At 30.9% G+C, this 220,292-nt stretch overlaps 2 protein-coding genes across 4 annotated transcripts; both read left to right on the forward strand.

Annotated features, from left to right (window-relative positions):
* The first annotated feature begins 37,391 nt into the window (after positions 1–37,391).
* On the forward strand, positions 37,392–56,108 carry LOC108914542 (putative uncharacterized protein DDB_G0288537). The gene is made up of 3 exons (XM_018720369.1): positions 37,392–37,540; positions 55,314–56,046; positions 56,096–56,108. Exons 2-3 carry the CDS (start codon positions 55,757–55,759, stop codon positions 56,106–56,108), a joined length of 303 nt encoding a protein of 100 aa, XP_018575885.1. The 5' UTR covers positions 37,392–37,540; positions 55,314–55,756.
* On the forward strand, positions 56,097–200,862 carry LOC108914543 (zinc finger protein 143-like). Of its 3 annotated transcripts, none has more exons than XM_018720370.1 (10): positions 56,097–56,371; positions 110,999–111,224; positions 149,194–149,387; positions 178,168–178,318; positions 190,806–190,973; positions 191,360–191,527; positions 191,583–191,729; positions 192,090–192,277; positions 194,096–194,408; positions 199,639–200,862. In XM_018720370.1, exons 1-10 carry the CDS (start codon positions 56,123–56,125, stop codon positions 199,806–199,808), a joined length of 1,974 nt encoding a protein of 657 aa, XP_018575886.1. In that variant the 5' UTR covers positions 56,097–56,122; the 3' UTR covers positions 199,809–200,862. The 3 variants fall into 3 exon arrangements, with proteins under 3 accessions (XP_018575886.1, XP_018575887.1, XP_018575888.1); XM_018720371.1 differs by having other exon boundaries at positions 149,194–149,378; XM_018720372.1 differs by lacking the exon at positions 190,806–190,973.
* The last annotated feature ends 19,430 nt before the right edge of the window (positions 200,863–220,292 follow it).

Genomic DNA, 220,292 nt, shown 5'->3' on the forward strand with positions numbered 1-220,292 from the left:
GTTAGCAAAATGTTTGCTTTTGTTCATAAAAAGTCATTTTTCTTGAAAACGGTTGACTTTAGAGCAATGAACCAAGAGAACTCTTATTGTGTAAAATTCATTGGCGCTTTAGAATTTGCTGTCAAAAGTCAATTTTTCCAGTGGCGTAAAATTTAGGGGGGGAAAAACCCTTACAATACCTTAAAATCTCCACCACTGGCACGTCCAATGAATTCGAGAAGGGTGCGAAAAAGTAGCTATTAATAGTGGTAATGTGTGTACAAAAGCTTAGTCCTGTAGTTCAAACGATTCCTAGGATATTGGCGAAAAACTAAAAAAAAATAAAGTTTTGACACCGTGTATCTCGAAAACGAAAGCCCGGAGAGAAAAACGGTAGAGGAAAAAAATGTTTCTTTTTTCAAGAGGAATTTACAGTTTTCCGTTGCGACACTTATTTAGGAACACCCTGTATTTAAAAGGCTATATGTCAGTAGGCGTGCATTTTTGTATGTAGGTAGGTTAGACTAAATAGTCTTATTTTCATCCAAAGAACCTGTGGTCAAGCGTTATCCATCCTTTTCAGGGACACCCTGTATAAACATGCGATAGCTTAATATCAAATGTTGTACATTTGAAGCCAGAAATTTTTTTCGTAGATTTCTAATGATTCTGAACTATCAGCTGTCACGATGTATTTTTTTCTCGTTGACAACGCTTTACCGCACAAATAGCGCAAAATTCAAATCATGCGCAAATTTTGGGACACCAGGTATTTAAAAATTATTTTTTTATAGGTATGTAAACCGCTTATTTAATGAAAATTGTACAACAGTCAAAAAGCTTCCAAATAGTATCAACTACAAGCTGAAAAATATTTGTCAGTATTGCATGAACGGAAAAAGTTATACATATATTTTCACCGCACATCAATTTTCTAACAGTTAAGTTTAAAAACAAACACTCCGTTCAACATGGAAATGTGTCAATTGAAAGTAAAGGTCGATGCCCCCAAAATAATTAAAAATGGAGTAACCATAATATAAATACATAAAAAATGTTTCAGGAAATTTGAAAGCATCTAGCGACCAAACGAGACGATTTCGGATGTAGGTGAATTAGTCTAAACCAGCCCACTTTGGGTCCGGGAATCTGTGATCTTACGTTATACTTGCGGTTCACCCTGTGTAAAGGCATTATTTAAAAAACAAGTTATAATTGCCTAATAGCTAAAAGGTAGAAGTTGAAAATGACAGAATAAAGTTTTTAACGGTACAATCCGTATACTGTATTAAATTAAAATTCCATTTATTACGCCATAAATTTTTATGTGCAAGTATATTATATTTTAAATCAATCCCGACATATTACGATTGAAATGGCACATTGAAGCAAGCAGGATTACAATCCTGCTCTGAAAATCGTTATTTATTTACAGCCCGCTCCTGCCGTCAGTCTATGGACGAAAATATTCAATTTTTAACAAAATTCCAATCACCATTGCACAATGCTACGTTCACTATATACGCAATCGATATAATCCGTCAGTTTGAAACACGCAGGGTCCCGATGCACAATTTCTGATGCACTCGCACTGCAACAGAACGAGATAAAACCAAATTTACCCACAGAACTCAGTGGCGTGTTCAAAAGGACCCAGTCACCACCACTTTTTCCAGTTAAATCTTCCTTAGAAGAGGAAATAGGCCAAACGTGGCCCATATTTTGAACATTCCGCTAAATGTCTTGCGATTATAATGCAAAAATGTTTTTTGTTTTCTGTTACCAACAGATAATTACAATAATCATACATAAGCGCAAATAAGGGGGTATTTGCCTAAAAAAAAAAGTGTAGTGTTTTGTCGATGATTACTATTTTACTTATTAATAACTCATTTCATTTGATTCTAAATTAATAATCGAATCGCAAGCTATTCTCGTCAACTTTGTGGACGTATTTCGGTTATGGATATATTATTGCAGAAAACTTCTTATCCTAACTCCTATCTATCCTCATATCTCCTATTATTAACTCCTATCTATTTAACTCCTCCTCCAAGTAACTATATATAACTCCTATCTAACTCCCATAAGGGTAGGAACAGGATAACTCCTATCTATTTTTCTATAGGTAAATAAAAAGAGAAATACGGAGGTATGAGACTTCCTATTAACAGATGGCGCCATTAAAGAACGGTTTTAGCCCAGACACTGACAGAGAAGACTTGACGAAGAGATGAGAACATCTACTCAGCTTTCGTAACGTTTCATATAAGTACCTCGTCCACGACACACGTTTGTGCCACGTCACTGCAACATCTCTGTCTGCGCCCAGGCTAAGACACATTTAGTGTCCGCCAAATTTGTTTCGTTTATATATTTTATAAATTGCCAGATATGTATTCAGGGTGTTAATGAACTTATATCAAATATTTTTGCCACATGTCCGTTTTCTCCAAATGAGGTAAATACACGGATTTGTGTTGAGTAAAATGTAATTTTAAAATCTGACTTGCCTCAACATTGCAAGGAGCCACCTTTTGAGAAGTGCTGATTTTCATAGAAGATGTTCAATGTACCTACCATTTGCTTGCACACAAGCTTCAGCGTGACGTATCCAATTCGTTTGCACGCGTTGCAACATTGCCACGTCCTCTCGAATCGTATTACGGCAATACGGTGTCGCAGTTGGTCGATGTTACGAACCGTGGAATACACAACACTTTTCACATATCCCCACAAAAAGAAGTCTAAATGGGTGAGGTCCCGATCGGGAAAAGTAATGTTTAGATAGTCGGCACTCTCCGAAAAAAAGTGAGCGGGGGCTCCGGCATGCAGTAACCACATATTTTGACGAACTTTTAATGGCACGTCTTCCAATAATTCCGGCAAGCAATTTTGCAAAACATCTAGTTATGAAGCACTGTCTAAGCGTCTAGGCAATTCAAAAGGTCCTATTAAAGTGTCATTAACGATACCGGCTCACATGTTCACTGAAAACTATTGCTAAAAGGCACCGCGACGTATTTCGTGTGGATTTTCGATAGTCCAGTGGTGAGTGTTGTGGAAATTACGTACATAAACATGCTTCATCTGTAACAAGTATTTGAGCGGTAAATTGAGGATTTCTTGAACATTCCTGAGGCAACCATTCGCAAAAATCTCGACGTAGTGGAAAATCAGGAGTAAGCGCTTGAACACGTTGAATACGAAATGATTGAGTACAACTGAGCTTCTCGTAATGTCCTCCGTACAACAGGATGCGAAATATTTACTTGGTGCGCAATATTTCTGGTGCTACGATGCGGATCTTCTTCGACGAAATCTAAAATCATCTCCTCGACATTTAAGAATCTTAGTCATCGCGGTTGTACTTCACCGGTATCCAAAACTCTTTGTGCTACAGCAACAAATGTTCGCGGTATCGGGGCACGTCGTTCAGGATATCTTGCACGGTACACTTGACAAGCTCTGTGGGCATTTTCGTTTGCTTCGCCATAAATTATGAGCATATCATAATATTCGCGATTGCTAAATAAATGTGCCATTTTTTAAAGAAAACTTTGAAATACGGCTATTAAATGTACTCGCGAAAAACAACACAGCAATCACTACAACTCTGTATGACAAACTGACTTTCGAATACAGTCCGGCTTTATAAGAAGTTTACAAACTCGTAAAAAGTGTTATAGAATATTTTGTAAGTACTCGTCGCGATAAAATACATGCATTTCAGCAGTCCCAAAACAGTTTTAAACACATATTTAATTAGTTTTTTTCTCTATGACCTTAAACTTCTGATACAAATTTGTGACATCAGTTAACTTGGTTTTTGCTCCTTTTTCACCCCTTTTAAATTTTTGACATAAATTCATTCATTCATTTTGTATAACGATTTTATACAAAAATACCGGTTAAGTTTTTTGCTACATTATATTCTTATTTTATGGTACTTAATATATGAAAAAGTTGCCACTTTTTTACCCCGTTACAATTACATATTTACCATTTTCTACTATATTTATACTAGGTACTTGAATTATTATGTCTTTCCCTAATTTTTGTAACTTTCAGTTCTGAAAACTGAAACAAGTCTGATTCTCAAAGCGTCAATAACTTAATGAAGTGCGCGATATATAGTGATGTTTTTTACGTTTGTTATTTTTATGCTTTTTTCAATGTGAGGTTTTTCGTTAAACAAAACTGTTTTAAAAAAATAACCCTTGATGTACCATACTAGGTACCCAAAAAATAGAAAAAACATAGAGTATGCCACAAATAAGTAACTTCAGACAATATGTTATGAAAAATTTTGAGAAAACAGAAATACGCATAAACATTGATGAAGAAAAATAACACTGACGGTATTAAAAGTCACTAAACGGTAACATATACATTATTGGACTTAGGACAAAATAATACAACGATGAGAAAAAATTAAAAGGTTTGTGTTAAAAAATGACTGCTGAAAGACTACCGCATTAAAAATTTGATTTCATATTCCAATAAAGGAGCAAAAATAAATTTAAGAAAGGGTTTTCTATTTTCCTGTTGCTTGTCAAATAAACCGAAAATCTCAAAGTTTTCAAAGGCAGTTATAGATATTTTTTATTCTCATCGCGAAATTGAATTTTCTAATAATTGCCGAGATAGCAATGTTGTCGTATCCTCTTTTAAACATCCTTTATAGTAATAAAAATTATGGACCCGCATATCAAATTTAAATTTTTTCCATAGCCTACTCAGCTTACGAGTAAAAGTGTGAGTTTGTATGACCTGATTTGACTCAACCAACCAGATTAATCATGTGATCACCCGGTGTGGTGTAATTGCGCGTGTAGAGAACTGTGCTGGTGGTTTAGTAGGCATGTTTAGATTAATTTGTGGTGCAATAATATAGCACAGTGATTTAACTACATAAATATAATGTTATAAATAAATATTGGGGTAAGTAGATAATACGACCGTATAAATTATATGTCTCTCGGTATATCTTTAATAAGGTTATTAAAGTGTATGAAAAACATCAATATTGAATTTTGCCTAACCTTTACACACAGATACCCAGATTGTAGCTTACTATTTAAGACCTATTTTAATTATTGTTTTGCTTACACTATATTTTGTTTTCAGTTTAATGTTTTCAAAAGAAGTGGCCATTGCCGTCGAAATAGTTCAAAGATTCCACTTCAAAATGCACCTGGACGCAAAAACTAGGGCAAAATTTACATCCAGAAAATGTCTTCAAATAATGCCTAGATTTTTTGTTCTTCTTGAAAATACTATGTGGTTTTCCTGTTTCTTAGTAAAATTACACTTTAGATGTAGAATTACACAAAAAGTGTAAAATTACATGATTCATGTAACTTTAGTCGTATGATGGCGTCAAATTAGCCAACGATCTAGTGTGTAATTTTACATAAAATTTTTTATGAATCCACTTGTTTTTTTAAAGTTACACAGTTACTTCAGAGGGCCTCGAAAAGATGCAGAATAAATAGATACCTCGATTGTTACAATATCTGAAAAATCATATAACAAACGAGTTTGGGGAGTTTTACGTAGCGGACCCGGTATAGGTACGCCACTGCACGGAACAATCTGTCATATACTCGTTATCTCTCTCCTTACCACCCGTATCTCCAAGAGCATCTCTCTCGTTGCGTCCAAATTGCATCGGTATCTCTTTTTGATGCAAATATTTTTTAGCGGGCCAGATAGAAGCGTGCGGCTACCGACGACGTGTTGTTGGAAAATGCGTAACAATGCGTTCAGCTATTTTGTTGTATCAAATTCTAAATGCAATATATGCCGATATATTTTATAACCCTGGACATACAGTCTGCCCAACTAACACTTGGTTGAGTCCGATATTATTTTTGGGCATATGTAACTTTTTGATATTATTGTTGTTGGAATGAAATACGCGCAATATTTTTGTTTAATTCAAAATTGAAATTTGAAATAATATTATTATATTATGTATGGATAAACTATCTGTTGTAAGCATTTGCACAAACGAAATCAATAATTCACTGAATTCGAATTACTGGAATATATGTACCATGCCGTAAAAACAAGTGCCACATGTACAGAGCTAGAGGCATTAAAAACTATTAAATAAAATTGTAAAGTAATTTTACAACTTACCACCGACTGAAAATTTCTGAAATATCCCGAACATTGAAAACATAATTTTATAACTTGAATTTTCGGACGGGTAAAAACTTACTCAGATATATCTGTTGTACCTAACACTAATGTAAACTTTAACTCATCTCAAAATATATAAAACAGTAATTGTTATATTAGGACTAAAAGTGTTACCTTTGTGGTGAGCAAATTTTGTATTTGCGAGGCCAAGCGTAGCGTAGCCGAGCGGATGTAAAATTGTGAGACACTTTTAATACGAATAAAACATGCTATTTTTTCTCCAACCGAAATCTCCCGTTTAATTACATATTACTCTGTGCTTTGAGATTATTCAAACCAAATTTGGATAATAAAGCAAATCAAATAAGTAGGATATATCGATGTAGTCATAGATACTTTGTCAAACATTAGTCGCCATATTGCTAATTGAGTTCATTTGTGATTGTTTGTGGTTCAACTTGTAGAAAACTGGAAAAATGGAATCTAATGAAAATTTAGGTGTACCTAAGGAGATATTGGAGTATGCGTAAGAGGTTTCTTTGAATCTTCTCCCAAGGATATCTCGAAAAATCTATGAATGTATCTACCAACGTTTTTTGGATTGGTGCAAAGAAAAAACATTAACTTATCCAGAAAACGTATTGATGGTATATTTCTCAAACTTTGCAAATAAAATGAAGCGGTCAACGCGTTGGTCGCAATATTCAATGTTACAGTCAACGTTGGTTATAAAGAAGGGGATTGATTAGCAAATATTCAAAGTTACGTGCTTTTTTCAAGAGACAAAATAAGAGATATGTACCGACAAATTCCGAGTATTTACAAAGGAGCAAGTTGACTGCTTTTTGAATAATGTACCTGATAATTTATATTTGATGATAAAGATGAACGTTTTAAAAATAAAAGAACAACATTTTTAAAAAGCTTCTTTATAGGTCATCCTAATATTGGGGGTTACAGGTGCATGCCGTTGTGATGAATTAGTCAATTTAACAATTGATAATGTTGAAAATGTGAAATCCGTCTTAATTATAAAAATTCCCAATACCAAAACTAAGAGACCACGTTCTTTTACTGTGCTGGGAGACAATTATTTATGTTCTTATAGAAATATGTTACTTTCTTCCATCCGGATTGGTAGAACGTCGATTATTTCTCAGATATGTTAGTGGAAAGTGTCATCGAATGGTGGGTCGGTATTCATAAAATCAGTGCCGCAAAAAGTAGCAAGATTTTTGAAGCGGGACAACTGAAAAGAGTATAGTGGACACGCATTACGACCAACGTCTGCTACCCTTTTAATTGACGGCGGTGGAGACCTCACTTGTCTTAAAAGACACGGAAGATAGAGATCGAGCTCTGTGGCGTTAGGCTACAGTGAAGACTCAGTTTTGAGTAACAAAAATATTGCGAAAAGAATACTGAAAGTTGCACCGTTGTCATTTCTGATTTCACAACATCTGAAAATATGTAATATAACTATTAATTATTAACACCACTAATTGGAATGGTCAATCGGGATCGTGACAAGCCAAGTTTTCGTAAACAATTTTCAGTAATGAGGTTTGCTTGCTCAATGAGAGCTCTAACACACTGATATTTTCCAGAGCTATCTAAAATTTCTACAAGAGTTGTAGACAAGAGCACTGTGCTTTAACAAGAAACTGTATTAGCTACAACTTCGGCTTCATTCGAATGTTCAGGAACTATTGAATTTGGTGTATTTGAGGTTGAGGGAGTATTATTAAAATTAACAGAAGGGTTGGATCTAGACAAATCTGGTTTTTGTTGTTTGTCTTTATAGTGAAGCAAACTGTGATGTCTACTACCACAAGTTCTACAATTATGTTTATTAGGACAATTTTGAATAAAATGCTCGGAAGACAAACAATTTAAGCAAACATGATTAAATCGAGTTAAATTGTATCTGCCTAAAGGAGATTTTTCCAGAAAATTGGGGCATTTATATAAGGGAAGAAAGCTGCTACAAAATATGCATTTTTGACTTACATTCTTCTCTGTATAACAAGATGGCTTGGACCATAACGTTTTCTTGTAGAAGGAGGACGTGTTGGACTGCTTTGAGAATTGCTCCAAGAATGAGGGTAGTGCCAGTTTCAGTGATTTATTTAATTTTAATAGTTGTTCAAACTGTGTATTTAATATCAATGTGAATAAACAAAAATTATTGTAAATATTGATGAATATACTTTTATAAATTAAAACTTGATTAACACTTTTAATCTAAAGATCAACTTAGCTCCTAGCATTAAGAGTGCGTAATTTTATAAACAAATGATAAAATAAAAAAATGATAATGATGAATGATGAAATGAAGTAGTACAATGATTGTTTGAATTTAATAAAACTATGAAATAACTTGAAAATAACATGGCTTATCTGTATCACTTACATTATATTATCTTTTCCAATTTTCTGAGTAAATCCCTCCCATTTTTTAAAATCTATTCAGGATTCATTACTTGAAATACCGCAAGCTTGTACCTACTATAATTTTTAAGATATTGCAAACGCGGTATATAACTAATGGTAGAAATTGTGGCAGCAACCTTTCGGACTAAAGTCCCGGACATTATTAAATTATAGCAGCAGCATCTAATAAACAGTTAAATTCATTCGTCAGAAAATTATCACTCGACATGTTTATAAATTGTTGCTCATAGAAAGCGATAGAAAAAACGCAATACAACAAAATGTATATTTTTTTAGCAAAGAAGATATTTGGATAGTAACTTAAACCCTACAGTCTTTTACCGGAAACAAAGGAAACCAACTTCTATTTCACATCAAAATATGCCAAATAAATAAGGGGCGGATTCGGAGATGGACTTTAAGAGGGGGGGGGGGGTTGTACAGTTGATGTCTACAAAAAAAAAGAGTTACGTAATCAAGAAAATTAAAACACATTTTTAAACAGAAAATTTTTATACTTTATTTATTTATTTTACTAAAAAAAAAGTTATACAATAAAGAAAACTGAGACGTTTTTAAACAGAAAAAATGTAATATTTGTCATGATTTTTGTTTTTGAGAAATGTAAGTTGTTTTTCGTTAGGTACTCAATTTTTATTAAAGACTTGAAAATACATTCAAGTACGTATTAAAAAAAACTTAGTTATTGCCACTTTCGGCGAAATGAAAAAAATATTATAAATTATCATTTCTACATATATTAGAACAGGATGCATACGTACTTAAAAGTAAACACCTTGTTTGGAAAACTGTAACTCTTCATCAAAATCAACACTTCATTAATTGTAAATTCAAATCTAAACTCGTGTGATCGTTTTTTTCAAAAATGTTGGTAGTCTCAATTTGATCCTTACGTTTTTTTTCCAAAAATGAACGAATATTTTCTAGTCCCTTTGATTTTTAAAGTAAAAAATTAGAAGACAGAATGTATTATTTTTTTGTATAATTAAATAGAATAAAATGTATATTTTTTTAATTGTCTGTTATATTTATTTTGCACACATTTTTTTTTGTTCTGAAATAAAGTTTTTAATGGGGTAACGTATATTGCATAAGAACCTGCATGTATAGTTGCAATTGCATTATGCAACCCAAGATGCACTTTTACATGCTTACAAGTATAAGGAATAGCGACTAAAGATGTGAATATATTCGTGCTTTAGAGATTGGGCTGTTCTCTTTAGAAACAACAATAATATTTTATGAATAAAATAAACATAATTCTAAAATATCAGAGAGATACAAAATAGTTTTCATCAAAATACGTAAAACACAAATCAATTTGAAATGTATTACTTCCTGTGTATATTTGTATCTTATTTTTGTTTTCTTTAATAACGTGTTATTTTGAAAAGTTGACTTGATTGTCACTGAAAGCATGTGTAAAGATCTTTAATGAGATATTTTAGTGTAACTTATGGAAAAGAAAAAAAAACAAAATATTCAGAGGATATTCCAAAGACGGTTTATACAATGATGACACATGTCAAGCAAAAATTCAAGTGTCTTTGATCTATTTTGAGACATTGCATTGCAATCAACAATCAAATCTGCAATACCAAGCTAATCAGAATGCTATGCAACTGTTGATTAAATATTTTTCTATACAGCACCAATCTTGGCTTCCTTTGAAATAGAATATTATTGAAGAAAACATTATTTATACAGGCTGTTACAAATTCGCTTCTCACTACAGGGATCTCGGAAACGGTAAGAGGTACGAAGTAGCTTAAATGCGGGCATAGTTGCATAATCAGGGAACCAACATTATGCCTCTAAAAAAATCAAGGATAACCTGATTAGTTTTCGAAATATTTTAAAAAAGCCGAAATTTTGGAAATCCGTTTTTGTTGCATTTCAACCTTGTTTATTTTTACAATCAAACCAACCTACATTTTTCTATTTTACTAGATTCTGCAGTATCTGACTGACATTTCTGCGGGTGTCCCACAAGGATCGATTTTAGACCTTCTGCCCCTCCTCCTATTTCATCTACCTCAGATTTTGTGAATATAATAAAGAATATAGAGATATCAGAGAATAGAGAATATACAAACACGAATATCGAACGAGTCATCAAGGGACACCTAAAGACAAAGATCTAAAGACAAGGATCTGGAAACGAAGTGTCTGTCATACACCAGGATGTACTGACGAGATAGGCCGCATCTTAGGGAAACACAATATTAATACCTACATCACCTCGAGGAAAATAAGGGCAGCCTTTCCTAAGATGAGATGCAGGAACGATTTACTCTCCAAATGCATACAACATTGCGTAAAATATAAATACGGAAATGTATACATTGGACAAAGAGGACGACACGTTAGTACAAAGTTAATGGAGCACTTGACGAATAACAACATAGAAAAATCAGTAGTTGCAGAGCACAGGGCAGATACAGGACTCACGGTAGATCTAATTAATACCAGAACTCTTCTGGGAGACAGAATGATGCAAGCCATGCACCATGGACCAACCAGAGAACTTAATCTTCAGTTTCTTCTGAAGAAATGTCAAAAACGATGATGTGGCAACCAGACATCATTCATTTTTATACAGACTACATTCAGTTATTATGAATCTCCTGCTTCCAATTTAAATGAAAGAACTAATAGTTTTTTAACTGAGTTTACCATAAAGGATTTAAAGCATCTTTTCTGGTATTAAAGCTGCTAAAACCAAAGTTTTATTATTTGATATTCTAAAACACAGGGAATATGAATCTTCTAACTTTTTTTAATTCTTGAGGATCACTAAATCTCTTCTGCCTTCTATTGACATAATCTGAGACTTAATATCAATAAATACCCACAAAGCTTATTGTATTCTGAAATGAATTTGTAATTGTAGACAATTTTTAACAAGAAAAGTTAAAAAATAGATTTTATGTAAAGCATTGATTTTATCTAAATTTAATTTTGATAATTGACAATTTAAGAAAAATGTTAGTCAAAACTTATTTCTGGTCGGGATAGAAATAACTAAATTTTTAATAGTGCAAGTGTCATATACTCTTCCACTAACGTAAGTCTTATTAATAAAAATAGGTTTAACTAATTTTGTCTCTATTTTATTTGTAATGGAAATCGTTTTGTAAATTAAAAATTGATAAATGGAAAATTTGTATATATTCTGGTCCTGTTTTTTCCCCAATTGTACACATTTGTTTTTTTATTATTTGTTTGTATCTTCCCTTATTATGAAAAATATGGACCATTTTTATTATTGTTATTTAAATTTATCGTAATATATTTAAAAAGATATATTGAAAATCTAGAGTATCTACACCCTATTTATTAAACATAAGTACATAAACTCAATTTAACAATACTTATTGATACTATCATAACTTATTTGCAAGTTTAAATGATTTAAGCGAATATTCTGACCCTCTTGTTTATTTGATATTTGTATTTGTACCCTTAGAAAAAACCCTGTGCGTTTTTGAAGTCAAAGAAAATGCACATTGCCCTTCCACCCAAGTAATCCCACATAATCGATACCTAAAGTTCTAATAATTATTTTCACACTTATCGAACACCATCAGAGAGGAGGTCAGGCAACACGTTTTCCGTGTGATTTCATACACACATCAAGCGTGGCGGTGTCCGATGTTCAGTTGTTCGTCTCTGTCACTTTGATGTTTAGCTAGCGTCCAGAGGCTATCTCTACTACCCGACATCCACCACCAAAGCTTTTCCATAGCCCTGTACCACGGATAGGCCGGACCACGCCGCTCTCCCATGTACTGCCTATGTGCCAGTACATAGACAATTTTCAGTCCCTGAAAATTTCAGTTTATAGCTGACTGCGAAACCCCTTTCACAATACCCCCAACCTGTCTATACCTACAGTTTAAAACAAAAAAATACCAAAACAAATAACTGTAAGTTCAATTCTTTCACATATTCTAGTAATTATATCCCTTTTTTCTCGTTTTATTTGTTTTTTTTTTTTCAAAAATTTGTAATCCTGTGTATGTGTGTATGTATACAGGGTGGCAAGTTTGTATGGTTTCTGTGTGTGGTTAATGTGGTGTTTTCTTTTTCAGAAATTAACTATTAGAACACAGTACAAAAGAAGCTGATCGTGATATAAAATTTTCGGATAAAATGTTCCTAAACTATTCACAAAACAGTCGCAGTTTGCTATCGACGAAAAATTGCAAGAGGATCAACAACAATAATCATTTACTAATTTAATTAACTTAATTTTTTAAAATATCCTTTAATCTAAATCTAAGGGCACAGTTATAATTGTTTTAACCTTAAACCTAAATGTTTTTAAAGAAAGTTAAATTGATTGAACGGCTGCATCGGGCGATCTAAAACATCAAGCAGGCTCAATAATTTAACTTCGCGATAATTTTTTAAAACTAAGGGCAATAATCCATCCACTTGATTTTAAAACAATAGTTTTACAATAGAAAAACTGGGCATATATACATAAACGGGCTAAGTTTGTGAACTTTACTATACCAACATTAATACACTGACAGTGAACGTTTTCTGTTAATTTCGATTCTCCGATTTAATAAGTTTGAAAATAATTTTGTTCGATTTCGAAATAAAAATCTGTGATCAAACTTGATAACTAAAAAAGAAAAAAGGAATTTACTAATTATTTACAAGTTTAGGTGTACTTGGATAAAAAAGTTAAGAAATTATTTTAACAAAAAGCAAATCATATTTTTACAAAATCTCGACTAGAGTGCCTTATACCGTCGGCCTTATACAAAAATACTTCCTATTAGAAAATTTGTATATTAATAAAAAATAAAAAAAAAACAAAAAAATATAAAAATATACATTGTGGCTTATATTTGGTACAAGTACAAAATTGTTATAAAAATTAAGAAACTGTTAAAACTAGTCAAAAATAATCCCTAATTGTGACTACATAACTCGTATTCGACCACCGCTTACCAATAACGACAAATAAATAAACATAATAAATAAAACCAGAAGTGACATTTCCAACAGATATAAACAACAGGGTAAGTTAAATATATGTGCAATTAGACTTTTGTATAAGCATGTAAAATACTTATTTAGCAAAAAGAGTCTTATTTTTGCATGAGCATTTTTAAAATTGCCGCCATTTTTTTCGTTTCTTCAAACCGCATGCGCCGGATAAAAATATTTTGAAGTGGAATATGCTCGCCAAATAACAATTTATAAAATTTGTTGTACGTCCTATGCAGATACTATATAGATGAATATCCAAAATGGCTTCTATCGTGACGTCACGTCCCCCCTCTAATTTATCCAATCAAATTGGTTGCATTTGAATAGATAATTTTTAAAATTATTCGAATTCACATAGGTGGCCACACCCTTATTAAATAATATTGTATTGATATTTTCCAAATGTAAAAATGAATTTAAAAATACAACATGGTGCTGCTGCACCGAATGTTTCCATAATTAACTAATATATTAAAATTAGTCATCAATTAAATGTTTCAAACAGGATAGGGATTTTTAAATTTATGCTTGTCATTTACATATATTTGTTAGATATATCTAAACTGGCTCAGATAATATTACATCAAAATATCCCATAGTAGGTATTCTCAATATGTTAAGGTGAAAAGTATATTTGATGTGATAGGACACCTAAGAGGTAGCCCTTTTTAAAAGTCATTTTGACAGAAAAATAGACTAAAACGATGCTTGTAGAAAAGAATCTGAAGTTTGGGTTGGAGAAACAGTTTGAAAAATGTTAAAATTCAATATTCTCATAATTTTGTTTCAATCCTCAACTGTGCGCGGTTTTTAATTTTTTGCAATTTTCCACAATAATACTTAATTGGAAGTAGGTACTTAAATAAATTAATATACATTTTAATAATGTCGTCGTTAAAAATTTATATGACAGACATAAAGGCATTTTTCCTATCCTATTTGCACTATCACTATCACTTTTTGCCAGTCCTATTCTCTTCTATTCTCGTTGAAAGGTAGTTTTACAAATATTCATATCACATTAAGTAACAATTTTCTGAAGAATATCTTTAATATAATTTATATTGTTCACAACTATTTAAATTTTGTATTTAAAATAAAACTGACAACTTTTTTATCATACAAAATTAAAAAAGATCAATTAGTTCTAAAGAACTACTAATTTCTCAAGTATCTAAAATTATAACAATTTGACTTGACTTGATGTAACTTGAACTCAAGTCAAATTCAATAAAATTAAGTGAATCCATAGTCCATATTTTATTTAAAAAGCGTATTCTCTCGGCTCTCTAAATAACTTCTACCATATTATGGGACCTTAATAACACTAATAAGTGTCATATTTAGTGGTTATTCACAAACTAATCTTTACCGTTTTCGGACAAAATTCTTACTCCACTCGTCAGTGTCGACAAATACGCACCGCGTTATCCGTTTTCTTAGTGTAACATTAAACACTCACTCTTTTACTGTACGTATTTGTATAAACGATAAACCTGATAAAATACTAGAAATTGTACCATCAGCGCATCCACCAAATTTAAAAATATTGAGGAGATTCGCTAACTTACAAAAAATATAAATTTCTTCTGCTAAAGGTCAGATAAATCATCAAATGTTCTGAATTTGTTTCTGATACTTAATTATTTTAAGGATTCTGGTTTCCATTTAATGTACCTTGTTACAAAGAAACATATTGCATTATCTCTCTAAAGGTCATTAAAGTTTGTTCTATTTTTCTAGGGTTGTAGTTATCTTTAACATTTCATGAAATTGTGTATTATACAAGCCGTCGCGTCGGTTACAGATTATAGGCGTAATAAACGTATTCATTCATTGTTTTTCTAATAGAATGCAATAGAATAGAATAGTAGTATACATGCCATAGTTCAAATGTGTCTTTATCAGGACAATAGTTTGAATTCAAATTTCTTTTTTAAAAAATATGTATTTTCCTATACTATCAAATGAAGTCAAAAGTTCTTCGAATTAAAAACGTCTTGTTGCTGTGACCACACTTGGAAAAAAACCGACAAGTAAAGCAACTACGATAAATAGGATCTTACTATTTCTACATTGTTCATAGGATTGTTTTTTCAAGTGGGTTCCTTGTAGATGGAATTAATAAAAGTAATACAAAATAAAATGTCAGAGTTTTATTATACACTATATTTTTTTGATATCGAAGAACTTTGACTTCATTTTATTGGATTTTTTGACATTCTTTATTTCCATTAGCTTAATATCAAACACCTTCATAAAAAAAATACTTGAATCACTTTAGCATATTTTAATTATCTCTGACATCAACAAACTATCATCTAAAACACCATACAGACAAATGGAAAATAATAGTGAATGGTAATTTAACAGAGTTCAACGTTTAAATCTTATATTTCCATTTCATAATCATATTGAAAAATCCTCAGTGGAATGGAAAACCAGTGAAACACTGTTGACAACCAGAGAATCATCATTAATGACTTGAATAGTAAAACCATTCACTTCTCCATCGTTCTTTTACCACAACACGAGTTTCTTCTGAAATTTGCTGGATATTTCACGGAACTTACCCATATTTACTTACCTACTGGAAGTAATACCTGTTTACAGATTTTTACAGATGTCTACACCAAAAAATAACTTGTTTCATGTACTTTAATTAAAACTTAGCTGGTTCTGAAATAATTGTCTAGAATAGGCCTAATTAAAAACGCCGGAACAAACTCGGGAAAGAAAAAATTTTTCACGTCGAGTTGAAAATGCAATTTTTTCTTCTCATAGTAATAATTTTATGTTTAATTATTATTATCACAAGGCAAATTATTAATTTTTTATTTCCACATAGCAACACATGCATTATATTCCAAATTGCGGCTGTCACATAGAAGATGAATATTAATCAAGTAAACTGTTACCGTGTTTTAGTTTCTTCAAAATTTTTGGATTTGTGAGAACGATTTTCCATTGGAATTAAGGAAAGTGACAGGAAAGTCAATGGAAATTTAGTTGGTTTAGCGTTTTAATTCAAAACAATATAAATTTTACATTTTAATTTAGTGATGAGAGGAAAATAGTATTTTCGGCTTATGATTGAGAAATTTGTTGGTATCGCACAATAGTGAGAAACTTATTTTTTATATGAGTAAATATTAACTGAAAAAAATTGTCATAACAAAAATTTAATACAGATTTTTATTTAAAGAAAATATTTCATTTCTGTATACGTGTATATAAAATTTTTCTAAAACTTTATTTAAATGGATTTGTGGATAAGAAAAAAATAACAATTTTATTTTGGAAAACCTAAAATATGTTTTATAATTTCAACATCAGCCTGCGAATCTGTTAATAGTAGAATATGCATAGTTTATATTCAGTTGCTTTAATAATAATCATATGAATAGCTTGACTTTCTCTTTTGGGTATTTTACCAGACTACAAAATTAAAAAAAAAATAAGATAAACTTCTGATGCACCAGGAGAATCAATCAATCAACGAGAAGTACACAAATACAACACTATAAAATATTATTCTCGCCATGTGTCTACGTTTTGAATACTTTTTCAAACCGATGGTTTTTACTAAACTTGTTAAAATGGTCCGTATTAATTTAATTATCTATCTTAATAGCCTGATAAGGGGTCATATGATACTGAATACAATTATTTTCCCAACCATATTCACAAACTTTTGTGGATATATTTTGCAGCATTAATCTACTTCTCGTTGTGAGATTTCGAATAAAGAAATTTAAGTTTGTTTAGTTATTTTTTTATCAACTTGTCATATATTAAATACATTCCCAATAATAATTAATTAGTACTATTAAACGACATGGAAAGAAGAGTTCGCGTATTACAGTAAAATAAATTAATATGGCATTGAAAACACACTCACAATTAGTTCGAAAAATAAAGCCTCCAAAATTTGCCTTGAAGTTTATTTCGTAGTATTCTTTCTGGCAGACTAAAAAATAGGTTAAAACTAAAAATACTCCAATGCAAATGAGGGCCTGTCTGCATTGCACAAACTGATTTCAATAAGAATGAACCAAAAGTATGATCAGAACGTACGTAGTTTTTCAGTTTCCGGTCACTCACTTATGTAAATTTTTAATATCTGTGTTGCCAAATTCGACTAGTTTGTTATTTTACAACAAAGAATGTGTGAATAGTATAAGTCCTGAAGGCTGTGATGGACTATATTTCTTTTAGTATCCTCATGTTTTCACTTTATCTTATATTGAACGTGGAATATTATTAAATCAATCCATCGTAATTTCTATTACTGTAAATGTTTTGCAGGTACTAAATTAATATTATAGTTACCCACATAAAAATATTTCGTTCTCTTTTAATCACCTAAGAAAATTTAGAACAATATAATACAAAATAGTTTGTTGGTAGATGTGTGAAAGATGTACAGCTGTGGACAATAAAAAGTTTACAACGTGAACTTTTTAGGGTATTTTATAAAATAGTGTTTTATAGTTTTGTTAAACATTAAACAACTTTTTTTGGTCCACGGCTGTACCTAAACGTTTTCTTCTTCTTCTTTACATTTGAGAAACTGGCTCATTGAAGGCCTTCCTAATTTGATACAAGTGATATTTTAATTCTGAATTTTTGTATGTCTATTGTAGGACATTTCTATTATATTCATCCTATTTCTAATTTACTTCATTATTCCTTTTTGTGTCACGTGAAATAAAAATTGTAAAACAACAAACAAAAGCACAAAAATCATATAAAAAAAATTGATGACAAACTATTTTTAAAGGACTTTGAATGTCAAGTATTTTAATTAATGTAATTTGCCTTCCTTGACGCTTTGAAACCAAAATTAATTCTGTGGTGTGTATTTTATTTAATGGGTGCCATCTTCCAAAAAATCTTTTGAGGGTCTGCTTAATAACACTAACATGTTTCATATGATACAAATAGACCCAAATAAAGCCTAATGTTTTTTATTCTTAACTTTTTTTAAGCAAAAGGTTTAGTTTTACTTAAGCGTAAAATATAACATGCAATTTTAATGTGTGGTATGTTTAGTGTTTTTAGTGTTAATTTTATTAACCTATTATTGTGACATGTTACCACCTTGGAAAAAATATGTGAAAATGATTTTATCAAAGTCAGTTGATATTCACAGAGAAAAAAGTGACATGTGATAAAAGAACATATATGATGAAATAAAACAGTTGACGTAGACATTTTTAATGGGGGACCCCCCTTTACCGGCTTTCTAAAAAAATAATACACTGTCTTTATTAATACTAAAGCCCCAGCAATAATTATCACATACAATAATTGTTTTTAAATCTGAATGTTATTTTGAGTTAAAATTTAACACGCAAAAACACAATTTTTTACTGTATTATATACAGGGTGGGCCATTTTAATCGCCCTACGCTAATATCCATGACAGTTTAGGTTCTAGCAAATAATAACATGTATAAAAGTTGTAGGATTTAAAGGGGAAAACTGCTGCTGACCTTACATTTAACCTTGAGGTCACCGATCAGGTCGGTCAAGCTCAATTTCAAATAGAAACCCTTATTTTTGACCCCGGAATTGAAAAGAGCGGAAAATTTTTGTCATGGATCAAAATGAACTTCTAAAGTCATTCTGAAGTTCCTCTTTTTAATTAAAATTAAAATTAATTGTAGGTATAACGTTATTTTTTTTATGTCATCTGGACAAGACAAGCTGTCAATTTAAATGTAATTTTGAAAATTAAATTAATTTCAACAGTAGCAAAGGTAATGTTGACCTTAGAATATATATGTAGAGGGTTACAACTTTTTAATTGTCTAATACAGGTATCTTTCTTATTTTGAGAGATACGGAAATTGTTAAATGAGCAAAAACGTGGAGAATTTTATGCCGATCACGGATTCATTTGTAAAAGAAAATTCCAATAAATAGTTCCGAAAATATTAGCGGAAACCGATTGTATGCTATTTTTTTTAGTCGTATTTCACTTTTTCGAAATTTTAGGACAAGAACGTGTAAGTAGTGGTATATACTTCGAACATTTGTGATAAAATTTAAATTTATCACTTAATTATGTTCGTTATTGTTATGTAACTAAAGGTTGATGTGTTAAAAACTATTAAAAATAAGAAACATTAAATTGATTTATAGAAAAAATTGAAATGTTTCACATGGATACTTGACTTTTTTTATTAAAATTATAATTATATTCAATATCTTCGTTATTTATTTATGAAAATCCCATAAATTATACGTTGTTGTAAAGAGAATTTGCCTTTTCTTCTAATGAGGCAAAAATTCAATATGGCGTCCATAACAAAAAAAGTTAACACACACATTTTTAGAGTTACGTTAATATTGACAGCAAAAATCATTTCCTCACATCATTTAATATCAGACTATACATTTTTGTCCTAAAATTTTGAAAAACAATTGAAATACGACTAAATAAATAGCATAAAATCGGTTTTCTTCGAATATCTTCGGAACTATTCGGAATTATCTAAATTTAAAAACGAAATCGTGATGGGCATAAAATTGTGCACATTTTTGCTATTTATCCAATTCCGTATCTCTGAAAATAAGAAAGATCCCTGTATTGGAAAATTAAAATGTAGCCCTGTATTTATAATGTTTTTAGTATTTTTATCTCATAGACTTAAAATAGATAAAACTGAACTTATTGAAATCAATCGATCTATATTTTATACCTATTTCTTTTACTTCTGCTTTTGCGAAATACTCAAAAAATAAAATTGTCAAAATAATGCAACAAACAAATGCCGTCAGTCAATATATTCGGAGTATATCCTAGATAATAAATATTGCTGCAGATTACAATGAGGTAGTACAGTGACATTTCACACTGACAGTCAACATAAACGGCCAAACACTCTTAGATATTTAAAAGATAATAAGACTATATTTTAAGCACTGCGTCGAAGTGTGACTCAGGCCAGGTAAGCTGAAATGCTTCTTACGTCTACATTGTGGCGAACGTCAAAAAAGATGTATTAACATTACCGATCCTTACAGTAAGTACATATAACGTCCAACATTAAAGATAGATTTTATATTTTCCAGTGTAAACTAAACTGAAAAAAGCATAAAAGAACCGAAAGAGTGTTTCAACTGGAAAAATAAAACAAGTATAAAATGCATTGACCTACCCTACACAGATTCTGTTAAGTATAGGAGGCTGTGCATGTATACATATAAACCAGAGGCGTGCGGGTTCGCTCCGGTGTTGGAAAATAAATTCAAGATGAATGTACCATAAACCATACAGCAGAACATAATAATCTCAACAGAGTGTAACTAAATGTTCAAAGGTGTGATAAAAAAGGACTAAGTCTATGAAAGGCTTAGCTTTCCATATACAGGGTGTTAAAGTACCTCTTTTTCTTATAATTTCTGGATCGAGTATTTTATTGTTTACATCAAATTGATATAAAAGGTTTTACAAGCAAAGATAACTTATTTCGTTATTTTGTTTTTTTATAGCAACAATAAACCAAAAAAGTAAAAGTTGCCAAAAAACTATGTTACCTGTTTCTTTTTAATACTGTTTTCCGTAATATTTTACATGCATTTCGTCATTTCGGATGTTTTATGCAAAAAATATGTCAAAATATTAAATTTTGAATTATCTCTCAATTCAAGTTCATTAGAATGATTTTAATAGTAAATGTTAAATATAAATACACATGCTATGCATGCTATGATATTTCTAATATCCATCAACAGAGCGAAATATTTGCATTGGTGTTGCAAGAAAATTCAATATATTGTATATTTACATTTAAGCTTCTAGCCGCTACTATTGACTGTTATTAGTGCTGCCAACTTTGCAATATAATAAGATATGAGATAATGGAAGTTGTTGATTTTTTCCCCACTTTAATATTATTTTGAGTAATTTCAATGAAACGAAACAAACAAATAAAGAAGTAATTACTTATTTAGTGACTTAATTTTGTGTGGGTTTAAATTTATTCCATTTAGAATAGGGCATGATGACAGATTATTGAAAAACTGTTCTATGATGTTCGGAAGTATTTACTATTTCCAAAAAATATCTTATTTCTGTAGAAAAAAAAGGTTTACTAGAAAAATATTGATATTTTCATTTTAAGCCTAAACTCACGCCAAAATTGTCGCCGGTGTCATGGTGTCTACGTGACATCACATCTGTGTTTGTCAACAGTAAACATAAGGTGCTAATATTTTGTGTTGCAAGATTCATTAGTTAAATAAAATAAAGTAACCATAATAGTATATGCATTTTATTTACCCTCAAATTGTACTTTGGTATAAATACATTTGTAGCTGCCATCTGCACATAAAACTTCTGGGTCGGTTTTCCTTTTTCCACATAATTTTTAAAAGTCTTCATATTCGTGGTACAATAATTGGTGGTAATTTCAATAATACTGTCCTCACAGATTCCATCAAGCGATCCTGCTATCTTGGGATAGTTTTTGCAAAGCATTATACTTTTCCCCAAACTGGTACTTACAGTTTTTCTCACTTCATACTCCAACATTCTAACGCGTTTCATGGACAATGCGGCTGCGATTTTTCCTCCCATTATTAACGTGATCAGAGTTGCATCATCGAATTTGACTAAATTCAAACGCTCGTGAAGCCGTCACTCTGACATATCTTAAATCATGCCAAAACCAACTTTGATGTTGGTCTCCTCTCTTCTTCAACTCTTCATGTCATCTTCATCAGTCAATACGAGTTTTTTCAAAAATGTGTCGCAGGACTGTTCTTTGTATTTCAGCACCAATTTATGCATGGATAAACTTTTGATGACAAACATAGTCTTTTTAATATTTTATTAACTCCCAGTTGTTGAGCTTTATTTTCTTTCCTTCTTTTAGAAACTTTTCAAGTACCTATCGTTTCCTGATTATGGTTTTGGCAACACAAAATTAAGCAACTGATGGTTAGCAAACACAAAATATAAACGAAGATAAATGCTGTGGATATTGTCGAAGTACAAATGACATAAAATGACATTTACATAGATGTGACGTATTTCGCTCTAATTGGTGTTCAACCTATCATGGCGGTCTGCTGTATTTTGTAGTTTTATATTATCAAAAATATTATCAATCTCGCTCATAATAAAATAATAAATACGTTTTTTATAATATTTCATTAGATAAATACATCATTTTAGTGATTGTGGTTACTGTCATCATGCTTGCAGAAAGGACCCTATTTTCTACAAGACGTTATATTTTTTGACATTTTACTATAAATTTCGATATAGATATAGATAATTTTAAGATAACATAATTTTTTTGTTTGTTTTATATACTCATATCAAACCCAATGTGAGATATTTGTGTTTCGAATGAAATAAAATCTAATTTTTTACTGAAACTTTGGCGTTACCTAATCATAAACATCTTACACAGGAAAAACAGATAAGATTTTTTTTAATTTTATATATCAACTCTCTCAGTGTTAAATATTTGAATTTAGTCGAAAACTAAATTTTTAAATCAAACTGTAGACTGGTCCTTTTGACACAACAGATTACCTACCTATGTATTTTTAATTTCTAATGTATCGCCTCCCAAATATCAATATTTCTCAAAAACCCTGTACAAACACGAATCTTGCTACGAAGCGGTACTTATTTTCTGCGCCAACTTCGCACCCTTGCGACGCTGGCACTGGTCGTGCCTAAGTCATACTATGCGTGGGACAGAGACAGCTACACATCTTAGTTCGTTGACCTAGCGTTTTCTTTCTCCAGTACTTTATTTGCATGTGTTTTTTTCTATCTTATTGCGTTCTTTTACAGCCTACTTTAACTGAAATAACTCAACTTGTGATAGGTTATGGTTGTTAAGAATTTATTTTTATGTCATTTTTATCTCCCGTTTTTTCTTGCATTTTTTCGACTTTGTTCGAGTTTGTTCACATTATAGTTATTTTTGCTCTTGTAAATATTATTATCAGAACAACGTACGCAAATATTTAGTGTTAAAACAGATGCATCAGGAAGCGACTCTTCGTAAAAATTGATGTTTAATTCAAATTCGCGATGTGATCGCTGATATTTTTAATTGTTGTTGACAGAACTTAAAAAAACATGTTACATAACACTTTGTGCAACACAGTGTCGTGCACGTTTATATAACAATTAACTAAGACAAAGAATTATGGACCTCACCTTAAATTCGTAAAATTTGGTAAAGTTCTAAATAATATCTTTTTATAGATCTTGATATACAGCTGATACAAAATTGGCATATGGCATTATTTTACCAGCGTATTCTACAACTACAAATAACACATAACTCTGCGTAAATCTATGCGGACAGATTCCTTCTAAGGGTGCTACAGCTCCTCGAGGGTGAACCCCTAAGAATTGTTTTTTTCTAAATATCTTCCATATCGTTCAAGATACAACAACGATATTTGAACCTGAGTATTACTGTTATAATACAAATGTAACAGTTAAAAATCGTTTCTAAATCTTATTCAGGGGCGTATCAAACCGGGGATGCAAACTAAAAATAAAAAATTAAACAATTATACAGTGAAAAAGAAAGATTGTACCATTTTGATGTTTAAAAATTTTGCTGGAGCTATGTTAGACATACAATCCAAACTAATATCATAAGTTTTAGGGGACATGAGCCACCCGCGGACAACGCCTTCAAATCTATGAACACGTACCACAAAAAGATTCGATTTGTTAGTTATAGTTAAACTGTTATAATAGGGTAAAAAAGTGATAAATGCAATAAGTAATATTAAAGAATGCATAATGCAAAGCTACCTGCATCTGGAAGGTCTATGAACATCAAAATTTGTGCACAAGCATCGGTCCATATTTTGACTTTGATAAACAGTTAAATTAGCAAGAAGATATAAAAATCTGAGAACTGATTGTTACAAATATTAGCTAATTATTATGACTTAACAATTTATAAGTGATAAAATTTTAGGCAAATAGATGAAGAAAAGTTTCTATTAAATAAGAAGCAAAAGACATAATTTAGATTATGAAGATTACTTATGTATTTTATTTAACTTCGAAAGATATTAAGCTAATTCAACTAAAGGTCTAAAGTAATAATATAAACTAGTATGGGTGAGATATAAAATATTTAATAGATATAGCTGGTGTAGTGTTAATGCTTTACGAGACTTTAGTTCGTATTGTAGTATTATCGTACAGTATAACTAACTGCTTGTCTTTGAAATTGCTATTTCGCATACCTAGATATTGGTGTCAAAAAGTACGTATAACTGCATCAGATAAAAATGTGTAGTTTCGATTGGAATTAGCTTAACAGCTTTCAGAATTAAATAAACATACAAAAACTAATAGTAAAAATGTATAATTAAAATAGTTTAAAAATTTAGTTGGTGACGTCCTGGTGTTATGTTTTTTAGATCTGAATTAGGTCAGGAATTATAGCAATATTAGTTTTTTGTTATACTTCCTGACTGTAAGTAACTATTTTTATTGGTTTTTAGAATATTGTTATTTTTCTAAAATTTCTTTTTTGTTAAGATATACTGATACTAGTAGGTACCGCAACTTATTTTGTAAAATGGTCATACAAAATTTCTAATAATCGTTTTTGTCTTTTTTTCATACTTACCGTCGCAGGTATTGTGGTGGCAAGTAACACGATTTTATAATAATTTTATTCGAATACTAAGCCACCTATCTTTTTATTGTAAAATTGTCTAAATTAGGTTTTCGGAAAGAAAGTCTCATATACTCTACAATTAATTTTATTAACAAAATTTGATTACTACTTTCAGGGTCTACAATTTTTTAAGGATATCAAGCTTAAAAACTTACTTTCCTTAAAAGGAAAATCAAGTACTTGTCCCAACCTTCATTGTCAGCTGTATTGTTGTGTTCTTTGTTTATTTATTTAATATTTAAACTATCTGTATTGACAATTTTGACGAAAACGTGTTTATAAAAGTTATAAATGAACTTTCTTAAATACTTGATGTCCTTAAGAACTGTCCTGAAGAGGTATACATACTGTAGACCGTCAAAGTGATAGTCAGATTTTGTTATAAAAAGAATTTGAAACTCACATTTGTCGATTTTGAACTTATTCATATTTTTTATTCTTTATATCATCCCGTTTATTAGACAATTGTCCAAATATTTTCATATAATTTTTTTTGGCTTATTTATAATCTTAGAATACTGCAGTATATCTTATCAAATACTTATAACAATTCGATCAATTTTTAATATACTTAAGTGCAATCAGCCAAAATCCTCTTCGGATTTTTTTCCAAGCTGTACATATTTGAACACTGTTGAAAAATCTTATATACTAGACTAACTTATCAAATATAAATCTAGTACAAGTTGAATGAAAAATTAAACTTAGAGTCTGAGCATTGTGCGGCCTTTGCTGCAGCATAAACAAATATAGGAAATATACTCACATCTACAACAACAATATTTTCATAATGATAAAAACTGATACGGCTGAAAAAAATTGGATAACCATTATAGAATTTGCAAGCTAAATAGAACTTTATTTACTTTGTAAATTAGGATTAACGGTAAGGATTTTTGTTGCTATGTGAGATAAAAATTCGACGCAGTTTGACTTTGCGAGTAAGGACGACGGGCTTCCTATTTTCATAATATAATATAGATAATGTGAATTATACGTATGATTTGTTATGTTCTTTCTCGATAAAATATATTATTTTATTCGATTTTTATTAGAAGCGAAATAAAGTAGTCAAAACAAAATCATTATTTATAGCATCTGTTGGTGATATTAAGTATTGCAAATATAAAAACAGATTTAATTGAGGAAAAAAGAACGTTATTGAAACTAAAACGTCTCACTAACAAAATGTAAAACAGGGCTAAGTGAAAAAACATTTACATTCAATATTCAGAAATTATCTGTCAATTGCTACTATCCTTTTTCTGTTTATTTGGATGTTATGTGGAAAAACTTTCAATGGAATTAGCCAAACCGCTATTTACGTTTCAACTAATTTTGCTCTCAAAACTGACATCTATTTTAAATAAACATTTTTATTTTTGTTAATTTATCTGTTACCATAACTAGAGACATATGACATTACCATTACTTCATCAAATTATAAGACGAAAATAGATTACTTTTCGAAACATGCGTATTTTTTTCTCTTGTGTGATATTTTTGACTAGACAATATAATTTAATTAAATCATCTCTGGTAACTTGTACTTTTTTCCTGAGGGTTTTTGGTAAATTAAACGAAATTTATATTAAATTAAATTAAGTTCAATTTTTCTACAAGTTATAAAACTGAGATAAAAAGCCTAAAATTGTGCCACGAATAAGTAACTTCAAACAATATAGTGTTTTATGAAATATTTCTTATTTAATTATATTAATTTAATTTCATCTTAGTTCTTTTTTGGAGTTCACTTTCCTCATGAAAAACTACATCCCTTTCAGTATTTGTATTATATTAAATGTTTTATTTTATTTTAAATTAAATTACAAATACTATTTTCTAAAACAAATTTATTAAATGTATGTAAATTCAGTATTATCTAAAATACAATAAACTTAATAATAAATCAGGAAAAAATTATAACCTTTAATTAACAATTCATTTTTTAAATATATTAATAAGAAAACCAATCACAAAAATTCAGCTTATTTATTTTATCTATTTACTTTAAATAGAAGCTAAAAACGATACAATTAAATCTTACAATTTCCTAGAAAAAATAAATGCAAAAAATTACTAGGCTGATTTTTTTGATAAACAAGGGTTTAAGCTAAGCTCCTTAAGGAGTTTATAGAGAACACAAATATATAGTTTAAATATTACTAGATATACCGAGAAACCTTGTGATACTCCAAATTTATGTTTACGATGTTTAGTACGATGTTAATTTAATTTGCAAGAGCTGCAAAATAAAGGTCCAGGTATGACTTGGTAACTAATTAATTAAATTATAATTTTCGTAATTTGGTCAATAAAAATGCGTTAAAGTTGTCTCTGACAACGGGTGAAATATAACTTACATAATACATTTTAAATGTACTGGACAGACTGGCAGAGAGCGACCTGCTATAGCACATGCCGTTTAAGGTTAGTTATATCTCACCCACACTCATTCCACGTCTGTAGATAGACATCGAAACATCTGGATCATTTGTCGGTCGTCAACTGCCAGGAAAACGAATAAGTTTGGTATATGTCTGGTGGTTCTGCTGACGAATTATTTTAGCTTTATTAAATACTGCGAGTGTAATTCGGATTGCTAAAGTTAAGCAAAAAATTTCTAGAGGTATGAACCAGAAATAGTATCCTTGAGACATTGGAAATGAGATAATGGTAATTATTTCATCATAAAGATCAACACCTGTGATAATTCAAATCTACTCAGTAACATCAATCAAGTGGAAATCAGATTTAAATATTTAGTTTTTCGTTGGAATTATCTTGAAGGTTTCGGTTATCTCGATCAAATCCATGACAGAGGCTACGCATTTAAAGAAACAAGAAAAATTTAAATTATGGAAAAAATGACATTTTTAAAAAAGAACTTTTGTAGAAAGATTATTTACATGACTATATGGATTATAATTCTTTTTCTTTCTAAAAATTTTCTTATTTTAACTAAATTCCTTTAAAAAAGTACATACATGTATTCTGTTATTAGCTCTCACATTGTTTAACTCATTTTTAAGGTTTTAATATTAATCTACGACGGTGTCATTATGCACATTTAGCATCCTCATTTGGATGCCATTTTGACTTTCATAATAACACGCAAATTTTAAAGTAAATCATAAACAAAAACAAAGTTAATCACCACTTTTACTTATTATTATTAACTATAAAAAAATCAACATTTATTTATTGTAAACATTAATTACAACTTCTGAACAGTTTGTTAAATTAATTCCAGCAGATGATAAGTAGGCTGTATTTATAGAAAGTAAGTTTATTTCCCGACTGCTTGAACTTGAAGAGCCATCAATGCCTGAAACGTTACCCAAAATATTAGAGGCCTCTTTCTTCTTATTTTCTTAGGAATCTTCTATATCTGCCACTGTATTAGAGAGCCAACCACCATGCCTCGTAACAGTTAATAAATCGACTCCTGAATCTGCAAGCAACGACGCAGATGATCTACGAAAACATGTCCAGTATATTGTTGAGGATTTGGAAGACCCAGGAACTATATTATATGGTATTTTCCCAAAAGTATTAATACCAACTGGCTGCTTGATGCATTTTCCATTTATGTACCCCACAAAAAATCGAGTATCATCTTTGTTGCTTGGCCTCATCGCTATATATCATAGAACCATTTCCACCATATTTATTCCTTCAATGTTTCCGTTTGTGATAAAAAATATCATGATAACTTTGCTTTCGTAAACGGAATAATAATATGAATGCATTGTCTTTCATCTTCAACATTTTCTAGGTGCAGATTTATCAATTCAGTACGCCTGCAAGCACCTGCAAGCCCCAGTATCAATGAAACTTTTATCACAAAATGAGTTCTACTGTCCGCTTCCAGAAATATTGAGTTATGTTTACTTTTGTTAAAATCCTAGATTTTTTTTACCAAAATCCCTCCGATTTTCTATTTAGAAACGCAAATACTTACTACTTACTAATATCCGTATTTTTCTTCATTGATATAACTGAAGGTAGCATAGAATAATATACCCAAAGCGACGAAAGTTTGCTATGTTTTGGAATATATTCGAAATATGCCAGAAGAACCTCTTCATTATTGCTATTCTTGATTCCTTTCCCTTTAAACGAATCTTCAAGTTTTGCATAACTTTGTTCGTACGTGATTTGATTTTTCGGGAAGTAGGGTATTAACAACACTTTGCGCAATGTCTTCGACATTCGAAGGGACTCTCTCGGAATCAGAATCACCCATATTAATATTCTTTTTCACTAAAACTGAACATAAGACACAAAATTGGATATTTGATCGAATTTGGTTGAATTAGCTTATAGGCACTAAAATAAACAAAGAAGCATCATTTCCTATTTTTCATTTACGTCGCAAATTTAGTTAAAAAATGTTAGTACATTTAGGATCTTTTTCAGAAAAATCTGCTGATGTTATCGCTTTTCAATTTTGTATTTCTTTCCCTTAAGTTAAATTAATCGCAGCAGGTTTACCTTTTAAGATTCTCAATCATAAAATATTTTGGTGTTCTAAACTGGTAATATTTCTCATTATTTCATACATCAAGTGTTACTTTATAAGGGGATTATAATTTATCATTGGAGTAACGCTTCATGTAGGTGCACCAATACAGAACTTCTAATCGAAAAACGAATGCGCATATTACACAGTTACTTCTTAACTATTTTTGCGCGCATTGGCATTTTCATTTAAGTAACATGTCGTAGAGGAAAGCAGACGCATTTATAATATATAAACTCCCTATTAATCTTAGTCATATTGCAGCGAAACAAAACAAAATAGAGTACGAACATACGGTATTTGAACTCAAGACCTTTAAACTTAGTGTCAAACTACTTCTAGTTACACTGCCATCACCATACGATTGCCTAACAGGTAGAAGCATCACCGTCCAGAGCTGAATTCCATGAGTACGATTAATTATATTATACTGAATAATTATTGCTCATATTTATTGCTTTGCGGTATGAATATGAATTTATTCATAGCACGAAACCAAATTGGTATTTACTCAATACCATGCTTAGTACTCAAATTTTTCTATGGGCAGTTACCTGACAAGCACAGTCTGCAGGTGAATATGATGTTGAAAAAAGTAAGTCAAAATGCTGATGTTATGTCAAAAAGTTATCGTCAGAGATGTTTAGAATATTTTACATTTTCTTTGGCGCAGATAGTAAACGATTACAAACTACAAACTATATCAGTTGTTTTAGTACCTACCATGTACGAGGTCTATTCAGAAAATAATCGAACTTTTTTAATTTCACGCCAAAGGATATTTAGCAGCATTCCGTTGAGGATAACCTCCTCTATAACCACATGTTCTTGGATTATCGATACCTCATTTAGTTTTCGTGATATTGGTATTTGAGTGCAACGTTAATGACGATTGTTGAATAGTGCGATTTTCTGGAACGACGCAACGTACAATTTTGTGTCAATCTGGGGAAAACTTTCACGGAAACGTTTCAACTTTTGAAACAAGTTTACGGAGATGATGCGAATGGTTTTCACGATATAAAAGTGATCATCAGTCAATTGAAGATGATCTCGACTAGGAAGACCTTCGAATTCAACTGATGACGTTCAGAAAATCAAAGAATTGGGTCCTGCTATGAAATTTTGACTGAAAAATTGAACATGCATCGAGTTGCAGCAAAATTTATTCCTCATTGGAACAATAGAAACAAAATTGTGTCGGCAACTCCTTGAACAGTCCAATGATTATGAAACATTCATTCGCAGGATAATAACGGGAGACGAATGTTGTGTTTACGGCTACGACATTGAGACAAAAGTTCAATCATGACAATGGATTGGCAAAGGATATACATACCTACCTCAAGAACGCACATCAGTCTCGATCAATGTAAAAGCGATGCTCACTGTTTTTTTCGACTTGCATTTTGAATTCTTGCCTCAAAGTGAAACAGTGAACCGCGTGTACTACCAAAACATTTTACAACGGTTACGTGAAAAAATCGGCAAAAAGAGACCAGAGTTCTGACGAGACAACTCATGGTTCTTGCACCATGACAATGCGCCCGCACACTTAGCTTTGTCAGTTCGTCAACTTTATGACAAAAAACAGATTACTGTCCTCTCTCGCCCTCCTTACTCGCCAGATCTGGCTCCTTGAAATTTTTTCTTATTTCCGAAATTAAAATCAGTGCTGAGGGGACGCCTTTTTCATACTATTTATGACATCAAAGCAAATCCGCCACAGACTTTAAAATGCCATTTCAAGTGAAGATATTCAGGACTGCTTCGCGAAATGGAAACATCGTCGGAAAAAAGTGTAAAAATAGGGGACTTTTAAGGAAACAAGGGCCAATAATATAAATTTAATAATAAATTTCAAAAAAATTAAGTTCGGTTATTTTCCGAACAGGCCCCGTATGCTATATAGGGTTTTTCTAAATAATAGGTACACTTAAATATTTGAACTATAACCAATTATGTACTAAACAGAAAAAAAATGATTTTTGTTTTTCCTGCTTAATTGACGAGATGTATTATTTATTACGGTTATTATATTTTTTTAATGAAAATTTTAGGGGAAAGTTAAACCACATGCAAATTTCTAGATTATACAACCGCTATAACACTTGTTACGCCAACCATTAGTTCTAAAAACAAACGATATCATTGTGATAATGTAATGTATACGTCTCCCTGTCTAAAAAGATAATGATGTTTTCTTCCATATTTTCGAAGAATAATTATCTAAACTGAATGTTATTAGATAACTGAGAAACGAAACCTCCTATATTTTTATCATCTCGGCCAAACAAGTGGCTTAGACCGTTATTAGCAATATAATTTGTCGTTTGGCTTATTTACTCTGATTATTTATTGTGGGCGCTTTTAGATTTTATTAACGGCCATTTTTTTATAACTGATATCTTTTTTATATGCAGCGGCAAAGCGGGGTCTGCATTTTTGCATAAAAAATTGTGCGCTTCTTTCCTCTGACATTAAATTTGTAAACAAAATTGATTGCATAATTAGCAGTGATTCCCAAGAACTTTAATTTTAACTTACTCGATAACAGTATGAAATATTCCAACTACTAGAAATGTATGTAGATTGCCTTTATTACAAAAAATATTTTTTTATTGACAGTTACATGTTTTTATCCATTAACATTTCGCATTTATATGTATTAGATAATTATTATTGCGGTAGTGGTGATGGTGATGATGACGACGATGATAATAATGATGTAGAGCATGATAACGATGACCAAGACGACAAAGACGACGATGGCGACGATAATGATGATGATACTGACTGTGACCATGATGGAGAAATTATAAGAAATATAAGTAAAAAGTACCTACATGAACACCAAAACTATGAATAAATTCAAATAAAAAAGAGCTTTGACTAATTGGCAACTCCAAAAACATTATCATACAACACGAAACTCCTGAAGTTCTTCAGAAAGAAATCAGATAAATATGATTGCGAAGTCAATGAAGCTCGCCTATCTTGTTAATTTCTAGAACATTTCTCACTAAATTCGAACTGGTTCGAGATACACTTCGTTCACCAAGAAATTTCCAGAACTTACAAAAGTATATTATGTAATATACAGCTAGAATTTTCAGTTCAAGGAGCAATCAATAGAAGAAAATAATTATTGCTGCTGACATGTATGGGTGAAACATTAAAATAATTAATATAAGTGATAAAAGTAATTGAGAAAGATTTACGAAGGGAACGAAAAATACACAAAATGAAACAAAGAACTGTCAAGATGAAATGAGGGAATATTTAAAACAAGGAAATGAAAAACAGTTAGGATGAAATGAAGAATCGCCAAAATGAAAAAAAGGAAGATTCGAAAATGGAAATAAACAACAGCCAGAGTGATATGGAGGGTGGTTTATAAAAAATGAAGAACAACCAAGAAGAATTAAGAGTAGAAATGAAGAATCATTGCTTATGTACAAATTATTAACCAAAATCTCGTCTTACTAGAATTTTAATGTTACTTGGGTCTCCGTAACTGTTATTTCCCTGTTGATTATTGTTTTTTTCATTGACCTCTTGACAACGTATATCTCCCTTCGTCCAATGTATACTTTGCCATAATCACACAGTGTTGTATACAGCAGGAACTTGCAAAGCATCGTTCCTGCAGCTCGTCTTGAGAAAAGTTATCTTGTGTGTATTGAGATGTTGATTTTATGTTTTCCAAAGTATCGACCAATCTTATTCTTCTTTCTGATGGCTCCTTCCATATATCTGTCACTATATCCATATTCCCTGAAAGCGAAGGCAACGTAGTTCTTCATAAAAATATTCCAATTCACAGATAGTGTGTGCTGGATGCACTGAGCTGTTGAAGTTGTCGTGAGAGATGAGACTCAGTTTTCAAATACTTTTGTGCGTTTGTTGCCTGTTGTGCCCTAAGATACCATCTGATTGGTCCTTAAGAGGATCAATCTAGAAGTAAAAGAGCACTGTTTTCATCTAAATCCATGGTAAAGCTGATGTGATGGACAATAAACCCATCCTCCATATATCTAAAATAACACTTAGGCTTTAATGACTTCTAGATTTCTCCTCGAAGCCTTTCACGCAGATTTTGACCATGGATGAGGATAAGATTGGGATATAGCTACTTCTCCAATTTATTCATAAAAGTGAGAAGACAATGCACATTTTTTCCAAGAATACTAAATTTTCAACTTTGTCTTATGCGAGGAGCCTTCGATGAAATTCTTCCGAAGCTTCTTTGATTTTATTGTGAACAGCGAGGCTAAAGCCAAAATTCTTTAGAATATTATTAGAATTTAACAGATACCTGTAAAGCAAGTCTTGTGTTTAACCATCTTTCTAAGTACAGTGATTATAAGGAAATACCGAATTTAATTTGTACTGATTGCGTTTTTATTTAAATGAATCTCAATGCAATGTCGCAATACACGCTTATCACGGATTTTCACACATAAATAAGAAAAATATAAAAAATGTTACAGCTGCTTGTACAAATCTTGATTGTTTCTTTACGTTTCAAAACATGAATATAGCTGAAATTCCTTTTCCATATTGAGCTAATGCAAATGAAAATATAATATTTAGAACACTGAATGCAACAACTATTAAGTTTGTCATATACAAGTTAACCAGAACGATACTGTGATGGCCTTATCGTCGAATTTATTTTGCAATTGTTACAAACGTGAAATAGTTTAAGCAGAAATCCTGCTTCGCACACATGCATATTTTAAATCAGGCCTATTTTATTAACAGTTTTAAATTTGGTATGCAATAGTTTCCCATACAGCAAGAAAATCCACATGCAACGTTAGGTCTCCTTAAATTATTTATCTTGATAGTTTCGGAATAAAATTTAAAAGGAAAGAAATTGTTGAATTATTAATGTGGCGGTGGCAGTTTATTGCATGCAATGCGTTGTTACATAACTTTAAAAATGTATTTGCACTCTTTTAGCTTCCCGACATAACGCGGAACATGTGTACGGTTGACAACAACTGTATATCGAAGAAGCACCTAATGCCGTATTTTTATTGGCATCCTATCTCACTGACACTTCAATTATTGAAATAAATTCGGTATACGAACCCAATTAGCGGTTTTGTTTTCTCTTCAAGTTGGTTAATATCTTTTAATTAAACAAATATAGTTAGTTTTTTCATTATTTTAATAATATTTGGAGTTTATTTATACCTACAGAGTGTCCAGAAACAAATGGGTTACATTTCAAAGGCAACTTCCTTGAATGAAATTAAAGATGTAGATCAAGTACAATTTTGCTTGTTTAAAAGGTGAAAGTATTTCCGATTCCAAAAATACATTGTATAGAAGAAAAATTCCAACTTTCCACTTTATAAATTACAGAGAGCCACCTTTCGCTAAATTTGTACTTTTATTAAACTTGTTTAAATTCGATAAACAAAATAATAAGATTTACAAAAATGCACAATTAAAAGTAGATTTTACAGAGAACTGCGTCGATCGATATCTAGGAAAGCACTGCTCCAAAAAATTTGAAAATTTGACAACATGGCAATGTCCCTAGGACAAGCACAACTAAAATATCTTGAATTCTCCAGCACTTCCGGTTACACCGGAAGTCGACACCAACTTCGTTATTTTAAATGGAACACCCTATATATTATTGCATTTTCGTATTCTATGTGAAATTTGAGGGTCACTTTATTCAATATTCCCTATACCTAGGAGTTACAGATTTCGAGATATTAATTTTTAAAGAAAAAATTTGACAGATGCAAGGGTCCGTGGAAATGCTAGTAATTCTTTTCAGAAGCATGATATTAATCGGATTTTTGGTACCTATAAAGGGCATAGGTAACGCTAAATTATGGTATACCAACAAATTAAAACATTTATTACTAGGTGTTTCATTTTTGCTGTTACATTTTGATAAATTCAAACGGCTATAACTTTGTTAGCTTAAATGGAACACCCTGTATTTTTTTACTCTGTCGTATGCAGATTGAAATTTTCTTTCAAGCTATATAAGCATTGTTAGGGTTGCTGTTACTACTTTTAGAGATATTTACAATTTTCTATTTTTTTAGACACTTTTTTTCGTTGTCAAATTGGCCATGACCAGAAACATTCCAAAACAATTAAAATAATTTGACATTTGTCAAGTTAGTTGTCAACGCAAAAAACCCTATCAAATTTCATAGAAATATCTTACCTTTTAAGTAACGCTAAAAAACGCTTATTTGTAAACTACCTATAATTTTCTGAGTATTATTTAAATTTAAATTTAATAATAAATTTTAAATATTTAAATTTTAACCCTGTTGTAATTTTTCTAGGTGCCAGTTTTTGAAAAATTCTATATAACTAAGGCATTAATTCAGAAAAAATAAAAGAATTGAGATAAATGGAAAATGTATACTTAGTTATAGGGGAATGTTATATTTTTAAATTTAATTATGCAATATATTTCGGATAAATGCCATTACAATTTTTCAAAAATCGACACCCATAAATGTGTTTCTAAGGAAGCAGAACAAATTTTGAACATTCTATTAATATTTATTTATTTATTTATTTACTTATTTATTTATTCCAATGAATAAATGAAAAATATTTTCGTAAACTGGCACATTTTATTTAAGAGCAACAAAACTATGTACCTACTTTGTAACAAAACACTTACGATGTTAGATTATTATAAAGTTGTCCCCTCCATTGTGCAAAAAAAAATTTATTTGAACTATTATTTATTGCCGAGTTGAAATCTGATTAGAGACGGCTTCAAAAATTGCGAATTTAAAACAGCACAAAACCAGTTTGTAGGTTAACATTCCTTGATATCAGACAATTGAAAAATGTAATTAATTGTTATCTTTCCTGAATATTTATAGTCGTCTCTTTATTTAAAATATTACTGTAATAGTAAAAAATATTTCTGTAATAACCTTTGAACTAATTTATTAATCCAAGAGGTAAGGTTAGATAAAAAAGTTCGTATATTTGTTGTGTTTGGTTTTAGTTTGGTAGTATTAGAAAAATTAAACAACAGTATGATACTCACAATACTTCAATTTAAAAAATGAGAATGTAATTAAAAGGTTGTGTTACGTTATGATTGCGCCTCGTATAATTTTTGACCTTTATTCTGTTAAAACTAAAACCTAGAAAATAATACATGAGCAGCTGTTCCCAATTTTTAATCTACACACAAAAAATAACGTAGAATTATTTTGATTTTATGAAAATTATTTAAGAAGAACGACATTACGTGTCTGTAAAAGTGGTAGAAAATAGCTGCCATTATATCACACCAGTCCGATGTAAAAGAAAAGCTCAACATCGTGTTATTAGTCCAATATTTCACAAAGTTCAATTACTTACGGCCGCTCAAAAAAATGTAGATACGTACTAGGCTGCATAAGAACTATTTTATATATACCCATGCACTTATTGTGCATCTTTATCCTTAGCATTGCAAATTCAATATATCGTCCTTATGCAATTTTGTTCTTTCCCCCACCGCTTCAACCGCCTTCGTACATAGCTTTCTTATACATACTACTAAGATTCTCAACTGTTTCAAACTGAAATCATAGATATCTATGGTTTAAAATGACCATAATAATAAAAGTAATTTATCACCACCACATACATACGAGATAATGTTAATAAGAATATTTCAGTGCAAAAAGTTCACACGTTAAGGAATTTTTCAGTGGAAACACATTTAACTAGTGAGGTTAGAATATGTGATTTTTATGTGTATCAGTGTATAAATTGGCTTCTAACCATTGGTGATTAAACAAACTAAATGTGGTTGAAAATATTCAGTCATTGTCTACGATTTACCTCAATTAAAATTATTTATTTAGAGTTATTTCAGGCACTACATTCGCGCGCAAAACGAGCAAGTATTTTTTTTATTATTATCTTTCACATACAGTATTTATTTTGTAAATAGTACTAAACCCTTAAATATAGATTAAAATTTTGTAGAACATATTTAAACGTAATTCTTTTTTAGAAACCCAACAAACTCACACGTATAGAAATAATCAATAGTTTTAATATTTACATAAATAAAATCTTAATTTCATGCACATTTATAATTGTATATATAAGTTTTTAATATCAAAAAAATGGCAGCAGAGTATAAAGAATATTGTTGAGGTTTTAGGATAAAAATAGATTATTTGTACAGCCATCTTGTTTTTTATATTAACAGTGGAAAAAAATAACCAACCATTTTTTACGAATCCATATAGTCCCTCCCATAATTTTTTATCAGATGTTTGCTTAGCACTTATCTCCTTCGAAAAAATTAGTTATAAGCACTAAATTAAGGATATAAAAATCATTCGCTCTATTACAAACATTTTATTTCGACTCGTAAAATATTTTTCCTTTTTTTAAAGTTGGCAAACTTAAACTCGGGGTTTATTTTTAGATATCTTTTGTTGAAAATTAAATATTTTCCAGAACTTAAATTAATGTGGCGAAAAAAACTTAACAGAAGAAAAAAAGTGTTGCATCAGTTTATAAGTATTTTGTAATTTTGGAAGCTCTGGAAACTTGATAATTACAGGAAAACCTTTTTCTATGTAAGTTACCACTATTTGCATTTTCTTATTCTTTTTAACAGTTGTGTTGCAGAAAATATGGCTATAAACTTTCTAATATTAATTATATTGTCCTATTACCAAAGGAAACCGTTTCTTGCTGCTTTTATTTCATTAACATCGCTTTTTAGCACACAAAATTGAAGTTTCATTTGTTGAACTAAATTAAATACGAGGTACGTGGATATACATATATCTAATCAATCAAATTGGACTTATCGGCAACTTACTCCCAAGCGTCTACTTATCTTCCGATTAGTTACCGCATTTTTTTGGACAGTAGCATTTTCATCTTTCTATTTTTGGCACACAAATATTGCTTCTAATAAAAATATAAAAATTCACATTTTTTTTACGTATGTTTCAATTATATTTTTCCTTCATTCAATGGTTTAATAGCATTTTATATAATTGTAGCATATTTTTCAGTTGCGAAATAAAGGTAAATATCATCAAAACTAGCTAAAAAACGGCCATCTAAATTTACTATTTCTTACGAGATATCTTTCTGAAAATAGTTAAAAAATAATAAAAGAAAGAGTAACATTTTAGTTAGGCTCATGTTTAATTGAATACCAAATTTAACGAAAATAAGCATACAAAATACTATTTTCGTTTCCCAAAGATAGTAAATGTTTATTAAATTTTGTACCATATTTAATCTTAGCGTATGAACTAGATATTTACATTTTGTTGCTGTATTATGTAACTTGCCACTAAAGAAAGACTTTTTTTATTCAAACAACTAAAAAATGTATTCTTTTTGGAAAAAAAATTTTAGTAGCAAATAATGTAGTAAATGACGATAAATAGATGCCTATATTAAAATTGCAATAATTAGTATCTCTGCTTCTATAATAAATACATATGCTGGTCTGAAATAAATAAATATCAATAAATAAATAAATATATATAATTGTAAAAATTGTGGTACTGTTTTCAATAGTTAAATATATATAATTAAAGGAAAATAGGAGTACAGAAAAATAGAAACAGCAGTTTAGAATTACTATTTCTTGCGAGATAATCTTTATTTCCATTTTTCTGAAAATTTAAATAAAATAAAAACAATGTATTTTGATAAGAAACAATTAAATTCTAATTCTAGTTTGTAATAACACAAAATAATAAGTTATTTATGTGATACTTCTGAAACGTAGCTTTTCCTGCTTTTATAGTATTTTACAATTAATCATTTAGTATATATAGTACCTAATTTTGCAAAAAAATGGCGTTAATATTAATATTTAAAAAACACTAAATAATTTTAAAACTTATGATGTATTTTTGAAATGCGAAGATAACCTAGGTACAAAATATTAATAGATTTTGTTTATTTTTCATGTAATCATTATTTCTATTTTTCTGAAAATAATTAACAAACTTATGATAGGAAACATTTCAAATTTTAATATGTAGTAACATGCAAAATAACGCTAACTTTCATCGTTTATTGGTGTTTATGGATAGTAAGTTTTTCTATATTTTTATATACACTTATTATTTGAAGAAAAATTAAAACAAATAATACTTAGCTAAAAAACAGCCATGTGGGTTAACTATTTCTTTCGAGATAATGTTTAGTTCCATATTTCTGCAATGGTTAGAAAATTTATTTTGATAATAAACAATTAAATTTTAATTTGTTGTAATATGCAAAATAATAAGTAACACATCTAGGTGTCGCCTTTTTATTGATATTTATAAAACGTGACTTATTTGCTTCTTTATATGTATACTCACCTTTATAATATTCTATAATTAATCATTTACAACATTTAGTACCTAATTCTACAATAAATACATATGCTGCCTTCAATACTAACATTTTACCATTTTAAATAATTAAGTAAAACTTATGCTGCAACTAAATAACAAGCTTAAATTTCATATTCAATTTTCCTTTGAGATAATCATTAACTTTCTTTTTCTAGACATATTTTGATAAATGTTCAAATTTTTATGTGTGGTAATATATAAAACAATAAACAATAATACTAGAGTTTTTCGTTTTACGGATATTTATGGATAGTGTTTTACTCTCTGTTTTTTATACAATTAATCATTTGTAATATTTAGTACTTACTTCCATAATAAATACACGCTCTGCCGTTAATATTCAGTCGATGTTGTTAACTGTTTATGTATAAGATTATTTAAATAAATCAACAGAGATCTATGCAATGGCTTTCTTGATACAGAAATTCACACGATGAAATATAATTACTAAACGAGTTCTAATTTTTGTTATGGGCGTTTATCGCACAATATTTTAAATATTTCCTATAGGCCTCGTTTACCGTAGACGTTTATTGAAGAAATTGCAATTTTAATTTGAATAAATTATAAGTAATTAATTATTATACTATGGTTCCGTTCGTTTTGTGTGGTATTTGATCTATATAAATCGCTAGAAGAAAGTTTCCCACGAAGGGCGATAGTTAGGTTTTTCTCGCGTACAACCAGTTCTTTTAGCGCTACGTTTATTACTGGTTACTTTCTGCTAGTACACAGACATATTAGTCGATAGAATGCGACGCCTTATACCAAAAATCAAAAAACGTTATTTAATACCTAAAATAGGTTCACGTATACTGTCAACTCGTGTTCACACACCCTATAAATAAATATAATTTTGCAACTGTTTTAATAATTAACAAAAATGTGATAACAATCGCATATATTATTTATGCAAAAGTTGCACTTTTCTCATCAGTTCATAAAAAATAAAATAACCAATAGAAAATATACCAGTTTGTAGATCTTAATAGAAATCGGTACAGGAGTACTTTGAAGGCTACCGATACAGAATAGCGTATGTTATTAGTTTTAGGATAAAAAAATTGTTAATGCATATTTTCAAAAATTTCCGCCTAAATTATCGTAGGAAGCATAGGATCTGCGTTAGGAAAGCTGTACTTTCCAAACTAAATAATAAAAAATTACACCTATAAATTGGAACGCCTTCCTTTTTATATTAAATATGAACAATCCTTTTTTTATAATATAAAAAAATGGAGGTACATTATTTAATTTACTTACATATATTATTCAAATACTAGAACAAAATTTTCTAAAAAGTATATTACAAATAAATTAAAACCTTTATCATCTATGTTATAACTTTAACTTACTTCCCAATATATAAAACATTCGTAAATTTTACTCTGTATAGGTATATTTCAAGAAAGATTTTGTCTTTCTAAAATGCCATAGAATTGTTTTTCTCAAATAGATACATTTAAATATTTGTTATATGAAACATCCCGAAGTATATTCTTTTCAAACTGAAGCGTTTGGTGCTTCTTCCATCAAATAGAAATTCAGTTTTGTTAGACCAATCGTGTTGTTGGGATTCTTCCTCTTCCTGAAAATCTAGCTAGACCAACATCTCTCGGGTCGAGTTAAGGGTCCTTTTATTCCTACAAAGTTCTATAATTTTGATTTAAGTCCAAGTATGACCTTGTCAAGCTTTAAATAAATTAAATTCCAATAGTTCCAGTTCAAAATATCGCTCATATAGTTTTTCCTTTGTAGTTTCTCTATTTCTTTCTTTTCCCCTAGAAAATCCTGTTACAGTTTAACATTTAATTTGCATTTGACTTGTTAGGTGTCCAAGAATCCTTTTTTTAAATCCACCTCTGTACAACACGAGTCGTCTCGTTTAAGTATGATTAATTTTTAATTAAAATTGTGCAATAAAATAGTTTAAATACAAATGATAAGAACATACTCAAAGTGGAAGATACTGGCAAACATGTTCAAATGTTCCAATTTATAGCAAATCATGATTATCAATTTCAAAATTATTATTAAATGTACTAATATACAAATATTGAAGAATTCAAGAAAATAAATTCATATATCAATTTCTTATAGGTACCTACTTGTATCGACTATTATCTACCCAATAAATTTAGTTTCGATCAAATATATCTAGACAGATGTGTTTCTGACCTTTGTAGAGTTACTTGAACTTATGTTTTCTTCTTTGATGGAGTATAAAAACTAGAATGTTATAATAGCAATTTTCTTGTTAGGATTTTTATTATGAGCCCATCATACATTCAAAGTTGGAATAAATGTTGATACTCGAAAGTTGATATTTTACTTCAGCAACAATTATTGCAGTCACTTTATGAAAATCTTTAGTTGATTAGCCACTCTCCATTGGACCCAAATCTTTTATAGACTTGCAACTTTATGAACTTTAAGATTTGTATTTTTTTCACCGTTGGAGAACTAAGTGGAGTTGGTTTAGCTAATTCTTCCATTGACATTATTCTTCATGATACTTACGGTGTGGTATCACTTCCATTATGTTCTGTCAATAGGTGCTGTATTTGCAGTTATAGAACTGTACAATAATTCTCACAATTTACAGGATACAATTTTTTTTTTATAACACTCATGATTCATATATTCTCTAACATCATGATGATAACTAAGGAGATACTCTAACATAGATGGCAGATAGGTTTTTTTTTGTTCTTTGATAGACTTCCGAAGGTAGAACCACTATAGACTTCGATATCATTTACTGAAATTTTTTATAATGCTCTTGATACTTATCTTCCCAGCTAACAGATATTATTGCTGTAGGAGTGGCAGTATTGAAATCCGAAAATAGCCCAATGTGTTGTTTTGTAAAGATCATAAAGAGGTTTGTAGCAAAGCGATGATCGATCTCTTTATTAATATCCATATTTTTCTCATCAAAGATCAAATCGGATTGGAAGAAACTTTTGAATTCATTACGATTCAGATTGTTTTTTTATTTGATCTAGTAAACATTTGTGATAATAAAAAACTTACTGTATCTTGCGGTTGCAGTTTGTTTGTAATGGTAATACTTTTTTCCATATGTAGAAAATATTAGTAATGCACATGCATTATCATCCTTTTTAAAAGCTTTTTTTGTACACAAATGTTATATAAAGGTCATGCAATTTGTTATCGAAACTTACTTCTCTAATCTAATAAAAACAGGGATGATTTTTATTCTAGCTCTTATCGCAGATAACAGAGTTCCAAGTTCATTCTATATGCAGAGAAAAATTCCCATAAAAAAATGTTTTTAGTTATATTTCAATCATCGCCGCGAGCGCTGGTTTTTTTAAGTTTTATGGAAGGTGTACATTGCAGGTGCGTTTTTTAGAATATTCTTAATCCCCAGTTTTTCGAGTAACGCAATATCCGCTTGGTCGTTATCTTGCGATTTTTTTGAAAATTATTATCAGTGTTAACATAGAAAACCATGCCTGGGTCATGGTTTATAGTAGTATTCCATAACGTAAATTTATACTCATCATATACTAAATTTATTACAAAATGGCGGCCACGCATTTTTTTCGTATTAACGTATATCTATATTTATAACAAATTCACAGAATTCATATGTTTTTCCATATGTGCAAGACATTATTTTGAACTTTAATTTTTAACAGTTTGAGTAGGTTTTCTAAGCAAAACTGAATATTTGCCTACTCCAACGTTTCAGTCAGCTTTTCATCTCCCTCAGGAGGAGCATGCAGAGTTCGTGGCAAACAACATTCTCCTTAGTATTCTTAAATATTTTTTTAACATTTAACATGCGTAAGTTGCCATTTTATTCAAGGAAAACTGATCAAAGAAAATTTGATTAAGCACGTTCCTTAGTCTTAGATATAACATAAAACATGGAATCTAGTTTGTTATAAATCCAGAAAATAAAATAAACTTAACATAAATTCTAAAGAGTGCAAATCAGTGATGTGAAAATAAATGTTGTCTACCTTAGCAAAATAGAGCGTTAATGAAATTAAAAGGAAATGTTAGTAAGAATAGGTATATAGTTTGTTTATTAGCCCTTGTATATTTTTTTATTCTAGAAGTAGAAAGTTAATTCAATCGAATTTCTGCTAACTCTCATCAAATAAAAAATCAGTCCTTAAGTATAAACATAAGTTATATAATTTTTCACTACTGAATTTCGTATTGGTTTTTATAAAACGTATTAGAAACAAGAATTATTTTAATAATCTCAGATTGTCTATTTGGTATTTGGTTATTTCTTTCGTAGATATATTATATTAAAAATATTAACAAGTTCATGTGTTGGGAATTTACAGTTTACCAATTTTTATGACACATGTAAATATGTATTTTAGCATAGTACAATAGTAGATAAATAAAAACTTGAAAGTTTTCATATTTTATTAGAAAGAATAATACCAAAAATATTCAGATATATAAAGCCGCTTGAAAAAGTAATTCTTACCTAATATGAAGAAATGTGTCAAGTGATCTATTGTGGTTCATTATGCCAAGAGGTGATGCAGAAAACACGAAAATAGATAATAATTTTTTTAGAAGTTAATTATTTCAGTAGTATCTCAAACATGTAGGTATTCCTTTTTCTTATAAAATAATAATAATATTTTTATAGATGCTTGTCAATTAATATCGATGAGTTAACATATTTGTTAGATATTTCTGTTGTAATTCGATGCTGGATGGGGCTTTAGTCCGCAGAGAAGTTGTCTCCCATAATACAATTAATTATTAAGTTTGAGCATAGGTATCTAAATTTTGGTGCCAAAGGAATCTAAGGCCAAGGAAAAGTTTTCATTGCAATTTATTGAGAAAAAAACCTGATTTAAGACTTTTAGGCTGAAGGAAGAATGAATGGTGCTTAAAAAAATATATTTTAGGAATCAAATGGTTGAAATGTTGTATTAATGACTGTATTTCGATGTAAGGCTGTCTAATAGCGTTCCTCTTAAACCGACTTGACCAAATTTAGATTAATGTACAGAGTTATATAACAATCAACCCCCTTACATTTTTTCCTCTCTATCCAAGCAAAAATGGTAGAGACTAGTTTTAAGAAATTTTGCATTTCGAAGACGTAAACCAAAGTTTTGTTTTTTGAAATGGAACACGCTGTAAGTATAGTTGTAGCTTTTTGATATTATCTTCTTTTCTTAATTACATTAATATATACGTGTTATATATTTGATTCTACAGTTTGCGCAATATTTTGTTTAATTTATTGACCTTCGACAACAGATAAAGTCAAGATTGCCATGAAACTGGTACAAATTAATGCTTTTCCGCCATTAAATTTACTAAACAGATCTTTAAACATTTTATTTAAAAAAAAATAGTATACAGCTTGACCAAATCGGTCCTGTCCGCGAGTTTTAGTTGCAACTTTACCAAACTAGCACCGGAGCGCATTCCCTGTCTGAACCTACTGCCTTACTATTAAGAACTCCTGTCTTTGTCACTCCTATTGCGGACTCTTTTCTTGATCTGCGAGACTCGCAAACAAGATGAATTTGATCAAGCTCAATGTTGTTGTTGTTCTATAATAACCCACATTTTTTCAAAAAATCCAAAAAACGACAAACATGAAAGTTGTTCCGTAAAAAAAATAAATAAAAGTTTGGTTTATATCTTCGAAAGGTAACAGTTTTTTATACATTTCTCTAAATTGACAAAAGAATTTCCTAAAACTTTGGTCTTTACCATTTTTTCCTAGATAGAAAGATAAAAAAGATAAAATGGGTAGAATGTTATGTGAACCACCCTGTACATATTTATTTAACACATTAAACGATAATATTCACTTCAAAATTACTAATCCTTATGATAGACAGGATTTGGCATTAGACTATACCATTACCTTTTGATAAAGTTATAGATGTTAGTTACCTAACTGATTCCAATCTGATGAACAAAATTTGGCAAATGAAAATATTTTATTGATAATTTTTATCTGGCAAGTTTAAATGATTATTATATAGTTCGACTTTTAAAACTACAACCAGAGTGGTATCTAGATCCAATCGGATGACATCGAAATTTTCAACACTAGGTATATCACCCGACATTTGTTAGTGAATTAATTCATTTCGAAAAAGTGATTTTTTTTTCTAACCGCAAGTAGTACCTACTGATGCTAAAAATATTTGAATCGATTTGGCACCAGGATTGGTCCACGACCACGCACAATGTAAATGATTTTGCCAAACGTTTTTACAAGCGTTATCGTGGAAAAATGTCGATAGGTTAGTTTTATAATAGACGCCAATGAAGCTCAACTTATTTTATTCAAGACGTCATCGTCATCTGGATTTATAAAATCATCTACGAGTATCGGGTCCACTCTATTCCACTTTCAGCTTGTTTTCTGGGTTAGGTCTTAAATTTTTTTTTCGCGATATACAAGTATTTTTTTTATCGTCTTTACCAAGAAAAAATGTCAGCATCAGTTGGAAACCGAAGGTATACTTATAAATTCAAGAAAATAGGAAAATTTAAAACTGTGTTCCACAAGGATCAGTTATAGGACCATTAATATTTCCTTTACTTGCTAATGATCTTTAATTTCAGGTTCACCAAAAAGAATAAGTAATCGAATCAGTTGCCAACAGCTGCAAATCTTTTGTATTAAACATAATACTCATAATTTTATACTTAATACTTAATACATACAGAGGGATTCGCGTGGGCGCTACATAATTTGTTATATTAAATGGAATATTATTCCATGTATATTATTGCATTTTTTAATTCCTTAGTTAATATTAGGTAGAGTTTATTAAATGTACATGGTGTTTAAAACTTACCGTTTTCGGGATAATCAGTTATTTTTGAAAAAAATCACAATTTAAGTTCTCTAAATAAGCCTAGATAACGTCTAAACCATAAGACTTAGAAACCTGCAGTTTTCACAGTTCGTTTTGGCATAAATTACTCTATCTTGTCATCTGTGAGCAAAACGTGTACGTTATTCAGACTCGGAAATACTGAGACCTAATTAATTGTCATGGGTAAATGCAAAATTGAATGCCCTTTCGACTAATATAAGGTCCATACTTATTCCTAAAAGTTTTCCGGAAAAATCAGTTTTTTTTTGGGTCAGAAAAAGTAGCTATGTAACAGCGTCAAGAAGGCCTTGCAATTGTATTAGTACAACGTCGATATAGGATTTTACAAAAACACAGCACAGCACATTATTTGTCAGTAAAGTTAAGAAACTAAATTATCAAGTATTTAGGTATTTGTATTGCATTTTCTACAGGGTGTTTATAAAATACAGTGCCAGACGGGGGCCAGAAATAGGAAACATCATTTTAAGCAGAAGCACAGGTCGTTAGATTATCAATTGCAGTAATTCCATACAATAATACTTTTTATTCAAAGTGGTGAAGACGCTAGAGGTAATTGAGGATTTTCTCTTTTTTCTGTAAAATAATACATTTCTACGATATTGGCAATAAACATTTTCATGCATTTCGATTTTAATACCAAATAAACAAAGTATATAAACAAATTGGTGATGGAATCCCTTAAAGCCGTATTTAAGGCCTATTGAATATTGGGAAGAATGAAATGTTTATGTAGTCATATTTGGGAAGGAACAGGTTTTAGCAAAAAATGTTCCAGTAATTTTTTTTCTATTTTAATTATTAATTAGATACAAAAAACTTAATTACCCTCCATATATTCGTCAATGCATATAAAAAACACTTTATTCAGAATTTTTTTTATGTGACTGTAATTTTAAAACTTATTCCAAGCTTTTATACCACCATTTTATACTACCCAACTTAAAATGAAATGTTTTCGCATTTTTTTATTGAAACGATATTTTACATTTAGAAACACTCTGTATAAACAAAATTGCCAATACTAAATCAGCATTAAAAGATTAAACGAAGTTAATAATTTAATATTTAAAAGATGTGTTTAATATACGCAGATTAATACTGCCTTAATAAAATACCCTGTATAACGCCCATCCTTCGTAAAATTAAGCTGAGATATTGATAATGAGAAAATTTTATTATGCCAATAAGTTCGATAAAAATAAAAACCTCTGAGTAAGGATATTTGTACTTGCTATTTGCGTTGAATGACTACATTGTCTCAAGCAGAAATTTTTCAGTTGTACAAGTTTATTTATTAAGTTTGTCCCATTTTCTAAAATAGTCGTCAAGTTTTGTACATCACAAGCTTAAGAATTAATTGACATATATTTATACATACTATGCTGCACGATTTTATAGAACTAGGAGAGCCATCTAGTAGAACTTCGCTCAAACAAACTTTCAATAGAATTACTTTGATTCTAAACTCTAAATCTATAAAATACCTATGCAACGTATTCATTGTACGGTTGACATCAAATAAAAATTAATTATGCCGTGCAAACGAGAGCCATTCTACCTTAATAAATAAATATATACTTAATAATACGTATATATAAAAAAAAACGCGTGTTATATAATTTTTATCCTCAATACATTATTATTTACCTACGTGTTTGTTCACCTGCTTGCTCTTGTTATGCAACTTTACACTAAAAGTTAACCATTATGATTCACTACGTTAGTGGTACACCTTTACGAATTAAATATCGAATTAAAATTATGCAGAGCGTCAGCATTCCACACGCAATTTTTTACCTTACAGGAAATTGAGATATCAGTTAGTAACTTTATGTATAACGAATATTCACAATTTACAAAATATACAGTTAACATAGTGCACGTCGAAATAATGTTAAACAAAAACCGAAATATTTCTCCAACCGGGGGCCCTCCTAAGCGTTAGACATCTGCTTACTTTGATTAATAAATATTAAACAACGTAATAAATCAGGAACGTTCGAGGGTACATTAATTTTTGTAAATTATAAGATAAAAGAATCCGCAATAAAACGGTATTATTATACAGCACATGCGTAGGGGTGATATTATCTACCAAGGTACATTTTAAAGGAACACTTTATTTTTTGGGGCCTGCATTAGATATACGATAATGATTTTTACCACACATTGCTAAACTGTATTAATTTTCGCTAATAGAACGTTTCCTGTGGCCGAAAATGATGCGGATGGGGCACATTTGTGCTTTAAAAACATTTATTATTTAGTCCAACATATGCATTTACTAATAAAATAAATAACTTTATTTAATCGGTTTCTAAAACAAATTCATCATATTTCATTTTTTTATTTTTACAACCTGCTAGATCTCCATATCTGAAACCTACATAAAATCACTAGTAAACGTATACGGGTAGTATATATGATGTTTGAGTAGAAACAGAAATAATCTAGTGGCAAAAAAAAGGTTTTATCTTATTTGAAATATGGATTAACAATTTTGTTATCATCTATTTCTAAAACATTATACATTAATACTACGAATAGCTGTTTTATCAATAATGATACGCTTTAACCTATAATCAGTCTTAACTACACAGGGTGTTTAACTAAATTTTGTTGTACATTATAAATTAAAGCAAAGATTGTGATAAATGCAGGATTTCCCAAAATAACTGCCGAAATTTTTACCACGTATTTAACTCGGCAAAAGAAACAATTTTTTTCTAATAAATTTTTCCAAAACTCACATTTTCTTTATTTTGAACGATTTATAGATATTCCAGTGCTGGATAAAAAAAATTTATTTTCAATAATTGAAATAACAGAGGTTTTCGAAAAAAATATTAGACAAAAGGTTTTTTTGACGAATTAAGTGCGTGATTAAAATGCTTGAACTAATTCTGAGACGTGCAGAGAGTTGGAGATAATATACAGGGTGATTTCACTTTAAATACAGAAACTGCAGGAATAGATTAGTTGCCAAATATAAATAGAGTTTGCTCTATAAACTTTTTTTCTGGGGGACGTGGTATGCGAGATACAGGGTGCTCAAGTTTAAAAAATATATATATTTTCTGTCATATCTTCATATTAGGCTGAACGAATTGAATGAAATTTGTTACAGGGTATCACGTAATTAGACCTTTTATTGAATGTAATATTAACCTCGTGGCATTATCCAGTGGCGTGCTACTGAAGGTGCCGATCCGTTTTCCTAAGAAAAAATATGCCACTGGCAGTTTTTTATAGAAATAACGTTTTAGTTCAGGTCCTGTTACGTTAAATGAATGAAAACTGATTACTGGTGTTTTTTAATAGTAATTTAGGAGATAATTTACTTATTTGACTACCATAATGTGCAAATTTAGTCCATCCACCTACTCGAATTTGTTTAAAATCTGTCACCAAAAATGGAATCTTCTGTCTGCATTATCAGTTAGTAAGCTTTACGAGGATCTCGTTTTAATATTATAATATTAAAACTACTTTGTTTATTTCTGAAGTTGCACTCCTTGTTGAGTTTATGAACACGAGACGAATTGTGGCAAAGAATAGAGGAAAATTGTAATCTACTCCTCTATAAATAGATTAGAAGATGTCAAAAGTGTATCGATGCTGAAGGACTTCGTTTTAAACAATTGTTGTAGTACTCGTTATTTAATTACTTTTAATGTTATTTTATTATTTAGTGATGTTTTTTCCAGAAATAAAATATTTTCTACAAAAAATCGCCATTGGCGTTTTCTTTTCTTGAGAAAAGTTGGCGGACACTTCAGTAGAACGTAACTTGGTAAAACCAGAAGGTTTTCATGAAATAAACAGATTAATTTATAAGGAAAATTCAATAAAACGTAAAAACAAGCCCTAATATCTCCTAAACGACTGATATTATTAAAAAATAGCTACAAACATTTTCCATTCATTTAACATAACAGTACCTGCATGTAACAAAATTTCTACAAAAATCCGCCAGTGGCGTATCATTTTATTAGGAAAATAGGGCTGCACCTCCAGTAGCACGCCGCTGGTTAAAACCGCAAGGTTAATATTACAATCAATAGAAGGTCTAATTAAATGAATACGTTGTATTAAATTTCATTCAATTCCGTCAGCGCATTATGAAGATATAGCAGAAAATATATTTTTTCTAAACTATAACACCCTTTATCTCGAATAAGTCCCGCAGAAAAAAAGTTTATAGAGCAAATTCTACTTACTTTTTGGTAATGAATCTTGCAGTTTCTGTATTTAAAGTGAAATCACCCTGTATATTTATTAAAAAGTGTGGTACTACGTTTCGTCATTTGTTCCGAAAACGATGCATCTTAACAACAATAACACATGTTTAAAAAGGCCTCTAAATATTTATCGTAATCTTAATTAAAATCTGAAATATCTAGTGGTATCTAAATAAATGAAATTAGAATAAAAATCTATACAATACATCCAGTGTTATAGAAAATCGTACACAGAAGCTATATACCAAATTTTAATTAAATCGGTTTTGTCGCATTTCACAATTAAAAAAAAATAATTATTTTTTCTGTAAAATTTAACACCCTTTATATAAAATGCAAAGCGACTGGAAACATATGGCTACATAAACATTTTTTTTATTTATGCCACACGATTTACCATTAAATTTGGCCAAGTATTTCAATAACTCCCTGTATAGTTGCAGCAGGAAGATAAAACTGAATAAAAACAAATATTTTTGAGTAAACATTAAAGTAAAAATCAGGACTAGTGTAATTATTCTTATCTAAGATACGGCTATTTTTTCAACAAAAATTTTCCATATGTCAGCGCGAAATTATATTGCCTATTTAATCTATTTTTATCATTCCTATTCTTATCAGCATACATCCAGGTAAACCATAATTATCCATTGTCAGCCAAATTGCAACTGGATTAGAGGTTATAAAGTGCCGGCAAAATTTGTGAGCGCAGTAAACATTTTTTCCGTACTGCCACTCTTTATTTGGGACAGATATGCATCTGAAAATAATGAATGAAACATATGTTGCGACTTGTGACCGGGAATGTACCCCGTACTACGTCCCGTAGTAAGGAGGGTAGTTATATTTATTCGCCCTATTACAGACAACCGGAAAAAAGCGGGCAGGTCATTCTTATTTATTAGGGAGGGATTTGTAAAAATTCTGTAGGGGGTGGGCACATTTTTACGGAAGTAAGATGCAGGTAGGGGTGGTTAAGGGTAGGGAGGTGTCGGTCAACAGGAGGGATAAATAAAAATGGAGGGGAAATCCGAATATGATTCATAAAAATGCACCGGGGGTGCATGTGTGGACAGCTACGTTATTAGTCTCTTATTGCTAGTGTTTTAACCCAAAGAAATGTACCCAATTCTTTGGGCAGAAATCTAAGCATTTCTATTTGGAAACCTCATAATATAATGTTTGGTAATACCAACTGTAATTGTGAAAAAGTTGGTTAATTAAGAAAACTACAGCCTTTTTTTTAATTGAAGTTTGCTTGGATTAATGTAAAAGAAATAGTTCTAAAACTTCTGTTTTCAATACTATCCAGACTCAGGTTATCTTACAATAATTTTATATAGTTGTTACTACAAATATATACTAAAACTATAAATAACCAATACCATAGCTAACTGCTTATTTTCAATTAATTATGGCTGTATTAAAAATGTCCTAAGTATTTTTTAGACAAAGTAATTTAACTACATAAAAGATCCCCATACCTATTTAAAAAAAATAAATGACAAACCATCTTTCCCTTTTCCGTTTTTTTGGTTTGAATTGAATCAAAAGGTATAACAAAAAAAATTTACATTTCGTAAACATTTTGTCGTTTTTATTACGAGACCCTGTGTGTGGGTTTTGTAAGTCAAAATTTGTAAAAGAATAAGTTCCCGAATATAAAATGAGGAATATTGTATTTATTCTATTTTAAATACTAAATCTAAATATGTACTGACAAAAAATTGAATAGAAGTAACAACCGAAAGTACCAAAAATTGTTTAAAGAAATAATGTACATATTTTTTTAATTATTATTAAAACTATAAAATGCCAATAGCCATTCTCCATAGTCCTATAGTCAATAGTTATGACTATATTAAAAAAACGAACATATTTTTAATTATATTTTCAGCTAATTAAAAGTCATACCCGCATTTTTTGTAGCAAAAAAACTTTCTCACACTTAGTTGCAAAGATAAATTAACGCTATTTAAAATTTGTGATCATACAAGCATGGCAATTTTCATATTTATTCTCTGTACGCGAATAAATGTTTAATAACAAACAAACATTTTTAATTTTCGGAAAAATTACTATTATGAATTATGTGACATGTACCTAAAGAGTAAGTAAAATGATATAATAATAAATTTAAGCATTTTCCTACACATACTTCTTCATATACTTAAATCAGATATAGTTTTATTACTTCTCAAATGAATAAAAAAAATAAGTTGTTACTAAACAATACATTTTGAAATATTTACATTGATAATAATTAACTTACTGAACAATGCCAGCACATCGTTTTCACCTAAGAGATTTTGTATCGGTAATATTTGCAACAGATTAATGTGAAGGGAAGTTTTACTAATTAATGCGAAACTTTTTCACTGTAGGTAAGAACCGTCATTTAAAATGTGTCACAGGAACAGTACTGGGTATTTATTTAAGGACTATATTTTAATCACCTCACATATGGCATCACTGTATAGTATAGTTGGCAATAAACCTTGGTCATATCAGGCTAACTCTCCCCTGAGCTAGAAGTCCGTACTGACGTGGTGTCCAGCCCCAGGATGGCCAAGTCCTCACATAAAAACACCCTCACCGTTCGAACGACTTGCCTCGTACTCCCCTCAAAGTGGAGGGGTGGCCGAAAAAATAACAAGGAGCATTTTTTCTCAACCCCCGTGGTGGGGATAGACGCGTTACTCCTTAAAGTCCAACGCATGCGTTTTAACTAAGATAGAATTCTAAGGTTTGCCGTTCTCTCTTCCACTCGTTCTTCTTATGTAAATAGTTCTCACTTTCAACCCTTGCGAACGTTTCGCGTCTCGCTCCGAAATATTAAACTTGTATATCGGGCTCTTTGTCTTACTTCGCGAGTATTTTTATACTGTCTCCTTTAGATGCATTGCACTTGTATAAGTTTGTCCCTCTCTACGAGATTTTACCCTTATATTCTTAGTGTAAAGGCGTCGCGTTTAGACGCTAGACGTCTTTTGGCGACGACGACGCGTTTCTTAGTTATCTACGGACTTTCTTATAGTATAGACGCGCCGGGACGCCTTCGAAATTTAACGCGAAGTGCCGTTTTGCCACTTTGAAAAATTCTCTTAACAGTTCTTAGTACCTGGCACCTTGACGGGCAGGTATACTTTGAGATAAAAAAAATACTGGTACCTAATCAATTCATTTAAAAAATATATACAGTGGATTAAAGCCAATTATTTTCAAATTTTCTTGACGCGCTAGCTTATGTGATTCTCCTAGAAACAACTCAAGTGCTGTAAACAGGTTTTGGTGCAATATTTTTTCAAATTACTTATGTAAGTAGAATTCAATCATACTCTACCTACCCCTTAACAAACAATAAACAAACGGCAACTTGTTTTGCAAGTAAACACATACAACAAATCTTAACAAAATAGTCAGAGAAGCTCTGTATGCATGAAATATTGTATTTCACATGTAATATTAACAGTTCAAAATATGTTTACACTCTACTTTAAATCATGAAACGGATCCGTCTATATTTCTATTAAAAAATATACAATGGGATAGGTTATGTATGCACTGTCACATTTGAACGACTTAAAAACACATCACATGTCAAATGAAACGTGTTTAAAATGCACTTTGAGTGACATCTTCTACTGTTAATAAAAATCTAACACAACATATTTGTATTTTAATTGTAAATATTGATGACAACCGTCGAGTGTAAGAAAAAATTTAAACTAATCCTACCATTACAATAAATCTGCAATAATTTCTGTTTATTTATTTCGATTATTTAGTCACGAACAATTTTTTTTATTTATATCTATCTACATATACTTTTTTAATATATGTGTTTATGTTAGGTGTATATTTGTGCATGAACTTAAGTATGCAATTATGTTTGTTACAAAATGAGCAAAATTATAAACGTTTATCATTAGATTTGCATGCCTGTCGTGTTGAGAAAAAAATAAAGTAACTTAAAGTTATATTGTTTTCAGATTTACCTACATATATTCCTTACTAGGAAGAGAGGTTCATCTTTTGAACATCTGCTACACAAAAAAACGAAGAGAAAGAGAAAGGGACACTAGGGCCCTTGTATCGCAAATAAGTTCCTTATACACTTACTCACATATATCAGTTTGCTCTGAATATTCCTATCGAACACTATTTCACAGTTAACTGAGGATAAGTGCAATACCTAAAGATAGTACAAAGTAATTGATTAGAAAACGAGTAGCGCCGCTTGAAGACGGCAAAGTTTAACATTCATCTAAGCTAATTCATCAAAATTTTCACAACGGAGGAACAAAACATACTCAGTAACTTAAAAGTAGAACATGAGAATCTTGTAGCGAAGTGGTTGCAAAATTCCTTCAAAATACAAGAAAACGCCGCCCTGGACCTAAGGGCGACGCCACTAACGCCTCTCCAGATACCGATGGCGGAAGTCAACAACAGGCCTGTTTTCAAAATGAATAACGATTTTTGGAACCAAGCCAGAGGCCCCCCTCAAAATATGCCGCAGAACTTGTCCAACTCCAACCAAAACTCCCCGGTTCCCGGCTCGACCAACTCCATACCCGCTCATTCGCCGAGCCAGCAGAGCAACAGCAGCCAAATCCACGTCGTTACTCCCGGTGCGCTTGCATTGCAACAAGCCAACCAACAGCAGAACAGCCAACAGCAGAGCCAAAACAGCCAACAACAAGCGCACACTCAACAACAACCGCAACAAGGCTCGCAACAACACAACCAGCAGCAGCAACAATCCAACCAGCAACAACAACTGAACCAACAACAGCAGATGAACCAGCAGAACCAACAGCAACAGGGACAGAGTACCACCCCTAATCAACAGCAGAGTCAACAGCCGCAGCAATCCCCCCATTTGGGGAGTCCGAACCCCCACGCGCAGGCTGCGCATGTGCACGCGCTTGCGCAGGCCGCCCAACACCAACAACAGCAAATGGTCAACATGCACCAACAGCTCGCGGGTAGCGGCCAAAACTCACCAGATAAATTAATGACGGAAAAAATTGTTAATGAATTACAGGTAGGTTTTTTACGCTAGTCTTAGTAGAGTTTGCATGAAAACCTCAATGAATTTTGAAAATAAAAAAAAATATATGTTGACAAGCTAACAAATATTATAGAATACTCAGAGCGAGTCATAATTAGACGTAAAAAATTGGACCAATACTTTTTCCGGCCAAAGCAAAGGAAGTAACCGAATATATGTCAGTACCGAAATGTTTACTTAAGTTAGAAAGTGTTGAAATTACATTAAAATAGAACAAAATTAATAAGAAATGAGCATTTGAACATCCGAAAACAGAATACCGTAGACATAATTTTAAGTGTAGGTGAGATATAATCTTCATTGTCAGTGCCTACTGGTATAAAGCGCTGTTTTGTGTAGGTGCTATGCTAGCATGATAGTATTGCACTTAGCTGTTTATACTGGATATTGCGAGTGAAATTCAATGCTTGACGAAACTGTAGTCCACGGAGTAATTGTTGAATAAAACGGTATCTGTTTAATGAAGCACTGTGATTTATTCGGTTTTGCAATTGGTTTGTTTTGTAGAGAAGAAAGTTCAGTCTGAATTTTTTACACCTAATTTTAATTCACCTTGTATACAGGAGGATTCAAAATTAGATCAATTTCAATAAACTTGTTCCTTTCACCAAAATAAAATGAAAAGTCCTGAAAGGCTTATCTTACTAAGGTAAAAAGAATTAAAAGTATCTTGTTTTTAAAAGGTCCTGAGAGTATCTGATATGTTTTTTTCAGAACAGAATTTTGAAAATCTATTTCTGTTCGCTTTTATTAATTTAATAAGTTCATATTTCATGTTTTTCCATGAAGCTTTCAATTTTAAATGGAAACTGTGCCTCTTCACTGCAAATTCAATTTATTTATTTCACATATCAGCAAAAACTACGCCACTGCATTTATTAAAAATTTATTCCGGAATTTCCATTTAATGTGAACTAATTAAAAAAAATTTTTTGTTAAAGTTAACTTTTGTGTAAGAGAAAAATCAATAAAGAAAACTAAAATAATAGAATTATTTTTTTAGTATCACAAATTAAAACGATTGCTCATATCTCCGTCACTGGTTGTTTAGGGGACTTGATATTGCCCCATATTAAATCATTTTTAGATTTACGTTAATATGAAAAACGCAACCTTTTTTAAAGTAATATCATATACTCTCGTATCCAATGCTAATTCTAACACATCCTGTATAAAAACAGTGGCGTACTAAGTACTACTACGCACATGTTTAATTACGCCACTGAAGAGGGAAATTGAACTTAGGGACTTTTCTGCTTATCCTGGTAAGGTCTTGAATTGGTATGGTTTAATTTTGAACTACCCCTGTACAGTAATCTGCTCCATTCGCACATTCAAAATTCATTTTACGTAATTGTTTTTTATTTGTGTGGATTTATAATTTATTTCAACTAATTATTTTTTGTGGTTTGGAAATATGACTTCCCTTCAAATTCCTTGTTGAATAGACATAGGGACCGTGGTTAATAAAGAATTGTAATACGCGGGATTGCTATTATAAAACGTAATTGTTTTTTTGATAAAAATTCGCGGTGAAAATTTACTTTGCACTTAATTCGAAATTATAGTGTCGGCAAGTCTCTTGCAGGTAATCATTTTATTTTATTTTATAGTATGATAATAAAATATTATATTTTCTATTAAACTGTCAACAGTTATTAAAATATAATTGTGATTAATTTTAGAACCTTTGCTTACAAATGTTTAAAAGTTACGGCCCTTTTTTACTAAGTCAATCGAATGTTAACGTACCCACACATGTTGCGGAGAGGCATATGTTGGTTTCAACATACAATTAAACTCTTTTTTTCTTTATTTAAACGATAATTGACTACAATTAATATTACAGGTAATAAATGCCTCTGATACAATGATAGTTTTTTATATTTTACGTAGCAGAAACCTATAGTTAACGAGCATTCTATTATTAGATACATCAAAAGAAAATTTATCTTTTATTTGTAGAGAATTAAAAAAACTATCGGTGCAAGAACGTAAGATTAACTCAACTTACAAAATTTATTTGAAATTATAACTGAATATCAAATTTATTTTCACCGTTTTTGCTTATTTAAAATGTTTAAAAAGCACTATTTTTGCTGAAAATTTAATAGCCATTAATTTTACTAACCTTTTGAATGCTGTATCGGCAGTACACAATTTGCAGTCTCCTGTGCAACTGACGACTAATTTGAATATTTATGGAGCCCAGTTGTCATAATAGTAATGAATCTACTGTAATTATTTTCTAGATATTTATTTGGATATAAAATTTAATTAGTTTTTCTTACAACTAGAGATTTTCATAGTCAATCAGCTAAGTGGTCTTTGTTCCCATGAAAAATTTTCAGTATTACCATAAATACATGTATTATCATTAATTTGTATTTTACCATAAAATGGTGGTAATAAAATTTTAACGTTCGACCATAGAACTTAAATAGACCCTTGTTATTTTCTCATTGACCACTAGGCTGTGGAAATAGTTTAATATTGTAACAATTGGTATGTAATAAGTTTTAATAATTTAATACGTTCTTAAAATATCCGGGAAATAAATAGCACCTCGTGCGCCATCTGTAAGGCGGCGTCTCGAAGTTTTCGCGTCGGTTTTCTCTTCCTGAGACGTGTGAAAAAGGGTGCGCTTCTAAGATCGAGGCGCCTGGTTTGTCTACCGACTATTCGACAGGATCAGGTGGTAATTAAATTGTGCTTTATTGGGAATTTAGTTATGGGAGATACTTTCCACATATACATATGTCAATTTAAACGAAAAGTATATAATAAAATATAATTTATTTATTAAAATGAGAAACGATATTTTTCCTTAGTTTATCTTCAGTTTATATTTTATGGCAAAATAGATATAAGGGCTATAAATAAATAAAAGAAAGGAGAGAAACTACTAATGTAGAGATTACTTTTAAGAAGTCTGGTAGAAAGATTTAAATTAAACAAAAAAAGTGATTATGTTACGTTCATAAGTGGAAAAGACTTTTAAATATAGAATTATCAATTAATTTTATGAAACCTGTTTTTTTCCTGCATTTTCTACAAAATTAAAATACGATATCATTTTTAAAGCTAAAAGAGAAATAATAAATATCTACAATTTACTTAATCCTTGTCTCACTGTTTTTTATCTATTGACGATTTTAATTCATATACAGGGTGAGTCATTAATAATGGTACACAGCTTAATGGCAGATTGTTAACGTCAAAATATAGTGATTGAGCCAAACTTGCCTTGGTCAATTGTTACTCCTTTTCGTTCTACAGGGTGTTAAATTTAAAAATATATTTTTGATTTTTTGCTATATTTTTAGTATGTACTGACCGATTATTTTCGAAATTTGTAGTTTTACGTTTATTAAGGTGGTAAATACGAATATGCAAACAGTGTTGGTATCATGTCTAGGGGGCGCTAGTTATACTGTCCTATCAGTGTAAAAATATGTGTAACTTTTTATATTTTACAATTTTGAATTTTTTAACTACAAACTATTAAACAACGTTCAATAGTAAATAAAAAAGGTATACTTGTTACAAATCGATAAACTCAACCGATTTAAATTTTTGATATTCTGCGAGAATTAATTTAGAAAATTAGCAGGTTATAAGATACCAAGCCTGAATTAAGAATTAAGACAATTTCAACTGAAATTTTTTTTATGCATAATATCTTAAGAAATTATTAATCATGAAATATTTTCAAAGCAACTACCAGCGCCTTCAATGCACTTGTTTAAATTTAGACTGATGTTAAAAAATAAAGTTCTATGTTGTTTGATTATATTAACTGATTCTTGAATATTTGCCCACAGTTGTTCTTGACTTTTAATAATGTATTTGTAAACCTGAGAATTAAGTAGCCCCAAAAGAAAAATCCAGCGGACTTAAATCAGGGCTACCTACGTGCTGGCCAAGATACTTCGCTACTGCGTCCAATCCAACGGTGCGGGAAATTTCTATTAAGATATTCTGTCAATTTATTATTTCAATGCCTACTACTTTGGAAAAAATATTTTTTTAATTTAATTCCCGCTCAATTTCAAAAACTTAAAATGTCTGTATCTCGAAAACGGTTGAGTTTATCGATTTGGAACAAGTATATTTTTTTATTTACTATTGAACATAGCTCAGTATTATCTAGTTAAAAAATTCAACATTGTAAAATATAAAAAGTTAGACATATTTTTACATTGACAAGGCAATATAACTAGCGCCCCCTAGACGTGGCCCCAACACTGTTGGCATATTCGTATTTGATACTTCTAAAAACGTAAATCCACAAATTTTCAAAACAATCGGTTCATACGTACTTAAAATATAGCAAAATATCGAAAATATTTGTTCAACTTTAACACCCTGTAGAACGAAAAGGAGCAACAATTGATTAGGGCATGTTTGGCTCAATCGCTATATTTTGACGGTAACAATCTGCCATTAAGTTGTGTACCATAATTAATGACTCACCCTGTATGTGTACCATATAAGTACCCGACTATACTGAAAATGTACTTATGTATGTGAGTGGTCAAATAAACTTATATTCTATTCTATACATACATATCTCTTTCTCTTATTTGAAACATATTTCTGAATATGGATTTCATGAGCTGTATTATACAGTACAAAGAGAATACAGTACAAAGAGATTAAGAGAAAGTTATAGACATATAGAGGGTGATCCAATTTATAGGTGTACATATCAATAACACAGTAAGTAAAACACAAGTGAATGTCGAAACTTTTTATTAAACAAATACTAAAAATACGCTTATTTGGAAACTATGACTACCTCAAAATCGCAAATCCTAAGCCTACTATATGTTCCCTTTAGGTGTTCTTTTTCTCCGAATTTTTAAATTTTATACGCTAATTTAAAAATTCCTAGTAAAAATTCCTGGTAAATTTTACTCTACTTGGGTAAATATTAAATTAATATTTTCTGAATTAATATGGAAAAATAATCAGTTTTGATTAACAATTTACGTTTTCTGTGTAATATTTGATAATAAAAAAAATTGCCGTAATCTAAGCCAATTGGTATAAAATAAATTCACGACGTTAGATTCGATTAAAATATTACTAATACAATATTTCTAAAATTAAGACATAAAAAAGTCGTAACTAATTTAGGATTTGCAATATTGAGGAAGTTATAAATAAAAAATATATAAACTTCACTATTTTTTATATTAATGGGTCTATAAATCGGGTTACCCTGTATTATGTGATTAATTACATGTGATTAATAGTAAAATTAATAATAGATCTTAATTAAAAAAGCAAAAAAAAAAGTTCTAATGAACACACCCTCTAAAATTAAGGAGAGTAAAACCTTTAAAAAGGTAATTAAAAAAAATACTTTAATTTCACCACAGCTGTGAATTTTTACTCGGAAAAAAAGTTTCTACAATTTTAATTTTTTGAATATTGTTTTTCTAGTCTTTTTTCATTGAATTAGGACTTTCAGCCCGTAATTTGTTACATTATTCTTTAACAACGTAGAGAAATGTATGAATAATTAAAATATTAGTTTCTTTATTGATGTGAATCATTTCTGATAAAAAAAATACTCTATCTAGTTCTAAGACAAATTACAAATTTATTCCATAATATTAAGTATTTTTACAACTCTACAAAAATATTTTAATTCATATTTTTTTTAAATTCCAGTAAAACATTCGTAGACATTGAATTGCATTCGAAATTAAAATAATTATACTCTCTATCTAAAATTAATAATAGTGCACCCCTTCATCCTACGGGATTTGGAATTTAGAATATAGAAACTACATTATTATCTACAGGATGTAACACAGCAACGTGTCGAAAATGAAACAAAGTATTCGTTTTTCTTAAATAAACATGCCCCTGAAGCAATGAATTTTAAAGTATCTGGTGTCAGATTCAAAAGTTCACACATGTAAAATATAAAAATTACATTTGTGAACAGTATATGAATAAAAAGGCTTTCAAATTGAAGAAATTGAGTAAATTTCTCTTGGAGATACAGGTTGACGAAGTTATAAAAATGAGCTTTTATTCTTTCTAAATGAAATTTGTTCATATCAGACCTAAATAGATTGCTCGATACGGTAATATCAAATACCCTAAACAACCAGTGACGGAGATAAAAGCGACAGCTTTAATTAATTCAACAAAAAAAAAGTAGTAGACATGTACCTAGTAAACATAATTTCCATTTTTCCATGAAACCACCAATTTTGAAAGAGAAATTTCTCTAGATATTTTTAATGCATTTCACAGTTTCGCCACCAATTAGTTTTTTTTTATTTTACCTCAAATACATGGCAAGTTTTGTGAAATATGTCATATTAATTTGAATCAGTTTTTATAGTGTTCAGAGTAGAAAAAGAATATTAACTTTATCTGTATATTTCTATTAAATGAGAAAATAGGTACAAAAATAATACATTTTTGTTAATTTTATTATTTTATTACTCTGTATCAAAACTTTATTTACTTTCAGAAATACTATCAAATTAATTTGGCTATTTGAAGTTCATTTTTTTACTATAACATGTATTCCAAAAACCAATATGCCAAGCAAAATGTTTATGTAAGAACATATTCTAAAATGTTTACGCAATGAATTTCCTTCGTTGCTGACATACCCGCCGTTTTGTTACATCATGTATATAAAAAAAAATGTTAATCGAAATATTGAATATTCTAAACCTTACGTATATTTTAAAGTACTAATAAATATAAACAATATCCAATATATTTAAGTAGAAAACAGACTTGTTCTTCTACTGTTCGGTCATATTACCTTGCCTTTAGATGTTAGTGTTTAGTGTTTTGTGTCTTGTGACTTGCACTTGCCTGATGTATATGTTACATGTAATTTTTTCGATCAAACTGTACTAATATAATACTAAACAGTTACTTTCCCAACTAACGCTGCCGGATTTCAATCAACTTCAGAGGAATTCCTCCGCAATCTCCGAAAGGACGCTGGAAGAATGCTGGACCACTCTGCAGCGTGTGAGTTGGCTTCTTTTCAACCGTGTAGAGTAATCTTCCATGCTTCTGGTACATTCCCTGCCGTCGCCCCCTCCCCTGTTAACCACCATTATCATTTATTAATTTATATTTCTGAAAAATATACGTTCATGAATGAAAGTTATCGCACAGTTTTAAGAGTAGATTCTACCAATCTTTCAAGTTTCATGTTTATATACAGGGTGACAAAGAACTGATGACTAGCCATAACAGAGAGAAGGAAAAAGTAAGAAACTCAGCTGGGAATCTTTATAATATGACAAAGTATTTGCCTTAATTTCCATCTCAGTAATTATTTTTTCCAACACCATTTATTAAAAAAAAATTTGATATCAGATCCCGTTCAAAAGATATAAAATGGTGTGTACAGAAAAAACACTGGTTTGATCAAGTCTGTTACTGATTTTATCAGCGTTGCCATGAAAATCAAGATACTTTCAATATTTCGAATCTTTCTGAGCGTCCCCAGAAACTAGAATCTCATCATTTTAATTGACTATTGATTTTTTTCGGAAACGGCAATAAAATCAGTACATACTTGATCTGCTTATGTTTAATGTATCTAAACGTATCATCTTATATCCGTTGAAAGCAAAGGGATATCGAAAAACTTTCCTATTGAAAGTTGTTAAGAAAAATAGAAACTTTCATATAATGTAAAAAAATATATATGAAATTGGGAAAAAATAATTTTTATGACGTCCTAGGTCATAGGGCGATAAACCTACGAGGATAAAACTATGACTTTAAAGACGATTACTATAAAGATCTCCACTTGCGGTAATGGCGACCACCCATCAATTCTGTACCGCTCTGTATACTAGAAAAGACAATGTGGCAAAGAAACAGTTTCCTTAGCGTTAACCAAGCGGATTTGACATCAAAAAATAATCAAACAACGTTCCCTTATTATACTTATTGGTGAAGCTGTTTCAATGGATTGTAAGGTATTCTTTTATCTTTGGCAAATAATTGAACCAAGTTTTTTAGTGTTTACTTCGTACTTATATTACTTACTGTCTATATATTTTGAAGCTTTCGGTTTTTCTTAATAAAAAAGTTACTTGTTTTTAATGATGATTACAAAGATTTTTTAAATTTAGTTGAGGATGCTTTGAAATATCGATACCAAATGAACTGAAAAACATAGATTACCCGTTTAGACCTCATGTTTACGTCAATGGAAATATATGTTCGATTTAAAATGTATTAAATGTTATTTACCTAGTAGAAGAATCTATTTTTAAAATTGTGTAGCAAGTGTCGAAGGCCCTGTAGGTACATATACAATGGAGACCATTAGAACCAGGGCACTCTAATATTTGGGCCACACGGTATAGTGACCTTCTAGATGTACTTGCTGAACCAATTACAATGATCCAGTTGGCATACCCTACCACTACAACTTTTTTAAGTGATTTTTGAGAAAATCACTTTAGGGATTTATTAAAAAAAATCTGGCTATATAACATTAATCGACATCACTTAAAAACCTCTATCTCTCAAAGTTCATAAATTTATGCAGAATATTTTTTTATACGGACTTAAAATTTTGAATTTCTGCTCTACTATTTGGTAATCATATTCAACAGATCGGTAATTAGCTGATTTTCATCTATCTAAGAAAACTTGTTAAATTTAAAATTTTCTGTAAACAAAATTAGTCTACATTATTATATCGATGACATTTAAGATGTAGGGATTTTAAGCGATACTGTTTAATGCTGTGCAGCCAAATTAAAGAAAAAAAACTTCCTCAAATGATTTTCCCAAAAATTGCTTTAAAAAAATTGTAGGCCATGGATTGTCAACTAGATACACATAATTACATCACCAAGTACATACAGAAGGTCATCTATTTGCAGTCCAATTCACTGTCTTTGAATCTGTTTTAAAAAGTTTGATGTTCAAGATAATAATTTATAATTCAGTTGTTTAATTTTCGTCAAAAAAATTTTCTCCACTTTAAAGACCTTAGAAAAAATTTAATCTTTTACGTTGTCCTAACCAAATGCACCATTTTTTTTATTTTGCACGAACATAATTCATTTTTGCTTCTCAAAAAAGCATGCTTCCTGTGTGAATTGTACAGTGTATTATAAATACGACATGTTTGGGGTATTGGATAATACATGTCTGAAATTTTGGTAAGTATTTTTACTTTCACATCACACTATACACTGAGAAACACGTTGATGATATACAAACGCTACGATTTTCGTTAGGTGTAAATCGAACATAAAAATTTCGCGTCAAAGTGAAAAGTCTTCAAGACTATTTCTACAATTTTGACAACTTAGTTGATTTTTATATTTCACATATAAGTTTACTAGAAAAACTGAAATACAATAAATCTAAAAAGCACTGAAAAGGTAATGAGATTATTATTGTTTATTTCTTCACATGTCTCACGTTAATGGTAAACAATTGTCGGATTGACAATTTGAACGACCATGATGACATGTGTTGCCTCATTCAGATCATAAAAGAATTGTTTTCTACAGAATAATCCTTATATTTATATAAACTTAACAAAGTATAATAAAAAATAAATACAAACTTATTTTTTTGTGATATTGCTAAAGTATGAGTATTTCCAATTTTTTCCTTGAGTTAAAATCAGTTTTTAGTTGTAAAAAGTGCAGAAACAAATGCGAAGGGCGCTTCTCATGAAAAGGAAAAATTTTTACAGCAAATTAAATATGAATAAAAATTTAGCTTCTTGAGCAATTCAAGTATTTTAAAAAATCCCTTTATCTGAGGATTAGGGTGTCGATTAAACCGGTGTAAAAAGTAAACAAGCGGATTTAAAAAAGCTTTACACCCTTTATTTGACCCGAAACGAAATTAAAAAGCATTCAAGAGTGAAAATATTGGATTTTATTTTAAATATAACTTTCCTCCTTTATCCGCATTTTTCGATTCGCCACCAGGAAATTTTACTTTTCTTTCTCGCTCTAAGACCCGTATATTTATATTCTAAGATGTAACGTGTTGATCTAAACTGGTGAAAGGGTGAAATACGACCGGAACCGGAAGTTAAACTGGAAAGACACCCCAAAACCGAGAATGAAAATCTTATAAATTTCTCCAACCTGTTTATGTATTTTTACCTAGATAATTGTCTACGTTAGTAAAACGCATACAAAAGTCATTCCAAATATACAGACAAAGTGACGCAAATGGTGGAGTAAATTATTTTTTGTATTACTGTGCGTAGAGTACAAACTTTAGGCACGCTGTGTTAATGTGGAAATTACTAAATATTAGAAAAATATTTACAAAATTATATAATTTTTACGAAAATGTGATAATATTAAGTCAGCACAAAATATACAAGGTGTCTCAGTTCGAGTGAATGAAACTTTAACCACAAATAGAACTCAATAAATAATTCAGAATTGCCTTATAAAGCAAGGGTTTAAGTCTCACCGTTTTCACTATACAGGGCCTTATTGGTCGATTTTTAAAATCATATTATTTATGATATCTTTGGGATGCTTATAACAAATTGATTCAAATTTGGTGTGGTGTTAACATTTATACATGTGCACAATTTACTGTAAAATTTACAAATTTTTGTAAGTCAGTGGCGTAGGAATGGGTAGTAAAGCGGGATTTTTTTATCCCACCTTCTACGCCAATAACATATAATCAATTGAGATACATTTTTAGATTCCGTGAATACATAGAAAATGTATACTTGATGAAAATCGGTATAGCATATCATTTTACCGAATATCTTAGTTGAATAGGTTCTTCTGATAAGAAAGACTTGAACATTCATCTGAAACATTCTCTATAAAATAGTACCAAAATAAAATTAATTACCTAAATAATGAATGTAATAAGCTTTATCCTAGACCAAGGGTCGGCAACTGGCGGACCGCGGTCCAGGTCCGGACCGCGGAAGGTAAAATACTGGACCGCCAAAAATTTTTTGAAAGTATAAATTACTCAAATAAATACGTTTAAGTGCCAATCTTATATTTTTTTCTAGTATTTTACAATTGTGTGAGTGTTTTGAGTTCTTAATGGTTAGTAAGCAGATTAAATTTGAGTCCAAATTAAAATAAAAAAATAAAGAAATATTAATTTTTTTCTGGACCTCGTTAAAAATTTTCAAAAATATCCGGACCCCACCTAAAATTGCTTGCCGACCCTTTGTCCTAGACTATAGTTTACAACTGAAATAGAAAAAAATAGTAGTATCAATTTTCTTGATTTTACTCACATTTTTTATAATAATGAGGGCAAAACTTAAACAAATTGGTTTAAAGAAGAAATTTGGTCTAAAAAGTACTTAAATTTTAATTAATTTTAACCAAATATTTATAAAAAAAAAAGTATTATTAATAGTTTAACAAACCGTGCAATAAAATTATCACATCCAGATAATAGACCGAAAAATATTTAAAAAATTAAAAATGTTTTAGAAATTAATAATTATTAAAAAAATATCCCAGTTATTAAGAAAAGAATTCATGGAATTTATAATCATAGTGACAAAAATAATAATAATAATTCAAAATGTAATACCTAAATATATTTCTTTACCGTATACCTATTCCAAGCCTTTCTGAAAATATTTAAAAAACTTTAAGGAAGTATGATATTAATGTAGCACATAATTCGTACGCGATTTTCTGTATATTCAACAGGCATATAAAATTCAGGAAATGTAATGATAAACATAAGAATTAAAAATATGCTTTTTTCCTCATTCTGAATGTAGTGTATTACAAATATATAAATTGTAGGCAACCTACAGTGCATGTGAAGGGAGATAGTGCGGGTCAACAGTGACGAAGCGAAGGTCATCAATTGTTGTTTCGCATTTGGAGACAGTACCTATGTACGTCTAACTGTGAATTTGAATGTTTTTCATCCCTGAAAGCTATCAACAGACTATTTATTTTTGTGTATTTCATTTCATTGATTACTGCTTGAGTTTTTTGCTACTCAACAAAAGTAACTCGCTATCAATGGTGTGGAATTTTGTACGCGCTGTGATTACAGCGCGCCGTTATTTGAAGTTACACTAGCTTTTCCAGCGGCGGGGTACGAAAATTACTGAAAAAGGGTTTAAAAAAAATTTAAGTTTTTACGACGGAATTTGAAAAAATAAACAATTGATACGTGTTTCTAAAGGTCAAAGGAAGCCTCTGTATAAATATGATCCCCACTCAAAGTTACACTCTGTATAACTAGTAAACGCTGTATAAAACATTTATCTCTATTTTGCTCAATTGCGCATTAGACGCTGATCGCCCTGTATCGAAAAATGTAACAAATAAGTAAATTTTACAACCTACTTCTGTTGACGTCATATTAAATGCCACACATTGAAAGCCGTTAGGGTCGTCCATTAAAAAAAAAGTTACAAATCCTCCATACTTCTTAAGCACGAGTCAATAATTTCAATACTTCGAACGAATAGGGTGGTGTTAATTTGAAAGGGTGAATATTAAGGGTGTCAATAAGCATCGGTCGGCACTGGCGAAAACGTCCCTTATATGCGCTTAGAGACAGGCATGTAAAATTTTTCGAAGGGTATTTATTTTATGAGACATACGGACGACTATAATATTAAAACAAATATACATTTTCCGTTACGCTTATTTTTTTCTGTGGGTATATCGTGTTCTGCGGTACTTGCTGAATATTAGAATGAAACTAACGTTTAGTTTGTTTTGAGAGTCGAAATTATTTAGAAAATTGCCGAGCTTGGTGTAATTTTAAGCTAATAATTTGGAATTATTTGAAACCTCTTGAAAATTGCCTCAAAACACGAATATTATTAAAATTTTAAGACCATGTCTGGTAATAGGTTTCTGAAAAGCGTTTCCATAATTCTTAACAATTTCCATTAAAGGATGTTACGTTTATTTATTTATTGGCAGAATGCTTAATATGTGATTCAAATGAAATTAAGATGCCGAAAGCAAAGCTATGTTAATCTAGTTTTCAATTTAATTAAAAAAGAAAAAATTATGAGCCTCTTGTGCCACAAAAATAAATCAAAATGTATCTTTCAAATATTTAAACTACTAAGAATGTCACAAATAAAATAATCGCATCACATTAAAATATTTTTTCTTGTTTTGGATATTTTGCTATATTTCAAATTATTGTTTACACTTTTTAATTATTTATATGCAAATTCATGTATAAGTACATAGAAATGGACTGTCAATTATTTACAAATTTTAAGATACTGTAATTATTTTGCTAACTCCAGTACAAACTGTATAATGCAATAAATTTATATTAAGAGTTACCAACAAATTCATAGCAATTTTGCATTTCCTGTTGAAAGAAAAACATGTTTTTCCAAAAACATTATAATTTTTTTACAAAGTGATTCAGCTAAAAACCTGTAACAATCTCCCAGTAACTTTTGAAATGTGGTATTAGAACTTAATACCACTCCTCTGAAATGTGAACTTGTAATATTGTGGTCGTATTTATGAGTTTCTGATTAAATTTCTAATTTTCTGTCTCATTTTCAAATTTCTAGTTGGTTATTTCAACGAATAAAATAAAAAATGTTCGCAACTTTCGTCTCTCGCCATTAAAATTTAAACACTAATGTTATTAACATTTTTAAAGAACTTACCATGACGCCAAATGAACAAAAAGTGCGATTTTACTTTTTTTTTCGTGAGAAGAGTTCCAAGACCTACTTCCGCATATACAGGTATATCTTCTCTTTCCTTGTAAATCTAATAATAATAAAAGGTGCTATTCTTATTACCTGCCTACTGATTTACATACTGAAATAATTTGGGGTTAATTTTTTGCTTGAAACAATCTGAGAACAACGGGGACTCTTAACCCTTTTAGCGCGTCGAAGGGTTGAAAAATGATATGCATATTTTAAAAGTTTTTTGTTTTAGTTTTGTTCCGTGTGAATCTTTTTTATGGAATAGTTCTGGCTCGTCATTCTGTAAGTGGTTTGACCAGTTGCATATGAATGGGGACGAAAATGATTTCTAATGACGAATAGGACCGGGAGCTTTTTTTCTAGTATTTAAACTGACATGATCTTAGACAAACATTTATTTGAATATAAAGCCTTTGTACTCGAAACATCGGTAAAATGAAGTTTATATTCAAAATTGGCATCAACTGAAAAATATTTTACTTTTCACATTCGGAACATCAGTAAAAACGTTGAAATAAATCCAAAATATGTTATTCTTAGAAATAAATAACTTTTACAAGAAAATATGATGATAAAAATATCAAATAACTTCTCACTTATTTTTCTTACAGTGTCACTACATTCGAAACATCAGTAAAATGCAATGGATAGAGCTCAAATGTATTTAGATTTAGATGTGAATATACACAAATATAAATTAATTCGTAGAATCAAGAATTAATTTTTATTGAATAAAACCAATTTAAATTCGATATTGATATTAACAAATCAGAAAATGGAATACCTACGTCCTCCGTCATAGAAAGATCAATACTTTTTTCAGATTCGCTGTATGAAATAAATAAAGTAGATATGTAGTTCATTTTTCATTCATGAATGCATTTATTTGAATATAAAAGTTTTAAACCTCAAAAAATGAGTTTTAAGGACTATTTTCGGAATATAAGTAAAATATAATTTTAACTTCAGTAAATGTTTAACTTTTAGGAAAATAAGTAATTAGTAGAATGCAGTTTAAATCCAAAATTGGCATTAACAGAGATCAAAGCATACAATAAATAATTGACCAATCAAATCAATTATTTTTCATAGATTTATTGCATTCGAAACATCGGCAAAATTTTGTTTGAAGGACAAGTACCGACTAATACCTTCAAAATACGAAATAATCATAAATCAAGTTAACATTCAATTAAAAGGCGTTAAATACAAAATAAATAAAAGGAGATGCAAAATCCTCTTTTTACTTTTAGAAATATTTTTCGAACATAACACATTTGAAACATCAAAACAGTGCAGTTTAATGTACATAAATATGGAAGCAGTGATACCATTTCTTTTTGTTTTTAACCTTAGAAATAATTATTGCATCATGCAGAATTAATTTTCCAGCCCTTTTACGAGTATGTTAGAATTAAATAGCATTTTTTCATATTTGGAATTATTCCGAACCGTTTTCGAATAGGCAGATTTTATAGACGTACAACTAATAAACCGAAAGAACGACGTAATAAAGAAAATAATAAAAGTCAAATACCCATTTCACTTTAATAAATTGTAGTGGAATCTAAAGAAAATTTAAGACCGATAAGTTTTATAGTTCGTATAAAAAATGATAAGGCGTATAAATTTGTCAAACGCATTTATCATGAAGGGGGGAACGGATTCATGTAAAATTTTATATTCACGCACTGCGCTTCCATCATTTTTATCGTTTCGAACCAGAAAGAGATCGCTAATTTCCATTAAAGTGTATCGAAAAGAGATCTGAGCAGAGATGTAATGTTTTATCGTGGACTGATACGCATGTTAAGTTGTACCATTTCGTACCAACGTAAAACAAATGCAAAGCGTTCAATAAACAGAAAATTTTATTTACACATATTTTTACGTTAACCTACTCTTACATGAACAAATGTATACTTGTAACACCAAATTGCTTTTACATAATGTTAATAACTACCTATAATTTATTTTTGACCCTAGAAAAATAAATACAAACTTATTAATATACAGAATTAACTCCTAATTGACAAGATTAAATATTCAAAACTTAATAAATTATAGTGGATGCCACTAAAATATTAGGGTAAACTTTAATGGTAGATTTTACATGAGAATTCATCAAAAAAAATTTCTATAAACGTGTGTCTGCAATACTTCTTTTTCGAAATACATAATGTTAAAGTTTGAGAAAGAGAGTCAAAACATCAAATTCTTTTTGAAATAAAATTACTTACTATGCAAATATTCAGGTCACCTAAGAAGAAAATTAAGTATTATTAGCATCGCTTGTTTATAACATGGTTTTTCGTTATTTCGTGTCGGAAAATCCACCAATATTGGTAATGCATTTTAGTTCTAAAAAATCAGACAATTTATTTTTTACAGTTTATTACATTTAAAACATCAACACACACATTCAAATGGATTCAAAATATTAATTAATTAATAGAAAAAACACTTTCACTGGAAAATATGTACAAACACATATGTTCACTGAACAAAAAAGCCTGTGTTTGAATACAAAATATTCGAAACATCAGCAAAATGTGATTTAAATTCAAAACTGGAATTAATCAGATCAAAATATTAAATAAATCAAAGAAACTTTGGTACAATTTTCTTATTTTCACAAATAGTGTTGTAATAACAATAACTTTTTACTGGAAAGTATAAAATATACTACTATGAAACATCAAATAATTTTTCACTAAGGAAAATGTACATATTTCAATAAAAAACATTCTAAACATCCACAAAATACAAACATACTGTACCTACTTATAAAAAGGAAAATGTTGATGCGGATATAGGTAAATCTGAAAAATTGCATACCTATCTCTCAGATAGAAGAAGATTTTTCGTATACTATGTGAATGTGTGCACATTAGTAGTAATGAGAACCAATAATTGGCTTTTTTTCATTGGCTTAGTATGAATATGCTGATAAAAGTAATTGATGTAAACAAAGACATTTAACTACCATATGTAGTTTTAATTAATTCGGATAAGTAGCCTTCAAAAATATTCGACATAAAAACTTTTTTATTTTGTTTGTAATGCTTTTATTGAGACACCCTGTATATTTACGTACGTCGCCTCAATGAATATAGCCGTACATAATTCGAAATTAAGATCTAATATACATAAAGAGCATTTATAATCTAAAAGTAATTAATAAATTCTATTTTGTCGATAAAACTACACATTTTCTGCTCATAGTTAGCCTTTTAGCGACATTTAATAATTATTTTGGAATAAATAAGGGTCTTATAATTGGCAATCTGGGATATGTGATAAATATATAGAATATGAGAATCACGTTGGCGGTGTGCATTCAAGATTTTCGATCGTCTTTTTTTCAGCCGTAGGTAGGAGCTGATTTTTAGTTATGTACCAACCGGTTTTTTACTGCTGCTTTTCAGTTCAGACATTGACTTTAGCGACTTGGTCTCGCAATTTTATATTGTGCAGGTCAGTAATGTTTTTATTATTTTTATCGCGGCGTGTACTACTCAGGTTAAAAAAGTAAGACGACGATATTATCTTAGGAATTTCTTTATGTGGCGATGTTTATATTTGAAGTCATTGAGCCAGGCGATTGTGTTTGTTTAATTTTCACGCGTTCGTGCGGGATACGTTGTACCGTCTACGCAAATGACTCATTTTTTATTGTCTTCGCAATTAACCACTCAATGCCACTTCAATTCCACGCACAAATTTATTCGCCGACCTTTCGAATGCCCCTTTCTCGAAATATCCGACCTAACCTAATTTTACAATACTAATAACAATTATTAGAACAATGTACGTTAATAAAACTATTTTAGTCAAATGTATCTTCCATGTTTCAACACGTATTTGCTCTTTTATAATCTATTTTTGTTTAAATTGTATAGATCTGATAAATTTCTATCGACGAATCGGCTTTTAGTTAGATAGTAAAACTGAACCAACAGATAACAGACTTCTTTCAAAACCTAACGCAATGCTTTAAAAACATCACCGTTTTATCACGTATGGTTTGTAATATCCTTTTCCTTTTTCTGGTACTATTATTCTAAAAAGACATATCTGCGACAAATGTAATTGTCCAAAACGAATTGAAGTAAATTAACATTTATTTTAAAACTAATTCAAGTTATTTGTACCAGTTTAAATCCTTATTTAAAAGAAAATAACTTCTCTAGTTAATAATAATTATGTTCCCAATTTTTTTAATGTTAACAACCTTTTCTTTAAAAATTTTGACATATGGAATTACAAAAAATGTATGTGCATGCTGTTACAAATTCGCTTCTCACTACAGGGATCTCGGAAACGGTTAGAGGTACGATTATGCATCTAAAAAATCAAGGCTAACAGGATTAGTTTTCGAAATATTTGAAAAAAACTGAAATTTTGGAAATCCATTTTTGTTTAATTTCAGCCTTGTTTGAGGAGATATTGAAAAAAAATAACACTTTCTCCTGGCCACTTTTTGCCCTCGATCGAATGGCATAATCAATTTTTATATGTAACGTTTCGTCCTCCAGGAGCATCATCAACTTCATTCTTTTAAATACGACCCTAGAAATTTTATTACATTATTGGCAAGCCTTCATGACCCCCAATACTGTACTGCCTCAGCCCTAACCAGATTCAGACGTTTTGTCTCAAAAAATTCATCCTCAGTGTATTCGTTCCAAATTTATCTAAATTTTTTATTTAGTTTTCTTTGTTTATTGAATTATCGTACACTGTAAGTGTCGTTAGACCCTGTGAAATCCATCTAGTTATTCAAACTATTACCGCCACGCATTAAATTCAAACAAATTCCGATCTATTTTTTTCAGGATATTCATACAAATACATCTGACATGCTCTTTCACAGTTGCAGTTACAGATGTAATAAATTCCGATAATATTATGCTGATTTTTATTTTTAACCTTTGCCAAAGCGAAAATGTTTTTAAACATTTACTGAAATTTTTTAAAAAATAATATTCAGTTGGCGTTTTGGTTGTTCATATGCATTTTTAAGAATTAATTTGTCATAATAAAATTAAAATTGTAACAATGTTTTAATTTTGACGCAACAATTTATTGAGTTATGTGTGACCAAGTGATTGTAATAATTAATAATAATAAATGTTCTATTGTAGCGAGTGGTGGTAACAGTTTAAATAACTAGATGGATTTCACAGGGTGTAACGACACTTACAGTGTACAATAATTCAATAAACAAAGAAAAATAAATAAAAAATTTAGATAAATTTGGAACGAATACACTGAAGATGAATTTTTCGAGACAAAACGTCTGAATCTGGTTAGGGCTGAGGCAGTACAGTATTGGGGGACATGAAAGGTTGCAAATAATGTAATAAAATTTCTAGGGTCGTATTTAATAAAATTAAGTTGATGATGGTCCTGGAAAGACGAAACGTTACATATAAAAATTGATTATGCCATTCGATAGAGGGCAAAAAGTGGCCAGGAGAAAGTGTTATTTTTTTCAATATCTCCTCAAACAAGGCCGAAATTAAACAAGAACGGATTTCCAAAATTTCGTTTTTTTTCAAATATTTCGAAAACTAATCATATTAGCCTTGATTTTTTAGAGGCATATTGTTGGTCCCCTGATTACGCAACTTTGCCCCCATTTAAGCTACTCGTAGCTCTTACCGTTTCCGATATCCTTGTAGTGAGAAGCGAATTTATAACAGCCTGTATACTGTTTTCGATTTTTCGGTATTTTTATTTGTTATATTACTTTTCATATTGTACTATCACATTTAAAAGTAAATTAATTCTCACCTTTTATATCTTTAGAATATATGTCATGAAATATACGTCTTACAGGGTGTAAATAACACTTGGGCATACTTGGCGCGTTCTGCATTACGAATTAACAAAAAAATTTGTATAAACAAATATATTTTTTTTATATTTGAAGAAAACAGATAATGAGATTTCATCCAACTTTGATGTGCAGATTTACTTTCTGATTTTCCACAAATGCATGCAAATACATGCCACAATTTTTATATACAGGGGCTTAGATTTGGAGAAACATTTAGTAATTTTTGACTGCAATTTTTTGGTCTTCCTATGTACCTATACTTAGATAATTTAGTAGAGGTTGGTAAAAATTGAAGTGGCCATATTTTTATAAATAGGCGAGGAACCCACACCGTTTTTTTGCAAATGATTTTTAGGTCCACAAGAGAATTTTCGTGATGAAAAATGTTCGAACGAAATTTGCGAAATAAAATATTGGGATCTCGAAAAGGGTTGAACGTATATATCGAAAATATTTTTACTCATAAATCAACTAATAAATACAATTTGTATTTTTTAATTTTCGAAATATTTTCATTTTTTTAAATCTAGAGTATTATGGGTTGTGAAAAATTAGATATTAATATCAAATATAAAATTTTTAATAGGTAAGTAATTAGAAAATAAATGTTTGAAAAACAAAAGAAACATATATACTATAATATCTGTCAGTTGAATAAGGAAAAAATATTTTGCAAATACACTGGCAATATACTACTTTAATTTTTTATTTCGCAAATTTCGTTCAGTGTCAACACATCAAGTTCGAGTAATGATAATAATTCAATCAATCACATTATTCATAAAAAAATAAAATATTATTTACGTGGCTTCCTCTATCTGTTTTTTTTTCGCATTATCTCGAGCGTAGATGTAACGATTTGTTCATTGTAAACGAATATACAAATGTGTAAATTTACAGTGTTGACTTAACTAATTACATACTTTCATGCAAACTTACATTTTAAATAATTGTGCGAATTTACATACTTAATACAATTTTACATGTGCGTATTTTACATTAAAAATAATCAATGTCGTATATTTAGTTATCAAAGAATATTTTAACATTGCCTTAATGTCTTTGAAGAAAACATAATAATAATAATAATAAAAGTATATATTGTATAAGAATGAAGTTTGAAATTTTCAGTAATTCTAATAATAATGAAATTAAACAATATGAATTTTGTAATTACCTACATATTTTATGGGATAGTTATTTTCAATTAATAAAAATCAAAATAAGTTTTGCATATTTATTTGTTTTGTTAACAAAAATGTTGTATTACTTATATGTCTTTTGTGCATCAAGTTGACAATATAAAAAATTATTTAGCAATGTTTTGAATAGAACTCTATATAAAACAGGGGTTAATGCAAACATTTTGATCCGCACGAAGAAAGGAAATTTTGCAGTGTATAAATTTTAATACGAACGATAAAAACTGGATGAAATAATGGGAAAAATGTCGAGATTATTGCGTGCTATAGAGCCATTATTAGCAAAAATTTTCAAATTATAAGTTTGAAATATAATTTTATAATATCGCATGTCAATATCTTCTATATTAAGAAACAAATTATCATCTTTCTAAACTCGGGGCAACAAATATGAAATTTCTAAATACATTACACATTAAATAACAAAGCAAAAGAATCCCAAACACGAACTAAATTGGAAACCTTATCATTTTTTAAATATTCCCAACTTCTGTCTATGCCGTTAAGAAAATACGGATTAAAAACAAAAGAAAAAGTATTTAAGTATTTAAGTGGCAAGTCTAAAGAATAAAAGAAAGAGCACTTAGAGGTAATTCAATTACAAAACATTTCTGTGGCTCTTCTTACTTTTAAAAGCCATCGAATTTGTCAATGAAAAAAGGACAACAACTCTTATCTTCAATGTAATCTTATTGCGATCCAATATTTTTCCTCTTGACATAGGTGTACTAATTAATAGGTATATATATATAGCGAATAACAAGCGTTTTTTCGTTGTTCGGAGAGAAAAATGTTTTCACAAACAAGGAAATAAATGTGATTAGTATTTCTTCCTTTAATTTAATAAGTAAAGTAATCATATTCTGTACCAATCTCATATTTTACCCTTGAGGTTCCCCCTCTTATAAAAAAACGCCTTTTATCCAGGGTTTCATACTATGCAAGGCCGACTTGATGCAGTGTAGACTCTCATTGCACATTTTAAAGTGCAGTGTAGAATGTCGTGTCGATCTTTTAAACCTCTTCATTCCTTTTTGTAATTATTATGGTAAAATACGGGGTTAATTTCTGTGATAGAACACTGTTTACGTAGTGCAACATTTCCTGCTCAAGTTGGCCATGCTGGATGATAACTGTCAAAACAAAACATTTGAATCTGAAACAATCGCGGCTCGCAAAGGCCATCTATATTCGAAAAGAAAATTACGCCAGTGATTTTTGAGAACTAAGTGATGTGATTACTGCGTTTTCAATTTTTTTTTGCTTCTATTTCGGTATTTCACAATGGAGACTGATGCTGCGGTGCGTATGTAGCGATTTAAGTATATTTTTATCTATAAAAGGTTGAAATTACATATGTATTTGTTTGCATTGGAATATAATTTTGCTAATTGTAATAATATAAAAAAAATATTATGTGCCCACAGTTAATCTATGATTTATGATAATGAAAAAATAAAAAAGCTTTAATAGAGCATTTTCCCACAAACCTTCATGCTAAATGAAAGAAACCGGCTTCTAGACAGATTTTCCAAGATATGAAACTAAACAACTCCATATTTGACAAATCATCAAAATTTATTTCTAATAATTGACATAAGACAGTTCTGCATTATATTTTGTCATTAGTTCGCTTATTATTTTGAATATATACGTTTTGTAAATCAAATTTTGATGTGTTGATATTATAATGAATTTGAAAACGGGCGACATTTTAATTTGTTTTAATTTTTAAAATCCTTTATATAAATTACCTACTATACCTACTGTGATAGATATATTCCAGTCTTTATAACGACTTCATATAAAGAAGTTTGACTATATATTTTTGAATAATACCTAATTTCTTTAATTGTAATATTGCGAAATGCAAATAATTATCTTATTACAAAATGACTTTATGTTAATACATTGCAAACATTTAGCATAACAATATAAACCAAAAGTTTGACGTTTTGAAAATTATATTGCTACATTTTCTTACACCATTAATAAAAAAGAATATCAAAAGTATAATTAACAAGTATGAAATGATTTCTTTTCCTTAATACTAAATTTTTTATTATAATTCCTTTAGATTTTTAAATTTTTAGTTTACTTTTAACAGTTGTACTTTATTATGATATATGATATAGTAATTGTTGTTCATCAATATTATTTACAAATTTTAACACAGAACTACATTTATATAACTAATTAAATGGTACATATCATTTATTACTTCATCTTAGACTATATGTTTAGAATACCATAAATCTAGTTATCTGAAACAAAAGCTTACATGGCCATCGACCAACTGAACATATTCCTAGTATAAACGTATATTTATTCAGACTTCTTTTGACGAATACATGCAAAACACCACTCATCACGATAAAGATAGCTATAGTTCGCTTTTCCCTCATTACTGGAATTACAATTCAATACTATACAGATAAATTATGTATGTGAATTCATTTAAAAATGATAACAATACAAAAACTAAAAAAAAAACATATTTTTTCCCCGTTTACGTTCATTTAGATTATATTTCTTTGTGGTTATTGTAGGGTAGGTCATGGAACTTTTATCAATGTTATTTTTATCGTTTATTATGCTGAACGCTCGATGTGCGAGTTTTTTAACACAGCAGTTGTAAAAATGTACGCGAGCATTATAGTACGTTAATTATAAAATGCATCTTTAGTCTGTTTTTGCACACTGTGACCTTAAACAATTCAAATTACCATTATTTGAGGTTGTGTAAAATTACTGTAATAGCAATAACTTACAATATTGTTTTCGCATCCCTATTGGTTAAATTTAATTCAACAGAATTCAAAAATAAGACTCAAGTTCTCCGAAACAAAAGCTAAACTGGCAGAAATACAAAAAACTGGTACTTAAATAAGTCTATTTTATTTTAGTTCAAATAACTCTTTAGTCATTCTAAACTGAAAACTAAAAGTTCAAAAAAATATTGACTACTAAACAAGTTCATTTTAATTAAATTTGTAGGAGATAAAAAATAAAAAAATAAAAGTTATTCTAATAAAGATTAAACTTGAAATGTACAAACAAGAATTAATAGCAAATGATTTAGTTTTAATATACCTACTTTTCGGAGATCAAATAACACTTTAATTCGCAAACTAAATTAGCAGAAATACAAAAGGAGCTACTAAATAATTTTAATCCAATTGAGTTGCACAATAAACCTTTAGTAATTCCAAATCGATAATTAGACTGGCAAAAATACCAAAAATTTAGTAGTAAATAATTTTATTTAAATTTAATTTGTTGGTGATAAAATAAAACATCTTACTTCTCCAGAACTAAAAAGTACAAAAAATAGCATCAATAATTGTATGTATTTGAATTTAATTCGTCGGGGATCGATAATAAATAACACTTTTGTCCTCCAATATAAACATTAAACTAGCAAACGTGTAAAAACCTACGTAAAACTAAATTTAATTTAACACATCAGATATCAAATATAACACTTTAGTCCTCCAATATAAACACCAAACTAGCATCAGTGAAAAAAATATTTACTACTAAAAAAATTTGATTTCATGTAGTTCGTCGAAGATCAAAAACACTACTTTAGACACTCAAAACAAAAACCAAACTATCAAACCTGCAAAAATGCTACAGTATGTAGCTTGAAACGTTTAAAATTAAAAGTATCTGATGCTAGCTTATAATGTCTTTTATTACTTTGGTAAAGATTTAAATTGCACTATAATATATTATATGCTGTGTAAAGTATATCATTATTGTGCATAAAAAGAGATTTAGTTTGTCGAGAATTAAAAAAAAAACACTTTAATTTGCTAAAAACTATAAGAGCAAAAATCCATAGCATGAAATCGTAAGTATTCATCAATGATTGAAATAATACTTTAATCCCATAAGTAAACGCTAAAATAACGAAAACTCTAAAAGTAATTAGCACAGTTTAAAGTTAGTTGTTTACCCTGATAACAATTTCAGTTGCAATTATTAATAATTATAAATAATTACCAAGGAATGCGAGTAAATTTATTTCTTCAGGAAACAAAGTTTTCCATTAAGACGAATACGAAGTACGAATATTGCAAAAAAAATATTTGACATATTGAGAGAAAATGAAAATTACTTGATGCGAGTATGTAACACTGGTATAAAATTACTTTGGTAACGATACCCAGAGCCCAAGAGTAAATTCAGTTCTCTAGAGGGTCAAAAAGAACACTTCAATACTTCACAATGAAGACTAAAATAGCAAAAGTGCAAAAAAATACTTTGCGCTTACGGGTATTCATTTTTGAATTATTATTTAATCATAGAAAAGTTGCTACATGGATTTATATTTATCGTACTATTAAATCACTCCACAAGCCAATATAGTGCTCCTCCTAAGGTAGTATAAAGATTATTTTCCGTTAGAATTAAATGAGTTATGCTAGTAGTTATGGGTTTTTGTTCTTTTTCTATTAAAATCGCGCCGCGATTTGCCGTATCAGATTGACCTAACGTTGTTAAATACGAGGATTATACATACTTTGCACAACACCACCGGCTAATCAACAATAAAAATCCTAGTCTGCAGTTATTGCTTTTCTTAGTGCGTTTCACTGCGCGTCAGGATGCCTTCATAATTCATTGCTAATTATTACTAGCAAAAAATGGGAATGGTATTCACTCTTACAGCCGTCGTTATTCAATTTGCTTAAATATTTACGAATTGCACTCCCAGCGACCCCTGGAAACATTAAAAAACAAAAAACCAACACAAAGCCAACTAGATTATTGCAATATTTCGTTTATTTGAAATATTTGATACATATTTTCTTTCTCTGTGCATGAATTTGTAATTAAATCTAACTGGAATTTCTGTAATAATTTTTCTATTTATTTATTTTCGTTTAGTCTATTTTATTTTATTTACTTAAATATGTAACACTTTAATTATCCGAAACGAAAATTAAACTAACAAAAGTGCAACAATATCTTGCTCATTATTAAATATTTATTTACTTCATTGAAATAATTAAAATTAAAAGCTGTTGCGTAAGATTTTCCATGTATAAAAGATTCTTATTTGTTTTTTTAAGAGATGTATGAAAGATATTTTATACATCTTCGGACGTTACTTCTATGGTTTACTGATGAGATTCTGCTGACTAATGATCTTAGCTCCTGGTCGGGGCTGTAGACCGCAGAGTAGTTGTATCCCACAACATTATTAGTTAATAACACTTTAGTCGTATAAAATAAGAATTAAAATATGATAAACTAATTATAAAAATTTGTATTTCATTTTCAATATTTATATGCAAGTTTATGATGCTATAGACTGTCATGTCTGACTGTTACTAAATGGAGGGAGAATAACAGCAGATTTTAGTTGTACCTCCTGTTCATATATTAAATTTTTACAGAAATAAAAATATTTATTTGTGGCATTCCTTTTTTGAGTATTTTGCCACACTATAAATTATATTATTATTATTTTTCAATTGTTAATAAACCTCTACGCCACATTTCATTTTATGGCAATATCTGAAAAGTTGGCAAATACCCCATTGAAAATGTTATTCACTGTTGTGTCTACGAATTACACATCTAGCAACCTCTGGAAGTGTTTAATAAATAAAAGACCGTCAAGAAGACTAGCTAGGTTCTTGCAAATCTTTCATTTTTATTCGATTTTAACATGTTAACAAACTATGGCTCTTCTTCCTCTGTGTATGAATTTATAATTAAAATCTAGCTAAAACTCTTATAATGGGAATTATTAATGGATCGATATAAACAGGGTTCTGCTTATGATTTTTTTATGACCTCGTGATCGTCTATACACCTACAACGTGGCACACCTTGACTGTCGTTGACCGAATATAATTATTCTACTAACACAAGAGAACGCCAACCTGCGAAAGTTTTTTAGTTAGTTTATTGAAAAAATCGTGCGATTCATCAATTTTCCAATCTACAGTTTTCGATACTTTTTTATTTATTTGGTTATTTTGCTGTTTATTTTCGTTCTCAAAACTTTTAGTTAAAAGTCAAATAAAAAACTGCAGCAACAAATAATTATAGACAATAACTCTCTTAAAGAATAACATTTTTCTCTAAAAATATTGGCAAATTAAAAAAATTTAAATTATTAAAAAATGCCTTACTCCTAATTACACAATTGGTGCTGTATGAAAATGTCTATTTATTACATATTTTGATTCACTTTGTTTAGTTGACATTAAATCTTGATGTAAAAAAAGAGAAATGGCCACCAGGATCATCAGATCTCAGCCTCAGTAGTTCCTTTTTATTAAATTATCTTATTAGCTACCTACAGCCTGTTTAGAAATTATGAATTGTTAAGAAATTAGCATTAATAATAAAAAACTTAGTGAAAGGACACAAAATAAACTATTTTTATCAAAAAGTAAACAGAAAACATTTAAGGTCTGTTTACAAGAAGCCAATAAAGAAATAAGTCAAGTAAGCAGGTAGATAATATTCTTAATTTTATTCATTTATTTATTTTGTGGCTATAGACCAGAAACTAAAAATTTTGATTTTCGTTTTTATTTTTGTAATTGAAAACAGAAAGAAGTGAACTTTTTGAACTCAAACGACGTTCTTGTAGGCGCCGTATTGATTTTCGCACTTTTGAATTTAACGTATTTTTCTGATTACGATGATGTGTCACGTGATATAGTTAACTTTTTTTTGTATTCGTCAAAATACCGAATTACTCAATTTTACAAACAGTGAATAGAAAAACAAATGTTCACCTTGTACACAGGCCAATAATATAATAAGCAAAAAACAAAGAAAGTTGAAATATTTTTTTTATGCAAATTGATTTAATAAAACATATTTGTTTTTGTTTATGCCTTTGCACCTATAAATCGGGACACCCTCTATAAAATATAAATGTGACGTAAATATATTTTCCTATAATTCCTATTCAATAAAATTACATGCAATACAATTTTGTGAGTGGATATAAGGCCAAAAACCAAAAAAATGTCAACAATTCAATTTTATTAAACGTTAAGCGCGTTTAGAAAAATTAATATTTATTAACAACTTCCTTATGCAACACTAAAAAGATATTAATTCTTATGCAAATATCCAAAAGGTACCAGCACCACAGCATACCTTCGCCAGCGATTGTAATTTAATTCTAACAGATAATATAATTGGCTGAAAATAAAATTAAACAGCGATACATCAAATGAGAGTATACATACGCAGCTCTTGTGGTACAGAACGCCCTCTACATGGCAGGCAAAACAACTATTCGTTTTTTATTATTTTTATTTATTTTAAACGACTTGCTTTTTCAAAGTATATTAACCTATGTTCGGCCAGCTACAGTCTCGGCATGATTTGTATTCGCCACGCGGATGGTTTACATGGTCAATTGTAAAGCCATAACCTAACTCAACTTTGAAAATGTTGTTTGCAGTTTTAAAAATAGCTTTTAATCTGGTACAGTAAGGAAAAAATAAAAAGAATGTGTACGACGCTCGCTATAATATAACAGATATTGTTTCAGTTAATTGTTTTTAGCTCGTTAAAATGTTAATCGACTGTTCGATTATCACAACTATTGAAGGAAACGTATGTTAGAGGTACTTTGCAATCACAACTTGGTTAATTATTTTTTACTACGACTTATTTATAGATTTTATTATTTTGCATGCGACTCATGAATGGAATAAGTAAAAATAAGGATTGATTGGGGAAATTCAACGATGTTTCGATTCGAGTAATTATAACACGAACATTTTTAAGATACTCCCAGCATCTGGCGAGTTATTTCTTGTTTCTGATCATATTTCCTTGAAGTGTAGTAATTTTATTATGCAGTTTCATAAATTGATTTGCTGTATAAGCGCTTTTTATAAATACGCAAGGCCATCGCGAGTTTGTTGCCTTTTCTATACTTGAATACGTTTATTTTTAAGTCTGGATTTTTCAAGAACACCTCTCCATTGCATTTTTATGCATTTTTCCTACCAACGGACCAATTTATGTGCCTTATTAATGCTAATATGTGAAATGTGGTCGCTTTATAAATAGGAATTATGAAATAAACTATTTTTAGTGTCGTAACTTTGTTGCATATAAGAAAATAATCGTTAAATGACTCAAATCGGATAATTTCTCTCTTTTGTCGCTACTAATAATCATATAAATAACGAATAAGTGTTTTAAATGCATAAATCGTCAATAAAAAAAGTATTCTAGATCTTAACTGTCCACACTGTATACAGGGGGTACCAGTTAACATTCCCATTGCGTTGCCTAAAGAATTTAAATATTTATTTTAAATCGGTACTATCACCATAGGCGGAGGGCAGTAAAGGGTTCAATTTAGCATAAAAATATTTTTTTGTCCTAACAATTCAGTTCAGAAAAATTGAGGTATCAAATTTTTTATAATGTTCCCTGGTTGTTTACTTATGTCAAGTGCAATTGCAATTTTATTTATTGTTTCTTGGTAAAGATAAAGTTCTGTGACTTTTTTGACAGATTTTTTAAATATTTACACAGTCAGAAGGACGATCTACAAATTATTGTTTTTTTTTTAATACAACACAGTTCAATTTTTAAAGATATAAAGGGGTAGAAAATTAATTAGATATTGAATGAATGTTTTGTAAAATTTTTAGGTGGTCATCCTCATTTTTAATTTGTCGTATTTTTTTAATTTAATTTAATTTCAAGGTATGCAAAAGACATCAAACCTCCCGACAAGATTGCTAACTGCTGGTACTGCGGGAAACATGGTCTGCATGCCCCAAGTATTATTGGATTAAAAAATATTTATTCAGAATAAAATACAATGTTTAAATAATTAATAGAAAAACATACCTGATATGTTTACATTCTCAAATATTCATATCATTCAGGGAAACATCCTATATCCTTGCTTTCACCTTTGACAAAGTTTGATCACGTAAAAAACAACTGCTACAAGATATTTTTATTTCCGCATTTTACTTGGGATTGTTTCATCAGGCAACTTCCCTTCTCGTTACAGACATTAATATAAAAAATTATATATAAATTAAAATTAATAAAAATAATGACATTTTCTATATGACTATAGGTATGGAATATAATGTTTTTCTATCTAAATGTTTACTATTTCTTTAAAGAATGAAAACTTTAATCACTGAAACTTTGACTAATTTTAAGATAAAAAGTCCATATGAACAACGGCGTTTTTGTTTCTGCAATTATTGTAAATGTTATTAACTTATTTGTAGAAGTAGTTTAGTCTTAGTCTTGTAAATGATCTCAGTTTGTCACATCGCAATACAATCAATAAAACACTTCAGTTGTTTTTTAAAAACTCTTAATGAGTCAGCTTTCAAAATTCCAACGAAGGTTTAACTTTAAACCCATTTTTTTACAAAACGGTTGCTTTCAGCAACAAATACTTTCTACGTAAAATTGAATGGAGAATAGGTATGTTTATTTAAATCCAGGTATAACACTGTATGTAGCGCCCTCTAACATTAAACAAATAACTATTTTAGTAAATAACGTAAATGAAAGTAAATATTTGAGTTTCTCATCGTCAATACTCCCAGTTTCCCGAATTTCTTCAAATTGCCGTGTTATTGAACAAAAATATAATCAAAATACCAAACAATAATTTTTCTTGAACAGTCTGTATCTCAGGAACGAAGCCACTGCGGACCTATGTTCATCTGAACTTTTTATCTTAAAATTAGTCAAAGATTCACCCTTTAAAGTTTGTATAAGTACTTAATAAGCACCCTGTATATTTTATTATTAGTTAATAATAATTGCGGGAATGTTAAGCGGCACACCCTGTAGATTTTACGAAGACGGTTAAAACTGATACATTTTTATAAAGCATACCTACTATTCTCGCAATTAAAAGAACTTTGTCATAAGTAAAACCGGTTCAATATTACATTATTTCAACATTTTGATACGTTTTCAGCAGCTTTGTAAACGCAGAAATCCCATATTGCCTTTTTGAAATTTATCCTTACAAAATCTCATTAAAATATCTCGACTTCTTTTTTCACAAGATCTAGAAATTTATGTAGGTAATAAGTAGCGCTTAAAAGAAACTTGTTATTACATATGTCAATGTATGGTTTTCTCCGTCATTTTATAGACTCGCGCCATGTTGAACAAAGAAGCGTATAGATTTGTAAGGTACAATTTACTTTATGCGAGTCTCTTAATGTGACGATTTCTATTCTATAGGACGAATTAAAGCCATTCAATTAGTACATTCTTAATTTCTTGTGTTTTGTAGAATATTTATGTCTTTATTTTCACTTACTTTTTACGGGAGCAGTAAGTAAATGTCATTTTAATTAAATTAATGAACATTTCATTTCCCTGACAGCGAAACAAATGGATGATTTTTAATAACAACAAATGAATCGAAGCTGACCGATGATTTGTGTACACACAACTCGAATAGTGGTCGATTTTCTAATTCAATACACATAAAAAACTATTCGTGATTTTAGGAAAAGAGAAAACATTCTAGTAACACATTGTTTCAAATATACGATTATAATTATTATAAAGTATGTCGATATTTTTACTAGATTATTAAAAAGTTTTTGTAATTCATATACCTAATCTCTAAATTTATCTACAGTATGCAATTGAAAAGCTCAGGCAAAATTTAATGACAGATTGTAAGATACCTATATTCCATAAATTGCAATAATTTTGTTTACTTATTAATTTATTAATCGTTACTTATTTTATTCACAGGTAACGTGATTATTTGAATAATAATTAGACACTATTATTTAATAAAAAACTCGACATTGCGAAATGTTTTAATAAATATTTATACAGGGTGTCCCGAAATTAGCCTGTACTATTTTAGCAACTCATTCTACGTTTTTTTCCAGATACATTCAATATGGTTCAAGATAAAGCTATGAAATTTGACGCTGGGTATTATTATTAGGCGTTTGAATGCAATGCTCAAATAATAATTTCTAAATTTGAATAAGGTGTGTCCCAAACGATGAGGAGTTGCCATAGATCGCACTGTTTGGGAATAACATTGATTTGAAAATTCTGTTGGGTACCGCAAAAATACTTGTTCTAATAATAAAAATATTTAAATTGAAAGTAAGTCATAAAACACAGAAAAATTTTAAAATTGTAAAAATTTATTGCATTATAACCTAAAGAATATAATAAACAAATGAAACAGGAGCACAAGAAAGCATTTTTGTTCAACTGTGTTTTTCATTCTTCAATTACAAATAATGTTTTGGGCAACTATTTATTTAAAAATGTACTATTTTTGAACTGTTATATTTTATTGGCATACCTACATTTGTATTTTAGCAATAAGTTTTGGGAATTTTTAAATTATTAATTGATTTTATAGTATATTGGTGTATAGACAGCGTGTGTGCTCACAAATTATGATTCAAGATGGAGAAGAAAATATATTACTTTTATGGATAACACTACAACACTTTTGGAAAACGATTTTATTTTATTATACATTTACAATTGTGCGACAAAATTTATGTCACGAAACTAGTTGTGATAAAATAGATGTGCTCAAATGATAGTAAGTGTTATTTGGTGTTTATAAATCAATTTTATTACAAAACGATGAAATGCTACAAAAGTTGTTGAAAATTATTGTAATTATTAAAAAAAAATCACATATTATTAAAAACAACCTGTACAAAACTAAAATAATTTAATTTAACATATGACAATTTTAGTTGACATCTATACATCTTTCTTAATTAGCATTTTTTTGTAAAATTGAAAACCAAAGAGCTAATGAATTTACAACCAGTAATAATAATACACTCTGAGTATTGAATAAGAAAACAGTTTTTCTTGAAAATAACAGACTATTGATACGAAATAAGAGAATATTTTTTGAGGTAATACTTCTGCGATATATTTTAACTTTTTTTGACTAGTAAAATATCATTTATTTAAAAAAAGTCTCGCGCCATGCCAAGTGTATGACACCTGTGAACAAATTAAAAAACTAATTTTTATTTAATTATTATTGGCAAAACAGAAAATAAGAAATACACATCGCTATATACTTACACACTTAAATTATAGTTAAGATTTCGAAAAACCAATCTTTTTCGTTATAAATCTAGGACATTTTTACTTAGATTTGACAAATTCAATTTGATAATTTATCGACACACAAAAAAAAACTATCTAGGAATCAAGAATACATACACAATAGTTAGAGACGTTGTTAATTCTATTATTACTTACTTCTCCTTTTAATATATTCCGCAGTTTAATAAAATAATTTGCAGTGTCTTTCAGTTGCCTATGAAAAATATTATTTTCTTTCTCCAAAATTTTGGCCGAGCTCCATTAGCCTCCATCATTATAAGTTTTCCCAAGTAAATTTTTTACTTCTTAATTTATTTCATTTTTATATAATCTTTGCGTTCATCTATAATCTAATATCCATAGGTCGAGAGGTTCCTTCAACATAACGTATATTGCAATCGAACTACAATTTTTTTAACCTTGAACGGGTACGTTTTTGACATAAACGTCCAAGTATTAGTTGTCTGAAAAATGTTACCCATCCCCCTTAATTTTTCTGATAATACAGGAATAAACGTATTTTTTATTCTGTATGAAATTTCTCTTTGTTGTCCGGCAGATTTAATTTACTTTCATATTCTTAAAAAATATATATCAAGTAAATAACAATGTTTGAATTATTTTTTTTACTTGACAGTATCTTGGAAACAAAGCATCCATCTATAATTTTTATACGAATAACCTTCATTAAATTTCATCTTAGAATATAGTAGGAGATTTAGCCCATCCTTTAGTAGACGCCCTGTGTGTAACACGCAATAAATTAAAATATTCTCACCTGGTCTCGTGGGATTTAAGGTTATTGCGCAAAAATTTCGATTGAATAGTACAGCATGAGGCATATTCGAACGCATTTTACAGAATAAGATTTTGCACTTGTTATCTATTCATTTAAATTGACCTAATTGTAATCGGACAAATAGTTATTAAAATACTAGACCGATCGATAAATTATTGTTATTTATTTGGTCTAACATAGCCGAGTCAGAGTATTTTCTTCTAAAGGACAATTAGTATAAGATCGAATTTTGCGTAAATTGAACGAAATAAAACAAGAAAATTATTTATGTACCCGACAGATCTATATTAATTTATTATAAATATGAAATACATTTTAATTGTTGTTTAGTTGTTTGACAACATTTGTTTTAACCAGTGCATTAAGCGTTACGTTCGTACACCATTTAGCAAACGTACAAAAATTACCAGTTTAGTGTAAAAGTTTCTGGGACAATTAATAAGTGAATGTAAAATACCAAACAATTTTCACTGTTGAGGAACGAAAAGTGTGTCAGTTAAAATGTTAAATGGGCATACTTACTGCTTTAGTGATATTCATGTTTATTCCGCTATATCTTGAAAAAGAGATTTAGCTACTGCTCGTACAGGGTGCAACGTAGACGTTGTCGCGATCAAAATAAGCAAATACGAGAATAACGCTTTTTTCCTCGATTCTTAAAAGATCGCATGTGAAACCGTTTTGAATCATTTATACTCAAGAACTCTTGAAATGCAGATTTAAAATTTGTGGTGTCTTCATATCACTGCTAGGTGAAAAATCTGATCAAAGCCTAACCAGTGGTGTCGGAATTATACGAAATTTTAACTGTCAGAAAAGCTATCTACAGACAAATCTTTTTCCATAGTTTTGGGCGAGCCATTTTGTTTAAACATAATTGCTGCAAGAATCCGTAGCTCACTATCCAAATCTGTAAAAGAAAATTCCCTCTACAGCATGCTTTGACCCAATAAGAAACAAAAGAATTGACTTGTTAGTATAAATATATTAATATATTTGTGGGCAATAAAAAGATTCCATCCTAAACCACTTACGGTCCTGTATAATACAGTACGATACTTTTTTTGTCCACGAGAGTACATGTAATAAATAACTTGTGACCAGCTTAAATTGGTGATAAAAGCTCTGGTTCAACTGCAAAGAAATTGAAAATGCTTATTTCTCGAAGATATATAATTTTTTATATTTTTGGTGAAGGAATTAATTAATTTACATTCATAATTTTATGCGTTGTTTTTAATTTTCAAATAGATATTATTTTATTCAGTATAGTGTATGAACCTGGTCACACTGAAGAAATTATTTATCAAAATTCGATATCGTATATTGCCGCTGCAATAGACTAAATTGTTCTGAAAACTACTACATTTGGCGTTGGATTTAAAATTTTTGGTTAATAACTCAAAGCGTATTCTAATTTTTTTTAGTATTTAAATAAGGTGAAATATACAGGGTGTCTGCGAACGATTGGGGAATCTCGAAGCTGAAGATACTGGTGGCCAAAATAAGTCGATTGAGCCAAATATGCTTTATGAAAATGTTGCTGGTTTCAAAGATACAGGGCGTTCAATGTTTTAATTTTATATTGAAATTTCTCAATAAAGCTGTTGGAGTATGAACAAAAAAATTGGCGCTATACCTATGTTTTTTGACATGACAAATATGAATTTTTAACTAATTTTGGCGTTGCTTGTATAGGGCGTCAATTATGCCTATTCCTTTGATAAATAGGGGAAATTTTCTTTTGCCTTTAGAATTACGAACATTGTGTATTGAAACTATACAACGTCCTTCGTAACATGAGACGAAAATATATAAATTTCAATGCATTTCGTTCCCCTTCTGTGGTAAGTGAAGATGAACTTCAGCAAAGGATTTTCCACCTTAGCCAGGAAATAAAAAATAATATTCAAATGATTTGGAGAGTACAGCCAATATTTATAGTAATTAGTAATTTTTAGTACTAGTGTCTACTTCTTAAATTTCCAATTTTTCTTTTTTGTTTCTTATTTTCTCTTAAAACGGCTTATGATTTACTTCCCTTTAAGTTATTTTTTTAGAAAATTAAATAATTTGGTTCATACACTAGTTGTCAAGACGCATTAGTTTAATTTAAGGATTAAAAGTTGCTTAAAAACGAAATGGACTGAAATTTATATATGCAAATATCTCGATAACCAAAGGAGATATCGAAAACAAACAAGAGTAACTTTTTTATGAACCGAAGGACGTTCTTTAATATTTTCAATACACAATGTCTGTAATTCTAAAGACAAAAAATAATGTCCCTTATTTATCAAAGGAATAGGGCATAACTAACGCCTTATATAAGCAACGCCAAAATTAGTTAAAAATTCTTATTTGTCATGTCAAAAAACATAATATTGCCAATTATTCTATTCATAACAGTTTACAAAATTATTTAGAAATTTCAAATCAAAATTCAAACATTGAATACCCTGTATATTTGAAACCAGCGACATTTGCATAAGGCATATTTGGCTCAATCGACTTATTTTGGCCACCTTTCGTAGACACCCGGTATCATAAAATATATTTTTTAACCTATTTTCAATTTGTAACTTACAATTAGTTAAAAAGTTGGAAATACTCTATTTGGTGTAAATTTTTAGTAACTTAATATTTCCTCAAAAGTATCAATTCTACTAATTTGGCACCGCTTTCTATCTTTATTTATAAAAATTAATGTTGGTGTGTTACTTATGGATTCGAATCCTCTCAACTGAGCTCAAATTTATAGGTTATGTTCGACACGTTACTGGAAAGGTTTAGAAAGCAGTTTGAGCAATTTTCAATAGGTGACGCTGTGCATTATTACTATACAATATTGACAATCCATTGAATCTTCAGTGCTTTTGTATTTAAAAAAAATAGCCACCGCGAAGCATCGCAGGGTTCAGCTAGTTTTAAGTATTTAAAGAACAAGTTGCATATATTTATGTTACTTTAATCTATCATAGGCTACGGGTTTATCATAGAGTTTGCTGTTATCATAATCTTAAAGGACGATAGCATTCAATATGTTAGAATAAATTGTCTAATTTCGACTTATTTGCTCAAAAATTGTTAAATACAAAAACCCGCTTAACCTTAAAGCGTTTTCGATTTATTTGCACTTTTGCATACTGAGAATATTTCAGTGCGCACTGAGCGCAAATTAGTCGTAAGCGTCGTTAGATAGAATATTTTGACAGTTGACATTTCTTAAACATCACCTTGCCACTGGATAGGTTTTACTTAACTCGCAAGTAACTGCGAGGGAAGTTTTTTAAGGATCGTAAGGACTTTACAAACCGTTTTGTAAAAAGGTTGCATTTTATTTATTTAAACATTTTATCGTTCCCTAAAGTCTCATTATCAATATTACACACTGTAGAGTTACTCTAAATTATATACATAAGCATTGGCATATTTTTTTCGATGTAGTTTATAGTATAGGGTATTCAGAATTACCTGATCCAAACTTTATCTGGAGAAGGAACTCGTCAAAATAAGACAAAACTTTTCCCACAAACGCGAATCGGAAAATGTTAAATATTTTCAAGTTACAGTTCCTGAAGATGGCTTGGAAACGTCTAAAGATAAAAATGAAAATATACTCAGATTTCTCAGGTTTTATTCTTTATGAGGCAATTGGCAACTATAAACCATAATCATACAGGAGCGGGTAAAACTGAGGAGGTAGATAAAAGCTTGCCCCTCTGTTCTTGATGTGACCAGAACTTTAAAATTTGGACTTTCTTACGAAAAAGTCTCTTGTATTTTTGTTTAAAATTCCCAATTTTAAATACAAATGTACTTAAAATTGATCTTTAACAATTCGGAAAGGAAAACCAAATTGAAAGAGTGCCTTTTTTTCGAAACGGATAATTGAAAAATTATAAAAATGAAAACAAAAAAAAATTAGATTTGGAAATATGTTTATTAAAATATATTTCCAGAAATAATTTGCTGATCAAGTTAATAAAAAGAAATTAATAAAAAGTAATCGTTTTATTTAAAATGATGAAAAGAACGACAAGAAACAAAATATAATTTCTCTGTAACTAAACAAAAATACTACATTGGAAGTGTTTTCAAACTGTACATATTTAATGCTTCTGAATCTGAAGAATAACATGCTCTTGATGACTCTGGACATATTCAAAATTATTATCAGCTTTTTATTAAAATAATTTCTGAAGATTATTTTGTTTTTAATATACATATACCTAATAATGTTTTTTTAACTTCATTAACTGAAAATATGTCACACCAAGAAAAATAGGTCAATATTTCCCTATTTTATCCATTCCTGAATTCTCTGAACCCTGAATTCTGATTAGTAATTATCATTTTGTCATTATAAAGGATAAAACTTTATGCATATTTTTATTTAAGTAACCTTAAATGTAACTAATTATAAAATCTATAAAATTCTGCAAACCTTTACTAAATGAAATGTATCTTGATCCCTTAAAATAACCAAGACGCCAATGTTATTTGTACTGATTTTGAAACGTAAAAATAAACACACCGTTTTTACTGTTGTCTCTTTCGTTTGTTGCAGTTTTAGATTTAAAACTACCTACCTTTTCGTAAAGTTCATAACTTCGGAATCGGAAAATAATATGAATTAAATTCAGTTGCGAATAATTGTTGGGTTTAGAAAAAATATGATACAGAATCGTCCAGTGGAAAGACGAAATAATACTAAATTTTCTAATTATACCACACGTAATGATACATTTTTATTCCCTTCAAGAATATAAAGTAGTAAATATAGCCCAGTAAATATACACAATGCAAAAATGACAAGTTGCATTTATAAAAAATGACAAAGTGCAGCGACTGATTGCAGTGAGTGACGTGAGTCGTAATCAGTGGGATTAATATAATTATAAGAAAACCATGTACGGGGCGTTCAACGAAACCACGACGGCCAGCACCACTTCCACCGCAAGCAGTACTTCGTCGTGGTCGAATCCTACGCCTTCTATGTACACGTCTCCTTCTGGGCACATTTCTTTGCCTTACTCATCTTTCGACCCAGGGCCAAGCACCTCATCCGTGTACTCCCAGCCCTCTATGTTTCAGTTTGCGCCCTACCCTACGATGCACGTCCCTTTTGACTACCCGCAGGTAAATATAATTCCGAAATATGTAAAACAATTCTAAACGGAAAAATATTTAGTTACTTGTCGGCTGAAGCAAACCAGTTTTATATACTAGTAATATCAGTAATAATATTTTTGGTGAAGAATTTTCGGAAAATTTGGATTTTTGTTCTCAAACTTGTTGGATGTTTCGAAGTTAACACAGAAAGTTCAAATAAAATTTATCCAAGTAGTATGGTCTTTCCGAAGTCAGTTGAACGTGTATAAAAGCGTCTAGCAGTAAAATTTAATGAGTTTCAAAGGTGTCCCTAAAAAAGTTTTCTGCTAAACGTAAAAAAATATAATAATTTGTATATAATGTGTAGAAAATTTCTATTATATGTTCATTTGGCCAACAACATATTTTAATTATTTATATCCTCAAACAATTTTAATATATTGTTGATAAATTTCGTTTAAGAAGATCTCTAAAATGCCATTAGTAAAGAAATATCCCCCTTATTTCTCCCTTTCGCAATTGTAATATGAATGATTAATAGAAGGTGCCTATAATAAATTAAAATTACCTGAATCACACCAAATTCCGCATTGCTGCACTGCACTGCTATGAAATTTGTCAACCACTTGTCAACAACTGAGATTTATTGCCCAGTCGCCCAGTGCGGCTGTTATATGCCGTTTGCCAGCGTGCGCGTGCGTTTAGTTCGACCATATATGTATATGGGTATGGCTAAATAAATATGGGAACATATTTTTCAAATATTTTAATGGCAAGTTGCTGCGTCAGCGACCGAACCTGGTACATCTCTTTGTCTTGAATTGAGTTCGGAAAGACTATACAAACCAGTTTTAGCGAATTATTTGATTGATCTTGTGTTAGTAAAAAATATTAATAACAATGTTTCCCTCAGTTATGTTTAATGTTGTATTTTAAACACGCTTTGTTTATAAATTGTAGCTATCAGCTGTTAGTGCTGCGCCCGAGAAAGTTCAAGTCGCATCGCCAGTAGCAGCTTGACGATGACCTGCTACAATTATTTTTTTAAATATCTTCTAAACCTCTTGAAGTATCCGTTTTCGATTGTTAATGACGCATATTTACACAACATTACAAAGAAACGGGTTGTATGCAGCCTACTTCTTCGTAGCTACCTTGATAAATAAAAAATGATGGTAATCATGGGCGTAGCCAGGGGGGCAGGGTGGCCACGGCCCCCTAGTTATTGCTGCATGCTGCAAGTTTCAAAGAGTGTTTAGGTTCTGAATCGGTAAGTCGCTGATTACGTGGCCCTTTTTTAGAATCAAACGAAAAAAGTGTTTAGGATTTGTGCCTGAGCTTTTCTTTTTTCTAGAAGCCTCCATAGAGCTTACTGGGTCCACCACTAGCAAACTAGCAAAAATCCTAGCTACGCCCATGTTAGTAATTGAAAAATCATTGCATTTCAAGTAAAAGCCAGATCATCATGTACGGCAACAATTATTTTCCTTTAGACGAGGTACATTAAAAAAACTGATATTCACCTTCGTACACAAATAAATATTCTAAATATTTAAGATGACTATTTAAGATGTCGTGCATATTAATTAGTTTGTTTTCATAAGTATGTTCAATACACCGGGTGATTTTTTTAACCTGAAACTTGAGAAATAAGCACTCTACGAAAAAAAAGTCCACAATTAACATTTTGGACCTCCTATTTTTTATTGCAAATTCCGATTTTACAAAATACGTAGGATTCGTCTAAAACATTTTTTTTAAATTCATGATATACAGGATGGGCCACCAGTAACGCCTCGGTCGCTAGGGACCAAACGGCAAATTTTACAGAAACCTGTTTAGGTTGGTATGTGTAGGTTGATTACAGCTACATTTAAAAATATTTTGAAATATACAGGGTGTCCAGGAAAAGCGTACCATATCAATGTTATGTATTTATAAATGGAACACCCGTTATTTTACTGCATTTTTAAAAGCACCGTAAAAAAATAGGTGAACTTGATTAAAAAACTTACAGTTTGTGAGATATTTCAATTTAAGTGAAAATGCAGGCTTAGCGTAGAAATTTAATATTTGCCATAAAAAATAATTTTAAGGAAACAGTTTTGGAGAGTGTATTTTAGATCCTTGAAGTTATAAATTATTATATTTGTCGTCATTTAGTATTATACAGGGCGTTCAAAAAACTGCTGAATACTTCTCTCAATTTTAAACAGCAATAACTTGGTTATTTTAAATGGGATACCCTGTATATTTTTACTTTGGGAGTTAGGAAATTTAAAACTCTTTCAAACTGTGTATAGGTTCCCTATACCTATCTCTAACGGTATTGGAGATAATTGTGCCGTTTCGTTTTTTATCGATTTTTTTTGTAAGATGTATCCACGTGTCTTTATCGAGGTCTTTATTGAATTATTTTGGGTTCTTCTTGATGATGTCTCTTTAAATATAAGGACAAAAAAGTGAATGCAATTAGCTGGCGCACCTGCACATTTTTCATATTCAGTTAGAAATTATATAAATCGAAAATTTAGTAATATAAATGAATAGGTAGAAATGGTCCATGTCAGTGGCTACCTAGTGCCCAAACCTCCCGTAATGGACTTCTTTGTTTCAGGCTATATAAAAAAACTTGTACACAGTGTTCCACATGCTACTTGCGATGATATGAAGGGAAGGATTAGAGATGCATTTGCCACAATCACCTCAAATATTCTAAGGAATATGAGAATATCATTTGAATATTGAATAAGATGTTGTATTCAAGAGAATAGTTATCAATTCGAACATTATTAAAATTTTTCTGTTTCTTCTAAAAGTAAAATTTTCTTTAATAAATATTTTTCATGTTTATAAATAATTCAGTTACTTACTACAAACATATTTATACAAAATTAATAACTTTTTATAATTATTCTGCTTATAAAATATTTTTTATTAGGAAACTTTTTTGAATATTGTCATGATAATGATAAAAGGAAATTTTACTTTTAGAAGAAACAAACAAAAATTTTAATTGATGTTCGAATTGATAACCATTCTCTTGAATACAGCATCATATTCTATTTTCAAATGATATTTTCATGCAAATGCAACTCTAATTCTTCCCTTCAATATCATCGCAAGTAATTAATAGGTGGAAAAAATCTTGTACACAATGTACAAGATTTTTTATATAGCTCGCAACAAAGAAGTTCATTACGGTGAGGTCTGGATACCTACGTGGTCACTGACATGCACCATTCCTACTTATCCATTTATTACTAAATTTTCGATTTAAATAATTTCTTACTGAATATGAAAAATTTTCAGGTGCGCCATCTAATTGCATCCTCATTTTTCTCAATATATTTAACGATACGTCATCGAGAAGACCCCAAACCATATCAATAAAGACCTCGATAATGACACGTGGATACATCTTACAAAAAAATTCGATAAAAAACGAAACGGCACAAATATCTCCAATACCGTTAGAGATAGGTATAGGGAATCTATACACAGTGTGAAAGAGTTTTAAATTTCCTAACTCCCGAAGCAAAAATATATTGGGTGTTCCATTTAAAATAACTAAGTTATTGCCGTTTAAAGTTGAGAGAAGTATTCAGCAGTTTTTTGGACACCGTGTATAATACTAAGTGACGACAAATATAACAATTTATAACTTCAAGGATCTAAAATAGACCCTCCAAAGCTGTTTCCTTAAAATTAATTTTTTAATTGCTAATATTAAGTTTCTACGCTATGCCTGCATTTTCACTAAAATTGAAAAATCTCACAAACTGTAAGTCCTAGGTATGCAGAACCTTTAATAAAGTTCACCTATTTTTTTACGGTGCTTTCAAAAATGCAGTAAAATACAGGGTGTTCCATTTAAAAATACATAACTTTGATATGGTAAGCTTTTCCTGGACATCCTGTATATTTGAAAATATTTTTAAAATGTGGCTATAATCAACCTACACATACCCACCTACACAGGTTTTTGTAACATTTGCAGTTTGGTCCCTAGCAACGGAGGCGTTACTGGTGGCCCACCCTGTATGTACAAAATTCATTTTTTTTTCATTTATCCTATACATACGATTCTGCAAGGCGTTTGCAATAAAAAAAAGGTCACCTTTTCACTGTAAATAATCAAAATTAGTTTTAAAACAAATTTTATTTCTCAAATTTTCAATTGCTGAAAAATGACATCAAGAAACTACTATTATCGTAACCCAAGAACAGGAGTCCTTTTTGGGATACGCGATTTCCCTCGATTATGATTTATGGGAGTGCTTGATTAAATCAACTTTCAAATGAATGTATATTTTTGTATTTTGTTTTATTATGTTTACATTTAACGTTTGTGTTATTTCTTTCTTCGTGTTTTTATGATAGCAAACACACAAAATAAACGTAGAAAGAAAAAAATTACTTTAAGAAGCAAGTTATTTTAATCAAGCACCCCGAAGGGAACAGAAAACTACTTTGTCCACGTCGTTGTTCCTAGTTACGTTAAAAGCAGTTTATTCAGTAGCCATTTATGTTTCTACAGGTAACAATTTTCCAGTTATTCGAAATTCATTATTTAAGATTTCAAAGTTACCACTCTCCCCATCTACAAGGGGTGGGGCAGAGGTACTAATTTTATCATTAACGTATTTCTCCCGTGGAATAACTAAATTTTGAATATTGACAGTTTTTGTATGGTGCTTATTTCTCGAGATACATATTTGAAAGTTTCAGATTAAAGAAACACTCGTTATAGCTCATTAATACAAAAAATGTTTTTTTTATTACTTTTTTACATATTACAAACATTAAACCTTTTTTTGATGTGTATAGTGACCATCATTACAGGAAAAAGGCAAATACTAAAATTTTTCCCCTTTGCGTTATTCTATTTGCTCTTCCGTTTTAGTATAGTGGCGCGTAACTATTAGTTTTGGGTCACCTTGTACAGTCTGTACAATATTTGTAGAAATAGATTTCCAAGGAAATTATCAGACTATTGTAACAATTTACTGCGGCTGGGGCGTGATTTGAAATTTCTCGCCAATGTCTTTCCACATCTGGTGTCGAATGCGGTTAATTCCAAGAAAGTGACGCAGGGGTCTCCTTGTAATTCTATCTCAACAAATATCATACGGATTATACTTCTTACCAACAATTGTTAATGATTATACAACTACTCTGCGTATTAAGACCTCGTCCAGCATTGAATTACATACCCACAATGTCAAATAAACATATACGAGTATATCTGTATTAATTATTATTTAAGACAATAGAAATATATTCAAATGCAGAAATAGATCATCTCTTCTATTGTGGTTCATTACGCGAGTTTATCTTTTAACTCTTTAGAATGTTAGAAATAACAAAAGATTCGATACGTCAGACTATTTTCATTTTTTTTAGATAATAGATAGATATACCATATTTACTAGATATCGTGGATGTAATTTAATGGTGATCACGGCTTTAATCCGCAGAGTAGTTATTTCCTACAAAATCGTTAATTGTTAATTAATAGCTTGTCTTTGAAATTGTTTTTAGCATACCTAGATGTCGGTGTCGCAAAATACATATTTATTTTGTTTGAATTAATTTAATGTCTTCTCAGGTAAAGTAAACATATGTCCTTAAACAACCCTTTTCTAAGTTACAACGTGTTGAAAGTCAATATTTCAACCAAAGGTGTTGAAATTTTAAAAAATATATACATTTATTCAAATAATATCATTGATGTACGTATGAACCAATAATTAAAAAAATTGGCATTTTGAACCTATTCAGGGAAGTTTTTACCTATAATTTAATTAAATCACTTTCATTAATCTACTATTTACAGTGATATTTCTATAAAGTGACTCAAAATAATTTTGACAACATATGTACGGTTCTGATTTCCGCAACGTTTTAAGCTTATCCTCTCTCAACATTAAATAAAGAGAAATATCTGCACAAAACGAAACGAAAATAAAAAATGCGAACACCCTGTATCTTAAAACCAAGGCATCTTAGAATAGAATGGAATAGAAGAGGATGTACGTATTTCATTTATCAGAATTCATTATTAATTAATGTTTCTACTATTCATTTCTTGGAAAATATAATCAAGGTTCTGCTTCTAGATTTTATAAATTGTAATAGATATAATAATATACAGAATGTCAGAAGTTTGACTAGCGTTATTTTAAGATATTGTCGGTTGATTTTGATTTAAGCAAACAAAAAAGTGTTAATAACACAGAAGACAAGAAATAACCGCAACCCAAAAGTAACGCAGGATGTGAATTGTAGGCTATTTTCATTCCGAAGAGTTGGCAGCATGGTGCATTGTTTTAATAACACGTTGCGGTTAGACAAAATGAAGCGCTATATGATGGATGAGTGAGTGAAAATTGTGAAAATTCATTACAAGTTCGGAGAGTGTGTAGCTGAGACTGTGCGCAAATAACGTGAAATATTCGGTAGGAGACACGCCCCGATTGAAACAACTGTGATAAGATTAGTTACCAAATTTGAATAAGGGAATTTCCGTCACACTATAATTAGCATAGCAATATTTTCGGCTGAACGGCCAGTATGAGGCCGGCCTATTTTTTTTTATGTCTACAAACGAACCCGTTTGTTTATATTTGGCAATTAATTCGAGGTGTTTCTTCTACCGAAAATTACACATAATTTGCGCACAGTCTCAGCTACACACTCTCCGTACTTGTAATGAATTTGCACAGTCTTCCCTAGCTCCATAGCGCACCATTTTGTCTAAATCGGTGTGAAAAATTTAACATAGTTTCATTACCTACTAATTACTACTTTAAAGTATGAGATGCAGAAGGTATGTTTTTCATACCTGAACGAATGGTGAAAACCGCGTCTTGTTATCATATTTAGTTTTAGTGGTATTTAAAATACCAAGGTTTTATCGGGTAGTTATGCATGCCGTGGCATATGTAGCTAGTCGTTGTCAGTTACAGACTTATAGTGCATTTCCTTAACCTTAGTTCTCGGGTTAGGTTCTGTGGGGGCGGACCCGCAGAACAGCAAAACCTTTGGACACATTGGATGCGACCAATTACAGAGGGTACTTCGGAATGTCTCAAAGGGATGCTATTTTCTTTAATAAAAAAAAAACACCAAAACGATACGACCTGGATCTAACATTTGTTTATCAAAGTAGGTCTTAAATACAACGAGACAAATTAAACAATTCTTAAAGAGTAATGTAAGTTAAATCTTTGCAACCATTAATCTAATCTAATTTTTATCCAAAGACAAATATACAGTGTTGGTGTTCAATTTGTGACATTTTTACAGAACACCCAGTATAAATTTTCGTTTTCGAAATACTAACAGAAAAAATAAAAAGAATTTACAGCTCATTTCTAAATATCGAATTATCCCGACTTCTAAATAATATCAAAATCATAGCGAACTATTTTCAGTACCTTAAACAGGTTTTACAGTTAAAAACAAACTAACTAAAAACCCAAGATCTAGAAATTATCACAATTCGCTATATTTGTAGTACTCTTTTACATGTTTCAATAAATTGGTCAATGTCAAATTTAAGGCTACCAACTTGTGGAATAAAAATCAGTCTTTATAACAGCATAGCATGATAGACCTCTAACGTATGCCAGAGTAACGCAACTGCAGTAATAAACAGCCATATACAATTTATTTAAAAATTGAAAATAACAAGTGACTATTGAATAAACCCGCTAAAAATCCAAAAGTTAACCTGTAATGTTAAAAGCAATTTATTGAAAACACGAAATTTGTCTTAATTTTTGTATTCATTTTTAGGTACTAATGTAACACGGGCAATTTGTAACGTACACTAATTATAAGCTCATTATTTGGACATAGCTTCATAAAGATAATAATAACTATTTGGACTAAAATTTGTTTTTCGGCAATTTATCGCAATTGATGACTTTCAAGGAAAATTTTATTTCATGAAACGCCCCCAAAGTTAAACTTGAAGAGGCAGAAGTCGAGCAAAAGTAATGGAGTAAAAAAACTTTCAAATCATAATGAAATATTAAAAGTGGAACATTATTTTAATAATGACGAATTAAAACGGGCAGGTAAGCGTCGAAATCTAGAAAGCTGTGATTAAAAACGAGAGGCAAAAGGAAAAACGGAAAGAACGGGTTAAAAACTTCCCCAAGAAATTAAAGAGGGTATAAGACACCGGGCGCAAGTCTCAAGTAAACCAGACAGTCATACGGTGATTGGGAAAAGTATGCGATGCGGGAAACGTTTTTATTATTAGATTTTGCATGTTAAGAAGTCTTTAAAAAGTGTTAATGTTCATCTCTAGGTGTCTGGAGGGAAATAAAAAAAATAAAAAACTCATCTTAAGATAAAAACTGATACGAACCATTAATTAGACCAAAATAAATAGTTAAAGTAATAAGTACATATTATTTAAAAAAACATGCACTCTTGAGTTTTTTAAAAACTTCTTTAATCTGCACTAGCTGCAATGTCAGCGCAAAAGTGTATTATTGCCCTGATCAGAGAATCGAATACGTTTCTTAAAATTATCATCGACACTAGCAACTAATTCAGATATATAATATATCTGAAGCTTACCTTTTCCGATTTCGCTTGTCTTGCTTATATTGCATTCTAGTGGGAGCAGAAGAATAAACTTTAGTTTCTATAAATTCCCACACGAAAAAGTTAAATTCATTCATGTAGAAAATGTTGATTTTAAATATTATTTGAATTAGTTTGTACCGGAAAAGACCATCAAACATCGAATCATAAAAATGAGCACTAACAAGCCTCACTCAAATGAAAGGAAATTCAATTTTGCGTCTTTAAAATAATTATTTCAACATTTCAATTTTATTTTGAATGGTTATTTGTTAATAACTGTTTAATGAGTATTAGCGTGGTGTATTAATACAATATTAGGTGGGGCAAATAGCCCATGGAAAAGTTGTTTCCCACAGAATCAGCAGTTAGCATTCTTGTCTGCGAAATTGAATATCCTTTGCATACCTAGATGTCTGGTGTCGAAGAACATTGGTTGACTTCATTTGATAATTTCTTTTTTGAATTTATTTGAATGAGCTTAATACCTTAAAAAATTAGTATAAAAATTAAAAACAATGCATTTATACGATGCATACGTTGTGAATTCCATAAATACTATGTTGGAGAGATCTCTCGAGCTGTAAAAATTATAATAGACGAGCACAAAGATTACATTAAAAAACGAAAATTTAATATAGCGCATATACTTATATTCTATTTGCTTTAGTTTTCTCGTTAGGAGTGTTTTACTTGCACAAGCATTATAAATTATGTTTCGTTTAACAACGAACATCTGCGTTATTTTTTACCCCGAACAATTAAAGTGAAAACGCATATTGATCAATGTGGTACTCCTACACGACGGTATACGCTCTGAACTCAATTATTATACTTCCTGCTTGCCCGCTAACGTTCCATAATGGTGAAATATAATCAAAACCTTAGATAGAAAATATAAACTTATTTTACCCAGTTACTATAATCAGCCACGCGTAAAAATGCATTACCTACTTGCACGTTCAATTAGAAGGCTGCAGGCCGATTACCTTACAAAAATTTTAATAACTTTTCGTCGGACATACAAATCTCTTATACGGGGTGATTCGGAGTAAGCGTAAAAAATCAAGAAGGAAGACAGAGTGTCGAAACTGTTGCAAGTTTGCCTTATATAAATTCGTGTTCACTTTATTGATGATTTAGAAATTACAGGAGGTTATGAAGTTAAAAAAAGCTCAGATAAAAGCAAATATTTTTTAAATTTTACCTTTAAGTAAATGTAACTTTTAAGACCGTGAAAATAATTGAATTTATGCTGTATTCTAAATTCTCAAATTTTTCTGTTTAAACAAAAAAAGGGTCTCTCTGTTTACTCCGCTACCGTTTTTTGAGTTATGTAGCTCCAAAGGTAATAATGACATGCAGTTACAGTAGAACAAACTGTTCAATTACAGGTATTTGTTATGAAATGGTAATAAGGATATAAAATAAATCAAAAACTAACAAAAACGACAACAAAGTTATGTTTTCTGAAATTATATTATTTTAACTTTGTCTTTCAGAACAATGTTTAACCTTTCAATTAAAAAAAAATCTATCACCCAAACCTATCACCAAAAACAATTTTATTTTTTACACCCTGTAACTTCTAAACCGATAATGTTTGTACACGGTTTATATGGCAAATTATCAACATAACTTTAGCAACAACTTTAACGACGTTACAAAGAAACGAACAAAAAGTTCCCATAAACATGTGTCCGCAAAAGATTAGTTTATGATATACAGGGTGTTAATTTTATTCATAGCGTAGTTACTTGAAAAATTTTTATTTGATCTTCAAATAGTGCATCTATTAAAAACCTTTTGTCATAAGAGTGCATGGTATTTTGAATAACTTGGAAGAAATGAAATGTGAACGAAAATTATTACGCCCATCCTTGGAACTACGCCCCTGGATGTTACAAACCTGTGAGATACAAGTACGTACTTTGCAGACAATAAAAGATTTTAAAGCATTCCAAATTTTTATGAAATCTCCTCAGCCGTTATTATGTATACTAGAAAATCGATTTATTTTATCAAAATTTAACACTCTGTATCTCAAAAACAAAAAGTTTCCAGATGCCGTAAAATCCGGCATTACAGTTTGGCCAAGCATTTTAGTTACACCCTGTATATTCTAACATTTGATATTTTTAAACCTGCAAAATAGAAAATTGTACTTATATAAAATTTATGTACATATTTTGATTAATTTTTAATTTTCTGATATTTCTACCTACCTTTTAGTATGTGTCGCATTTCTATACCTCAACCAGTAACGGAGTAAAAAGAAAGAAAGTAAGTAAATAAGAAATTTTAAACGGCTGTAGGCTGCAGGTAGCTGTTTTTTTATTATTTTAAAGATCGTTTCATAAACAATTTTTTAAATTAGCCTATTAAAAGTTAAGAAATCAATTTCTTGGCAAAGGGCTAAGCGATTTCTGTGTGAAACTAAAATTTAATTCTGTAATTTATTATTTTATCCATATTTTCTAATTTAACAACATATGTTATTCATGACGTCCTAAATAAATTTGTAAACCTGTTAATATCAAAATTTTCTAAAATATCAGTTTTTATTCACTTGGTGAATTTTAAATATACCGATTTAGAAAAAAAATTATAACATTATGTATAGGATAAAAAAAATGCTTTCAAAAAATCTAAAAAGTTTTACCTATACTCCGCTGTCGAAATTATAAAGAGTGACTAATACATAATATAAAAACACTATTACCATAATGCATATAAAATATAAAATGATTTTTATACGGTTCAATATTATTTATCTTTGTGCCGCTCGTTACGCACATCGATAGAATCTATAATCGTCTAGAGACCGAGTTACACTGAACGTCGATCTATATTCTATCTCTGTCTTTTGCACTTGGTAGGGAATAGGGAAATGCTTTTTTAGTGGGTGTAAACGGACTTGATTTAACCCGTCCTGAGAAACGTCATAGCATAAGCGTAGACGAGGGGTCTAATTCCATGGCTATAATAAATTTATAAATTAAAAAAACACAATTGGGACGTTTTAAAATGCTGTAATAATTAAAATGGATCAAAGTGCCTGTTATAGCAAACCGTAGAAAATATTAGATGTTATGTTTTATTATCTTTTTTCATTATTTTCTATATTTTGTTGCCTTTTACGCAGACACGCCAATGGATTTTCGTTCCCGGCACGCTTCATCCCCCTTACTGGTCCAAAAGCTAGCGATGAATCACTCTCTATAATTTCGACCCTGGAGTATAGTGTAATTCAAAAACTTTAAAATAACCCTTTTTCACTCTCCCGTTGGTTGAAGTAAGTAAATGTTAAAAATATTACATAGTTTTAAAAAATAGAAATAGGTAATTATTCCTAATTTTAACTTGAATTGTATAATGTGAAAAGGTATCACCTAAAACTATTTAGTCACTAGAACAAGTCGAATTTAATTTTGTTACTTTATTTTAAAGATGTTTAGCTAATACAAATAATTCCAAAAGTTTTGCGAAAAGTCCTATCAAATGAAGTCAAAACATATCTAATCTCATAGACAATACTCCTAACTGCCAGTACTGCAGGTAACTTCTCTAAGGGCTACTTGCTTCAACCACCAAATAATTATATCAGTAACATTTAATAAACAGCCAATAATTCTTACCATTTCTACATTTTACTTAAGATTATTCTTTCAAATGGCTTTTTTACCAAATCTGTTTTTTATTTATACATATTTTATTACTAACTTTTGTAATTTTATTTTATATTAAGCGTAAAAATTTTTCGGAAAATCCTAACAATAAGAAAATTTGTTCAATTCTACATGTTCTTCCTGATAACTATTATGAATCTCTATCTGCATTCCTGAATGATCTTGAGGTGCCACTAGTTATTGCTGATGAAATATATCAAATGAAATCAATTTGCTTCGATACCAAAATTGCAAAGCATAAAAATCTTGTCTTTGAGATTAGATATGTTTTACCATATCTTTTTGGTATCGAAGAACATTGCTTGGCTTCATTTGATGGGATTTTTTTTCGAAAAATTGATCATACGAAATACATACATGCATGTCCTTTTGAATTAAGTAAATTGATAAGAAAGTTCAGGTAAAATTTAGTTAGGTTAGTGTTTTAAATGGGAAAACAGACAACATTTTTGGATTAAGAAAGAAAATATGTTACTTTCATATTTACTAAGTCATAATGAAATTATTACTTTCACAGATATGAGTTAAACGGAAATAGTAACTTAAATTTTGTCCAAATTAAAAAAAATATATTAATTTTTTAACCTTGCTGACATTTTTCCCACTTGTCAAAATTCAGAGCTGTATTTTTTTATAACATAATGACCGTTTCCTTTTTTATATAATTTTTGTTTTCATTTCAATGAAAATTATTTTATACGAACGTATAAAATATATTAATGATAAGCGTCTATGTATTTTTAATAAAAATTCTTAACCAATATCTTACCCATTAACAAATAATTTTCTCTAAGGTGTGCATTTCTCTAAGATAGCGCGAGATAAACAACCACGTATATGCCTTACGTTACATCTAGCACGCGATGATACTTTTTTCAATTGTGCCTTAATGAACAAGTCTACGAATTAAAATTATGATTTATGCTCCAACCCTTTCCTTTCCGTCCCAAGAGATAAAAAAGACATTACACTTCTCTTTCCACTAAATGAAAAAAGCAATATCTAAAAACCACTACAGATATATATCATGCAAGACATTTAAAATGTCCCGCAGCAGTTGTAGCTCCACTTTAATTTTTGTTTTGGTAATTAATGCCTTCGGTCCGTTTCGGACGATGTATTTTTCCAAATTTAATGTCGTTCACTGTGAATTGGGTGAAGAAGAATGTAACTATACCTCGCTTTTTGCGTTTCGTAGGAAGCGATCCCACATGACGTAAAAAAGCAGAGTCGATATAAGACATGGAAAACATGTCACATAATAGAAATAGTTGAAATAGTGTTTCTTAGAAAAAAAATAGGGACAACATACTTTCCGCGTTTGAAGTATTTTCAAGTAGCTACAAATCCTGTATACAAAGCGCATTTCAAAGTAAACAGGACTTTTAAAAAAAAGTATTTCTAGTGAGCCTATCTATTGGCAATTCCATGTGTCAGAAAGGTAGATTTCTTGACTGCTCATGGCAGAGTCCATGAGGGGTATACGAGGTTTAAAAACGGCCGTGAGGACATAAATGATGAACAATATGTTGGCCAACCGAAATCCGTGACCACGGCAGAAAACTGTGTGTGCATTCATTAAAGAGCAGCCAAAATTGTCCTTGAAATTCATAGAATTGGAATTGAGCATCTCAAAATCATTGATTTATCGCATTTTGGCCAAAGATTTGGACTACCAAAAAGTGTGCACACGGTTTGTTCCGCAGAAGTTGACTGACGACAAAGAATTGCTCAGAATTCAACAATCGAAGGACATAGTCAAGGAGGCCAAAAAGGACAAAAACATCCTTTATAACATTGTGACTGGTGATGAAACGTGGTGATTTCAATATGATCCAGAAACCAAGGGCCAAAGTACCGAAGGAAAGCGCCAGACGAACTAAAATCCAAAAAATCTTGTTTGGAGAAGTCAAAAGTGAAGATAATGTTGATTTGTTTTTAAGATTCCAAGGGCCTTGCCCTTGGAATTCAATTCTTGGTCTTTTGAAGCATTTGGTGCATCGTATTCGTCGTATTCAATCAGAATATCACGCAGTAGGAAGTTGGCGTTTGTTGCACGATAATGCGCCATCTCCTCGATAGACACTCGTGACCGATTTTTTACTAAAAATCGCATTTTAACTGTCAACCACACCCCGTATTCGTCTGATTTAGCACCGTGCGACTTATACCTTTTCGGAAAATACATTTACCAATGAAAGGAAAGCGTTTTGTGGACATAGTAGCCATCCAAAAAGCTTACATCAACATCGTCAAGGACATTCCGGTTTTGCCAAAAAAACTTATTGTTGTTCTTATTTTTAAAATACCTGTTTACTTTGCAACGCACTTTGTATGAAACAGTATAACTAATTTTAATGATTTTTGTTAACTAAATGTTAAATTTACTACTTAAAGAGATTAAAACAAGATTTATTTTATGAAATTTAACAAAAAAACATCAGTAAAGGCTCTACTATCCTTCAAAAATAAGATTCTATCAGTTACCTTAGAATAAGTAGAGATAGAAATTGTAAATTTGGTATAAAATAATTCCTTTATATTAGTTACATACTTAAAATGTACCTATACAAAATTAACCCATTTGTATGGGTTCAGGAAAATTTTGGAAGATTTAACTGTCAGAAATTATCTGTCATGGAATAGAATATTATTTTACAGATTAGGAAATATTATTAGCAATCAAGTATTGTACAAAAATCATGATAATACGTTCGCCGTTTATTGAATAAATATAAGAACTGACATCGACTTACATCTATGTAGCGAAATTTATTGAGAAAATTTAGCAAAGTAATTGGTTTTTTTTGGTCCCAAAACGGAACTTTCTGCAACACCAAAAGAAATTATCACAGGTTTACATAATTTGTTCCACAAACTTTCAGCTTGCGTACGATCAAAATATGATTAAATAAGCAAAACAGCGTCATTCTGAAACCCACATGAGTTAAGAATGGAATAGAGTAGGTACTTAATAATTAATAGTATCAAAGACTTTGCTAAAGTTAAGTATTATGATAGCAATACTTCTTCTTTTATCAGCATGTAAGTAGTGACATTGGACAACGGATTGAACAGGTGGAAGTGATGTACTTTTTCTAAAAAAACTACGTGGTTTTCCATTACTTTTTCGGCAACTGTAGACAAATAAGGTAAACTGTTATTTGGTCTTACTGTTTTGGGTCCTTATTCCTATATATTGGAATCACAATCGCATTTTTCCATAACTTAGAATCCACAAATACCTATGCTATTAGTTACGTATACCAAATAGTTTGAAACATGAGGACAACATAATTTAATCAAGCTTATTCTTAAGGCATCGGCAACAGTAGATGATTTTTGTTTTATCAAAATTTTGTCACCCGCAGACGCTAGATCAAAATGGAACGATAAATTCAGTAAATAAAAAGTCCGTCTTTGACGTGATATACGTGATATCCGCGGTTCAGTCACAATACACCTTCAACATCAGACCGAACCTAACACACAACGAAGTTTTGGGGAAAACTAACCTCGCCAATTTCTTACAGATTTTCATGCACAAATCGGCCATGCAGATGCACGCCAGGGAGCTGAGCGGTCGGTCGGAAGTCAAGCCGCACCAGTGCCAGCAATGCCTGAAGTCGTTCAGTAGTAATCATCAATTGGTGCAACACATTCGAGTACATACTGGTGAAAAGCCGTACAAATGTTCCTATTGCGATCGCCGCTTTAAACAATTAAGTCACGTCCAACAGCACACCAGGCTACATACAGGTGAGTCCGTGAAGACGCTTTCTCCATACATCAGCAATTTTCTAAGTCTAATCTTCCAGCAGCACAACATAGACCGAAGAAAAGAGATTCCTCTACTACCGTGCGTAAGACACTAACTTTACGCACGCCGAACAGTACGTAAAATTTTACTTTTTCGCACTAGTGCGTAAAGTACAAATTTTACGCACTAGTGCGAAAAGTGAATTGTTTATATTTTAATTATCGTAGTTATCCCCGTTGGTTTGCTACAGATATAGTGACTAATATTTTCAAAAAAATTATAGGAAGTATAAAACTGACATACAGGGTGTTTCATAATGATGTGCAAATATTTTGAGGAGGTGTTTAGGAAGTAGTTTTAGGAGGGTACTTCCAATAGTTCATATTTGCTTAGCGTTTCCTATTGATAAAAAAGATTTTTTTGCAAAAAATGCATCAAAAATGACAATCGTTTTTGGTAACTATTATACTAATTATGTGTAATCGGCTGGGAAAAATAATTTATTTTATTGCTCGTAAACCATTAAGTGTACGAAAAAATGGAGTACTATTTTTCTTATTGGAATTGGCTAACGTAGAAAAAAGTTGTGAGAGAAATAAAACCAAGGGGTGCTAATCTCTTTCATTCAAAGACATAAACCAGAAAAAAAGACTACCAAAAAATACCATTCAATTAGTTGTTAACGTGTACCAAAATTCAAATTTTAACCGTTTTCAATCAAAAAAATATATTAGAAGTACCCCCCCCCCCCCCTAAAATTACTTTCTAAACACCTTAAAATATTTGCATATCATTATGAAATACCCTGTATACAGGGTATTTCTAAATAAGTGCGAAATATTTTAGAGGGTGGTTGCCGAAGTTATTTTGTGAAAAAAAGTCCACATAAACGTAGGTCGAAATATGCTTCATTTCCGAGATACAGTGTTTAAATTTTAATTTTCTATTTATTTTTATTAATTTCAAAGAGTTTTAAAGATATTAACTACAAATTTGATGGTTGTACCTTATTTAGAAATATTGACAGCAACCTACTAGATAACGTATCAATAGAAATTAAAAATACTCAACTTGCAATAGAATATATGTTTTATTTTTTCCTCAAAAACGGTGCATTCTACGAAAAAAATTAAAGAGACCAATTTCATTCAGAATTGATGGCGGATTTCTAAAAAAAAAATCAAAACGGGATAAAGTGAGTGGCGTACCTTTTTTTTATAAAAAAAGGTTGTGGCATTCTCGCACGAACGCCACTGGTGGAAATAGAAATATTCGGATCACCCCAAAAAATGCACATTTATCCCTCCAAAGTGTTTTCCAAATTTCGAGTCAATATCTTTAAAACTCTTTGAAATAATAATTAATAAAAATAAATAAAAAATTTAAATTTAAACACTCTGTATCTCGGAAACGAAGCATATTTCGACCTACATTTATATGAACTGTTATTCACAAAATAACTTCGGCAACCACCCCCTAAAATATTTCGCACTTATTTACAAACAGCCTATATACAGTCTGTCCCATGATGGGGTACCGCAACCGCACTCTTGTAAACTTTTTTTATTGTTGATTTTTCGAGCAAAAGTTATTCTTGATAAAAAGTTTTGCTTGTCTTGGGAAGGCATTTGCAGTAATCATATATGTAATAAAACATACAGGGCATCCAAAAAATTTCAAAATGTGAAATTTTCCATAAGCAAAGTGCCTTTAATTTTTGTTTTTCATTAAAAACTGTATTTAACAAAATTGTTGGTGAACTCAAGAAATGCTTAAGTATGGGGTTTAGTCAGAAAATAAGTATAATCATATTTTGCAAACAAGACGCGATTGTTAACTATCTTACTTAAAGCAAATAGAAATTGTAAAACATAATAGAATCCGACTTGTCCGAAAAATGAACGTCACACCAGTTTCTCACTAGAAGTGTGGAATGTGCAGGGCATCCGTCTTGTTGAAATGCTAGTTTTCTTCGGAACTCTAAATTTTCGCTATCTAGTTCTGCCAAAACGAAATTATTGAGAATTTCCAAATATGAATTTTTATTAAGATTTTCTTCCAAAAACTAAGGACCATGATACATTATGCCACACCAGACATTTACTTTTTTTAAATTTTGACTATTAGTTATCAATCAAAAATTTGGATTATCTTTGGCCCAATATCTACAATTTTGAAAGGAAACCACGCCATTAGTTGTAAATATTGATTTGTCAGTAAATAAAATATTATGATGAAAGGATATGTTTTCAATAAATTTCTCGCCCATTGTTAAACAAATGTCCAAACGACGACCATCATCTCCATCAAGTAATTTATGATTAAACATTGGTTTGAATGAATAGATTATGTTGTATACTAAAATTCTTTGAATATGAGATCTGCTAATATCTATATTTTCTTACCTTTTCTTGAATGACATCTTTGGATTGTCTTGTACAGAGTCCATAACTACAACAGGAGTAGCATCGCTACCATTGTATTCTTTACATCGCCAATGGCATCGAATTTTATAATTAGCTTGCGAAGTGCTCTATGAATTATAATTACTTATGGATACTTTTCATTAAAAATTTATATTGCATATCGATTCCATAACATTTCACAATATAAATTCATTGCTCCAGGGTTAGCAATATTAATAAAAAATATTCGGTGGGCAGTTAATGCAACTAAATATGTTGACTATGACGTCGATAAAGAAATATCAATGGTAATTATATGGTATTTAAGATAGTTAAAAATTGCGACGCCTTTTTATTTGCAAAATGTGATTATTGTTCTTTTCTTGACTAAACCCCGTAATTAAGCATTTCTTGAGCTGTCGAACAACTTTGTTAAATACAGTTTTTAACAAAAACAAAAATTAAAGGCACATTGCTTAGGAAAAATTTCACATTTTGAAATTTTAAGGACACCCTGTATGTTATATTACGTATTTATTACTGCCCATGGCTTCCCAAGTCAAGCAAAACCTTTGATCAAGAATAACTTTTTCTCGTAAAATCAACAATAAAAATAGTTTACAAGAGTGAGGTATCCTATCCGGGAACACACTGTATTTAGAAACTCTTAAATATCTTAGCGGAAAAATTAAATGTACACATAAATATAGCATGTATGTATTAAAAGGCTGAAAAGAACATTCTTACTGACCCGAAAAAGTTCTGGCCTGTATTCAGTCAAAACGGAAAGGTTAAAAAATTCCAGATTACCTATGAGGATGTCACTTACAGTGACCCTTGGTAATCAATGCGTTTACTAAATATTTTTGTACTAGTTATTTGCTTTCTGGTCCTTCTTGTGCAATGAATTTTAATTTACACGACAAAGATTTGTCTTATTCTAAAATCAAGTGATCCAACGGCATTTTAATTACAGACCAATAGCTATTAATTGTAACTTAACTAAACTTTTTTTATTTTATCATCTATGATAAACTATATAGGTCTCTTATATCTTTGACCTCAATATTTCAACATGGCCTTGTTGAAGAATGATCTACAGTAATCGGATTTAGCATGTATCACACAGTATATCTGATCCTTTAAATTTGCAACATCAAGTATATTCTGACATACGTAAGACACATCACTTGCTTCTGGTATCGAAGCTTTCTGTTACAACTTACCAGTGTGCGAAGAAGTATCAAAAAAGTTTAACTGTGAAATACGTACGACTTAAATGTAGCAAATACGAAATAATATAACGATGGTAGAAAATGAATTGAAACGATAAAAAGCAGACACGGACAACAGACGCTACTGAAAAATGCATAAATGTCAATTTAGCGTCGCCGGTCATAATGATTCGTTTACAGTAAACAGTAACAAACCATTGCGTCTACATTCCAGATAATCCGATCGCTGATTGGTTGAATGAAATCGTGAAAAATTACACCAATCGCCAGCCGGTAAAACGAAATGTTGGTCGTTTTAGTAATTTTTAGCATTTACCGAAAATTTGTCGACATGAAGAAAATAAAATTACTGGTTCAAACAGACTAGTCACGTGGCTTATAATCATTTAGAAGGCCTTATATTATCAAAGTCTAAACTTTAATTCATTATAAATTACTCTTTATGTGCTTTTCTCCTAGGCATTTTAAAATAGGAGTAGGAAAAAAATCGATAAACAGTAAAAGTTGAGTGTGTGCTACTGTACAATCGCAGTGCAATTAGGAATTTTATCTTGTAATTACGGTAAAAAAGTCTGACCGGGGTAGAGCGGCTCGACTATAATATTGATCTAATAAATAAATAAAATCCCGCATTAAATATTTGATCGACTGCAATGGCCAACCCGATTGGAAAAGAAAATATTTAATTTTCTCTTTTATTAAAGCGATTAGAGGGCTGTTTATTTGAAATCAATTTATAATGGGGCGTTTTTTGCTGCATTTTTTGCCGCTATCATTCACGACTTCCCTTTTAGATTAAATGCTCCGATATACGTTCACTGATTTTTCACCATCTAAATAGGTTAATCGAGCCGATGAAAAAGTTTATCAAATATTCATTTTTCGCGTGTGTCGGAACTTAACAAATTGGTTTTTTATTAAGGGTTAGATAAAACATTTTTGCACAATAGATATTAATTATGGATTATAAAGTTAAAAATAAAAAAGGATATTAGAAGCTCTATAAAAGTTAGTAAAAGATTATAAGCTAAATTGAATTGCTATTTTAAGCCCTTTTTCATTAAAAATGTTTTACAAATTATTAATTTCATTTATTGAGTACGTTAATGTATTTAATATAAACTTTTAACAATATAAATAATAAACTAATATATCAAAGCCATACACACCATATACAATGCAGAAAAACATATAAATAACAGAATATTTATACCTACCAGTAAACGATGATTACTTTTTCGTTTTTATGTTAGATTAAAATCCTCCACGAATGAACTAGAATATAATCAGTGTACATTGTTAAGTTATTAAAAATGGCTAGTAGGCCACGAAGTCTAGAATACTAGATTGTGGTAAAATATCTGAGTGTTAGATGTTTCACTCACGTAAATAAAATGAATACTCAAGAAATGCCTTTGTCACAACTAAATAGTATCTGTAGAGTATTTTCTGGCTCCCAAAAAATATTTTTCCCTTCCACGGAAGATTTGAATTTTTCTCCATTTGTGCGGTAATGAGTTGCCAAAGAAAAAAAGACAGCTTGACAGTTGACAGTTCAGGATTATTAAAGATGGAGAGCTGCACGAAAGAACAAAGCGTTTTTATCGTTGAGCAATATTTTAAAAATAATTAAGGTTTGGCAGCTACAATTCCCATTTTTCGTACAAAATTTAACTTCATCAGTTGTGAAGAAATTAATTGAAAAATTCAGGGAGACTGGATCAATTAGTGATCTTAAACACTTGAGCCGTCCGTCAACAAGTCGTTCAACACCAAACATCGAGGCGGTTCGTGAGAGTGTTGCTGAGAGTCCAGGAAGATCAATTCGGCACCGTGGTCAAGAATTGGACAGTTCGACAAGATCTCTACAGCGTATTCTTATGAAAGATTTGTACCTTCATGCTTCCAAAGTTCAATTGATTCAAAAAGTGAAGCCTACTGACCACGTAGAGGGAACAGAGTTCGATTAATGGATTATGGAACAAGTGGATGCTGATTTTTCGAACAGTCATCATTTTGATCTTGATGATTTCGTTAATCTAGAAAATTGTCGCATTTGGTGTTCATAAAGTCCACGAATGATTGTTAAAAAACAAATGTATCCATAATGTATCACCATTTGGTGCGGATTTTGGGCTGGATGCATCATCGGATCATTCTTCTTCGAAAATGCGGCTGGTCAGACAGTAACAGTTTATGGTACTCGTGATCACATGTTAATCCAGTTTTTTGTGCCTAAATTGTAAGATATAGATGTAGACGACGGCGACGTGTGGTTTCGACAAGATGGTGCCACATGCCATACAGCCCGAGAAATAATCCAATTACTGCATGAATCATTTGCTAGTCGTGTAATTTCTCGATTTGGTAATCAGAATTGGCCACCCAAATCATGCGATTCAACGCCGTTGCACTTTTTCTGTGGGGTTTCTAAGAGTCTAAGATTTATGCCAACAAATCGAACACCGCCCACGCCAAGCCTTGAAGGAGGGAATTGAGCGCTGTATCAATGAAATTCAGCCACATTTATGTAAAACGGTCATGGAAAATTTCAACAAAAGAATGCGTACGTGCCAGAAAAGCGGTGGAAGCGTTCTACCCGATTGTATGCATTCCATACATAACCAGTATACTGTATACTTTATTTTAATAAATAAAATTTACAGTATTTAATTTAAAACCTATGTTTTCTATGAAAATTACTTTTTGCGTGATTTTGGAACTAAGGAGTGTCATAATGATACAAGTAAAAGCCTATCTACGATCGTGTCAAGAGTGACATTTTTACATAATTTCCAGTGCATTGGCATTCATGAGAACCTATGCAATAAAAGCCATGATTAGTCGACTTTAGTTCTATCAGTAAGAACATCAACATTTCATTCATTCTTAATTTTTAACATCTACTTTGCAATTAACACAATGTTCACAAAAATGTGTCACAAAATATTGACTAATAAGAAGTCCAGTCCAGAGTTTTAAGTATATATGAGAGCGAAAAGTCTCTCGTAACATCAAACCTGTGACGTGGCAACCAGCCCAGAAATTGTTCAATTTGTAAAGAACACAAGGCATTACTCGAGATAGAACACACTCCATAGTTCAGTAATGAAAATCCACAACTTAAAAACTCATTTGCGCAAAGAAATTTCTGTATACAGTTATGAAAATGTTCATGAAACTGTAAGTATAACCACGAAGGATGAGCATCTTGTCTAGGTCAACGTAGTATAACTACGATATAGTGCCCAATATGTAGTCATGAGATCACCACGTTTAAGTCTGTCAACGTTAAACATATATAGTATTTCTTCATCAGAGACCCGATGACACCATACAGTAGTGTTACTGCAGCATGATGAACTGATTCCATAAGATTACGCTCACGCACCAACTTGCAGAGCTATATTCTAATATAGGATGAATGTCTTGTATAAACAGGCAGAGAAATTAATGTTTGGTTTGGAAAATACTTTGTTAAATAAGCAAAGAGAACTTTCAGCTCATTGTTTGCCGATAGTCCATAAAAGGATTGCCATAAATGTTGGTATTATCGACAAGGCGATAACATTTGGAGATTAAAATAACATGTACATCAGGTGTAGCTCATTAAATATAATAGGGGTCCTAAAACAGAGCCTTGAGGAAGCTGCTACCTACCTTGAACCTGAATTTACGCGTACTAAGAAATTGAGATAACTGCTAATTACTACTATTAACACAGCATTTAACTTTCTTATTTTTTGTTCAGCAACAGTTTCTACCCAGTAATATGTTTCTTTATTCCTGTTTTAAAACTGGTCGCAGTGTAGCAGGAGATATTATAGCTGAAAGAACGTTGAAACACAGCAGACTAGTGTCTGGACATAACAATGATGAGTAATTATATCGCTGAAAATTTATACCACGTGTTAGTTTTTTCGGACATACTGCTAAACGGACAACAAATCTCTCCTCCAACTTTAACGACTTAGATAAAACAAAAAGCGACATCTCATGATCAAACTTTGGAACATTATAGCAAAATTTTAGACAGGAATTTTGTAATTTCTAAATTTATTTTATCTTTCACTGCAAGCGCTGGCCAATACAAAATGTAGCAATAAGCAAAAAATGAGAAAATTAATGTGTCAGCAATCCTTGTTCATGTAAAGCACTTTTGCAACAAATGTAACACATGCGCATCATACCTGAGATTGTTATCAACATGATACTTCTAGATTTTTTACACATGTAGAAGGAATTAGATCAACTCCATTTATATTGATTTTGAAGTTATTATACACTTCTTCATTGACAAATATTATCGACTGAGATTTCGTTTCATTCAAAACTAGACCAGACATTCCAAAACTTCAGCATTTTTTTAGGTCTTTCTTGATATTATTTACCGCCGCAAGCATGTTAGCTAGGGAAAAGGAATAATAGATTTGTCTATCACCAGCATATTCGTGAAATTTACAAAACGAAAAAAAATTAAAAAAGTCAGGACTCAGACTGTTACAAATTCGCTTCTCACTATAGAAATCTCGAAAACGGTAAGAGATACAAACTAGCTTAAATGGAAGCAAAGTTGCGTAATCAGGGGACCAACATTATGCATCTAAAAAATTAAGGCTAACACGATTAATTTTCAAAATATTTGAAAAAAAAACGAAATTTTGGAAATCCGTTTTTGTTTCATTTCAGCCTTATATTGAAAAAAAAAAACACTTTCTCATGGCCACTTTTTGCCCTCTATCGAATGGCATAATCAATTTATATATATATAACATTTCGTGTCTCCAGGACCATCATCAACTTCATTTTTTTAAATACGGCCCTAGAAATTTTGTTACATCTTTTGGAAGCCTTCATGACCCCTAATACTGTACTGCCTCAGCCCGAACCAGATTCAGACGTTTTGTCTCGAAAAATTTATCTTCATTGTATTCGTTCCATTATCTAAATAATTTTTTATTTAAATTTCTTTGTTTATTGAATTATCGTACACTGTAAGTTTCGTTAGACCCTGTGACATCCATCTAGTTATTTAAACTATTACCGCCACGCATTAAAATAAAAAATTATTAGAGTTTATTCCCGTGTCCATAGTTATTTCTAGGCTTCTCGAGTGCTCAAAATTCATACAAATTCTGATCTATTTTATTCAGGATATTGATACAAATACATCTGACATGCTTTTTCACAGTTGCGGTTACAGGTATAATAAATTCCGATAATATTACGCTGATCTTCAACCTTTGCCAAAACGAAAATATTTTTGAACATTTACTAAGAATTAATTTGTCATAATAAAATTAAAATTTTTATAAAAATTTTTAATTTTGACGCAACAACTTATTGAGTTATGTATGACCAAGTGATGGTACTAGTTAATAATAATAAATGTTTTATTGTAACGCGTGGAGGTAATAATTTAAATAACTAGATGGATTTCACAGGGTCTAAGGACACTTATAGTGTAGATAATTATATAAGGCTGAAATGAAACAAAAACGGATTTCCAAAATTTCGTTTTTTTTCAAATATTTCGAAAACTAATTATGTTAGCCTTGATTTTTTAGAGGCATAATGTTGGTCCCCTGATTACGCAACTTTGCCCCCATTTAAGCTACTTCGTACCTCTTACCGTTTCCGAGATCCCTGAAGTGAAAAGCGAATTTGTAACAGTGTGTATAGCGAAAAGCAACGGCCATAAAGTACATCCATGAGGTACACCTTTGTTCAATGTAATGTAATATGAAAACGAATTTATCATCCAGCCCAAAGTATTTAAGCTTCAGAAAAAGAATCCTGTGGTGCGTCAAAAACCTTACTATAGTAGGTACTAAACAGATTTTTAATTTATTGTCGGAAGCTCTAATTAAAAGCCATAGACGTTTTACTGTGTAATGAACGAAAACCCGATTGTAAATTATTCATTAAGATGTTGCATTCAATTTTAAACATTTGGACGTTTGGCTATTTTAAAAAATATGACAGTTTCCACTTGAATGAAAAATATAAGCCCACAAAACTGAAGATGAAAGCACTTAATATTGAGAAAAGATAACATGTTTTATAACATATTTCATTTTCCAAATGTTAATTGTGTATTCTAATGTTCACATAATCTAATATATTTAGCATATTTTTCACCACATTATCTCTTTTATCGAGTTTTTAAAAAATTCTTGACGCTATGAAACATTCAACTCTAGATTTTACTTTACGTCTCTTCTTAAAAAATCTTAAATGCAGTGACGAACAACATTGGTATTCTATATAAAACGTGTTGAATATCAATACTTGATAACTTAATATTATAACGCGATCGACTACTTGTAAAAATTGACGTCAATAAAAACAGTTTCTGAATTAATTTCATGTTGCAATAGATGGTGGATATTCTGTGTCGGTAAAGCGAAGAAAACAAAATTTTGACCAGCTGAATTAAACTTTTACAACTTAATAAATTTAATGATGATTTTTAAACACTATTAAAACAAATTAAAGAGAATATATGAGATATGTATTTAAAATAATAAAAAATTTTCATATCATGGTTTAATGGAATGGAAAGTATTATATTATGCAATAAAATTTATAGACATAAAAGAATAATAAAATCGTAATTATGTTTAAAGTTGAATTACTCTTTAATTAAAAGTAAATTTCACGAATTTTGATAGTAAGAACATTTATAATAACATTAAGTTAGGAAAGTATCTGCTATTTTAAATTTGTGTTTACTTTAAGAATAACAGAAATAAGTTCTTCTAAACGGTAAAATCAGTATTTAATTTTTAAAACACGTACATATAAAAAATAAAAATGCTTAATTACAAAGCGAAATTAAATCAGTTAATGTTTCAAAAGCTTTCTCTTTTTAAGACAAAACACAATTACAACCAATAATGATAAACATTTTCAAAAGGCTATGAAAAACTTATTACCTATTATTCTAAATTTGTTATTTTTTATTTTATATTTTCAGGATTTTCACTAAATTCTGTTGAAACTATTAAAATTTCCTAGATAGATATAACTTTTTCATGTTTTAAAAAAATTCAGGTGAAACATTTTTATAGCTCATTCATGTACATAGGAAGTTTGAATAGTATAAAATACTATTTATTCATTACCTATATCTTACGGGTTGATTTAAAAGTTTATGAATTTTATAGCAATATTCGGAAGACCTTCAATATAAACTCAAAAATGTTTTTATTGTTACCAGTAGTCCATAAGTTTTGTCAGTAACATTTTCACCAAAGAGTAGGTATTCCATAAATTTGATAGTGTCATTGGTTACCTAGTGAATTTCCAATTAATGAAATCTTTTACTTTTGCTCGAGGAACGAACCAATTTAGAGATCTGTTTTCTATACTAAAGTGAGCTTACATCACTATAAGTAGATCGAAAATATCTCTAAAATCATTCATTGTACAAAAACAGTTTATGCGAGTGTTTCATTAAAAATGCAATTTTAAATAATAAATCAAAGTTAAAAAAATCATGGACGTAGAAATTTTGATATTTTTTAGAAAATAAAAAATATCTACGCCAATAATTTTTTTAAATTTGATTTATATTGATGATGTAGGTATTTTTGTGGAACGAAAAATTGGCAACAAAAACAGACTAATCGAATTTTCGTCGAAATTCTGAGGCTCCTAGATCAATTTTTCGCTGACTGCGTAGTACAAAAATATATGGGAGCAAAAATGCTGAAAAATTTTTTTGACCCTCTAAATTTTACTTTTTTTAGTGAAAATGAAATTTAAAAAAATGGTGAGCAAGCCCATTTTACGTAGAATACAAAAATGGCTGCGCAACTTTCGAAAAAATAATGCGCAGCCGCGCACCCGCGCAGCTTAGAGGAAACTTTATCCTAGATATACTGCCTCTGACTTACTGGTTAACATATTTTTAAGTCATCTTAAATACTCAGATAAATCAGTGGCACAAGTTTCATCAGTCTAGATTAAATTACTACCCACGATCATATGAAACTTTTGCCTAAAATTTGTTTTCTGTTTTACCGGCTTGTGGTTGACGAGATTTTGTTGAACCAATCAGCAATCGAATTATATCAATAGTTGACATAAAGGTTTGTCAGTGTTCATTGTAAACAAATATTGCTGACTCTAGGATTTAGGGACTTTTAGTTTACAGTACCAGTCGTGCAATGTTGGTTGCCTAAACTAGAGATTTAAAAAATAATATGAGTTTGCTATATAAACTATATTCGAAATACTTCGTTAAGAAAATATCACTTAGAAAACGCTGAGTCGTACGAAACGATGGAGAACTTCTTTCTTCCAAAACGAATGAAGAATCGAAAACTGATTTTTATTTTATGAAAAAGCAGTGGCGTACCAATTTTTTCTTTAGAAATATTCAGTAACGTGCTAGTGCGGACGCCACTGGCAATACTAAAAATAATGTTTTTCATTACAAAACGTACTGTCTCGATGCTAGTTAACATCTACAAAATTTCATTGAAATATCTTTTGGCAACAATTAATAAATTTGATTTTAATGATTTTTAAACCAATCCTGAACACCTTGTGTTTTCTTAACGAAGCATTTCTTCGAATATAGTTTATATAGCAAACTCATATTATTTTTTAAATCTTTATCGGTCCCTGAAGTTTTCGCATCAGAAACTATATCACACCGTATAATAATATAAATTTAAATTTAATACTGATTTAGAACGTATCTAATAATAACCACTTTTGAAAATGATATACAGGGTGTTAAAAAAAAGTCTAAAATATTTAAGGAGGTAATAGTATGAACCAAAATAAGCAGAAATGTCTCAATAAACATGGGTCCGCAAAGTAACGGTTGCGGAGATATGGAATGTTTTATGTTTTTTAGCCCCTTTTTTTATTTTGCAAAAACGTTGTGTATTTTCTTATAATAGTTGGTTGATGTTTAGTGAAATAAACAGTACGTATTTGACAGTTGTTCTCAGTGCACAAGTTTTCTTTCGCTATGGCTGGTTACTCTAACGCAGAATTAACAGACATGCATTTCATGTATGGTCGTGCTAATGGGAACGCCACCGAAGCGCGACGTCTTTATGTTGACGCTTATCCAAATCGCCAGATTCCTTCACAACGCATGTTTGGAAGAATTCACCAAAGATTGCGTGATACCGGTTCCTTGAGCAAACAGTGCCATTTATCCGGAAGACCAAGGTCGGTATCCACTCCTAGAGCAGAAGAAGAAATTCTAGCACTGGTAGAGCAGAATCCAGGTACGAGTGTGCGGAGAATATCAGCCGAGGTAGGAATTAGTGGTCCTCTTGTTTGGAGAATCCTTCACGAGCAACTGCTTTATCCATACCATGTGCAACGAGTACAGGCCTTAAATCCAATAAATGATCATCAAGCACGTTTGGTTTTTTGCCGCTGGTTTCTACGTCATGATGCTGAAGACCCTCGTTTTCTTGCAAACATTCTTTTTACTGATGAGGCCGGGTTCACAAGAAATGGAGTGTTTAATTTTCACAATACGCATATTTGGGCCGACGAAAATCCTCATGCTCTAATAGAATCTGGACATCAGGCACGTTTTTCATTAAACATTTGGATGGGTATTGTAGGTGACAGGTTTCTAGGTCCTGTTGTTTTACCAAACCGATTAACAGGCGCTGCTTACCTCAACTTTCTGCAGAACACACTGTATGAGTTTTTGGAAGACATTCCTTTGAATCAGAGGCAACAAATGTGGTTCCAGCATGATGGTGCTCCAGCTCATTTTTCCATGGCCGTTAGAGAGCATTTACACCAAACTTTTCCACATAGATGGGTAGGAAGGGCCGGACCTGTTTTATGGCCTCCAAGATCGCCTGATCTGAACCCTCTAGATTTCTTTGTTTGGGGATATTTGAAGACATTAGTGTATGGTACTCCTGTAAATAGCCTGGAAGAGCTGCAGCTACGGATTAATCAAAAGTGTCAAGAAATCCAAACCAAGGAGGGTGTTTTCGAAAGAGTTCGAATATCGTTGAGACGAAGATGTCGTGCCTGCTTGGAAATGGACGGAGGGCACTTTGAACATCTTCTGTAACTTTGTTTTTTGTTTGTTAAAAGCTTCCTTTGTCGGTTTATTCCTAATAAAATAAAATGTTTGAAAAACGAATAGTGGTCCATATCTCCGCAACCATTACTTTGCGGACCCATGTTTATTAAGACGTTTCTGCTTATTTTGGTTCATACTATTACCTCCTGAAATATTTTACACTCTTTTTTTAACACCCTGTAGGTATAAGAAACAATTATGGCATGTAAAATTAACATCTTTCATTTTATCCATCAAGTGCGTGCTCTTATACGCATCTCCCGTAACCCTTTTTCCACGCCTTGATGCAATTACCTCTAAATTTCAAATTTCTTCATATGAACCAAAACCGACACTACATAAAGCTTCCAGATAACCTTCGATATTTCCTTGCATACCCTCGCAGGACGCGACATAATGTTAGATTAGAGTGTCACTATAATAATTACATATGTAGTGCCGTCCAGCGGGGCCCCAGTGTCCATAGTAAGGCAAACGAACAGCTATGACTCCTGATTTGTATTTGTACGCATATATAGCAAAATTGGGCCCCAGCGTCCGATGATAGTGTTCGATAATGTGCAATATATGCGTCCATTACATTATTTCGCCGCAGTGTGCTGAAATTCCAATCAAAAACCGACTGTTCAATTGCGGCTTACGCGTTAGGGTGAGAGTTGTACCTTACGGAACGAGCGGACGCATATGCATTCGGGTTTGGTCTGGCATCGCGATTGAATGCATTATGGCCCTTAGTGCCGAACTTTATTTATTTGCAATTACCGATTTCAATATATTATTTACGATTGGTATTTGCATAAATTACATATAGTTTATAATAATTGGCGCTGTACGCCAGTTGGTCCTAAATTTGAGCAAAGTGGATTGATGATTATTGTTACTATTAGGCATATATACATATAATCCAGACTGCCTTCCTATATTATATTATTATATACTGGGTGAGACAAGAGTTTGCAAGAACAAGCTATATTTTCACACACATCTAATATGGTATTTTAAATGAAAGGATACAACCGCTTGATTAAATTTTTTCATGCATTCACCAATTTCGTTTTAAAATTTGTTTGGTACGAAAATGCTTATTGGAATTGAATTAAATTATTATTCAGATTTCGTGACTGTTTTACTTTTCGAAGTTGATTTTTTGTAATGTAAAATATTGAGTGTTAATTTTACACAAGAATAGCGCTCGAAGTAAATACATTTAAGCCTTTCTCGGAATTAAAATCGCGGTAAAATTGTCAGTGTTAAATTTTACATTGAAAAAACTCGGAGTAATTCACATTTATCTACACCCATTAATATGATTTTATCACAAAGTTATTAAAAATAAATCATATCTTATTCAAAATTAAAATCGCAGAAAAAAATCGAGTGTTAAAAGTTTTCATTGAAATAACATTCGAATTAATTCACCCACGAGGATAACAAGCATTTCCAAAAGCCGTTTTAAAAATAAAACAAAAGTTAAAACCACAGTAAAAGTTTGAGTGTTAAATTTCACACTGAAAATGCAAATTTAATTTTAATTCAAAATTAAAATCGGAGTAAAAATTGGAATGTTAGATTTTACTTTGAAATAACACTCGAAGTACATAATTCCCATTTACTTCACTCACGAGTACAATTAGAGTTTTGTCCAAAAGTCGTCAAAATAAAACTAGCTTAATCTTTATCAGAAATTGAAGTTACAATAAAAGTTTGAGTGTTACATTTTTCATTGAAATATCAATTGGAGTAATTCTCATTTATCTGCAGCCATGACTAATAAGCATTTTGTACGAAGGTTAACGAAACAAAACAAATTTAATCTTTATCCGGGACTAAAATCACTGTAAAAGTTCGAGTGTTAAATTTTAATTGAAATATCAATGGGAGTAATTCTTATTTATCTGTAGCTACGACTAAAATAAGAATATTGTCCAAAAGTTAAAAAAAAAACAAAACTTTAATTTTTAATCGAAATTAAAATCACTGTAAAAGTTTGAGTGTTAAATTTTACACCGAAATAACACGGAGTAATTCACATTTATCTACACGCATGAGTATAAATGTGTTCAAAAGTTGTTAAAAATTTAAATTTAATTTTTATTCAGGATTAAACCGGGAGTAAAAATTGGAGTGGTAAATTTTACATTGAAATAACACTGGAAATAATTTCCATTTATTTCAACCACAAATATAATTAGAGTTTTATCCAAAAGTTGTCAAAACCCTAATCTTTATTCAAGGTTAAAGTTGCAGTAAGAGTTTAAGTGTTAAATTTTACATTGAAATAACTATTGCAGTAATTCATATTTATCTGAACTCACGACTAAAATAAGAATTTTGTCCAAAAGTTAACAAAACAAAATAATTTTAATCTTTATTGGGGATTAAAATCACTGTAAAAGTTTGAGTGTTAAATTTTACACTGAAACAATAAGAGGTAATTTGCATTTATCTACCCGCATAAGTTTACATGTGTTCAAAAGTGGTTAAAATTACAAATTTAATTTATAATCAATACTAAATTCGGAGTAAAAATTGGAGTGTTAAATTTTACAATGAAATAACACTCGAAGTACATCATTCCCATTTACTTCACCCACGAGTATAATTAGAGTTTTGTCCAAAAATTGTCAAAAAACAACCCTAATCTTTATTCAGGGTTAAAGTTGCGGTAAAAGTTTGAGTGTTAAATTTTACACTGAAGTATCAATTGCAGTAATTCTTATTTATCTGCACCTACGACTGAAATAAGAATTTTGTCTAAAAGTTAACAAAACAAAATAATTTTAATCTTTATTGGAGATTAAAATCACTGTAAAAGTTTGAGTGTTAAATTTTACACTGAAATAACAAGTGGTAATTTGCATTTATCTGCACACATGAGTATAAATGTGTTCAAAAGTTGTTAAAAATTCAAATGAATTGTTATTCAATATTAAAATTGGAGTAAAAATTGGATTGTTAAATTTTACATTGAAATAACTCTCAAAGTAATTTCCATTTACTTCGTTCATGAGTATAATCAGGGTTTTGTCCAAAAATTGTCAAAATAAAACAACTCTAATCTTTATTTGAGATTAAAGTTGCAGTCTGAGTGTTAAATTTTACGTTGAAATATTAATTGCGGTAATTTTGATTTATCTACATAAAGTATATCTCTATACTAAAATAAAAATTTTGTCCAAAATTTAACAAAACAAAACAAAACAAATTTAATCTTTATTCGGGAATAAAATTGCAATCAAAGTTCGAGTGTTAAATTTTACATTGAAATCATACTCAGAGTAATTCGCATTTGTCTACACACGTGAGTATAAGTACTTTATTCAAAAGTTGTTACAAAAATAAAAATTGCTGTAAAAATTCTTGTGTTAAATTTTACATTAAATAACGCTCGGAGTAATTCATATTTATCTACACCTAGTGTTATTCAGACTTTGTTAAAAGTAAAACAAACTTAACATTTACTCAGAATTAAAACCGCAGTAAAAATTTTGAGTATAAATTTGCCCAAATGTTGTTAAAAATTAAACAAATTTAAGCTTTATTACGGATTCTCGCAGTAAAATTTGATTGTTAAAGCCTGCCTTTAAATAAAGCATGCTCATTTTGAAATTTTTGATACAGAGTTGCCAAATGATCAATTTTATCTTAAAATTTGTTATATACGAAATTGATGACTATAAAAAATAAAACTTTTATTTGTGATTAAAATTACATATTACATATAAAAAATGTAAAACGCTTTTAAGGCCAGCGAAATAACACAAATGAAAAATGCATCACGAACATTTTAGTTTTTTATCGAGATAACAGTTCAACGCTACCCCTTGGATGTTAATTTAAGTTTAATTTAATTTTATCAAGGTAACATGTCACACTCAAGCATTTTAACGTATTAAACGTGTTTTTTACATGACATGCCAGCTAACAAGTTCAATATTCAAAAACTTAATTTAAAAATGACATATTTCTTCTTGCTGCAAATATTAGGATTTAATTTTAAGCGTTTTTTATTTTAAATCTAATTTAGCTTTATTACTATTTTAGAATTCCGGAAGTGCATCCGTCTAGATTGTTATATATTTATATTCATTTTAGATAAAATATGATCCGGCCTTCAGATTTTAACGCACAATTTTTCTTTAAATAAATTAGATTACTTTTATAACAGTGTATTATATATGAGGTAATTAAAAAATATCTTTTATTCCCAAAAGTTCACAAATTTACTAAAAAGTTGAGTGTTAAATTTTATAACACTGCGCTTGTGAGTTGTTGTGATAAAAATTAAAACATTTTTGAAACCAAATAAATGACACTCATAAAACGAAATTTTATTTTTTTGATAAAATAATACTTAAAAACAACTACCCCTTGGGGGTAGTTGTTTTTTTATTATTTATTTAAATCTACTTTGTACTTCCATTTTTTCTCCTGTTTTTTATCCCCTCTAAAAGCTGTTCTAGTTACGCCTATGTCTGGAAGTGAGAACATTCCACAAATTTTAAAAGTCGGCCCAATATTCTTCTTTGAAATTTAAAATTCTCGTCCTCCCAACACATTATTTAAAGGCTTAACAACTAATATTAGACATAACCGGCACATTTAAATTTTTACGACTTTTTAATTTATCATCATTTTCGATAATAGCTGTTCACTCACTGGAATACTAATGGCGTGTCGTAAAAAAATTACCGCGTTGAATATATTACTTATTTAACGCTTCCGAACGGGGAGAAAAATCTGCATCACTTAATATCCCTCCAAAGACAATATCACACGGAATCAAAGCGAAATATTTAGTTTGCTATGTGAATTGGAAATAGACTTTAATAGTTAAATCAATAAGTGGCTATTTTTCAGTAGGTACCTACTCGGTGTGCAATGTAGTGAAAACCCTACATATTTTTGCCATATCTGTAAATTTTTTAATTTCGAAAACATTTCCCTGCGGATAAATAAAAATTTAACGAAAGCACGTTTTTGTTTCAAATATGCATCCCGTTTTCCAATAAAATCCATATTTGAAATTGGGAGGTTTGAACAATTGTGAAACAGCTATAGAAGTGCATGTGCATTGAAACCAATGGATACGTATGGGAAATTTTCAATTTGATAGTATAGGCCGTTGGGATAGATGTTGGAGCGCTATGTGTTACCCCAAAATCACGTGAAATGGTAAATTTCTCGTACGGGGATTTTATAACAATATTTAACTCTTATAAGCTTAATCTGATGTTTTTATGTTTAAAAAATTAAGATCTAGTCTTCTAGAACGCAAAAAGGACACAAGTAAACCCGTTTGTGAAAAAATATAACTATTGCGACAAGTAAAATTGATATAATTCCAGTTTTTAGTAATTTACACAGTTGTTCTGCAGTCAATACTACCTTATGGGACAGTATTTTGAGTACAGCTCAGTGATCTAATTATTAAATCAAGTCTTAACCGGTACTCAAAATACTGGCCCTAATAATACATATTATTTAAAAAAAAAAACTATACCAAGGTTTTCATGACTTTCGCAAATCTATTTGGCGTTGTCAGTAAACAGTTAAGGCACCTGAAGGTGTTAGCTTAGTTAGTGAAACTAGGACAGAGCAGCATTTTGTAAAAGCATTATCAATTACTCTTATACTGTCCTAACTAAATCTTTTAGTAGCGTTTTTGTTTAATTCTATGTATTAAAGAAAATTCGGATGCTTCATTGAACATTTTTTAAGGAAATATCACTTAAACCATCATTTAAATAGCTCTGCGTTTTCTATAAATTTAACTTTGTAATTTTGAACTGTTCTTAAACTGATTATCAAAAATTTGTTCTGTATGTGTGTGTTTTTTTCTTAAAGAAAACCAATACAGTGTTGGTATTTTTGTGTCAATTTTCTTTTGAAAAATACGCGTATATTTTCAAGGAAGCGCGCGTTATTTCCGTGGAATTTTTGTCTGCGCCCCTAGATTTAAAATTAATCTCTCATATCCAGTTAGGTATATAATGCATACGTGTTGTTCAAACTACACAAAATGCATATGTGTGGATTTCTGCACAAAACTATATTCCTCTGTTATATACAACGGCCAAGCGCCGCCCACACCAATATATCACATGTACGGGGTATTCACCCTCTTCCCTCCCCGTTGTACGTACCCCCTACCCGTAGATAGACACCCACAGCAATCTGGGATGCATATACATACATACACACAGTTGCAATCATTGCAGCAGCGCCATTTTGAATCGGAAAATGATATAAAAAATGTCACATTTGATTGCGTCGCGTTTATTATTGTATTTGTCACTGCCCGATCGAAAATAAATACTACGTTTAGGTAAATACGGAAAAAATGGATTCAATTTTGTCGTGATGAGCCGAATTCACGTTTCTACACTTAAAATCGAAATGTTATCCTGCGCCTACTTTGTTGTAATAAAAAATAAGTTTCTCGATCGTTGAAAATATAACATATATTTTTGAAAACAGTTTCAATAATAGGGAAACATGTTTATTTTAATTCAATTTTTATTACTTATTCTTATTACAGATTAATTGGTACAAATCAAACGAGGTCTTTTCTATTAATACAATTAATTAAATAACTCGAATTGTTTAGTTGCATTGTTAAAAGACAAGAAATTGTTTGTGTCATAAAATTGAAGCTTTGACAAAAAATATTTTTTTCAACAGCTTTTAACCAACAACGTCTCAATTCAAACAAGTTCAAATGTAAATCTTTTTTCTGAATTCCTCTCATATATTAATGATTTTCTTTTACCCATAACGACTGGATCAAACATAATCATGATTTAAAAAATTACTATAGGACATCAAATAATTTAATCATTCCTGTGCAAACGAAAATGACTATTATTTGAGATATTTAAGTATAGGAATAGAAATTGACACATAAAAGAATATTTCATTTAATAAATTAGTTACCATTAAATAAGAAAAATTATGTGGAAGGTTATAATAACGGTATAGGTACACGAATGGCAGGAATTTTTAGGTTGTTCACGAAAACTGACAAGAACGGCCGACATAATATACCAAATAGTTCATATAAAAAAATATAAAACTATAGACATAGGTAGATAGTAATTAAAAATGCCCATACCACTGCTGTGTAAAAGAGGGTTGCTGGCCATATCCGGTCTCTAATTTTTTTTATTTCTAGCTTGTCAAATGGATTCTAAAGGACTTTTCAGATGCTACGCTTGTTGCTACATTTAAAACTTTGAAAAAACTCTAAAAAGGAATTTATATGAAAACTCTAAAGATTCTCAAATGAGATAAAGCTGATGTAATATTTAAAGCTTCATATAAAAAAAAATAATTGTAGCTTGTGCGTTTATAATTTTGAAACTAACAGAAGAAATTAACAAAATGTTTAATGATGAGGACAAATAGAATAAATTGGCTGCAATAGCTTTACATGATTATGAAATGCATCTAGAAACAGAACAGAAGAAAAAAACAATATTGGTAGAAGCCAATTTTTATATTTATTTAACTGTTTTCGCAATATCAAACATTTGAAACTCATTAAAATTAAAACCGTTTAACAAGTTTTAATGAAATTTGTTATAAAACTATTTTGAAGATTCTTTATTAATATTCTTGTATCAAATTTCAATTAACAATTGTGTCAATAAAAAGTCACTAATACCTACAGTTTCTCAAATTTTGGGAACCTGGAAAACACTCTAGGCTTTTTTTACACGCGTATGATTATAATTATGATCATTATAAAATATATTTCATATTTTTATACAAAAAAAATTTTTTTTGAAGTAGAACAAAGAATTAAAAAACATCGTCATTTTCCAAAGACACAAATTTTTGTATTACTAGCTCTTGTAGTTAGTTACTTCAAAGATATTAAACTAATTCTACTGAATTCTAAATTTTTTTTTGTACAGAATGATTTAAAAAAGCGAAGCTATAAATTCATAAGCTGATATAATATTAGACAATTTTTTGAGATACACAACGTCAAAGAACCAGATATATCCAGATTATTTCCAAATAACAATTTATTACATGGTTTAGTACAAATTAGATCCTGAAAATACTAAACATATCTGTGTTATTAGTTTTTCAGAGAATATAGTTATTATAGAGAGGTTAAGTTTCTTCTGTTAATGTTAGGTCACTCCAATAAAGACTTTTCTTTGAAACATATCTCCTAAACTGTTTCTTTCGTGACACAGAGGGTGCAGAAAATTTTTGGATATATTCCTATTAAACGAGTTGATATTCTTATCTTAAATGTGTATCACGGAAATACAGTCCGTACGATATTTGTTGAGATAGAATTCCAAGAAGACCCCTGCGTCACTTTCTTGGAATTAACCGCATTCGACACCCGAGGTAGAAAGACATTGACGGCGCGGCGTCCACCGTATCACCTTGCCGTGCATACTGTGATTTGAATTACAAAGGCGTGTTTCTTCGCAAAAGTGTATCGTCTTGTACATTTTCACTGTAATTTCTTATTAAAGTAAATCAATGGGGGTCAAAAATAAAATAAAATAATTTAATTACCAGCCAAAGAGTATCGTGTTTAACGTGATTAATATATTTATTTTATATATTTTTTATTAGTCTGAAAATAAAGCGGAAAATTTCAAGGCACTCCCCTGCCACGGTAAATTGTTACAGTAGTTCTGATAACAGAACTTTATTGGCTTAATCTTTTCTTGGAATTCTATCTCAACAAATATTGTAGGGGCTGTATCTTAGTTAAAGGCATTTTTTGACCGAAAGTAGAATTTCTTCATGCCACCAGGGGCGTAGCTGTGGGAAGTGAATTCGTACAATTTTAAAAAATTTGCAGACTTCTTCCACTGGATACGTCAGGTACACGATTAGTATTATAAGTTTTTAATTTGACATACATTTTTTACCATTTTGTTAATTATTCAATTAATTTGGTTTCAGTTTGGTATTTTGTAAAGGACCGATAAAAAATTGGAGGAAACACATGTAGAACTACGATTTTGAAACCAAATTAATGGTATAACTCACATTTGTTAAAATTACAAGAATTAATATTTTATATTTTTATAAATATTTCAAATTTAGTACTGATGTATTTTTACATACCCTTCAAAAAAAGCACTAAAAGCTAGGATTTCCAGTTAAAAATAATCGAACACTTCATATTGACTAGTTGAAACACCCTGTATATATATTTTTTTTTTAGATAAATAAAATACATAACTTATAATGCTAATTGACGTGCTTGAGCATTTTTTTAAACATTTTTTTTTGTTTGATATACCGAATGTATAATGAAATATTAGGCAAAAATAATATAACATACTTTCTTCCTTTGACAAATGCTTCAAATTTAGATATGCACTTTTTTATATAACAAATAATTTCCATGGCATTTCCATTAAAATGGTAATCCGTTACAAGTAGATACTACAGCAGCTAAAGATAATTTAATATAACTTAATACATCTATGGTCTTGTTTCCATTCTGTGGGTATGCAACTACAGTTCTGTTTGTATACATAGATAGATTACCAATTATTTACAAATAGTTCCGAAAACTGAGAAACAACAAACAAAAAACAATAATCTGTATCCAAATTAAAATGAAATCAAATATTACCTCATCGACCATGTAATATTTTAGTTGTTAGATAATTTTTCAAAATATGATCACCTCGTCATCAAACAGCAAGTATAAGGTCTAAATTGCTTGAGATGTCATGACAAATGTTCCGTAAAAACACAGTGACTTTTAGGCCTCTCGACGAACAATTATACAACACATTGCTCGTACGAAGAAACAGCATATGGTAAATAAGAATACATAGTTTTTCGTTTTCAAGTACACCTTTTCTGTTCTGTAACATACATCACCACCCACAATACATACACTTAGCCTGGACATTGTTTCAACTCGATATCCACCTGCCTTATCGGCCCAAATAATTCTTTTATATTCACTTCTCGAGTTTCATTCAATATTTTCTTGAGCAGGTGTTTTTTACGATTACATCCTCCGTATGATTATAGGTACGAGCACGGTGTTTTGTACGCCAGATTTAAAGACCTATAATTTATTTTATCGTACAGATTTTTTATGCCATCTGTATCGGGTGTTTAGATAGTCCTAGCAATTTTAATGTTATTAAAAATTTAACAGTGGAAAGAGCCTGTCATTGGAAACAAGAGTTTATAATAAATGAAAGATTTTTTAACTAATTTTAAATTTTATTTCGTGGTTGTTTAGTGAACATATTTTTAATTTTACATTTCGTGAAGTAAGTTAGAGGGTGTTACCGCCATGTGACTGTCATAATCAAAGAGGAAAAAACGGATAACGAACGACTGTATCAAAATGTGTAAGTGACGAGAATTTTTCATGTTTTATTTTTTATTTATAAAGAAGTCGTGGGGAGTAGTAGTGTTATTTTGCCTACGATACCCTTTAGGTATTTCATTTGTGTACATTCACAAAATATCAGTGGTACCTAATACTTTTAGTATGTACAATGAAAATTACAAATACTTTTTGGAAAACTGTGTTAAACTTGAGATGAACTAGCTTGTTTCTAGTTAAACTTGCTTGACGAAGATTTGGTGAAATCGTGGATAATTTTCATTGCATCAATTAAATTTTATAATAATAACATCAATCAGATCCTGCCAGACTAATTATATTTTTAAAATTTCATCATAACACTGTGTTTTTAGTGACAAATTTTTATTACTAAGTTAAACAAAGTAACTACTTTGTTTAACTATGACTAGAACTAGATAACTAGAACTAGAACTAGTACTTAGATAACTAGAAATAAGTACATTACTTACAGAAAAAAAACTCAAAACTGCATGTCAGATTCAATTAAAATGATTATAAAAATTGGAGAAATTAAATTTTCATTAATGACCTTAATGTTTATTTTCTATAAATTTCAAAATTTTAAGAAAAAGATTCATAACAAATTCAAACATTTAAAAGTATTTCAAGGATTTTTGGTAAAGAATAAAAATTCCAAAGTTAAGGCTAAATTTCATTTCATTCATAAAAACATAAAAATTAATTATGACATGTGGCGTTACCCTTAATTTGGCGGGTGAATCGAAAAAAATACATAATATTTCAAAATATTAAATTTCTAGAAAAAGGTTAGGAACAGTTTTAGTGGGTACGCAAACATGAATATGATTATTTTCCTTTTCAAAATAGTGATTATAAATTATTATAGAGAATTAAATAACAAATTAATTTTTATCAAAGTGAGAGCATTAAATTAAAAATTATTTAAAATGTAATTTACAATATTTAATTTCGTATAATGTACGGGTCTCTGGTAGCTAATTTAACAATATCTCCTCTATTATTAGAGATACACTCATAAAACTGTATCATACTTTTAAAATTAGTTCTAAAAATGCATTCTGTCCAAATGCAGAGGATCCAGAAATAAGTGGGCTGTTTCCTATAGTGAAAATAAAATGATTACAAGTTACCGTTGCATAATTTTGCTTCCTCAAACAGTTACGGCTAACAAAAAATTTAATAACTTAATTTTTGTAAATTCTCCAATGAAGTTGATACAGGAAGAAGACTAATGAGCTTGTTTCTTACCTAGAGCACACAAGTCCTAAGTATGTCGGATACAGACTTTTATTATTTAGTTGGTTTTTTTTAGAGGTATGGGGAAAATCCAGGTATTTTATGTAATAACGCTTTATTTACTGCAAAAAACGGTGTAACTTCTACATGTTACTAAAATGCATCCTTCCAGGTTACGATTAAAATCAGTTTACCTACCACTATTTGATAATAATATTTAATAATATTTACTGAGATATAGGCTTCTAAATATTGAACCCTACACGGAAAAATAAGCCTTGCAAAAAATTACTGGATTATTGTGGTCCTCGATTTTATGCAAAAGAAAACTGTGACAATTATAATCGTGTATAAAAAGTATGTCGTATAATTTTATACCTCCGTTTTTGTAGTAGAAAGTTATCTATAGCTACTGTGAAATTATTTACTAAACCATATTTTAGTAGACTGTTGTGTCTTTATATAATTTTTTTAAAGAAATTAAAATATGTATATTGGGATGGATCTAATCTTGAAAACAGTAAGGATACTTTGTTACACCTGTGGCATTTACACCTTTATTAAATTAGTCAGCTTCAGAACTGACAACGTCAGTTGTTCTTGACACCCATTCTGGTTGTGAATAACTGTCAATTTACTTGAAAAACTATCGATACTGTGTCAAAAGTTCTTATTTGTTGGCAAAAGCTGCAAATTGTTTTCTAAATTTGTTTATTGACTGTACTTGAGTATCGTTTGTTTTATGTTTAAAATTGTACTATTTTCTGTCTGTACTTGTGTTGCTTTTGCAACTTTAATTAATAAAGTCATTGTTTAAGTTAAATTTGAGTGTAATAATTTGTGATATTTCAGTGTCCCAAGAGAATTTCTAGAAGATTTGTAAATATTTTCAAAGGTATTCTAAAAAATCAATCAAAATATGATAATTTAGGTTAACTTATCTATATTATATAAAAAATTTTTCTTTAAAAGATACAGATCGTTAAAATAATACTTTTCAAACAATTTTGAAGATATTAACTGCAACTTTGACAGGAATTTTCATTATTTCATTGCGATTGTTACGAGTTATTTGGCCACTTCGAAAAACAAATGAAAAATTTGGTCGTCAAGAAATCTTATTCTAAAGTTTTTGTAGATACGCCTACTGAATTTTTCAGTATTCATGTACATGATTTATATGGTATTATTTTACATTTTAATTTTCTTTTTAAAAGCTTAAAGGGCTACATGCCATATTATGATGTACAGTTTATGACTTGTAAAGATTTTTATTGAGGATTTTTAATACCAATAAAAATGACAAACACATACCTACATATTTTTTTAACAAATTTTAAAAACATTTTAAATAACATTTCTGATAGTCTCAAACACAAACATCATTAAACTAATTCTCAACAAATTAATACAACTAATATTATTAGTAAAAAATTTGAAAGACGTTTTCTTTCTGCCGAAGTACCTTGCCGCCTTGTGGATCCTATTCTTAAGATTTCAATATTATGAATTTCTTCTGTATAAACAATACCTACTAATAAAAAAAATAAATAAATCCATTGAATTAAAATCGTGGAATTATTGAACAGGTGCAATTTGGCCTCGTCCAAACTGGCAGTTTGGAAATAATTGATTTAAATACTGATGCATATTTCTACTATAATGAGGTGAAACACCGTCTAGTTGAATCCACATATTGTTGCGGATGTCAACTGAAATTCTTAAATAATAAATTATTTCCAAATCACTGATTCGGACGAGGGAAATTTACCCCCGTTCAATGGCCACATCGATCTCCAGATTTTAAAACAGTAGATTTATTTTTTCTGGATATTGGTTGTGCTGAAGAAAATAATAATATTGAACATCTGAGAGATAGAATCCTCGTGGTGGGTAACGAACCTCGTCAGAAAAAAAAAAGGACAAATAAGATTTTCTCGAATAAAAAGAGTTCTCATTTGCGTCAATGAAGGAGGAGAGCAAGTAGAACAAAAATTATTGAATTAGGTTCGTCGTAACAAATTAATAAATTATTAATCTCTTCTGCATAAACAATACTATTTCAATAAAAAAATAAATCCAATCAATTAAAATCTGGAGATCGACGGGAGCAATTTGGTCTTGTCCAAACTGGCAGTAGAAAAAAAATTATTGAATTGGATCCATCGTAACAAATTAGTCAGTGGATAAATTTCTTTTCTAATAAAATCAACAGACTTGCATGAACTTTGGTGAATTTTTTGTTATTAGTACATATAAGAATTTTATTAATAACGGATTTACACAAACTCAGTTGCAAGAATTTATTGAAAATTAGTTTAATGACTATTAGGAATATTGTTTAAAATATTTTTATAATCTATTAAAAATATGTGTATGCTTTTGTCCTTCTTTCTATTTGTTTACAAAATTGTTAATAAATATTTTTTTACATCACATATTATAATTATTTACATTCTCCTTAAATTCAGTGCACATCATAAAGTGGCCCTCAGCCCTTACGTACGACTTTTAAAAAATGGTATTTTTCTCGGAAACTATTCGATTAATCAAGAATTTCTAAGAGAGGTAAAATAATCCCTAAGAAATTATATACCTTAATGCATTTTTCATTTGTTCTCCCAAATGCACAATTCTCTATAAACTCATAACAGTTGGAATAAAATATGTCTGTGATTACTGGATTGACTTTTTTTTGTGGAACTCCTGTAGAAAATCTCTGAAAATTTGAAATTAGTATCTACCAACATTTGCTTCCGGACACACTGGGTAAAAAAATATACAGGATAACTTATTTTAAATTTAGTTGAGTTATCACTTTAATAATTTTGTGGAATATAAACAATTAATTAAGTAATTAATAAATTATCTGATTTGAAATGGAAATAAGAAATTTCTTGATGTATATGTAAAAATTAAACCTGAAATAATTTTTGAAGTAAGTATAGAAAAATTAACAGTGCTTAGAAGAAAATTCTAGATTTTATTTAAGACTAATTGCACTATTTACATTTCTTCCTTTTTTCTGAGGTCTCTTTTAAATTTTAGGTTTAAATTTAGGACACAGATATTTTTACTGAGCTATAAAACGAAACTAAAAATATACCTACTCATAATTCTTCTAAAGTATGTCACAAAAAATAATAATTGAATATCTTTGAAACTACATCCAGTTTTCCCGCACTCAACTTTTTACTCAGCTTTTGATTTTATTGCAACGATGCCGCTTAATGTGCATAAGTCAAATGTCCCGCGAATAATTCTTGCCAATTACATACCCATGCGAAATGCAAGGGGAAATAATGACAAAAAACTACATCAAAAAGCGTAATTACAATAAAGCATAAGAACAATGTGGAACTTGGAGGCCGGACGCATAAAAAGTCAAATAGCACCACTAAATTATTTGAATCAACCCTTTCAGAAGGGAAATGTATAAATTTCTATACAGTTCGATTCATGTTTATGTAAATCGTGGATAACAGCATGTTTTACAAATACACAAATAAATTTTCAGCCAACAAGAATCGGAATGATGTAGTAAAAAATAACTCGCCTTCATTTGTCTTATGGAAGGCAAGGGTTAAAAGCGGCCCATTTAACAGATGCTCCTTGCCTGTCAGTAAAAAAACAAAAAGGAGAAAGTGAAGTTTGTACGTTATACGCACTCGATAATGACCATATGTGGGTGATGAGTTTCAATTGTTTTCTTAAAAACTCGTTTAAGAGTCCCGGCTAATGTATAATTAAGCTATTATAAAGGACGCGCAGGATTATCGAGAGGAGATGACCTATTTTACAACACCTTTTGTTCCCTCCTTGGTTTTAAATTAAAAATTGACATATGGTCACGACGAAGACTTGAAAAGTGACAGTTGTACACTCATAAAAATTTTATGTAAAATTACACACTAGGTTATTGGTTATGTATTTTTTTGTTATTTATTAAGCATTTAATTTTGTATATTGTAAATATATTTACCTAAACTAGAATTTTACTAACAAATAGGAAAACTACATCGTATTTTTAGGACGAAAAGAAAATTACAAAATAACCAAGTCAAGGTTTTAGTGGGATAAAGATCAATAAATAAAGGAGCACTATTATATTTTAAATCATTGCCAACGTTTCGGTGTTATTTTACACCATCCTCAGGGCTCTAAAATACAAACAATGTTTTTATATAAAATTCATAAAGATATTAAAATAATTTAAAAAACAAATCCTGTCACAATTACCATAAAACACGAAAAAGAACAATTCTAAAACAGCTCTAATAATAACATAAGTATTACTCAGTCACCGAAATTTGAAGTGTCTTTTCTTCAACTTAACAGTTCTAAATATTAAGAAGATGATAATTACAAAATAATGTGTAGCATTATTATTTTGTAATATTTTAGAAAGAATATCTTTTTTACATACTTAAATATTTTTCCACCACGTACTTCAGTGAACATATAAACTTGTGAATTGTACTTAAAGATAAATAATACAAAATATTATTAAAACCAATTAATTAAACAGCTTTCTTAAATTAAATAATATACAGGATGTCCCAGAATATGTAGGCAATCTTTCGGATTTGTACAGGGGACGTTAAAATAACAACTTCCTTTAAAAATTTTCCCTAGAGGGCCACCTTACGGAGATACAGCCCCCTAATGAACGCCCCTGAAAATGGATTTTTTTAATAACTTTTAAAATACTTTGTGTAATTTAATTATTTTCTAATACGATAGACAGATAATACTCCTTAAAAATTGACCCATGGAAACAATTTGGCTTATTTGGTTTCCCAGGGACGGACTAGCTGTAACTCAATAATGTCAATTTTTTTACACCCTTTACTATAAAGACACTAAAATATTTTTAAATAGCTTGAACCTTAAACTAAAAAAGGCACTCTTGGTTGATATCGATAAAATGAATTGTTTTCGAGAAAAAGCTATTGTTGTTTATTCTGTTTTTATTTCATCCGTAAAAAAAATAAACCGATGAAATTTACATTTCTTCTGTGCCTACCTAAAAAAATTTCACTTTTATTTACACTTGTTTTTTCCTAAAAATATTAATTTTTATAGGAACTTGTCAACGTCCCCTGCATAAACTCGAGAGATTGCCCACATATTCTGGAACACCCTGTATAATTTGTTGCAATTTTGAGAATAATCAAAGTATAACTATAGAGTGTTAAAAAGGCGTTAACCATAATTTCTATAGGTGAAAATAATGGGATTCTTTATTTAGGCGCTTTTGTTCCAAGATAAAGAGTCCTGTTTATTAACATATTTAGTTGAAATCTTTCACTGCCTTATATTTTATGCCAGCATATTTTTTATGTACCTACTTTTGGTAAAATGGGCGACGAAGGACCCACAGTTCAAGGATATTGATAGTTTCAACAACTTTTGGGCTGATTGCCATGTCATCGGTTTAGACTTTTTGGCGTTTCTAGAGACGTTTCGTTCTCTGCTTTAAAAGAAACTTTGAAACCAAGCCATGGGAATTGATATTTAGTACAGAAATGTCTTTATTTTATTATTCAATTTTGCAATTTTAGGATTTGGTTTACACACTTTTGGTGATGTACCATCTAAATTAGTTTTGTATTAAGAATTTTTTGAAATTCGTTATTTTTTTATGTTTAATATAATATTAAGTTATTTAATTTCAACTAAGCCTTGCTAAAATTAAAGTCAGCATATTAAAATGTACAAATTTTTTCAAGTATGGCCTAAGCGTATTCTAAAACAAAGAAAATCTATTACATATCCAAAGTTATAGACTCGTAAACCAAATTCTAAATAAAAAATTTTTACAAATGAAAAAATAAAAATTAAATGTCTGATCTAAAAATATATCCTTAAATTATAACGCACAATTATTTCTTTCTTCAAAATTACACAAACGATGTTTTGCCATAAGATAAAACTATAATGCAAATTTTCAACTGATTATCTTAAAGTTATTAATAAAAATATTATCTACTTACAATTTTCGATACCCTGTTTTTTCATTTAACGTTTTAACACCTTGTATAATATTACACTAAAATTATAGCAGTTAGGTATAATTCAAAAGTAAGAATTTATTCGTATTTTATTTATTTTTTATTTTTGCGCGGTCTCAGGTTATGAAATAGGAAGTGGTGTAGTAAACAAGTTAATATGAAAAAAATATATTAGTATTCAAGAGAAAGTGGTTTAGTGAATAATTATTGATTTTTCTAGGACTGTGGAAAATAAATATTCAAAGCAGAACTTTAAAAATACGTTGCTGAAACTATTTTTAACATTAAAATGAGAAACATAATAGTGTTTCGGAAATGATATTACAAATTTTTTAAATAACATTTAAATAAATAAATATGAAAAGTTCCTGCATGTCACCTTATTCTTGATATAACGGTGTTAAAAAGAGTAAATTATATAAATCCCTCGGTGTATCTTACTTTAAAGCTACTGAAGAGTACGAAAACATCAATATTTAAAACTTATATATTGTACTTGGTCCTTTAAATAAGTAGGGATGCTCTTTACAGAGATTACTTGTAAATGAAAATATGTAGCCCATATCAAAGGCTAGTTAAAATACAAACGCGTATAAAATATGTTGCCAACATCGGAATAAATTAAAGTCAAAGAAGTCATTAGATTCATTACAAGTGTTGATTCGTCAAACTTTACTTTGAATGAATATAACTGGTAAAAATGTGTGGTCGTCAAGTAAATAGAATAAATGTCGAAGTCGTTTCTTGAAACATCCGTACATTTATAAGCAGCTGGAGAAGTTTCACATTAAAAATCAGTAAAAGTTTTCAATAGATGCAAACGACCCCTTTATTAAAAATGTGTCACAGTTTTAAAGAATGTTCTTAAATGAAAACTTTTCTTTATATTATTTCAATTAAATTGGACGTAAAATTCTTCGAGATTTTTAATTTTAATCGGCCCAGAAAAAGAATAACTCCTTTAAATGAAGATAATTTTAATCAAAACGAAGGGACAATAACTGCGTATTAATCAATATTTAATTTCAATTTGTATTTTGTGATTCCGTTCGATCCATGTCCGTTATACATTTTTTTCTAATTGAAATATTTTTTTATTAACAAATCTGGGATTCGGTACGTGAGTAGTTATGAATTTTTTTTTCCAATCATGGAGATGTGTGTGGGTTATTTGAAGAAGTAGAAAAAATGTCTCGTTCGCCCTTCTTTGCATGTTATTAAAATTCTGCCATACAGCACGCATTCATTTTAAAAGCTGTGAAATAAAATATTGAAGATTTTTGGACCCCTCTAAAATAACTTATTGACACCGCCATCATTTAGAATTTTCCTTAACAATTTTGTTACATGCATTTTGAAAACGAATAATTGTTTACGGTTTTCAATAATGACAAAATTAAGAAATTTTGATGTTGATACTGAAATTTGGGAGGCCTAGAACTGATTATAACCTAAAACTGAACTAACGACTTTTATCTTTGCTACAAATGACGGAACAAAAATTCGGTCGGCGTGTTATCTATGGCCACAGCTATTCACCGCTTTTTATGTAGAGGATGATGATATTCCAGAGGGTCTCAATAAGTTGTAGCAAATTTGATTATTATATAAAAATATGTTAAACCAATTTTACATTTACTAGTTAAATATAACAATATAATATAAAAATTGTTGAACAATTTCTAGCTTTAATAAATTTACAAGAAATTAAGGACAATAAAACCGGATCTAATTTATTGGCTAATTTTAGGGATTTTTAGGGACTTAATTTTTACTCGGTAGTACCAATGTCAGTTACATTCGAATATTTTTGGTTATCTTCTACAGTTTTGACAGATTTATATTTAAATTAAGTTTTTTATAGGGACTTTAATATAATATTTTATATTCAAACATCGATAGGAAGGAAATACATATCTTTCTTGTCTTAATAAGCAACTTTTACTAAGAATGAAATGTATTAACACCAAAACATAAACTAACTTCTTGTTCTTAAATAAATAGCGTGTTAAAGATTTTTATTGTAAAAGTTGGTAGCTTCAATAATAATAATTAATATTTTTACCTTGAAAAAAAAATGTTAAACAATATTTTTCCCGACAAAGGAACGAGCGCAAATCCAGTATTTTACATAAAAATGGGTTTTTTGCAAAAACTACGCAACTTAGGTATAGTGAAAGCTATTAAAAAATTGTAGGGTCTACAGAAATGCATCTAATGAAATCATAAAACACAGGGTGTTCTATTTGAAAAAGTCGAGATTTTTCAAATTTTAAATTATCAGGTTTGGCACGATTTTTTTGCCCCCTGTATATCGCAGGTCAACTGTTGATACGTTATTTGAAAGAGCCATCTTCACTCTGCAGTTCCTGAAAAAAAAAATTCTAGCTCTCATACAATCATAATTATGTCAACTACTAGAAGTGACGAAACATAAGAAAAAAAATGAAAAGTCCCGTTAATTTTTCACGTAGAATTCGATAATGCCATCAAAAATATAGGTTTCCATTTAAAAAAATTAAGTTGGTACCTGCCCAGGAAAAACTGAACACCCTGTGTATGCAAATATATTTTCATTTTGTGCAACTCGGGAAAGCAGGCAACTCTGTAGAAAAAAAATTAAGTTATATCTTTTATTAACCTAGATATTGGACTTACACGCACTAGGTGGACACGGTGTATATAGAGTATAACACTTTACAACAAAAATTAGTTTCGGTTGCAACCGAAAAATCGGAAGTTATAGTAAAATATAACATACACCCCAAAAAAAATTGAACAAACAAATCTCTTTACCATATTATAAAATTGTCTGAAAAAAACAGTTATTTATTTTACAAAATAACGGTCAAAAATGGGAATCGCACTGAATCTCTTAATCCAATCAAGACATCGAGATCCTGTTTTCCCATTCAATTTTTGTCGATAATCGAGACTGTAACATCATAAATACTTTTGTTCTATCTCGTCCAGAAATCCCCCTCCCAAAAGTATCGAATTTAAACCACCCTGTACATAACAAACACTGCGCTAGGATTTCTAAAATACATAGTGACTTTGAGTTCTAAGGTTTTTAGTAACAGTATCTGTCAGAATCCCGCCACCTATATTTAATTTGCTCAATCTTTATCTGGAGTTTCATTAATTTACATCACATAACTTCAGTAGTATTTAGTGTACCTTAGTGTACTTGACCACTTACCAGTGTACCAGTGTATTTACTTAGTTAGTACTTATTGTACTTGGTGTACTTTACCAGTGTACTTAGTGTACGTAGTGTAATTTGATTGTGCCTATACATGATTTTTTGCAGCCACATCAATCTGGATAGATTTCTGTTACAATGAAAATATTATCTTCTAAATCTGATGTAAAATTTAAAATTCTGACTTAAAATTAAGCAGTTCCAACAATGATTAATGATTTAATTAACATATTTCTAGCTTTGTTATAGCGTCATCAGATAGACGCTTTTTAAAATTTTTATTTAAAAATATGTATATTTTGAGGATATGTCTTAACAAAGTTCCAATGCCTAATTTCACGCAGCCAATTAGTACAATTTTGTATGCCCTAATTAGGTTACCCCACAATAAGCTGTTCAAAGCGGTATCTATTCCTAAAAAATGTGTTACTCCTTCACCGTACGCAACAAAAGGTGTTTTACATATGTCTAGGTAATAACAGGAATGATGCTACAATAAAAATTCATTACTGAATTTGATACGCTACAATCGTCGATCGACCAAGCATTTCATTTGAACTCAACATTTTTTATACGATGACCCCTCGCGAGCAGATGTTCTGTACCTAGTTTAATTTAAGGGTTAACTTCGGTTGACCCCGTGCACATGTATATAACAAAAAAATACTATTTAAATGATGTGAACGCGTTTGGTTAGTATTCTATTACCCTTTAAGAAATTTACATAATCGATCTTAAGTATTTCTACTTCACCTACATTTTATTTTATATTATGTTGCTTCCGTAATACTATATTCATGTAAAATAATTGTAATTATTCTTTAAAAGACACACATTTACAACTTACATCGCTTCATAATAGAAAAGTTAAAGATATTTCATTAATTTGTGAGGTAAAAACAGTTTCAGTCATGGGAGATGGACTAAAAGTTAGAGAAAAAGTCCAGTGTTGATGTTATGTCGTTATAGTGTCCAATACCATCTATTTTAAATATTACCAAAAACATTTCGTTGTTGTTGTGGTTAGATTCTATTCAAATCCAATGCATTGCATGAAATACAAGCCTACTGAAGTCATTTAACATCACTACAAAAAGTTCCGGAGTTGCTTGAACATGGATCGATTTCAAAGAATCTACGCCTAGAGGCTGAATAAGTTTTACCCGATCTTACGCAGATGTCGCCTTCTGGACGATTTTCTCCGCAAAGTGACAGCCTTAGAAGTGTATGTCTATCAAATATAAGCCTATTGGAATCATTTAAGATAGCTACAGAAAGTTCCAGAGTGGGGCAGAAATTGATCTATTTTGAACATTGTCCTTTCAACCGTCAAGTGACATCCTTGGCAGACCGGACTTTCTACAAGCCTTAACTTGTGTAGATATTTGTTAAAGTCCCGGCACTTTCCTGAGCCGAATTTTATTCAAGCCGTAAGATGCCAAAGGATTATTAGAATCATTTTGTGGTTGTGGTAAATTTATAGAACAGGTTGCCCCTTTGCTTGTGCTTGCTTCAGGAGTCTGCACTCCTTGTATCTTTTTAGCAATATCAATTTTACTTGAAACCTCCAGCATTGACCAAGAGAGTTGCAGATGCGTGACGCAAGCCATGCCCTGTATATACGCTAGAATCTGTCAAGCCCAAAAATCGCATTAGGGATCCCAACAACATTAGGGATTTTTGATAGCTCATTAATACCAACACATTGACGTGTGCATTTTCTCTTTTGAAAATTGCAAAATAACCTTTTATGCACATTGAGGCCTTAGCTTAGAATATTTTCTAATTAATCCAATTCGATTAACACAAAATCCTTCATTTAACACAGCGAAGCTTCTTGGTTTGTTTGTTTTAGTATTTGAAATCATGATGTGGATATACTGCCCTTTGTCCTCTATATTATCTATGTTTAGATGGGTCAATTTCTCGCAACGACAAACGCCAAAAACTGCTAATATCAACGCCACCTAAAAACAACAAATTTAATAAATATAACTCAGTTAAAATATTCAGTAGAACCTACCTTATTCATAAGTTGATCCTCGTATAGGGCTTCACGCAAAAATTGTTCCATTTATTCTCTTTCTAAGACATTGGATTTTTTGAGTTGAAAATGTTTGTGCTTAGACTTTAGAAATGCCACTAGTCTTCCGAATTTAGAAATTTTAATGTTCTTAAACTCTCAAAGTTGACTTCAACATGGAATATTTAGTTCACAATGTGGATGGAGCTAATTTCTCACTTAAATTGAAAAAATAAGCCAGCAAGATATCTTCATTTACGGCTTTCACCCCTTCTTTGATTTTCCAATCTTGAAATTCCTTTGTATATAGATTTTGATTTCTCCGGAATGATGCCTGCCGCATTAGCTTTTTCTAAAATTTCAGATACAATTTCCACATTTTCCATTTCCAGCGTGACTTATATATACGGTAACACACTAGTACCATAAATAACTATTTTTAAAATATATTACAGTTATTACTTACATGTATTAAATAACCGATCTTCATCCATTTACTCGTTTGGTATTAAGAAATGTTGTTGACACAAATTATGAACGTTATTCCTACAACAGAAAGGAATTTGAAAAATATGTAGTGTCAGATTTAAACTCTGTTCAATTGAAGAGTTTTAGGAGTTTTTTCAATTGGACTATATGACCTTTGCTTTCGAAAGCTTACCATTCAGAATCTTAACAAAAACAAATAACTTTGCAAAACTAATAAGAGATAGGGTCCAATGAAGGTCCTCGAGGAACATTAATATCGTTAAAAGCAACAAGTACATATTTTTTATTCTTAGCTCTTTTGCGTTTAAGTTAAGTTTTAATCGTTAAAAGCGACAAGTGCATATTTTTTATTATTAGCTCTTTTGCGTTTAAATTACTTAAATAGAATCAAACCAACTCGAATTTGTTATAAAAAGTTGTCTAGATCAAATTTAATTACTAGATGTACCCTTTAATAACAAATTAGTTGCTAGGTATTAATAATGATACATATTTATCCAAATAATAGGTACTAGTAAAAGACATAAATAAGTTTGGGTTTCTGACTCTGGCAAAACTGCGCGAAATTACAAAAGAACTCATTCAGTTAGAAAGAATAAGACATAGGCTCAGCGATTTGTAATAGAAGCGTTCCCATTGCCGTATCCACTGCGCACTTATGGGCGGAGCTATCTCAGACGTAAACTTATTTATGTTCATCTGTACTTACAACATATTGAACATTGACAATATTTCCTAGGTTTGTTTCTAATCACAAAGATCAACACGAAACTCAACCGCGATATATTTATTAATATATTTCTGCATTTTAAAGTATGCGGCCTCCCTTCAGAAATTGAATTAATGGGTATATGAATATCAATAGATAAAAAATTTTGAGATATTTTGTTCTTCACGTGTCTTTTCTTTAATTTTAGGAGAGCGTCCATACAAGTGCCATCTTCCCGACTGTGGTAGAGCCTTTATCCAACTGTCAAACCTCCAGCAGCACCTGCGCAACCACGATGCTCAAGTAGAAAGAGCTAAAAACAGGCCCTTCCACTGCAACATTTGTGGTAAAGGATTTGCGACTGAATCTAGCCTAAGGACACATACATCGAAAGTAAGCCATGTATGTACACGAGGTTTTTTTTATTTTTTTAACGTTTAGTTCAGTTAAGATTTGTTTAACCAGGAAACTGTGCAACTTGGACATAAATAAGATACATTTATATATTTCATAGCAATTAAAATACTGGTGTATTGAATTTAGGCACTAAAACAGTCATAATAAGTTGGTATATTTTTTTGCAAGTGAGTAAACCTCAAGTTCTCAAAATGTTCGACAAATGTCCTCAAGGGAGGTCCAGTCATATCAGGGACATTAACAAATTAGGTGACTTAGGTATAACATTATTCATGAAACATTAATAGAAGTTTGAAATAAAAATGTTGAAGAGAATCTTGAGAAAAAACAAATAAACAAAGATTGCAAAAAGGCATCGGAAGTCATCTTAAGAATAGTAAATGAAACAATAATAGAGACGAGACAATAAATAGCTATTGAAGTGTAATTGTTTTTTTGAAACGAAAACAAATAAAGATATTCTGCTATATATCTACTGATATATTTCTACAGAGACATAACCTCTCTAATGCCTACTGATATACTATAACAAAATAAAATTTAAACATGCCTTGTAGATAATTTTGTCAATCTCAGAATTATAGTGAAAAAGATAACGTCATTAAAAGGCCTGTTAAAATATGATATACCTGAAGCAATGTATTCACGATAATTTCTTCATAGACAGAATTTATATTATAAAAAAATTAATATCATACCTTTTTAACTTGAAGATATTGTCAAAAAGTTGTACAGTTTTCAACAAATTCATTTATTTTTATTCCAGTTATATTGCTTTACACACTGTGCTCCCTTATGTTGTGTTTACTTTATTATTTAATTTTGTTTTATTTTTCAGTATATGTGTTCGCTGATATGATAAAACCTATGGATAAAGTTGACATATATATTTATTACACACTGTTGTTTTTAGAAAAAAAAATAATGACATTTCATATAATTTTTGTTTTATAGTCGACTTACAAGAAACATAATATATTTCATAAAATTGTAAGTCTATATACCTATGTATAATTAATTTTGCCTGAGTTTTGAATAAAAATTGCCTAGTTTTGAATATTGAAATGCTAGACTAATAGGGGCAATCTCATTTTAAACCGGTAGAGTTGTTCAAATTTATACATTTATTATTTCAATTTGATTAAAATATTAAAATAGCAGGAGATAATATCCACAACTTCAATTTAAACTGGCATATTACTTAAAATCATTAAATTTATTCATCTGCTTTTATTAATTTTATTTTAGTTTTGAGTAAAAATTGCTCACGGTTCAGATATAAAACTGGCATATTAATGCCTGCAATCTCACTTTAAACTTTATAACTTCAAGTGATATAGATTTATTTTTAAATGAAATATAAGTAGTACATAGGTATTACACATTTATTTTTATATATATTTTATTTCTGTTTTGACTAAAAATCGTTCGTGTTTCGAATATTAAATTGCAGATTAATGTCTACCATCTCATTTTGAACTGTCATGTTAGGTACTTAAAGTTTATTATTATTTATTCAGTAATACTTAGGTATAAATTTTATTCCAATTTTAAATAAAAATAACTAATGTTTCGAATTTTAAAACGTCAGGTCAATGTCTCAGTATTATTTTGAACTGATACATTACTTACAGTTGTTTAAATTATTCATTTGTTTTCTATAAATTTTATTTTAGTTCCGAATAAAAATCGCTCATATTTCGAATATAAAAATGCATGATTAATGCCCGCAATCTCATTTTGAACCGGTGTATTACATAAAGTCGTTCAAGTGGCACCACCTCGTATAAAACTAATTAGCTAAATAAATGGTTTCAGAGAGATATTTAAATAAATTTCAGTTTATTAACATGCACGTCGAGAGACTGAGTTTAGTCTAGTTTTGTTCACGCATTAATAAAATAATTTCAGGCAGCGAAACGAAACCCCATAAAATTGTCGACACATTTCTTATCGTATCTCTTAATCTCATCAGAATTCTTTAATAAATATTGTTGGTTTTCAGTGAAAGTAATCCCTTATTATATGCCAAAAGGATTTTCTATTAAAAGAACACCACCGTCTTTTGAATATTTAAGAAATAATTGAGGATTAAGACAGAGATTTTTCGATTAAACTTGCACCTGATACCGCACTTTGCAAATACTTTTCAACCCCTTCTTTTTTACCCTTTTGCCGAACGTTAAAGTATTCTCATAATAAGGCAGAATTTTTATCATTTATTACCTCCCTTGGAAGTTATTTGTCTTTTTTGCCGTCGACACGCATATATTAAGATAAATATATCTGGCTGGTATTCTACTGATTGTTTTCTTTAGATTCTCGTAAGTCTAAATATACAGAGTCAGCGCAATTGTTATATTATTAAATTGTTTAATATCTTTTTCTACGGCATTTTGCATTTTGAATGTATCTATCTTTAAAATTAATACCTAACCTAACGCAAATACAAAATTTCTATTTACGTCTCTATTTGAGTTGATTTACCTCTCAGTTACATACAACTGTTAAATGATTGATCAGTTTTTCAATTTCTTTAAAGTTAATACAACTCTTAAAAGATTTAAGATATGTAGGCATCTAAGAACATCTTAAAAATGTGCTGTGGGCTAATGAACAATATATGTTGAAACTATGGAAAAAACTATATGGTGGTAACGAAAAAACAATTCAATAAAATAATACTAGAGTAGTATAAATCTAGTACCCGTTTGCGAACAAAAGACAATCACATCAAAACAAAGCTAGCTGTTTGGAGTCAAAACTCAGCTAAGTGTGTTCTAAGTTTTACCAAATTTTTAATAGTAGCATTTCCAAGAAAACACCAATTGCAAATGGCTAGCCTAAACCTTTTGAAAGCCCACATTCTGCTTTCTATGGAAACGATGTTATGGGTTGGTGATGGTTATCTGTCGTAACCGAAGACCTGAAGCAATAAATGGGATCAAGATAATTCTCCTGATATAGTCTAAACTGGATCCATTGAAACGTCGCATTTTCTGCTGCAAAAAATCGTCACTGATCATTTGGATTACCATAAAATCGGTACCAGATGGGTTATCACAATTGCTAAACGACCAACATAAAGAAATGTCTACATGCTCTACGAACATCTAATTACACCAACATTATTTAGTATGTTTGCTAGATATTGCTGGTACAATTCAATCTAGTCAGCCGAATAGACCGGACATATACCGGTTTCAAACTTATTAGTTCTCATCAGGATGCCATAGATGGGACAACCATCGAATGATGCAGATTTTGATGTCTCAACTACAAGCATGGAATCATTGCAGGTGAAATATAAATGGTTGTTATATCTGTGAATGATCACTCAATGCCTAGACCTTCAAACATAAAGAAAGTCATACGGCTGTTAGAAAACTGTTTGACAACACACTCCTGCATATTGCTGTGAAGACAAGAATAACTTAAGCGTTTTGGGTGGTTATCTGCTATATGTATAGCTTAGATTTGGCACCAAGTGATTTCCACTTTCCCAAATGTCTGAAAGCTCCAAAAAAAAAACATGTTATTACAATTTTTGCAAAGAAGAATGTATCTATTTTTTGACAAGATAAGACCAAATCCACACATTTTTATGCCCAACCCAACATTCGTTACCACTGATTCTTGTAGAAAATATATAAACTTGTATTCTTTTCTTCCAAAAATTTATGGACGTTTTACTTTAAACAATGTCAATAATGTTGACGATTTAGTGGATATTCAAGCATTTTCTATGGTACTCCATAGACACACAGAATATGTTAAATGGTGGACTGGAGTTTTTGATCCACCACATTCTAGTTCATGGTTTTCCAAGACCAATATGTCCACGTTCTTGTTGTTGATACTATACTGGGTGTCTCTTATTGCATCGCATATTTCTTGATCTTAACCTCATGATAAAGATTTTTTAAAACCATAGAACCTAATCTTTAGCAAGACCTTTTTGATGGTGTTGAAATAAAACATTCGTTTTTGGTCTTATCTACAGTTTGTCCCGATATACAGGGATGGCCAGAAGTACGGAATAAAATTCATATCTTTTGAATGAGTTAATTTTTTTTAAAACGCCGAAACACGTTAACTGATTTTGATTTTTTCCCATCTTTCGATTATATAATAATTAATTTTTCTTCAACCCCCTAACCCCCAGCTACCCCTACTTTTTTTTTCAAATGGAAACATAAGGCATGAGGGGGCTCGTTGAAAAGCTTATAGAAAACCGAATCCAGCCATACCAAATAAACAAGTTTTATTTTTTCAATAACAAGTTTTTTTTCATTTAGAAATTGAAACAACTAGATAATTTACAAAAATAAACTCAATGTCGCAAATGCTGAAAATGTCCTCCATTCACTATTTGGCATTCTCCAAGACGATAGTAAAAGCTGTCCACAGCATTCTGAATGACTTCAGCTGGTAAATTATGCATCTCCGCCCTAATCTTGTTCTTTAAATTCTCAATATTATCCGGTCTGTCCTGGTAGACTCTTTCTTTCAAATATCCCCAAAGAAAATAATCCAGGGGTGTTAAGTCGGGGGATCTTGGCGGCCATTCAACTGTACCCCGTCTACCAATCCAGCGATTTGGAAACATTTCATCTAAGTATCTTCGAACATCAATACCAAAATGTGGGGGAGCGCCATCTTGTTGGAACCAAATTCTTTCATTCGGTATATCTGGATCAATTTCATGAGGGAAAATCACAGCTAGAGCAGGTATCAGGTCAAATGTTAGGAAATCCAGGTAGCGTGCGGCAGTAAGATTTTCTTCAAAAAAGAATGGGCCCAAGATTCTGTTGTTGATGATACCTGCCCATACATTAACTTTTTGTGGATGCTGCGTATGCGATTCGCATGTCCAGTGTGGATTTTCCTGGGACCAAAAGCGATAGTTGTGCCTGTTAACCACTCCATTTAAATAAAACGTAGCTTCATCCGAAAAAAGTACGTCTCGTTGAAAACCATTATTGTCGTCACACCGTCTCATCATTTCCTCACAAAATTGTAATCGCCTATCATAATCGTCTTCCAAAAGCTCTTGGACAAGACATACCTTATAGGGGTGGTATTTCTCTTGTTTCAGAAACATTCGAATTGCAGTTCGAGAAGCATCGTGATTGCGGGCCAATGAAACAGTTGAAGTATGAGGATTTTCAACAAGTTCTAATGCAATGTCTAATTTCTTTTCTTCATTCAAAGCACGTGCCCGTCCAGTTTTGGGCAAAGTCTGTACTGTACCGTGTTCCTCAAATTTGTGAAATATTTTACTAACTGTCCCTTGCGAGATTTGGTTTTCGGGATATTTCGCATTAAATAAATCGCGCACTTCAGCCTGACTTCTTATTTTGTCTCCACATCCAAGCAATATCAAGATTTCGATGCGTTGCCTTTCCGACAATACCATTGCAATTCAGTAAATAACTTGATTTTGACACAATAGTAACGTTTCGAACTCCAATTTACAACTAAAGCGAAAAATTAACCAGAAAGCCTGGCAAGTAAGTGGTGCCAAAAAAACGCAACATAAAAAATATATCTTTTTTGCGTTAGCAGTGATAGGTACAGTTTCAAATTCTTTATTTTATTCTGTGCAAATTCATGGAGGATAACACTGAAGATAATTAAATTTTATTTCACTTGTTAAGTAGGTGTTTTATACAACCCCAAAAACCTTGCTATTGAAAAAATAAAACTTGTTTATTTGGTATGGCTGGATTCAGTTTTCTATAAGCTTTTCAACGAGCCCCCCGAAAAACTCAAAATCAGTTAACGTGTTTCGGCGATTTAAAAAAAATTAACTCATTCAAAAGATATGAATTTTATTCCGTACTTCTAGCCATACCTGTATAGCGTAGTTATACAAGCTATTAATACATTAATAAATCCTTATTACAACTCGTCATTTTAAAGACAGGTTAATCTAACATGGAAAAGAGGATTTATATTTGGTTCATGAGATATTCTCTGCAAACGAGGCTATGTTTACAAAGTAAGGATTTTTTCGTTTTACTACCAGTTCAAGCACGACACCGGTTTTCCACAAATCTTGGACAGGTTAAAAAAATATATTAATTTGTGTTGAATCTGAAGAATATAAAATTATAGAAAAATGTCGCATATACCACTGGATTCTGTATAAAAAAAACATGTTTCTAGTGTCTAATACTATCTCGAACAAAAAATATGTAATACACAACTGGAACCGACCAAAATTTTAAAACGCCCCATATCTCTGAAACGAATCAAGATATCGTGAGAATACGCTGTAGAGAGCTTCTCGAAGTGTTCAATTTTTGACCAATTTTTGAATCCGATGTTCCTGGACTCTCAGCAACACTCTCGCGAACTGCTTCGATGTTTTGTGTTGAAGAACGGCCAGAGTTTTTAAGATCACTAATTGATCCAGTCTCCCTGAATTTTTTAATTAATCTCTTCACAGTTGATGAACTTAAATCACTATTCCGACCATATTTTGTACGAAATCTGCGAACTGTAGCTTCCAAACGTTGTTCTTTCGTGTTGCACTCCATTTTTTAACAACCCTAAACTGTCGGCTGTCACGCTGTCTTTTTTTCGCACAAATAGCGCAAAATTCAAATCGCGTGAATTTTGGGACACCCGATAGAAGAGGAAATAGATGTTCTGAAATCTAGAATCCTTTTTAACATCTTTTTTTGTTAGATTATTTATTATCTCATCATTTTTAGTGGATCTCTCAAAGCGAAATGCAAATCGGCGCAATGGGAAACATTAGTTACTGACAAACTTGCAACATTCTAATAAAAAGTTGTGTCATGCCTGCGATAGGTCCGGAACGCATATCTTATTAGAGAGAATTCTAACATGCACGTGAAAACCTAATTACTTATAGTATCCGAAATTTATAAAACAATTGAAATCGTAACATAAATATGAGGTACAGTGATTAAGGAAAACTTAAAAACATGCGTGTGTACTAAACATTAAAAAACGTTGCATGTTAAGATCCATTCCATTTCTAACCCTTTGTATTAGCTCTGTACCTTATTTCGGTCCTTAATTTTAATAATATCCCTCAAGACGTATTCCAGACGCGGTACCGCTCGAGCGGAATAGACTGAGTTACTAGCACTTTATATAAAGACAATAGTAATATACTTTTCTCTGGATCAAAAATAAAATATGTTTGAATATATAAACATAAAAGGCCTCAAAGAAATTTCTAATTTATTATCAAATTTAATTTTCTACACAGCATTTTATGAAAAATTTATGTCGGAGATATTTATTGCTTCAATTGTGGAATAAAAGATACATATTTTACTTGTCATTCAATACACAGTACCATTCTTGATAAATGATTAAAGTTAGGACGTTACTTTGCTATAAATTTTTGTTTAATGGACGAATACTCTGGAAAAATACCTTGCTTCACAGATACAAGATTTTACTATTTCATTACAGTCAGGAAATGATTTGAAAAAAGTAACTGCTAGATAAAAGTAATTAAGATTGCAATAATAATTATTATAATAATCAACGTAAAAAATGAAAGGTCTAATTTCCGTAAGTTACTATTACTTTTTATCTTATAATGAAATAAAAGCAATTCTATGCCAATATGAGAATCATTATGCTACTCTGAGAAAAATGTATAGTTACAATAAATTATAATATACAAGTTATAGTCTGTATAAAAATTATACATATTTTAGTTGTAATTAAAATTAAATGTTGTAATTTTATCGAGAAAATTTATATCTTATTTAATTTATAGTAACCAAACTAATTCACGGCTAAAAAATAGAAATCCTGAAATTATATCAAGCAATATTGTAAATTTAAATTAAATTATATCATTTTATAAAATTCTTGAAATGACAAGTATTGTATAGAAAAATAAACTAATTTAGACAGATTGCCAACATTTTTAACACTGTAGTTTAAAAAATTCATTTTATCTAAAAGTGATGTTTTTCACATACAATGTGTTCATCTAAGTGTCAGCTATGTATTAAACTCATTAAAAGTACAACTACCAACTAATGAGATTATAGGAAACAACTGCTCTGCGGATTACAGGCCCTGTCCAGAATTGAATTACACCCTCTATATCTATTAAACACAACTATGATTAGTCGTCGGCAGAATCACCAGACATAGATCGGTTGCAAACTTTGTCAAATTTTGTTGATTAATTTTTTCACAGACTAGCATTTTTTTCTCTCATTCTACTATTGAATAGATTATCTACGTACTTATTTCTTTAATATTCCTAGCTATTTGATATCAAACTTTATTGTATGAGAATTTAAAAAAAGTTATAATTAATTTAAACTTTTTACCTAGTTACATGTTTCAATTTACCAAAATTACTACTTTTATTACTAGTTATACAGAGCCTTAAGGTGAGCGTTTTCATGGTAATTTATAGCAGTCTTTTGACGACGGTTTTAGAAAACCTAAGCAAGTTAAAAACAATTTCTCTTCACTGCACCAGTTATACAAATTTTCTCTAGGGTATAAAATAGTTTAGAAGCTGACAATATATTCATAATAAAAAAAAAAGTATATTTCTACTTCTCATGTTTATCATTATATTTCCTGAACTTTACACGACTATTGAATATACAGAAAATCGCGTACGGTACTATAAACATAACCACATCCCGCAGAATGCTTCCATGAAATTGAAGTATTGAAGTATTTTTTAAAATTCTCAACAAAACAAAGTATTGGCGTTAAAAACTCCAAAAATAGTACAAACTGGCACATACTACAATCATTTTTCCAAGGCCTGCCTAAATGACAGGTGATTGTCAAATGTTTTTTTTTCAAACGGAACGACATATATTTTTGTATTTAATAGATTTTTTGCATGTACCTATCCAGCGATATATTATAACTTTCATATGTCGATGAATTTTGAAAAAGAAATACTTTGCCAGGTATAGCAAAAGAGAATTTACAATTGCTTACTTAAAAATAATTGACAATCGCGTATCATTAAAATTGGCGTTGAAAAAAAAATGATAGTAATGTCAGTCTACAGTATTTAACGCTAATCTTTTGTTTTTTAGAATCGGGCCAGAAATGACGGAGTTTAGCTTGTGGCGTTTCTTTATGAGACACCCGCTACAGTTTGTGCATAGCAAGATAATATTATTAATATTTAGCCATACCCAAATATATCTTTAATATTTTAAAGTAGAAGATTATTTATATACCTAAGATTGCCCAGACTTTTGGAATATTGAAAGAAATTTTTAACGTATCAAACATTGACGAAACAGAGTTACCTTTTTAAATAATCGTTGTCTGTATTCACAATTTATCCGTAAGAAACAATAAAAAAAGTTCAAACATTTTTTAAAGTGACCATTTTTGAAAACTCAAAATTTACGCAAGTTTTAAATTTGCGTCATTTGTGCGGTAAAGTGTTCTCAATAAAAAAAATACAGTGTGATCACTAACAATTCAGGGTTACTAAAAATGGAGCGCTAAACGAATGAACAACGCGTTTTCATTCTCTTGAAGAGATTAATTGAAAAATTCAGGGAGACTCCATGAATTAGTGATCTTAAACACTCTGGTCGTCCTTAAACAAGTCGTTCAACACAAAACATCGAAGTAGTTCGTGAGAGTGTTGCTCAGAGTCCAGGAACATCAAATCAGCACCGTGGTCAAGAATTGGACATTTCGAGAAGCTCTCTACAGCGTATTCTCACGAAAAATGTACATCTTCACGATTGCAGAGTTCAATTGACTGAAAAACTGAAGCATACTGATCACACAGAACGAAGAGAGTTCGTTGAATGAATTACGGAATTTAGCGATAAGGCTCATTTTCATCTTGATGGCTTCGACAATCGACAAAATTGTCGCATTTGAGATTTAGAAAATCCACTGATGATTGTTGAGAAACAAATTCATCCACAACGTGTCACTGTTTGGTGCAGATTTTGACCTGGAGACATCATCAGATCATTCTTCTTCGAAAATTCTGCTGGTCAGACAATTAATGGTGCTCGTTATCGCAACATGATAATCCAGTTTTTTATTCCTAAATTGTAAGATATGGATGTAGATGACATGTTGTTAACGCCGTTAGGTTTTTTCTTTGGGGTTTTTTGAAGTCTAAGGTTTATGCCAACAAACCCATGACCACCCACGCGTTGAAGGAGAATTACTTCTTGCGTGAATTTTTGGGGTACCCTTTATAACTTCTCTTATTCTAAACTGCAAAAATTTTTTAAAGCCAGTATTAGTAAAATTATATTGGGAACTTTTCGTTTATTAAAGATTAATTGTGCAAGAACATTTTAATGATTTTTTTGCGAACATGTAAAATTGACACTTTTTCGCTATTAAAAAAAATATGGTTATATTTTAAAATAAATTTACAGTTTTTGCGAGGTATAAAATAATGTTGATTTGACTTCGGATGAAAAAACCGCTAATACAATTTCCTAGCAATTGTCACCTAAGAAAATCGCAAGCTTCCGATTTAAAATTTTAAGGACTTTGCAGCTTCTATAAATAAAAATAACTTGCACTGTTTCTCAGTGTAGTTTTATACTTGAGCCACATTTAAAAATCCGTAATAAAATTTCCACCGGCGAATTCATCATCAAATAACACACTTCATATCTGAGTTATTAATAATTGCAGAAGGTGTGTATAAATAAATAATTTATGTTAACCACCGCCATCTTATTTATATGCTCGGTACATAGGAGGCAGATCTACTCGTATAATTATTTTTATCGCGACTAGATCTAGCATCCAGCGATTGCAAACAATGCAAAAGTTTCTCACCGCACACCATTATTTACATCATATTACAAAAACTATCACAGAATCTATTCGTTCATTTGTTCGTTATGTTAACAACTCCACCCCGACAATCCCGCAACAAATGGTGCACATTTTTAATTCACATTTTTTTACGCACGCGATTTCTGTAACCGCCCACTTCCTTTATAAAAAAAACTGCTAAAAGGGGAGAAAAGAAAAAATGGATACACCCTCTGTAACCGCTCTGCGGTCACATGACGTGGTTTTTAACGGAGTGGATCCTGAATAATCACATGGTAGGCGCTCTACGCTCATTGTCTTTATTAAATTCGTTTAAATCATTATTTCCAATGCGGTGTTGTTAACACGATAATGTTCCGGTACGTAATAACTAAGAAAGTATAAAAATACGTATGTACCTCAAGGTTTGCTTCAAGGGTCATTATAATTGTTGGTTATTCATTATCTTAATGTTTGCTAATGGCGAACTATTATAAATAACTAGACGTTTTCAAAGCAGACTGATTCCAAACAACAGTTTCTAATATTTTATTTAATTTTTTTTTTTTTGAAAAATGTTGAAATTTATTTATTATTAGGCATGCAAAAATTAAGAAGCGCTATTTATTTTTAGTGTTTTTTTGCTGTATAGATCAGCTTTTACTTCACTTGAAAAATATAAGCTAATTAAAAAATTTGAATAAAAACCTTGTCCAGTGAATTTTCTTTTGCATTTTAATTTCCACCAGCCGTCACACAGTGGGGCCGAATCCCAAAACGCTGGCCAAAAGTCAAAATATTTATAAATCGATCTGAAATTTATTACTCGGGGGTTTTTGGGGTCGCTGATAACGAATTTGGAGTCAGAATTACAAAATCAATATGGAGATATAATATAGCCATATCAGAAACAGAAATATTTTGTAAATAGGGATTTTCCGAGTCGTAGATTAAGAATAAAAAGATTATAAAATACAATAATTATTTCAAAAGAAATATAATTTCAGTATTCTTTTTAAACAACAACAATTACAATAATGTCACATTTATCAAGCATAAAGATGTAAAAATGACAATTGACATATTAAATTATTCATATATTTTTCATAAAAGAAAAGAATCATCATCAGATGAAAATTCTTTATTTGTAGTATCCGTCGAATCTTCTGAAGTTGAAAGAATTTCTTCTTTATCTGCAATCTTCCCATGTCTTACATCGGCCAAAGAAGGCGAAATTCATTTTACTCTACATTTTACAAAAACCTATACAAAAAGTTTTTAGGCACTCATATAGGCAGCTGATTTTTTTTAGTTTACAGATAATAGTTTTGCCTTTTTTGTCCAATAAGTTAAATGACAGAATTCTAGAGAATTATTAAACTTTTTTCTTCAAAACTAAATTATTATTTCATTTTATAACGTAAAATTCACGTAAGTTTGGTGGCCAATTACTATTTTGTATAAAAATATTGAGTACTTTAACCTACATATACATAATCTACGTACATTTACGAGTTGATTGCATTTTCCCTTTCAGATTAGGGAGTTATTTGCTAAATTTGTTGTTTGCTATTTGTATTTTTTTATTTTATGTATACAGTAATACCTAATTAAAAAATGTATTACAAATAAATAATTACAGACAATTATAGAAAAATATTGCGTACGTACTTGATCTGCGAAAAACTGAATAGAAAAGCCCTATACAAAACTTTACAAATAAAAAAAAATCAAAATATGATGAAGTGGTGTCCGTTGTTCAATATTTTTTTCAAAGTTCGAACGGGTAACAATTAAACATTTTGTAGGTATATCTCCTCGGGAATACAAGAAACCCTCCCAAACTTAGTATTTCACATATTGTATTGTAGTGAAAATATAGTTTATATTCACATCAGAATTTAATAAAAATATTAGTATATTCTTTTGTTTTAGTCGAAGGTAACAATTAATTTTTGTAAATATCACACTTTTCAAGTTTTAAAAATATCCAGTTATGTAGGCATACACAGGGTGTCCCGAAAACAGTGCTACACTCATGAAATAAAATCCAAAAATATTTTATTTGGAGACGACATTTTGATAATAAAATTCGTGTAGTTTACTGTCATTTTTCTGTTTACTGTTAATCAGATTTACATAACAATTTTTTCAAATAATTATCCATAATTTGTACTAGTGCAATTATAATTATTTCGAGAAATAATTTGACACACCAGAAAAAGATCAAAATTTAATGTTTTTTGATATCTAAATGATGTACTTTAATTATTAACATAGCACTTTTATATCAAATAGGTTTGACAAAGTCATTATTTAAAACTTTGTCAATTAAAAACAAGTTTCTACTAGAATACCTAGAAATTATTTTGCCATCAACAAAGTTTGTTACACAATTTCCCAATCATCCTGTATACTATTCACTTCAATTTATTAACAAAAAACAGTAGACAGAGTGGTCAAGAAACTCCCTGCCAAACCCGCCGTGCCCTACTATCGATTATAAATGATAACAAAAAATGAAGGGGTAAAAATTGACCTATATTTGATGAGTCATAATACGAAAAAAGGGGTGAATAAAAATCTCCCATAGTTCAAGCAACAGATGAGGCTGTCCTCTTCAGACGCACAGGCGAAATATCCCTCTCGATAGACGTATGTGCGTTCAAAAAGTTAGGTTTTCGTTTAGGGGTTACCAAATTAAATCTGATTGTTCATCACTTCAATTTCTGGATCCCTCGTGAATATAATGTATGTTACTGTGTAGAAAAAGAATTAGATTTTTGTTTCCTGTTGAAAGGGTGTCCCAAATTGCATAAACTAAATTTTATGTGGCGATAGAACTCCTCAAAATGCAGGATGTTCATTTCTGAACACGTTTTTGTAATATATGCAATACACCTAAAGACAAACAAATTAAAATTTACAGGAATTTTCAGGGGCGGATCAAACTGGAAGTCCTTTAAAACACGACTTTTTGCGTTTTTATTTCAAATTTACAATTTTTGAGAAGTTACTTAAACTTTATTTTAGATTACGAACACAATTTTATTTACGTGATTCTTTATTCAGCAAGAACTAACAAAGGCCTTTTAAAAAATGAAATAGTTAATGTAACTCCATTAAATATGGAGCAAAATTTTACATAGTTGCCCCTCCCACTTTACCCGCCTGTTAATATTTATTATTTTTTGTCTTATGAAGAATAAAAAGTATAATGACTGCAAATTTTTTAATCCTTAGACGAATTATATACATGGTGTTTCGGAAAAAGGTGTCACAAATTTAGGGACAGAATAATAAAACTTTTTAACTTTTTCCTAAAATCGCTGAAAACCCATTACTTCAGTAAAACAGCTATTTCTTAATACACAGTGTGTTCATAAATGATTAAGCCATATTTCAAGGAAGCTTCCTTGGATAGAAATATACCGATTTAGATCAAGTTACATTAGATAATTTTTAAAGTTGTCAGCATTCAGAAAATTTGTTCATTTCATTAACTTGATCTAAATTGGTTTATTTTCATCCAAACCCCCCCCCCCCCCCCCTTAAAGCCAAGTCTATTAATATCCGGACGTTACTTTTTTCTCAAAAATGATACGATTTCAGTTATCTTTTTTTATGTAAAATACAATTTTATATTGTGATATACAGCATACATCGTAAAAAACCTAACCTCAAAAAAGTGAAGTCATAAAACGTCATTCGGTTGTCAAAAACTAATAATGTTAACATTTTTAGCGCCCTTAAAAATTTAAAATTTCAATGCATATGCAGGGTGTTTCTTAAGTAGAGATAAAAAATCCAGGGCCGTATTCTGTGGCCAAAAATGAGGCTTTTTTGTTAAATAAATGTGGGGTCTTAGGACAACTATTGTCCAGCTACAGCTTGTCAAAAATTAAAAAAAAAACAATTTTTAATATTTAAATTCTAAACCGCTTGAGATAATTTAATCAAATTCGGTGTGCATATTTACTATGATAGTATATGATAGATGATGAAACAAAAAATTACCTGCTTTAGAAACTTACCAGTGGCGGAGGTGGGTATAATCGATTATTATTTGCCAAAAGAAATATATCACCCTGTATAATATTACAAATAAAATAGGTCATCATATGTACCCTTGTTTTATCTTCATTTTTTGTTTCTTTACATTTTTTTTCGTATTCCAAACCTATTAACAACAAAATTGATTTATTAACGATGGAATTACTTTACACTGATTTATAATAAAAAAAAAAATGGTGGAAATGGCCACCTTCAGCCAAAATACATGCTTCAGATCTTCTTGAAATTTCAACTCGAACACATGTAAAAATTCCAGGGGTAGCTCTTATCACTTCACAACTATATCTAGACCCCAAACAAAAAAATCAATAGGGTTCATATCGGTGATCTGGGTGGCCAAGGTTGACCTGGTTCTTGAGTGCCTCGTCATCACGTTATTATCGAATCTTTCATTTAAAAATTCACAATTTTATTTAAGATTTATCTTTAACCAATTAAAAAAAATAGTGTTTGACGCCCTGTAATTCAAAAACTGTAGACGAAGGAGATAAAAGGTAGAAAGAAGGAGAAAAAAGATAAAACCACAACTTGCATTTTGACTTTTCACAGTAATTATTTAGTGTTTGACCTGAAAATGAAAGTCTTTTGGAAGATAAACAATAACATGTCAAGTACGCAGATGAAGGGGGCGCCACATGTGCTGTATTCAGTGTCTTAATCAAGATTCAACTTGTATTTAGATATTTAGCAGATTTATTTTCTTTTTATTTGTAAATAAATGCAAATTTTGAGGATAACCATCAAGTTTAGAAAACTAATAAAGAAATTGAAGGGAAAAAACAAATAGATTAACACCTGTTGTGTAAAATCTACGCCTAAATTGATTAAAAATTACTTCCTTATGAATATCGACTGAAGTTACGCCCGTGCTTTCATGCCGAACAGAAAATATTTTAATTTGTCTTGAGAAAAATAAAACGTATAAACAACAGTTTTGTCTCCGTATATTTTATTACTATGATTTAAAAGAAAATTAGCTGTTTGTCAAGAAAACTCTTTCAGTGAATACTGTAACTTCTACTTGAGGAATTTTTAATCTAATTCTTTTCTATAGATAGCCAGGTGTACGGTTCTCACACCGTAATAACTAAAGAATAATTCTGTGCCACGCTACCAAGAAAAAGACTTTGGGAAACAAAATTTATTTTCTTTCAGTTTCATAAATTACTCAGAAATATATAGTTAATTACGGCACTAAAAAATAGCATTTCATTTATTAATAGGGTACCTACCCAGCCTTAAAAAAAACGTTATAAATTGAAGGTATCAGTTTTTATTTATGAGCTATTATTTTCGTACAAAAATTGTGTATAAATGTTTAATTGTCATGGCTGAAAAACGGAAACTATGAACAAAAAACTAAGGGGTAATTCTACGGACAAAAGTAAAGGTATAAGGTCCTACAATATCTTCAAATACTCAACATTAAATGAGTAACCTGAAAAACTATTTTATTTTTTTCTAATTTGGTACACTTACTGCACCTGCAAAAATAAAATCCTAAAACTTGAGTCTTAAATCTAATTTACGGTTTTTGAAAAAATTGGGTCACATGATAGAAAATATAATAAGTACAAAAATTACAAAGGGCCACTGGTTTCAAGTCGATAACATTAACCGTTTTCGAAAAAAGGTGCACATTTAATATTTTAGAGAGAGTAAAATTGTTTTCCGAAGCAAAAAATTGAATACAGAACGAGATTAAAGTAAGATTGCTTAAGTCGTACCCCCTAAGGAAATAATACTGTAATGTTTAGTGCAATTTAAATGAAACAAAATCTTCTGCATCTACTGAATCTTATGTATTTTTAACCAGCATTCATAGAAACCCAAAAATCTAATTCGTACCAAAATAAGTAACAGATATAACTTTGTTAACTTAAATGGAACACCCTGTATTTGTTTACTCTGTCGTATGCAGATTTAAATTTCCTTTCAAGCCCTATAATCATTGGTAGGGTTGCCGTTACTACCTTTAGAGATATTCGCAATTTTCACAGTTTTTCTCGTATCAGACCTGTTGTCAAATTCGCCATGACCAGAAACACTCCAAAAACAATTGAAATAACTAGACATTAGTTGTCAAATTATTGTTGCGTCTGAATAGATTTTGCTGAAAATTTAAATAAAAATTCCTGGGGATCGTTTAAGTTATACTAATGAGGATTATTTTAATTTGTTTGTTATTTATGAAAAAAGTAGCAAATTCTCCATATGTTCTTGAAATTACTTTGTCACAAATGTCATGTTATTTCAATTGTTCGTGGAATGTTTCTGGGCGTAGCCAATTTGACAACAGAACTGATACGAGAAAAACTGTCAAAAAATAGAAAATTGCAAATATCTCTAAAAGTAGTAACGGCAACCCTAACAATGCTTACAGGGTGTTCCATTTAAGTTAACAACGTTATAGCTATTTGAAGTTATCAAAATGTACCGGCAAAAATGAAACACCTAGTATTAATTTGTTGGTATACCATAATTTAGTGTTACTTATGCCCTTTGCAGGTACCAAAAATCCACTTGATATCACGCTCATGAAAAGAGTTACTAGCATCTTCGCGGACCCTTGCATCTGGCAAATTTTGTCTTTAAATATTAATATCTCAAATTCTATAACTCCTAGGTATAGGGAATATTTAATAAAGTGACCCTCAAATTTCACGTAGAATCCGAAAATGCAATAATATATAGGATGTCCCTTTTAAAATAACGAAGTTGGTGTCGATTTCCGGTATAACCAGAAGCGCTGGAGAGTTCTAGATATTTTAGTTGTGTTCGCCTCAGGTACATTGCCATGTTGCCAAATTTTCAAATTTTTCGGAGCAGTACTTTACTAGATATCGATCGACGCAGTTCCCAGTGAGACACCCTGTATAGAAAAATACGTAATAATAAGAGATCACATTAAAAAATAAAAACTGAAAAAACTCAGTGTACAATCAACTTACAATCTAATTTTTTGGACTTAATTTCAAGTAAATTACATAAAGAAAATAAAATTATAATTTCTTAAGAAGCAAAATTACGCCTAGAAACTTATTGAGACATATCACAAATATATTTCTTTGTTTTACTTTCCACGCAACCACACAGGTCATGTACCCAACCTTTTCATTTTATACACTGGATGTTTTCTTCGCGATCTTCCTTACATAATTGGCATAACCATGATTCTTTGTCTTTTGTTTTTTTATTCTTCTTACATGTTTCATCTCTTTTTCTTCTTTTTATAGTTTTCAAGTCAATAGTAAACAGTTTTTCTCAATGCCTAAGTCGTACCGGTACGATTAAGGAATTTTCCACAGGTATGACTTAAGCAGCAAGGTCCTCGAAGTTGCATACCGAAAGCATGGACATAACATAAAACTTATCTACCGTTTGAGTTTGCCTAAATGATTGCCAGAGTACGATAAAAATAGACATTAACAAAAAAAATAATTTAAGAATCATATTCCTTCTTTAAAAAGCTTTAAAAAGCTTACAAAAAAACTTACTTTTCAGTTATTTTTGCCCAACGAAGCCGGCCAGCCACCCATCTGTTTTCGTTTTATCGCACAACTAAATAATTCATGGTTACGGCACTAGATGGTGCTTTTTATAAATATCAGACGAGATATTACCGGGATACCACTTAGGCCGTAGTACGACTTACCCCGTATTCTAAAGGGTATTTAAATTTGAAGTAAATTTTTAAATTTGCCGCCATTTGTGTTTTTTGTAGTATTATTATTGTTGTTTTTTTAACAGCTGTTAAGTAGAAGCATTGCGGTTAATAAATATGGAAAAGTACACTATTGAACAACGCGTATTGTTAAAAGTTATTTTAAGTTTGATGAAAGTTATGTAAAAGTTTGAAGCAGTGAATGAAGAAAATGATGATTTTTTTTAATAAAATCATCTGTAGTCATGAAATTCATGAATTGGTGGATATTTAAACAAACAAAATTGTTGTATCTGAGGTGAAGAAAACTCACGAGTAATATTGGAACAGCCAATGCATCCACAAAAAGTAACTGTTTGGTGTGGTTTTTGGTCTGATGGAGTGATTGGTCCATATTTCTTCTAAAATGAAGCTGGAACCGTTGCCGTTGTTACTGTGAATGGTGCTCGATGTCGAACGATGATTAATAACTTTTTATGGGATGAATTGGAGCGTATTAATGTGCAGAATATTTGGTTTCAAGAGGACTGTGCATATTATACAACAACGAAAATAATCGACCTTTTGAAACGGAAATTTGGTAATCGAATAATTTCTCGAAAAGGAAATGTTATTTGATCACCAAGATCATATAATCTATCACCATCAGTTGTTTTTATGGGTTTTTTTGAAGAGCAACATTTGAAAGAAAACATTATTGAGCAAATCACTGAAATTGAATCACAATTATGTGAACACGTGACAGAAGGCTCGTAGAGCTGCAAGACGTCACTTATCTGACATTTTTTTCCAATATTAACCGCAACATGTCTACTTTAATATTCAATAAAGATTATAATAATAATAAATAGAGTTATTTCGAATAAACGACGTGCTTTATTAATAAATTAAAAAGTGATTTAAATTTGAACACCCTCTATATAAACATTACAATCTGCAATATTATCTTTAACAACATTATCCGATTTACAAAAATTGTGAAATTTATGATCAAATGAAATTATAGCAAATTGCTAAAACTATCCAGACAATTTTTAGAGAATACACTTTATCATTCGAACATTTGAAATATGTTATTTTGAAAATGAAATTATTATTTTATATTATTCCATAATATTCTCAATTTTCAGAGCGGAGCGAATGCAATTCATTTAAATATTTTATATTTAACTATAATGCATATTTACAATTTAAAAAACATGTTATTCGATAACATAATAGCCGATAATGGAAACGTAATACGTGTGATATTCATTACATAAAATAATTGTATTCTAAGTTGACTGGCAATAAATTGTAAATAAAATAAGTATTTTAAACTAAAGATTTCGACTTGTAACTTTTGTATTTTACAATGACGTAATTTGTTATGATTGCTTGATTGAGGTCACGTTTAAACTTGTTGAAATTGTTTCTCAGAATACATTTTTAACTTTGACAGTTGCATTTCTGAGTCACTAAATTTTATTCTTTTTATGAAATCAAAACCATCAACTTCAAGTTGATCGTGATTACAGGTCGTTTTTAAATTACTCTTCGCAGCCTTTGATCATTTGTTGTTAATTTTAATTGTCAGAAGTAAGTTCTTCAGAATTAATTGAATTTTCCTTAAAATTTTCGCCAAGAAAAAAATATGCAATAAAATCGATGGCTTGAATTGAATTTAAAGTAAGCTATGGTGGTACCACTTATACAATCAACAATTTCAAACATTTTTTAAAAGATTTTTGAAAAGTTAAATTTTGTCAGGCTGTTTTATTTAACAAGTATTGTAAATCACGTGATTGCCGTTATGCTTACCTTTTCCGATTTTACCCTGTATATTGACATAGGTTTGGGGTTTCATTTATTTTTGTTTGTATTTTGACTACTCATAGCCCATTGCTCATATAATCATTCTTCAGGTGGTTAAATTTTGATCCATATCTAAACTTGAAATTTTTGAAAAATCGTTAATCAAAGAAATTTTTATATGACGGGTACTTGTTGAGATACTATTCTATATACAAGGTGTAACTGAAATATTTGCCTCGAGGTACAGAGTGTTAAAGTTAAAACAATCCTGCTTTTCTTAAATATACAAAAATGGTTAAAGTGATTTTATTCCGATTTGGTACACAATTATAATTTTCGGTTGTCCACAAATGTATATTATGTACAAAGTGAGATTTTAGACATACAGGATGATTGTCAATCATTGGTTGTTTTCTGATACTCTATAACTTTCCTGTTCGTGGAAATTTCTTTTGTTTTTTGTAGAATGTTTCTTAGGTATATATTATTTAATGGAATATATTTTTTAAATCTACATAAAATTTCCTTTCAAATTAAGCATCATACATAATATTAGCTATAAAAACTTTAAATATATAGGGTGCTCTATTAAAAAAAGAGATAAGTGTACCTTATAACTGAAAAACAGGAGGTTATTGAATAAAATCGCGTACATCACTGATGTCTACACAAAAAAAAATGCATAAGACACGAAATTAAGAAATTTCCTTAAACAAAAAAGTTATGGGCATCAAAGAAAATAATTGAAAATTGACCTGTATCATTTAAAATAATCAAAATATTGAGATGCGGCTCCGCCATTCTACTTTTCTTGAAGATCGAGTCACTTATTTTATACACCATATTGTAAGAGTTCAATTAAAAGCCTTCTTTCTTGAAAGCCGTCCACATTAGAAAGTTCTAACATTACCTTTAATATTATCTTTAGAAAATAAAATTATAGAAACTGGAGCCCGAAAAAACGTAACCTTAAAAAAATTAGAACTTAAAATGTAATAGGAATGTAGCAAACTAGCGCTCTCTATGAAATATCCAAAAAATAATTAGACCAGCGTATTTGGCGTCATCGAAAACCCCGAAATACTAAATTTTATAAAAATATTTCACACCGTATGGAAGTTTTCATAAAAATTCTATTTTAAAAATTTTATTTTGTCGCTCTATATTTCGAAAACAAGAGGAGATAGACATAATATGGTACGTAAGACAAAAAATTATTTTTTTATTATTATTTTTTGACGTACTATCACCGTCTGTATTTACGGGAACTCTTTCTGAAACAGCCTGTATATCATCAAGTTATTATTTTAAATAATTTTAATAAATAATTACATTCTAGCTTACTTAATTAGTTTTCAATATTTTTTCAAAATTACATTTTATGTTATTTTAAAGCCCCTTATTATTCAATTTCAGCAGACCTCTAGCGATTATTAAACGGTAAATTATATCTAAGTTCGACCCTGCTTTATAATCCTACACTAATTTGAGATACCGGTTTAGATTCCTGCTATAGCAAAATATACGATTTCTATTTATTATTGTTGCCTTACATATAGATAATATTTTCAATTAGTACTTAAGGAAAGAAAACGTTTTAACGTAAAAACAAATTTTCTCTATTAAAATACTCCCTCATAGTCCGTTTCTAAAAATTAGCGACCTTTTAGCAGTAATTTTAAGTCGTTTTTAATTTAAGATTTATGCATCGAGTTCAAAATTATGTTTCATTAATTAACCTTTTACTCTTTTGCATCTTAATAGCGAAAAAAAGATAAAAACGTTATACTTGTTTCCCTACAGATTCGAGAAACATTTGTAATTACTGTGTATTCTTTATCATATTTTGACTTCATTTGCTCGATTTTTTGCTCCGGATTTTTGCTACCCAAATTAACGTTCTCGCTCTGTGAGAGGACGTCATCGGCGCGAGAAAAAGAGATAGACGATAATTAAATATTAAACGGCGAAAATATAAGGTCATTTGCAGTGTAATGTTGTTTTTCGTTACAAAATTACTCGTCTAATTTTCAACCCTTTTCCTGAGAAATATAACGGGGGTTCGTTTAAGAAACGCAAAAACTACGACTTATCATTTCACACATACGAGGCGTCTCAGAAATAAGTCCTAAAAAATTAAACAACTTTTTTCATAAATTTTAAAGCTGTTTATGAGACAAAAATATTAAATATACGGAGGAACAATGATATTCCAAAGGAGATAAGATAAACTACTTACAATATTCTGGGATACAACTGCTCTGCGGACTATAACCCCATTACATCAATTCGTCAGCATAAGCAGGTTCGAACTTAGTTCCCCGCAGTATACCATAGGCGTAAAAAATGATAGCTATTTTAAGTCAGAATAAAAAAAGAATTGAGAACATTGATTATAATTATATTGAGAATTCTGTCATGATTTATTACGTTACGTTGGCAGTACCAACAACGGCCAATTGTAATGGCTACTAGCTTAAGTGCATTCTGTATCTGCTCTGTATCAGTATTCTGCTCAAAATTGGCACTGTCATTGTGTACAACACTTGTTTCGTTGAAATTAAGTTAATTGTAAGAAAGTTCATGCAAAAGTTAGTTTAAATTTTGTTGTTTATATTTGTTCTTCATAGCTAGAAACACCATGTGATATTTATTCTATTATTATTCACTCCTCTTTTTATTTCCTGTTAATGGTATATTTTCTTTCTCTAAAAGTTTTGCCGAACCCCATTGAATTATACGACCGTTGGGATCCTTAATGGCTGCAATTGTTGGCTATACTGATATAAGTAAGTGGTAATAGTAAGAATAATTATCGTGATATCTTCAGCTGTGGAAGCAGATAAACAAACTAAATTTATAATGTTGAACATATTTCAAAAAAACGTTATTCCTACTTTTGAGAGTGACAACAGATTGTTGAAGTGCATGTGGATGTGTATTTTTTTATTTGTCTGCCTTTTCAGTGTGAGATTTTTGGCTAGTCAAAGATAATTTCATAAAATAACTGACTTGCTTGGTCCTTTTAGCGCAAGGCTTTTTTCATTAATTTGTTATCACAAGTGACAAAATGCCCAAATAATAAACAAAAAAAAAACTTAAACTTTCCTAATTCTGGTATAATGGTTAACTTATTCAGAATGTACATTACAAGCATCTTTTTAGCTTATATTTTTTCAAAATAACATTTAAACGTTTTACAAACATTTTTTTCTACTCCTATATGCGAAAATAAGGATTTTCTCACAGGTTAGTCGATACCGAAGTAAATTTTTTTATCTCTGACCGAAAATTTTATTTTCTTCTTTTCAGAGGAAAATAAAAATGTCAAATTTGTGATTTTTTTTTAATTAACTTAATTTAAACATAATGCCATTTTACTTCAATTAAATAAAACATAAAAATATATAAACAACATTATATAAGTAAAAAAAATAGGATTGCTGTCTCAAAATGAAATACTTTTCTCACATAAAAAACTACATTTTCATGGCTTATTGCAAAATATACTATTTTCTATTTATTTTGACAAGAGAAATGACTCTTTTAACATTGTTATAAGGGAAAAAATTTTTTTAATTTGTAAAGCTCAATTTAATTCGGATAAAAATTTATTTGATACCACAATCAAAAATCAAGAACAATGAACAGTTTTTTTCACTGAAATGAATAAAACAAGTAAAACTTTAATACTTTATTGCTTTATATTATGTAGAACCAAAAGGATAATTTATTTACTGTCTACAGAATGGTTAACTCTATCAAAATATTTTTCGTATTTTTATTTTCATTTCCAAGAAATGGACATATTATATTTTTGACATACTGTATATCGAAACTGACGAGGTGCGAGATTTCGTGTCACTTCATATTCGCAACACCCCCTGTATATTTGTTTGCGGTGAAAATCAGCGACAAACAGCATTGTATACGCTAATTTAAAAAACCTTGAAGTCCTAAAAGTGGCCGTTTTAAATAAAGCAATTATAATGTTTTCCTGCAAACTCGTCGAATGGGAGGTGTAGCAGTATTGCCTTACCGCACCGCCGCGCCGTCCGTACCATAATGGTACTCACTACAACGCATGCATTCCAATTATAATCCACCACAGTATGTTAAAAAGAGATAACACGCTACTTTCGAACTAAATAAAAATATAAGTTCATTCACTTGATATTTATTATAACCTTCCTAACCTATCTCAATTCACTTCATGTTCAGAGTCGTACTTGAAAAGCAGTTTTATGAGTTTGCTTATTTTCAAATACGCGCGTTTAAATACGATTATTTTTCTACGCGGTCAGTTCCACTGAACTGAAATAATTTACTGACATCTCTTACAAAAATATGTCAGTATTTTTTTACTACATAATAAACAAATAATTAAAAAAAAAAGCATTTTACATTTACCAGTTTACAAGGCATCACGGGGAAATTCCACCCCTCCCATTTTACTTTGTTGCTGTTAGAGATACGAAAAAACCCTTATCGAGGCTCCAGGGTCGGTAACCCCTAATTTCACTTTTATTTTTTCATCATAAAACTTCTCTTTGTGGGCCTAGAAATCACTCCCTAAAAGATAGTATGAATTTCAGGCTTTTTAATCAAAATACTACCACTTTAATTTTCACCAGCCGCCACTGGCATACAGCGTGCTATCTTGTGAAAAAATAATAGATTTTCTGTAGATACAGGAAAAAGGTATAAAATATTAAATAAACTAACCGTTTTTAATTAAGACGTATTATTTTTTATTTTCCAATTCGCCATCTTCGTTTTCTTTTGGTATTCGGGTGCAAAAAACATATTTTGAAAGAAAAGTTGTCTATGTTTATATCATTATACAGGGTGAGTCATTAATAATGGTACACAGGTCAATGACAGATTGTTAACGTCAAAATATAGCGATTGAGCTAAACATGCCTTAATCAATTGTTGCTCCTATTCGTTCTACAGGGTGTTAAAGTAGAAAAAATATTTTGGATTGTTTTAAAAATGTGTAGTTTTACGTGTTTTGAGGTGGCAAATACAAATATGCAAATAATGTTGTGGTCACGTCTAGGGGGCGCTAGTTGTACTGTCCTGTCAATATAAAAATATGTCTAACTTTTTATATTTTACAATTTTTAATTTTTTAACTGGAAATTATTGAACTACGTTCAATTCTAAATAAAAAAGGTGTACTTGTTACAAATCGATAAACTCAACTGTTTTCGAGATACAGAACCTAACCTAACAATATTTTTTTAATTTTACTAAATATTTAAATAGTTAAAACCCGTGTTACATTTGCTAATATATTGATAAAAAAATTGGTCACAGTAGTACAGTACAGTATAGTTGGTTATATTAGTACATATTCTGCAAAAACTGTCCCAAATTTCCTAGCTACAATAAACTAAACAAGGAACAAGAGACAACAGAACTGATGCAAATTTGAGGATTTTTAAAATTTGTTCCATAGCATCAATTTTACGCCAGACGTAACAGAGTGTTACATCTGTTAAATACATGCATAAGATATAGTGATACTAATGAAGAATAATAAGTCTGAAGCCGGTATATGTCATATTTACTAGATATTGTTGGTATAATTCAATGCTGATCGGGGCAGGTCGACCGCAGAGTAGTTATTTCCAGCAATATCGTCAGTTTAGTACCAATAGGCCCATTCAGTGATATATAATTTTAAACTTTTTCTTTCATTTTTTGATAGTATTTAACCACCTAAATATATCTTTAAAAAATTAGGTCAATAGGATTAATAATAAGTGATACATTTAATTCTGAATTTGTAAGACCCTTAAAAAGGTCAACACTGCGGGAGAACAGGTAATGACATCACGATACCGGCCACTCGGCGATCAAGTCGCGAGCAGTCGGAGAGATGTGTAGATATTTTCTATACTTTTACCTATATTATATACCTATATTTTTAAGTGTATAAATAGAGAGTGTATAAGAGATATACATCAAGTCTTGTTGAAATACATTTTCACACAACATATTTATTATAAACGTAGAATAACTTGGAATACCTAAATACATTTTCGGATTTTTCTCAATGACGTAAATGGTTCGCTTTTCTACATTTTCTTTTGCGTTCCATTTTTGTACAAATGTACCCAACGTACTAGACTCGGTACTTGTGGATGTATGCGACGACGTGTATGTGCCAGTAGTACTTTGACTAGTATTTGAAGCAACTCAGAACCACCCTCGTTTTTCTTTGGTTGCCCGTCTAGGGGGTTGTAAAATATTATTATTTAAATAAATTGCTTATAGGTCCCTCTCGCCGACTTATTTCGAAATTTTTGTGAACGGGTACGTTTAGATGGGGTAGAAATTTTTTTTCGGTATAAATTTTAAAATTCTGCTCTAAATGTTCACATAATAATATTTACAACCCCCTAGACGGGCAACCAAATAAAAACGAGAGTGGTTCTCAACTGCTTATAGGTCCCTCTCGCCGACGTATTTCGAATTTTTTGTGAACATGACATTTAGATGGGGTAGAATTTTTTTCCTTCATAAAGTTGAAAATTGTGCTCTAAATGTTCAAATAATAATATTTTACAACCCCCAAGACGAGCAACCAAAAAAAAACGAAGGTGGTTTTGAGTTGCATACCGTGGCTGGGGAAACCGTAGATAACATCACACAAACTTTTCATTTTTCGGTAATGAAATAAATATTTTATTCGGAGTCGATCCTGAGGTACTTTTGCAGCCTGGAACTATACAATATTTGTACAATCCTCGGTTTCGACCCATTTAGACATAAAAACAATAATTAACGAAACTGCGAATCGATCCACATATCGTATGTATTAACACAGAATGGGAAGAGAGCGAGCGTGAGCGGAGTGCTCTATTATGACGTCAGGCAATGGTTGCTCAACGTTTTTCCGCGCTCTGTTTTCATTAATTTATTTCACACATTTCTCGTTGAAACAAAAAATTGATTTTTGGCATACTAACTAATTAAAGGGTAAACTTTTGGAATGTGCAAAAAAAAATTCTACTGAATGGGCCTATTGTAGTTGCATTTCAGTCTTTTAAAGCAAATCTTAATGTTAAATCGTAGCTTTCTGTTATCGTGATTGATTTTTATTTTAAAAATTGGTAACATTAACTTGCAAATTTGTTGAAACATGTAAAAAGGTGACACAAATATATTGAATTATGGCTATTTCTGTACCAACAACTATGAAATCCATTTCATGCTTTGTTCAATAGTCGAACTGCATTACACTTTTGAAAATAATCAAGAGCATACGTATTATTGGTACTTCAAAGTTTACTTTAAACAAGTTTTCAAGTAATACCTACATATTTAGCACCTATTTAGTCTAGCATTTTCAAGATATTTATAAATTTTTATCAAGTATTTTCGATTTTTAGTATGTTTACAAAATATACAGATAAAATTAAACTCTGATGTTCATGGTTTCAGGGATATTTGCAGACATACATTTAATTTACAAAACACAAACCACAAAGCAAATATAATATCTACTTAATTCATTTTCTTCAAAAATATACGACCTCGTCATTATTTTGCTAAAATCTTCAAAGTTCTTTATGCTTAGAAAACGTGTTTCATTCTTTCCCATCACTACTGATTTAATCTAAATTTAAATAATCTAAAATATTATTAGAGAAGTTACCTTTGTAATTTTTTATACAGGGTGATTCACAAGCGGTGACGGTGGCGCACTATTTTAGTTAGAAAAATATGCCACCGATACCCTGTATCTCCGCCACTGGAGCATCTAAATTTTAGGAAAAGATCTCAGATTTTGGACAATGTTCACAAGCATACATGTGCCCAACTTCAAATAATAATTTCACTTACTAGTTTTTAAATTATTTCAAAAAAAATTAAAAACATTTTTTTTAAATTTAATACCCTGTATCATTTTAACGAAACGTCCTAAATAAAAACTTTATACGAAATACTCCCCTTAAAATTCACCAAAGAATACGAGGTTTCATTTTTGGTCACCGTTTGTGAATCACCCTGTTGTATAAAATGTTACCTTTAATTCGTCAATATTTCTAGGGTTTGTCCTGATAAGAAACATCTTTATAGACACATTTTGGTTTGAATTTCAGTAAATTAAGTTGATTAAAAATAAATCAATAAATAAAATTAATAAACTAATTAATAAGATGCAAAGAGACAGTTCTTTTTTTTTCTAGGAAAATTAACATTGACAAACGACTGACTTATTTTTATTTCTACACTAGGTATTTACAAAAAAAATATTACCCGACAACTCACAATACCAACATCGTACACCGGAAGTCAATGTCCAGCTATAAACCTTAAAGAGTAACGACAATAAAGTTAAAATCAAACCAATCTTGCAAACTTTTCCCTTACCGTTACTTCATTGGTTTGATTAAACTTTAAATTAACGCGCACTTTTGTCAACAGTGTATTGGTCGTTTGCAGCAACATGCAGCTCTTATTGGCGGACCGAACGCCACGTCGTGCCCGCTCTGCCACAAGATGTTCCTCGGCGGCGAAGCCCTGATGGAACACATGAAGCACACGCATAAAGATCCTAACGCGTCTGGGGTAGCTAGTAAGTACCAAATCTGTAAATGTGGTAGATGTGTCCTGTGTCGTACTGTAGTCGTAGAGGAACTGTACCGGTTGCTGCATTTATATGTAGTTCATTTTGTAACAGGGTGTAAATTCTGTTAGATTTAGAAATTGTTCCATTTTCGCAACTATTACATGTAGGGTGTTCCACTTTCTACGGATTATTCATTGCTTTGGTAATATAAATGATGCAGCTCAACCAATTTCATCTGGTGCGTAACGTGAGAACGCTATATTTAGTTTTAGGAACGAGCGATGGGAACTAAAGCTTAATATTTGATCTGCTACTTTTACAGCTTGACCAAATTCATCTTATTCGCGAATTTCAGATGCGCAATGGCAACGTGACCAGACAAGCACCGGAGCTCATTTTCTGTCTAAATGAACAGTGAACCGTAAAGTGTTAATTACAATTGTTTACAATATATTTCAACTTTTAAAAGTAGAACAAAATGACGATGTATTAATTTATTTAGGAAAAGTGCTAGGAAGAATTGCAAAGGCAGTTGGCAGTAGTGTCAGAGCACTGAAAAATTGTGCAATAAATATAAAGAAGTCGTCAACAGCAAATTTGAATGACTTCGATAGTGTAGAGCTAGGAAGGACTGTCCAAAATTAGTATGTTCAAGAAAAAACAGCAACTTCACTTGGACGTATCCACAAAAAGCTCCATAGGGATGTGGGATATACTGGCGGCTGAGAAAATTTGCATAAACTTTTGCACAACATAGGATTCCGTTGGCGCAAAGCGAAGACCAAAAGACGACCATTAACGGAACGTCTGACATCCTGGAATTGAAGTTAAATTTGTTAAGCAACAAAAATAGTTCCGAAGACCGGTACCAAAACATCAACGTTTTACTGTAATTCATAATGGATGAAAAAGTGGTTTCATGCCAAATGCAACACTAATTTTTAACTAATCAAAAACTAAGTTTCTGGACTTGGACAATCAAAATTATATAAAATGGTTGCAAACGAAACATTTACCAAACCTTATATATTCTGTATTAGTGACTGACAATGCATTATATTATGACATTATATTTTTCAGCTTGCAGATTATGATCTGCAACTGAAAAATGCCCTACACCCGCATGTCGAAATGAAGCAATGATTGCGAGACAAATGAGGTCAATTTTCGGATAGTATGTTAAAACTAGTTATATCATATAAACAATCATGTATAAACCAACATCGATCCAGTTTTACAAAAAGAAGGTCACGTTATTCTGAGACTACTACCATACCATCCTGATCTGAACCCTATCGACCTTGCTGGGTCATTTTCACTTTGACACACGGAGAAAAGTTTTGCAATGAATTTTTCATCATACCAAAGAAATAGAAACAGTATTTATGACTTTAGAACCTCTTCTCGACGTGGTAATCGATCAGATTATTATAAACCGTTAAGATGGTTATGATTTGGATGGTGACGGTAGTGAATGTGAAGAAGACATTTACCTACAATAAAATATTACGTATAAATATGAAGCAAATTTTATTTTTCTCATATGCCGGGTTATTCAGTTTGGTATTTGTGGCCCTGTATCTCTTGGTATAGTCAACTGTTTTTATTCAAATGGCACGCTATATATTTTTCATCAATTCTGGAAGATATTTTTTTTCTGAGTTCAGCTATGTAAAGAAGTCTATATTTCATTAGAAATATTGCTAGAAAGCAGCAAAAAAGGTTAACCCTAATTTTCGTAGCTTTATTCTAAAAAATGATAGCCAGTGCGGAAACAAGCTACTATGTTTTTTAAAGTAACATATTTTATTTTTAATACGATAATAATATAACAAATTAAAACAATACTTATTTCAATTGTTCAAAATTACCCCCTTCATTTGCTTCCAAACACAGAATAGCTGTTTATCATTCCCTCTCTACAAACACTTTCTAGTGTTTCTTCATTTAATCTCCGACATTCTCCTCTTATTCTGTTTTTAAGCTAATCAATATCATTTAGGTAAGGTCAAAAAAGAAATCTATAGGAGTGAGATTCGGAAATCTAGCAGGCCATATTTCTTCTTCATATTCTTTATCGAATGTTCTTCATCTCTTGCCCTTCTGGGTTAAAAAAACTCTTCATTTCTTTTGAAAACTTCCATCTGCCGCCAAATTCCTGGCTGACTTTTCGAAAATTTTGTGATAAAATACATGGCAGCTTTAGCGTTCTTTCGGCTCTCTCCATAAATTAAAATCATATCAGCTGGCTATCATTTTTCAGAATAAAGCTATTGAAAGTAGGGTTCATCTTTTTTGCTGTTTTCCTAGCAATATTTCTAATGGAACTATAGACTTCCTTTCATAGCTGAAAGCAGAAAATTATCTCCCAGAATTGATAAAAAAATTATAGTGTGTCATTTGAACAACAGTTGACTATAGCAATTTTGACATGTTGCCATGGAGACGATCTAATAATTTCATTTGATAGAGTTTGAGCGGCGATTTAAAAATATATAGGGTTTGTTATAGCTATTTGTTAAAATAAAAGAGATACGGCCGCGAATATCAAACTGAATCACTCGGTATATTGCCAGGACTATACTTATACCAACTTTCAGAATTTTGTACAAATTTCTAATTTTATATCGTACATAAATAAGTTTTATTGGCCATGGTAAATAGGATCAAGTACAGAAATACGTATAAATAGGGTCAAGTAATTTGCTCATATTCAGTGTGTACCCGAATGGGGTATCGCACTTGTGTAAACTTTTTTATTTTGATTTTTCGAAAAAAAGTTATTCTTGAGTTTTGCTTATCTTGGGAAGCCATGGGCAAACATGTAATAAAACATACAGGACGTCCAAAAAATTTCAAAATGTGAAATTTTGCCTAAGCAAAGTGACTTTAATTTTTATTTTCGTTAAAAACTGTTTTTGACAAAGTTGTTCGAGATTTCAAAATATGCCTAAATACAGTAGTCAAAAAAGAACAATAGTCACATTTTGCAAATAAAAAGACGTCGCAATTTTTAACTATCTTAAATACCATATAATTACCATGCATATTTCTTTATCAATATCAAAGTCAACCAATGCTAACTCTGGAGCAACGAATTTATCTTGTGAAATGTCATGGAATCGGTAATGTTTCATACATGCAATACAAATTTTTAATGAAAAATATCCAAATGTAACTGTAACTCGTAGAGTGGTTCGCTAGCTAATTATAAAATTCGATACTACTGGTGACATAAAGAACATTAAAAATATAAAAAAAAAGAATACAATGATAACGATCCTGCTACTGTTGTAGTTATGGACTCTGTACAAGACAATCCAAATATGTCACTCAAGAAAAGGTCAGAAAACATAGATATTAGCAGGTCTCATATTCAAAGAATTTTAGTATACAACAAAATCTATCCATTCCAACCAGTGTTTAATCATAAATTGCTTGATGGAGATGATGGTTATCGTTTGGACTTTTGTAATGGGCGAGAAACTGATTGAAAACAGCTTCTTTCATCACAATATTTTATTTACTGACGAATCAATATTCACAACTAATGGCGTGGTTTCCTCTCAAGATAGATACTGAGCTAAAGATAATCCAAATTTTCGATTGATAACTAATATTAAAAAGATTAAAAAAGTAAATGTCTGGTGTATCATAAAATAATAATTGATCCTTATTTTTTGGAAGAAAGTCTTAATTAAAATACTTATTTGAAAATAACATTAATTTACTTAAGCAAAAAATTCAGGAAGCTGTTGCCACCAACACCGTCGGTGTACAAGGAATGTACAAAAAGATTAGAAAAATGTGTATTACTTTTTACAAGCTGAATAGAACTTGTTTCGTTGTTGTTGTTATTTCCAGTTCTAACTTGTTATTTCTATTTCTTAATTAAAAAAGCTACTTTTATTTGGTTAGCTATTATAGCTAAGCTATTATATTTATATTTTTATTTATTTTTTATTATATTATATTTTTTATATTATATTAAATTTAAACTAAAACTGCTTATTTTTTTTATAATTTCTGTCTGCTTTAAGGAAAATAGTTAAAAATCGCATCTTCTTATTTGTAAAATGTGATTATTCTTTTTTTTTGTCGAACAACTTAATAAATACAGTTTTTAACGAAAACAAATATTAAAGGCAGTTTGCTTAGGGAATTTTACATTTTGATTACTACCCATGGCTTCCTAAAACTTTTTATTAAAAATAACTTTTTCTCGACAAATCAACAATAAAAAAGTTTACAAGAGTACGGTACCCCATCTGGAAAGACACTGTATAATATAAAACCTTCATTAAATAACTATATTTACCAAACCTAAATAAATTTATACACAGAAGGTATCTGCCGTACTGTTAAGGTCTTCTGTCCTTGTCAGTCCTACTATTGGCTCTCTTCTTGATGTGCGCATCTCGCAGATAAGATGTTTGGTCAAGCTGTCAATCAACGCACTGAAACACATCGACATTTTCATAAAGATGTATTTATTGATTCATTATTTTATTATATATTATATATTTATCTGCTTTGCATATTTAAACTTTTGTTTGAAATGTTTTCTCCTCTAGTCTCCTCTACTTTTTTCCGAAAATGTACGTTTACTCTATAAATACCGAAACGAAATCAGATTTTTCACGGTTTCGGTGTTATTTAACGTGGATTAAAAGTACTGTTTCAGTCCCTAACTTCAGGGAGTACCAATTTTTATTACATAATTATAGAAAAATTATAGAAATGAAAAACTTTTTAACATCTTGCAACTCCCAATTATTTTCATTAACAGAAAACATCAATGAAGTTTTTGCAAACTTATTATTAAGTAACACCCTTTTTAATAAAAGTTATTAAAATCCTTCCTAACCCTGTCAGATGTAATTTTTTCATAAATAAATCGGTCCCAAAATATAATTGAATACAAAAACAGTAGGTAATACAAAAACTTGAATTTGAATTTTGCATTATTTCGATTATGTTAAAATATATGTGGTACTTCATTAGAAAAAATATGTTTACTTCAGCATATTGATATAAAGCACCATTTATAGTCAGAAATGCGTTTAAATCGTTGAAAATCGAAATTCTCTAAGTGTAATAGTTGCGGAAATTAATAATTTGTCACAAGTGTCACATCAAATTTACACCCTGTATAACTCACCTGTGCGACCGATACAGTCTATGTGCTCTGCTTGTGTTTTTATTTTTTTAATTTGCCGCCTCTAACTTTTCATTTACAAAAAAAAAAACATAACTAGTTTCGCTCGTACTACCCTGAATTTGAGATATGATTAACATTACCGAAAACAATGGACCTAAAAAACTGTTTTTAGCATTAATGTATTTAAAACGTACAAATCTAAACGCTATTGAGAGTATCAGTTATTAAGAGAGATAAAAAACCAACAGCAGCAAGCTTAATTTGAATACAATTAAAAAATAAATAGAACAGAGGGGAACAAAAATGCTTTCAAGTCTAATCGATCCTTTTACAAAAAACCCTTTTATATTTTTAAGTGGATCTAGACATTGATTTATTATTTAAAACGTCAAATTAACTTTTTACTCGCATTTTTCAAATTCTTTTATGTCCTGGAACATAAAAAATAGTGTACGTCAAGGAAAACAAATACAGGGTGTTTCCAACGAAGAAAATGCTCAAGCAAATTGGGAAATCATTCCATGTAAACAAGGATCATTTCTGAGCTACAAAACATGATAAGGTGATATGAAAAACATCTTTTCTATGATGATTAAAATGGATAAAAGGAAAGTGTGTTTTTTTATTTTCCGTACCTACACTACTATAGTGATTTAATACCATACCCAATTCTAAAAATTATTTATAGAAAATGTAGTGAAATCAGAATTTTTCATAGTTCTAAATTTGTTTCATAGACATTTTTTACTTCTTCGAGCTTTTCCCTGATTCAACAATCAATATACCTTTCAAGAAAATGATTTTTTCAATTTTTACCAATGTAACAAACATCAATCGAAAAGTCCTTTTTTCCAGACCAGGTATGTTTTTAGGGTCGCTGATCAAAATCCTGCCTTGTCCATATGACCTACGTCTAGTTCAAGGTCAAATGAAGGTCAAACACATTAACTCGAATGATACAATTATTTTGACCCCGAATTTTGAGAGCAGAAAATTTACGTCCGAATACGCTTCGACCTGTTGATCGAACCGACCTCTGAAGGTCATTTGCAGGTCATCTAGCTAAGAATGGGTCTCGAACCAGTGACCTTTATATTTTTGGGGTTGCTAATCACGATCCCGGTGCCCATATGACTTCATCAAGTCAAGATCAATGATTCTGAAAGAGCGAGAAATTTTACATCCGATATGCTACTAGATGACCTGCAAGTGACCTTCAGAGGTCGGTTCGACCAACAGGTCAAAGAGTATTCGTACGTAAAATTTTCTCCTCTTTCAGAATCCGAGGTCAAAAAAATTTGTATCATTCGAGTTAATGTGTTTGACCTTCATTTGACCTTAATCTTGACGTGATGAAGTAATATGGGCACCGGGATCGTGATCAGCAACACCAAAAACATAAAGGTCACTGGTTCGAGACCCATTCCTAGCTAGATGACCTGCAAATGACCTTCAACAGGTCAGAGTGTATTCGGACGTAAAATTTCCGCTCCCAAAATTCGGGGTCAAAAAAATTGTATCATTCGAGTTAATGTGTTTGACCTTCGTTTGACTTTGATCTAGACATGAAGGGATCATATGGACACCGGGATCGTGATTAGCGACCCCAAAAACATAAAGCCGACCTAATTTGGGAAAAAGGACTTTTCGATTTCTGTTGTGGGCCGGTGATTAATGATTCGAATCACGTTTAATCTGCCGATACTTTCATTTGACAACGCTTGTTTATTTGCCATCAGATTCTGTTGTCCTAAAACCATATGGCATTTGGTGCACTTGAAACATAAGTAAAATGAATAGTACCTGTAAAATAACTGTAAGTTTATTGGCATTATGATAGTTGTATCTAGTTCTAATGGTGTTATTTCATTTTCTACCAGTTCAATTTTCTCAAGATAAAGATTCAGGCAATTCTTATTGCAAGGAAGGCATAGTCGCTGGATAATTTCAACATTTGCTTTGTTTTGGCTTCAATTAGCTGTCAATTCAATTCTACACTTAAATACGTCATCATATTGATTAAATCAGTAAAATTACGAGTACATTAATAAAAGGAAAAGTCAATAACTACAAGCATTTGTTGCAGGAGCCCCTCAGGTAGTATTTACTTATTTTTTGACATAGCCCTCCGGCTTCATATCACATTTGGTCTACCTGTCCCTTCTTCAAAACCATGCTTTTCATAAAAAATCTTTTTGATGCAGCCTTTTTCTCAAATGTCTCATTATCACTTACAATCCCCTAAATGTTCTTTGGAAGTTCCAAATGTTAAGTCCAACGGCGTTAAGTCGGTATAGTACGATGAATATTACAACCTCTCAAGTTTTAATGTGTAAAGTATGACTTGCAGTGTAGGAGTGAGCGTAAACATGCTTTAATATTAATATAGAGAGAATAATATATCTCCAGAGATAATAATCTGGCGGATTCAAATCGGGTGATCTCGCAGGTCATTCTAAGAATCCATTTCTACCAATGCAGCAATTGGTATTCAGTCTTTAAAAATGCCTAACTTGCCTACCATTGTGGGATCATATTGAGACCACATATGTTGCCGAATATCCAAGAGTATGTCTTCAAGTGGCAGCTGTAATTCATCTTGGAGAAACCTGTATTATTTGCTAATCTTTAAATACTGCAATGTGAACTTTCAATGGACCATAGATATTTTTTTTTATTGTTTGCACCAGTATAAGTAATCAGAAAACAAAGTTATTATTATATACTCATTACAGGCAGCAAAGTTTGTATTAGTTCTAGATGAAACTGATCATTATTTTGATGAGTCTCAGTGAAGAATTTTGATCGAAAAACGACCAGATCTCCTCATGAGTTCATGAATATTGACCGATACACGAATGTTTGGATTACGCGGATGGAAAAATTTTCTACGATATTCACAGCGCGATATTTCTATTATAGTACAAATAAATAAAATGTTTATCAAAGAAAATTTGTAAACAATCAGGCAAAAATAACAGTTTGTTCATTTTACTAAAAATCTTTAAAATAAACTCTTAAAATCTTAAAAATTTAAATTTTCACGAAAAAGAACGCAATTTCTATACAAAATACTTCGAAAATAGAGTTGAATGTAAATAGAGAAATGAAAAGTAGATGTCAAAAAAGGTAATCGTTGGTATGCAATTAACTCTAGAATCTAAGAAAATAATAACAAATTTAACAAGATTAGGTATTATTTTCGAAAATCAGTCGCTTTGACAATGTATACATACATATACAGGGTGCCCCGTTGATGTTTCAAAAAAATAATAGGGATAGTTCATGTAAAGTTTTTTTCTTAGAGGCCCTGTTTTCGAGATACAGTGTGTTGAAGTTGTTACTGTCCAAATGGTTTTCCTTAATTATCTAAAAATCGGCTAATGATAAAAATGTCAAAATTTATACACGAGTAAACATCAACTGTGCGTTAAGAATAATGAGCAAACGGTTTCTTTCTGAAAGGCAGTGTCGCCGATACAGGTAATTGGAGGGGTACAATCGAAAAAAAATATGTTAAAAGTCAAAATTTATTACATTTGTAAATGGTTCTGTAAACTCTAAAGCATACTAAAAAAAAAAAGTTATACTTGTCGAAATTCGGTAGCATGTACCATTTTCGAGAAAAATGAAGTTGCATAGAAGGAAATGGGGGACAATTTCAGTATCTACTGTCGTATTTGGCGTTTGCACATTTATTTAATTGTGCAGCTGTTTTGTTCTGTATGTCTCTGAGTCTCTTTCCTAATATTTTTCTGTTATTATCACTTTTTTAAGCATTCATGTCCATCAACAATTCAGTCCATTCAACAATTGTTTATTTTAGTAATGGCAGTAATTAATAACCATAATCTGTTTATTTTGATTTACTTTTTTAAATGTTAGTTTACAACAAACTAAAACTTAAAATATTTTTTTTTTAGTTAATAAAAGTTTTACAAATTAACTGTTTCATATGATACGTAAGAAATTAAAATTATAGTCTTAAATGCAAATACTGTTGGTAGTTAAATGTCTTCAGCTCATTCAATGGTAAGGTCCTCTTTCAATTTAATATTTTGTTAATGTACTTGTGCCGCTTTATGTGAGCAAAAAAAAATGCATCTTCATTTTTCTCGAAAATGGTACATACTACCGAATTTCGACAAGTATACCTTTTTTTTGTAGTATCCTTTAAAGTTTACAGAACCGTTTAGAAATGTAATAAATTTTGACTTTTAACATATTTTTTCTTCGATTGTACCCCTTCAATTACCTGTATCGGTGACACTGCTTTTCAGAAAGAAACAGTTCACATTATTCTTCACGCACAGTTGATGTTTACTCGTGTACAAAATTTTGACATTTTTATCTTTAGCCGAATTAGAGATAATTAAGGAAAACCATTTGGATAGTAACAACTTCAACACACTGTATCTCGAAAACAAGTCGTCTAAGAAAAAAACTTTACATGAACTACCCCTATTATTGTCGCATGAGAAACTTGCACACAAGTTTTTTTGAAACATGAACGGGACACCCTCTATATTTGAAAAGTACTACTGGGTATTATTCTACAGGGATGGCCAGAAGTACGGAATAAAATTCATATCTTTTGAATGAGTTAATATTTTTTAAAACGCCGAAACACGTTACTGATTTTGGTTTTTTCCCATCTTTCGGTTATATAATAATTAATTTTTCTTCAACCCCCTAACCCCCAGCTACCCCTACTTTTTTTCAAATGGAAACAAGGCATGAGGGGGCTCGTTGAAAAGCTTATAGAAAACCGAATCCAGCCATACCAAATAAACAAGTTTAATTTTTTCAATAGCAAGGTTTTTAGGGTTGTATAAAACACCTACTTAACAAGTGAAATAAAATTTAATTATCTTCAGTGTTATCCTCCATGACTTTGCACAGAATAAAATTAAGAATTTGAAACTGTACCTATCACTGATAACGCAAAAAGATATATTTTTTATGTTACGTTTTTTTGGCACCACTTACTTGCCAGGCTTTCGGGTTAATTTCTCGCTTTAGTTGTAAATTGGAGTTCGAAACGTTACTATTGTGTCAAAATCAAGTTATTTACTGAATTGCAATGGTATTGTGGGAAGGGCAACGCATCGAAATCTTGATATTGCTTGGATGTGGAGACAAAATAAGAAATCAGGCTGAAGTGCGCGATTTATTTAATGCGAAATATCCCGAAAACCAAATCTCGCAAGGGACAGTTAGTAAAATATTTCACAAATTTGAGGAACACGGTACAGTACAGACTTTGCCCAAAACTGGACGGGCACGTGCTTTGAATGAAGAAAAGAAATTAGACATTGCATTAGAACTTGTTGAAAATCCTCATACTTCAACTGTTTCATTGGCCCGCAATCACGATGCTTCTCGAACTGTAATTCCAATGTTTCTGAAAAAAGAGAAGTACCACCCCTATAAGGTATGTCTTGTCTAAGAGCTTTTGGAAGACGATTATGATAGGCGATTACAATTTTGTGAGGAAATGATGAGACGGTGTGACGACAATAATGGTTTTCAACGAGACGTACTTTTTTCGGATGAAGCTGCGTTTTATTTAAATGGAGTGGTTAACAGGCACAACTATCACTTTTGGTCCCAGGAAAATCCACACTGGACATGCGAATCGCATACGCAGCATCCACAAAAAGTTAATGTATGGGCAGGTATCATCAACAACAGAATCTTGGGCCCATTCTTTTTTGAAGAAAATCTTACTGCCACACGCTACCTGGATTTCCTAACATTTGACCTGATACCTGCTCTAGCTGTGATTTTCCCTCATGAAATTGATCGAGATATACCGAATGAAAGAATTTGGTACCAACAAGATGGCGCTCCCCCACATTTTGGTATTGATGTTCGAAGATACTTAGATGAAATGTTTCCAAATCGATTGGTAGACGGGGTACAGTTGAATGGCCGCCAAGATCCCCCGACTTAACACCCCTGGATTATTTTCTTTGGGGATATTTGAAAGAAAGAGTCTACCAGGACAGACCGGATAATATTGAGAATTTAAAGAACAAGATTAGGACGGAGATGCATAATTTATCAGCTGAAGTAATTCAGAATGCTGTGGACAGTTTTTACTATCGTCTTGGAGAATGCCAAATAGTGAATAGAGGACATTTTAAGCATCTGCGACATTGAGTTTATTTTTGTAAATTATCTAGTTGTTTCAATTTCTAAATGAAAAAAAACTTGTTATTGAAAAAATAAAACTTGTTTATTTGGTATGGCTGGGTTCGGTTTTCTATAAGCTTTTCAACGAGCCCCCACATGCCTTGTTTCCATTTGAAAAAAAAAGTAGGGGTAGCTGGGGGTTAGGGAATTAATTATGAAAGATGAGAAAAAAATCAAAATCAGATAACATGGTTCGGCGTTTTAAAAAAAATTAACTCATTCAAAAGATATGAATTTTATTCCGTACTTCTGGCCATCCCTGTATATATTTTGGTGAAGGCCTATCTATATCTCGGAAAAGATACGTTTTCAGACCAAGATCTGTATGAACTTTTTGCTTATTTTTACCCTTAAAGTTTGTACACTCCTTCGTGGGGTACCCTGTATATAAAAGAAATAGAAATATTAATATAGTTCTGTCCTTTAACACGTTATCATTATGTAGGAGCATAAAAACATGCCGTTGTGAAAACGAGATTTTACTACAAGTTGTCTCGGAAGGTCTGTGTTAAGATTACTGGCAGTTTTGTAATTATACCACATAGTTTCCTCATATACTAGAACGCGGAGCAAATCCCACTCTTGTAGAATAATGTGACTACATCACTAAATATCTTCTTAAAAAGCATTTTTGTCCATCTTTAAATGAAAAATATCGAGGTAAATTATAATTATATCCCAAAACAGGAAGGTAGTAATTAAATAAAACAACCTATACTTGAAAAATGAACACTAACCGAAATCGAATCATCAGTAAATTTACTTTAACGATTAAATGTAGCTACTAACATAGAATAAACAATTTTTGGTTGCTTCTGCGGGTCCCTGTCCCATTATATCACGCTATTCTTTTTTGTTTTGCTTTTAACTTGTAGTTTATGAACGAAGCTAGAACAAATCAGTACCTTTAGTGATTTGTTGTAGTTTGAGGAATATTTATATCATGTCGATATATTAGACATTCTATTACAACCACAATGCCCGAATCTAAAACTATTTTTGGTGTTGGCATTGATGCAAGTATTCTATATCGATATGTCTCACTTACACATAATATAATGCTTTAATAAAGATCCTGGGGTGCTTTGCTTTATCTCTTTTTTCTCTCTGTTGACGTCATCGATCCTTATTTAGCGAAAAGGAGAACAGCCAATCACCCGTGTCCCGTTTGCGGAAAACACTATGTCAACGAAGGCTCTTTAAGAAAACATTTAGCTTGTCACCCCGAAACATCACAATTGTCGAGTTCCTTAAGAATGTGGCCATGTTCTGTATGTCAAGCCGTTTTTACTCATGAATCAGGTATTAAAACAGTAGTTCAGTAGCTTTAAATAATATTCTCAACAGTACAGTCCACATATGTGCCCGTGGTATTTAATATGAACCGACCTTTTATTTTATTTCTTGCACGTTTGAAATTGATGAGATATACAAGGCCAGTAACACAGAACTTTTGGACCATACAGAGCTCTTAAGACATTCCTTTATTTTGTTTTCTTTAGGCATATGTGGACATAAACTGATGAGAATATTAACACTTAAAAACTATTATCAAAACACAAATGATTTTCTAATTGTGCTTAACACCAAGAATAATTTGTCATTCTGTCATGGTATGTCTGGCTAAACTTTGTTGCTTCAACAAATTTCTCTACAACACTATCTTAAAACCGCATTTTTCATCTCAGGACTTCTCTCCCATATGGAGCACATGAGGATGGACCCCAAGCATCAGTTCGCGGCCCAGTACGTACTGTCTCGAGCCGCCGCTGAAAGAAGGGAAAGAGAATCAATTTTAGCTGCTGTAACCTCAGCCTCTGGCAGTGGACTACTGGGACTGACGGGAATGGGTCCAGGTTGGTAATTGTCGTGTACATATAGAACACTTATTAAGGATTTTGATTATTTCAGCCAGCGGCAGTCCAATGTGTGCTTCCCCTAGTGCACACAGCGACAGTTCTTCAGGAAATGGTAGGCTATCGTCAGCCGGATCAGAAGCTGGAGGCTTAAATAATAACAACAATAACTGCAATACAAAATTAGGTGATATTTTAAGAAGTGAGTTAGATATTTCTTTTAAAACATCTAAACGCTGCACTTGCCTTAACACTACAACCAACACTCATTTGATACAGTTTTGAAAAGATCACTTCCAATGGGCTCATTCAGTTTTGTTTACAATAAATATCGGATGATATGACGTCACAACACGGCTTCTGTGCATTTTATCTGCACCCCGTTTTCAGTGACTATTTTGAGGCAGAACTTATTGAAAAAAATTACAAACATTAACTAACTATAATTTATATTCCTGAATATGAGTTCAAAAAAAAAATGCTAAATGAACCCATTTTTTGTACATATACACTAAAGATGAACAAGTCGGATGTGAATTATGTTAATATGCTGGTGTCTTAGGTAACAACGGTCTACATCAGCAATACAACGTGGAAGATCAACTGCACACGGCAAACAGAATGGCCGTCATCGCCAATATGGTTGGACAGGGTGGAGTGCCGCCCGGTTTAGGATCAGACCCATCTGCTGCTGCTAACATAACTGCTGCCAATCTTGCCAACTTAGCCATGCGCCTTGGAGTAACTCAAGTAAGAACCAAAAAAATACATAAAATAATGGGCCATAGTTGAAGTGCAACTCGCGCCATTATTCTATGGCTAGAAATTGGCCTCAATGATTTGGGATCGAGGGGGATTATCCCTCTTTATCCTGCCTCATCTCGTGTAGGCCTGGACAGCCTTCGTAGGTGGGCCCCATCCGTCGTCTACCCCGACCGCAAATGCGGCCGATGTAGGCGCTTTGTGGGACCTCCTTTTGTCCTGGCTGGGCCCCGCCGGCTAGGGCCCTTTCTTCTGGCGCTCTTCTTGCTTCGCCGGCTCGTCTGTGTAAACCCCGGGGGTAGTGTCATGTTTATGTGTGGTATGGTTGGGTAGGGTAGTGCGGCTATGCAGCCTGGGATGCGCTTTGCTAAGGTGGCCCTTAGGCTAGCGCGGGAGGGGGGGGTTAAGGAGGGTATGGGGGGTGTGTATGTGTGTGTGTGTGTCGTTGTCTTCGTTTCTTGATCCTGGCTGTCTCTGAAACAGAAAAGGTTAGCGGGCAGGGGGGGGGGGGGGTCATTGGGGTGGTCACCCAGGGTCAAAAAGTTGGTGTCTAGGTCTTTTGTGTTTGTCGGTCACGTGAAGTGCAACTGATGATTTGGTCCGGAAATTATTGTGAACAAATGTGATGGTTCCAAATTTATTAAAGATATCAATCCTTTTGTTTGAGCCTGTAAGACTTCTACAGCGTGTCCCAGAATTAATGGGAATAAAGAAGAACTGTGAATTTAGCAACATTATACTTTAACCAAACTTATCTTAGTAAAAAAGTTTATATTAAGGACGATACAGGGTGTTGTCATAATTATTTTAGATTTTCTGCTTTAATTTAAGTAGTTTTTGAGATACTGATTTGAAAAAATTAATTATTCAGCATGTCGATTTGCGCTCAGTTCACTATTCCATCGATCAATCCAAATATCGCAAAATTTTTGAATTTTTATAATATTGCAGATATTCAGTAATCTTACATTTAAAACTTGCAGCAACAAAACATTCAATATTTTTAACGAATATTATTGTGGGAACCAACTACTCTGCCGACTACAGCCCCGGCTAGCATTGAATTACACTTCAGTATCCAGTAAACAGCTAAGATTAATCGTCAGCAGCATCCCTAGACACATTAGTTCTTGTCAGTCTGCCATAGGCGACCGACAAATGACCTTGATATTTGGATATCGTACAAGAACCAACATGTTTTGAATGTGGGTGCGATAAATTGTACAAAATATGTCGAATCTTAATTTCACTACTACCAATGCCTACTGTCGCAAAACAACGTTTTATACCTATTGACAGAGAGCGACCTACGATTCTGTCGATCTGTCTACGAATTTGGAAGAATGACTAAGCACTAGATGAAATAACGTTTTTCAAAGCTTTGTGCCAATAGGCATTAAATAGCAGTAAAAATTAAAATATGACATCCTTTATAGGTTATATCTCGCTAAACTTTAAATTTTTTGTGTAGGTTTCATTTTCTTGCAGTAACTCAATATTTTGTTACTGTAAACTTTAAATCAAAGGCTATTGCATTACTATAAGGATGTACCTACGTACAATGAATATCTATCGAAGTTTTAGTTTTATTTAGAGATGATAAGAAACTTCTGATCATGTGATAAAATTTCCAGATCTGTAAAACTACAAATGTAATAAAGACATCGAATACAAGCCTAGGTCTTTTGAACTAATTCATCACACCAACATTTTGAGACTACATATAAAACAAGAAGAAAATCAGAAATCAAATTTTCGCAAAGCTAAGAGCTAGATGACGTACTATGTAACTAATACTTTTTTTAGGCAAACCAAGTAAACAACTCAAGTAACCCATCCACGCCTCCTATGACAAACGACACCCTCTCGCTCTCCGTCAATGCCATGAATGCGATGCGGGCGTCCATGGACAGCATCCGTAACATGGACGTGATGCGTTCTTCCGTCATGGACATGTCCTCCTCCCAACAGTCCCAACAGCAACAGGAGGCCCTAAGGATGCAGCACGCCGAAGCGCTTATCAGATCTCAAGCAGAAACAGCCCTAAGACTGGCCATGAGTCAAGCTTTACCCCAACTCAACCAACAAGATAGTAGCCATAGTCCACTTCGCCATAACGGTAAGTTGGAATTGTTTACCACAGGTTCGTTTGTTAGGTTTTCTTCTTAACGATGAAACAAACTTGCTTACCAATTTTGTTCCTCGGAGGCATGCCTATTCACTTTATAAATCAAAACAGTGGTCAACTGCTGCCATTTTTTGGTGCATAACATAGAAAAGTTGTAATTGTGCATGCCGCCAGTAAGAGTTTAAATGAAGACAAGCTTGGCTCTGCTGGAGTCTCTCGGAGGTCTCTAGGTGAGAGAAATGCTATTCCCAGGAATTAATCTTTTCACCATTAAACAGGCACAATTACAGAGAATGTGTACTGGTCTTCGTGTTAGTTAGTGTAATCTGCACCTTGCATCCGTATTCAATTAAGTTCTACTGAGACGCTTGTTAAGATGTCCATGGCCTGTAATAATTAGAAAAATTAATTAATTAAAAACCTGTTCCTGATTACTTGAAACTATTGGTATACTTTATGAACATTGGTAGTCACCATGAGTATTGGATTTTTCCCTAAAAAAGCCCTTTATAATATGTCCCTAATTTTCGTGCCCAACTAATGGTCGCATTTAGTCATAGCTTTGAATTATAAAGCGAATGAGGCGTGTCGTCTCCGATGTACTTTTACGGGATAACAAAAAAAATCGATCGTTGAATACAACAGTTATGGGAATGTATAGACAAATAAGGCTTTGCTCACGACTTCACCTCTAGATATAAAAATGACAAATTTATTATAATTTTTATTAAACCATTAGACTAACTAAATCTACATAAACCTCCTTCTCTAGTATATGAGAAAAAATAACTTTTCCTGGTCGAGATGAAATACCTTTTATTATTAGTGAACTTACTACATATACAACAAAGCTATATTTTCATATCTCCAAAATATACTATTTACCCGACAGTTTATACGTATATACAGGGTCGGAAAGTCCCCATGGTTCATCGGCCGTTACGTGAGAGCGATAAAGAAGTCATAGAAAACCGTGCGATAGAGAAAGATGGCTATAATGAAGGCGTCTAATAGTCACCGCCCATTTCGCCCTTCTACAAATAAGATCCACTTCTTATTTACCAAAATCTTCAACCCCCTAAGTGGGGGTGCTATCCCCTAAATTTCAAATGGGAATGGGGGTCAAGTGGGGGGTCATTAGAAAGGGCTTTTAATTCTCTATACATCGATTCTTACTTTTTGAAAATCGATTCATTATTTTAGAAAATATGCAGCTTTGAAAATACGAACAATATTTTTGACGAGAAATGCGAAAATCGATTTAATTTTACTTCAAAACTTACGGTATTAGTCAAGTAAATGCTGAAAATGTTGTCCGCCAACTTGCATACAATGATACAGGTTGTCTTCAAACCGTTGTCGAACATTCTGGAGCACTTGCGGTGTTACTTCGCGACATACATTAATGATTCGTCCTCGCAGATCTTCCAAGGTATCAGGTGGAGTGCTGTAAACTTTGCTTTTAATGTGCCCCCAGAGAAAGAAATCTAAAGGATTTAAGTCGGGTGACCGAGGGGGCCACTCAATTGCACCTCTTCGTCCTATCCAGCGTCCTGGAAACGTCTCATTTAGGTAATTGCGCACATTGAGCGAGTAATGTGGAGGAGCTCCGTCTTGCTGGAAAATCAGTTCGTGTTCATTGTAAGCAGGGTCGTCCTCTATGATATTTGTTAGAGCTGGGTCGATGACATTTTGTAGTAAATCCAAGTACATATCGCCTGTCAAATTTCCAGGAAGGAAAAAAGGACCTACAATGGAATTTCCAAAAATACCTGCCCATACATTCAACTTCTGGGGGTGTTGGGAGTGTGTCTCATGGAAAATCCTTGGATTGGTATCAGCCCAGTAACGACAATTATGGCGATTCACTAAACCATTCAAGAAGAACGTACACTCGTCCGAAAAACACACATTAAAGAGGAAATTATCGTTTATCGCTCGTTCAGTCATTATTTCGCAAAATTGCAAACGACGATCAAAATCGTCTTCATTTAGCTCTTGCACTAGCCGAATCTTATAAGGATGGAATTTGTATTTTTTTAATATTCGTTGGACACTTGTACGACTCACTCCTGTCGCAGTAGCCAATTGCATTGTACTCAGCGTACTATCCATTGCCACTTGCCCCAATACCGCTATTTCCGTAGGTTCATTTAGTACCGGATTTTCAACCTGCCTCTTTTTGTTATGAACGGAGCCAGTTTCGCGAAATTTGGCCACCAATTCGCGAACAATTTTTCCAGACGCATGTTTCTCAGGATGCCGTTGGTTGAACAGTTCGGCGACCCGATTTCCGCATTCATTGTTTTTGAAAAAAAGCTCAATAATTTCTACTCTTTCTGGAATTGAGTACACCATAATTAATCAATTTAAAAGACTCGGCAGTATTGGTACTCTTCAACTACAAGTCACAAGACAGTTATCTAGCAACTTCTTGTGGCCTATCTAAATACGAAACAAAAAGCGGACAATTTTTTGCTCACCAAAATCAGGCTAAAGAATTCGCAAATCAGAAAAAAAAAAGCGAATTCTTTTGAAGGAATTTACCAAGCTAATACCGTAAGTTTTGAAGTAAAATTAAATCGATTTTCGCATTTCTCGTCAAAAATATTGTTCGTATTTTTAAAGCTGCATATTTTCTAAAATAATGGATCGATTTTCAAAAAGTAAGGATCGATGTATAGAGAATTAAAAGCCCTTTCTAATGACCCTCCACTTGAGCTCCATTCCCATTAAAAAAAATTTGGGGGATGACACCCTCACTTAGGGGGTTGAAGATTTTGCTATGCTTTTTGCGCAAAAAGTTGTCCCCCTCAGAAGCAAACTTTACCTGTTTTTGGATTTTGCCGAAAAGTTCATTACTACCCTGTAATGCCTTGCGGTACGTTTTCGATGGGCTACCCTGTAAATATGAAGTGATGTATGGATTTTCATCTCAATTAATTTAATTCAATGAAGCATTTTTTGTAGAAGCTAATCATACTAAAATGATATAATTTGACTTGACAGATCACATCTATGTAATTAAATTCAAAAATAAATAAAATGCTCTTTCATTGTGTTTATCTGTAAATCTAAACATTAAATAAGAAAAATATCAAGAACTTCAACAATAAAGAAGGATTTAAAAAACATACAAAATTGGAAGACCCAATGTGCGTATGTTTCTTAACAATATTCTAAATACTCTCGACAGGTACACCAATGCTAACGCAATCAAATTTCAGTTTTGACCGTAAAATGCTCCCCACGTACAATAGTGTCAGGAATAAGTTAACCTCATCCCTTCAATATTTCAAATTACTTAGGACAATTTTATAGATATATTTAATTTGTGACTGACTTAAAATTATTTATAATTCAGTTGTGTTCAAATTTTATCATAGTTATTCAACTTTCATACGTCTTGCTAATTACAAATATAGTCACAGTCTATATTACGCATCATAGTGTGAGGATATACCTCAATAATGGAAACTAAATTACATCTAATCTGTTAGTGACTAACGTTGTAGTACAAGATAATATTTGAGTTCTCCTGGAAGTCAACTTGTCAACTTTGTGCTATGCTTGGACTCGCACTTAAGTAACCATTCTACTAAGATTGGATGTAACTTAACTTTCATATTTTTTTGGTCTGTGGTCAGGATTTTTATATTGCACTAGCTTTCCTTTTCTAGATCTCATCATTTCTTTATTTTTTTAAGCTAATTTAAAATCATTGTAATCGCCAATTGGCATTTGTATTGATTGTTTTCACATTTTGAGCAGACTAAGGGAAATATTTTCTCTATAAAATCTGTTCTTTCTTGCATCTTAACTTGTATCAACAATTCCAGAAATTTGCCAATATAGATGGTCACCATGGTATTAAACCATGCTTCGTCTAGATCTCTCTAGAGAGCTGTTTTCACTTCTATACTGACCTATTTTTGTGAAATATTTAAATCCCCATTCTTAAAATCATTTCGATTTCATGACATCTTTTTTTATAGACTTTCTTCAATTTAAAACTGATCCACTGCAAACACTTCAACACTATTGTTTTACCACAGTTAATTTCTGTATCAACTACTTCGGATCCGAGTAAATATATCAATATTGTGGTATACGTCTTACAAATTTTGAGTCAGATTATTAAATTTTTGCAAATCCCAGAATCTTTCTTTGTTTTCCTTTCGCTAAAGGTACTGATCATGATTTTATATATGATTTTCATTGGCATTGTTAATAATTTGAATTTTTCTACAGTTTCCATTTTACCCAACTTTTAACGCTTAAAAAGATAAGTTCGATTTTGATATCCGCGCTGTAACTATATACTCTCCAGCTGTTCTTCACTTGATTTAACACTCCACGGATGAATCAAAACTGAGCTCTTGATTCACATGAAATTGTTCCCTATTTCTAATGAATCAAACCGACGACACTCATCTTATATATATTTTCTAAGTAACGATATTGTCGGAAACAATTGCTCTGCGGACTACGGCCCCACCCAACATTGAATTAGACTCTCAGCATCTACTACAAAAACTAATATCGCAATAATTTCATACTACCACTACAATTCGAAGCGTTCGATTCGCTGATTCGATCTTACATTTAAAACCTACAGTAACAAAACATTTTTTTTTAATTAATATTATTATGGAAAACATCTACCCTGCGGACTACAGCTCTGTCTAGCAAATCATTGGTCAGCAAAATCATCAGATATTGACATAGATATTTCGAATTTATTAATTCTCATCAATATGTCATAGGTGAGACGTACGATCTACCTATATGGGTGTTTATTTACCGACATATTTTGAGTGGGGATGAAATATCATTCCATTATACAGGATGTAACTTTGATTAAGGGTCATATTTATATGGAGGTTAGCTTTGACATTTAGAAACATAAGTTTGTTTTTTTTTAATATTTGATTTATAACAAAGTCCTACAAGCAAACTGTTTTTATAAAATTAATTTTATTACAGTTGACTTAAAAATACAACAACAAGGTAACAAGGCAACAGTTATCGCAAATAACAACCGAGTTCAGGAGCTGCCCAGTGGCAGCGTAGACAAGAGTTTAAATTTAAATCAGAATTATAACGCGTATATTTATTTCATTTTAAAAAAAATTAATTGTTTATTAAAGTATGACATATTTTGTGTCATATCCGACCCATTGGGTATAATTCTTGTTCTATAATGTTGTGTCGTTTTCAGGTAACTATCAAAGTCACCAAGGACAATCCTCGCAACAACTGAGCCCTGATTTGACGGAAGCCTTAAGGCTGCAAGAGCAGAGGTTAGAACAAGCGTTGCGATTGCACGGGAGTGACCCGAGGTCGTTAGGATTTTCACTATCGAGTCAACAGCAAAATCAACAACCATGAAATTTTAGTTACTACTGAACGCATAATACGTAAACTTAATTATTAAATTAATTTTATCCTTGCAAAAATACCACGGAAGATACGACAGATTACGTCATAACTTTTCTTCATTAATTATTAGGTACACTGTACTTCTCAGACTCTAGCTTTATTTTTCCAAGTCATTCGTAAAAGGTGCTTCTCTTCCCTTATGACGCAATCTGTCGTCACTCACTGTTATTTTTAAAAGTACAAATCTGTTTATTAAATTTAAGTTAGAATATACCTATAATGTGCAACTCTACGTTCTCTTACGAGTCATAATTTATGAATGAAAGATGTGCCAAATATACATTTCTTTTCTGAAGAATTGCGTTTAGTGCGCTCAGTATATATTGATGGCTAGGCCATAAATAAATATAATAATACTATTTTATGCACTTTAAAAGTGCACCACTACAAAAATCATTAAACAATGTATAGATATGTAAGTGTTATTAAAAATACCTAAATAGGAAATTATAGGTATTTTGAAATTACTTAAATTTAGACTGTACATAAGTAAATATAAAATTAATTGTTTTAGAATATAAACCGTATGAGTGACATACATATATACGTGTATATATACACAGTGTGGCGACCAGATTTGGTTGCAATCCTCCACTTACGTTGGTATTTGATGCAGAGTTGAAAAAATGAAGGGAATAATAAGAAGAATAACACCTATTCAACTATTATGAAAGAAATTTTGGCGCTTTGGAGTTAGAATACTCTGACCGCAATTTTTCACAGATCTTTTTAAAATTAACTTTACAATTCAAAGAAAATTGCTTTCATTTTATATTTAAATAAAATGTATGGAATATACAGGGTGTCCCGAATTGTAGGAGTACAGTCCATTAACATGGTAAGGAAAAAACAAATGAAATTCAAATAAGGTTTCTTAAATTGACCTTAAGACATATCTAGAAGCTGTAATTTCCTCAAATTGCAAACCTTTTACTTAAATTTTTAAATACAAATCTAATTCCATTTCCTTATATAAATTTTGAAAAAGTCAAAGAAAAAATACAATAAATGAAATAAATGAAACCAGGAACTGCTGCATTTTAAAATTTGTATATAAAATTTAAAAATGAATAGATTGTTATAGAAGTTGGTATTTTGAGGGATATATAAAAAAATTGCAGCAGGCTCAGATTTGCAATTTCGAGGAAATTATAGTTTCAAAATACAGCGTGCACCCAACAACAAAAAAATTGATCATTCACTGTGGCATGTACAGATCGGGACACCCTGTATATATTTCTGTACACAATGTGTCAAATTAAAAAATATATATCACATTTTAAACCTGTCTAGCTTAGAATTAGTTGCACACAGTGAGAAACAATTTCAAAATTCTTAAACTACATAAATCACTTTTTATTCCTATTTAAAAAATTAAACATAAAAGTAGGAATAAACTAACAAACATACAGAACAGATTTCTACCTCAAATTCCAAATACATTAATACAGGATGATGCAGGTTTGAATCGACAGTTTTCACCGTGTGATTGAACAAATTATATTATGCAAAAAAGTTCATTCGCTTCGTTTCCAAGATACAGTGCGTTGAAATAGTAAAAAAAATACCAACTTTTATGAAATTTCTCTGAGGATACTTGACGTAGACTGACGAAACGTGGACCACTGATTTATCCAATTATATTGTAAAAGTTCGCTAAGTTTACTTACAAATACATCAACCATTGGCAGCGATATGGGAGGGGTCAGTACCACTAGGAGCTTCAGAATTCATTGGCGTAGGAATTTTGATATTTTTTAAGAGCTATAAACTCAAAAAATATTTAAAATTGTATTTTTATCAAAAAATGTGCATAAACTACTTTTGTAGAATAAACAGTTTAAGTTATTTTCGACTTACTTAACTGTGTTTGTTTTAAAATTAAAAAATCAGAACTCTATACTGGTTCTTCGACTAAAGTCGAAGAGAATTTATTTTAGCAGTATCATTAGTAATAAAATGGCACTAAACATATTTGTAAAATACTCAGTGGTGTCTAAATTTGGAAAGTGCTAGTGGTACTGACCCCTGCATCTCCGCCACTGGTTAACATATTTGTAAGGGAACTGAACAATCTTTACTTCTAATTAGATAAATCAGTGGCCCAAGGTTCATCAGTCTGTGTCGGAGATCCTCAGAGAAATTCAAAAAAATTATTGAAAATTATAAAAATAAAAAATTATTAAAATAAAATTTGGTGCTAAAAATAATTTATTTTATCATCCAATCTCACAATTAAAACCAGGACTGCCCAGTGTAATCAAATGGGAGTCGCACTGTGTATGTATATATACTTTTTTATATAGTAAACCAACATCAAAATTAAAATTATATGATTTTTTATTTTGCTGTGATTAATATAATTTTGTATTTTGGCCGGTTTAATGTAACATACCTAGCAATAACATATTAATTTTTGCAATTTATACTGTGATTTACATTACAAATCTTTTAATTTTTTATGTTTTAAGAAAACCAATTGGCTTTAATTTTATAATGTGTTTATTAAAAAGTACAAATAAATATGTTAATGAAAAATCATATTACTAATTAACATTTCTTTATATTTTGTGAATACATGAAAAGCGTGAGTGAGATAAAACAGGTCTTAAGTTTTACGTATTTTCAAAAATCGACTTGGTACTTAATCTGTGAAATCATTTTGTTCAGAAAATGTGGTTTTATATTCTGTAAATAGCCTTTGTACATAAGCATTCCCAAATAATTTGGAAATATTTTGGAAAGTTGTCAAATTCTTACGACGATTTATTTTATTCTCTGAACAACTGTCATGTAATCTGGTACAATGTACATAACATGGAAAATATGCACAATTTTTAAAAATATTTCCAAAAAGAAAATAGTTCCAGATTATTCAATAGCCATATATAGTCAATAGTTGCTAAAATATTACAATAGTTAACAGCGATTTGAGCTGACCATATTTCCCCAAAAAGTGACAAATTCAGTACATTTTACACATAAATTCTCTATTACGAAATGTGTAAAATACAATTAAAATGCATAAAAGTTCATTTCCAACACCCCCAAAAATTTCAATGTAACAAAATCATATCAATACATACACACGCTTGTATGTAAATTTTATTATTTTATCGTATAACTTTATACAAAAAGCCAAAACTTGCTATTAAATCGCGATTATTTTCCAAGTTCGAAAAATCGACTAATTTCGGATTTCTAACTCTTTTAACTTTTGAAATATATCTTTTCAAGGGAGTGGCTTTTTGGCAGTTTTTTTCAGCCAACCGTGGTTTCCTGAAGCGAAACTGTCACCTTTTATGCAGGCAAACTCGATTTTGACGAATATTTAAATAACAACTTGTCCCTATTACGACTTTATTAAAATACACTGAAAAAACAATGAAATAGCCCGGTTGCACTAAGTGCTTCAAAATGTTTTGCCCACTAATTACTTAGGTAATTGCCATACAAAAAAAAAATTACAATAGCCCAATTAAGAGTCGGTTTTGAAATAGCCCCGTTTCTCTCGGAACGCGATTTTTTCGAAAACGACTGTTGAATTCAACATTTTAGTAACCCCATAATAGACCTAGGTCTATTACTTAATGTATTTTACATAAATATTACAGTCTAAACGCCCGAATGGACAAATATTTATTGTAAAATTACAAAAAAAATTTTTTTTTGCAATAGCCCACAATACAAGTACGAGTCTTCGTACACCAGTTTTCAATTTATAACCATATTCAGTTAAAGTTTTTGTTACAGTTTTCTGGTTAATTTTGTTGCAAATGTCCAAGTAAGAACCAAAAAAAAACGCTGTACATAGATGTGAACCCTCAAATCCCGAGCAAAAGTATTCGCCTTAAGACAAATACCTAAATGTTTAGTAAACAAATTTCTATATCCCTGTAGTGCATATATAGATTTCATGTAAGCAGAGAATGTGTAGCGCCTCTACTATTCAAAATCTTCAAGTAGGATTATTCTTTCCCTGTAGCATCAAAATTAAATAAATCGTCGCTTGATCTCATTTGCTGTAACAATGCTTGTAGCGCGAAAAAACCACATTAAAACCTTAACGAGACAATTGCAACAAAATTAATTGAGTTATATCTTTATTTAAATGCAATAGTCTAAACGCATAATGAATTTACTTCTTATGCTATACAAAAATTCTGATATACCACACTTTTGTTAAAGTTATTTAGTAGCTGATTTCTTGAGAATATTAGATGTCCCCACTCCGGTGGGTATATTTACTACGTTCATTAAAATGGTTACATTTTACTTTTTTACAATAATATATTCAGATTTTACAATATCATATACACACACACACACACATATTTTTTCGGAAGAATTTAGCGAAATTCTACACGTTATTTTTAAAAGTTCTCTAAACGGATATTAAAACATATTTTCGTTTCGTTACAAAAGTTTCAAAATTCAATAACTTTTAGGCGGGTGTTTGTTCGTTTACTTGTTTAAATTTACATATTAACACATATAATACAATCTAAAGTCACTTTTGGGAAAAGTACAAACGTTTCGGCCATACAAACAAATTAAAATTCGAGAAAAAAATTCAACATTGTTCAATAAAACCACATATAATTAAATAATAGTAGTTTAATGTGAATGTTAATTAAAATTGTTAAGTTATGTTACGTTTTGTATACGTAATATTAAATATTAAGTTCAGCAACTAAAGGTACTCCTTAAGGTCGTCGATTTCGAAATTTGTAATCATATGAAGATGTAATTAAACGCACGCGCGACAAATTGGAAGAATATTAAAAGAAAAGTTGATATTTTGTCAGCAGTTTTTGCCATACTGCACTAGGGTCGTCTAGCTAAGTGTTTTATTGTTATATATAATATAGATCAATAGTTAACAGATATACAAGTTTTATGTTACTTCTCTAATAGTCTGGCCAAATATCAGCACGGAAACAACCTTAAGATTACTTTGGATTGAAAATATGCCTTTATCACTTGTTGTTGAGACAAACCGCAACTTGAGTCACGAGCTTCTCTACATAGGTTACCTACTACTTGCCTCAATTGGTTCCCAGTGACCAGACTTTTTGATCTTCCATATTATATTTATTGGTAAAAGAATTAGGTATTAGCAATAAGTGCTTTTTTAGTTTAGTTTTACTGGTATCTTCCACTTTTATTTTAAATATTACTTAACTTAGAAAAGGTAGAAAGTGATGTCGGTATAAATTTTCAATTTTAAGAGTTGTTCGTCATCCACGTGAACTACAATAATATTTAAGCATTTTGAATGTATTATTTATATGTTCGTTTAAATTTAAATAGTTCTGTTATGCTTGCGCTATTATACAATATACTATGTATTTCAACCCGTACATTGTCACGTTGAACATTATCTGTGTTCCAAAAAATGTTTAGGATTCATGCCTAGCTGACAACTATCTGGGTACCGCATCGGAATTTGCAACACATTTAATGTTGTTGGCTTCAACATTTTTTGGTTACAACTATTACATGTGAATGTTTCTACAGTGTTTACAATTTGTATTTCTTTGCATAATAATTTATTGTTTAGATATTACCATATATTGTATACGTTACGATAAAAATTTATGTCATGTTTATAAAAAAAATTAAAAAATATTTTATCATACTTTTTATATAATATATTTTTACTAACTTATGAAAATTTCAAACGACAGCTGGGGATGTAAGTAAGGCTGTTTTGAAATTTTTGTTTATAAATATATACTTTAGCGTTAAGAGTTATAGTTTTTACTACTTTGCCATTTTATTTAAAATTGACTGCCATTTTATTTTAACTTATATTTTTGCTTTTTGTAGTTATCGTTTAAGTTCCTATACTGTATTTTTCGTCTGCTGTAGAGCATCGCAAATAAAATTTTGTATGAACGACGAATGAGAGGAAAAACATATTCGTTTCCTATACTGATATTTTAATTCGTATAAGTTTATAAAAGTTATTTTTGTAATAAATAATTACATATACATGTGTAAAAATAATCATGAGGTAGTTGAAAACAAGTAATAGTTATACAAAATTGTACATTTGTAAAAATACGGCCAATAGATATGTAATTATTTATTTCTGTGCAACACGAATTGTAAATTGGATTATTAGGTTTAGAGTAAATTATCTGTGAAATTTGCGGCATTACTACGAAAATTAAATAATTTGTAAGATATAGCTATCAAGTTGTGGAATTTAGGAAAAAATTGTTGCAATGTTTTTGTTTATTTAAACTAAATTGATGTATGAACTGTATGTGTGACATGTAATAATTCTATTTACTGGAATAGCAAAGATTAAAAAATACTCTGTGTTTTATTTTATGTTTAAGTGTAACTGATTACTTCTGTCACTTGCAAAACTAACGGAAAAACGAGTAGCGAATATGAACAGCTTACACTACATAGGACTAAAATACTTATACCTACGTACAGGGTGATTCGCTATATTTTGACCGCCCCTTTAACTTTTTTATTTTAAGAGTTATAAAAAATTGTGAAGTACAAAAGTTGCACGATTTTTTTATGAATTTTTCGAAAATGATAGTTGATAAACAATTGAGGTTCAAACAAAATGGCCGCGGATGTTAACTTTGTTAATTTAAATGGAACACCCTGTATATTTGTACATATTTGGATAGAACGTTTCCTGTCGAGTATAGTCATTTCAAATTTGTTGGGTCCATCTCTAACAATAAGCGAGAGACTATTAAAAAACGAATAGAGGGTTTCTTATTAAAAAAATAAGATATCTTGTAATTGTTAGAACTCTTTCAGGCATTTCTACCTTTTTTTCAATTATCTTAGGATTTACAGATTTAGTTACAATATATTTTGACATATCGGACATTGATATAGTCTAAAATACCTATAGGAATTTTAACTAAATCTCACTAATTAGGCCGTAAGGCCTAATTACTCATGGACAATATTATATGGTAGGTCGTTACAGTAGCACGCAGTAATGTCATGATAACATTGTTATTGATTGACAGTTTGTATTATTATTTAATTAAAATAGATCACACACATCATCATCAGATCGCATTTCATCTGAAAATTGAAATATTATTTGGAATTAAGATAGAATATGGCGAAGAACTTTATTTCAATTTTTTACTTCTGTGTAACCCATTTTAAATAATAATACAAACTGTCAAACAACAACAATGTTGTCATGACATTACCTGTCACTGTCACGGCCTACCATATGACATTGTCCATGAGTAATTAGGCCTTTCACGACCTAATTAGTGAGATTTAGTTAATACCTATACGCATTTTGGACCATATCAATCTCCGATATGGCAAAATATAACTAAATTTGTAAATCCTTACGTAATTGGAAAAAAGGCAGAAATGCCTGAAAGAGGTCTAACAATTACAAGATGTATCTATTAATTTCTTAATAAAAAACCTTCTATTCGTTTTTTAAAAGTATCTTGCTTATTGTTGGAGATGGACCCCACAAACCCTATATGACTATGCTCTACAGGGAACGTTCTATCCAAATCTGTAAAAATATACAGGGTGTTCCATTTAACTTAACAAAGTTAACATCCGCGGCCATTTTGTTTGGACTTCATTTGTTTTTCTACTATCATTTTCGAAAAACTCATAAAAACTCGTGCAACTTTTATATTTCACATTTTTTTTTTAACTCTTAAAACAAAATTAAATTAGTAATTAAAATTAAATAGTGCAAAAAGTGTTTTTTTACATTGGTGAAATTGTTAAACAAAGCCAAATGACAGGTTTTTTGCATAATTTTTAATGTAAAATTTGGCATTTATTAAAGTCTGTGCAATAAATTATTTTGCCTACCAAGTCTATCTATTTTGCAATTAACAATTTTCAACAAGAATTCCAGGCAACTTATAACTCTGTCGTAAAATTCACAAAAGAAGTAATTGTGGTACAAATCGCAGGTTTTTAATTTTTATTCTTGTAACTTTTTATTGATTCATAAAGTTTATATTGAGTAGCATATCGGGTAAATGGTTTTAACGGCTTTGCTGGTACATACGCACCCTTTTGTCGAAATTATCCAAGATTATTTTGCATAAATGCGGTTGAATTTCGATAATACAAAGCTCAATTTCCTCCTTCTAGGGCTGTATGGCATGTGGCACCGTCTTGCACCACACATCGTCGACATCCATATCTTGCAAATTAGGTACAAACAATCTGAATTATCGTGTCGCGATAGCGAGCACCATTGACTGTTAATGCCTGACCAGCCGCATTTTCTAAGAAGAACGGTCCGATGATGCGATTTTGGGAGGAGCGTTTGTACAGCTTATCTAAAAGAGGCTAAAAAAAGATTATGCAGTCAAGAAAATTAAGCTTTGAGTTTAGAATTTCAGTATAGGGCTGCTTGGTTTTATAATATTGGAGTTTATTTTTATGGTTGTTTTGTTGTTTTATTTGTACAAAAAAAAATTCGGGCCATTTGGGGGGTTGATCGCCCCCATCGCCCTCCACCCTCGTGGATCCGCATCTGGGTGAAAAATGAGCCTCATCGCTAAAGATGATGTTCGAAAAATCAACATCAACTTGTTGTTCCATAACCCATTCAACGAATTTAAAGAAGTTTGGATATATTAATTACTTTTATTATTTCATAGTGGGTCCTCCATCTGGTAGCAAACATATTAAATATAATCCTGAAATGAAGTACAGGAAACCTTCAGAGGACTCACGAAATGATGTTTACAATAAATTTGCCCCTTTTAAATAGCAGACGAACCTCATGTAATTTAACGAAGATTTACATAGAGATCTGTAATCACTCTGCCATCCAGATTATTGTTTTACAGCTTTCCGTTTCACGTTTCAGTTACCCACAGGTTAAATCTACCTACTTAAACGATTATCGCCTAGAGGACACTTCAATCAACATTGTCAAATCTGATGGTGGCGTAGCGATATTATTTGTTTATTTCTGCTTTGTTAAATTTTAACATTTTTATTTCAGAAAGTATGAAGGGTTAGTATAACTATAAGTAAAGTACCCTTTTCGTATAAAATATTAAAATTCATTAGCAAAAGTAGTTCAGAATTAAAATATATCCCCATATTCCAAATTTTATAGAAAATGACCTAATTTAATATTTTTTTAATTTTTACCTCTTGTGTTTTTCAATACATATACAGGGTGTGCCATTTAACACACCCGCTGCCAATATCTCCCAAATCAAGATATTTACTTTAGTTCCGGAAGCTGGGGTTGTTAGGTCCCTCTAATAGCTTCAAATTGCAGTTAGAATTGTTAGTTCAAATCATTCTGTATAGATGGCGTGGCGATAAAAAAAAAATTTTTGATCCCTGGAACGTGGAAATGCGGTCCATCTGAAAGATCGTTAAATTTTGAGTAATTTTTGTAAAAAAAGTTTCTCCCAATATTTACTTGTTTTCGAGACATGTCGACTTCAATATGCAATATAAGATGTAACAGGAAAATCTATTATTTTATTACACTGAGACAAAATATTCTTTTAAAATATTGTTATAATGGCTTTATTTACACCACATACTAACTAACAAACAATTATAAAAATACAATTGATCAACTACAGAAAAAAAAATTGTACAATTATAAATCTTATAAGGGGCAGAGACGATCCGTATTTTATCAAATATTATTAAAAAATTCAGTCATAGGAGGCTCATCTCATTTGTATAAAATAAAACATACGACAGATGACACATATTAGTTTTCCAATAATTATAGTTTTATCAGGTTGCGTCTTTCAATTTAAGTATACCAGTTATTAAAGTATTTTTACATAATGATACCCAACTGAAGATAAATTAGATATAGTATTAATATTTGGCGAAGCTCAATGAAGTACTGCTGCTGCACGACGGTTATATGCTATACGTTTTCCAATGAGGCCTCAGCCGGAGAGGAAAACATTTGTAAGTTTATGCCAAAATTTACTAAATTACGGTGGTTTTACTAATCCTAAACGACATCGAATTAAAAATGTTAGGAATGATGAGAATACAGCTCAAGTGTTACAAATTATTAATAATAATCCTAAGACTTCCCTAAGGCAACTTCAGGCCGAGTTTAATATTTCTACGACATCTTGCCGCAAAATTTTGAAAGACTATCGCTATTTCCCCTATAAAATTCACCTCGTCCAACATTTAAGAGCTGGTGATGAGCAACGGAGAGTAGATTTTATAGCTCAATTATCAGTGCTCTAGGAAGAAAACAATAATTTAGGTACTTAATAATATCTTATGGAGTGATGAAAATAGATTTCACAATAATGATACGGTAATACGCCACAATTGCCGCTATTGGTCTGACAATAATCCAAGAGTAATGCGTCAAACCCGAAATCAATCTGTTTTTTCTGTAAATGTTTGGTGTGGCATTTTGAATAGCTATTTAATTGGACCATATCTATACCACGGAATATTAACAGGTAACCGTTATTTACATTTTCGAAACGAACTACAAAATTTATTGGATAATATTGCCCCTCAACATAGGGTAAATGATTTATGGCTCCAACAGGATGGGGCACCCCCGCACACTACTAATGCTGTAAAGAATACTTAAATCAGAGGTTTCCGGAAAGGTGGTTGGTAATAACGGAGTTATAAAGTGCCGGCTTGTTCACCACATTTGACCCCATTGGATTTTTTCCTATGGGATGATTTAAAAAACATTGTATACCAGGACCCTATAATAGAAGACATAGCAGATTTGTATAACAAAATTTATGCAGCTACGGCGGCTTTAGATCGTGACATTTTATTAAGGGCCCCATATTCTTTAAATAGTGTTTTCCGCGAAGACTAATAATTTCAAACATTTAATATCTGCATAATCTGAAGCTTATCAAATAATAGGAATGTTATGTCATGCCACCTGGGTATTTTCAAAGACGCCGCAGTAAAACGAATAAACAGGTGCAAAAAACGATCAAACCATCAAGGTTTTAGGTACTGAAATCTACGAAAATACTAACTTTTTTATATATAATTCCACATGTAAATATTCTTATAACATTTACTTGCTTAGTCCTACATATAAAATTGTTTACTTTTATTTATAAGTACGTGAAAATAATTCTTAAAATGTGGGGTTAGAATAACAGCAAACGCATGTTTTACAAACGCTTTTTTTTTAGTTATTATTTTATTTGAGTAAATTTAAATGGTAACAATGAATAAACAAAACATCAAGGATTTTATTTTTGTGCTTACTTTTGTTCTACACGTTTTACTTTTAAAGATTTCAGTACCTAAAAACGCCAGAAATTTCACTATTTCTCGGCCAGGAATATGGCCACCTTAAGAGCCTGTAATGTCGAACTAACGAGAAGACTAACATTGTGTATTAATGCCGAAGGACATAATTCTGAACATTTATTATAATTATTGTTTTAACTTACTTCAGTAACTACATCTACATCTCCGTTATTAATTTAAATACTTTCTGTTACTTTCTCTGTAATTGATCATTTGTTTTTTTATAATCTATTGTTTATTAATTAGTATGTGGTGTGAATAAAGTCATTATAAAAATATTTTAAAAGAATATTTTGTCTCAGTGTGATTTAAATAAAGTAATAGATTTTTCTATTACATCATACATTGCATATTGAAGTCGACATATCTCGAAAACAAGTAAATATAGGAAAAAACTTTAAATTACAAAAATTACTCAAAATTTAACGATCTCTCAGATGAACTGAATTTCCTTTAATAAATATTTTTCATGTTGTTCCTAATTAATTTAATTTAGTTACGTACAACAAACAACATATTTATACAGAATTAATAACTTTTTATAATTATTCTGCTTATAAAATAATATTTTTTATTAGAAAACTTTCTTCAATGTTGTCATGATTGACGCTTTACCAATTCAATAAAGACCTCGATAAAGACACGTGGAAACATCTTACAAAAAAATTCGATAAAAAAACGAAACAGCACAAATATCTCCAATTCCGTTAGAGATAGGTATAGGGAACCTATACACAGTTCGAAAGAGTTTTAAATTTCCTAAGTAAAAATATACTGGGTGTCCCATTTAAAATAACCAAGTTATTTGCTGTTTAAAATTGAGAGAAGTATTCACCAGTTTTTTGAACACCCTGTACAATACTAAGTGACGACTAATATAATAATTTATAACTTCAAGAATCTAAAATATACTCTCCAATTAAAATTATTTTTTTATTGCTAATATTAAATTTCTACGCTAAACCTGCATTTTTACTAAAATTGAAATATCTCACAAACAATAAGTCCTAGGTATGCAGAACCTTTAATAAAATTCACCTATTTTTTTACGGTGCTTTAAAAAATGCAGTAAAATACAGGGTGTTCCATTTAAAAATACATAACTTTGATATGGTGCGCTTTTCCTGGACCCCTGTATATTTCAAAACATTTTTAAAATGTAGCCGTAATCAACCTACACATACCCACCTAAACAGGTTTCTATAGCACTTGCCGTTTGGTGCCTATCCACCGAGGCGTTACTGGTGGCTCACCCTATATAGGTATAGTAGTAGGTACGTAATAATAAGTACCAGCAAATGTTAACAAAATAATAATTTCTTATTCATAAGGATTGTAGTTGTCTGTCCTAAGTGTTCAGCTGTTAATTGTTAATTAATTTAAAAAATGAAAATGACCATTCAACATTTACCGAGGTCACATATGCCCATATCTGAAATAGTGGAAGTTTTTGATAATTGCTGTGTTTACTAATGGTGGCGAAGAATCAATTACTTCACAGTTTAATTAATAATCCCACTATCCGCGTCATTGTACAATAACATGTACATGTCTGCCTCTGTTCTGAAGCTTCGCTTCGATCACTTTATTCAATACGTATCTACCGGCACCCTTATACCTGCCCTGTCGGCCCGGCGTGCCGGTGACCGATCCAGGTTTTTTGCTAAGGGACGTTGGTCGTGCATTTCATTGTCACTTGTGCGTGTGAGAGTGAGTTTGACCTTTGATGGTGCGATAGCGGCTGCGATCACGATCGCTGTCGCCATAGGCGCCGACTTTTAAAACTTTTGTCGGGTGCTCGGTTGCCTTATAAGCATTTTTTTGCCAGATAACATTAAAAAGCAAGAGAAATGAGTCGTCATTTGAAATAACATGAGGTAAAAGATTTAAAATACTTATTTCTCCGAATTAGATTTTATGAAAAACTTTTTAAAAAATAGATCGAAATTAATTAAACTTGTCAAAATAAATAAACTTTATTACTGTTTCGATACAAATTTTAAAAATTTAACAATCTTTTAATAATTTTAACAAAAAATAAACTTCTATGGAATAACAAGTGAAAATATAAATATATGTAGGTACTTTGTAGGTAAAAGTCGGTAGCACAGAAATATACTATTCTAACAAAACTGATAATAATTCTTGCGGGTGCTCCGCACCCGACAAATACTTTTGTCGGGTGCTTGGGCCCCGGAGCACCCGAGAAGTCGGCGCCTATGACTGTCTCACCGACGCACGCCGACGCGACATAATTCCGGAGGAAGCGCGGCCTGGTGCCGTTCTACCAAGTGGTGTAACCTTTGAGGGCTTTGAGCATATACTACTGGAGGCAGCGTCTCAGCTGTGTAGAGAGTGTAGCAGAGGTTTAGAGAGAGAAAGATATAGGAGGGTATGTGCTGTCTCTCTCTAGCAGCACGCGATTGCATGTTGTTAGAGAGAGATAGCAAATGCACTCCTATACCTCTCTCTCTTTCTCTAAACCTCCCCCACTGGGACGCTGCCTCCAGTAGCACAGCAAATAAAACAATTGTTTTATATACTGCATAGATTACAGAGTTTAGATAGGAATCTGCCATGTATTAAAATAAGTATGCGTTTAGCGCCACCTGTGAGAAGTTCTCCAACTAAACACCCCTCACCCATAGGCGAAAATAATAATAATTATTTAAATTACCAAATCCAAGAAATTAGAACCTGAAAAACAAAAATAACATTTATTAAATCAAACATTATTCTTGTTTACAGGTAGTCCTAATTTCCTTGGATCATTCATTCATGTTAATAAAAGGGACAATTAGAATTTATAACTTCTTTATTGTTATTGTAAAAAAGAAACAGTACAAACACTATCATAAGTGGACAATCAGTACATTATATTATAAATAACACACATCTAAAATAAAGATAAGGGCACTTAAGTAAACATAATATAAAAATAATAATAAATAATAAATTGTAAACTGTTATATAACGAGATTAAAAAAATTCCTAAAAGTACCCACCTAACAAGTAACCAAATTTTATAGTATACATTTTAATTTCAAATTAGTGGCTCAAATATTTTCAAATTTGTCTGACGTTGACTATTTTGAATTTGTTTACAACTTCGCACATGTTCACATAGCTGCTTTATGAAGACTTTAAAGTGATCCTAAACATAAATGATTATATACAGGGTGTCCCAGAATAACGTATACAATGGAAAACCACAGATTCGTGGACTGGAAATAGGCAGATTTGGGCTAATTCACCTATATCCGAAATCGCTTCGTTTGGTCGCTAGATGGCCTAAAAGTTCGTGAAAATGTTTTGAATTTTGTAAATAACTCGAATACGTATTATTTCATTTAGATTATTTTTTGGTGTGGACTTTTGCTTTACATCTACACATTTTGGTGTTATACAGAGTATTTTGTAAAACTTACAACTTCTACAAAATTGATGTATGATGATAATATCCCTTCATGGTTGATCATGGGCTATCTTTGTTTGTTTGCTGTAGACATGTAACGGCATATCTTGCTCTTCATGTAATGCATCTTCGATTATTTCTGAAAATTATAAATTATATATAACAAATAGTTTCATATTACAATTTTAAATTGTTTACCATGGGTAATGGTGGATGTTGGTATGTCAACTTCTAAACTATCAATAGTTGGTGGTGCAGGAAAAGGTAAGTGTAGCATAGGGACTACCTTACTTCCTTTTTGAAGATGCATATTTGTGGATTTATCCTCAGTTCTGAAGTGAATGTGACATAACCTAAATGATCGATATATAAGATCGGGTGCTAAGGTTGTTAAAGCTGTATTGCCACAAGCTTCTACCCATTTCTGGAACCTTCCCATTTCCTTTTTCGGATTAGGAAATCGATGCCTAGTAGACTGAGAGTCCTTACATCCTTTCACAGCGCACTTCCTAAATCTCACCATACATAGAAAACGCCTAGATGTATATATTTATTTTACTCTGGTATTAATTAATTTAAGACAATTAACTGTTTATAATGCATAAAATATAGTTACGTTTAATGAATTCAAAATAGAGTATTCTTTATTCCATTCAGTATTTAGGGTAGTTAGTAGTCAAAAGAAAAGCTTAATTATTAATCAACACAAAGCATAACATTAGAAATTTTAAATTACAATTCTACATATACAGGGTGATTTTGAAAATGGGGTAGTAATTTTAGTATGCGCCTACTTATTTCAAGAACAAGTGTTATACAAAAAATAGAAGAATAAAATGTTATTTATAAAAAATCAGAAATAACTCACCTATTTTCGCATTTTTAAATTATGTAATCCGGTCCTGTACACTCATAGCAAATGTTCAAAATTATTTCCGTTTTCCTGTAAACAAAACCTAGCCCGGCGGACCCATGATTCAGTGCAAGAAGTTAACAGCCCATCATGTTGGCGGATTGTTTCGGCAGCGTTTTCTATCCTTATTCGTAATTCTTCAACACTGGCGATTTCAGGGCCATCATACACTAACATTTTCATGTGTCCCCATAGGTAAAAATCACAAGGATTTAAGTCCGGAGCACGTGGAGGCCATAGAATTGGTCCATTACGTCCGACCCATCTGTCATTAAAAACATTGTTTAAATGATCACGTATTTCACGCCGAAAATGAGGCGGAGCGCCATCGTGTAAATACCACATATTTTGACGAACGTGTAACGGAATTTCTTCAAGTAATTCGGGTAAATTATTCTGTAAGAAATGCAGATAATCTAAACCAGTTAGCCGATCCGGTAAAATGACAGGTCCAACAAGCTTTCCGTGTACAATTCCTGCCCACACATTTAAGGAAAATCTTTGCTGGAAGTTTGTTCGTCGAATTTCATGGGGATTTTCTACGGCCCATACATGTGTATTATGGAAGTTATTTATCCCATTTCTAGTAAAAGTCGTTTACCAAGATACGTCTCGTAAAATGTTCGCTAGCATTGTTTTGTTGCAGTAACCATTCACAAAATTGAACTCTCTTAGGGTGATCCTCGGGTAGTAATGCGTGCACACGTTGTATGTGGAACGGATAAAGTTGATTTTCTCGTAAAGTTTGCCATACTTTGCTTTGGGATACATTTACCTGGTGTGAAATTTTTCTCGTACTCGTTGTGGGGTTCTCCTCAACGATATCCAAAATCTCTTCTTCAGCCTGCATCATTCGCAAAGGACGAGCTCGTCCAGCGTGATTTCCACGGTTTTCTTGCAGTTTGCCTGTATCCCGGGCTCGTTGTGTTAAATAAACAAATCGTCTTGCAGAGGGATGAAACCTACGAGGAAATTTCTGTGCATAGCGTCGAGCAGCATGCGCCGAATTTTGATTACACTCTCCGTACACTAACAACATATCCACAAGTTCATTATTACTATACACATGGGCCATTGTTTTATCACTCTGCCAGCAAATTAACATAAAAAGATACTAAATACACAATACAAAACACCAAAATGATAACGAAAACACAATTCGTTTATAATAAACTGAAGGAAGCGTGACAATCAAAGCAAGGACTGCGCGCGCTACTTAACACGTGGCTTATCGATAACGTATCGGCCAACATTAACGTGTTCCGTTGCTTCACCTATTAGGGTAAGCTAGGGATTTACAGAGTCGGCTTCAAAATTTGCAATAACTTTAAACTCAGTTATCTCGGTTATTAAAACACATTTATTAGAGCAATTTTTTGTAAAATGATTTATTTTAATGCCTACTGTCATCAGTTAAAATTAATACCCCACTTTCAAAATCACCCTGTATTTTCTACATTTTACATTGTCTAAACTAGGTAATGAAATTTGAAAATTTTGCAGCAAAAATATCTTACCTGTTAAAAACAGCAGAGTACTAAAACTGACTATTAAAGTTCAAGTTTATATATTATCAACAATTATCAAAACACTAATAAATAAATCACAACTAACACACACACACGAGGCATAAAATGTCAAACTGAAATATGAAAAACAACAAACAACGAACAACATTGGAGTTTGGAGGTGACCATACAACGCATATAAATGACAACATGTGATAGGAGCGTCCTCTGTGAGAAGTTCTCCAACACTCCAACTATCAATAAGGGTACAACCACAGATCAAGAAAAGACATAGATACATAATTTATACCTATGTGGCTTGAAGCCAAAATAGTTCATGAAAGGGGTGAGGAAGTTGTGTTTACATTCCCTCATGGGCAGTGGAGTATCATTTTATAGGGGCTGATTGCAACTAAAATAACAAGTTTAATAATTATAATTATATTTTTTTTTCCGCAGATAAAGCCTGTTTTATTTCTTAAGGTATATATGAGATTATTTAACTTTTCTTCAACCTATTTTATTACTTATGAACTTCACAGTCCCCTACATTTACTTCTTCCTGGAATACGGTGGAGATGATCTGACACAATTTTACTCTCATTTAAGTATATGCAAAAGGAATGATATATTTCATCGTACTCTTAAGGTGTTAATGAATATGATTTTCACGAGATTTTAACAAAACAAAGTAATTAAATTCCATGTGGGTAGGTATACCCTAATTTTAATTTTAATAGCTGTATGACACGGTGTAAAATTTGGTATCAACTCTTACATAGAATTTACCATACCATATTTTAAAATTATAATTCATTTTATAGAGTCGGTCCATTAAACCTTCCTATCACAAACACATATGTGTGAATTTATATAGTAAACCAAAAATTAGAACAGGTTTAAATATATATTTTATATAGAATTACATGTAGATTTTTACATTGCGTGTTACGGCTATATTACTGGAGTTAAAGTTTGTCCCTATTAAAGCTGTTAATTGATTTATTTTTTAGGTTGTCCCTATCGAATGAATGTTATGAATGAAAAAGACAACCACATTACTCAAATAGAAATTTATTGATTATGAAATAAAATATTTTTTGTTACCTTATCCTAAGAATATTATCCTGCATTTTATTACAAAAGTGGTCAGAGTATACATAGGTATATATAGATATTGTTTCCGTATATGGAATTCCTAAGCTTCTAAACCACTGTCTTCTAATTCTAAATGATTTTTTGGAAATCTGTAACATATAAAAAAATCGATTACATTTTTACACCTTTGTTTATCTGATTTACTAATGCTTTTTGGCACTCAAATTTTGTCAAATATTTAAATTTAACCCCAACAGCCTGTTTTATGATTATTGTTACTTATTATGGAACGATCATTGATTTTCTTTCATTTAGTACATATTGCAAATATAGCACTTCTTCGGCATTGTTTAACACTTTTTTCACTGGAAAAAATCTTACTAACAAGCACGAAATCATTAAAAACGCAAAAACATTAGATTACACTACGAAACACAACAATGGCGAACTCAAGTTTTCTGGCAAATGTCAAAATGTGAGCATTGTGAGCGTAAAAGTGGCGCGAAACTTAAATGAACCAATCTCAACACGGGGAATAGTAAATATAAACATGAATCATTTGAGATTCAAACAAATGCCCTGAATTATTTATCTATGTATTTTCTTGATCTGTGGGTACAACCACAGCTTAATACAGCTGGAAGAATCCGTGTCGGCGCCTTTGATGTGGCGGTAGAGAACCAAGCGAGACGGAATCGTGCTAACTCTCTCAGATTAAGCGGAATAGTCGGGGCTGGATTAAAAGAATTTTTATTATTGAAATAAAATATTTAGTTTCTACCTGACAGTACCGTAGTAGGTAATTTTAATAATATGAAATTTGAATTAGAATATTACATGGTATGACATTAAAAGTAGAAAATGGGTATTTTAGATAGGTAATAGGTTTTGTACTTGGAGTTAATACGGNAGGGCCATCATACACTAACATTTTCATGTGTCCCCATAGGTAAAAATCACAAGGATTTAAGTCCGGAGCGCGTGGAGGCCATAGAATTGGTCCATTACGTCCGACCCATTTGTCATTACAAGCATTGTTTAAATGATCACGTACTTCACGCCGAAAATGAGGCGGAGCGCCATCGTGTAAATACTACATATTTTGACGAACATGTAACGGAATTTCTTCAAGTAATTCGGGTAAATTATTCTGTAAGAAATGCAGATAATCTAAACCAGTTAGCTGATCCGGTAAAATGACAGGTCCAACAAGCTTTCCGCCTACAATTCCTGCCCACACATTTAAGGAAAATCTTTGCTGGAAGTTTGTTCGTCGAATTTCATGGGGATTTTCTACGGCCCATATATGTGTATTATGGAAGTTATTTATCCCATTTCTAGTAAAAGTCGTTTACCAAGATACGTCTCGTAAAATGTTCGCTAGCATTGTTTTGTTGCAGTAACCATTCACAAAATTGAACTCTCTTAGGGTGATCCTCGGGTAGTAATGCGTGCACACGTTGTATGTGGAACGGATAAAGTTGATTTTCTCGTAAAGTTTGCCATACTTTACTTTGGGATACAATTACCTTGTGTGAAATTTTTCTCGTACTCGTTGTGGGGTTCTCCTCAACGATATCCAAAATCTCTTCTTCAGCCTGCATCATTCGCAAAGAACGAGCTCGTCCAGCGTGATTTCCACGGTTTTCTTGCAGTTTGCCTGTATCCCGGGCTCGTTGTGTTAAATAAACAAATCGTCTTGCAGAGGAATGAAACCTACGAGGAAATTTCTGTGCATAGCGTCGAGCAGCATGCGCCGAATTTTGATTACACTCTCCGTACACTAATAACATATCCACAAGTTCATTATTACTATACACATGGGTCATTGTTTTATCACTCTGCCAGCAAATTAACATAAAAAGATACTAAATACACAATACAAAACACCAAAATGATAACGAAAACACAATTCGTTTATAATACATACTAACTGAAGGAAGCGTGACAATCAAAGCAAGGACTGCGCGCGCTACTTAACACGTGGCTTATCGATAACGTATCGGCCAACATTAGCGTGTTCCGTTGCTTCACCTATTAGGGTAAGTTAGGGATTTACAGAGTCGGCTTCAAAATTTGCAATAACTTTAAACTCAGTTATCTCGGTTATTAAAACACATTTATTAGAGCAATTTTTTGTAAAATGATTTATTTTAATGCCTACTGTCATCAGTTAAAATTAATACCCCACTTTCAAAATCACCCTGTAT

The sequence above is a fragment of the Anoplophora glabripennis genome, unplaced genomic scaffold (genome assembly GCF_000390285.2).
Source record: "Anoplophora glabripennis isolate ALB-LARVAE unplaced genomic scaffold, Agla_2.0 scaffold516, whole genome shotgun sequence".
Classification (NCBI taxonomy): Eukaryota; Metazoa; Arthropoda; class Insecta; order Coleoptera; family Cerambycidae; genus Anoplophora; species Anoplophora glabripennis.

Coding starts and splice junctions, on each gene's coding strand:
- LOC108914543 (XM_018720370.1), top strand. CDS start 56,123: ATGAACCAGCAGAACCAACAGCAACAGGGACAGAGTACCACCCCTAAT. Junction 190,974..191,359: donor CGTTTTTACTCATGAATCAG/GTATTAAAACAG, acceptor TTTTCATCTCAG/GACTTCTCTCCCATATGGAG. Junction 191,528..191,582: donor ACTGACGGGAATGGGTCCAG/GTTGGTAATTGT, acceptor TGATTATTTCAG/CCAGCGGCAGTCCAATGTGT.
- LOC108914542 (XM_018720369.1), top strand. CDS start 55,757: ATGGCGGAAGTCAACAACAGGCCTGTTTTCAAAATGAATAACGATTTT.